The following is a 288,358-nucleotide window of genomic DNA, read 5'->3' as shown; positions in this document are numbered from 1 at the left end:
TAAGACTTGAATTCTCTCAAAACTTTAAATTAATTTCAGTTTTCTATCTCTGTGCTTCTTTTGATGGTTACCTTTATACCTTACACTCAACAGCTGTGCTATTTACACTTGCAACAGATAGAGGAGTATTACTGAACAGGTGCTATAGGCAATTTTGTTGTGCAAATGTCATCTCATGTGCAGCTCAAAGAGGCCGGATATTTTTAACTTGAAAGCAAGGCACAGGATATTAAAATGAGAAATGCAACTCTTTACAGTACAAAGCATAATATTATGGCAAGTAAATTAGGTGTGATTGGTTTAAATTATGACTGAAGTGTTTGTTTTCAAAGTGTATTTTTTTTTAGAAGTGTTTTGTTCAGTAGAGTTGATACTAATGTGGGTTTGGGTCAGAACAGCTTCAAAATGGCATCAAATGGGATAAACTAGTGAAGATGCAATGATATCCCAATCTAATGGTATATAACTGGATCTACCATATGTTACAAAATGTGGGCCTATGCAGTATTATGGATAGGCCAACTGTAATGCACAAATATTACTAAAGGGTTTTAATGCTATTCCACATGATTCAAGGCGCTGTACCTGATTTTACCGTCCTGCAGCAGTCATATATTCCTCACTATCCTAACACATTCCTACCTTTCTGTTTATTCACTGCGATTATAAGCAGTCTACAACTTTCAGAGGCGAAGAGGAGCTTTGACGTCACAGTAATACTAACAGCAACTAGCATCAGCCTTGCTTCCTGATTCACAGACAATGAAAATGCTTTAGACAGCAGACAGCGCACAGAAGTCTCATTTTGACCCTAAAAAGCTGGTTTAACTATGAAAAGAATCAAGTGCAGCCCCTTTAAGATAACAGTAATTTATTTGTGTTGGCAACAAATAAATAGAGCAAAGAATTACCTAGTCACCTCTGTTTTTTTAGCCCATTTCTGCAATAAAACGATGCATCAACAATACATGTGTTTGGAAGGAGACACCACTTATATTTATCTGACTTGCTGTAGCCAGAGAGAGAGAGAGAGATGTGGCACATTGGTGGATGTGATTGTGAATGCACAGTAAAAGCTTGTTGGCGTCTGAAGGCCACATGCAGTCTGCAGTACGGTAACATAAAGCGCAGACAGTTATGTGTACCTGCGTCAGACAGAGAGGAAAATGAAAGCTTTCTGTGATTTTAAGAAATAAGTGAGCAGAGCAGATGGAGACCACAGTAAAGACCTCACAAGTGTTGGCGTGCAGAGAGAGACTTACGTTTTCATACATGCTTCCGATGGTTTATTTATACAGGTATTGAAATCACTTTTGCAGCAGCCAACAGCATTTTGAAAGCAGTTGAGAGGTACAGTGTGTTGCCTTTTAACTTAAATTTCACATATATAGACATGTTCGAATCATAGTTTTCACAAATAACAATTGTAAAGCTGATATTTTCTTAATTTAAAAAAAAAAAACAACAACATTTGGACATGACAGCCAATTTACTGAAGTTTTCTTTTGATGCTTTAGTTCTCAGACAATCATCCAATCAGAAATCAGAAGACAAAAGCAGAAACCACACCCTTCTGCCAAACTTATCTATCACCATGGAGACAAGAAGATGATGCTACCTGGCCAAATTACAAGTCAGATCTGTGCAGAGACAAGCCCACTCTTGAATGCTTGTTTTTTCAAGGTATTTTTAATTCACATATAAAAACCTGTAATTGATCAGTTTAATGCCATACTGCAGAACATTCTGAGCAAAGCAAAAGCATTTTCATTGAGACAAGCAGGTGTCCTAAAAGTTACATAGTGAAGTATTTGAATGACTTGAAGAAACTGAGAAAGTGTAAAACAAAATAGTATCCAGATGAAGAGAGGATGTGTCAGTAGCAGGTTTAGTGGAGGAGGATAGAGGCGAGCTTAAGCTTATTAAACACGGAGGTGTTGAATAGGCAGATTATGAGCACTCCTCCCTAATTTCACAAACAGCAGAAACAGTGTGATCACAGCTGAGCCTCGAGACACTGTTAAAGCTTCTATCATCTTTTAGCAGGCTCGCACTCATCTGCATTTACATATTCAGCATGCACACTTCTACAGGCATCAGCTCATGTGTCTTTGGTTTTGGCTTCTTACCTCTGGGCTCCTTCAAAATGGGATGGGATGTTGCTTTTCAGTAAAATCCTTTAGCATTTTGTCATTTTGTACACAACATAGGTTTCACGACGGTATTTTCAACTTTTAAAGGAAAAAAAATAATCTGTTCAATCCAACTTTGATACCACAATGAAAAACGTTCCCTTTGATGCAACATTGTGAATGCGAGTATCCTACCAACTCCAAAGTATAAACATAATTTTATATCATGTACGTTTATATATAGTTTATTTCATTTTACCACTTTTACTGAAAAAGTGTTTGCCAGGAATCCAGATTACACACTTCCTTAATACCAGATGTAAGTGTGGTCACCCGTTGAATCTCCCAATTTTCAATGGACATGAATGACAGGTGGATTAGCCAATCAGGGACAAGCATGGGCCATCATCATATCAAGACAAATACGGCTGCTTCCAAGGAAAAAAGGAAAAGAAAAAAAAATCTCACAGGGGACTGAAAAATATTGTGGATTTCTGCGGAATCAATGAGCAAGAGGCTAAACTCATTACGTTAATCTGAGGTGAAAGAAATTTGTTCTAAATGACCAATGAGAGCTCATTATTTCACATGCGACACTGAACTTTAAACAAATCTGACTGTCATGTTTGGAGTAGTAACCAGACAGATTTCCCTCTGTAAAAAAAATTGAGATGATGAAAACGAGAACCAGTTCATTTTAATTGGTCCAAACTTATTCCTCACTTTACCACATTCCTCTTCACCAAAATGAGTTTATGAGCGCTTTTCACAACTGTCAGAGAGTACAAAAATCAGGTACAGCAATTCCATGATCACACAGTCTTCAAAGATCTTAGCTAAACCACCAAGAAAGGAACATAAACTCAACTGAAGCTTTTCCACATACCTCTGAGTCCATTTAGTCTTTTGCCTCAGTAACCAGGACCAGAGAGACTCCTCCAGAGCTCGGTGACAGCTGTAGGAGCAGATGTTGTCTGTGTGATCGGGGACGCTGCCTCCCCACGACACCCAGCGCTTCACCCAGCGCATCTGCAACTTAAGGACAACAGACTGCGCCCTGACATGTAAATCTCCCAAGAACAAACTCTTTGGCTTTTAAGATTTATAAAACAAAGATGGGGAGAAACACAAGAGATACTGATGTTATTGCTGTTCACATCAAGCAAACTTTTAGTGAAATAGGGAACACAACAGTTGTCTTCGTTAAACATGGATGCTATGAAATTTTCAGGCAAGGTCACTAGAGGATTTGTTCTTTCTCTCCTGCTAAATATTGCATCCTGGTGGGCATTTAATTTCATATAAATCTGACATGACTTTTATCTACAAAACCTCTTATTTTGTCCATGTTTGGCAGTGGCACAAATAGTACACTTGTGTCTTTCTGAATATATACGTCCAAATATAATGATTTAGGTACAAATATACGTATTCCACACATTTTTGAAACTTAAAACTAAACGTGTGTTCCACAGCATGGCCTTAAATCTCCATAGTGACAAGCAGGTTACACAAATAAGCCACGTTGCACAAATAAGCCACGTTGCAGGTCAGATCTGTGGAGAAGCAACCCTGCTCACAGAAAGAATGCAATGTATGTGTTTTCAATGTATCTCTGGGCAATAAGAACACCTATAACTGAATACAGGCATAATAGATATCTTTCATGCAATATATTGAAGCTACTACTTGAGGAATGAAATATCTTTTTGCTACTACTACTACTACTACTAGCACTACTACCAACACTACTACTACTATCAGAATAGAGTATGCCACCACCCTTAGCATCATCGTCATTGCTATTCCCTGAGCACTAGAGCATCAGCCTCATGAGCATTTGGTGCGGCCTCACAGATGTTTGCTCCAGAGATGTGCAGATGACGTGCGGGAGGATCACAGTTCTTTTAAATCATTTAATATCCCATCTGCTCCCCACCAGCAGCATCCCCACACCAGAGGAGCTCAAATATTTGCCTCTTTAATGTTTCCGGCCATTAAACTTACACGCTTCTGCCAACGGGAGGAATAAATCAGGGCTCACTGTACGGCGCATAGCAAGAGAGAAAATAACATTATTGGGCATAGGAAAAGGGGGGTTTCGGTCTGTCGGAAAGGCAAGTCTGAAATTTATATTTTGATGTATAGGAGCTGGGATTGAAAGTTATGCAAGATTATGATAGTTTTGCATAAGATAATGGCAAAGGCGGGGCTGCTGCATTCTTCATTCAGATTTGATCTGTGAGCCTTAAATGACCTTTATGCATTTAAAGAACAGCATTTTTTTTTTTCCCCTAAATATCCTCAGGGTCAAATGGTTGCCTAAAAAAACGAACATATCAATCATTGTAGTTTTGGAGACTCCAGTTTTCTACAGACGCATCTGAAATTCAGCTTGAGGTTCAAGTTCTGAGGTCTTCTGAAGATGGTGAACTTGCACTTCTGGTAGATTTGAAAGAAATCTTACACTTTGAACAATGTCTGAACCAAAAAGATCTATGTGCTGAAAGAGAATAAACCATAAAATAAGCCTGTTGTGTTTTTGGAGTCTATTTGTTCGGAAAAAAACAACTTAATTAAAAGCATGTTTTTTTCTTCAATGTGTGTCTTTACTGTGCGCGGGCTTGCATCTCCATAAACCTGACTCTTGTTTGACCTGGGGAAGGGTCAATATGCTGTTAATTTGGCTATAAACATCACATACGGCATAAAACTTATCCATGGTGAATGTTCCGTAAGTACGGCTTTAACTTTCTACGTCCATAAAATCATACAGGTGACATGCCGTTTTAGATTACATTCTGTTCATAGCAAAATGATCACGAGGAGATATTAAGGCTTTTAGCAAGACCTTTTGTAGTTTGTAGATATCATTTATAGTCACGGTTACACACGTCTGCTACATCGTAAGGATTTTCTATAGATCCACGTTCTGCTATTGTAAGTTTACATCTATGAAAATTCAAGGCATATCCACCCTAAGATCTGCCTCAGCCCAGCACAGAGCAGACTACCTGTGTGTGAGCAGCTGTAACCCTGGTATTTGTCTTTGCTGTGGTCTTCTCTTCTTTCATGGAGCCTCATCCCACTGCTCTGGCTTCACAGTTTGAATCTCCAGCTTCCTCTCCTCTTTCTTTCTTCCTCTAAGCCTGGGAAAGATCGATAAGCCTGCACACAGCGTGACGAGCCATCCTAAGAAGCGTCTATGGGGGAACTTTAAGGGGCTCGCTGGCTCGCTGCCTACCTGTCTACCTGACATCCAATAATTCCTAGAGCTGCCAGACAATTTAAGGAGACAACCAAGGGATAAGGTGTAACGGCTTTGCAGTTTCTCAAGCTCAGGGTTTTCTTTGTAATTCTAATCTATTATTTAGAAAGAAGGACAAGTAAAGCATTGTAAATTGGGCTGATAAATCACAGAGCGGTGAAGCCAAAAGTACTGTAAAGAATCCGACAGTTTCCAATATGGCCTGTTCTGTCAGTTCCCCACTAACCAGCTCTAAGCTTAACCATAAAAAACTCAAAATACTGGCTTTTTGAGGAAACTAAATCTCGAAATATGGCTTTACTCAGATCAACTGTTGACCTTGATGCCGAATATGCAGACAATCTGAAACCTTATCAGAGCCATGATTAAAGGTGCACTAACATTTCTGGTCCATCATCAACCTGTCTGAATGATCCACAGTAAGCCATTAAACTCATCTGATTCAATGGTTTCATTCTGTGGAAAGGTGACCCCGATCGCAGTCAGAAGGCATGTTTGTCACGGTATTTTTTTGATCTATAAACACAAGAAATTTCAAGATGGATAAGCGGAACTGTGGAACATTTCAGGCAAAACTATAACAACTTCATGGAGGCAAGCAGGTTGTAGATATTACACTATAAAGGTTTCATAATACACGTTTAACTGCTGATTTGCACCAAAATGTTTGTCAGCTGGGACAATTTGTGGCACAACTTGGGCACCTTATCTTTACCCACGCTCAAGATAAGAGTGTGGAAGATCTGATACCTCCTCCTTTACAAAAAAAACAAACAAAAAAACTGCAGTGATGAAACCATTAGCGCACATTGGCAGAGACTAAGAGATGAGATTAGTTGGCAGTGCTCATAAGATTGAGCTTCAAACTGCTCAATCTGACAGGTGCAGTGCATTCATCCGCACCTCTTCCTCGTCCCTGCTCTCATTACGGGATCAACAACGGGGGACCCCCTTTGGAAACAATTCTCTCAGGTGACCTTGAGCTGCCCACCCGTACCCCCTCCAATTTGTATTCATCTGCAATTGCCCATAAGCTTGAGCCGCGGTTATTTCACACTACATCAAAATGCCATGTCGGGGCGCAACAGCCGACACCTCATCGCAGCAGTGTGGAGGATTGGGGGCGGAGGTGAAATCTGAGAAGAGCGGAGGAGAGAGAAAGCGAGAGAGAGAGAGAATACAGAGAGACAGAGAGAATACCGAGAGGGTGGAAGGTGAAGGAGAAATATGGAATATTGAATGCTTGATGTAATTTTGTTCATGGGAGCTGCTGTGTCTAAAGTGTGAAGGAGACTGTAGAGATTGTGACTCCAGAGCGGAGAAGTAAGGAAACGTGAGTAATAAGTGTGAGCAAAAAGTGTATTAATGTAACCTCGAATTAATATTTAACATAGATATCCCAATGGACTTGTTATCAGCGGCATCTACACATTTGAGCATGTTGCTACAATCACAATTACGTGCCAGTGCTAAACCCTGCTGCTGATTAGGACACACGTTTTCACATTCTCATTTTCTTCTATTTGGACAGGCTGTACCTCATGTGAAAGCTCAGAACCTCCAGAATTCTAATGCTGATTAATGATCTGCACGTGCTGAGGTTGGTAGCAAGGATTCATATCAGGGAGAGACCTAGTATTTAGCTTTAATCTAAACAAGTACACTGACTACTTTCTGTACAAAACTGCAGAACTGATATGCCCCGCCTCGTAGTGGTATTTCAGCAGGAGAAGCAGCAATATTAAAAGTGTTTTTATTTTTGAAAAAGGGTTACTTAGAACTTTTTAACTCAACTTGTATCAATCTGAATTTCTGGGCTAATCAAAGCACAGAGCAGTGGGTGGGGATAGGGCACTCTAAGTATTCAGGCCTCGATTACAGGACAATTCTGGATTTGTCAGTCATGCCTGAATCAATCAAAATACAACTATGAGTACCGGTAAATCCATGAGGTTTGATGAGGTAACGCCATTATAATATGGTTTAAACGTCATCAGAGTAGAACAAAATGTCTTTCTCATTCTGATTGGAAACCGTCTTGAAAATCAAAACACAAAACAAAACAACTTGGCCATCATGTACAAGGGTAGGAATAATATATGTAAGGTGACAAAGCAGGTAGCAGATTTCCTCAAAAAATAAGTTACATAGCTCTCTTTTAATTTCCTTGTCATTACCGTTATACAAACTTGTTAAAAACATCATTTTAAGCAAACTGCTAAGAGAATGCTCATTGACTGAAGTGAGTTGGTCTGTTAAAATGTCAGATGTTCTTCTCCACAGGGCTTCCTGGATATTTCTGGACCGTTAGGTGATAATTATAATTTACACTCGGCAGGCTGAGGCGGAGATGTAAAGACCAGTAGGAGGCGTAGACGAGGCACCAGCAGAGCGGCAGTGTGGAGGCCTGTTGTCTAGACACAAACAACATGAATGTGGAAGGAGAAACAAGCAAGGACTGTCAAATCAGCTGGCTCTCAGTCAGTAACACACATATGTCACTCAACAGGGGGCAAGAGTGCGGAACTTATACGCAACCAATGCTTTAATATAAGCTAAAAGAACACAAATTTTGGTTTATCAGCATATTTTACAAATTGTCATTCTCCTTGTTATTATCTATCACTTTTACCACTTATGTATTTATTACTAATACAACCAATCTTCTCTTGACATGCACATATACTCTCAGTTGTGTCCTATATCTATCTAGTCTTCCTTGAGACATCTCCACAGCAGGAGGCCAATAGGATGCATCCAGAAAAAATCCCAAGCTACGTGAGAAGTAGCAGCTAGTTAACGCATCATGTGCTATGGTCTGCAGAAAATAACAGGAAAAAATACATATTTTATTTGTTTGTTGGTTTATTTGACAGTGACAGTAAAATTAAACATTGTCACCAAATAGGTAACCAATGTAAAGCTTCTAACCACAGACATATTTGCAGCTCCTATCCTTGGTTAGGCTTTAAAATGGCATTTATAACAAAAGGAGAACAGTAAGTAAAAGGCATAGATAAGAACACACATAAGTAGAATTGTCCATGCCTGTCCACTCTACATCCCAGGTTTAGTGTTCACACGGTTGATTTTCCCTTTTGAGTTTTGTGAAGAAAAGTCTAATGTCCGACTATGTCTGACTGTGACTTCAGCTCCAGTAGCAAAGAGTTCCGCAAGTCCACATTTTTGTATGAAAAACACTTTATAAATGAAGTTATGATTTGATGTGATCTGAGGTGTGAAGCGTTAACTGAGAACGCTGACTGACCCAGAGCCGTCTGGCACCTTTTGACTCTGCAGTTCCCACTTCCAGCTATTCCAGCTCCTGTCTTACTATCTTTTTGAATCAATTCACACATTACACCAGGACTAGGACCATTAAGACACTTAAAAATGTCTTTCACAAAGCAGATGGATAAAATGATCAAATGTCATCGTGTCATTTTCTTAATGTGGGCATCAAATTAGAGTTTAGATTTTTAAATAAGCCCCAGACACTTGAATTCATTCACCTCCACTTTTTCAAATTGATGAATAACAACTATAAGTTAGTTTTTTGTTGCTTTCTTCAAGGAGAAATACTCTGAGACAGTTTTAGTATAAAACAGTTGTTGGAACCACTTTGATATGTTGACTATCTGTCTGTTGAATAACTCTGAATCTCGTTTAGGGGCGTCTGCTGCTACATAAACAATTGTATCGTCTGCATACATTTGGCAGCTGGTGTTTTTGCAAATTTCTGCCAAATCATTTATGTATGAGTAGAAAAGCACAGGGCCCAAAATGGACCCTTCTGGCAAACCCAAATTAGAATTTTAGATCCCTGATTTTACACTATTTATTTTAACACATTGTTGTCACAATTTAAGATATGAAAGACTTTTCTAAAAACCTTTCTAAAATCTAAAAATACTGCTCCAACACACTTGTCTTGATCCAAACTACTTTTTATAATTTCCATAAAGTGGCTTACAGTCATCTCTTTGGTCAAAATCCAAACTGTGTAGGGTTAAATACTTTGTTTGTCCAAATACATCATAAATTGTTCAGCGACCAATTTCTCAAGTATTTTCAAAATGTTTGTCCACAACCTGAGAAACGATTGGCTGTGCACAATGTCCATACAGTGCACAGGGGAGGAAAGTACAAACTCACATCTGACTGCAATTAAGTACATTTTTGAACTTGTACTTGTAATTGAGGATAATTCTAGCCATTGTAATTAGTTACATTTTAAATCATAGAAGTTACTGAGTACAGTCCCAATTATCCCAAATCACGACTATCTCACTTGTCTCTGCTTTCTGCACATAAACACAGCAGCTCCACATGATGGCCTTTAGTTTAAATAATCAATAAGTGAATTTAAATGCTACTAAAATTGCATTAAAATGTAACTATTAACTTGTACTTTGAGTATACTTGGTACTTATACTTCAGTAAAATTTTGGTACTCTCGCCACCTCTGATAATACACATATGAGCCAGAGGAGTTGTTTAGGGAAATTGTCCTCAGTGATTGAATATCAGAGTGAATGATGTCTAATGTCTATATGATCTGGGATTGAAATTATATCATTTTGTCAGTTATCAAAAGGTACATTGAGAGATAAATTACTTTTAAAATCCAACTACCCAAAGACACACAGTCTACATTCATCTTTATACACCCAGAGAACAGATTTTGACTGTTATGAAAAACAGCTGCATCAGTGTTAACCACTCCCCCGACATCGATCTCTCTCGCAGTACAGCAAGTCCTCTTCAGATCAGGACTCATATAGAGAGGTTTATGAACTTTAAAGTGGGAAAAAAGGATGAATGTGAACTTTTGCCATTCGCTTGATGGACTTTTGAAAAATATCAGTCCTCATTTTTGTGATCTGTCTCATTTCTTGTCACAAAAGACGATCATGAGATAAGGGTCAAAGAGCACTGGCTTTGGTATGAGCTCATGTGGAACTGAAGGATATATTCTTTTTTTAGATTTTTAGTGCCTTATACATTTTGTGTGAGTTGTAAAATCTGGTCTTTGTTAGTTTGCTCTTTTAGGAGATATAGATATGCATGGAATGAAAATGAAATCTGCTTCAAATAACCAGATGATAAATAAATGATAAAATAAGGCATTTCTTTGTTTGCATGAATATAGCTATAGCTGTCAGAGCAGTGGCAGCATAGATATGGAGAAATATGAATGCACACCACAATGTCTATAAATCTTCTTGTCATCAAGAAATACTTTTTAGAAAATGCTATACATGCTGAGAACAATGTTAGTAAATTAGTTTTTGATGGTGAGCATCAAAAAAGCTCCCTATGCTCTCCATGCTAAGTCACTCCCCTTCAGAGAGCCATCGAAACACCATCTGCATGCATTCCACTACTAAAACTACTGCATATCACATGAGATTTGTGAATTTGTATTGTATTTTGTATCCTGCTTTTGTATATTTATGAAAAATAGCTGTGGAGAAGCATGGATGGCGTCGGCCTGTGGGCTGAGGCTTGTACAGGCTCATACTGCACACCGCGAAGAGGGTTCGAATAGGCCACAGGGGATATCGCTAGATTACTCAAACATGCATGGATGACATAAAAACACTTTACTTTTTGATGAGAGCACAAAACATAGAAAGCTCATAAAATCGATTTTGCATAATACACCCTCTATAAACACCCTCTTTATTTTTCTATTTATGTATTTATTTAAAACAAGGATAGTGCACAGAGTACAATGATCACAAGGTGCACCAGATTTAGCTACAATCTACTTTCCATCTGCAGTCCTGGGTTACCACTTTATAATGTCAAACAATAATAATAATAATAATAATAATAATAATAATAACAATAATAATAATAATTAATATCAATATCTAAATAATGTAACTCCAAAAACCAGTTGCCACAGCTTGCAAAAGTATCTCAGTCATTTACCTCAAGTGCAAACTAGGTCTGTTTTGTTTAACCTTGTTTGAAACACCAGCTTCGATCTGGTGCAGTTCAGAGCTGAGCACAAACAGAGAAAACGTGTAACTACTGTGAAGACTTTGATACGTCCAAATCAATCCTTTTCTTCAGTCTGTTCACAACAAACACACCAAAAAAAAAAAAAAAAAGCCCAAACTGATGAAAAATGCATTCATGTTTTCAGACAGAAACAGTATGAATAGGCTGTGCATGTTTGGCTTTTAAATATGAATAAACAAAGGAAATATCTGATGATAGACATGGACACTTGTAACCTATGTAAATCCGGCATGAACATGACAATGTTTTTGATCAAATATATCTTTAAAAATGAAATAGAAATGACAATTGCAACACTTCAGCCAATTAAAATCTCCAGGTTTAGCACCTCTGAGGGCCCGGAGTCCCCTGAAAAATGACATTCAAGATTAAGATTCTTAGTGGGACTTTCCTGGTTCAATCAATCAATCAATCAATAAACAAATAAATAAATATAATAATTCTAGAAATGCATTGTTCTCTCATCTAGTCTATGGTGAGAGAAAAAAACTGTAGTTCAAAAGCTAGTGTGTCATGCTGTTGTGCATTACTTAACTTCTTATTAGCAACACATGTTAAAGCTTGTAATGTTTGCTTGTTATTGTTGTTTGTTGTTTGCATACTGACTGTAGCGTTCCCTATGAAGTGCATTATTATGAGCTCATTACAGCAGTGCAGACTAATACAGGAGCCTAAAGAGATTGTGAATGCACAGCTCCAATCTAATAGCCTCTCCACCTGGGGCTATGTTTGTCATTTCACTGTTTAGACCCTGGAGCACATACTTTTAACAGGATTAGAGTTGGGAAAAGTTATGGAAAAGTTACCGTGTTTACTGTAAGCATGTAAACTTTGTGTCCTTAAAGAAACTGTATGTAGCCTGAACTCTTACTGTTTAAAAAAAATCACAATTGAACCTGAGTTGCTATGCAGTACACGAACCTACATACAGAAGAGATACAAGTTGCAGGTGCATTGTGTAACTGTGAGGTTGCCTTCTAAATGGAGATAGACAGGGTTAATTAATAATACTGTGGAACATTCTAGACAAAGCAATAGCATTTCCATAGGTAGCAGACCCTATACCACCAAAAGTTACACGGTGCTCTGTTAAATTGTTGGATTCAATCATTTATTCTAAGCAGACTGTATTAGATATATATGAAAAATGTAACTCCAGTTTTATACTAGATGAGTTCTTTAGCAGCATCCCCTGAGGTTAATATTCCTTTTTTTATAATAAAAAGTCAGAAAAGTTGTATTTTTTGTATGCTCGAAATCGAGCTTTAAGTTGAATTGCTGGAGGGAAAGCATTAGATAATAAATGGGTCTTAGCTGCAAAGTTATAAATGACACTTTTGCAATATTTTGTTCTGTATGTGATGAAAATTACCAGAGCAAAATGACTAGGTTTAGCTCATGGTGGCATTTTCGTAGTAAATGTTTTTATTGCTAATGAACAATTGCATTACGTGGGCAAAACAATAGAAATGGAAGTGGAATAATATAGCGGGAAGTATGCCTATAGCAGTACACATCCTACTATATTTGAAGAAGAGGAGTAAACTTAACAATGCAAACCACTCTGCCACGTTATATCCATGCTCCATTTGATCTGTTAGGTTTTCTCTTTGTGTAACAATAGTGAGTTACAGATGCTGCGAATGTGAAACCTCTGGGAACAGTGAATTGGTATCTTAAAATTGCATAGTGCAGTGGTTTTTGTTACCCATAGAGAGAGTTGCTTTTGACACTTCAGTTTTCACCATAGGCCATCTACCTCCGTGGAGAATGTTTCTAAGTACGCTTCTAAGTCACTTTCCTTTTCCATGGAATAATGTAGGTGATATGCCACCTCCAGAAAGTTATATGGCATTGCTTTACATAAATGTATGCAATCTAAAGTGGGTTTATTAGGCCAAACCACCAGATATTGTCATCTCCAAATGTCATTTACAGCAGTGAACTCCTCTGAGACTGATATGGAGAAACGCTGAAAGAGGCAAAACTGAAGGTGATTTCACATGTCAAATGGGAATTTAAGGTTCCTGATATGTGTCTTTGTCAGTTCATCACAAAATAAGAACAAAAACTGAGCACATGAGAGTAATGAGCTTCAAACTATCCTGGATTGTATCAAACAGCAACAATATGTAACTCTTAATAAATGTAACTGAGCTTGAATCATTCTTACTAGACAAATTGTTCATCCTTTATTATGGCTAAGCGTAGTTATTATAAAGTGGTACCACAAATATATAATTCAAGTAAATGTTTAATAAAAGCTTAACATCGCTGCAACATTTGAGAAATATATGCACTCTAAGCAGAAATGACAAAAAGACTGCATAAGTCCTGGAGGGGCTGAATAATCTGACTAAGTTGAAAGGAAGTCTTTAATTGGGAACAGAAGTGAATAACTGATGTCAAGATGGAAGACCTAGTTTATCTTTGTATCTTTTATTCGTTTGCCTCAAAACTGATGTGCATTTGTCTGTGAGCGCGGACGACCCAGCGGGTGGCCTCAGCTCCCATAAGCCCCGAGTCCAGACCAGAGCCAACCGCAGACAGTTCTTCATGTTCAAAGGACGGTCATGGCTCTAATTGGGTCTCCATGGATACAGTGTTTATGGCTCAAATGAGGAGTCTGTTTACGCAGTCAGCAGAGACAACAGGCCGAGTCATCAAAGGTAAGTGCCATAAGAGATACATAAATGATGCTTTTCTTTTGTGGAAGCTGTTGTATTTGTAAAGCACACATTTGAATATATTATAATCATCATTCTTATTTAAAATATGCAAGTTACTGTACAGGCTTCTAGGAAATATTATATTAGTATTAGTAGATGAAGTAGTAGCCGTAGTAATGCTGTAAGTAATAGTAATGGTTGATACTTGTCATCAAATATACTTTTAGACTCAACTGTTTAATTTTACATTTCCTAAGAATTTACAGATTAATGTTACTTGTTGGCATTACATAATAATACATACACTGGCAAGTGGTGGGACTTTCAGGACAAAAATTTGTTTAAAAGACTGACTCTTTTACTGTGAATTTATATGACAGAACCCCAATGTGAGAACTCATTTTATCTACAAACTAATCATAGAGAAAATGACCAAGCCTCAGATGTGTTTAAAATGGATCATACTGAGAGTGGGAGCGTGTTTACCCTTTGGAATTATGAATAATCTAAATAAAATGTTGCGCTACAATAAGAATAATAATGAAACAAAATAACTGTTATTACGATGCCAAATGAGTTTTTTGTGCACAAATCTCTCACTCGTGTCGCCTGCTTTGCTTCTGTGCTGATTGTTGTGTTGGTTCAGAGTTAATCAGTGTAAAAATGCATAAAAGTTAGGAAAAAAAGATTTGTTTTTTTTTAAAAAATCAGATATGGTTCAACCCGTTCAAGGAAGGAACCGTTCACATCACCAGTGCTGCGTGTATGCTTTTAGACAAATGAATCAATTCTTCAAGTATTAGTAAGTATGTGATCAAATTTATATAAAGAAAATAATTTAAACTTCTACTGCAGTATTCAAAATGTTTCCGCGAGGCCCACCGTCTCCTACACATCCCACATGCACGCTATGTATTTGATGATATCCCTGCTTTAGTTAAATCATTCAACACAGAAATATCTCCCATGGTGAATACTGAAAAAAACATGTTGAGAACCATGTAAACTGACGTGTTCCCTCGCCACAAATGTCACTTTTAGTAATTATTCCGTGTAGAAAATGGAAGAGTGGTGATATAATATTCAAGCTGGCAGGATGGATCAGAACGTGAAAAAGGTCTTAACGTCAAATCGCAGCGTGGGCACTCACCTTTGCTGTCAAAATCCCTCATCAAACAAAATGATTTATTCAGCACTTTTCTGCAGCGCAACTGTAAATTGGAATAATGGAGAAATGTTTTTTTGTATTTCATGAAGGACTAATATAAAAGGTGTTATGTAAGTGTTTTGTAAATTAGGAAGTGCGTATTTTGTTTTCTGGAATGGAAATGGCTTATTGGGATGCATTAATACTTAAGAAAACAGAGCAAAGAAGTGAAACAGAAAAATAACCTTTCTTTCTCAGTTTTCAAGTGTTCTGACCTTAGTTTTTATTCCCAGATTGTGTAGAGCCTCTCTGTGTAGTGTTTGCATGTTCTACCTGTGTCTAGATTTCCTCCAAATGCTCGAGTTTTTTTAAGAAGTTTTCCAAGTTAAGGGGTAAATGCCTCGTGCATTCTACCTAAAAAGCACTTTATTTTAACCATTTGTTGCTTTACTGAACTTTGACCTCCTTCTCATAAAGGTACAGCCCTCTACCAAGGCATAAACCTCATCTTGCAATGAAAAAAGTACAGGTATAAAATGTCGGCATACATACACGCTTCTGGCTAAATCGACTGTGGCTCCAATTCACTTTCTATTGAAAAACAGTCGCCCCTCTCTCTACTACTCTCAGGTTTGTCATTTTGGTCTTAAAATGTTCGTAATAACACGCTCTACATGATCCTGATATTTTTATTTTGCTATTGTGCCCGTAAATCAACATATGAACATTAATAACAGACAAAGCAAGCACCTCCCACTCGCATTAGCAACAGGTTTGATTGACAGTGCTGCTAAGTGCCTGCTCCCTGCTAAACCAGTGGTGCGGGCGGGAAGAGGCGTTATCTTACAATAGCCTCGCTCCGGATTGGCTCTTTGGTTGCTATGATACTCGTTGTCGGAATTCCAAATGAGGAAGTCCGCTCCAGATTCACTCCTATAACTGCTACCCTCAATGAGCATTATTTGATTGGCGCTATTGATGATGTCACACTTCTTTATGCAGTCTATGCAGAACACAGATTACAAAATTTGTGATCAATAATACAAAAACGCTTTTCTTTTTTGCAGAGGAAGAAATTATAGATTTGAAGTTATATGTTAGAATGTATTTCTCTGGGTCTAGGGATTCTGGCACCATGAGTTCAGAAACAGACAAATCTCTCATATGCGGTATAATCAATGTTTCAATGCTCAAATCATGAAACTTTTCAGCAGATCGCATCATACGGTTTTCTATGTGTCCTCAGCTCACTCCCACACTCTAATTTGGCCTTATTTTACACTTCTTTGCTTTTCACCAAGGGCTTTCTGTGCCGATGACCATGATTCTTCTCCCTATGATTTACAGAGGGACAAAGGGATGTGCCGGACTCCTGACTGAGCCTCCTAATGACTATAGTGTGAGATCATTTTGGCCCATTAACTCACAATGAAACCAAACGACCTTTATACTAAAATCCCTTTTGAAGCCTTGGTGAAGACGAAGAAGTTATAGGCCTACACTGTGTTAATAATGTGCACTTTATTGTATTCGTGACGGTAATGGCGACAGGAAGATAATGTTTTAACCATCAATAACAGACCTGGGCTTGTGGCGTCTGTTCAAAGCTGTAAGTCACGTGGAATAAATTAAAAGAAGAGAGTTTCAGGACAGCTCTGTGAACAAGAGGTTTCTATTGTGTTCATTAAGCGCTGTATCTTGACCGGTTTAGCTGTTTAAGTATAATAGATTTTTAACACTCAACATAATAGATTGAATTTAAAGATAACAAGGATAATTATGAGAGATTTAATTTAGCATCACAAAATAGGACATTCATCTATACTTAAGTTTTGATGAAAATTTCAACACAATTTGCAATAGCCCAAAGCCTTCCTCAGTGACTATGTTCTCCATCAGCTGATGTATAATAACATTTACTCAGTCATTTCAAAGGTGCACTGTAATTTTTCTGGAGAATGGTCCGTTACCTGCTTGTCTATTTTTTTTTTTCCATTTGCATGGAATCTTCCACAGTATGACATAAAAATGACCCCCATGGATATAAGCAGGCAGTGCCATCAGGACAAGCTACTGGTCAGTTGCTGGAGAGGGGACACCGCTCCTTGCAAGAATCAATTTAAACAGTATTTTGGAGCAAGAAAAATACCTGTAGTGGTTAAATAAATGCAGGATAGATGAGGTTAATTCCTTTCTGTGGGCCATTACAGGCAAAGCTACATAATTTTCATGAAAACAAGCAGGCGGCGAACCCCCTAGAAAGGTTACATCGTGCACGGTTAGGGGAAATTCAGTCAGCTCACTTCTTGCTGAGAGGGTGCTGGACATCACATCGTGTCAGTATTGAGGTAGTCAAATACTGTATGCAAATATAACTGTATAATCTTGAGTGAATCTGAAATTGAAAATCCCAATTGAGTAACCCAATTTAATTTAACATAGGCTGCAGTGCATACATTCCATAAAATATATAAGCCACTCAAAATAGACTACTGGAGCTGCTTTTCAAGGCCGTTTTAGCCACCACCTATGTTAGTGAGGATAAAAAAGACTTCTGCCCCTTATTTGCATAGATTACAGTCACTGACATAGTTGGTCTGCATGTTTGATACACACCGATCATCGACTTTCACATCTTTCTTGAATAACTGCAAATAATTGTGATCCACTTTCTCAATATAATTCCAAAAGTAGAAACATCTCTACCTGGGCTGTCTGAGTGAACTTTAGTGGTATTTTCTGGCAGCTCAGACAAATTGCTGACATTACACTGGAGCAGGCATTTCCAGCCCTGAGCTGTATCTGTGTAGGAGAACACTGGCTCCTTTCTGTATGCAGAAAGATACAAACTGCATACTAACTTCTGAATGTTTTTCTTCTGTGCATAAGGCCCACACCATTGTAATTATTATCATTAACTTGGCATCTCAGTAAGTATATTCCATTAAGACTAATATGTATGTCATTTGTTTTCATTTACCTTGTAATTAGTGCATAATATGCAGTCATTATCTTAGACTATTTAATGATTAATCTTTGTAAACACTTGAGAAGTTGCATAAGGCCCTGGAAAAATGGTCAGAAGGTCTCATCTATTTTGCAGACAAATCAACACTGGTGTGTAAAATGGTGTAAATTGGTACTTCATCTACATACCGCCCCTTCTACTTGAGCAAAATTTAGGCTGTGTAAGTGTTTATAACATCATTACTAATAATTGAGGCTGGTAGAAAACAGCAGTGGTATTGCATGTTCACAGTAAGTATGTCAAATTAAGTATATGAATTATGGTTTATTGGATTGTGGATCACTAATTTGACAAACCTCTCAACACGCTCATTCCCAATACTGATGTTTGGTAAGCTCTTAAGCTGTTTCTGAAGCAAAGATACACATCCGCACAATTTATTCACCATTTACACACCAATCACACACCAAATGCCCAAGTTGTCATTGGGCATTGCCTTGCCCAATGACACCACAACACACTATATAGGCAAATACTATAATCACTGAGCCACTGCTATCCTCTGTTGACACCTGCAAGAAATACAAGTACTACTTAAGTGCTGAAACTGTGAAAGCATTAGAAGATGTATAGTAGCAGGCTTTTACATATCACTTGTATAAAAATAAAAATCTTCAACAACAAACCCCCTGCTGTAATCATCTCTTGAACCAGTCCTCATCAGGTTAAAGGAGCTGAGAACAACCACTTGAGCTGTTCAAAACTATTCTGACCTTGTTTACCCTCAGCGGCACAAGGACAGGTGAACACATGTGAAGTAATTACACCATTTTAAACTGAGACAGCATTAGAGATATGGACAGATTCTTGTCCTGACATAACATTATTGTTTTGCAATACTGTTTCAGAAGTGAATGTGTTCATAATATTAAGCATCAATTAAAGAAAGGCTAAGTATTGTAAAATACAGACAAATCATAATATAAATCATCATTGTATTTATGAAAGGTTAGACTGAAAAAAGAAAAAATGTTTCCAATAAGGTAGATTATGGTTGTGTTCCTTGTTTATTTCATGTTATTCATGTACATATCTTGCATAATAAAATGTGTAATATGTGTTATATAAGATTATTGCAACATATTTTGCAATGATACCCATGTGTGTATAGGCAAGCTCCTGTTCACCTGATGTGTGAGGAGAGACAAATGACTCCAGTCGGCATCATCTTTGTCATGACCTTGCACTTCAAACACAAAGCTCTCTCTTGATACTTCAATACATACCACTCAGTTTCAAATCATGCATTAACTTTAATTAAAATGAAACTAAAACTTTGCAGTCTCTCCTGTCTGTCCTGCTCTCTTATTAGGCCATTGAATCAGTGGTGGTGCTGCAGACAGGCGGTGTAGGGCGGAGGAGAGGAGGCAGGCGCAGTGTGAGCCAGTCCCACTGATGTCAGCGTGTCCCCGGGGAAACAGGATCCTTTAGAAATCTGCCTTTTTATCAACTTCACAGGTAAAGGACACAAAGGCCTGCTCCACAACACCACCATTCAGCCAGAGGGAAACTTATTTACCAAAAGTTCACAGTAGAGCCACTGGTTTATAATAGAAACTACAGGAAAAACACCCAACCACAATATTAAACTGATGGGACCCAAACAGGAATAAGCCAAACTGACCTGAATTAAACCAGGATGGGGACTATGGATGGAAACAATTTATTATTCGCTGTTTATTATTTGCTATCCCATTCAAATATCTAAATAACTTAAACTAAACTTGAACAAAAATATGCCTAGAATGTAAACAGGACAAAAAAAAAATTGATTTAACTACACCAGGACTAAATTTGCCACCAGTTTTATCTCCACAAGTTCAGATAGATATGAGTGAAAGTGGATTAGCCAATCAGGGACACGTATCGTCCATCAATTTAAAAGCAAATATGCCGCTGTGGGAAAACAAAAATAATATCATAGGGGACTGAAAAATATTGCTAAATAAATGAGGGAAACACTAAACTGCACTCTGATGTTGACTTCAGTATTTGTAAGCATTTAATTTAATAATTTTATCTGAATCCAAAGTAACGCCGTTTTTGCCTCTTGTTCCAGTTCTGACAGATATCCTATATGTGGTAAAAAAAAACAAAACTAAAAAAACCCAAAACTACTTCTTCCTATTCTTCCTTTTCCGTTTCTTTGTCTTCCTAAACCTCTTCTTCCTCTTCCTCTTCCTTTTCCTCTTCTTCTTCCACATCTTGTAACATTTTCTTTTAACTGACAAGTGGAACAAAAAAAATGTATTGTTAAAAGTTAAAAAAAAGTTTTCCACTTCTTCCTTTTCCTCATCTTTTTCTTCTTCCTCTTCCTTTTTCTCTTCCTATTCTTCTCCCTTTTCCCCACTTCTTCCACTTCCTCTTCTACTTCTTCCTTTTTTCTCTTCCTCTTCTTCCTCCTCTTCTTTTCTCTTCTTCATCCTATTCTTTTCCTCATTTCCTCTCCCCCCAATTCTTCCTCTTCTTCTCCCACTTCTTCCTCTTAATAAACCTCTTCTTCCTCTTAATAAACCTCTTCTTCCTCTTCTTCTTCTGTATTTTTTCAAGATTAAAGTTTGCTCAAAAATGATGAATATATGCGTTCCAAAATGTGAGACCCGCACTAATATATTTTTAAGGCTCACATGTAAAGACCTTATAAAGTACAGGGTGCCCTTTATTGTGGCTGGATGATCTATTATGCAGCGAATGACTTGAGACAAAACCAATGCCCTCCTCACATATTGAGAGGGGGATATGAGGGGAGTGAGTGGTCATAAAGTAAGATTAAAAGTTTGGACAGGCTCAGTAATGATCTGTAAAAGAGTCTAATGCTGACACGGCGCTGAAAGTTACAATGTTCATTTAAGTGTGTGTAAATCACCTCTGGTTGGGGGCCATGTCTATTACAGCTCCTCCACAAAGAAGTGAGCAAGGGAAGCTTCTCTAATGGGCACGATATATGGTTTAAGTTTTGTAATTCTGCAACTATGGGCTTTAGAGAGTTACATTTACTGCAACATATTAGTGAAAATGTCAATTATCAGCTTGGGTCTTTTGATCAAGACGTTCACAGCCAATTTTCTGTCAATAAAAGGAGTGGAGCAGATTTCAAATTGGCTATTTTTGTGTTGAAAAGTTTATATTGATTTTGTTAGAAAATTAGTATTGAAAGTAATTTTTTCCTTATTTTTAATACATAAGATTTATACAAGTGGATAACTATTTTTTGCGAGATAAAACAACTCTAGAACTCGAACAAGGACAAATAAACAATTTTCACTGCAGCTGCTTGAAAATATACTTATTTAATATTATTATATGTTTCTTTCTAACCATAAAGGACCAAGGTGAGATCTAAATGTTTTTGGGTTGAGGACCGAGAGACAGAGGAGGGGCTGACACTGAGTGATGGGCTCTCACCAAACTCCCTCAGAGTCTGGATATCATTCATCTCACTTGTGACATTTTATTTATTAGTCCCCAAAGATTGATTTTTTGGCTTATACAGAAGGTTCACGCTTATAAAATTCACTGGCATCCAAAATAAATAATGTAAAAATAGACTTAGACTTACTTCCGCATCAGGTGTATCAATATTTTAATCAATATTTGATAATTGTGTAGCACTGTTTATTGATTTCACTAAAGCTTTTCATTCAGTAGATCAGAAAATCATCTTGAAGCGCCAGAAGCATATTGGATTTGACAATGCTACATGTAATTGGTTCCGAAATAATCTTTCAATCTTTTATTTTCTTCCGCTTATCTGGGACCAGGTCACGGGGGCAGCAGTCTATGCAGAGACTCCCAGACTTCCCTCACCCCAGACACGTCCTCCAGCTCCTCTACTGGGACCCCAAGGCGTTCCGAGGCCTGCCGAGAGACATAGTCCCTCCAGTGTGTCCTGACACTTCCCTGGGGCCTCCTCCCATTGGTTGCAGTTTAAGAGAAAGCCTCATACATTTAGATGCAGATGATGCTGTTCTGTAAGCAAGTGCTCCCTCTGCTGATCAGGCGATTTTAAAACTGCAGCAACATTTTAATGAAATCCCCCCTGATTTTAACTTTTTTTTTTACTTTTTGTTTTCTATTTACTCTTAGAAATATAACAACAAAGTTCACTGTAACTGAAACTGTTGAAAGATAACCTCTAACTGTATTATCTCTTCAAATATAGGCTTTTGGAGTTTTTTACAAGCAAAGCAATACTTCATAAAAAGATATCAACAGTACTTTTTTTGCTTAAAGTTTTTTTTTGTTTTTTTTTTGACAGAACCTTTTATTTTAGGCTACTGCAGCAAATAAAACACAGCATCATGTCACGATTTGCTAATAACTGGTTATGCGTTGATAAAATGTGTCGTCATAGATGAACTGTTTTGGTCATTTCAAAGACGCTGTACCTTACTCTCCTAAAAATGTGACAAACAGAACTAGTTCATCTTAAACGCTTTGAGATGTGATCTAAAGCTATTCCTCACTTACCTTATGCATTCTGAACATTCTAATTATCCACCGTGATGAGTTTATAACTACTTATTCACAACTTTCAGAGTGCAGTCATGGTAATGCAAACAACAACTAGCATGCTAAATGGTCAGTTCCTGATTCTGTGACATCAAAACGCTTTCTAATTAGATGCAAGACAGTACACAGCAGACTTATTTGGACCTCAAGAGCTGCTTACACAATATATCTGTACTTTTTACACATTTTGTATCAGCCAACAAAACACAAAATCCACATTACCTCCATAGATTACATTTGCTTTCTATTCATTTTTACCCGACGACCCCCAAAAGCAATATACTTTGTTTTTATCTTGTACTAAGGCTTTACAACCTGGTTCAGTCTATGACCTCCAACTGAACATGGAGGATATTGGCTGGAGAGGTGCACGATTACGTATTCCTTAATTGACTTCTGATTGACTGAGCGACAGAAAGGTTTGGAGTGAAAAGTCTTGTCCAAAGTGGGTTTTTATCAGCTGGGCTCAGGAGTGTTGAAGCAAATGAGACAACGAAAGGTGTTCACGTTATCTATAGCTAAGGTCAGCTAACACACAGGTACGCGGGGACAGGATACAGAGGGGATTAACTCCAGTGTTAATTATGGGATGCTCAGAAATGACGTCGGAGTCCAATCAATGGCCGGGGTCACTGTAATTCGCGTTGAGGTCACGGCGAGACATGAAAAAGAAATTGGAAGCGCGGAGACAGGAAAGACAGGGGAGCGGACCACCTACATGCACAAGTAATCTGCACAGACATGTTTTAATCAGCAGCGCTAGAGTAGATTTAGTGTTATAGAGCGGAGCAAGGCGGGCACGCAATATTTAAAAGTTTAGGAAGATATTACTGGGTTTGAGCCTTAAAGCTGGAATATGTAACTCTTCTGGTGGAGGGACAGCTAACTGCATTTACTCATGGAAGGAAAAGTTATTGCTTTGTCTGGAATGGTCAACAGTATTAAACAAGCATGTGACGCAATCAGACAAAGTTACAGGTTAGATCTGTTTTGCTTTCAGTAAAAATGCACATAATTCCAAGTTTAATGTGACCGGTTTCATCTCCACATCTAACTTGTTGTGATAGATATGTTTAATGTCATATTGTGGGACATTAAAAGGCAAAGCAATATCATCTCCATGGAGACAAGCGGTGACAGGCCCTGATCCTCCACCAAAAAGGTTACACTGTGAACTTTTAGCCAGGAAAGACCCAGATGGACCCAGAATTGAATTGAGTACCTGATGCAGAGGGTAATTTCAAAATACATAGGTCTATTAAGCTTTTTTATTATTGGTAAGGTTATCAAATGAGTAAATAGTACTTCTCCATAAAGTTTAACAATAGCTGTAAATAAACACTGCATTAAACTATACTGGTAGTTGGTGAAAATGCATGGTACTACAATAAGTCTAATCCCGTTAAGCAGGTGAACTAGTCATCAATATATTTATAACCCACTCATCACTTGGGGAGGCTTGAGCGGCTCAGTCAGGCCTCTGGGGTTTTCTAATGTCATTAATGCTGTTGATACCACCTTAGAATGAGTCTAATCTAAAAAGTGATTGCATTTGGAGAAGTAATTAAAGCCAGCAATTTGAGGAAGTAATTGAACCTATATCGGGGCCAATTACTCGCTGTGCAGAAAGTTGTTAATTGACAGAGGCAGAATCTATTATCAGCCCAAACCGTCACCTCTAATAAGGAAGCCATGCCAGAGAAACCGTGACTGAAGACTGGGAACACATTGTGACACAGTTTTGTTTTCAAATCCATTCAGTTTGAACAATACAAAACTTTACTGGCACTTTTCATAATTCTCTACTTGGTGTTCATCAACAAAGTCCACGTCTTCTTTAATTTCAACTATAAACCCTATCAATCTGCTTGGTGTTAGGTTAGCAGCTCTAATAATAATAATAATAATAATGAATCCTGACCCACCATTTCAAGCACCCATTCTTTATACATGCACATGTAAACCGGCATCTCTACTTTATCTCCAAAACATCTTCCAAAAGTTGTCCATCTGATGTCCAGTCTTATCTTAGTCCCTCACAATGAAAATGATCTATAGCTTTGTCACTGCTCAAGTCTTCTGTCCATATTATAACCATATTCACACGTTTGTTGTCTGTCCAGGCTCTTCTCCAAGCTCATCTAGGAAACGCAGAGGCAATTCCCAGGTCACTGTGGACCACAAGTTTCCATCCAACACAGTTAGCATACGCTCCATGCATTTTCATTATGCATAATTACTGAAACCATTAATTAATTTGTTTTGTTAGTGTATTTAAATAAGTTATATATCCATGGGTATATATACATAGTGATGGAGCCTCCAGCAGAAAGGTTCCAGTGAGTCTTTAACTAGGACACAATATTAGAAGGACAAAATTGTACATAGAAACACCCAACTGGCTATAGGATTGAACTCGCACGACCCCATCGCTGTGAAGAAATCCATATCCACAAAAAACGGCACAGTCACAAACATGTTTTGGTTTCTCTCACCCAACTACTTTCTCTATACTTTTAAGTCACCTACAAAATATATACTTCTAAATCACTTACAAAATATATCCTCTGCAAGCCTTTTGAAATATTTATGTATAACCACAGTGGCAAGCCATTAATAGTGTGGGCAACCAGTCATAAATAATTATTCATTTTTAGCGTGTGCCGGCCAACCTCTTCTCATTAAAGCTCTGTTAATTGATTTTTGGACCATTTAGGAAGTGCAACCAGTCATGCATTACATTAAGACACATGGAGTTAGCGAGGCTTATACTGGCAGACCAATTATATAATTGGACTAATATTGTGCTTAAGTAAATTGAAAGCAGAGTACAAATGAATGCGTAAACAGTCCACAATGAGGAAATTCACATAGGCAAGGCAATAATGATAATGGTAGTAGATTTTTGTGTATTTTGATCTTTTAAGTCGCTATACGTCTGGTCTCACTAAACAGTTGCATCATCTTTAGCAGGCACTTAACTAAATTACACTAGCTTTTATGTAAATTGTTGCCTGCGCACTCGGGTCTAAGTTTTTCTTTTGATCAGACAAATTACATAATCATTTCATTTCAGATCAAAATGGCCAGACTGTGTTCTCCCTATCTGAACTTGTGCGACTGATGATGAATAGAAGTAATACGTACCACCATTATGTCATTATTTGTGCTTTACTGTTGCATGATAATAGCAAACGCATTGACAGGGTAATTTGAGGATCATTATCGGATCTGCCGTCCGTCAAATCTGTTTTTAAATAAAGAATGTCTGATAGAAAAATCAATATAATAAAGCCGAGATTGAAAGACTTTTGGCAGATAGACGGGCAGCAATTCTCTGAGAAGATTAGACATTTTCATAAACATATTTTGAAAAGTATACGTTTATCATCAGGCATCTACTCTGACAATTTTATGTATTTTTGCATATTAGTTTACTGCAATTTAGAGTATCCTTTCACACAGCCATATTTATTTTATTCTGGAAAGCCTGATTGAAAAGTAATCCAAGAAATTTTGGCAAAGAAATTGTGAAACATTTGCATAGAAATTACTGGCTGTTTTTTCCGGTATTGAATTGGAAATTTAAATTTGTAAAGTATTTGGTGCCTTCACAGGACTGAGTCAAGCATATCTTCCATTTTAAAGAATTTCAACATTTTCAGGCTATTCTTGAGGAACTTAAGACCTGTAGGATTTAAAAGGCTAGATAAAGCATTTCCACTCTTCATGGATTTCAAGCAAATAATTCCTTTTGTCGTTTGAAAGGATTTTGTGATGACCTTTCCCCATTTAAAAGCTTTAATATTTTAATTTGAATTGCATAATTGCTATAACAAAAAAGGACCTTTGCCATGCCAAATCCTTCAAACCCAGAAAGAATTCTTATGCCTGAAACCCATGAATGTGATGTTAATTTTGAGTTCAAAAGTTTTGCTTTTTTATTGAGAATACTTTATTTGTTTAGTTCTTTTTTGTCCATTTCTATTGCTCAATGTCCGCTGTTCAAATATGTGAACAACTGTTCTGCCTTTATTGATTTTTTACATCTGCGCATTCTTCAAGCCCCAAACTTTCATCTTCTTATAATTCCCAAACCAAACTTCCTGATTTTTTGGCCTGAACTCCCCCCGCACAACAGAGTAATGAATTTCCATCTCTGCCAGATTAATCACTGTTGGTGGGACTGTGCCATGACTAATGTTTTTTTGGGAGGCGGAGGCAGCTCATGTAGAAAATGACTGTGTCTCTCCTCGGAGTGGAGAGGAAGATCTGTGAAGGCTCTTATGCCAGCCCTCAATTCAAACTTCTCACTGAGGATAACTAAATACCCTTATAATAAAAGCCACACAACTGTTCAAGAAAACCAAATCCCCTTTACATTTGAGATGCTTTATTAGCAATGCAAATAGCTTCACTCAGTTGCAGCTGTTTCAAGTAATTACCTTGTTATATACCCTCCATTAAAGGTGCATCTTTTCTAGTGAAAAGTCCACCACCTGCTTGTATACATACGAATACATTTTTGCTTAGACTGGAATGTTCCACTGTACGACATTAAACTTATTTATCTTAGACAAGCAGGTGACACAACAAGGCCAAGTATTTTTCAGCGACAGTACTACATTCCAGGCAAAGCAGTAACTTCTCTATGGAAACAAGCAGGTGACAAATCCTCCATCTGTTACTTAATGCACCTTTAAAGGCTAATTTGCTTGAGCTTTTTATTTGATGTCCCTATAGCTAGGCTGTTTTTGTTTATTCTTTTAGTAAGTTTATTCTTTTTCCTATTTATCAGTAGTTTCAGTCAGTTCAACTCTAAATTCACCAGATTTTTATGGCACGTTATTTCCTGTCACAACCAACAACATGGATGTGGTCAATGTGGGTGAAGTGTCTTGCTCAACGACGGAACATTACAATATGTTGTTTATGTGACGTCTGTACTGCCATTTGGTTGATGGGTGAATCCTCAACCCACCGCACCACCATCCCACAGAACCCTATATACCCCGAGTCAATATTCCTCCATCAGTGGCTGTCACATAAAGCTGTCTCGCTGATGACAGGATCCATGTTTGAGCGAAGACCTGACGTATACCTCTACACTTCTATAAAACGTGCACTCCGTCAGTCTGGGCTCCAGGAGTGATCACTGGACCTTGCTTTGACCTTCACAGCTGATGAAACCCCACTCACGTTTCAAATCGCCTCCTGTCAGGTATTCCACAGTCGCAACATTCAAATCAATGACAGATCTATCATGTTGTGTGTGCGCGCGTGTCTGTGTATGTGTGTGTATGTGTGAGAGAGAGAAACCTGCCAGCAACTGCAGTGATTGATGTGATTCAAACAGACTGGAGAGATTAATCCACAGGTAGTAGACCTTTGCCAGAGCTGGAGGTGGTGATTTTCCGACAGGCCGAGATTGGTGGAGAAGAAGGAAACATACATCCGTGTAATAATGATTTACTAATGCTGCGTAGTGTGTGAAGAAATGAGAGGTAAGGATAATATAGACTGTTAGACGAAGTGAGTCATTGCAGCTTGGGCGAAACTGGCTACAATCAGTGGACGTTGGATATGTACCGGCCACCTTCAGATGTCGACGTGTAGTCAGAGCGTGGGAAGAGTAACAATGAATTTTAAATATTAAGTAAGCATCTTTACTGGTGGGTGGTGTGCGACCTACTTGTGTTATTGCTTTGTTTAGAAATGTCATAAAACAAATGGACTGTATAAAGAAGTGGACTAAATAAATGTGACATCACCCATAACGAAGCTCATCGAGGCTAGCAGTTATAGGAGCGAATTTGCTGCGAGTTTCATATTTTGAACTTCAATCGCGAGTATCATAGCAACCAAAGAGCCAATCTGGAGCAAAGCTGTTGAAGATAACGGCTCTATCCGCCCGCCCCGTTTGTTGAGCAGGGGGCAGGCACTTAGGAATGCTGCTCAATCAAACGTGTTGCTAATGTTAGCTGAAGTGACCTCAAGAAATGCATCTTAATAATAGACAAATAAGGCGCCTTCTTTCCCTGAGTTACGGACACAATAGCGAAATACAAATACCAGGATCACGTAGAGCGGGTCAATACAAACAGTTTAAGACCAAAATGATGAGTCTGACAGCAGCAGTTAGAGAGAGAGGGGTGACAGTTTTCTAATGTAAAGTGAATTGGAGCCAGAGTCGATGAAGCGTGTCCATAATCACTTCCTATTTGGACTGCGGTGGCTAGCAGGTTAGCTATGTCCATTTATATATACAGTGCAGTCTATGATGCTAACTGTAAGTGGGCTTGGCTCTCCACAGATCTGGCCTATAACTCTGTCTAGTGTCAGCAGCATAGTCTAATGGAGTATAGCAGCACGTGTTGTTCGTGTTAGTTCCTTTTATCATGTCACATGTGAGTTCAGATTGAGTAGGGCACATTTTCTGCTAAATAACTATTTTGTAATTCATACGATTGCATTTGAAACTAAAGTCTGACTCTGTAGTTTTAGACCTACCACAGTTTAGTGTTTAGCCAATACAGAGAGGAAACAGAGTTGTTCAGATCAATGGAGTCAGATTAAAATGTGCTGCAGTGAACTCACATGGGAGCTGTAGACGCTCTAGACGCTGGTCTGTACAATCTTTACCTAAGATCTGAGCCAACACTGTACATTGGAGGTAATTACAAGAGATTACTGTTAAAGCTCAAGGTTTTGATTTTTAAACCGTGAAAGGTACATTTATTTAACTATTTCCTAGATTTCAAAGCCTTTGGCACTAGATTTTGTTACAATACACTATTCCTTTACAAGAGAAAAGTTGGCTAATGCAACTGTATTGGGGCTGGATTACTAAGGTTTGTTTTGATACCTGACAGTTTCGAGTGCTCAGTACTGGTCTTCGTAAGAGTGGTCACGTGATGTTGCTGTGATGTGTCCTGTCAGCTGATTTGAACAGGTTTTGGCGCTGTTTTCCTACAGTAGAGGCAGGATGACAGCGCCATCTGCAGTCTCACTTCTTCAGGACAGAAAAAGGAACACAGGATAGAATGTGAGAAGGAAACGAGCAACAAAATAAAGCAGAAAAGGAACAATTCAACTCAACTCTGACCATTATAAAAGAGAAAAGCAGCTTATGGACTGGAATGGAACAAACATCATAGGGGCAGGGAACAAAAAACTCTGTCCGTGGATTAAGGCGGCAACTGAAATACAAAAACATGCCCACAGACTTTAAACCAGGACAAGGGGACGAGGGGGTCTTTTTTCTTTTGAACCTCGTTGAACTGGATTACTAAAGGGAGTGACTAATCTACAATCTAGAATGTAATCAAAATGTCAACAAATCAATGCCCAATATTTTTCTGTTATGTCATATATAAACGATTTAATATAGAATATAAGTCATAAGGACACCTTTATTTAAAGTATTTATTGGTAAACATTATTCCGGATGTTTGGTTTTAAATATTCCCAGATAGTAACACTTGAAGATGAAGCAACAGTTAAACATGTTTTTGTGGAAGCAGACAGAATCTCACAACGGTGCAGAATCCTAATCTTATGTTTGAGGCAAAAATCATAATTTATTGATTGGCATTCCACTGACCATTCTGTGTGTTTTACATGAATCTTTAAAATGTTCAAATCCAGCTAAAACCACCACAACAACATCCAATTCAACCGGGATAAGAAAAGCATCTTTAAAGCGGCACCGTGTTTTAGGCAGAGGTTTGAAGGTTTAAAAATCTCAATGGAGACAAGCAGGAGACTCCACAAGCCAACAAGTCTGTGTGTGAATGTCCACACTTTTCTCTACTTAGAGTAGTATTTGGGGGTCACACAATGTGACACTTTCATTTGAGCTGTTAAGAGTGATAATTTCCACAACACAGATAAAAAGATGATTAATCTATCTTGACAAAAACTTGCATGGTTATTATTAGACCAGACATACTTGTGTGGCATTTGATCATTATTTATTGCAGAACTCAAGTTTTATCCGAATCACATGACCCGAATGTAGTGAGCTGCGTGTCTGAATCACTCTGTGAATGAGTGCACTATATAGTCTACTAAATAGTGCAAAACGATGTAGTGATTGAGGGGCTGGGGACTAGGGTGAACATTTGGACATAGGCTAAGATTTTCTAACCAATAAAAATCTCTTATTGAATAAATGAAATATGGTGAAGTGTGTATCAGACTGTTGAACATTCTGGGCAAAGCAATAGCATCTCCACTGAGACAAACAAGTGGCAGACTGTCCACCAGAAAGGTTTCATAGTACACCTTAAAGAAAACCTATTGTGCTCGTGCTTGCTATAGTTATAACCTACAACACCCGTAAGTGCCATTATGTTGTAATTTGCACATTTTAAATCGACTTAATAAAAGAAACAAGTCTGCTGGCTTCTGCGTTAGAAAACTGCGGTGCTCACTGGGAGTTGACGTCAACTTAAACATCATCACAAGAGCTATCGGCCCCTCCAATAATGGATAGCTGCAGATCACATGAGCGTCTAGCTTTTTTTTTTTCATTTGTACCAAAATGACTATGCACTACGCTACCAAATCATTAGCGATTGATCAGCAATATGGCATCTTGAAAATAAGCATTTCAACATGCACAAATCACTTCAAAACAACTTTGAGAGGATAAATGAGAAAGGGAGACAACTATAACATGATTGAAAGCTCTGACAAGTGGATTTAATTGCTTTGCATCTTACTATGTCCTCAAGGACCTACATTTAAAGTAAGAGTTGACGTTTGATTTGAAGAAACTGATTTTATCATTTCAATTTAATATTTTACTGTTACTATTATTTAGCATAGAAATTCAAATAACTCTTTTGTAAGAATCATAATTAGATTTTTAGTGTAGCAGAGCTGAACCAGGCTGGAGTATAGCCTCTCAAAAGTGTCTGAAAATGTCCTCTCAAAGAATTAGTCCTCCAAAAGCAGTCTGCCATCATTTCTCTTCGCCGTGTTAAAATGCAGTGCGTAGGGAAAGAGCGACTCTGTGAATACCTATATCAGATTATGTCAAGAGGCACACAGAGCCACTTCAGCATATGGCTTAGTAAAGGTTACTTTTTTCATTAAAGGAACAGCATTGCATTAATCTTATTTTAACTTTAAATATGACTTAAAAATTAGTCTACACCAAATGATTAATGCAGCCTGTCTTGTGGTCATTAAAAGCTTTGTCATAGTTTCTCCATCGTATCAAACCAAGCAGCTGTTCAAGGTCTGGATTCATTTTGGATTCACTTTCAAATCTGTGTGGGATTTAAGACATCTTCCCAACAAAAAGTGCATGTCCCAACTTTATTTCTTCAGTCCACCGACCAAAGTACAGCGACTTATGGATATGTGTCCTCGAAAAAGGGCAATTGGTTTATAAGATTTTGCTGTCCGTGAGTTTACATAAAAACAGAATGGGTCTGTACAAACTCACAGTAGCTCAGCTGGTAGAGTGTTTGTCTTCTGATCCAAAGGGGGACAGTTTGATTCCCGCTCTAAACTACAAAAAAACAAAAACATCATTGGTAGAGTGGTCAGATCCGTACAGGTTGGCGGTATGATTTCAACTCCCCCAGATAAATACAGTTGTTGTGGCCTTGGGGAAGACACTTCACCCACCCCTCGCCCAAGTAATGCACATTTTTGTTTGTTGAGCAAAAGTCTAATTCAATCCTATTTATTTTGTATTAACTAAAATCACAAGAGCAGTCACCTCACAGGACTTGTTGAATAAACCAAGAAAGGTTTAGAAAATCAAACAGCAAAACAGATATCGGTCAGCAACAGGGAAGTAGATTAAAGGCCCTATATTACACAAAATTGACTCTTGTGAGCTTTAAGCTATGTTATATTGCCATCTCATCAAAACATACATGGAGTTGTGTTTTGTTTCATTCACACATTTGAGTAACTCTTTATTATTAGTCTGTCTGCATCTCCAAAGCTTAAAATGCTCTGTTCCACCTTGTGATGTCATGAAGTGGCAATTTTCAAGACCAACAGCTACCTTTTAACTTTTGTTTAGTAGAGACTGGCAATTCCAGGACTGAAAACATACAACTGATTCTAGTGAAGGTGTATGGAGTTTAAAAACCCAGTGGAACACTTCCTGTATTACCACATGACATCACAAGGTGGAACAGAGCGTTTTCCATTTGGGAGAGGAACTCTATATGCCTAAAACATGTGTGAAGGACAGTGTTGGGAGTAACGGAGTTAAACTATAACGGCGTTACTAACTGCGTTACTTTTTCAGTAACGGAGTAACCTAACTAATTACTTTTCACAGCGTCCTAAGGCCGTTACCGTTACCGACAGTAAAATGTGGCGCGTTACTTTTAATTGAGTTCACTCTGCTCTTCATCAGAGTCTCTCAGCCGACGAGCTGCAACGCTGCTGTGTTTCTGTGGTGAAAGAGGAGGCTGGGCTGAGATAAAAGGCTTGTTTGAGATGAGGCGGGCACAGATACGACGCCGTCGATCGGTGCGCGGTGCATGCCGGTTAGTTTTGTGTCCAAGATGCCAATGACTTACTCTGACGTAACCTGTGCGCCGGTAACGGGACGTTTTTGAGCGAGGCAAGCGCAGCAGCTCTCCACTGACTGCGGCCGCCTGCATGGACTACAAACGCGTAATGCATGATGGGAAATGATGTCCTGTCCACACGTGCATTGACAGCTGATTGGGTCTGAGTTGTGCTTTGATCAGAAACGTGACTGTGTTCTCTCCAAAGAGGAACAGGCTCAGATCAGAGGTGATTAATATTTGAATAATGGACAGAGAATCATAGTGTGTGGCCAGAGAAGCTTAAAGGTTTTGTATTATTTTATTACAGGTTTACATTTGAATGCCTTAGTTTTACAAAACATGGTAATGAATCTTTTCAGTATTATACTGAAAGCACTTTATTGTTATTGTTTATTTTAATCAACAAAATACTTGAAGTACAGTCATCTGAAATTGTGTGACATGTTGATTTATTTGCACTTCAAATGAAATGTTTTATATATTTTTATTTTTTATTTTTGATACATTCTATAATTTACTTGGAAACAAATGCAATATAATTGCAATCTGTTAAAGTGAAATAAATGTTAAAGGTTCACATCTGTTGTGTTTTTATTGTTTCAACATAATAAGTAACGCGGAGTAGATACTTTGCCTAGTAACTAGTTACTTCTCCCAAAAAGTAACTGAGTTACTAACTCAGTTACTTTTCAGGAGAAGTAACTTGTAACTATAACTAATTACATTTTTGAAGTAAGATGCCCAACACTGGTGAAGGAAACAAAGGAAAACTCTGGGTATGTTTTTGATGTGGGAACAAGTTTAGATCAGAAAATAGGGTAATACAGGTCATTTAATATAATGTAAGAAAAAAAACTTGTAATTCTAACAAACTTGGAAACTACAATTACCATCAGCTTTTCTGGGAAGACTTAACTACACCTACTGTAAATCAATATATTGTATTATGAGCGTAACTGAGAGGAGTGCGTGGAGCATTCACATTTGTGGAAGGAATGTCCAAATAAACCAATATTTTTCCAGGAATAATGAATAGTTTACATCCTTATGCACCACTAATCATAACCGTACTGTATATATGAATACAGTATAGGGGAATGGATGTGGTATTATTCTTATCTTATTATTCTGGATGCTTTTCAGTTCTCTTGCTAATTCACTATGAGCTCAAGTTGTTACTACTACGAGTTACTACTTCTAATGTTGCCGCATACACAGGTAATTTACACTGTGCAGCAACTTTGGCCAAAATCCAAGAATTCCTTTAACAACATTTCTGGAGTCCCATAGGCCAGACCTCTTTACACAAATTGCAGCATGTATTTGGTGAAATAAGTGAATAGATGAAGCAACAAGACTCTTTAAGAGTCTTTCAGAGATGCCTGAGCACCTGTCTAGAAATAAACCTACTGAAAAGCATTCAGTTTGAAAGAAAATTAATTTAATGTTATAAAAAATATTTTGATAATGTAATTCAAAAGAACCCATGCTGAGTTTTAACATTGGAAAACAGAAATGCAGATTTTCAGACCAGGAATTGTTTTCAGTTTTGCCTTCATTTTCTGACAGATTTTCCACAAGGATACAAGGATACAAAGATACAAGGATATGAGCACTGGGTTGTTCAAGGTCTTTTAATTATCAAAAGGGTGCCCAGAGTTTATTCCTCAGCGAGAAAAAATTAATGTGCATTAGTGAGTTGAGGACCAAACCTAATGACAGTTTTGCACATTAAAATATTCCTCTGCAAAGAAACGTATTCACTTAAATATAATGAAATAGACAGGATTGGTCCTCATCTCATCTTCTGACTGTCTTTTCAATACAAAATTAAATCAAAATAGATGCTTTTTAAAATCACAGAGGCAAGTTTGGCTCCCTGGCCCCACTTTGGGCACCCCTGATGTAAAGCCTGTATTTCTTTCTCCTTGTGCGAGGGAAGGTCACAAACATATGCAGCACGATGTACCAAGAATGAGCACAAAAGACGTCCTTCTAATGTAATGTGTGCCAACGAAACACATGTATTACCTATTGTACGTGCATGTTTATAATGACTGTATCAGTTTATGGATTTACATTGTGCTGTTCTGAAATTACACATGGATGGAGGATGAATTGGCCACTTGTGAAATATGATCAAAACAACCATTGCATTTACAACATAAAAAATGTGTTTCTCAGCTAAAACTAATTTGATGTGCTGCACTTTTGGAATGGAGGTAACGTTTGTAATTGATTCATGTATTAGATAGTTTAGATAGATTTTAGTGCCAGCTTCACTGTGTTTAAAGAAGACATGGGAGCTGTTACAGTGCATGTCTGTTCAGGCTGCCGCTAAATACAGTGACATTTATCCCCTAACCATGATCACTAATGGAAAAGCATCTCGTTTACAGCACCATAAACCCATGCGCCCTCTTCTTTGACCTGAAGGATGGGGGGGATTATACCGGATGTAAATAAAGCACCCATAGCCCTTGATTAAATATTAACAGCTGTATCAATCAATACACAGAGCTGCAATTGGTATTGATGAAAGTCTCTCTAATGTCCACTAGGCAGACACACATCCAGAGACTATCACTCACTCTCATGGGAGAAGGTTTACACTGAAATAATTGTGTTGATTAAGAAAAAGAAAGCTACTGGGGAAAAACAAAATAAAGTTATTATTTTAAAGATTTGTGATGAATTTTGTTCAATAGCATTTTTCCTTGCTGTTTTTATTTGAATATTTTTGTTTCCTGAAACTATGAATGTGTTACAAATAAACCCCTCAGCTTTTAGCAGGTCTCAAACAATAATAAGAAAATATTTAACTTTTTAGTCCAATTAAAGTAAAAAATATCCACTTAAAAATGCATTAAAGTAAAGTACCGAGTAAGATACCGAAAATGTATACTTAAGTACAGCACTTTACCATTTATACTTCATTGCATTTCACCACTGCACATTATACACATTTCAATTAAAACCCTAAGCTATAAAACTTGTAACTTGTTGAATGTACAATGTGAGTTAGTCTAGCTGCTGTGTTTCTATTACAAAGATTTATTATGTTGTTCCTAAAGCAGTGGTCAAAAAAAAAAACCACACAAAGTTCAGAACTGTCTTACAATAATATAATTCAAAAAAATGATCAAACCAATTCTATTTTAGGAAGCTCAATCTATTCAAGTCCCGGAAGTCCTTAAAATTGCCATTTTTCAATTCATAAGCTTCTTTATATTTGCATTTCAGCCTAGCAAGTAGCATTTTTTCCCATTTGTGTCATGCATGAGTCATCACTTAAATACAACTCTGAGTAAAATTGTGATAAGGGAACACCATTATAACATACTTAAAAGCTCAGAAAAGTAGATTTGGCCTAATATGTCGCCTTGAAGTAACAAACCAGCCTCACTAGCTGTTGGGAATTTGTCACAAAAGAATCTGCTACTTTGTCAGCACAAACAAGCACCCACAAATACATAGACAAATGTTGAAAATGGAGCAAACTAGAGAGCGTTATGAAAATGCATGTAATATTGGCAGTCCTCTATATACAGTAACATTGTGGTAACCTATCAGCCGCCCATGAGCAGCCGGAAAGAGAAAGAATTAGAGTGGGGTTAAATGGGGTTAAGTGCAGTGTGAAAGGCCTGAGGTGTCAGCTATTGATCATAACAAACCGCAGCAGAGTGCACACGTGAAATGCAGCACGGGGGCTTAAGTGGGCTTAATTCATGCAGATTCTGACTGATGCCAATGAACTATATGCTGTTGGAAGGTTCATATAGTGGAGAAAACCTTTACCATTCAGTCACGTATAGTTAACAGCATCTTGGCATCGTCTTCTATAGAAATGCACAGCTGTCAGAAGTTATAGCTCTATCATTCAGGTCCAAGTATTGAGTTAAATAGAGCAAGGATTCTCAAACAGCGCTATTTCTGCACTGATGGTACATTTGTATTGGAAAGTACAGACCGGCTAATACAGTTACTATGCTACTCTTCCGTTCATAAGAATTTGGCTTTGTCCCAGTCTATTATCTAAGAGTATTATGGAAAATCTGTTTTTTGAGCTTTCAGATATGTTATAAGTAATGTTCCCTCATCGAAAACATGCTTGAAGAGCTTTTAGATGTCATCCATGCATGTTTGTTCTCCTGAACCTTATTCAAACCCTTCTTATGGTTAGCTGTAAGATTCTGTGCGCTCTCAGCCCCAAGCCTACGTCATCCATGCTCCCACATGACAGTTCTTCATAAATATACAAAAGCATGATACAAAACTGTACACAACAACTTCATAAACCTGATGCAACGTGCAGTAGTTTCATTAGCGACACTGATTATGTTGTGATAGCGCTGTGAAGGGGGAGTGACTTTGCACAGAAAACAAAGGGAGGAGAGGCTCAGAGTGTCAAAACCAAAAGCGGAATGTATGTTTTTGACAAATATAGCAATAAAAGGTAACATGGTGATCTAAATATGTTTTGTGTTAGCAGTTAATATGCAACAGAAGTAAAATACCCCCTCTTTAAGGAACTCTCTACACACTGAATGGATAAATTAGACGTAGCCTCAGTCTTATAAAGCGTTATCAAATAGGTATTGCAAAAGTATACTCTGTGAATTGCAAATAAGTATCAGTAACAGTAAACACTGGGTTACCGTGGTTTGGGTCTATCCCAGATGAGTCCGTATTGATAAGTACCATAAAAGCCAGGTTACTTTATCATGCATTTGTCTTATAGCACTCCTCTCATGGTCAAAGTTTCACCCTCTCAGGACTGAATTAATTCTATGGTCACAGCTTCCCTCGGGGTAGACTGGCAAAAGCGAGGCGGCCAATCTGCGCCAACAGCCCTTCTGACGACCAACCACACTCAAACCACTTATGCAAGACTTCCTCCCATGCATAATACATTCTTTAAAAAGTTCTTGTTACCCATTTAGAAGTGTTTTAGCTGTACAATGTAAGCTATCTAATCAATTTTTCATAATTTCTTTTGAGGCATTTTCAGTGGAGCAGCAGAAACAAAACGATGAAAAAGTATAAGAATTTAGGTGTCAATGCATTTCTTTAAATGCATAAATTACTACATTTTGTGCTTTTACTGTAGATAAAGGAACATACAAAGCAGGAGATATAAGCTCTAGATGTATAATGCCAAGAATGAGTCAGTGGAGGAGGCAGACACAGAGCCAAAACAAGGGTGGGTGTCAAAATGAAAGATAATCAGCACAGTTCAAACACAGTCTCAGATCTTCAAGTGGGAACGAGACAAAGAAAAGTCACAATAGTGAGTTTGTTTTTGATATGATAAAAAGAAAAAAAACTCCTCTATGAAACAAGTGTGAAGAACTCAAAAGTCCAAAAATACAAAAGGGGAGAAAAAGCTGAAATATGATATTAACTGGAAAAGAGATGAGAGATTATTTAAAAGTTTACACATTTATGATGTGTCTTCAAAATAAAATGTACTTTTGAATACGTCAGGGTATTGACCTGATGTTGCATTGGTAAATTTTCACCTGGGCTCAGTCTATAATCATAAACTAATGTATGTTATTGTTATTATTGTAGCAACAGTGGCTCAGTGGGTAGAACACTCGTCCACCTACCTGAAGTTGTTTCCCACTTGGAATATTTAGTATGAATGTGGTGGCACACATTGGTAGCCACACTTTCATCAGTCTACCCCAGGGCATCTATGGCTAAAGTCACATGTGCTAAATAAAGAAGCAACCCAGACAAATACACTGATTACTACTTGCGAAGGAATAATATTGCCACAGAGAAAAATAGATGGCAGACCGTCCACTAGAAAAATTACATGGTGCACTTTTAACAAAAAGTACAAAAATCTCATTCGTTCTCAATTCTGCATCCAACTTATATAATTTGTGGGTTTGTGCTGATCCTTTCAATAATGTGACAGCTACGATGAATGACATATTTGTTTGCATTTGTCAACACAAAAATGCATTACCTTGTGGCTATTGGAGTTGACCAGTGTGTGCACGTTAGCAACAGTAGCTAGCACATTCATCTTACTGTGAGCTGATGAAATACTGACACTGCAGACAGCTCACAAATCACGTCAACCCAGAAACTCAGACATACAGCTGTCACATGCACAGGTAGTTAAGAAAATAGATGGGTTTCCTCACAGATGTATAGCTCCTCATGTTGCAATCTTACTTCAGAAAGTACTTGTCCAGTGATTTATAGATTCATGTTTTGCAAGAGTGCTGTTGTGCAACTGGAAGTCTGAGGATGGTAATGACTTAAAGTGCAACTATTGAGTTTGCCACTTTTGCGGCTTGTTATTCTGACACACACTGATTAGATTACCATTGATCAGTTCACCATTTTTTCTTGTCTTCATTGTTCAACTCTATAGTTCTTCAATAAGGTCTCGTAAAAAGTTAGTTTAAATATGGACTGGATCACATCACCCTCCAGCTCAGAGGTCTACAAACTTTAACAGCAAAAGAGCCGCACAGGCCCATTTCAAACCAAATGAAAGTCTGAAAGAGCCATATGGTTTTTACAAGTAACGAGACAAAGTGACTCATAAATGAATTTAAAAGAAGTCAGTCAACTGTTTGCAGCTATTAATACAGTATAAATAATATGTACCATTTTGTATTTATGAACTTTGTGGATTTATTTTAAGTGTTTTTAGGGGGTATGCTGTTGTTGTTTTTTTAGCAAATTATATATAATTTCCTGGATTCTAGAGCCTTTTATGTGTAATATTTACTCTACTGCAGATGTCTTCCTTAAAATATATGTGCATAATATCAGATATGCAATGACATGTATGGCCCCTCACCCAGTTAACTGTCTTTAGGAATCAGTAGGAACAATCTAACTTAATATTTCCTGTCTATATTACATATTAGAAGAAGTATGCCATAATTGCAAACGAAAAAAAAAATCTAATATTAAATCAGTGAATATGACGACTTTGTTTGGAGGACTTTAAAACATTTGCCGACCTTGTATTCAGTAACACTTCCAGCACTGCTCCAAGTGGCCAAGCTGACACATGCAGGTCAATGAGTCGATTTCGCTGTGCGATGCTTATTTATAGATTTTACAACCAGCAAAGCTTTTCAATATGAAACTATCTATAGCGCTAGACTTTGAAAATCATTGATGTGACCAAGCACAGCCAGCCATTTGACCTGTTCATTATCCTATGGACAGAAGGTCAGTGTAGTGCTGCTTAAATATAACTTCAAGGTGGTACTTACAGAAATGTGACGTGTACATCTGTTATTTTTCTTCAGAATGAGACAGACGGAGACAGAGTTCTAGTGCTGCAAGATGCTGTGGCCTTGTCCTTGAAAAAAATGCAATAGTAAAAGATGTGAATGAATGAAATGCATGTTTTGATTCAGGAATTTATGATGTTGAATCAAAACAGCATTCTTTTATTAATGGCTATGAATGACTACAGGTTAAGTCTACACAGGAGGAACTTTTTGTGCCAAACAAACATATTTAGTCCTTGATATAAAAGTATTTAGTGTTGTAAAAACATATGTAAAGACATTTGTAATCATAACAATGCATGAATGGATTTATATAGCACTTTTTCATGACAAACTACTTTAGATCGCATTATTTATTCATTCCAGACTTGTTGACGGTAAACTGTTATTGTAGTCACAGCTGCCCTGGTGTAGACTGATAGAAGTGAGGCTGTAAATCTGCACCATCGCCCCTCCTGTCACCACCAACACTCACGCAGACACCACATTCATACGGGTGTCTTGCCTGTGGATACAATCACATATTCTACAAGAGCCACTGCTGCTCTGTTGTAACACCTGATATTCCCAGTGGCCTCTTGTCCAAGTAATAACCAGGTCCAACCCAGTTTAGAGATCAAACGAGAATGGGTATGGTCACATAATCTAATCCAACCGCGTCATGCATTTCCCAAGAAACTGTTTTTGTCATTGAAAAGCTAACTGGGGCATCTTTATACAAACTCAGGAAAACTTTGTATTTTTGTTCAGTGAGCGACGCAGCAGGTGATCACACCCCGAGAGGCTCTATTTCTTTATTTTATTTTTTTGAAAACTTGCAGAGAAAGATAGTTTGCCAATTTGTGCAGTTGTTATTCGCATTTTGGGTTATTGTGGATTTTAAACCAAATGGAAAAGAAAGGTAAAAGCATTGTTCAGAGTACTGGGTCTCACTGCTTTAGTCAAATTCATTATCCAAATCTATTTAAAAGTCTAGACCATCTCAAAGGAACTGACCATTTGCACAAAGCCTGGTGATCTAATAAAATATTCATCATAGTTCTGCATCGCAAATTTCACCATGACATTCAATAGAAAATATATTTTATGGACAAAACGAGAAAGAAAATCCAGGCAAATTGTACATTCTGAAGAGAAATATCCCGTTTCTGTCTGCAGCTCAGTGAGGTGACCTGTGGTGTGGCTGTGGTCTCCTGAGATTAAAGTATCCGAGAAATAAACTGCGTGTTACCAGGAAATGCGATGTAGCCTCCCACACATCTGATGGAGTGAACAACAAGAGCACAAACTGTCTGGCAAATATCATCACACTGAGCAAAGCAAAAATAAAGTCAATCTGGTACTCTTAAGTGACAAGTTATATCTGCAAGATGTTCTTAAAGAAATTAGAATACACCAATCAAATAGTTACAGAGTACATTCATGTTCTAATAGGCTTCAGGTTAAATTACATGAATAAACAAAACTTGACAGTGAACATGTGTATTGTGGCACTTGAATTTGAAAAGAAAAAAGCTCAAGTATTTGATAGTTTATAAAAAGCTACAAAAAAGAAAGAAACTTGCTGTGTAATCTGAGACACTTGCACGTATGTTTTATCTTAGCTTTCTGATGGATTGTAATAATAGGGCAGTGGTGGAATGTAATGAAGTACTGCACTTAAGTAAAGTATAGATAGCTGAAATTATTTCTTAAGTAAATTTTAAAGTGAATACTTTTTACTTTTACGTCAGTACATTTGAGAGCATGGATCTGTACTTTCTACTCCACTACATTTTTAACTGGACTGCAAAGTAAAAGTATTTTTTTATTATTGTTTGAGATCTGCTGAAAAGGCTGAGGGTTTATTTTTTAACTCAAAAATATACAAATGAAAACAGGAAGAAAAAGACTATTGATCCAATTGTTTCTGTTGAACAAAATTGGACAATTCTTTAAACCTTTGAAGCTTTATTAGATCTCAAAATCTGCACACTCTTTAATTACATTTTACTTTTACTACTTCATGTGATACTTCTATACTACTTGTATGTACTTTTACCCAAGTAACAAAAGTGGGTGCTTCTTCCACCACTATAATAGGGTCTGAACACTGTTATTGGGATAATTGTGATAAATTGAGTTCATCATTTGTCAGTACTGTCCATGCCTCTGCTTAGTGCTGAAACATGTGTTGCCCTAGAATAAGATGTTTTTGTGATTTGAAGAGGTTGTCTATCTGTATGCGCATAAAATATCCAGATCTCTGCTTCATTTGCACATTCCCACATTCATACAGATTGAGGCAAACATATGAAAGCCCGTTTCCGCCATGAAAAAAAAAAAAAGCCCCACAGAAAGTCGAAATTACGAGTTTTAAACTCGTAATTAGTAGTTTTAAACACATAATTAGGAGTTTAAAACTCCTAATTATGAGTTTTAAACTCGTAATTAGGAGTTTAAAACTCATAATTAGGAGTTTTAAAACTCCTAATTATGAGTTTAAAACTCCTAATTACGAGTTTAAAACTCCTAATTAGGACTTTTAAAGTCTTAATTGAGCTTGTAGCACACTGCAACTGAGTGTACAGAGCAGAGGAGACAGGAGGAGGACTGTTATGTTTATCATCTACGTACTTTTAAAAATGAATAAATTAAGCTCCAGTAAAGTTTCTGGCGTCTTGAACAAATCAGTGGGCCCTGAGTGCTGTTCTGACCACTCATGAGCTGTGCTCTGGGTCTGTGAGTGCTCGTTTTCCTGGTCTGAGCAGAGTGCTAGCTGGTCACAACCCCGCTGGTTTATTGAGGAAATTATTAAAATACTAAATTCATTTAATCAAAATTGATAAGGTTCACATTTTGTAAATGTTACATTCCCAAAATTACGAGTTATAAACTCATAATTTGTGCTTTTAAAAGTCCTAATTACGAGTTTAAAACTCCTAATTACGAGTTTAAAACTACTAATTACGAGTTTAAAACCCGTAATTTCGACTTTCTGTGGGGCTTTTATTTTATTTTTTCATGGCGGAAACGGGCTTCCATACAAACATGATCTTGCCATCAGAATTTTTTCAATGAAGGAGCTTATTAGTCATTTTAGTGCTTTTCCCATTGATTCTGCAGAAATCCACAATGTGTGATTTTTTTTGTAATTATTTATTATTATTCACGTTAAAGATGGCTGTCCCTGCTTGGCTAATCCACCTGTCAACCACACCCACTTGAAAACAGAGATTCACCGGCGACTAGACTCAAATATTCATAAAGTATTAAAGAAGTGTGTTTTCTGGATCCCAGGAAAAGCACAGGTGGTTGCAGTACTGAATGACAGACATACAATACTACAAGAGGGAGAGGGAGAATGAGTAAATATGGTGCTCTATTGTTTTTAACATCTCATAATTTAGTCTTAAGTGTCCTTCTGAAGAATAAATCCACTTTTTCATCCACAAAATTTGCTGCATTGTGTCATCACTCGCTGTAATATTGCATGTTTACAGTCCCTATGGTGTTGTCATTGCTTGTACAGACAGGGCGCTGGCTGTGTAAAGAGACGAGGAATTAGGTAGGAGCTTTCAGGAACCGAGCTGTTTGCTGATGACTGCTCCATCTGCAAGACACTCAAAGCTTGTACAAATACATTACATTACAGAAACCCATATGTTCACACCCTTCAATCTACTTGAAACCTGTTGTGCCTCCACTGATACCGGTTGAACGTCATTTTTTTTTTAAGTAATAATCATCATTTCTGGAGATAAATCATGGTATTTGTGTCAAACAAATATCAAACCACTGACAAATGTACAAAAACACGATCTGCAACATAAAAATATAGTTATTTGTAAAGATACCGGAGCAAAAAAGTAAAAACTATTACATGAAAAAAGTATCAATTTAAAAATGTACTTAAAGAGAAAAATTAAAAGTATTTTGCACAGATTTTGAGATCTAATAGAGCTTCAAATGTAGTGGTTTTGATGAAGACTTGTGCTGAATTTTGCACAACAGCAGCAACTGAATCAATTCTTTTTGGTAATGTTATTTCTAGCTGTTTTTCTTTGTATATTTTTGTTTGCTCAATGTGCTAAAATGAAATCCCTCAGCCTTTTCAGCAGACCTCAAATGTACTGAAGTAAAAGTAAAGAATTTTCACTTTAAAATGTACCTAAGTAAAGTACAGATACTTAAAATGTTTACTTAAGTACAGTACTTTACTACTTTTACTTTGTCACATTCCACCACTGGTTATTTGTGAAAAGTATATCAAAGGTTATATACATACAGGCCCGGCCCTATACTTTAAGGGGCCTCAAGTTGAATTTGCTCTGGGGAGCCCTCGCCCCTTCAATGCCACATATTCATATTTGACAATATTAAGACATCATCACAATCACTTATGAAAAGACTGCACATTCTAGAGACTCACAACAGTAATAGCCACAAGTGTAACAATATTTAAACATGTACAGAAGGGGGGTCTGCCAAAGAAACTTTAACATTTTGGACATTTTTTTCTTGGTTTCTGGTGCATTTTAATGTGTTCCAGTTGACTACATTTGTCAATTCTTTATGAAGAAGCCAAACAATGTACTTAAGCAAGGGTACACTTCCTTCAAAATCATATCACTCAAGAAGTACTAAGTAGAAATACAATTTAAGAGTTGCATAAGAGAAATAGCCTCGACATAACATCAGATTTATAATCATCAGATCATTTGGACTGAACATTAAATAAGAGAGGATTTTAGGATCACATCATTTTTATGTTTATTGTCATGCATTGGATGCTAGTTTTCATATTAATTAATGAGTAGGATGCACAGATACCGATACCAGTGTCGGGTGCCAGTACTCGTCAATGGGCTTCCCATAACAAGAGTCGATACCAGCCGTATCTGTGCTGAATATTGTTTGATTCACAGCTCATCTCTCTACAGAGCAGCTCTGGACATAAAGCTGCACATTCACTGTTCTGCAGCTGTGATCATATGTGACTGATCATATGTGACTGTCACATGAAATATAGGAATATTTAGGACTCTAAAAGGTGTTTATAGTTATAAAAGAGGATATCAGCATAGTACATGCTAACATTGCTAAGTAGCGCTGGTCATTATTTGCTTGTGCTGCAGTGTAACTTATTGTAATTGACAAACACATTTAGCGACTGAATAGATCGGGTTTAGAGCTTTTAAAAGACGTACATGAACATATGTGTGAAAGTGTGAGCGTGGTAAAAGTAACACAAAAGTCACTGTTATGCTAACAGTGGCTCGTTAGCAGTTAGCTCGTTAGCAGTTAGCTCGGGGCGCAGTCAGATGATAACTACAGTGATTTCAGTAGATAAGATGAGAATTGAAAGATGAAAAGTAAGCTATACTATAAAAAATCTTATGGAATTAATTAGACTTACAACTGCAATCAAACATCTGTAAAAATAATGTCTGGAAACAGTATTTTTACTCAGTATCAGCGAGTACTCAAAATTAAGTATTCGTACTCATTTTGCTCAACGTTGTATCCCTATGAGCATTCACAGCACATCCAGGAGTCGTTCACAGGTCATTATTTCGTCCAGCAGGTGTAATATGGAGGTTTCTGCCATAATCAACGCTGTTAATCTGACACAGGAGCAGTGACGCTTTAGCTACACTCACATCAACTGATGGTTTAGAGACAAAAGGATGAGCCACAATCAAAAACAGCCAGTGTAACAAACAGACTCACCTGCTGTCCTCGTGCTGTTCTGAGGTGTGTCCTGTTTGCAGAATTACACACGTCCAGCTTCACTGTTTTATCCTGCAGGTCCACTGATGTAAAATGGGACATATTTCGAGTCCTCTCTGAAAAGTCCTGGCCCCAAAACGATCTTCCTCTGGGCTCTTCTTGCATTGTCCCGTACTTTAGATAAACTGAACTTCACTAACTTTAATTATTTTAGTTTGTAAAACACCCATTCAAATCCCCCTCAGTTGCCTCAGTGCACCCAGAGCACACCTGAGGGGAGGGGTCCTTCACACCCGTGTAAGCACATAGCTGTCCACACCACTGCCAGATTCAAAAAATGTAGGCAGGACATATCTAGTTACTGGAAATAAAACACATCTAATCATTTAAAAGGGATATGTAGACTAGTATAAACACCCCAGTGACATTTAGTTTTCAGAAAATAAATTATCCAATCATTATTTTCAATATAAATGTATGGGCTCTTGGGGGCCCTCTGGTGGCCTCGGGTCCCTAAGCAGCTGCTTAGTCTTCTGATAGGCCGGGCGGACCTGTATATATACAATATCATATACAAGAAACTGCCTGGGGCCTTTTTGTCCAATTAAATGCATCAACGACTGAGAACCGTGAAGAAACAACTTTCTGCGACTGCCAGTTCGCAGACAGTCCTTTCTACATGGTTCTCATCCAACTGCATCGTTCATTCATGGTTTATCATCAGAGTGAGAGAAGAGACTAAGTGGGTAGTGTTGTAGTAGTTTTCACCTTGTTCAAGGAATGGTGGAAGTAAAAGGCTAGAGACCAACTGGATGTGTTAAGTAGGAGAAGTTTATTTACCATCAATACAGGCCCGAGGCATGGACACAGTTTGGCCCTCGGTCTGCTAACGTATTTATTTTGACCCACTGAGGAAAAAAAAAGTTTGGGCACCCCTGAACCAATCACTCCATCCCTGTTCTTCTTCTGAATTCAGACTGATGAATAACAGACTGGTGTTTATGGGCTATGAGGTCGTATTGATAAATTATTGCTGCTCCTTGTCCCTTTAAAAGTACATCAGTGCAAACTTGTCCCCAGACTCTCTCGTTTTAATGAACTCTGTCTGAAAAGCCCTCTGTAGTTTTTCCTTCCAATGCACCTCTTATTATCACTATCAAAAAGCCGGTGCACTTTGTAAGGTGAGATGACAGCCTACAGTCGCCAACTGACACCCACCATTTTGGGTGAAAGAGAAAAGAAAAAGTTGGTGTGATCTATACTCTTTGTGCAGGCTGTGTGTTCCTAATGAGAAGATCTAAAAGAGGAGTGTGGGAAGTGCAGTGGTGCATGCTCGTATGCCCAAGAGCGGCTGTCTGCGCCTTTATGTGCTGCTGTGGTAACAAGGGTACGGTAACAAGCTGCACCTCCCGCGACACCCAAATCTCACTGTGTGAAAGTTAGCACCTAAGACACAGCCAAACAAGTATAAGGGTTTTGGAAGTCCAGAATATGTATTACATGAATGACATGCTCAAAAAATGTCTGTACTTATTGCTCAAGTACAAGTAAAAAGTATCCGTCTATGTTTAAAGGTCCTATATTATGCAAAACTGACTCTTATGAGCTTTAAGCAAGGCAAGTTTATTTGTACAGCACAATTCATACACAAAGTGATTCAAAATGCTTTACAGAATAAGAAAGACATTAACATCATAATACAACAAATCAAAACATAAATAATCATCATCAAATTAACATTAAAAGAGAACAGTGCAGAAAATGTGGTATGTGGTAACCTAATCAAAAACAAACCAGGAGTTGCTCATAATGGTCTGGTCCACCTTGTTATGTCATGTACTGGTAGTTTTCAAGTTAACAGCTCCTTTTACTTATAGTTCAGTAAACATCAGCAATTCCGGGGCTGAAATTATTCAGGAAACAATATTATAACATAGATCAGAAAACAGCATAATACATGCTCTTCAGTGGTGCCAGTCCCATGTCTAGATAACTGGAAAGACCTATGTTAAAAGGAGTATTGTACCTTAAAAAATACCCAAAAAGCTCAGTTAACAGTAAAACATATATTGACGACTTGATTGCATATATGGAAATAAAGCAAGGATTATGAATTGTATATAATAATATTTTGTGTGTCTTTTTGAAAATGAATAAACCAAAGATATTGCAGCAAAAAGTAAACCGCCCACTTGTATTTTGAGAATGACTCTCTGTTTTGAGAATGACTTTTCTTGTCAAAGTAATTGGATTGTGTCTGAAGTGAAGGGCTCATCTGTGCAAATGCAAAACGCAAAATTTATAATTATGGTGCAAACTCCAGATCTGTCCCATAGCACAAGATTTGCCAAATTAATATACAGAAGTCGGAATATACAAGCCATATTAAACTTTACGAAAAATTGTAAATTAGAATGTAATGACGTCATACTCCCAAGTGACGGTTGTTACTATTAATTATATGGTATTAAATATCCAAAAGGTTTTCAAAACTGTATTCATTTTAGGTGCCTCCCATTGGCCTGTAGGTTGTGGTGATGGCGTCCAAAACCACACTACACCAAAAAAAATCATTGTGCATCTTAATGTCCATTTGACAGTCATTGTTGCAAGAAGATTTATTTGGTCAGTACTTTCCTTATAGTTGATTTGATGTAAAAAAATAAAAATACACAAGTGGAAGTCAGTGTATCTTTAAGACGTAGCCTTTGCCAAAATTAGCCTGAAGAAACTATTTATGTATGTAATATATGTATTTATTTATATATTTGAATGTTTTATCACAGCTTGCTGTGCTCAGATCATTTAAGTGAATGAGTCCAAGCTCCTGCAAAGTAATGTATTACTTATGGATAATTACACATGATCAGCCAAGCAGGATTCATGCAAAAACAATGACTACTTTTAAAATAAGAGATAGGGTTATAAAGTGGGTAAATGTGGTTAAACTATTTAATTGGTTGTGTGGTGAAAGTCAAAGGGGTTTGTTGCGCTGCGGGGAGCATACCAATGGTTGGTGCACCATGGGAAATGTGCAGAGAAATGAGCAATGAACAACAAGACAACATTTTTTCATTCCACAACTGTATTAAACACACATTTAAAACTGCCCACTGTCCAGCCTTCAGCCTCCAAAAGGCCCTATAGGCTCCAGTCACATTATTGCCACATATTACTGCACACGGTGGTGCAGTGGTGAAGACTACCTCAACACAAGAAGGTCTATGGTTCAATGCCCTACCTCCCAAGTAAGTGAGACAGGTTGGCGTAAAGCAGCATCTCAGTACATTTTGTATATTGACAAATAAAAAGTAAAAATCTATTTTGGGATCTAAAAATTTATCTTTTTTTTTTTTTTTTACCAACAATTCAGCAGATCACATTAAAGGTGTGACTCTTCTGGTGGAGGGTCCACTGCCTGCTTGTCTCCATGGAAATTTTATTGCCTGGAATGTTCCCAAGTATGGCATTAAATATATTTACCAAAACCATTTAGTTAATACCAATGGAAATTGGCCCAAAAATACCTTGGAAAACATGTATAGTTCCCGTGAGCCAGGTCGCCTCTGCACAGATTCTATTCTGTGGAACAATTAAAGCAATAAAATCTCCATGGAGACAAGCACATGGTGGACCTCCCATCCGAAAAGCTACATAGAGCACCTTTAAAAGAGAAAGCCCTGATCTTGCAGTGGTCTGAACTATAGCTCTCCTCATCTCTAAACATTACATCCACCAGGCAGAATCATTGCTGTTTGTGTGATGATTTGCACACAGAGATGTCATCGTCTGTTTCGTTATAGTGCAGTTAAAGTGTCCTGTGGGCTTGTCCCGTGTGAGGGCTGGAGCGTACGGTGAGGAGGGCGCTCGGAGCATCCAAGAGAAAAGTATTTAACCTTTTACTGCCTCCTTTAATGTCACACTGTCCCAGAAAACACCACACTAAACCAGAAGAGAGAGGTACAGAAGAGCAACACTGCCCCCTGGTGGTGAGACTGGGAGAAGGCTTTAGGGAATGCAATAATAAAAACTATTCTTGTTTCATACACTACCAAAACATAATTCACAGTGTTGGCTCAACCTGTGTATAGATAATCATGCAGCAAAAATAATAGTAATTTTCTTTTTTAAAAGTGCACTAAGAATTTTTCCTGGTACTGGGTCCACCATCTGCTTGTCTCCACGTAAGAGTTTTTGCTTCAACCGGAATTATGACATAAATAAACTTATCTATCAACAAAGTGACAATAAGAGACAATACCGGGCCATGTTACATGTCCGATCTGTAAAGAGGTGAACCCGCTCACTGTAAGAATGCGTGTTGTTCAAGTTATTTCTACGCAATTAAAAACAGCTGCAAAAGATCATTCCAGGAACATTCCAGGCAAAAGCTATAAAATCTCCATGGAGACAAGTGGGTAGCAGAACCTAGTTGCATAGTACTCCTTTAAAGGCTCTGCTCTGGATGGGTTATTTTTGACATAGGAATCAGACCAGAGAGAGTTTTACATCACAATCAGAATCCAATAGTTGCATATATGTTGAAGGGTGCAGAAGACATTTATATAAGTAAGCCAGCGAAGTTAAATATTACATTTTATTTCTGTCATTAACATAACCACATGTTCTTATAGACAGGCTTTTGCAAAGTTTATTTCTCAGCATTACAAAAGATGCTACAGTCCTCTGGCTAAGTACTCTGAGTTCTAACATTTTTGACAGCCGTGGTTGTACTGAATGAAGTTATTGTTGAACTTTGCCTTTCTAGTACAGATATAGAGGACACCATTCCATTTCTCTCACTTTAGATCACTGCAGACTCAACAAACCATATAGAAATAAAGAGAAAGTTGAAATAGACTCCTTTAGTTACAGTGAATGGGGGATAAAAGTCAACCTAATAAAGTCGGTGGCTAAATTAATGGATTATAAGTTCGTATTGGGGGAAAGTTGGGAGAGTTTGAATTGCCTGAGGTTTGTGAAATGATAGCAGACCATGGCAAATCCCAGCGCATATAGTGTAACAGAGAAAATGAAGTCAAACTCAGTCTTAGCGTTTCTTCATATTGCTCTGAATCCCCTGTGGAAAGGATTACACAGTGCCGCAGTGGCCTGATGCACGCACACTCAACTCTCAGATATGTTACTAGTGAAAGAGTGCTTTATCTTTTCATACTTCTAATTATGTCAGTGGAGTTTCATTTATTAAATATCAGGAAGTTTAAGGGCCCTGTATTACGGAAAATTGACTCTTGTGAGCTTTGAGCCATGTCAGAATGTCAAAAACACACTTGGAGTTGTGTTTTGTTTCATTTACACATGTTTGAGTAGCCCCTTGATTATCAGTCTGTGCTTTGTTCCACCTTGTGATGTCATGAAGTGGTAGTTTTCAAGTTACAACAGCTACGTTTTACCTTTTGTTTTAGTAGACATGGGAAATTCCAGGTCTGAAATTATCCAAATAATTCTAGTGAAGGTGTAAAAACACAGTGGAGCACGTCCTGTACTACCACATGACATCACAAGGTGGAACAGAGTGTTTTCTGTTTGAGAGAATAACTTGGTTTGTGTGTTAAAAGTGTGAATGAAACAAAACCAAAACACAACTCATGTTTTTGATGAGGAAACAGCATTATAACATAGATCAGATGTGCACTATATGTTTCTTGTGGAGGTGCTAGTCTTCATTGAGATGTTTTTGCTTTGCCTGTTGTGTTTCACAGTATGGCATTAAGCATATCTATCTCCATGGAGACAGCTAGCAAGGCAAGTTACAGGTCAGATCTGTGGAGAGCTTTCCCCGCTCACACTAAGAATACATGTTTATTGAGCAATTAAACACTTGTAATGAAATACATGTAAGATAAATACATTTATTGCTGTACTGTGCAACATTTCTGGCAAAGTATTAGTATTTCCATGGAGACAAGCAGGTGGCAGAAAATTTACACAGTGCACCTTTAGGCTTAGGACCTGTTTTCATTGTAAAAATGTTAACTGGTTATGTGTAAGTTGGTTTATTTGTAAGGGATTGCAAAAGGTAATTGGTTTCTGATGTTAAAAGAGATTGATTTGTTCAGAGGGTTTTGTTCTACCATCCTTGCCATTTGCGAGTTATTTTTTCAAACTACGCGAGTATCATAGTTCAATATGACCTACTCTTATATAATAGATATAAAATGATCTTCCAAATAATATGTGGTGAATCCAGCATGACTCACCAAAGCTAAAGCTGCCCTTCATGTCGTTCTTACTCATATCACTGCACTGAACAAAAGCATAGGACTCAAAGCTGAGGTTCAGAAACCCCTCAAGTTCTGGCTAAAAATAACATACGCTGGTGGATAGAATACAAAACTTCACCTGGGTCATGATCCTTTTCAACCTTCAACATGATACTTTCACTCATTTTTATTTTACAGCTAGTTTCAAATTAACTTCAGCCTAACAGCAAAAAAACCAAGAATACTGTGCGACAACAATGTACACCCAAGGCCACGTTGTACTTGACATATAAAAAATGAAAGAACAACCAAATTGGATAGCTGCTTGGATTCAATTTGGTATTTCTTTCCTGTTTTATGTCTATTTCTTGATTTAAAAGACACCAGATATCATTGACCTATCTTGTTTTTACAGCACAACATCAGGGAAGGTGTCAGTGAAATGCAATAAATGTGAGGCTAATTCACTTTGTAATAAATACAGCATTTTAGGGTCGTGCGTGTTACTTTTTTCGAGATTATTCACCTCATTGTGAACCAAACACATTTACTATGGTGCAAATGAGGACAGGATGAAATCATACTGAGCCAATGCTGCTAGTTTAAAGGACAAATTATGCATTGTGTCGTTACTGTCCTTTAAAAATGCTCTTAAGAATTACTAATGAAGAAACCAACGACAAATAAGGTTAGCAACCTTTTTCTGACATGTTAACAAATGCATGCAGCCGTAGTGCTTAGAACGAGTCTGGAAATGATATATGGAATTAAAAACAGTGCAGGAGGTTTTTACCTGTGATGTAACAATCCTGGGACATTTTTTGAGTGGGGTTTGTTTTTTGAGTGCTCAGATCAAGTGGACTTACAAGATTCATCAAACAGGCGTGACTGAAGCAAAATAAAACTCCAGGTATATTTTTTAATGAGGGAACAATGTTATAATGTTATAACATGAGTAAAAGCTCTAAGAATAAGTGTTCTTAAAGTCTCATGCATATATTCTACTTTGATCACTACAAATGCCACCTCAGAACACATCAGATTTGTGCTTGAACAGCGCTTCACAGCGTTTATTTTTAAATGTCATCCGCAGCCTCCATGAGTCACTTTAGACGGGAGTCTGCTGCGTCATGCATTTAAAAGTTAAGAGCACTTTGTCACGAAAAAGTGCAGATGGCAATTGCTTAATCAATTAGGTCAGATTCACTGAGCCACTAAGTAAAATAAGGTAAATATTGTGAAAGCCATTGGCCCACAAGCCTTGACACACAAATGTCATTAGCCATAAAACAATCGCCTTGGACAAACAAGCTGTACCCTAAAGGTGTTCTGTGTAACTTTGTTGGTCGGGGTTCGTGATCTATGTCTCCATGGCGATATTGGATGGATACATTGCCTGAAATTGCCTGTGAGCTCTCTGTCCATACGTGTAATGCCATTTTGTGGGACATCCCTTACTGCACCTTTAATGATAATGATAATAAAGATGTTAATGCTGATGTCTCCATGGAAATGTAATTGTTTTGTCTGAAATATTTCATTGCATTAAATGATGTTGGTTTTATTAAATCCTGGTGTTTTTGTTGTTAGAAAATACCTTTAAAAATGTGTATATTCTTAATCTTTTTCCACACTAAATAGGTATACAGTATTGTCATAACGTGAAACACTTAAGTCCAAGCAATACCATCCCCATGGACATACCGGGGCAGGGGACCCTCCACCAGAAAAGTAGAAAAGTTACATACTAGGCTACCTTTAAAGTTTAAAGTTGTTGTTTTTTTGTTTTGTTTTTTCGAGCACAGCCAAATATACCATTGAGTCATGACAGCATACTGCATGTATTATCAATGGTACTTGCTAATCATGGTTTATGGTTTTAATATTCATCCTTGAGTTTCTGTATTAGTCTGACCTTCATCATATCTGCATCAGTTGCTCTATATGTGTCAATTATGTTTCTTAATGACTTTACCTATTCACTCCACTTTTGACGTTTTGCCTTTACATTTACCTGTGGCTCCTCTCTGAATACACTCCTTTTATAGACACGCTCGCTTCAAAAACTTTCACCCGATGGCCCTGTACGCTGTGATGCATTCAATGTCATCCCGTGCGTAGGCAAGCGCACTCCTACACTTGAAAGTAAACAGCGTGTTCTTGACATTATTTGACTTCACTGATGCAGTGAGACTAAACGAGGGAAATGGGCTGTATGTGGAGTATGCATTCAGCACTGCACCTGTCTTGTTTTGGTGCTTTTAATTTTAGTAGTCTGCAAAAGTGTCAGTGAGCTCAAAAGTTCACAAAAATATAACTTAGTATTTAGAAAACCATAAAATCATAAAATAATCAGCAACATAATTAAGTTAGCATTGATGTAACAGGTTAAAGGGACACTATTAACTTTTTTGGAGGTAGAAAATGGTGGTACGCAGGTGGTAGACCCAACCAGGAATGTTGCATATTGCACCCTTAACTGTTTTTTTTTTGTTTCGTTTTGGGTTTTTTTTGGTCAAAGGTGCTATTGAAATTTTCCTCAATGGTAACTTCCCCAATCAAATTTTAAATGCATGTTTATTACAGGGTGGACATCACAAATTATACTTAAATATATTGCACCCTTAAATATATTTTTATTTATTCACTGAAAGCATGATTTTTGCTTCATTACTTTACTCTTAAACCCTGTGTTGAATATTGTGTTTTAAAACGTTGAGGTGAACTTGTTTCTCTGTAAGAATGCGACACATGCTTATTTTAAGAATGGCCACTGGCACTGGAATCTGTTACTTCTGTTACATGATACGGGTATTCATCTTTCGGGTGACAAGACGTCTTATAATACATCTTTTTAGTGACTGTAAGCATCTGTTAGCGACGTATTCTATCTCTCTGTGAACAGTTAATGGTATATCCATTTATGACCTTGTACGGACAGTATGTAAAAGTAGTTTAAGTCTTTATAGGACCAGTCTTCTGTTGATAGTACCTTTCTTGGGGTATAAGTACTGGATGGCTCCTTTGTAAACTATGGGACACACAAACTCACTCACAAACACACAACCTCACCACTCACACACACACACACACACACACACACACACAGATATGCAAGTGCCTGCTGTCTGTAACTTCATTCATCTCATGAGATAAACTTCTTTCAACTCTCTATCTGGTCTGCAATCTCTTACTTCACGATTACATTTACCTTTTTTTTGTCAGTGGCCCTATTGAAATTTTACTCTACTATTGGTAACTTCTACAAGAAAATTTTAAATGCATGTTTGCTACAGGGTGGACATACCAAATTAAACTTAAATATATAAATGTTGTGGTGTGATTGTTTTATGTAATGTACATGAAAGACCCACAAGAAACTATTTATTCATTTACAGTTCATTTTTGTTCATTTTCATCTGGTTAAGTGCACACGGGGTTTAGTGCCAAGCTGTTGTGAGCATAACAAGATAAACAAACACAAATTTATATACTAAATTGCACCATTATGTTTTTGACGTTCTTTGCATACTTTCCCCCGTCCTGTAATCTCAGTGCCTCTCTGTGTCGTATAATGCAGAGTAACAGCATGTAGACATTTGATAGCCGTATTTATGGGCCTGTCTGTCAGTATTTGTGTCAGCGCACATTACACTCTGAAGCCTCACTCCTCCTCCGAGTTATTCACATGTCAATTCTCTTCATTTTCTCACTGGAACGTGTGGGAGGACTGCAAGAGCAAACAAATGCTTTTTTCAAACATTAAGCTACTTTGCATGATTCACACTGGCAAATGTGCGAAAACTATTATGCGGTACAAGAAGGGGTCACATTTTAAATACTACTGGTCTTATGGTATTTTTTCATATAGCTAGAATACAAGGTAACTAAATACTGCAAAATACACAAAGTGAAACATAGAGCCATGCACGTACGCGCTTGATATTGCCTATTCTGCAGGAAGAACAATACCGGATTATTCAAACATGTCTGAATCAATCAAAATGCAACCTTGAGTCAGTTAATGCTAAGTTAGCCTCATTATGATATGGTTAAAAGCTCATGATAAAATATTTTGCACAATGTCTCCTTTAAATTGAACTAGATATGGGATCCGGAATACACACTTTTTCACCAGTGAATCTCCCTGAGTCCAGATGGGCATGATTGACAGGTTAATATGGCTGCTACTGAGGAAAAAAGATAGGAAAAAAAATACAAGGGACTGAAAAACATAGCTGATTACTGCAAAATCAATGAACCAAGCACTAATCTCTGTTAATCTGAAGCGAGAGAAATGTGATTTTATCTGTAAATGATAAGTGACCAATGAGCTCCTTCGTTTCACATGTGTCACTGAAAACACATCTGATTGCACGATTGTTTTTTGGTTCTGGCTTGAGATGCAATAGAGGCTGTGGTGACTGCTATCCCTCTGTATAAAAAAATACAGAGATATCATTCTTTATTTGTCAAGGACCATGTTCAAATTCATTAATCTTACAAAAGAAAGGATGATTTGTACTACATTCAGCTACTGCCAACTAGACATGTATCACTTTCATATTAGTTCACTGATCCTGAAGAGCAATGTTGGATCATTTGGATTAGTTAAAACCAAAGCACCTGTTTTGGCAATTAATGAAACAGATTAATAATGGCTGATAGTGAGACCAAGGGAATGGAGACAAGACTCACTAAGAATACTACAATGCTCAAAAAATGCATATATGCTTAAAAACGTTGCCCCTTGTGGGTTCAGAAATGAGATTTTTATCAATAATTCCTGAAGATTTCTCTCACTTTGGTTTGTTTGGCTGCTCAAGGCTTCTAATCAAACAAACAAAAGTATCTGATAAATGAATCAAACTAATCAGTGTTTATGAAATGATTAAACACGTGGCGTTTAAGTAACATTGACAATTTATAAACATGTAGAATCCTAATCATTTTAAAGAAGTTTCAACATGAAGCTAAAGCCATACTGCCAGACCACAGCAGCCTGGGCATCTCTCCGATAACGGACTCTTATCTGCTGTTTACCACCACTCCTTCTGCTTTGATTGCTCACATCCCTCTTACATCAGCACACACAGAATAGAAATAAGTGGCAGACAATGCAGAGCCAGAGCCGCTTAAAAAAGACATGATTGAAATTTGTTCGGGAAATCACGGCGTATTGAGATTTGATAGTGGTCTATAGGCAGAAAATCAAAGTGCATATTCGTCCGTGGAGGGTGGGGTTATCTTGTGTGCAGGGTGAGTTGATTTGTGTTGGAGGATTTATTATCGAGGTTAGAAATGGATTCACGACAGAAGTCAAAAATGTCAGCCGTCAGTCGGGGAGCAGCTCTCAGTGGTAAAACTCAATCAAAAGTTTTAGATCATCAAAAACAAGGGAAGTGGAGGGAAGAAGGATCAGATGTTTGTCTTGTAAAACGCATTGGTATTCAGATTAAAAACAAGAGTATTAGGGATTATGTAGGTTATGATGTGTGCTCTCAGGATCTGATCATCTATAAACTGTAAAATGTTTTAGAGGGGTTTGACTAATCTAAATAGAAATGAATTTAGAGTTGCAATGCTCTTGGACAAAAAATCTATGAGATGCGATGATATAATCTCGGTTTAAAATAAAATATACTGAATGGCAATTACAAGCATCTTGATTTCATTTTCCCCTACAGAGCTACATCTATCTGATTAGCCCATTGAAGATATCACCGTCGTATTGTATAGTCCCACTTTTCTATATTATTTGTAACCCGCAAAAGCCATCAAAAGCCATAATAATAAACCTTCTGTTTCCCATCAGCTTCCTGCCTGTGCAAATGTCCACCGTTCATTTGGTGTCGTTATTCTGATTGACCCCAGGCCGCTCGAGCCTCCTCCGTAATCACCGCTCATCATGATAATCAGAGCGACCTTCAGAGAGCAGAGGAGAGGGACCGGCAGCTCTGAACTCTCCGCACACCAATACATCCGCTCACCTACAACAATGCACTGATGTTAATGCAATGATATGAATAACGTATGGAAGCTGAGAGTTGAAATAGTTTAAAGCTGTACTATGTAACTTTTGGAGGGGGCCTGTCACCTTCTTGTCTCCATGGAGATGTTTTTGTTTTGCCTGGAGTGGCCACAGTATAGCATGACATGAATCTTGTGCGTTTACGTTGCCAAAATACCTTTATAAACATGCATTCTCACTCTGTAATGTTGAGTTGCATTATACTGAACAAACTTGACATTTATTATGGTTGTTATGTAAATTATGGGGGGTCTCCACAAATGCAGTCTCCACAAGAGCAGAGTCGTCTATTTTTCTCACTAATTCAGCGCAGTTTGAAGCTTTAATTGCATAATGAAGTACCACCATTTATTCCTTTGATTTTAGAAAGTAAACTCTATTAAATGCCACAAATTGAAACAGTAAAATTGCAGCAGAACAGTTTATTTTCTGAATGCCTGTTTGGTACATGTATTACTTCCCAACACTGATTGATCATTACTTTAGATAATTTGTGGAATTAAGCTGAGGCATGGACCAGTTTTATGTCGTTTTTATTTTACAGTGGACATGGTGACTGATGCAGAGCTGTTGCTAGAGTGCCATTTCTTTATAAAGTTTTACAGGCTACAAAAAATTGACCATTATCTGTTCCATACAATCACACTGACAGTATAACACTTGAGGGGATAATGTAAAACAGATGGCCAAAACAAATAAAAAAAAAAAAGGTTTTCCAAGTTCATGTACAATAAATGATGCAAGGCCAATGGAATTTTGTTCAAACTTCTATAATAAACATTTTGTATTAAACTAAGGATTTTACAATTACCAGATATACATTACTTTAGTAGTTGTGGGTAAAATATCATATAGTCCACATATTAAACACGCGTTATGAGTGACAGTTACTCAAATTGTGATAATGGTGCTAAATTTAGTTGTTGTTGTCCCTCATCATTCACAACAAAAACACAATACTTCACTTTCAACTAAACTACAAAAATAATCAGGATAGTATTGTCATTTTGTTTTCGTAGCACTTGTAAACTTGGAAGTTGGAGATATTTTGGTAAAGATACAGCATGGGATGTTACTTTTTTCCGAAGTTATTGATCCAAATGCTGAACTACTTAAAAGCATTCAACAAAAGATATTTATGTGACCTATTATACAGTACACTGGGTACAATGCATAAAAACATCTGTGTAGCATTCACTTCCAAAGCACAAAACGTAAAGTGCAGAATGTCTTGAATGAGCAACTCTTTGCTTTGCATCATTCTCTCTGAAATGTTACTTACACCCACCAAAATTTGAGCCCAATCTCCATCTAATCACTCATAAAATCAGAGAAAAAAAAACAACATTGCCAAAAAGTGCAATTGTAAACCATGTGCCCATGTCAAATCCACTTATTTTCACATTGAGCACAAAATCATGGGCCAAAAATGCTTCAGAGCTTCATCTAAAACCAGCATTACAGTTCATCTATTGAACAGGAGGGGGGATCCTTACACTGTATTGAAAACAGGGACAACATTTAAATTTGTAATGTGTAACAGTCTTGTATTCATTTGGTGATAAAGTAAACACAACAATAAGTTTTCAAATCTCAGCAGTTATGACCCCTTAAAATACTAATGCAATTCTAATAAAGTGATGAAGTTTTTATGTTGTCAGACACCATTCCTCGCACGCCTCTTCCATTTTAAGATGTGAACACTGGTGATTTGATTATTTGGAGATTTCACTGACCAACTTGCCGGGGTGCACAATTTCTCTCAAGGTTCATTAAGCAACATGTATGCATCGTGTAAAGCTAGTTTTGAGATTTCTCATTGATTTTCAAGCTACATACAAACAAAACAATGAGATGACTGATCAATTTTGAGTGACAAAGCTTATGCAGAAAATAACTGAACCAATGCCACCTTTTCATTACAAGAAGCCTTTTTTTTTTTTTTTAATAAATTGTGTTTACGTTAGACCATTATAATTATTCCTTTTCCTGTCTCAAGCACTTACCGTAAATTTCGGACTATAAGCCACTACTTTTTCCCCATGCTTTGAACCCTGTGGCCTATACAACAGTGTGGCTAATTTATAGATTTTTACTGGCTAACGGCGACCAAGGGGCACTCTCTGGCAGTAAACGCAAAAATGAAACAATGTGGGGAAAAGAAGGAAATAAAGCCACTGCCCGTAAGCTTGGTATTAATGAATTTTCAAAACATGCAGGTATGTTCATCCCGTGTTGATGCCGTACTGTGCCAATTTTCAGGCACAGTTTGAAAAAAAAAAAAAAAAACTTAAATTAAAACTCCAAAAAACCTCTGTGTACCATCTTTCTGTGTAAATATTAGCTTATATTCAAGTGCAGCCTACAAATGCACAAAATGTGTTTTCTTTTAAAATTTTGCAAGTGCGGCCTATATTCAGGTGCGCTCAATAATCAGAAATTTACGGTATTCAACTTTTAATTTCTGCATCGCCACCAGACCTGAAATGTTTTACCAGTTTCACCAAAATCCTCTTTATAGATGGAGTATTCACAGCCTGATGAACTAATGCTGGGAGCTCATTGTTCAAATGTACACGTGGATGAACATCTTAGTCCATGGTTTGTTGTAGTACTCATTTTGCTGCTTTTAAAATCATCAACAGCTTTGTGATAAGAAAACCGCCTGGCAGCTTTCTGAATGCTACACAAAAATACCAAATCTTAAGTGTATGCTTTAGTCTAATCTAGAATGAAAATCTGAAAATTGTAACCTCTGTTTTATGCCGTGGACTGATATCTTTGTGTGGTTGGGGGAAAAAAAATCTTATCTCAAACTAAGAAATATGAAAAATATGGGCGTTCATTAATGCTCAGCCTGAAAAAATGTCTTGTCGACAAAAAAGTCCTCATAGTATACTTGCTTCTAAGGCAGTTCTCAATCACAGGACTTTACAAGCACAGTTAAGTTAAATTGTGTCAATAAAAACTTTCGGAAATCTAATCCGAGGAGACCCCATTTGGAGTGTCAAGTTAGTGTCAAGAAGATGCTTTTCAAGTTCGTTCTGGTGTCCATCTTATCCCCCCTTTTCACACAGGGCTCTCATGAGGAAGCAGTGTCCGTGCTCGGAGGCACAACAGTCAGTGAAGAGAGGCGTCCGCACAGTGAGCAGAGGGCAGGGGAGGAGTGTGAGAGCGGGGGGAGCAGATGTTACCAGATGTGAGATTCGCAATGAGTCATTTTGATCACGCCCACACCTCCACCAAGACGCCGGTAGTTCATTCCTCCGTATAACCTGGACAGAAAACATATATGAATTGATATCAAACAGACAAGCCAATCAGATATTGGTTGAAGTAGATTTTGGTTTTGATTGGTAGTGTCTCTCTTTCAATAGTTCTGATTACAGGGTTGAATTTATGGTGACCTCCTATTGTAAAAACTACTATTAAAAGCAGGGAATTGCACATAACTTTATATTGGAGATGTAATTTTTAATAATTTTCTTTCAGTTTCAATATAGGTGCACAAATTAAAATAAAGTTTCCCAGTAATGTAAGGTAGGCAAGTACATTTACAAAGCTCCACGTATGGGAAAACACTTACCTCCATGTATTGGCATCTGGATCATATACTTCTATAGTTTTTAAATACGTTGTCCCATCAAAGCCTCCTACTGCCATCAACTGCCCATTCACCACTGCAAGGCCCACCTACACATAAACAGTGCATTAGCAAAATTATGTTGGCACTCCATTCAATTTATTAGAGCTGAAGAGTCAAGATAAAATATCCATCTGACTCATGTTTGTAGATGTTTGTGTTGGTCTAGTGATGTATTTTATGTATTAAACCTGCTCAACGCATTCACTTCAATAGGAAATTATATGACCTAAAAAGATGAAAAAATGAACATCCAAATTGCTTCCTGATTTGCAGTTAATCTTGAAATCATGCTGCCTTTTGCATAACTTTGCATCTGACACCCACCCCGCTTCTTCTGGACGTCATGGCGACCACCGGAGACCACTGGTTAGTCCTGGGGTTGTATCGCTCAGCACTGCTCAACTCCGTGGTGTCGTCTCTGCCCCCCACAGAGTAGATCATGTCCTGGTACACCGCGCAGCCCAAGTGCTTCCTCCTGGTACCCATCGGGGAGACCGTGTGCCAGCGGTTCTCTTGCGGATTATAACGCTCTACTGTAAAAAATAAATTGGTAATAGTATTAATTGTTTGCTCTCCTGTGAAAATGTCTTATAACTTGAACAACAGTTTTTAAAACACAGCTCTAGAACAACCTTCATATATCTAACCGTAAGGGCTGTTGTCAGTATCAGTTCCAGGCTAAGCTCTTTTTATCAGTTTCAAATATTGTTCACACGTCCCATAGAAACAAGTCGATGTTACAATAAAATAACAGCTTATGGTTTACAGAGTTTACCACTTTTGCCTACCTGTATTCAGCGGTGACGTCCCATCAGACCCTCCCACCGCGTACAGAAATCCTCCCAGTACTGCCACTGCCACACCCAGCCGCCTGGTGCTCATAGAGGCCACACGGGTCCATTTGTTTTCCTTTGGATCATACCTGTGACACAAGACCATTTATAATAAGAAAACATTTATGAAAAAATAGTATGTGAACAAAAAACACAGTGTGCAGTTCTTTTGACCTTTCTACAATATTTAGACAGGACACTCCATCTTGTCCACCAACTGCGTACAGATAACCTCCGAGTACAGCCACACCCACACTGGTGCGGCAAGTGCTGGTCGGAGCCACGTCACTGCTCCACTGGTTGGTTTTGGGATCATACCTGAAATATTAAGGGCATGTTAGGAAGCAATAGTAAATATTAATATTTTTTATATCTTCTTTTTATTATATTTTATGATGTTTCAGGTATTCAAAGTCAACAGTTTCTTCATTACAACTCATGAAGTTAAACCTCTCAAATGCAAAGAACTCCTGACCTCTCTACAGAGTTGAGGTATGATGACCCGTCATGTCCTCCCACGGCGTACAGCAGGTCGTCCAGGACGCTGACCCCAACCCCACACCTGCGTTTGCTCATGGAGGCCACCATCCTCCACTCATTTGTCTGTGGGTCATACCGCTCTACACTGGAAATGGCATCTCCACTGCACCAGCCACCAACTGAGCATAGAAAAAACAAATTAGCAACAAGTTTCCTTACTCCTCCTACGAGGATACACATGTTTTCAGCCTCTCAAAGAGGTACATTTATTCATTCCACACTTTGTGGTGCTAAGCTACTATTGTAGCCACGGCTGCTCTAGGACAGACTGAAGTAAGCAATCACCCCTCTTTCACCCCCACAAACTCTCACACTCTCACTCTCTCTCTCTCACCCACTCACCCACACACCCACAATTTTGTATAAGGATGCAACACTATAAGCTGACCTGCAAACAGTACTTCTCCACATCGTATGGGTTTCCTGGGTCGAGTTCTGGGTCCCTGCATCAGTGGTCTCTCCTGAGGCAGCAGCAGGTAGTTTTTGGCCTCATCAACCAGGTCTCTGAAACATTGCATTAAGTCAAAACCAAAAAATAGCAACAACCACACAGGAAAGCATTATTGTGCAATTTCAGACTGTAAATGCATGCCCACCTGCACTCCTCATCACTTTTTATAAGTGGGTCGGATCCAACAGTGCCAACCAAGAATTTAGGACTCAGTAAGGGAAGTCTGACGTGTTGTAGGACCTATAAAAACAATACATTTATTAATGCGGAAAAACAGGGGTGGCTGATATTGCCAATAATAAATATTTAAAATTTCTTTAAAATTTCTTCTTTTTTTTGTTTTGTGTTTTTGACTACGCTTTACAGACTATACAGGGTGTCCATAATGTCCCTTTACATTTTTTAAATTTAATTACAAAGGCAATTGATTAGATATATTGATTAGATTTGACTCTGTGGTTATAAACGTTTGTAATCCCCCCCCATCTCATTGGGATCTGCATGTTCATGAGTTCCTCAATGAAACATTCATGTTCACCGGAGAGCTTTATGGACACCCTGTATGTTCAGTATTGCGATTTTGTATACCTCCAGAACAACAATTGCAACATTATCAATTTTTCCAATATATCCACTCATAAATATTTCCTACTGCTTATATCAAACCTGTGGTAGCTGTGGCCTGCGTTCCTGGATGCTGTACTTGACCCAGGCCATCACTGCATTGAAAACTTGTTCCTCACTTCTAACATTGAGCTCATCACTGGAGATGATGTCGATCAGCTGATTGGCAGGAAGCAGCATGAACTCTTCACTTTCCATCACCTGCAGCAGAGCACAGAGGGACAGACAGTTAGCAGCTTGGCACGAAAAATGCATTCATGAAATAACTAGAAGCAGGAATTGATGTAAAACAGATCCTCCCTCATAACAAGTAGAGGGACAATAAGCACAGGGGACATTTTGAGGACAGAGGCCAATATAAAATATTGTGTTTTGAAATAGCATAATAGCAGTAATTAGCATCTAAAATAACATATCTAAATGCTGCTCACATTTCATATATGCTCCCATTTACATTCCTCTGTCAAATAAATGACACAGAATTATATCAACAGCTGTGTTCATTATACTCACAAATTCTGAGGAACTAATTTCACTTGGCAAACGACCAAGTTTAGTTTGACTGTACACTACAAACAGTGAAAGACAACAAATATAGGAATGTCAGCAGTTATTGATTTAAGAAATAAATCATGTGTAAATATATGTAAGGAAAACACATTTTACGAGGTCAATATGTATGTGCTGTTGCTGTATCTTTTCAGATCACAATCGTAACTCCAATTATCTTAATTATTGTCAATTGTACGAGTTACTGATGTAACCAATCTACCTCTATTTTAGGGCTGGGTACCATTTAAAGCATCAGTAGAGTATCAAATAAAAATGTTTGGGTACAATTGATTTAAAAAAAAAAAAAAAAAAAAAAAAAAAAGTGAACTAAAAGAATACTTTTTCTTTGGTTCAAAGAAATGTTAATGCCAAATGGATCCAGGGAGAGGATAAGAAAGATACAAGGCAGTGCTGCCATAAATCAAAAATAAAAACAACTGCTTTATACAAAGTAATACTGTTAAATGTTTAATGGCATGTATGAACATTGTAGTTCTGAATTGCTGTTCTACCTAGATGATGGATACAGGAACAGGATGTTAAGGAACCTGTACAGAAAACTAGGCATCATTCAAATATTTAAAAAGAAAAAGGTACCCAGTCCTAATTTTGCACATTTGAAAACAATAAATCTGCCCACATAAATTCAAAGGGCAAGAACCGGACCTAATCTTGACACTAAAATGTGATACTGGGACAGCCTTAAGTGAATTTAAATGCAAGCCCACCTCCTGGAAGTTGTGCTGGGTGAACTTGTCAGCGATTCGGAGCAGCTCGCGGCAGGAGTGTGTGTCGGCGAATGCCCTGATTCCCAGACAGTTGGAGGGATCCAGCTGTCTCTTGAGGAACTCGCAGCATGCCTCCTGGATCTCCGCCAGTTGAAGGAGGCACGCGGCAGGGAGCAGCGTTTGAACATTCCCCTCCTCCACTGTCACCTATGGGGGAGCCAGGCACTTACATTTTAGTATGGCAAATTGGGCAAAAAATACAAATACTAAGTAAAAATGTTTAATGTCATACTCTGGAACATTCTACGCAAATATCATCTCCACAAAGACAAGTAGGTGGCATACCCCTTAAGACAGAAGTTACATAGTGTACCTTCAAGTCTTCCAAAAACCCACTTTAGTTTTGTTCATTTCAAAAGCTAGACACACATATTTTTGATTCCACAGATGTCTTTAAAACGACCTACAGACATGCTCCACAGCTTAACAGTCATCTAAACAACACACTGTGGCATCTTTCACACTTCTGAAATTCACAAATGTATATTCAGAGCATTACCATTTCGTATCAACTGCAACAAATTATAAGGACTTAATTTATTATTTTACATTGGTGTTCCATCCCCTTATCACTTTTTCTAGCACATTTGTATGAGTATGACAAATTGTCCTTCAAAAGTTTATTTTATTTACCTGTGAGGTGTAGGCAAAGTCAATGAGCAGCTCCATGGCCCTCTCATCAATGTCACGAATCACAACTTCAGTTTGTCTGCTCTCTGCCAGCTCCCCCGTAAACATTGCCCTGTTGAAAAGTTAAAATATTTTATTTTGAAGTATAGTCTATCTATATAAGTATAGAGTACAGATAAGTCTGACTTGCTCAATTAAACTACCACAATGGCTTTGTTCACATGCACAACAAAATCTGATTATTATCAGATTTCTGGACCTCTAAGATTACTTTACTTACCGGTACCTATTTTGACGTTTGAATGTCATTTAACAGAGGGACCATGATCAGAAAGAATTCAGACGATTTTGCAGTTACATGTCATTTTAATAGTCTTAAAACTCTGTGATAATCAGATTTTGAGTTTGCACTGTGCATGTAACCGTAGCCACAGTTATAGCCTGTGATGAAGCAGGAATACATAAATAACACAAGAATTAATGCCACAAGCAGTAATGATGGCCCTCGCCCTGGTGCAGGCCTCTATAGGTTGATGCATGTGGCTGTGAACAAATATCAAATAAACAGGAAATTAAGTCATACTACACAGACACTAATGAAAATCTAAAAAAAAAAAAAAAAAAGAAATTATTTGGATCCATAATTAATAATGGATTATGAACATGTCTAGAAAAACGTAGAGCGAGATGGGTTTCATATTAACATATGTCAAAGTGACGTGGAAATTTCATTCCAATATGGCCGACTTTCTGTTCATCATGGGACAGTGGGACAATAAAATTTTTAGCTTGTCTGATCGTGCTCTATCACTGTTTCGAATTCAATCAGCCTAGGACCCCCTCCCATAGGGGTCCACTTCAGGGCGGCACTGTTCAATCATTTTTTTTGTATAAAATACTGTTATAAGATTTAATGTTTGACTAAGCAGGTGCACTCTGTCAATGAAGGTGTGTTTTAATTAATATTTAGTATTCATTGCCTGATTTGAGTCACAGTGCCATTCACTTGAATGGGTGGTTTGGATAACTGTAGAGCAAAAACCTGTAAAAATTACAGCACGGGTCATGGGTACACAAGGATTTTTCTGTAAAATTTGAACCATTTCTGTCAACGTGATTTTTTGTGCTTCCCAGTTCTATTGGTGGTGCTGTAGCATAGAGTGTGAATTATGAATTTAACCGGTGTCAGCCAGTGTGTAAGTGACACAAATTTCAACCTGATGGGACTATGCATTTGTGTGTACGAGATTTTTTTGTGCCCCTGCAGGCCAACCATGAGAAATGCCCCATGTATGTAATGTGTTTTTTGCATCTTGTCATGGACCAAATTTAATCTCCAAATTTTGTATAAATCCGATAATGTTGAAATTTCATGTCGCTATGGTGTTCAATTTTATTAGACGTCATAGTCCATCATATTCAGGCTAGAATCATGCAACTGTGATGTGAATTTGAGCTGTCTAGGCCAATGCCCATAGTCACAGAGAAGTCACGGAAGAAACAGGAAATGTTTTTTCTCCCCATTGTAAATTTTGTGCATTCCTATAGATGGCACTCTCACAGTATTCATAGTGTTTGACATATCAGTGTTATCAGGGTCATCCAGTTTACATCTGATTGAAATGTCAACATAGTGGGACTAAGCATGTGCGTGCATGACATTTTTAAAAGGTTTTTTTTAGAAATCTTTGCACCAACTGTGGGAAAAGCATAGAATTAAATCTCTAAATTTTGTCCTAATCCGATAATGATAATGTCTCTATGGAAGGGGGAAATATAGTGGTAGGGGGCACTACAGTGTTCATATTTATTATACTTCATAGCCCGTTACATTGAGGCCAGGGTCACACAATTGTGATTTAAATTTGAGCTCTCTAGGCCAACGCCCATGGTTGTGAGAAGAAGAAACAGGAATTCGTATGGAATATCCTAAAAACATGGATAACTTTTAAATGTCAAGGCTCTATCACTGCTGCGAATTTCATGCGTCTCTGCCAAAATTTGCCCGTCTCCTCTTCCATAGAGGTCCACTTCTAGGCAGCGCTGTGGAGTCAGACATTTTCGCGATGTCCAGTTTATCCAATTCACCGGACCGGTTGATTCTATACCATGTGAGACTTTTCAAATGTGTTTATTTTGTCAGAAAACCAAATCTGTAAAATGCTGCTAGGTACACTTGGTGATTGGCGAGGGCCAATTACAACTGATCATCTTCTAGGACTCAGTATGCATTTCAAGCTTAATCAGAGGACTGAATAAAAAGGCAAAAAAAATGGTAGCTCTATCTAAAATGTATAAATTATTCTAATGTTATAGGCAAAACAAGTCAAGTCATTAATTTATAAACAAATGGTTTTATAGCTCAACTTTATTGTAAGACTTTACCTGAAGTATGGGCTGCAGGCTGACAGGATGACCCGATGAGCATAGATCTTCTTTGCGCCCACCACCAGCACCACATCACAGAGCTCACGGTGCTTCCTCAGCAGGTTGATCACCTCCAGAGTCTGTCGCGGGTGTTTGTCTGAGACATAGGGCATGCGCGCGGGCTGGGGGACCCCTTCAGGGAGCTTGTTGGGGTCCCCCAGAGTACAGCGGCTGGTGATGTCCATTCCAGTGGCGTCTTGGCGTGCGCTGGTGGCCCTTATATAAGATAAACAGCAGTCAGTCATTCACAACTTAATGTCAAATCAAATATAAACAGTTTGTTCTACAGGTTTAAAATAAACTCAAGTATAGTATTTACACTGCATTATGTATTGTGTAGGGATGGGTCAATAAACAATAATATCAGTTATCCTGATATTATCCTGATAATAATCGTTCATGAGACATTTCATATAATCACTATAATTGCCAACAGAGATATGGCCATTATATGACCAGAAAAAATGTGCAGAAAAAAGCTACTTCTCAATGATGATCTCTCCTAGATCATTGTTGTTTTCACTAGTAACAAAGTACAAGATTAAATATGGAACCTATTCATAATATTGAAATGATTCATATTCATAACATTTTTAAACTGTCGACAACTTTAATAATTATCAATGATATAATTGTTAATCACAATTATTTTGGCAATGATAACCGTGACACCAAAGTTCAATATCATCCCATGCCTCGTTTGGTCTATTGATGGGAAAAAGTGACACTGCATTTTTAATATTTGAAAACAAAGTGTAAATGTACATTTTTTAATTTATTCATGAGGTCTTGAACTGTTTCTTGTCTCTGGTTAAAGATTGTTTTACAAAGTTAACATATTTTCTTCAAGTAAAGATAACCAAGACAAATTATTCTTGAGCACAAGTGTCTATTTCTTTCTGCCTTGGTTGGTCCAATGGTTGGAAACCTCCCTGGTCACTAGATCCATCTGGGTAGTTTCCCCTTGCAGTAAAGGCCCTACTATATTTTTAGAAGGAGAGCATTTCACTGTTTATAAATAGAAAAGAGTGAGTTGGTGACTCCCACTGGAACTCCACTCTTAGTCTGTGCCATTAACCTGTCAGAGTGGACACTGAACAGAAGCTTTATTATTGAGCTATCAGCCATGCCAGAGGTCTGGGGTTAGTCCCACCTTCCGTAGAGAGTTAAGACAGCTGTTTTTATGGCTGCAGCTCAAATACTGAACAGACAGTAGCACATGTTTGCTCTGTAGAGGTTACATAAGTGTGAGAAAAGGTGTCAGAATGGGTAACACATTTCATCCAAGAGGGACCGGTCCTGCTATTCAATAAAGATTAGGTTCATTCTTTCCATAAAAAGAAATATTTAAAAGGCCACACCTACCTGCGCATTGGCTTTGCGTCCATGCACTAAAGAACAATGTTGAGCTCCACACCTTGCAATTAACCTTAAAAATAATGACAATGAATTAGAACAACAGACTTTTAAGAATGCATTGAATGCATGGAATTGAGTTACTGTAAAATTTTACTTTTTCATTTGGCATTAATATTGCTATGCAAATGTGTATAAGTCATTGTTACTGTCTTTTGCAGGTCAGTTTTAACCGTGGAAGTTTTCTATTAACGATACTCTCTGATGCTAGAAAGTTACCAGGGTTATAAAATTTGACAGCAGTCATGCCTCCTGTCCCTGGCGCTGGTACTGTAATGTTATTTGTATGAAATAACTTGGGCATTTTTCCTTGACTGACTAGACTGAGGTCTTGATCCTGTGCATTATTGTGGCATTTGTCTGCTATTGGCAGACTCAGCACAGAAAATGCTAACATTTAGCTTCCACATAGGAAACGCAGCATTGTGCTTCATCATGACACAACTGTCTGAGTAAACATATTATACTTACATTGGCATTATCTAAACACACTGCAGTAGAAATAAATAATAAAACACGAAGCGTTAAGTAGTGTTGTTTAATCAGCTAACTCCTGAAGCTAACACAGTTACTCAAATCAGTCCGCAAATAAATCTCACAGATCAGTCTAACGCTAATCAAGCGAGTCGCAAAATACCAGCAGGAAAAACATTCGCTTCTGATTATTCCAAACAGCACAATTTGACAATCATTTGTTCGGTGTAGTCGTCGTTGTCACAGAGCCACAGGAGGAATATTTTAGACTTCCCCTCTGGGGGTAACTTTGAATAACACGTATATAAAAATGATGTAGCTGTCGACTAAATCCAACAGTCTGTGCTACAGTCATGATTAAAACAAAGCTTACCTTGTGCTTCCATTCCGGCGGTGGACAGAAGTCGCCTTGATCGCTAATGTTTACAGTTTAATGCCGACGTTTAGCTCTGATGGTTTTCCTCCCACTGAACTGCGCATGTGCTAAAAACAAGCACCGTTTCCGGGCAGAATGCTTTCAGAATAAAAGTATAGAATGACGTAATTCTTTAATATATATGCCACTGTATATTTGCAGTCTTTATACAGTTCTTTATACAGTCTGTGATATGTGCTAAACAGTAACACATTTTTTCAATTTCACACTCAACAATAGCAGTAAATGCCTTCTGGGACTTTTAAAGCTCTTTAGCCCACACACCCCCCCACCCACACACACACACACACCCACACACACACACACCCCCCCCCCCCCCACACACACACACACACACAGGGTGCAGCCCATGATCAGCATTTGACCAGCAGATGGGGCTAGATCAGCATTTGGGAATCAATCGGAATCAACGCAGTGACAGATTGAACGATATAATTTGCTAGTAAATGTGTGATTTACACCCATTATTCAGTTTATTTGTTTTAAAACTGAATTATTCTTTTACAATACTGGAGATATGTCCCTGATCAGTTTTTTTACACAAGCCAAATTTTGACTTTCATCAAGCCACCACATGTGTTGAGAAAACTAGTAAAGGGTCCTGTGTTATTGTGAGGACAACAAAAGAAACAGTCATTGTTTGGTTGATATTCAAACTTATATTCACCATGTCAAAATTGAAAATTAATACTTTCAACACCCTTTTTAAATTAAACACGTATCCTTAAATTAAATGTATACTTAAGTTGTCCTACATTTTCCAACAAAGTGCCTAATCTCATTATATTATTCAAAATAAATTAAGTAGCTTACAAATACATTGCATTAAGCATAAAGCCATATTTGACATTAACACACCTCTAAATTCATGTTAAACTGAAATAATATCATCTTGAGTTTTGAACTGAAATTCAGTTTCTTCCATATTCAGATTACAAAAAGCCTTAGACGGACTTCTTCAGGAAAGAGTGCATTATGGCTGTGGCATTAATCTTCTGAGTAGTCTTGGGCGTGGCTGACTGGCAGCTGTGTCAAAGAGTGAGAGAGGAGCGGCTGCAGCAACAGCGGATCTGCATTAGGAACTTGAAGGAGGAAAAAAAGTGTTTATAAATTAAAATTGTCATTTCAAGAAAAACACAACTAAGTGGATGTGTACCGTCCACATAGGTAAGTGTGGTGAGGAGTGGAGTATCTGAAGACAGATATGTGCTGTACTGAAGGTCATCCATGAGAGGGCTCAGCTGATCAGGGCATAGAGTCATCAGGGCTGTGGCAGCAGGAAGTGGATTGACATGCTTCTTCTGACGAGCTCTGCAGTTCTGAAACCAAACCTAATAAACAAACATATATTGTTCAAATACATACAATACTAAGTCAAGTTTTCTTGCAATTTGTTGTTTTGCGTTAGTCCACACCTGTATAACTCTCCGACTGAGACCAGTCTGCTCAGCCAGCTTCTGCAGAGTCTGGGCATCAGGGTTATTATCTTTGGCAAATTGGTTTTGCATTATCTGAAATATATAGAAATAAATACATACTCATCACCTATTACAAAGTATTTATGGGCACTGGCCACTGAGTCTTTACCTGTAACTGTTCAACGGTGAAACTAGTTCTAGCTCTTTTAGCTGGTCTAGGCACAGAGTTTGAATCCTTGTCTGACATCTCTTCTTCAGTTCTGTGTTGCTCTGTTACAACATTTAGAGATTATTTTATATTATATTGTGTTATTTATATATTTACACTGAAAATGTTAATGCATCTGGTCTCACCACTTTCTCTGGCCCGCTTTATATTATCCATCATTATGTCATAATGTGTTCGACAGAAGATGCGGTTCTCCAACAGTCCACACTCCTCCCCAGTGGACAGCTGTCTCTTACAGGAGGTGCAGGAGAAACAGGCCAGGTGGAAAGTGCTGCCTCTTGCACGCCGCACCCAGTCACTGGAGTTTATGTTGCGGCCACAGCGCGCACAGCGAGTTCCATACCTCCTGAAAAGACATGTTCAATATTCAGTCATTATTGGATCAACTCCACAAGGTGTTGACAAGTCCGACAAAAAAACATAACAGAAAAAAATGGAACTCATATAATTGTCCAACCTACCTAAAGTAGTCCAATTTGCAGAAGACTTGTTTGTCTTTGATGTAGCAGCTCACATGACGGCCCAGTGATGTGTTACACACACTGCATGAGAGGCAGCGCACATGCCAGCACAAATCATTTACCTGAGGACAAGAAAGTCTTCAAAAATTATTCATAAATACAGCCATGCATCTAAACATAATTAACCATCATAGGCCTACATCGTGTATGTGCTGTAAATAAAGCATTAGCCTCTATACTTCAGGGAAGTGCCACAAGTTACAACCATATTAAAAGTTATAATTATAGAGATGATAAACTGAGTAGAGCCACAGACTTCATACTCTTAGACTGTATGCAGTTTATGGGTATGCTTATAAGAAAGCAAATGGTGCAGCAAACATTTGGGGCAACTAAAAGCACCAACATTATTATATAACGCACATTACTGCTGATGTCTTGTCTTCTGGTATATTCCAACGGTTTTCTTTTTTACTGGAATGCAATAAAAACATTCAACGCTTGTGGAATGCTGTGTGTGTGGTGAAAATAAATAATGCAGTCTTAATTCGCCTTAGTGTAAATATGTAAGTTCTAGTCAACAGGGTTTAGTGTTACCTTGAGCAGGTATCTGTCCACTATGTCCAGGCCGCAGGAGGAGCACACAGGATTGCCCCGCACAGAGGTCACTGCCAGGGCCGAGGAAGAGCAGCTGGACAGGGACGAGGGAGAGTATAAGTCCTCCTCGAAAATATCATCCGGACCTGAAGAGCTCTGTCAAAAATTATCATCAGTTAAAGGCTGGAGTTTGAGCTGGACGCAGCTACTCTACAGCTAGCAAACAAAGCTCATGTTGCATGCTATGTTGTGGGAAATAGTTTGGTTTTGTAAATCTTGGGCTACTTTGCACCTACAGCGTCGAGTAAAAGGCTGTCGTCCTCATGGTGCAGTGAAAACACGTCCTCCAAACCCGAGTCTTGTAACTCGTTCATTGCCTCTGAGGACGAGGCCCTGGAGTCTGGACCAGGTAAAGATGACTGGTTTGGTTTGGGTCTAGACCGAGTCTGGACTGATGCGTAAAGAAGTCCTCTGCCATGTTACCAGGGCAACCACTGGGTCTTTATCCACTCCCCGAGAGGCCTCCCCAAAAGGCCAACATTTAGCCTCATTTGATCACTTTATTTAGTTTGAACCAGGAGTGATTTTATAACCACTACAGTCATGCAAATATGGAAAAGGCATGACTTTTAAAACATAAAAAATGACACTGGTCTCAGCAGACAAGGGACAAACACACGTGAGCTTGATTAGGCCAATCAGGACACAGCCACGCAGGTGCGCGCGAGCCACGGCAAGTATGCACGAGCCGTGTGTATGAGCCACTTGTATGAGCCGTGTGTGTGAGCCGTGCGTGTGAGCCGTGCATAACACCCACAGATAAAGATTTATTATAGTTTGGGATTTGGCAGTAAGCTATAGACCACTTAAATAATAATAATAAAAAAAAGTTTATTCAGTTTCAATTTTGTAAAACTGAATCATGAGGGACCAATAGGCATTTCAGGTCTAGATAAATAGTTAGGCTTATTTCTGCATCGATACACTACAAATACAAATAGGCCTATATTCAGCCATAATGTGAGCGCATAATTCTCTCCTATATGGACATTTTCAGCCTAAATGTCGAGGCCTTCCAGTCCTAAGAGCTCGGGTTTTCACATTGAAATGATGCGTTATTACACAGGCCTCCGCCAATTAAAGTTGTTGGTAGGATGTTTATTTTACAATTAACCTATTTCAAAGACTAAACCGAGTTCATTTAAATGTGTATGTATTCTTCTTACTTGAAGCTAAAAGTCCTTGTGTTTTGTGTCTTACCGTGCTGTTGGGGACCGAGTTGAACATCTCCGCGCTGCGCCTCTTCACTTCATCCCTCTCAGATGGTCTTGTCCCGCAGCTGCTGCTCCGTGACACCGGGAGCTCTGTTTGACCTCCGTGTTAGTCCAGTGTCCTCTCAAAGTCCAGTGTCACTCAACTTTGTGTGGTGAGTCCTTCTCCCCTCGGTCCTTTTACTTTTAAAGCAGAGCGTGTGCTGTGCTCAGGGTCGGCTGCACCTCCCATCGCCCCCTCCTAGGCCCAGCCCGCTGCAGCATCACTTCAACCAGGTCAAATGAGCCTATATACCACCCACCAATGTAACAAATTTAATTCAAATAAGGTCGAATAGTGCAAGCAAATATAACGCAATAACTCTCCAGCAGAGTAATGATAGGCACATTATAATTCGACATAAAACCACTTAACACGTAAAGTTCAGCCTGAGGCTGTAGACATGGCCCAGACTATTTTTCAACTTCAACATTAGTGCTAAATTTGTACTAGGCCTATATAACACTTTTCTCCACTAATACAGTATAAAATGCGACAGCATGTCATGGTACCATCAGGGTAAAAACCCATGGGTAAAATACATTATCTTCTGAGACTTACAGGCAAATGTTGAATTAATTGCTGTGATTATTTGTAAAATGAAATAATCTAATACATGTGCATTACTGAAATCTGACTGAAGTGCTCTTATTCTGACAGGGTCTCTCTTCTTCAGACCTCAGACTGGAGTAAGGGTGATGGCAGATGCAGACTGAGTCAATGGGCCCTGATTAAAACCATCCCGGAGAGCACTCGACTGTAGTAAGTGACCAGACTGTGGAGTCAGACTATGAATCCCCCTGGACCTTATCTTTGGAGTATGTCTTCCACATAAAACAGGAGACTTTTGACACATGGTCAATGAAGAAAATGTGTATTTTTATGTTTATTTGACAGATGGCATATGACAAACATGTATCTGGTATCACAGCCTTGGCTGATTCACGACATGGCAAGTCCCAAGGGTAGATCAGATTTTTTTAAATGCAGTACTAAACTGGTTTAGCAATAATAATAATAAATAAAAAACATGTTGCAGTACAGTTTTAGTTGCCCATAAAACAATATAAATAAAAGGAAAACATAATTTGCCTAATATTGACTAGATACAGACAGACTAAATGATGTAATGCAGCACTCAAATGTTAATTACTTCCTTAAATGCAGGGTTTAAGATGGTCTGAGAAGCCTGGATTACAAGACTCCAGAAGACACCTGCCTCAGTTTAGAAACGAGTGGTTTATACATTCTGTCTGCATCATGTATGTCAGAACATCAGTAACATTTGATGATAAAATTACTTTATAACTTCCAATCATAATGACAAAAATAACATGTAATATTGAATAGTTAAAAAGTACTGGTAACCATTTGACATACATTGGTGTTTTGTTGTCCCAATGTTTCAGATTTGTCTATTTATTTTTATTTTTGTTCAAACATACAATTCATTCAAATAGCCTACATCGTGGCGTTCATTTGAGGTAAGTGCCTATTTGAGTGGTTTATCATGCTTACATCAGAGTTCGTGAGTTTGGACCATGTTTGTTTCTGGGTTTGGTTTCCCTTTTTGAGCCAAAAACATCCGAGCATCCCACAAACACACAGTTGTTTTTGGTTTAAAGCTTGTTTCTTTCAGTTTAGAAGAGACTTATCTCAGAGAGTGGAGTGCAGTGGGGTGGGTGTGTCACTGTTCACATGAGTCTAAGATTGTTCAGTTTGATTATAGCAAAATTATAAAGATTAGGTTGAACTGTACACATGGTGAGTATGAAGGAGACCACCAGGTTTTCCACTGGATACCTGAGCTTATATAGGTATAAATATGAGACATGCATAATCAGTGGCCCAAAGACTCAAAACAATACAAATGGAACAGGTATTATCATTTACACAGTGGTATGGACTTCATTAAGGGAAAGCATGTCGCCAATGTTTATAAAATTGATTTCAGATAATAATGCATCAGCTTTATTTGTTTATGTGCATTGTTCATTCATTCCATACTCTCTGATGATAAACTACTTATGTGACCACAGCGGCCCTGGGGTAGAGTTTTCGGACTACGTACTTCTACTACTTTTACAGTCTAACAGTTCTCGTATTTGAATAAAAGTTTTGGTAACTTTTCCCACTGTGAGTAAGTCTGTAATTAACAAAGATTTATGTTGACAATATTAAATGATTTGAAGAAATGCTTTTATTTCTCATTATTGCAGTACATTACTTTGAAAAGAAAACAGATGTTGTGCATTTCATGTTTTATCTTTCTAATTACTCTAACTTCAAATGATCATAAATGTGTACTTCTACTTGTGTAATATTATTTAGAAGTATGTCTTACTTGGGTACAATTTTTTGACTACTTTACCCACCTCTGTATGTGTCCATAATCTTTTAGCAGTGCAAAGTTCAGTATAGTACAGCGGTATTTGACTTCAATGATTCAAATCTTGGTCTGAATAGAACTCTATACATAAAAAATATATAAATATGCACAACAATTTTATTTACCAGGAAAAAGACATGCTTTATTATAGAAAATAACATAGCCAATACAGTATTCATTGGGTATAAATGTATGTATAAAGAAAGAAAAAGTAGACTACAAGCGCCTCATTTTTAACTTCCTGTCCACAGACCCTCCAGTCTTAATACCACCAATCACCATGACAACCCAAATAAACAAGGGGATTCTGGGTACTGTATTTCTCTGACAACAAAGAGTGAATGAGCAGGTCTGGGGGAGCCACATCTGGGCTGCATTAGTATCAGCGTCCAATGACAGATGAGTTATATTCTGCCCGGTGACGCAACATGAGGCTAAAGGTGGTCCAATATGACAGGGGAGGAAATGACATCGTCCACAAAAACTGATGTTTCCTATAGGCCCGCGAGCCATTTGTGGACTTCAAGGGATTTATATATAATCTACATTTCTAATATGGTTGTGTATGTTGGGAAGTCATGAACTCAAGTGTGTTAGTATTGAAATGGAAATCTATAGTATTTTTGCTTTCATTTACTTATTGACCAATTGGTTGCTCCATTAGCGGTTTGTCTAGTACTTGTTTAGATAATTGTTCACTAATGCTCTGAAGTGGGGCTCAGCAGGTGGTAGGAACGAGTGGTCAGTCCCTCTTTGGCTTCCTATAATGAGTTGGGATTAGTACACATTTGACAGATTGTTTATTAAGTAACTGCAAAATCCCAATAAGTGGTGTCTGCTCAGCAAAACTGAAGAAATCATAATAATTTCAAGCCATATTTCATTTTTTTTGGGATAAGTTATAAGTTATTGCGTGAAGTATTTATTCACACAAACCCAGGCTTTTCAAATACTTACATATAACTAAATGGTTCACAAGTTTTCAATCTTGTGCATGCCCTTAGTCAAACATCTAACCCTAAATATAACAGTGATGTTATCTGATGCAGGGTAGTTTTCTTTACCAGCCCTAACAGACTCCATTCCACCCTCTGTGTTTCAGCCTCTGCTCCCCTCAGCTCCAGAGGAAGGCCCAGTTTATCCTCAGAGGCTAAGTTAGCGTGCTAACACTCCACTGAGAGTCTATGGTTCCTGGTCAGATCTGCATCAGGTCTGTGGAATGATTCTCTTTGATGTCACAGCTCAAATGGTTTCTATATGAATAATGGATTAAGCTGTCTGCTGACACGTAAAGTTTGGCAGTTTGTGCAATTATTAAATATTTGAGTTTAGCACTTCTGAACCTCCAGGGTCGGATGCATTTCAGAGCAAATGGCACCGATGTACAACAATGACTGAGGCGTTTAGTTTAATGTTTAGTGCTGACAGGTTTCCATGTTTTATTATTCATTATGACATTGTTTGGTGGGATAGAACCTGCGACAAATATTTACTATAATTTTGCATCAGTCAAGTGGCAGTTTGTGGAAAGAAAGTTGAGAAAAAAGTTGATTCCAAAAATAAAAGCCAAGTTCATCATCATGAAATTACATCTAAAATTTCATTGATAATTTGTGTGAAAGACGTACATTTTTCAGACAATCCAAAAATTCATTTATTAATAAGACTAATATATTTTTATTTAAGTAATAACTATTGTGTTGAGGTGAGGTTTGGCCCTTGTTTACAATATGTTTCTTAAGGTAACAATCATAGAATTACCTCTACATGATTGTTGGACATTATATAAACTTCACCAAAACTGTCTAACAAAGTAAAACTAGGAAAAATAGTTTATTATTGTGTAACTGCAATATTGCCATTTCAAGTTCTTGTTTTCCATATAGTTCCCTGTCAATGTGGCAAGACAAATTTAAATATTAGTACATTTAAAAAATCCTTCAGGTTGAAATCCCAACCAAAGATATTTTGTCAATACTGTTTTTGAATATTGTGTTACAGTTTGGTGAGGGCTTCAAAGATCTGTCAGTCATTCAGTTGGCAGCAGCTCCCAAAACTCAAACACCAACTGCACTGAGAGCCTGGTGTGGTGCTGACAGACCACTTTCACTATTCCTCCCCTGTCACACGCACTTCTACTTCACAGTCGCAGTACAACAAATCAAATGTGGGAACAAAAACACCATGTTAGCCTGGGTTTCCTTTCACTATTTCTGCAAATGCTATAGACCAACTCCACGCACACAGGCAAGGTGAGGTCGAACATTCTACCACCTGAACTGTCCGACACTCAAGGGATGCATTTCTGTGGATATATATGTTGCATTTTCATGTGTTTGGATGCTATTAATGTCTTGTTTAATCAAAGTAATATTTGCAGCAGACATTGGATAAAATTATCTTCTAAATTTTGTTAAAAGAGATATATAAAATTATAGTTCTCATAGAAAACATACCATCTGTGACTGGTATTGGGGTCTGAAACCAGCTTCACAGTTTGAAATTTAACTTTGCCATCTTGTATTTTATTATTACAGTTGTTTATTGCTGAAAATATCTTGAAATACATGCATTGTTAGTGTGAGTGGGGTCACCTCTCCACAGAACTGACCTGACCCTGTGGTGTCACCTGCTTGTCTTCATGAAAATAGAAAGTTTAATGATATACTTGGCGTTATAATTTCATATTCCAGGTAAAGCAATATCATCTTCATGGAGACAAATGTTACAGAATATGCCAATAACTTCACAACATCAATAACTTCACATTATTATTATTATTGCTCCCTCTTCTTTGTATTCAAAATTAATTACACACATGTGACATAGTAGGTGGCATCTCAGATTTGGTCTCCTTTTTGCCAATATAATCCTGTTTCCTTGCCGCGTTAGTGATTACATTTGCAATATTATGCATTTGAAATATTTACTGCACTGATCGTGAACTCCTGTGTCAAGCTTCTTTTTTTTTTCTTTTTAAAAATTCGTATTCATACTTTTCCGTACATTGTTTATCGGCTGCTTATTAGATCAAAGCTGAGATCAAAGCCTCCTCAGTCAGTCCTCTGATAAAAACTAAAAGCTCTGAGTAACTGTTGTTGTCACTAAACTTTCATCATGTCTTTAGTCTGGACACCCCTGTTTATCAAATAATATCATAAGCACCACAGGATGGCCTTTGATTCTAAAAGTGGACTTCCAACATCGCACAATGCTAGACAATTATTTTACTCCCATTCAAGCATCTAAATATATTTTCTTATCCTGTTAACACCACTCTCCTTGTATCCGTGTTTTTGTATCTCCAGTTCATCTCTCCATTCTGTTCTTTATGCCTCTGTGTTTCCGGTCCTTTGTAAAGCCCACCTCTCTGTCACATCTTGTTTTCCTGGTTTTATCCTGTTTGAGTTTAGCTCCCGCCCCCTGCCCCCATTCGAGTCACGCCATTGGAGGAAGCGGGCGAACAGAGGCTGCTGAGTGACAGGTTATTCTGAGCTGCTCGCGGAGGTAAACACACAGAGGTAATGGAGGGACTAAATGCCCGGTTGCTTCACTGGGTGGTGCATAAACAATAGCTTTTGGAGCTTCTGGGGGTTCTGGTTGGAGCCCTTAAACATACATAATGCAATGATGGGCTAAGTGCATAGATGAATCATTTGACCCTAATTAATAGCCCGTGTTATGAAAAATAATACAGTGCTGTTATTTTTTATATATATATTTCTCTCTAATACAGTGTAGTTTGAAGTCTAAATTGCATTACAATGTATTTCTTTGATTTTAATAAAGTAACTGAAGGAGCAAAGATTATCCAAAGTTATCCAAGTTGTGAAAATATATAGACACTAACTTGAGATAACTTGAGATGAAAGAATATTAGGTATGAAAGGCTTTTATCTCTAAATAATACAATCATCACTGTATTAGTATCTTGTCCAGGTGAAAGTAGGTGAATTACTTTGGGGAATTCCACAAGACAGTGAGTTATTTGCAGTAACATCAAAGAAACTAGTATGATATGGGTGTGTTTAAAAAGACAGATAAGCTGTTTTTCCTCACTGTTTGACATAAAATCAGCCAGAACAACGAGATAATGATTTTCTTTAGACAATTTTTCATTACTTTCTTCAAAGTCACAAGTTTACATACATTTAGTATTTGGTACATTGCCTTTAAACTGTATGACTTGGGTCAAATGTTTTGGATATCCTTCCACAAGTTTCTCACAATAGTTGGCAAAAATTGAAGTCTTTGTCCCTGTATGCAAACTGTAATCGGGCTTTTTTTATGTTTCTTTTGAACTAATGGCCTTTCAGCCCATGTCAGTACAGTACTCGTTTCACTCTGGATAATGACACACTCTTACCAGCTTCAGCAGCAACTTCACAAGGTCATTTGCTTTTATTCTTGGGTTGATCTGCACATTTCAGACAATAGACATTCATCTCTGGGACACCAAACCTGTCTCCTTCCTGAGCGGTATGATGGCTGGACATTCCCATGGCGTTTAAACTGGTGTATAAATGTTTGAACAGATGAATGTGTCACCTTCAGACGTCTGGAAATTGCACCCAAGGATGAGCCACACCTGTGCAAGTCCATAGTTCTCTTCCTGATATCTTGGCTGATTTCTTTTGACTTTTCCATGATGTTACACAAAGAAGCAGTGTATTTCAGGTGTGTCTTCAAATACATCCACAGGTGTGTCTTTAATTATCTCAGTTGTTATCAATAAACCTATTCGAAGCTTCCAAAGACATGACATCATCATTTGGGTTTTCCCAAACTGCTTAAAAGCATAGTAATCTTACTGTATGTAAACTTCTGACTTCAAAGAAAGTAATGAAAAATTGTCTCTCATTATTCTGGCATTTAGCAAAAAGAAATAGTTTTGGTAATTCACCTAAAATAGAAAAAGTTTAGTCTGATTTTATGTCGGTGAGAAAAAAAAAAAATGTTTCTTTTTATATGGTGTACATAAACTTCTGGTTTCAACTGTGTTCAACAGTTTGCTTGCATGGAGATTACTAAAAAGTAAAGCAAAGCACTACAAAGTCAATAAATTCAGTGCCTACTTTTGGAGTAACACATTCTTCCACATTTCGAAGCCCATGAAGTGCAAACAGTTAATAAAACAACACAGCACAAATGTAACTTTAGTTTGCACTGAAATCCAGGGGGAAACACAGAATTTAAATAGTTCAAAGTCACATTTTATCCAAATGTCAGTTAGTCTGAATGAAAACAGTGCTGACATGGATTTCCTGTCTGTGTCTGGAGGTGTTAGGCCAAGTGGGACACTCAGAGCCACACAGACACAGGAAGTGAGGGAGGCCCTGTCTGCTTCAGCTAATGTATGCACTTACACTGCCAATACCTGCCCACTATTCTACATGTTCAGACTACACACATTGTTTCTGATTATGGCATCAGTATATGCCATCATTAACACTGTTACCTGCATTACTTTAAGTCAAGAGAAGGAGCTGCATGTTTCAGCTGGTTTTAGGTTGTATGTTAGGAATGGCATTCATCTTAGAACTTTTTTCCATTGAAATATTCAATATGATCTTTGCATTTAAAAGAAAAAAATCTTTCCATTTGACCCATTCTCTCAGGAGCAGTGAGTGGAGCTGTGTTGCCCCAAGGAACCCATCTCCAGTTCTTGAGGCTTGGTCAAGACTACCTCACATGGAAGGTTATATTTATTGTGCATGTTTTTGGATTGATCGGTAAAAGAGTGTCCGTAGGAAACACAAGAAGAAACATGCAAACTCCATCCAGAGAGGCCCATGCAGCCTGGGTGTTGAAACCAGAATCTTCTTACTGTGCGGTGAGAGGGCAGGTCATACAGCCACCTTCTTTGTTGTGACATAACAGAAAGGATTACCTATTTCTAGATAACCAGAAATTATAGTAAACTTGTATATGTTGCATATGTATCTGTCAAAATTCAAATAAACAAAACTCAAATTCATGGCCAATCTGCAGTTGAATCTTCAGTCTGAGTGCAAAATTATCCTAGCTAATAATTTTGTTTTATTTGAGACAAACTGTGAAATTTGTCTTGTAACAGTGAGACCTGGGTGCTGCCTAAACCAAACAGTCTCAGCTCCTGTCAGATGTCAAACCCAAACATCTGAATTTGCCTCAGGTACAAAGGGTAAGAAGGCTGTTGAGGGACAGGCCCAGGCAGACAGGGCAGGAGAGAAGAGGAGGAGGAGAAAGGGGAGATCTGGGGACCCTGTGTGTTTATATAGCCCTGGTAGGAAATCCTGTTACACCATAGAAACCACCACAGACCAAGTGGAGTTTGAGCTGCATATGCCAAGGGTCAAAACCATTCACATAATAAGATTCTAGTCAAGGCTTCTTTTTTTGGACCAGTATGATGGCTTGTCTTGTCTTGTATGCATTGATGGTAGAAATGAAGGCCTTTTTTAGAGTTAGATTTGTTTTTTTCCATATATTTTCTTTTATTTTCTCTGACCCAGCACCTGGAGACACGAACCCTTAAGACACTCTGATAATGTTGTCCATTTCAGTCAAGTGCTGCCCAGTCTGGCCATGGTTCCATTGTAGGGAGTATTATACTTCTGATGACATGGGCCAAGATAATAATGACTGGGCTGGCAGTGAGTGTCGTCAGTACAGCCATTTTTACTATAACTACAAGCATATAGGATAAGGATTCTTTAAAATAATTACGTATAAGCTATTGCAACATCAGTGCTTGCTTGGAGAACAAAATAGCCTAATTTCGGCACCATTCCATTACCATTCAAGTTCTTTAGTGTCTTTGTCATCCAGTGCTTCCTCATGCAATGTTTTTCTGTCTGGCCAACAGGAAAAGTGGCAAATCCATGAGGTGCTCCTTTAATCTTCACTAATGTCTTGCATTATATTACATATACAGTAATGCACACAGTCAAATGTAGGAAGGAAATGGTGGTAATTCCTGCGGCCACACAATAGTAAGAGATTTTAAACCAAACATTATAGAAAGAGATCAGATTGCAGTGTGCCAGTGTGTGTGGTACTAGTTGAACTGTACTTGTACGTGTTTCTTTAAGAAAACTCCAGTTTCAGCTAATGACATGGTTCAAATAAAACCTTAAGTTTTGCTCCAACACATTGCAATAACAGTCAGATCATATCATATGTATATTCCAACCCCGAGTTCTATGAACAAACATATGAGTGTGTTATTTTTTCCATGATTTTCCACAGATGTAGTCCATCAAATAGTCTCAATTTGATATGTTATTGTGTATGTGATATAAGAAAATATCACTTTAATAAAGCACAATGTAAGTGTCTACCCTCCCTTGCCTGGCTGGATGACCCCGTGCCTAGATGGGGTGGCTCACGTCCTGCCATGGGTGGGCATCTCTTTGACCCTTAGTTGAGTGGGCTCTGGCCCTATAGACTTGATTTCTATCTGCAAATGGATGAGCATTAGTCCTGGACACATCTGCAGCCTGTCTGTCCATGGGAGTGGATCTCTCCTTCACTGTTGTTCTCCTTGAGGTTTCTCTTTTTCTCACAGTTTTTTTTTTGTTGTTATTTTTTGAGTTTTTCCTTGCCGAGAAGGAGGGTCTAAGGACAAGGGATGTTCTGGGACAGTTATCCATTTGCTTGTTTTCTGTTGATTAATTTGCTTGTCTGTTCCTCTTTCATTGTTGATTTTCTAACTCTCTGCTGGTTAAATGAACTCATGTTCAGCCCTAAGAGGCAACTGCTGTTGTGAATTTGGGATTTACAAAAATACATTGAATTGAATTGAACTGAAGTGACTACAATTACCAATCATCATATACAAAATCCCTAGCATGAACATGATTAGTCTATATTCAGTGGAATTACTGTTTTTTAGATTACATTTTTGTTGTTTTGTTAGGTGAGGGACATTGTAAAACACTGCCATTCAGTTACAAATAAATGATTCCTGTAATTTCTGTGTACATTTTCCATTCTTTGTCTCTCTCCGTGCCTCCATTTTTCAGCCTCATGATATGATTATTACCTTTAATGTCTCATATGTCAGTAAGCCCCTCTTTAACATGCTGCTAATGCTTTTGGTGACAATGGAAAAACGCATTAATTTGTTTCCTGGTCTCATTTAAGAGGAAACTTTACATGAATCACAGCACTTGTCTGTCTGCGCGTGTGACCAGGGAACAGTCCTTTGGGTGCTATTCAGGCTGCAGTATTGTAAAAAGTTTGAAAGTGGTGACAAGCAGAGAACTACAAATGACTCAACAATACGCCGCGGCTGCACACTCACAAAGCTATGGTCTTAGTCATACAAACAATAAGAGTCAGAGGAAGCCTGAATGAATGGGCTGATGATGGAGGGATAGTACGGAAAGGCCAGACCAAGACATTGGACTCAAGGAAACGGCTACAGTTTAATGTGGTTTTTCTAAATATATTAAAATGATAAATCAGGATTTTAATCATGACATTGGAAGAAAGTCTTGTTATGCTGCTACAACAATGAAGTCATCTGAATATATGACTGCATGGTGTCTTCCTTCTTTTATCAATTAACCTGATGAAGTGTTGAAGCGGTTAAACAGATGAGACATATTATTTCAACAAATTGTCCAAATGGAACTGACTATTATGGTTCTTGGAGAAATGTGACTGAATTATCAAGAAATGTGCAATGTTTGTTCAAAATGTTCTTGAAAAATGCATTGATAGACAATAAAACATTTGCAGTACCTATGTTTACCCGCCAGATGGCACTCTTTAATAAATAAAAGCAACTGTCAAGCATTAGCCCATTGTTTACATCTCACAAGTTCATCAGACCCAAGTAGATTTTCTCGTCTCCATGGGAATATTATTACTTTGACTGCAATGTTCCACACTATGCATTCATTTAATTGTAGGTGTTTTATTGCTTAAGAAAAACTTTAAATACATGTGTTCTTTACTGTATGTGGGCTTGCCTCTCCACAGATCTGACCTCCTGCTTATAACTAGATATGTTTGTTGCCTAGAACATCCCATGCAAAACAATAGCATTTACACAGACCCTCCAATAAAGTCAATAAAAGCTGAACTTGAACATGGTCAGTGGTTGTTTTCTACCATGGCACATATAGAAAACATTGCCACTGGCCAGATCAAAACTGACCTAACCTTTTACATTCAAAGACCACTGTGCAGAGGTTACACTGTGCTTTTATTTCCAGATCTATTTCTCCAGCTCCTCACAGCCATATGTTTAACCCCCATCCACTCTCCCTCATGTAGTAACCCAGACACCCCCTGCACTGCTCTGGCCCAAATCCCCCAACCTCAAAACTAAATCCTTACACCACACACAAAAAAAAAAAGGTCACGTGCAGCTCTGGTTTCTCCAATTCTGCTCTGGTAATAGCTATTGAACTAATACTATAGAAATACTTTGAAATGTTAAAATTACAGTTGTTGTCCGCTGGTAACATGATGTAGTGTGTATTAAATGTCACTCTGTCTGCTAAGTCGTGCACACGCTGCAGGGGTTCACTCTTGAAATAGGTCATCACATGTTGAAAGGGTTAATACTTTCTGTTTCCAATCTCATTTCTGATTGGAAATTATATGAACAACTTGGCCATTATGTCTAACGTGTTTGTAATCATGAATAAATCAACATCACAATTGTTATTTGTAAAAGCTATGTTTGATTTGAACATGTTGCATCTGGGGACACGGTTAGGTCATGTTTATGGAATTTAAAATCTAAATCAGTTCCTTTAAAAGTAAGAAGAACTAAGAAGGTTGAGTTATAGATATCATATGACATATCCCACTATAAATCACTTGTATTTTCATTATACTTCTATGCTCTGTGTTGTATCACCATCACTATGATCTGCTGTTCACTTGGCCAGTGAAGACTTGAAGACTCTCTTTGATTGAATACCTAAACCCCAGCACCAGCAGTGAACATGTGTCTTTTATTAATGTTTTAAATTATTTTATTGATTGTAAATTTGTATTTCTATTTTATGGGCTTGGGCTTTATGAGCTTCTTTTTTTTGACTTACTTGTTTGACTGTTTTAAGACTAGCAAGGTTAATTTGAGCAATAATAAAAAACAGCAAAAGGCATACTTTTGGGGGTTTTATTATAATCCTGATATGTGCTTTGGAAATGGTTTTGTTTTATAAAAATGTGCTTTATAAATATTGGAACATGCATACAATTCCTTTAACAAAACTGAGAAAGAGCATTTTACTTATGTTGAAAAAAATAAATAAATAAAAAAAAATCCATCAATAATGCATCTGATGAATTTGTATTCTGTCAGATATTGATAAGTTACCTCAATCAAGCTGGTCTGTACTGTTCATTAAAAATAAATGATTTAGAACGTGCTTACATTTCCAGATGTTTGGTTATAGGTAACAGTAGACTGCCTTGATGGTGTAGCTCTGGCCTTGGCATATGAGTGAGTCAAGGGCAGTGCAGAGTATTTTCATCTATTATATATGTGTGTGGGCTTGGGAATGCATTGCATCCTTGAACACCTTCTGTGACCTCTTCTATTTATAGATATTGATTCTTTATTCAACAATCTTATTATCTATAATAAAAGAGCATGTTGATTGACCAATTAAATCTGACATGGTCTACGTTTGCCAACAGTTGTACCAAAGAAACAACAGTAACTGAATCTGAAAAATACATTCTTGTTAAATGTTCTTTAAAACCATGGGACAGATGGCACTGCTGTGTAAAAATGCCAGATTATTAAAATGTCATGTAAACAGTTACTTGTGATGTGCATAATCTGGTTTCTTTCTGACGGTTCACATCTGTTCAGGATTTGACAAAATAAATGAAAGTGGAAATGTTGAAGTGTTATTTTAAAAGTCATTGTAGTTTCTCTCTCAAATACAAGTTACTCTAAAAATCCACCAATTCACTGAAACATGTCACTGTTTTTTGTGATAATCAGATTTCTCTTGTGCGTGTGAACATATACCAACAATAAGACATTGGGTTATCTGATTAGTTTCATTATTTGTTTTTTACTGACCATGTAAAATGTCGTGAGTTTAAGATACAGGAAGTAAATAAAAGAGCAGGTGTAGCTCTGGTACCGCAGAGATGAATACAGGAGATGATGCAGGCACAAATTACATAACGCACTGAGAAAGACCAGAAGAAGAGGGAGAAGGGGCTGATGGGAAAGTGAGGCTGTGGTGACGCAGTGTGTGAACTCCAAGAACTGACTCCTCCCACCAAATGTTAAAGGCAGTGCTACCAATTCAACTATACTTTGAGTACAGTGACCGTACTTCAAATCCAGCTGATTCCACTTTACAGCTTTAATGATAATGACACTTTTTTGCTCTTGGGCCAATCTTTTTTTATATGTCATTCACCAATCATAGTTTTACCTATAACTAATTGTGTTATTTGCAATAGTTTGGTGTAGGACTAGAATTTGTTATAAAATATACACTTTTGGTTATAAAGTTGTGCTAAAATGTATTTGAAATATAATACATGTCTTAAGTTATAATAGAGTATGCATACAATTTCACTGGTCATATGTGACAAAGTAGGTTCCTTTGTCCCATTAAACTCACTTTAATTAATTTAATGTACGCATTTGTTCATTTACCATAATATTGCCACAACAACCATATTAACAGACATAACCTTCCTAAGTTTGTTTTGTTTAGTTATAGTACACCTTCAAGTTCAATACTTTTAGATACTTTATTTGGTTAAAGCTATTCATTTTAGTTATACACATGTACATAACTTCCATAAAGTCTCTACATGGTCCAGATGACTGAGGGGGCGTGTCCAATGTCGGCCATTTTTGAAGCCTTTGGTGAGGTCGTGGGACAGACCATATGGAGGACAGAACTTGTTCAAGTTAACTTTTCATATCAGTGTATTTGTGTATTTTGCTCTAAGTATTTCAGGGTTTATAGCTTATTTTCAACTTTTTGCTTAAGGGACTTAGGCCTATGAAAATGTTACACTTAGGTTTGAAATTATGCTAAAGTTAAAACCTAATAGGCACCTGTGTGAAGTATTGTACTTACCTGGGGGAGGTCTGTCCTGCTGGGGAGACCATAAAAATCGCTTGGTTCAGTCATTGAGGTCATTCGACAGTATAGCCTGGTACATGTGGGGGTTTTCCTTTGTTTTGTTAATTATGTTAATGTCTGATGTTTTTGTTTTAGTTACAGTTAAGTTTTAAAAATGTGTATGATTTTGCCATGCTTTACCACAGAGAACTTGAATATATTTCTAGTTGAATGGGAAAATTTTCCTGCCTCCTACTTAAGACCACATTTGCCCACTTTCTCACTAGCAAAAAAAGAAAATCCAGTATTTAAATATTAATTACCTGTTTGGTTACATTGTTGTGTAAGTTATGCAGTTAACAGTCAATTTAATGAAGTCCAAATGAGACAAGAGTTTGACTTTTTAAGATACTGTTAGGGTGACAGTGGTATACAGTGAAAAGCAGACTATATATGGAACAAATGTGTAATAGACATACATTTTGTTGTTGCATTCCTTTTTCATGTACTGGGTCGAGTAGAAACGTCTTAAGTATATGATTTGACCACTGACTTCATTTCATACAGTCTATGCTTTGTACAGAAACCTCTGGCATAAACATTAAATTCAAGATGGCCGTTAATTTCAATTGTGAACTGTATATCTAGTGTTTTTTTATGCCGTATTGGAAAAATTACAAAAAAACAAATTGAATGGGAACTCTAATCCTCTCTAATCCTACAGACCCATGTATCTCTATCAGCCGCAGACAGTCATTGGGTTAGCCCCATCAGATCGTCCTCCTGTCTGACACCCCCATGTCATGTGATCACAGCCACAGCACAGTCGTTTGGTGAATAACATGGGGAGCTATTCAAGTCAAAAGTTAGAAATAAAAACAGTCACATTTAAATGAATAAATAAATCTACAAGTAGGCTCTATAACATGATGTTCACTGGTGTCAAGTGAGTGGTTGTGTGAATATGGCTGTCCTCAACTTCATATCTTTGCCAGTTCTTTTTAGTAATATTCAAAGTACCATCTGTTCTTATTTACTGCACAAAGTAAACAGATTGCTGCCGAGCAAGTTGAAGTTACCTCAGTACATTTTAAAGAGGAGGAATGACCGAGCACCAGGATGAACGAAAACATGTCCTGACCTATAACAGATGTATAGGATCTAGGTCGAATTTTAATTTGGGGAATGTCTCTGTTGACAAGTTGCCTGGCCATGCATCTAAACCCAATGATTTGTTTTGACTCTGAATCTTTCTCCTGATTGATTATTAAATAAATGACTGCAATTAGCATCACTCTCACTGTACCAGCACAGGAACAGCCAATACAAATCCACAAGCTTAATCGTTAATAGACTTTTTCCACAAAAATATAGCCAAAAGCACAAGATTTAAAGATCCAATGTGCTCAGAACCCACTCTTGTCAAAATACTATATAGCATACCATAGCATCTAAACCTGTCCTGTCCTATACGACCAGTCAGTCAGCATCATCAGCATCCCAGTCGCCTTCCAGCTTAACACATCCATGCCTACGAGCCGCCGCAACCGAGTACAAAGCTCTTTCTTCTTCCTCGCGCTCCCATTGGCTGCAGCGTTCACAAAGTGGGCGGGCCTTGTGCCTGGAGTTCTGGCATTCGTCTGCGTGGAGAAAGGTGGAGAGAGATTTTCCCCATCACATTCACTGTCTGACTGAACCACACTGAAATACACTACTAACGGGACGCGGAATAACGGTGAGTAACTATTATACGACTGTAACATCTTCATTGTCGCGTGTCATGGTGCCATTTTACGCACGACGACGTCCCAAAGATGAATGATGAAATCCGGGTCATATTATATCTTTTTCATTAGGTGGTCTGTCTCGTTGAAGACATGTGGCCTATATTTAGCCTATTGTGCGATGGTCGGTTGGTTTGGTGTTTCCAGGCGCGAGGCACGGGCTGACTGGCTGGTAGTGGGCGTGTTAGGCTTTAGTGGGGTGCTCCTCGCCTCACGCAGGGCTCCGTGGATCCTTGTCTCTTTGTTATGGTGGTGCCGCAGTCCGAATGGTACACCCTAGTCCCGATCACACTGTGCTGGCCTTTCTTTAATATTCTTCAATGGGCTCTTCTTAGCGCACGCTGTCATTTGGAGTGGCCTAGTCCTGCTTGACTTATAGCTTTCAAATCACGTGATCATAAGAATACACTGTGGTTTGTTAAAGACTATAACTCCACTGGCACCCATTTTAGTGCAGTCAGGCATGTTATCAATAGCATCTCTCGTGTATTAAGGTTTCAGATGTTATGGCCCATTTCAAAGTGATGCTCCATGAAGCTGGTTGTTATACAATACACGCCCCCCTTCTCCCCATTCCTAGTTTGTGTGGATTAGGACACATTGTTCTACCTAAGCACATTTCTGCCTGTCTGCTGCGTTTTCAGACAACTATAATCAGTCTATTTTCCTGTTACCGAGTGTAAAGATGCATCAAAAGTGAACTTTCATCTGTTGTACCTCGAAAGTCTTGCCAATAATTTCGTCCCTGTGGTTCCTTCAACAGCTCATTGCTTCTGAATTGTCTGATTTAGTTTTGGCAAGCACTTCCATGTGTCTGAATTCACCTGTTTGCATACTGATGGGACTGGAACCATCTCAGAATGTGCATCCTCAATAGGTAGGCCTAGATTAGACCTAGGATTTACAAGAAACTTTCTTCATTAACCAGTATTGTCCAGTATTGAGGAACTCACAGTTTCACAAACACTACAAAGAGTATAAATCAGACCTCGCCAACAGAGTTCTGAAAATTGTACAACTGGAAGGTTTCCCCCTGTAAAAAGTCTGGTGAACGTGTGAAAACTGAACACAAGATTGTTAGTGTTTCACAAGAATAATTTGAATGGGCTGATATTTGTATATATATATATATGTATTATATATATTTGTATATCCACTCTGCCACAATCAGTATGAAAGGTTGACTGGTTGACAGGTGCAGCATTATGCTTTAGTCAAACATTGTACACAGTACCCTGCATTACCTCATGTAACTAATAAATAAGCACTTACTTATCTCTGAATGACTTGAAATTATACTTTTATTTTTCATTTCAGTGATTGGTCAATTGAGCCAATCTATCTAGTTTAAAATTGTGTTTTAATTTGTTCTATACCCATATGATATTGTTGACGTCACGTTTTGGCGAATTGGACATTACACTTAGGACGTCCATCTGTTTGTGGTTGACAGTCCTATCTACAGAACAGCCACCTAGTTTTCAATGTAATTGCTAAAGGTGCAGAAAAAGGAAATGAAGAGTTACAGTGTCTGATGACAGCAGAGCTGCAATAGGTGGACAGAGAAAACAACCAAAATTACATTTTGAATCTCACAGAGTGACACCTTCGACTAAATATAGCAGGTCCCTCATATCTCTATCCCAATAATGACAGGCAGCATCTAATATTGAAGGGAATTGAAATCTGTATCTAGTACAACAGTGAGTTCTACTGTGACCAGAACATTAAACTGGAGCTTAATGATAACAATTTAAATCACCAAATCACTCTCCCCAACTATAATGGTGCCAAAAGTAGGTCATATTTATTGTCAAAAATAACTGGTGTTATTGTCATTTTTCTCTTCTGTCCTGCTTGCATCTAATACTGTTTACATACATTTATTAGAGATATGGTTTACTAAGATAAGTGACTCAAAGTCACTGTGAGTTTGCATAGTTGCATTTATCAGATAGTTAATTTATGCATGGATAATAAAAGCCAAAGTTAAATCTGTCAACTGGAAAAAAAAAAAACTTTATAGAAGTGAACACGTTTCGCGGCTCATCCAAGCCGTTATGCATGGATAAAACAAAAAAATGCAACTCATTCTATCTCTTTTGAAAGTGAACAGGAAGTATGGCAGATTATCTGGGACTCTGGTATGGCTGCTGTGATGATGATGCCATGATTTCTGCTTTAGGGATTGGTCGGATTACATGCAACAATCCCACCCAGATTAGCAGAGGGCCAGGCGAGACGTGGGTCAGCAGTCACTCAGACACAGGATGCTTTTCACTGTCTTTACAGTTCAGCATGAGGGTGAAGTTTATTTAGAATGCTTCAGTGTGCATGAAGTTATTGGAGTTACATCAGAAGTCAGTTTTGCGAAGTCAAACATAAAAATTAAGTCACGTTTAAAGTGTACTATGTAATTTTTATGGATGAGGGACTTGATGGAGATGCTATAGCTTTGCCTGGAATGTGCCACAGAATGACATTAAACTTGTCTCTCTTATTTTTGTTAAATAACAGGTGTTTTCCAAAATACCTTCAAAAGCATACATTCTTACACAGATCTGTGCCTGGTGGCGACATCTCTGTGCCTTCATGGCAATAGATAAGTTTCAGTGCCATACTGTAGAACAAGCCAGCCAAAGCAATAACATCTCCATGGAGACAAGCACGTGGCATACTCTTTACCTGAAAAGTTAAATTTGGTTCTTGATATCTTTGGATGATATCTAAAAATGGAGCAGAATCTTTCAAAACACTCCTGGAGCTACGCTTTGAAGAGGACTCACAATAAGTGAACCCAAAGAAGAAGAAAAAAGCAAAACAAAACAAAAAATATATCTCATTTGTCTGGATTTTTATACTTATCATATTTCCCAGGCCTAAATACATGTTAATACCTCATGACGATTCACCATCTTCACACCAGCAAATTACTCACCTGTCACTCTTATGCCCTGCTTGGAAGACCTCTATTGCTCTAAGTAATTTCTCTCCATTATTGATGAGTAGAGTGTTGTGCTCAACAAGCTATTTGTTACAAGATGCTTTATTGCCTAAGTGCTGCAGTGTAAAGGAAACATGGATTTGTGTAAGCAGTAGTATGTGGAGTGGTTGCAGTAAATCATTTTAAGCCTCATGACATGTTTTGCGAGGCATTGCAAATATTATTCTGTATCAAAATTGGCTTTGATAACCCATTAGATTTGTAGTAATTGTGTTTGATATGTCCAAAAAGAACTCAGATACTATTTGATACTAAACTAAATCGCAAATAAGACATGATTGCAGCTTTCCTGAATAGATTTAGAGTGGTCTAGCTCTATATCAGAACTAGTATAAGACCACATGATAACATTTAAGGAACCTCTATTATTTTGTGTTGAAAACAAATGCTTTATTTGTGTCTTTGTGGTATATAAGCCTGAAGTATTGAACCTTCATTGGCATTGAAATTAAGTTTGAAATTTAAATATTGTGGCGAGAGTTTGATACTTCTGAACCGCTGAAGGTATAATACCATGAATTGATATTAACGATCCACAACTAAAGGACACAATGTTGCTGCAGACTGGTGGTGTAATGATGTGAAAAAGATGGTCTTGGCACAGTCTAAGAACCAGTTGCTAAAAATTGCATGCTCCTCTGAGTATTGTTGTATTGAGCCATATGTCATTGGGTTTACAGGCCAATTGTCTCTCCGGATACAAAAGTGAAGTCAATATGGTGCCTGTGGGCTGTGAATTGATTGAAGAGGTGCATTATCAAAGTGAATGAATATAACCTTTTATCGAAAGTCTTTTCCCCCAATGATGTGGTGAGAAATTACATTAATTTAAAGAAGGATTATGTCACTTTTCTAGTTGGGGTTCCATCACCTGCTTGTCTCTAATGTTATTGTTGTGCCTTGAATGTTCCACGGTGTCTATCGTTTGAATTACCTGCAGGTATTTTATTCAACTGCAATAAAAAAACAAAAAACATGCATTCTTACTGTGAGTGGGCTCGCCTTTCCAAAGATCTGTTGGCCTCTCATCTGAACCAGAGTTGTTGCAGACACTCCACTCCAGAAAGGTTACACAGTGCAGCTTTATTCTGAGTACAGTGCACTTATTAGAACTTCATTGCATATAGCGTTCATTTTACCTCCAAAGTAAACTGTATATAGCTTGTGTTTTGAACTGTTTGAGCGCTAGTTTGAAGTGTACGCAAACAAATAACCTTAAATGTTACAAACCGTGTCAGTTTCTACCGTTTCACTTAAATACATTTGTCACCTTTGACCTCAGCGCGTGGTGGTGGAGATGCTGTGAGCAGATCAAACAGACATGTGCAGACCAACACCACAAAGGTCTTTCTGTCCCGCTGAGGAGGGAGCCACATCCGACCTGAGGGGGGGAGGGAGGCACAGGGGACTACAGGGGTGACCTCCAGCTCGCAGCTCCATTTAAAGGTCCTCACTATCCCCCCGTCCCTGCGCTAGAGTAATGTAGACGAGGATTAGCCCTGACATATGATAATGGTACAGTGGAGTGGAGTGAAAGGGATGGTCAATGCTGATTTGTTTTTTTTTTTTTTAATTTATCTTCAAGTTGGGGACAATAACCGATCTGTGCAGATACCAATTCATTTATTTTATTGACCCACTAGGGAAATTACTTGGACACAGTTGCTCACACATAAAGCGCAAATAAAATATAATTGTATTGTATTGTATTGTATTGTATTTTTTATTATTAATGATATGTCCATCCCTTGTGAGTGATTTTATAGAACTGCTTAATGTATTTGTTCACTGGAGCTTTTATGCTACATTTAATATTTGGATTATCTGGGCAATGGTTGATGTATAAATCTTGCATATTAAGTCAGATGCCCTTCCAGACACAATATATTTAGAATTGTGAGTGATACAGTACATTTTGTGTTGCTGTATGTCTAGTATGTGTCGCCGTTTTCTCCGCTGACTTGCTATTTGGAGTTATTATGCTTGCAAATTAACTTCCTTATACAATTTTGTTGCTTATTGCTAATAGGAAGTGACATTATGAAATCTATTTTAAGCATTGTTCTTATATTGATATAGGTCATAGAGATATATAGATAGGGGTTACTTCAAGAAGGACAAAAGCTCTGCCACACAATTTGAGAATAACTGTATCCTGAAATAAATTGTATTATTTTTGACTGCCTGATATACATTAATGCAATATTGGTTTGCTATTTCCATAACTAGCAATGGTTGTTTCCATCTATCCAGCTAGAGAGGAAACAAAACATGCAGTTTTGAAGTATCACTTTACCCTTTACATGAGACAGTTACAGCCATTAACTGTTGCATTTGTACTTGTTCAACTCCTCCCACTCCATTACTGCCTCTGCTCGTCTTTATACTGGTGAGGTAATTACTGGGAGTTATTTTTGTTTCATATCATGCCATGAGAAAAGGGTGGTGATCCCATAATCGTTTGCTATAAATTATTATGGTAAGATGACTTTCGATTTGTCGCTTTGGTGACTCAATATTGTAAGGAGCCTTACTGTATTTTAATAAATTATTTGTTTTTTAAATGTTAAATGTGCACTGTGTAACTTTTCTCATGTGAATCCCCAACCTGCTTGTCTCCATGCCGATCTTATTGATTTCTGTGGAATGTTCCAGAGTCAGGCATTAAGCTTATTTAACTCCCTGCACTGATGTGGGATAGTGGATATTGAGTTAGAAAGACACTGATTGCAATTGTAAGACAGGATACCCATGGGAAGGTCAAATGTGGTTGTTTTGATTTAGCTGGTGAAGAAGATGGAGAGTAGGTATATGAAGAAGATATAGATTTATAAATACCATGTTGTAGACTAAAATTTTGCAGCTAGCTCTTAATATAGTATGTTTGAAAGGTGCGTGCATATTTTGTGTGTGTCCAAGCTTAGAGGTGGACAATATTGTCAGCAGTAATCTGAACTCTCTCATCAAAGTCGCACGTACACAGGGCTACAGCAGCACGCCTCATGTGGAGCAAGTGAGACAGGAACTGCTGAGTCACCATGGAGACGGGCTTGGCGGCCATGACAGTTGAGCTGATTTTGATACTGCATGATGACACCCTTATGTAATAAATATGTAGCTCATCCATTCATGCTGTACATCATCCTCACCTTTACATATGATTTACTTTAATGTTACAAACGTCATTGTTTTTGGTATAATTTTCCCCATCTTTTATTTAATTTAATCATATTTTACCACCTTTTGGTACTGAATAGCACTTCGGGTGCCATAAGTTGTTGTAAATGTGGTATATAAATAATGTTGATCTTGACCTTTTGTTATTGTATCCACATTTTTCTCATTTTTGGGTTAGTCTTTGTGTAGAATTACTTTTGCAGTGGCCTGTTATAGTCCTGTGTATCGTCTTGTTATAGAACGGATAGATTTGGTAGTACTCGGAAAGCCAAGTATACTAAGTTTGAGGCCTAGTGTATTATTGAGGACTAGTGATTATTTTTATTGGTCTATTGATTATCCCCAAGTAATTTCCCTCATAGATCAATCAAGTTTGTTTGTGTTGAACAGTCATTACGTATTTAAAATGTACACAGTGTCTATATTTTATCTTGTTTTGTTTGTAGGATCTTCTGATTTGTAAATAAGCACTTTTGTTCCTGGTTTAGTTCATGAGTGAAGCAGTTTTAAAGCCAACAGATCAGCAGATCAAGTGGAGCACAGCTGCAGAACGTGAAGCTAAATGTAGTCCTACACTCCACATAAAAATACTACACAGCTTCCCTCCTGCAAATGTGTTTTCAAGCATGTGGGGCTGGTTTTGATCTTGTTCTTTGCTTCTTGACTCTTGGGATGTGTTTCTGTCATTATAAAACAAATGGCCAGGAAATGTTAATAAAATCTTCAAAGTTGAGTGAGTTTGACTGATTGGATAATACTTTTATAAATCAAAGTTCAAATTTTAAACATGTTAAGAATGATGTTTTTTAGGGCATGTACTATCAGGTTTCTGCATATTTTGTGGTTTGCAGAGGAAATTATGGATTCAAATCATTGTAGTCTATATAATGTGCTAGTTCGAGTTTGCAGCCCTAATATTGCTGTGTGTCATCTAACTGCTTTGTCTTTAACACCACTTCTCTAAAGGCACTCTCCAATAACTTTGACTCTGCACATTCTCGGTTATGGCCACATCAGCCACTAAAACTGATCTAAGATGCATTTAGAGCCAACAAGAGTACAAGTGTGGTTGTTGTGGCAGTAGACCTCTCCATTCATCACTGTTACATCATCAGGACATGCTCAGATCCAGTGGTGAGTCATAGGTCTGGCTGACCAAGGGCGGCAGAGTAACTTACATTTGATTAGATTATAGTGAGTTTAGAGGGGCAAACAGCTGTCTGCTGGGACAGGCTGAGTCATGGTTTAGGTTACAGCTGAAAGTCACAGAGATACAAAATATAGAACAGTTTTTTGGCATGACTTGGTTCAAAATATAGGCCAAATCAGATACGTTTTATTACTGGGTTTTCAGTTTTCATCTAATGAATCTGAACTGTTAGACTAGTTCAAAAATATGAATTGTAAAAAAAAAAAAATCCAAACACTTTATTCTTCCTCAAAGGAAATATTCAGTTAAGTTTGACAGTGCCATTATCAACTGGGGGTGGGGCAGACACAGTTTTCACACGACAAGATGAGACACGAGATTGAGTCCACGAGAACATGATACGACAAGATAATTTAGATTAAATAAATTATGCAGTTCAATTTTGGCTTCCCCATTTACTTTATTTCATGTTTTGCTGTAATTGTAGCACTGCTTTTTTATCTAAAACTTCTCAAGAAATATAACTAGCCACCCCAATGTAAACACATGGGAATAAAAATCTCACGAGATAATTTTTCTCATGTGTGCACAGTCTTGTGGAAATTTTGTCTTGTAAGATCTTGTGGCACAAGATCTTATCCCATCCCTACTATCAATTTATAATAAAAATAAACTAATAATTCCACGAGTCAGTGCTGCCACAATTGAGAGTTTATACCTAAACGTCTTTTTGTCTTAAAGTCTTGCTATAACTTGAATAGAAATTTGCGGGTATCAGTTATTGTTCCACTTTCCGATGGATCATAATTGCACTTATCATTATTTATTGTTTCCGATTGCTGTACAGTAGCTTGCTGTGACTGCGCTAAATATAGGTCCTGCCTCCACTCTCCTCTGATGTGACAGCTTGTTCTACTGGGTTCACTGTGGCCAGAGTTGAAAGTTTGATCATGTTTTTGTTGTTGTTGTAACAGAAAACAAATCTAAACCAAGCTAACCCTATAGCTTATGGGCAGGGTTTATTGAGTTCATGTAGATGTGGAAGTGTACGCAGGAGCAAAGGATTGTGGGTAAACAGCCTGTTAATCCTTGGGAGTGCAACAGCTGTGTCACCCAGCAAACGCATCATTAGTACAGAAATGATAACATCTACAGTATAAATAATGTTTTGTATTGACATTTAGACTATAGATTATTAGATCTTTAAAGGTGGAACTTTTCTGCTGCACCATCTACCACCTTCTTATCTCCATGGAGATATTATTGTGTTGCCTGGAATGTTACACAGTGTGGTATTAAACTCATCTTACATCTGTTTAATAAAAGAAAAATAAGTTATTTTTGACTAAAAATATACACCTTGACAAACATACTGCTGTGAGCGTGCTTACCTCTGCAGATCTGACCTGTAACTTGTCACCATGGAGATGGATAAATGTAATTCCATATGGAATATTCCAGGCAAAGAAATAACATCTCCATGGAGACAAGCAGGTGGTGGACCACCATCAGAGTTATAGTACACCTTTAAATATTACCCTATTTCCATTACCAATAACATAAGAACATGCTTCTTTTCAATCTTTCCATTATTTTTAATTGCCAATGAACTCACTGACTTTTTGTACTCACAGTCACAAATAGGCATTACATAATATTTTAGCAGACCCAGATTCATGCTGTTTGCAGACAATGTGTCTACACTTTGTTCATGTTAAGAAGTGTTAGCCATTTTAGTCCATAATTTGTCATAGCCTAAACATTTAATTTTGAACAATGAGTCTTTGTCTATTAAGAGGGGAACACTTTGAACACTGATTATAATAATGGCTTATGAAACTTATCTAATGGTGCGATAAACATAGCAGAATTATGAATAATTAAATGGGGCTCAGGAAGCACTGTTTTGGGTGATGCATTAGAAAAATTGCTGAGTATGGTGCAGTCTTATCTTTGTGAATACAATGGTCTACAGTTTCACTAACTCCTTACTGTACGTCCGGGCTCTGGCTCTTCTCCATGCACTGCAGTTGTGTGTGTTTGTGTGTACTTGTGTGTACTTGGGAGAGTTGTGAGACAATGGCAGCCTGTTCACTGGGAGCTGGGGCGATGGCGTAAACAGAAACACAAAGAAAAGGCCAGAGAAGACGAGTTTGTGCAGGGGTCACACTGTCAAAACGTCGGGACAGTGCCTTTATGGTCAAGCTCGGATCACAGTTGAGTGGGTTCAAAGTTACTATAGTGTGTGTGTGTGTGTGTGTGGGTGTGTGTGTGTGTGTGTGGGAGGGGGTGTGTGCGTGTGTGCATGTGTGCATGCATGTGTGTGCATGTGCGTGTATGTGTGTGAGAATGAAAAAAGGAAAATTCCAAACCCAGTATGTAATGTACAAATAAACAAAGCAGTTTTCTACAACTTAATTTTCTTTGATATCAAAACATTAAACCTTAATACAAACCAGTGCCTAGTTCTTTCTTGCATTTCTTAATTCAAGACTCAAGTGAAATATTACTTTATTTTGGTTCTTATTGCCGTTATTTGAAATGCACACTGTATAGGTCAGCATCATAAACAAAATTTGCCCATTAGCATGTTCTTATAATTAAGAACATGCTAATGCATTAATGCTAATGAGAAAATTTTGTTTATGATAACAATACAATTAAGAACATGGCTGTTTAGCCAGGTCATATTTCCCCAAAGCAAAAGTCGATATATCAAGAGTGATATTATGTTGGGCTTATAGGCTAAACCTGGCCCTGCAGCGAATGAAAAAATGTCATTGTTTTGATTTTATGTTTGTAACGCATGTTATAAATAACCTTTTTTTTTCTTCTACAGATAAAGAGTTATGGACCTGAGCCTGAGAGATGCTCTGGGAGGAGGCGGAGGGGGGGTGCCCGGGGGGGCTCCCGCCGAGGCCCTGCTTAAGAGAGACTTCATGTCCACTCTGGAGAAAGAGCATTACGATGACAAAGTGGGAGAGACTGTGGCCAAAAGTGACTACAGACCCCTGCTGGATGGGAAGGACCCAAAGTGTGGTGAGCACAAACACTGTACACAATTTATAGCTAGTAACAAACAAGTACTTATTTTTAGTGTAAAGTGCAGCCCCCCCACCCCTCCTTTTGAATAATGGCAATAGTCAGTACTTACACATTGTTTTATACCTCTTTACCTTTTTAAAACAATGAATGACACTGTATGATGAGTATTTAATGTAGCTTGCACAAAGACTCTTAGCTCTTTGTTTTTTCTGAATACCTTGGCTATCTAAAAGTGAAATCATGATTTTAACAAACTGGATGGATGTATTAACCACTAAAGCATTAGACAGAACCTGTCAAATATTCTTGCTGTTCACTGCCCTTCATCAGTGTAATGCGATGTCAGCTGGGACACTGCTGAGCTGGCCTTTATACTGGCCTGTACAGACTTGGCTTGTGGCAGATCTTTGTGCTGGGAGTTGCATGTTAACCTGTCCTATTGTGTGGCACGAAAGTATCCAGGACTAGGGGGAATTTAAAACATAAGAAGGATGCAGTGGTCAGTCTTTCATAGAATTAAGATTTATATAGAATTTTAGTTTTTTTATACATAAGAAAAAAATAAAACATAATCTAAATCACAATTGGCTACAATGAGGAGAAAATATCTAACAATAATCCAAAGCAAAGTTCAAAACACATAATAGCAGTTCAACAACAACTCCAAAATGTACGTTACAAGCCCTTTCCATTAGCAGTAGACAGACCCGATATACTGAACGCTGGTGTTAATTGGTTTGATATGTTCCGCACAAACTACTCATGTATAAATACTCATTCTCTCTCACGTAACATAACATGCTGTCATCTCATAGAAGCTGACAGGTTCCACACACACGATACAGCTATGATCCACAAACACAGAGCCGTGACTTCAGGCTACGCAGTAAGATATTAGAGACTGTGATGTTGGATACAGGGCTGTTGGCTGTATTTTCTATTGGCCATATGGGAGGAGTGCGTGATACAGTAGAGCAGATGTTTTACCATGGGGCTTTTCACATTTCCATATCAGAAAGCATGTGAATTTAAATTTAAAATGTTTAGGCATGTGAGCGATGGGTGCTGTCTTGAATATGCCAAAGCGTCATGAGTGAATGTGTATTTGACAATTAATCTATATAATCTATTGAGTGTAACAGAGGTGCCATTCACAAACCCATATATAGTGGGGTTAGGTTGGCAGGAAATCTCATTAAAACCTTTAGAATGTTATCTTTTTTTGCTGGAAGAATACTAAACTACTAAAATGTTATTCTTTAAATGCTTGTGTGTGGTTTAAAATTGCTTTTGTTGCAGTGAGCACTCATTTGGTTTGTTGTGACTAGAGGCAAACGTGATAGACAAGGCACCCATAGTCACAGTGGTATTTTGTCATTTTGAATTGATGCAAAGTTCACTTATCACGGGGACGAGCTGAATTCATTATAAGGCATGCTGGTATATATTCACGTTCTCAATAAGTACGGGTTTGTTTCTGCACATCTGGAATTTATACTGCGGCATGTATTAAGCAGAAATACCAAATAAGTAAGTTCATGGAGCTTTCCGCCTGTTGGCCTTGTGTCCTCTCGCTCCACTTTTGCCCACTATCAACCCACAGCTTACACCATAGGTCACGTAATAGTTCATTTTACAACTGTAGTCCTGACCTTGAACGTATGAAAGATCAAAACCTGGAGAAGGGTCTCTGGGGGTTGCACTGCGGTTACCCACTGCTCTATCCCAGCGGTGTGAATGGACAGGTCAGATGCTGAAGACAAATTCTCCTGTGGGGGATAATGAAGTGTACTTTAACCTTAAACTGTACTTTCACCTGCATTTTGAACTGAAAGTAACTTAAAGGTGCACTATGTATCTTTTCTCATGGAGACCCACCACCTGCTTGTTTAATGCAGTACTCTGGAACATTATAGGCAAGGCAAGAAGCCTCTACATGAAGACAATACCCACCTGAAAAGTTCCATTTTGCACCTTTAAAGTCGAAGAATAGAGTCGACAACATCAGACACCGGATATCGTCTGATATTCACACATCCAATTTCTCCTTTTGTTCTGTTTGTATTTTTAGGAACCCAATTGCATTTGCTGAGCTGTGCCCTCTTCTCTGCAGTGCCACTTCCCTTACTGTATCCCTCGCTGATCATGATAAACGAGATGCACATACCCACATATACACACACACACACACACACACACAGATAGCATATTCAGGCAGTGTATTAAGGCCGCTGGTGCAGGGGACTCTGGAAGTGAGCTGGCTTCAGGACTCTGCAGTGACATGTGACTGCAGTGGTCCCACACACCTTCACTGTCAGGGCGTATAACTCAGATGGTTATTCTGTGTTGTGTGTGCTGGGGGAGGCAGATGTGTGAGGAAGAGGAATATGATGCAAGAGGAGCACTTCTGAAGTAAAGCTCCCAGACTGATGTGATGACTCTGCCACTTCTAAAAAACAGTGTCTGGGTTTAGGCCCTGGTTCGAGTTCACATAAGCAGAAGTGATGATGTGAGTTTTTATTTGCATGTCCTTTTGTGCCACTCAGTTAATAGAAAAAGCAAAGATACTTTAAAAATAGAATAGAATGTTCCAGATGGGAGGGAGGTGGGTGAAAAATAGATAGTATGGCAATGTTTGTTTTGGAACTAAACTAAAATATTATGTGTAATCTTTAATATATATTTAAAAAGCATATATACAAGTCTATTTTTAAGAAGAGCTCATTAAAATAGAATCAACTTAATTTTTTAACTCAACTTACTTTTTGGTTAATTCATAGTGATCACAAAATTTACTGTATAGAGATATTAATTGTGTCAGTATTACACATTACTAAGGGTGCAGGCCAAAGAAAGACAAAAAACAAATAAGTTGTGTAAGTGTATTTGAGACACGCTTTGGTTACAGCCCAACAAGAGTATTACTGTAACCTTGACAACAAATGGCAGTCTGCTAACACTATAAATCTGTAATATCCTTCAGAAAACTGTTTAGGTCCCAGGCGAACCACAAGTGTTTCAGTGACATGAGAATCTACCGTACTGTGCCCACACACATGGAAAATACAATCACTATAGGAGAACTGGCCTTTAATAATGCATGTCCTGTTCTCCTCTGTAAATAACTTATATCACTGCTTTGCTCAATTATCTTTCTTTTCATTTGTGAAGAGCAAAATAAAATGTTTTTATGTGTCGCAGCAACCAGTTTTACTTCTACTTTTTATTACTTTGGAGCCTATAGATAATGTCTATACACCTTTTTTCTAATGTAAGAAATGTACCTCATCAATCTATGTCTTACTTATGTTATTTGAAAGATGCAATGTTTTGAAAGTCTTTATGGTGAGTCTGTATGATGAGTCTTGGAGAAGATGTTGACATTGACTTTGGCGTGACACATTGATCTATAAATAGTGGATGCAGGTCAGTCCAGGAGCCGCCAGGCGTCATGTGGAGACGGCCATGTTTGTGTGGACTGTGGTTAGTAGTTACTTAAGGGACTCTCCAAGCACAACCTGCACTTTGACCTTTGTAGTTTGTTAAGTTACGAAAATAGTTGTTGCATGTAACTGGCTAATGGTTTATAATGTAATCCATTGTAAAATAACAAAATTGCAATATAGTGTTTAAAAAGATTTTCGAGTAGCCCTGGTTAATCAATGTGACATTACACAACTATTAATTCACTTACAACAATTAGTTTTGAATCTGTTAAACAAGCCGTCCATGAACTACAACTACAGATTAGCATTCATGCTGGAAGCACTTTTCCATAGGACATTGTCTATATCAATGTTTTGTTGAGCAAATACAATGATATGATAACACAACATAGCAAACACAATGTTATTTTTCATGAACTCCCAAAGCCAAATCCTTGGATGTGAATAATTTGACCACTTCTCCCTTAGAATTAAGTGTAAGGGTATGCAGAGGCACTGGTGCAGAAACAATCTTTAGGCTTGATTCTGGCTGTTGTCTGTTGCCCGCTCAAAGCACTTTTGTACGTTTATAAACCAACAGAAATCTTCAGTCTTTCTGCTGTAATGCACTGGAAACATAAGAAAGGCATAGCTTTGTCAGAACACAACACCAGTAACCTTGGGCCGTCTCAGTGCTCAAAGTCGCAGTAAATGCACAAAACTCAATTATTTATAACATTCACTATTACACTCATATACTCAGGTACTAAAAATAAACACCCCTGAATATTTATAGAAGCAATTTAGAAATCCATGAGTCTTCTATATAAGAATCATGTTTCACAATCATCCTGTGACAACAAGGAGGAAAGATTATAATGTATAATGAATGTATATGTTTTCACCGACCCCTATCTCCTCTAACTGCTCTATACTTGCCATTTTTTACCTGCAGATTTTGTTTAAATTTAGAGATATAAAGAGATTTATTGATCTATAAATATTTGGTACTGAATATGTGTTAGTCGACGCTTGTTGTACCGATAATAATGGATGTCTTTATTTGTTTGTGATGATAAACTCTAGCCTGGTTGGCACTTGTCCATTGATCCCTGAAGTCTGATCAGCTGGTGCCGGGGTTGCCTGGGAGACACAGATGATGATGATGTCGTCCTCTTTTTTTCCCCCCGTTACCATAGAGACCGCCTGGCAGCGCTTGTTGTGTCTGGACAATTTACTATCAAAAGATTTTGACAAATACTCAAATTGACAGAACAATACAGAAAGACAAGTGCATACAGATTTGAACAGATATCTTACTGTCTGAAGTACATTGATAAAAAGGTCAGATTGTTAAAAATAAGATGTTGTACTATGGTCCCATATGTGCGCATGTGTTATTGTCTCTGTGTAAGAATTATATTAAATTGTGATTATTTTTAGTGAATATTTACACATGTTTTTATCTATTGCAGGTCCAGGAATGATGTCCTCCATAATGTCCACAGGGGGGCGCCAAGACCCTCCAGGACAGTCTGCATTCAGCTCTGACTATCTGACTGGTGAGGAACATTTCAGAAGTTAAAAAAAACAAACACTTGAAAGAAAAATGACAAGGCAGTATTGTAGTTTACAGCCTGAAGTCTTTCTAATGTTCATTTCAGCTAGAATGTTTATACAGTTTATGTATTATTTCAAGTACAAAAAATACAATTCTACTTTCCCGCTGTTTCTGAATGATGAAAAATTTGGACCGTTGCCATAATAATTAACCATTTAAATCAAAATATCCTATCTTTTGAATCGTAAACATGTTGCCTATTGAGCTTATTATCACATTTAACAACTCTATAACAGGGAGCTGTAAATCATCATTATGACTTAGTAAGTGACTAAAGAATAAACTTTGTAACAAATGTGTTTTACAGTACATTACATTTTGCTTCTTATCAAACCACTTAACAAAGCAGGTATTTTAAATTAGCAACCAAAAATGACCTAAATATCACCATAGTAGCATTATATTAGAAGTGCCAGTGTGTTTTTCTTTCCTTGACATTGAAAAAATAAATACATCTGATGACAAAGTTAAGGAAAAGAAACAGTACAAGGTCATATATAAGCTCTCTTATAACCTATGCTACAGTATTTTACAGTTTTGCAGTATATGGTAATTCATGTATAACTATCACAGCTTTAAAATGTTATATTCTAAGTTTCATTATTCAGCCTTGTCAATATTTTTGTCTGCCTTCTTTTGTTTCTCAGGTCCGATGATGGGAGGGATGGGAGGTCAGTGGAGCCCGAACAAGCCCAAGGACAGCAGCATGACTGACTCTTTTCTAGGTCCATTTCTCCTTTTCAAAACCAATATTCTTCCTTTGTATTTCTTTATTTTTCATTGATAGAAATAAGTTTTGTGTCTTATTCAGTATTATATGGCCTGCTATTCTTAGAAATAACAAATTTAAGTCCAGTTTACTTAGATGTAAAATTTGTGTGACTACTTTATTGCTAACTTTCTACATGCCATTTCTCACAGTGCCATGTTCTTACCCTATTAACATATTATTTGTCTATAAAAGAAGCAAGATGTAGAAATATCAGACATACTTTAAAGGTCCACTATTTAACACCTGTTGGGTTTGTCTCCATGTATGGCAATAAGACCAGCAGGTGACACCACCAGGTCAGATCTGTGGAGAAGTGACCCTGCTCACATTTAGAATGCAAGGGTTTTTGCATAAGAAAAATACCTAATGATAATTGAATATAGGGCTGGGCAATATGAGAAAGAAATGCATCATCTCAATTTTCTATTTGATTTTATTTATTATTTTCAAAAACAACAAATTGGCCTTTAGTGCTGATTTTGTGAACATAAACTGTATAGACTTTTAATTTTGCATATAAAATAGTCCCATTTCTTCCTTCAAAGTCTGAACTTTGTGACAAACTACAAGTTTTACTGACAGAGGACTGGCTATAGAGCTCTCTGCTAAAAAACCCAAGCATATCTCTCGATCTTCCCGTCATGGAGATAATCTAGTATATTGTCTTTTTTTCTTGTTTTCTAGGCTTCTCACAGTCTGGCCTGGGAGGTACTGGGCTGCCCCCTTTCCAGACCAGCATGGGACAGTCTGCTTTGAGCTCCTCAAATATGGAGCCTCAAAAATCATCCGGACTTTTCGGTTCAGATCCCAAACCGCCCACCACCACCACCACCAACACCTCAGGAGGAGGCCTGTTCAAACCCAGTGAGCCCCTCTCCACAGGCGGGACGGGGATCCAGTCCACAGACCACAACACAGGTAACAGTGAATTATTATGATGCATGTGTTTTCTATGGGCAGCTGGGAGGGTGCAGTCAGAACAAGATGGTTGTTAATCAAACTGTAATAAACATAAATTATTATCAAGTAGCTGTTGTTAGGAATGAGTTGTAAATCTTTTTTTTTTTTTTTTTTGACAGAAGGAGGCATTTATGTTGTCAAAAATAACAAACATATTTATATCGAGTATCCATCAACTAGCTAAATAATGTAAGAGGTAAAAATACAGAAAAAAAATTGCACCGTTGGTATGTACCTCTCCCCTTTGAACAGCAGAGGACAGTATTTTCAATAGATCTAATGCTACTAAAACTCTGCAGCTTCTGCTGTGCTTCTCATCCCCTTAGGTTACTATTACATTTTGAAAATAACAAACATGTTTATATCTAGCATACTGTCCTCATATCAGATAGCTGCATATTGTAATTGGTATAAATACAGAATTTTAGAAAATAAACACTGGTAGATACCTCACCCTTTTGAACAGCAGAGGGCAGCCTTTTCTGTAGATCTAACGCTACTAAAGCTTCTCTGCAGCTTCTACCGTGTTTCTCGTTCCCCTAACTTTCTAGTTTTTTGATTAGTCAATGAAAATATGTGCTTTACTTTTTATTTATCTCTATATTAGCATTCATATATTCACACTAACTTTTTATGTTTATAGTGAGACTGAAAATACACACAGTTATGAAACATTTAAGAAGCTTGGGTTCTGTAAACTGCCTCGCAATCCAGACTCTTATATAACAAATACTGCTCACATAAATTCATTTATGATACATTTAAAACTTTATTTAAATAATATTTCAAACATTGTCTGAGTTCTTTCTGCAGTCTGCCACTAGATGGGGACATAATACAATATAAGTTTAAGGCCCTATATTATGCAAAAATAAAGGTAATAGTGAGCTTTAAGCCAAGTTATAATGTTGTTACCTCTTCAGAAACATACTTGGAGTTGTGTTTTGCTTCATTCATGTTTTAGTAATCTTTTATTATTAATCTTTCTACATCTCCAAAGCTCAAAATGCTCTGTTGCACCTTGTGACATCAAAGTAATAGTTTTCAAGTTAACAACTACGTTATACCTTTAGTTCAGTAGAAATGGGCAATTCAAGAGCTGAAATTATCTAAATTATTCTAATGAAGGTGTATGGGGTTTAAAAACACAGTGGAGCACTTCCTGCACTACATGACATCATTAGGTAGAACAGTATGTTTTCTGTTTGAGAGAAGAACTCAGACTAAATATGCAAGATGTGTGTGTTAAACATGTGCAAATGAAACAAAACAAATCCTGGGTATGTTTCTGATGAAGAAAAGGCATTATAACATTGATCAAAAATAGCATAATATGGATCCTTTAATATCAGTCCTATGTTCTATCCTTTTCAGACTGTCACTTACAGCCAGTCTTGATTAGATTACAATGAGGTGTCTTTATTACGAATTTGAAGAAACACTTTCTCAAAATACTGTTGCATAAGATGTGTTTAAAATAGCCCGTGCCGCTGCAGTAATGCTCCTCTTGGCAGTGCTCCGGTCCCAGATTAAGATATACTCCCATTAATACCTCATTACATCAAATATAGATAAAGACTTCCTGGAGCCTTTATAACAGAGAGGACCTTGGAGAAAATAGCAATTTAAATTAACACATGCATACATTGTACCAGATTTACAATAACATGCAAGGTAATTCATTAATGGGATTGTCGAGACATGGGAGGGAGCATTAGAGTGCGGGAAATTCTTGTGGGTGCATCTGAGCATGCTTTGTTTCTTATGTTTTTTACTTGTTTGGCATGTGCAAAATTGGATTTACTCAATGTAAATGCAGCATTTTATTTTGCTAAGTATAGAGTATGCATTTTGTTCTGTATGGCTCTGCAAACTGCATGCACTAGTGTGTAATCACACATTTCATTTTGTGTGTTATGTTTTGCTTTCATGCCTGCTTTCTAAAAATAAGATCTGCCCCTGATATTTGAATGTGATTAAAGATGTCTCCAAATCCACTCACACACCTGTATACTATAAAGGGTTACCATATACAATGATTAATTGAGGAGTCTTAGCCTTGTTTAAAATAGTTTGTTTTTCTCTTTCTTACTGGATCCAATAATAGAATTGCAGGGTTGTTCTACTTCTAATTATATTCTAGAGAATGTTGGTGTAAGTAGTGACCATCACATACTTTTGTTGCTTGAATCAAAAAGAGCCTAGAAGCAATCAGACCGTGGTTACTATCATTACACAGAGGACAGTAAAAGTACACAGCTCTGCACAGTTATGAAGTATCTGAATAAAACTTCATTCTTACATAAGACAGTTTACAAATGCTGTTGACTTTGCGGTGTCCTTGAAAAACTTATCTTGAGTAATTGGGTTTGTTTCCTACACGAGTTTGGTGAAGAATATTCATTAAGGCTTAATTATGCATATAGTCATCAGGAGGCTGAGCTGTCTGCTATAGTAATTACAGCTTCAGTTACATGTCCACAATTAGATGCAAAACACTCAGATGTCTTTATCTCACAGATAAATAGATGCTATTGCTTTGACTTTCTTTAACCCATAATTAGACACAGGTAACTATGAAACTAGATTTAAAAATGCATTATCAAACTTTTAAGGTGGAGGACCTGCCGTTGAATGAGTGCAAGGTTTTAGTTTAAAGCCATGCCATATTGAAAACCATATTTATAATTTTAAAGAATTATAAATATGGGGGACAGGAATCTTAGGGAAAATCCAAATCACATAGGTAGAAGTTTGGTAACCAGGTGCTTCTGAGTATGTGATAAAGTTACATAGTGCACCTTTAAATCTCCCAAATCATAACACAGTGATTTAAGCCTACTTATTCAGTATAAAAAACATATTTATAAAGTTAATGTCAGTATACCAAAGATCTCAGGGAAATCAAAATGACATAGGTAGCAGTTTGGTAACCAGGTGATTTTGAGTGAGAATGTGATTGGTTCCCCCTCTTATAAAACCCTCCCCTCGGCAGCTCCTGTCCTCTCTCCCAGTGACTCTATGGAAGACAGCAGCGCCACATCGTCCAACTCCGAACCCACGAGCCCTGAGCGGTCCGGGCCGGGGGGCGAGCTGGGCAAGCAGAGGCGCAGGAAGAAGAAGAAGAAGGGACGTGACGAGGTGTACGACTTCCTGGACAGACAGGAAAACAAAGAAGACACGGAGGAGGCAGAAGAGGACGAAGAGGATGAGGAAAACTGGGAGTGGGAGATCAGAGAGAGCGGAGGTGGGGGGCGGGTGAGGGGCAGGAAGACTAAAACTCGGGCCAGACTACCAGAGGAGTGGGGGGCACCTCAGCAGCCGGTCTCCCCTACACCTGCAACAGTCGCTCCGTCATGGGCTGATCCTCTTTCTAAGTCTAGTCCTAACCCAGAACAGCCCACAGCCCCTTCGCAAATACCCACAAGTTTCAACCATTCCCACACTGCCACAGACGCCTCCCCGCGCTCTTATGAACCAATGTGCGTAGACAAAGAAGACGTGTCCGGCGGTAAACCGATAGCTAACGTCAGCACAGCAGCTAGCAATGCTAACAAAACCGGTATAAGTGGAGATGTTAATAGTAGTTTAGCTTTAATGACTGGAGAAAACTTGAGCCCGGTTTCCCAGACTTTCTCATTCCTGGATTCAGTGCTCCAGACCCCTCCTGGTTCAACCCCTGATTCGCAGACCACCACCCCAATGACTACCACCCCAGCGCTCGCTACTGCCCCCCTCGCCAAAACGACTCCCCCAGAAACAACCAGTGCCCCGCAGCCCGCTGTCTTTACCACTCCTAGCACCAGTACTATCGGATCTGGCCTCAATGTTGACGCTAAGCCCTTTGTCCCCTCAGCTGCGCTCCTGTCCTCTACCACTGCACCTGTCGGGACGCCTGCCACCGTAGCACCTGTAACCGTGACCCCTGCCAGCGCTGCTTTTGCCCCCGCTCCTGTCGCCACCAGCGTTACCCCATCCTTTAGTCCAGCCACCACTGCCCCTCCCTCCTTCACTCCTGCAGCCCCTCCCTCTCACCCTGCACCCTCCGCGCACCAGGAGTCCTCGTCGCCACCGCTCCCCCCACTGGAAGGTTGGTGTACTGCAAAGAAGAATCCCAATACAAAATCAGGCACTAGGCTAATTATTTCAGTTAAGATAGCAGGAAGTGACTACTATTGTATTGTCTTCCTGTTTGCATGGCTTATTTCTGCTGATCGAGCACCAGGCTTGCTTGGTGTTGGATCTGTTGTGTGTTTGTAATCATCATGAAACAGCGTAATGCTATTTTATACACCACAGTTTCCAAAAAAACACATATCTAGACTCAAAGTAATATTTGTCCTTTGTGTATTGGCCATTAATGGTTGTTAAAGCCCCATATTCAAAAAGAATCCTTTGCGTCTAGATATATGTCTAAGCTTGTCTCTATGTAATTGCTCTCGACTGGTTTGCTGTTTTAATAGCTCTACCCCTTTCTCTTTGTTTCTTCCCTATCTGAATCAAATATACATGGTTATTTTTCTATTTTTTGTGCCCAATAATAGTTTACATGATTAATTTACTATATGCCAATTACTAATAAAGCCAAATGTTTTGCGGAATGTGTAATTTCACGATTGGCGTCAAATGTTATACAGCTATGCTGCCAAAAACAAGTACTCTATAAAACTTGATAGCTTTATTTGTGCTTATTTCTAAAAATGTATTCCTCTTGATAATGGGGGTTCACACTTTTTGATGCAAACCAACAGGGTCTGGTACTAGGGACATAGTTTGTAGCTGCAAATGACATAAGTCATAGAACAGTTCCCATTTATGAACTGGGGATGACCCTCTAATCGCCTCGTCACTCTTGTCATAGCAGCTCTCTCTCGCTTAAATTTATTTTATTCCTGCTACTTCCAAATTATCTTAGTTGCTGAATGATTCTTGAGTTTTTATACTGACTAAAATGCCTCTCTAAAGCTACAGCTTTCTTTTCTAACTACTTCAGCTATGTTTAAACCTGTTTTCTTCAAGCTTGCATACAAGTCCACTTAACATAGCCATTCATTAATTATATTATAATCAACTTAATGAGCATTTGACTATTGCAATGACCCAGTTAGTTTTAGGATGTGATTTCTAATGAACTGTTTGTAACTTTATTTCAGCGAGGCAGAAGTGACTGAACATTTCCTTCTTTCTCTCCCTTCCCTGCTTTCTCCCTCTGCTGCCAACAACAATCTGATCAACAACAACAGGTGAGTGCAGTTTATTGTTTGTCTATGCATCTTGCCAACAAAGGAATACATCTCTTCATCATCTTATTCTGGTCTTTGATCAAACATGCCTCAGCTGCACTACAAGGGATATAAATGTATATTAGATTAGACTAGAACTTATTTGATCCACAAGATAAATAGCTTGATCACAGTAGCTCAATTGTGCTATAAAACATAAAGTTTAAGAAAAGTAATAATATACAAGAATATGGAACATTATGGATAAGAAAATAACATTTAAATGAATAAAGCTAATATGGAATACAATATATACAAAGAGATGGGATAAGCAAATATAGTTCAGTAGTATTAATGGATTACAGTATTGATAAGGAATTGAAAAGGAAGCAGTGGCAGCCGGACTCTGTGTTGGAGCAGTAAACGTGGGCTTATAGGAGTACAAAGAGTAGTCCTATAAGCCCATAGTATTCAACCCAATATGTGGTTAGACAGTTCAAACTCATCCATTCTTTTGCCATATACACTTGCATATACACAACTATACAATTTTTCACAGATTTTGTTGAATCATTTTTGAATAATTTAATAAGTAATCTAATCTGCAATGCAACACCTTTGTCAATTTCCACCACTGTTTTTGGAATAGGATATCAAATCTTTCTCAAATATATGAGTCACTTTGTTTTGGTATCAGCATGTGTTCAGGAGGAGTTGTTCCAGAGAATCTCTATTTCACACCACAAATTGTTATTGTGACACTATTATGAGTGTGAGAATATCCCTTTAATATCAATAGCACAACAGAAGTTCCCATTTTCCACCCCAGCATGAGTTATGATGGGCTCTGATTGGACTGGCTTCAATCTGATTATGTCTGTAGGAAGTTCATATGTCTCCTCTGCTAGAGATAACCCCACATCCGTTTGCCGTATTACCTGCCTGTTAGCCTTATATGAATATGTATTACAGACTGTGACTTACGTTTCTGTGTAAAGAAAGCGGAAGCTGAATTAAAGGCATTATATAAAGATTATAGTGCAAACAATATCCCTGAAGTGGCCCAGATGAATTTTAATATTTATTGGTTTTAAAAAATACACTGCGTAAACTTTCTGGTGGAGCGTTGCTTTGCTTCATATTTGTTTTTTGCTGCTAAACACGGTTATTCTAAACTACTATAGATATTATCCTACTCTTCTTGAACTTTGTGTTACAACAGTGGAATTTCCCTCATTCTGGAATATATAAAGGTTCTCTTATCGTAACTTTTCTTAAAAATGTTCCTATAAAAATAAAAGCTAACTAATCCAACATAATTTTCCTTTATAGTTAGTTTGTTTTGTACTTGTGTTTCACTTTTTGGCCTTTTCTCTGTTTGTTCCATCTAAATGTATCTCACATTTCCTTTTTAAACTTTATTCCTGCTCTGCATCTCCATTACTCCTGCTCTCCATCTGTCTCATGATTTGACCTTCATTTGTCTTCTTTATCTTTATCCTGTTTGTGCTGCTCCTCTGTTCTCTTCCTCTTTCACTTCACTTACCCCTGTCTAACCATTTTATTCTGATATGGTCACAAGCTATTTCCTGTAGTTATGCTGCAGACTTAATGTGACATACTTATAACATGATGCATTGTAGCTAATTGGAATTTGGGAATTAATAATAATAATAATAATAATAATAATAATAATAATAATAATAATAATAATAATAATAATAATAATAATAATCATCATCATCATCATCATCATCATCACCATCATCATCATCATCATTTTAATGCACTTTACAGGCTTGTCAAAGCCTCTCAAAGTACTACACTGAAGTCATTATTGATTGACATACTTGGTGATGGTAAGCTACTGATGTAGCCAGAACTGCCTTGGGGCAGACTGACAGAAGTGTGGCTCCCAATCTGCCAATCGGCCCCTCTGAACCCCAAAAGACTTTGCTGCTCATCACTTCAAGGTTTTATAATTTTCTATCATATGAAAGAGAGAAGTATAACATTGCAATATGAAGGGAAGCAGTTACAGTTACTGATTTGTCAACACACTAGTGTACTTATATTAACTATAAGAAATACAGTGCATGGCAACATAGTTAACAACTTACCTTATTTAAGCACTTGTTTTTTCTTAAATATTTGTTGAAATACCTTTGTCTAGAATATCATTAGTGCATTAGTGCACAGTAAATACCAAACATAATCTTCTTGTTAAATGCAGGTTGTTGCTTTTCAAAAGTAATATTGGTTTCAAAAAATGTATATAGTTGTCTAGATTCCTTAATTGGATGTTTCGTCTTGTTTATTTTTTGTTGTTAAATATAAATTAAGGTTAGTTAAGTCAATGGATATCCTTGTGTAAGTAAAACTAATGGCATTTGGTTTGTATGTATGTAAATATGAGGCCCTCAGACATCCAGCTCTGTAATGAGGTCAAAGTATTTCATTAGAAACAGAGGATCTTTGACCTTTTTGTCTCGCCTCATTCCCCTGTATCTCCAGCCACGCTGTAATAATCACTGTGCATCGACTGGGGGTACGGGAGGGGGGTGCCTTTAGGGGGGTGCTGGTTGTCAGGGAGACACAGGAGGCGGTTGCTGTGGAAACAGTAGACTCTGCTCGTGAGCGATGGTGGACTGGGTGTGACAGCGGTAAAAATAGAAACGCTCTGACAAGATCCTCCTTCCTCCTCACACCTCCACAGCAGCCCCCTCCCTCTCCCCACATTGCCGCGGACGACCAGCTGCGTTTCCTCTGCCTCGTCTGCAGCTTGCGCCGTTTGACCTTCAAAAACAGAGCTCCGGGTGACCTCCAGTGTTGGCCCGCACTGAAAGATGATACTATGATTTAATTTGATCTACTCTCTCAGTCTTCCATAAACTAAATATACAACTTATTTTCTTCGCAACATCACAAGCAAGAGCGACAAGTGGAGCTGCAGTAATATGGGTGAAGGTCATTTGTCTGAGAAGCAGGGAAGTTTAATAATAGTCCCAGACAATATTTTTTGCACATTTTGCCTATAAACCCAACATTTATTCAGAGATACACATTTAAGTCAGATATGTAGTTTTGTCTATGCACTGTTCAAATCATAATAATTTTCCTTTTTAAGCAATACACAATACTAAAAGAAGCCTGACACACTGACACTGTTTATGAATGTTAAATTTCACTAAATGACCAGTATCTTATTGATAAACAAATCAGTTTCAAGGTCATTAAATATTACAAAATTTTTAGATATTCCTATCGCCTTTCACCTTTGACCTAAAGTCCTGATTATTGCATAATATCTGCAACAACACTCCACTATTCTCCCCCTCTCCGCTCCCCCTCTGCTGTACAGTAGACAAATTGTTTCTGGAGGATTATGCAATGACACCCTGTTTGTTTTCATTCATGCCTGACGAGTGGCTTCTGTGCCTCGGGCTGAGTCCTGAGGTCAGGTTAGTTCAGTAACAAGGGACAGTTCAAATTTGAAATCAAAGAGCTGTTTCATTCATTTTGCAAATAATTGTACAAAACCCAATCCATTTTAGAGGACAAGATAATAGTCAAAACACACTGAGCTTTTGAGTTATTTGTTCTTGTTTTTTCCCGAGAGTAGTACAAAGATTTAATGTGATGAAGGTGAAAAGTAATGGTTACAAGATTTATGCAAAGAAGAACCAATAAAGCCCTGGACATTATATTTCTGTGCCAGTGCAAACGCACACTCTGATTTATAGTTATCATGAACATATGTCAGAAATCTAAATTATGTGCAAATTGTGTGACAATATAAAATAAAAAAAACTGGCTTCCTCAGCATTTACTGAATTTGCTCCTCTAATAATAAATTAATATTAAATAACACATATTATGCATTCTTGTAGCTTTAATTCTCTTTTAAACACACTTTTGATCACCTTGGGATAGGTATTTCACATTTTCTAACTTAACATTATGTCTGCATGTCGAGAGTGCACTTTATAAACTTGATTTCCATTTCCACTGAGGCATTTGTTGTTGCGGTTGTTGTGAGCACAGTGACCATAGAATGAGTTTGGTGATCGTTTATGGTCTTAAAAATTGCATAGGCAATACTTACCTTACTTACCCGTGACATCACTGAATAGCCAAAAGGCAAACGGAGCATTTTAGAGTGCTCAGAGAAGAGGGGCATGGATTAATAGATTAGTAAAACAAGTGTGAATGAAGCAAAAACATTGCCCGAGATATTTTTGACGAGGGGGCAACAGTATAACATAGTTAAAAGCTCTAAAAAGTTCATTTTGCATATATACCTGCACCTGTTTTTAATGTTTTATATGGATTTGTTTGTTTTGTTGTTTGTTTTTTTTTCTGTTTGTATTGTATTGCACAGGCTGCCCATGAAAAAGAGAGTCCAGATGCTCTCATTGGGTTCCCCTATATAAATAAATATGTGCTCTTTAAGGGTGGAATGATACACAATTCCCACCAGAAGAGCTGGGAAAGGAGATTGGGTCCACAACAATGAGGCAAGATGAGATTTTAACTTAATAATAAATATATTTTACAATGCAATCACAATTTCAGCTTTGAACATTTTAATTTATTTAATTTTTACTGTTTTTGTAGAAATGCTTTTTTGAAGCTGTATTCATTTTTTGAAGCAGCACCATTCTCTCTTGAAGCTGCACCATTCTCACATAACTCACCAGTGCTTAATGGATACAACTAACAATACCATTTTAGTTTCAACGTTTATGTATTTACTATAGTAATGCACCCCATACTTTTAGTGTTAAGCATGTCAAGGCTGATTTTATCATTTTATATTTGAGCCACGTTTCCTACTTTAACCTTGAGGAAATCACTGCTCTTTAGTAGACAACCATTCATTTTTATTTCCAGTGGAGAATCTGTGGAGAGAATACTTATGTCCAGATGGCTGCGCTCCTTGAAGTCAAATTATACACTCTCTGCTGCTTCAATGGGGGTCTCAAATTGTGTCAAGAAACATGTTGAATGGTCACTTTGCAAACCAAACACATTTCAAGTAGAGGTGGGAGATAGCCGCAAAGACGAATACCCTTTTGGATTCTCTATGCATTAGGAATGTGCTGGAAATGTCTTGGTTGAGGTTCAAGTATCAGTCAAAACTTGAAGGGACCATGAAAACAAAAAATGCAATATTCTCAATCTAGTCTTAAGCCATTATTTTAAAGCATCCTCCAACTTCACATTAGGGCTGCAAGAGTAATTGTAATTAATCTCAGTTTGAATGGACACAATTAGCAAATCACAAAGGTTGCAAACAAAACACAAAATATCCTGCCTTATTCTGCATAAAAACTGCTAACCCTGTATTTTAGATCTGTACAGACATGTTTTGAAGTGTTATTCTTGTATTAGGTTATTATTTTTTTCCCTTCAATTCTCCTGGGTGAGTTTAAACTGTGAACAGAAACCTATTATTGAAACATAAATCACAAATCTAATCACTATTGCAACGATTTACAGAAAAATTTCCTTTAATCTCAGATATCCTTTTTAAGTCTAATGGGGTGCCGTACTGTGTCTGTCCTCTATAAGATGAAACGACACATGGATATCAGTCTATATGTCAGGTGCAGCAGCAGCAGCCCACAATGCCCCGCTGTGATGTTCAGAAAAGACCAAGTGCGCAGAGTCTAGATTTAATGAGTGTATTACAGGGAGGCCATTAGGCTTTAGGTCCCTCACACTGTTCACTAACGGCTAATGGCTAAATCCTCTCCGTCTATGAGCTAAATAATTAGGCTGTTATAAAATCGTATTATAACCTTAAAGTAACTGTACATGTCTGCATTGTAGCTTAATAAGTTATTTTTGTTGACCAGTCAGAGGTGAGAGATACTAAATGAGTCTGAAGAAGCTTGTTCACCTACAGTATGAAAAGAAACCTACTGTAAAAAACAAACAAACAAACAAACAAAAACAAAAAACACTTTATTGAAAATTTAAAGGTGAAGATGCCATTGTTTGAAAGCATGTTCTGCATTCATTCAATTACAGTTTTTATTACTAAAAGAAAAAGAAAGAAAACATGCATACATGCCTCTCCAAAAATTTGACTTGTAATTTAGCCTGGCTGTATTTACATGGAAATATATAAGTTTAATGCCATACTCTGGACCATTCCAGGTGAAGCAACAATATGTCCATGGAGCAGGTGAGGACCCCCCAGCCCTCCATCAGAAAACGTATCTAATGCACCTTTAATGTAATTATTTATAATAGTAATAGTAGTTTAGCTATACATTTGATGGACAAGGGACCACAGGTCAATTTTCCCCTTAGATCCTTTTCTCTGGTTTTCAGATGATTTCACAATATATCATAATTATTATATAGGTCCACTTTATGTTTGTATGGGAGCAGCTAAAAAGAACGCCTCTTGTTTGCAGATATTATTAGACCACTTTTTTATACTGAAAATATGACACAAAAACTCCTCCTGTATTCTACCCTGAGGTGTGACATCATCATATTCTACAATCTGAAATATATCTTGCTAAAATTGCCAGTTGCAGACTGGTTATTTTCAGTTTTACCAATTTTAGAACTGTATGACTCAATTCCTACCTCAAGACACAGCGAGCTGCCTGTATCTACTAAAACCACACTCTTCCTCTGCCATATGATAATCTCCTATATTCAGATGTAAATACAATCCCTCTTTTATCCACTAGATTAAAAGCTTGATCTAAGATGTTTCAAATATAGCAAAGGCTCTTAGTACATTTTGTGCTTTAGTAAGTAATCCTTTTAAATATCATGCAAATTAATATGGCATGCATTTATTATTATTGGGTTTTAATAACGCTAATGGGTGATACTAGGTCGTCTTTAGAAGAATCATTTCATCTCGCTGGCAACTTCATCTTTCTATCAGGCATATTTCTTTTGTGATTGTAGAGCTGTTTGTCCTGTATTCTCAAACGCACAACCAAACTTGAATATGCTGTATGTTAAATTTTACATTTGAGGAATTGCAAATATGATTTACATCTAACTAACTAGTAAAGTGAATTCTTACATGACTTAATTACAAGGATTGAGTAGTGATTATATTATTTAGTAATGTTAATTGCTTGCTGTTTGTGTGCTGTTTTACTTAATACATTGAGTAGTTTTGTGAATTGTTGCTTTTATTGAGGATCTATCGGAAAGTCTTACCTCGTTAGTGTTTGTATTTATAGTTTTTACTTATAATTTGCTTTTTTATTATTAGTTTGACAGTGAAACCTTGTAAGAGTATATTAGACACCATGCACATTCAATTACATAATAACCTCATTCTCAGTGGCTGTGTATGAGCAGTCCCCATCAGCTGCTTGTTTTGACTAGTACTCCGTGATCCCGCTCTCTGCTGTTACATGTGACATTATATATCTCCCATCTCCATGTGTCTCCATATGTATGCGTGTGCTTTGTCGCTAGGAGGCTGGGCACTGCATCGCCGTGTGTGCGTGTACGCGTGTGTGTGTTTTTTTTCACCAGCGAATGAGGGAATATTTGGGGGAGGTCACGTGATTGTGTGATGTCAGAGGGGGAGAGGGATGAGGATAAAGAGAAACAGACAGACAGAAAGCAAAGGGAGAGCAAGGTGCAATTTACAGCTGATCAGCGCTCGGAGAGAGGCTGGAGCGAACACGCGCACACACTCTCTCTCTCTCTCTAGTTATTTATATCACTTTGCATATGGACTTTCTATGCGTAACAACAAGTAGCAATTTAAAAAAGAGAGACTGCATCTACTTTGCGCAACAATTTGGATGATTTTTTTTCTTTTTTGCAAAACACTTTCTTGGAATAAAGGAGAGGAAAACTGAAGAAAGAAGATTGAAACCAAGATGCTTTTAACTGGGAAAGTGGCAAGTCCATAATGCTGCGGATATTTGTCTAGCAATTTTCTGTAAAAGTAAAAGAGAAAGCGGGAAGAATAATATACAACATTTTGAAACTGAATTCTGCTTTTACCTTCAACAATTTGGAGACTAAAAACATTTTGCCATCATCTGTGAAAAGAATGATCAACCATACTACAAGACAAACGTAAGATCTGTTGGTGTTTGGAGTTTGGATAGTGAAGATATTTTTCCATCAGACAAAAAACATTCAAAACAACAAAAAGGCTGGCATTTTAATTGGACAATGTCTTTCCTCTCTGGCTCCACATGGCAGCAGCAGTCTAGCATCAACAGTGGCTACGTGCAACCCTCCGGTGGACAGCAACAGAAACAAAACAGCTCACCTGCCACCAATGCCCCTAATGTTATTGCTTCCTCTGCTCACAATCACAGCGACTGGCACTGCTCCGGCCAAACCACACAGGGCACCCAGGAGATCTCTAAAATGGACTGGATTGGCGATGATGTTAAATTTGGAAAAAACAACAGAAATGAGGGGACTCTGAGTGTAGGGTTACTGGGCAGCACAGGACATAGCCCGAGTAGTCCGCTGTCTCCCTATTCTTCACCCTCCTCTCCGTCAATATCACTCGGAAAAGACTTTGTACATACACCAATTGAATCGCAGCCCAACTTTGGGTACAATAACATGCATCAAAATTATAACCCAGCTACTAGTCGAGACAGCACAGACGCATTTTACATCCAAGGAGCGCAGCTGATCACTCAAGGCCAGGGAAACCAGGACTCACAACCTGTTGACAGCAGCAGAAGTGTTGAGAATAAGACATCTGGGGACCTACTTTGCAATCAGAACGCTACAATTACGGGTGTAAGTGGAAGTCAAATTAAGCCATCCTTGGAAAAGCATAGTGATGTTTTGAATGTTAGTCCAACCGTGCAGCAAACAGGAAGTAAAAATAGTTTGGGATCTATTTCTCTCTCTTCAAATGGAGCTAAAGAGGATGATTGCAATAAAGACTGTGATGTGTTTCCTAAGCCTCAATCTAGTACTAATCCCTCAGTGAGTTCAAACCCAAAGGATTCAAATGGTGATGACAAAGTACTTGGATCTTGCACTGCATTGAACAAGGACATTAAAACTACCCAGCAGCCTCAGCGGTCCGTAGTGAGACGAGCCATGTCCGACTGTTCGCACCTGGCGGTTCCCATGATGATGACCGGCCCGTATCCGACAGGGATGGGGGGTTCTCCGGCTATGGTTCCACCGAACGCCCCGAACTTTGCCCTGATAGGAACAGCGTGTCCCCCCAGGCCACCGTACCCTCATGTGGCGGTGAGACGCGCGTTCACGGTGACGGACGGGACGGAGGCGGCGGCGGCGATGCTGATAGCCACGCCCCTCACACCTGTCGTGCCTTCGTCTCCGCCCCCCAAGCGGCATCATGGGAGCACAGAGACAAACCTGTTACTGCCTGTGCCAGCGTCTATCAACAGCAGCACAGATGGGAAACCAAATGCCAAAGGTAAAATGTGTACTACTGAACAGAAATCGTAAAATTACCGTGATTTATTGCTAATATTAAGTTGTAACGACTATTTAATTCTTATTTAGGCTTTGGGAAGACAACAGCTACTTAACATACATAAACCAAACTCAAATCTTAAAGTATTTGAGCATAAAAGTGTAGTATGTCAATTACATTCATTCATTTTTTTCACAATTTATTTAGAATACAAGTAATTAAACAAACACTGTTCATTGTAAAGATTAAGTACAGATTTCCAAATACTTTATGATATGCCATATAATACAGGGCAGTTTATGTAATTTACGTCTATACTTAAAATGGCTAACCAGGATTATCTCACGACAAGTCTGAATTATAGTACTTCTGTATATATTGGTGTTGCTTTGATTAAATGCCAGTACACTAGATTAGAGAGTTAATATTGCGAGGTTTATTGGTCTGTAGGACGTGTCAAAACAACAATAGCTTCTAACTGGTACTACATGTCTATGGTACTACTATTTCGCTTTTGTCGAGTTTTTCCACCTTTTTTATGCTTTAACATCCCCTTTCATATCAGCATCAATAATCCACAGGTCTTTTGTTGTGATTTAAAAGTGTTGTTTGATCCAGAGGTAGTTTGAAGAGCACTTTGAGCTGTTTGTATATTAAGACAAATAGCCATCTGTCAGTGCGGCGCTGGTGACCTCTACCAGAGCTCACATAACAGCCTTCTATCTTTTAATGAGCAGAGCTGAGAGAAGCAGTTTTATGTTTCCTTGATATGCACATCCCATAAATATCAAGTCAGTACTGTCTATTAACTTATGTAGCTTAATGCCTGTAAGCTTACACTATTGCTGTTGCATGTGTCAGGATTTTTTCACATTATGTAATCCCTAATCCTACACTTAATTACTTCCTGGTGTCTCTCTCTTTGTCTTGTTGAGATGAAAGATACTTTGCTTATACATTTTACTGTAAAGTACATGTCACAATAAAACATTTTGCTTCAGAAAGACCACTTCTGTCACTGATACAGTAACCTTAAATTTTAGTTAACCCTTTAGTAAATAGATTTAAACAAAATTGGCTGCAACTAACTAAATAGTCGATGAAAAACTTAAATAGTTAGTATCTATAATGAGTCATTGTCACAAACACATTCATATCATGGTGACCTGCCTCCCTTATAGGAACAAAGGTCTTCATGATGTAAAGCTTTTATTTTTAGATCAACAGCATGATTCAAATTGAGATATTAGTTACAATAGGTTAAAGGTTAAGGTTTAGGTTAAGGTTAGGCCATTAGTGACCATGGTTAAGATTAGCATCAGTCTCCAGTAAATGAATGTAAGTCAATGCAATGTCTTCAAACAGCTTAAAAATCCAATATGTGTGTGTTTGTGTGTGTTTGCGTGTGTACGTGTGTGTTGTTATGTGTTATTTGTCTCAGTAGCAGTGCATTGGTCAGACTCATTACACTGATGGCTGTCTGTGTTAATGGTTTCTTCCAGTCTCTGATCTCACAGCTGACCGAACCTTTAATTTGGTTAACCTGGGCTTGATTGGCTCCAGGTGTACTTTGAATGAACAGATGGAACTTTCTTTTATGTTTTCCCAGCACAATAGGAAATCAGGAACTCAATTGAACAAGGTGTTGCATTAGTAGCAAAACTGTGGAAATTGGGAGTTGAGGTGCAAATTTTGAAGGAAATGTCCAGGTAAATAAACAGAAAGTCCACAAATATTGATCCTTAATGTATTTTATAACAATATAGCTACAGGGACTGGATTCACACTCTTTTTTCTTTTTTGTTATGATGCAATTACACCTTTCAGATCAAATATTACTGGCCACGTTACATTCAGAGCCTTTTCTTTTCAGGACAATGTGTTCTAATGAGGCATGGTGCACTACAAACCTGTACTTCAGACCTATTCAGGGACATTATATCAATTGCAGGTTTCACAATGCTCACTAATGGTGGCCTGTAGAGTGCTGCATGGAGCAAATCAGAGCTGGCCAAATGTTTTTCTCAGTATTGAAGCTCTCTCAATTGTATTATTGTTCAGTGTACAGTGTGATTGACATTTGTTTGGTCAGCCAAAGATATACACTTTTCCAATACTTCACAAAGTTTTGGACATCGGTTTTAACTTCTCGAGTTCAGATAGGTATGATTGGCAGGTGGATTAGCCACTCAGGGACACATATGCCCCATCATATCAAAACAAATTTGAGGACAATAGTATCACGGGGGACTCAAAAGCATTGCGGATTTATGCAGAATTCACGAGCAAAGGTGAGAGAAGTTTGATTTTGATCTAAATAATAGATGATTAATGAGCTCCTCAATTTCCCATGTGCCACTGAAATAAACAATCCTGATTGGATGAGTTTGTCTGAGTTTAGCCTAAAAAGGAGGAAGAGGTAACCAGACTGAAGAGAACTTCTGAATATAGAGAGAACCAGTGTGGGTCAAGGCAACCTAAATACACCTACAACACAAAGAATTTTAATTGACATTTTGCTCAAAGTTTAATGACATCTGTATTGGGGCATTTAAGGATTAAACTGGGATATGACTTTAATAAACTTTTACAGTTTTTTTCGACTAGACCCAGATCAGTTCAGTCTCAGTGGGCACAAATTAAGGCTACACCAGAATATGGAACTAAACCTGGATTTAGGCAGGGCTGCTGTCCAAAACCAGAACTGAATGAGGACATTTCCATGGAAAATCTTGGACAAAATGAGCAAATAACCAGGAGTTTGGGCTGAATACTGGTGTTCAAATGCATTTTCCAACCCAATCAGGAAAAAGGGGATCAGTGTGGAACTGTTTCTAATTTAAACTTAATTGTGGCTATTCTAACACTGCACATTTTAATTAAAGCTTGAAGAAAGACTTAATTCATAATGAACAAATAGTTTATTAAGAATGATTCAGGCTTAATAACCACTTGATTAATACCCCAACTCCTGCCCTAACCTCTCAATTAAGTTAAGTTAATTAAGTTACTTAGCCTGAATCCTTATTAATAAACTATTTTCACATTATGAGTTAGGTTTTGTTCATGCTTTGATTAAGGTTTATTATGTTGTTTTTTCCCTTTTATATTAAACAAGGTATTAAGCTGTAGTTATTACAAAGTACCATGACTTCTAAAGACTCCAGCTGAAGCTTGATGCTACCAGTCATACTCACTCCACAGTTTTCCCTTTTTACCCAGGGTCTAGTCAATTCTGTGTACAAAGCAGAAAGCTCTTATTTTCTGTTCATGTTTTGTTGTTGCACTATGTTTCCCTCTGTCTAATGATCAGCCCATTCATCAATCCCCTGTTTTTCTGGTGCAGTTGGCGGAGGCATTGATTAGAGATTGACTTTGGCTGTTCTGGTTCCAATATAGAGCAGCTATTTCGGTCTCTGTGTCTGTGGCAGTGTGCGTTTGCCAGTGTCTTTCGTTGCGCGCTGCCTCCAGTGTTGTGAATCTGACTAATTTTAACCATACACACTTCTTTTTCTGCACAGTGTTGCACAGACAGATAACAGCTGGGGTGCAATGCCTGCTGAATAGAAATAGACAGGCGGATACACACACAAAGCTCACAGCTGTAGGAAGCAGTGGGAAAGTGTAAGATGTGATAAAAAAAAAAAACAACAACCCTCAAACTGAGATGGAGATGCAGCAGATGGCAGAGACAACACTCAAAACAGGTACAAGGGAGGTCCAGCCAGCGGCATGGGCAAAATCGCATCTATATTTGACTGAATGCATACGTCTGCACAGTATATCACAATTTTAAATAATTTTTTCATTTAGCCCAATTATCAAATCGCAAAGGCTGTAATCTGCAAAGAACAAAACATCTTTTTATAGTAAAATCTTGTAGTGCCTGTAGTTTAGACCTTTACAAACATGCTCTGAAATGGGATTCTTGTATTTGTTTATCAGTTCACATGTCTTCTCTTGTTTACTATGTGCAGTATGTCAAACATATTGCTTGAGAACACACTGAAAAATGTATGTTACTGTAAGAGGACATGCTTCACAGATCTGACATGTAATGTGGGTAGCAGCGTCACCAGCTCGTCTCCATGGAGATACATATGTCTTTAATGTAATACTGTGGAACACTGTAGGCAGAAAAGTTACATAGTGCTCCTTTAATAATTATGGACTTTACATTGTACAATTATACACAATTCATAATAACCCAAATTTCTTATCATTTTGTGTTCAAAAATAGTCATGTGAAAAATGAGTGTTACCTAGACTTTTTATCATCTCCCAGTGTGATCTACAGCACCTATTAACAGTGAAATATTTGGCATTGTGCATAATAGGTTGCAAGAGCAACCAGATAAAAATCTCATTATGAATTGTGCCATTGTCAATTGGCAAAAGCTACAGTTATTTAGGTAATGTCCTCTCTGTATCAAATGAAATCTCCCTCCTCCATAATGAGGTCTTAGTACCTGCCAGCCCTGCAGTTTAGACCTTACAAACATTATGGAATAGAACTATTGATCCAAGGGACAAATATTTATCCATATTAAACAAATTATATTTCAGTCTTCTAATAACAATAGGAAGTCATAATAAATTGCATATTTTGCAAATGTAATATATATATCAATACTGGAAGAAAAAATTGCTTTTACACTTAGGTTAAAGCACACTTTACTGTCCCCACAGCGAAATCCATTTAGGGCAACCTGTTAGGACCCAGGGACAACAGCGATGCAGTGCCTGGGGACCCATCTCCAGATCTTCAGTTAGATTTGATAAGGACGACCCGGCTGTAAGAGCTGGCCTATTTTATCATTACTATTATTATATGTTTTAGTTTACTTTTCCAAAATGACACAAGAGCAAGTGCAATCGAACTAAAAACACCATGTGCCCATACTGTACACGTCTTATCCTGTCACATTTCATTGGAGCTGACACTATATTATTACTGTCACCATGGCTCCGTATGGTGTTATATAGATACAGCGGCTGATACAGTGGGATTTTATGTCACAGAGATGAGATATGGGCTGCCTTCAGTTTAAAAGCTCATCTTGGGATCTCCGTCCGTCCGTGTTAGCCATGGCCCTGTCTGCTCTGTCCAGGAGCAGGGGTACTGTAGCGTGGCATTAGATAGATCCTCTGTTCAGCAGTTTCATGTGGGTGAGTAATAATGCTTGTGTCACAGGGCGGAGCAAAACTGCAATAAAAACAAGTCTGCTGTTATGACTGTATTATTAAAGAGAGGTTTATGCGTTCAAATGGTCACGCAGGGAATCACTATGTTTTGTGTTTGTTAATGACCAATTACATGTTTCATAAGAATCTGTAGCAATATATAAAAAATAAATATGAACAAATAAAGCAACCTACAACTACAATATATATTTTTTGGCTAGGTAGTTGTGTTATTACAAATTTGGGAAACTAAATATTTGTTAAAGTAACGTATCCTGTTACTTACTAAGAGTTCGTGCATACATTTTGTTATATATAGTAATTTTGGTACTTCTATTTAGCAAACTGAGATTATATTATTAATTTAGCAAACCACTTTTAAAACCTGCAACACATATGTAAATTGATTTTTTCCATCTAGAATATATCTCACATTTTGGTATCACTGATTTGATATTCAAGCCACAATGACATCTGTCAAAATATGTCATTGGCTTGACTGACTTGCTATTTGAAACCTTTTACTTGCCCTTTAAAAAAATCCCACGAACGGTCTAGTTGAATGTCTCTGGTATTTGGTTGAAACCACACAGAGTTGAGAGATGTGGCATTAAAATGTATGAAAGATATTGAGAAGCCACCGCGGCGAGTGATGACTTCGCATTACTGCCAGCTTAACAAGACGAGGCCGGTTTTATTACAGGAGGAGGGATTGAGCTGCGGGAGTCCCACCAAACCACATTTCATTATTTTATGTTCCTTAAACAGCAACGCATTCAGCTTTAAAGAGAGAAATAGACAACAAGTTAACATAAAACTTAAAAATAGGGCATTGCAATGAATGGTAACACTTTATAAATAGCTACACTTTTCATAGCATAAAAGCATAAACAAAGACTTCATATAATGGGGAAATTCTTAATTCTTCATTCTTAATAAAGAATGATTCAGGTTTATTAACTACTTAATTAATGCCATAACCCTAAATTCTAACCCTGACCCTTTAGCACAGGAAGCTATAATTGTATCATAACTTTTTATCATATTTTAGTTCAACTTTTACCTTAAGATATGAATATTTTTTTGACACCAATAGTATTACATTTTAAGGATCTTTTAATTATAGATTTACAATAATCAGAATTTTGATTTTAACTTCAGTCCATCTCTCTCACTGTAACAGTCAGATCTAATTGTTGTCGTTTGGGGACTTGGGTATTACATTGTGCAGTGAGGAGAATCAGACGGACATGTCCACTGTTACGTAACTTCTTTTTGTCGTGACACAGCCAGAGCCCATTCTCCTGTTCACCTTTGGCCATCTGGACATTTTAACCTTATCTGCTCCTGTCATCTCCCTGTGAAACGGCCATTGACTTATTCTTAGTTCACATTCTTAACTAACAAAGCGCTTTGGCCTCTGTGTTTTTTTTTTTTATCTTATTACAGCTCTAAACCAGTGAATGACAAAGGGGTGTAGAAAGGCTTTAATTTTCCATTTTAAAGTTAGGTATAACAAAACAATGTAAAGCAAAAATGAGGATGAATAACATATGTTGGAGGGTGGATATAACCATAGCATATTTTTTAAAAAGGAAAAAATGAGCAAGCATACTTTTTTTTTTAATGAAAGTATGATCATGGACTACCAGTACATTGCAATTATATAATAACAATCCCAGTTTCATAATATTATCAGACGATCAGACTGTAACAATTCTGATGAATAAATAATGCTCTTTCTGCAATGCTCGGTGCTGTGCTCTGATCATAGTTCTCCGTCAAATCAATGGCATTACCTCCAACTGTTAAGTATTGGCAGCTGTATTCACATTTCTTTTGCTCTGTGTCCTGCTTGCACGTCTCATGTATGTTCTTTTGCTCTGCGTTTGACAAACACTTTTGTTCTTTCTTGTATGTCGGTAACGTTAATGGGAGGTTTTTGTGTTTCTGGCAGCTAATATGGCACTTATTAACACACGTCTCTATTTTAAATTGGCAGGCTTAACATAGTCTTTTTCTTTCTTTATACGTTATATATTTTGTTAAGGTATTTTCTTCACTGATCATCTAAAAGCAACTACAATCAACAAAGTGAAGAATAAAACATATTTTTTTTATCTTTCTTGTTCATCACAATAATGATCAGACACTCACAAAACCATGTTGACCACAGTGAACCTCATTAGTGTTGAGAAGGCTTCAGAGGTTGAGTAATGTTATAATGTTGCACTGTTACATTCACTCATAATTAGTGTTTGAGAATGAAAAGGGAATAGACAAAAATGAACTTGATCAGTATGACCTGCACCAAAGGTTTGTTTTGTTGTTTTCCTGCCTGTTAGAATGAAATAATCTAATTGCTCAATTGACTTGATTACATTTCCAGGATGGGTCAATAGGTGAACTGATTCCCTGAAATTGAGACCTGCCAGCTCTTTTTTGTTTTGCATCTCCTCATACATCTTATTTCATATTGTTTATTTGGAATAGCTTAGTTCAATTGACTTATTTAACAATATCTCAACAGCTGTCGCTTCTCAGGGTTTTGTTAAAAATGTTGATTTGACAGAAAGAGGCCAAAGGTCAAACCCATCACAATGAACTAATATTAAAGGTAAAAGCAGATGGAATCAAAACAATCAACACAAAGACAAAATGACAGATGCACACATGTTCTGTTGCAGTACATAAACATGCCACAAAATTATTAATTAATAATTATGAGTAATGTGTAATCTAATTAGAGGACAGTTGAAATCTAGTGAAAAGTCATCTTAAAACTCCACTCTATTTGAAGTTGCTTTATTATCAGTACAGCATAATAACATCTATCCTTTAAAATACAGTGAAATCATGTAACAATTTAAAATCAAAATGATCATTTAATTATAGAAACAAATGTTGTATCTCATTGAATTACAGGAAAGAAATTGTTCAAACAACTATTCTTTCTGGATCTACTATCTACTGGATTATGGAAATATAATAAACATACAGACTTTTGAAACCTTTAGATTCACTCTTTCACTCAGCCCTTTGTTTCATAACAGATGATGGATTTAAAACCCATCACTGTTCACTCTATGAAAAAGTAGGCTGGCCATCGCTGTTGTCAGAAGAAAACAACACTGTATAAAATGTATTTATAAGGGACTACTTGATAGACCGCCTGAATATCTCACTTGTTTGTTGATCTTTTAATACAAGCCCTCATCATTGTCTGCGTCTGTGGGAAAATGGGATACATTTGAAGGACATGCAAAACTTGATACATTGGTGCCCCTAATCCACTTCAATAATCTGGTGGTAAACATTTATAATCACACCTTCACCTGTTTTTTTAATGTTTTAAATGGACCTATGTAGTTATTAGTTTTGTTTTTGCTTGGACTGTTGTGTATTTTAATAGTGCTACCGTCATTGGGCTCTCCCTGTGTAAATGAAGATAAATGAAATCCAAGTAACCCATGACCTGTTTACTCAGCAGCATCTGTGGCTGTGCCCTACATAAGTTCCCCCACACCAGCGTCAAGACTATTAATAAAGCCCCAGCTCTATTTAGCTACAAAGTTCATAGTCATGATTCAAACTGTTAACTTTATTCTCTTGAAATTTAGACCAATAGGGAGCAGTTTGATGACCACTAGCCCTATACAGTACATTATCAGGAATTGTGTCAGCTCAGTTCTATATATATCTATCAAGCCATCACATTGTGTTATAGTCCAATTCAAATAAATCCATAAACAATGTTCTACTCAATGTTTCTTCCTCATTGATTTAAAATACATCATGGACACTTAATGTTGCAACCTGTTACATACATACCCCAGTCACTATTTTACCGTTATCAGTTAGAGGCGTCAATGTGCCAAAAACTCAAATCCCCATCATAATTGAATTCACAGTTTCAATTTGATCACAATTCAAGTACTGGCACTAAATATCATATCTTTAGGAGGTAACCACAGACTGTATAAAGAAGTGGACTATGTGAGTGTGAATTAAAAACACCAGGATCATGTAGAGTGGGTTGATATGAACGTTTTAATACCAAAATGATGAACCTAACAGCAGCACTTACTGAGAGAGAGGCGACAGTTTCTCATTGTAAAGTGAATTGGAGCCAGTAAATGGAGCGTAGCAGGTTAACTATGTCCATTTGTATATACAGTCTAAGGAGTTACGTAAAGCAATCTGCTGCTTTTTAGAGTTCATACTTCACTGTTTGGTCAAATCCACCCATCACTCAGAAGGAGGTGGAGGATGACCATGGGGAAATGTGGATGAGTTTGCGCATAGAGCTGCACTTAACATTAAATCACAATATCAAGATTTCTCCAGAATAATATATTTTCACAATTAGATTTTGATTGCCATCACTAATTATGTGTTTGGTGCACAACACCTATAACTTCAAATGTTTTTTTTTTGTTCTTATTCACAGTGAAAAGTGACAATAAGGACAAGCAGGATAACATCATGTCTAAGATGGAGACCCTGGACAAGAAAGAGGAGCAGCAGAAAAAAGACAACATCCTGGAGAAAAACCAGAAGATCCTGAAGGAGGAGGAGAAGAACGAGAAACTGAATGCAGACAAAAACAACAAAGTCACAGAGAAGGCGGAGAAAGTGGACAAACCTGAGAAGACCGACAAAGACGAGAAGAAAGAAGAGAAGAAGGAGGAGAAGAAAGAGGAGAAAAAAGAAGAGAAGAAAGAGGAGAAGAAAGAAGTGAAGAAAGAGGTGAAGAAAGAGGAAGAGAAGAAAGCTGTGGAGAAGAAAGAGGAAAAGGGCAAAGGGCCAGCCAAGTCTCCCACTGGGACCAAGGCTGCACCCGGAGCTGACACCAAGAGCAAGGTACATCACACACTGTGCCACTCATTCAGTAATAAAAAACTGTAGCATTCTCAAACTGTAGCATGTGCTCCACTGGTAGCATGTGTACCGTAGGTGGTACATGAACTGCTTGAACTGCTACTTGAGGGTCTTCTACAGTTGTACTATGTATATCTTAACTTTATTGACAATGTATTCCTATTTTGGTCCTATTTTTGTCAATGCTGTTTTATAACTATATTAGTCATGGTTTAATCCAATTTGACAATCCTTTCTGTCTTATTTTAGACTGGATATGATTTTGGTTTAGTTCTAGTTTAGGTATGATGGTACTTGGAAGGCCAAGTATTTTCTGAGGTAGTATTTGGAATGAAAAGTTTGAGGGCCACTGATGTAAGCTATACATTATTTGAGTAAGAATTATACAATTTTGGTTGTGTGTTAATTAGCTGTCAAGCCGTTATTTCTATTTTTAAATAGAAGTTAAAGAAAAAACATTTACTTGCTAATATGAGAGAGTTTTGACTGAATAATGGCACCTTCTTTGCGATATGATCTATTTTCATAACAAATTGTATGTAATATTGTTTGATTAGGTATTATATATTTTTTTTACAGATACAATTATTTCATTATAGTCATGATTATACTGGTTAATCATTGCAGCCACAATCTGCAGACATGCAAACATCTACTATACTATACATTTGTCAGAATTATGTGTCTTTTAAAGATTTGGTCTGTTTACATGTAGACTCTTGAATAGGAAGTGATGCATCTGGAACGAGAATGAATTTCAGAATCTAAATGTTTCACTTTCACCAATGACCTTGCACACACTGAGGATGCCTTGATGTTTCAAGTACAGGCCTTTCATATTGTGGTTGTAGTTTTGACCTCGACAGCTGCTGCATCTGACAACAAATGAAACAGTCCTTGGGCCAAACACACTTTTAGGTTCATTATTTGCTGCGTCACCGTCTCAGCTGCTCGGCACAGATATCTCTTTGAATTGTCTGTGATCCTGCTCATGTGGGGCTTGCCTGTCATATCATATGCTCCTTCTGAACGCCTGCTTTTAATCTTAGTCTTTAGTTTTTATCAGTTTCTGGCTTGTCTGACTGATTTTGTTTTTGCTGTAGTTAATGAGACGATTCAGGAAGGCTGTGCTGCCATATTGAACATGCTGTCATTGCAATCACTGACTCCATTACTGCTATTTTATCTTCTTTTTTCTATTTTTTTGTGTTGCTGTGACTTGTTTAAATTACATTACACCAGCCTGATGCGGACTCAACCAAACCAAACTCAGCCAAGCCCCGCCCATCCACGCTCACGTCCAATAACGAGGCTAACGCGGCTAAACGCCCCTCCCCCACCTCTGCGTCAGCCAATAAAAAAAGCCCAGTTGCCAAGGCGACCACACCCACTGCCACTAAGAGACCTCCAGCAGCAACCGCAAAGGCTGCCAAGGTGAGTGTTATATTATTTAAGGGCAAGCAAAGATGGGGATAAGGAAGATGGGAAGATGTGTTGTCCAAAACCTGTCATCTAATACTTATATACATAAAGAATTTAACTATAAATACTGTCATATATATACTAATTTTCCCAAAAAGTTGCAAAAATGAATGAGCTCTAAGCTTTTGGGTAGTTTTGTGTTTTCTTTCCTGACAAAAAGTCTCTCTGGACATTCATCATCATCATTATTCATTTGATTATTTTTATCTTCCAGACTCCAGAGAATGAGAAACGTCCTCCTGTGCCAAAAGCTACTCCCACTCCTCGCGCCACGGCCAACAAGAACGCCTCAAATGCTGGTATGTGGACATCACAAGGACATTAGCATTCATACATTTTAAGCAAATACATATAAGTATAAATAAGCAAGAACATAGAATCAAACATTTATTATGAAATTTCAATATGTTTAGATGACAGAAAAATTTTATGACACTTTTCTGGTGAGGCGTCTGCCACTTGTCTCCATGGAGATGTTATTGGTTTCACTTACTATGTCCCAAAGTTTCATAAATGTGTCTGTCAAGCATCTATTTAATGATTTATTTATTTATTTATTTATTTATTTTTTAAAGCCTGAAATTGGGCCTGGTGGTGTCATCTGTCTGTCTCCATGGAGATATATAAGTTTAATACCATACAGTGGAATAATCTAGGACTTAAGATGGCTGATCCTCAACCAGAAATATTATATAGTCCCCCTTTCTTATAAGTTAGTGAAATTATTACTGAAACAAAAGATTTTCTCTTAGCATGAAAGAATACACAGTCAATTAGTGTTGTCCTCTAAGATGTTACATTTTTATATGTGGGAAAAAAGGTAAAGAAACGGTTGCTTTAATATAATTTACAATATGTTTAAGCTTCCCATGACCTCTTTCAAAGATAAACCCAAGGCACTAACAGGAAAGCTGCCCCAGAACTGGTAGAGCCCGAGGGAACAGGCCCCAATATGAGACCATATGTCACTGTGTTTCTTTTACTTATATTCTTGTTCTTCAAAGGCATGATACTGAGGGTTTAATTCACACTTCACAAACATTTCTTATTTGTAAAAAAGTGTGACCGAGTGACTCACTGTTCCTCTGTCATTCAGATGCAGCACACCTTAGAGGAAATGATTTGTTCACAATTTCACTGTGAGATGTCTTGAGAGTGCTAAAATCAGATTTCTAATTTCATCCTTTTGGATTTGATGTCAACTGTGAAATAGAAGAATTTTAACCGCTATATATTGTAGCACGGAGAAAATCTGAGCAAACTTAAAAGCTTACAGTCTTGTTTTCATGCTCTTTTTTTTTTTTTCTTACAGCAAATAAGAATGAGAAAACTGAGAACAAGACAAATGAGGCCAAAAAACCCAAGACTACAGGTACTGTATCGTAAAAAACAATTAAATTATTTATTCCTGTTTAGAACCAGGACAATATAGCTGAGCAACATCAAAACCCACAATGAGAAATTAGCTGGAGACACTTTCCCAGGCTGATAATGTTTGTATTGATTTTTACATGAGGCACAACAACAATGTGACCCCTTTTACTTGTACGGAACTTCTAATAATAAAACTAGCTTCATATAAGGTGCATAAAACACCATTCAGTACTGTCATCACTTTCCAACTCTCGTCCCCCATTCACATTTATTTTTTACACTCAAAAAGCAAAAGTAGAATCAATATAACACCATGATGGCTGACAGTTTGCTGCTTGAAGCAAATCATCATCAAAATCAGTCTGACTCTCTTTGGCACATATCTCTGTTTGGTGCAGAGTTCAGGCTATTTAAATCTGTGTTTCTAAAACTGTGGGTCAAAGTCCCGAATGTTCATACCATCAATTAGAAACAATATGTGATCATCAAAAATCAATAAAAAAAGGTTTTCAAACAGTGGGTCAGAGTTCACATTTAGATCTCATACTTTGAAACACAGTTATTTTATTTGTTGGAAGTTCACTTGATCAAGCAAGTCTTAAAAACAATAGCAAACAACGAAGTTAAATCTGTCAACTGGACAAATCATGTAGGAGTGAAGACGTTTCGCTGCTCATCCAAGCCACTTCTTCAGTTCTGGTCAGAATGCTGTTGGCCACTGCCTTTCAATCTATCTGAGGGGAGGGGCTAACCACACTGAAACTGTAAACAGCTATTGTCTCCAGTTTCAGCTGAGACTACCCTATTCAGCTCTTAAAACCCTGCTATTGTTCTCATTGTTCTGGGTCTAACTTTGTTGTTTGCTATGGATGAGACCTGGACGACTGAGGGTCTACACAGACATCTTAAAAACAATGTTAGAGAATACAGAAACTTGCATATGAGCATTTGTGACACCAATGATCACACTGGTCCAGCCCTCTGCCACATGCTCATATTTGAATGTGACCCCCAGGAATAAATAATTGCCCACCCCACCTTAGACCTTGGCAAACTAAACTGTATTTTCACTAAACTCTTATCAAATGTTGTTCTAAATCTTTTTGTTTGTCTGTAGCTCGCCCTCGTCCCGCCTCTACTACCACTCCAGCCTCAGCTCCGGCCACTAACGGTGATGGTACCTCTCAGCGTCGTCGGGTTATCACCAAACCCCCGGTGCCCAAACAGACCCCTATGGAGAAGAAACCTCCCGTTCCCCGCGCCCCCCGAACTCCTCGTCCCATCAATGCTCCCACACCCGACCTCAAGAATGTGCGCTCCAAGATTGGATCCACTGACAATATGAAATACCAGCCCGGCGGAGGAAAGGTAAGATGCACACATTTAACTACCCGTTTAAGAGAAGAGATAATGAAGTGAAGAAATGAATATGCTGACATCTACTACACATGGTATTTATAAGTCTGAATCCCCATAAGAAAAACGAACAACATCTCTCCTGCTGACAAGTGGTATTTGGTTCACGCCCTTATTGTTTTGTGCCTTAAAGCATCATGGTGATCTCTGATAATGATTAAAAATACTTTTATAATTCTCTTAAAAATATTTTTGTGAACACAGACTTTTGTGAACACAGATTTTGTCTGACAATAAGCATTTTTTGATTTTCATTGGTAAGAACAAGGGCAGTCAGGACAGATATATAGTCCAGCCCTACCCTAACATTCTGGAGAGTCTCTGGGTGCTGCACTGTGCCACCCTCTGCTTCTGATACACTTCAGTGGCACTGAAGGATGGGTCAAATGCAAAGGAATTTTTTTTTTTCTGTAGAAACGAACTATAAAGTATATCTTACCTTACTCCCAAGAAACAGTGCTATAAGTATGCTTTTTTTTGTCTTAGCCTTTTTGCACAGTCCTGTACATTGGTAGCTGACATGTCATTTACCTCTCACTCCAGCATAATGTTGATCTTTACCATTTTAAGTTACACTATGTATCTTTTCTTGTGGGGGTCTGCCACCTGCTTTTACGTAAATAGTATGCTTTGACTGGAATATTCCACAATATGGCATTAAACTTTATATCACTCAAAAAAACATGCATTCTCAGCGTGAACGGCAGTCACCTCTCCACAGATCTGACCTCTAACTTGCCATATGGTAGAACATTCCAAGCAAAGCCATAACATCTCCATGGACACAAGCATGTGGCATCCACCGTCCACCTGAAATGTTACATAGTGCACCTTTAAAGAAACTCCCTGTGTTCTCTAGTCACTGACAATACAACACTTGCTCCAGAACCTGTTCACCCTTGATCACACATGAGATGTCCCACAGTCTATGCACCCTCACCACCTGCTGTCCCCGCACATGGCCACACACTGGGCTTTATTACTTTGATAAAGCACATAGACAGAACTGGCTCATACACCTGGACCACTGTCATCATCTCTTCATTTCTGGGACAGTTTGAAAAATGTGTTGGTGTTGTCACTTATATATGTGTCTTCAGCTGTCTGTATAGTGGCTTCCTGGTGATGATAGCTGTTTATTGTGAATGTTCATATGCCAATCAAGTAAGACATCATTTCCACTGACTCACCAACGTCTCAACACAGAGCTTAATAAGTTTCAAGGGAAAATTTTGTCTTCATAGCTGACCTCCTACTCAAATTGGGCTTGATAACTGGGTCAGAGCATCCTCCACATTAATGATCCTGGGTCACCAGCCTGGTCAGTAAACAGGAAAAGGTAGCCCAATGAAGTAGCAGTAATTTTTGTTTAATTAATTTATTATTAGACTATAGTATCAAAACTGGATATTGATTTTGATACTGAAAAAAATAAATAAATAGAACAATATCTGGTCTTGAATATATATATCATAACAAGTCTCAGAGCAAATGGTAATATAAACGAGCTCCTATTATTTTGTTAATTACATTTTTTTTTTTTAAAGGGTTTTATTATTATCATTGTGGAGTGTCATGACTTTTCATTAGTATCAAAATCGAGGTTGATATTTTAGTACACCACTGTGAAGAGCAAAAGTCTGTTGCATTTTCGCTTTTTCTATTCATTCATTTATTCCCATCATTATCTGTATTTGAATAGCCCGGTGCAATCCATTTATCACTCACACCCACCAATCAAAAGTAGTACCGTGCATTTCATTTAGTTAGTACATTGCACCTTTTCATTATCATAAAACATCTCCAGCTTAAACTCCTGTCACTGCAACTCACTCACACACATCTCAATAGCCTAGACTGTATATATGTCATGCTCGTCATTTTGGTCTTAAAATGTTCGTATTGACCCACTCTACATGATCCTGGTATTTTTATTTTGCTAGTGTGTCCATAACTCAAGATATGAACATCAATAACAGGCTTTTTTCCCCAGAGATCGCTCTGCTAGTATTAGCAACAGGTTTAATTGACAGCGTAGCTAGGTGCCTGCTTTTTGCTAAACCAGCAGTGCAGGCGGGAAGGGGCATTACTTTCAACAGCCTCGCTCCTTATTGGCTCTTTTGTTGCTATGATACTTGCTGTCAGAATTCCTAATATGCAACTTGGCTCCAAATTCGCCCCTATAACTGCTACCCTTGATGAGCTTCATTTGACTGCAGCCGTCACACTCCCTTAGTCCATTTCTTTATACAGTCTATGCTTAATACACTGTACCATCTCTGTATGATATTGTTGCATATATCTGTATGTATTGTTATTAGATTCTGTAGTTTGATGTATTTGAGTTTGTCCCTGTTATTAGCCCAACATTTTCCTTTTCAAAGTCACTCTCCTGCAGTGTCAGGCCTCACACTGCTGTTCTGCTCTGCATCACAATAAGAGGCACTGACTCATTCATTTTCCTATGTTATGGATATCATTATGTATTCTAATACGCACCAGTGTTCAACAGGCTCCTTTCACCGTGAGCTCCAGATTGTAATGCTGGTTGTGAGGTTTGATTTGTACAAATCCTTTGTTTGAGTTTGTTCTCTCCTTTGTGGTATTTTTGAGGCTAATTATTATGCTCATTCAGTGCTAATATTGGGTCATTGACTCATTTCATAACATTTGTTTTAGAGCTAACCTAATGCCATGTTCTACCTTCCATCTGAGCCGTACTCTTGCATAACAAACTAGTGCTTTGAATGCAGATGTTTTGTATTCATAATGTATTGTAAGAACATAAAAGAGACGTTCCATAATGCCCAGGTAGTATAGGTATTTATGAAATTTATTTATGAAAATTCAAATGTTTTTGGATGTAAAACTAAATTTATATAAACTATATTCTTATGTATATTTTATAACAATTAATATTAAACATATGGTAGACATTGCCATTAAGGCATGTATCTCAGATAATCATAATATTGTACATTATCTTCAATGTTTAACAAAATTTCACAGTGTTTAGTTTTTATTTTTAATAACATCTAATTAGAGGTTTTGTTTTTTGTCTCATTATACATATAGTTCTATCTTTGGCAAAGACGTTAATCAGCCAAGAAGCCTTTTTTAATTAAATATAGTAATTTACTTCATCCTTTAAACTGTAATCCCATTCACTCAATTGATTGATGTTGATTTTCACATCTCCACTGCCATTGCCTTTGCTCTGCCCCTTTGTGTTGTGGCGTGTGATTGGTTGGAGGTATTATTGACCAGGGGGCTGATTGTCTCCCCAGGGCTCCTCCACCCCGAACAACAAGACATCTGACCCCTCCACCCCTGCCGGCAAGGCCAGAGTGAGTCCCATCATTGCACTCACACACCCTGAACATCCACCCACTCTCTCTTTCTCTACATACTGTACACCTGTCATTTTACATCAGTCCAGGACATTACATTCCTGGTGGTGCATCACTGGACCAAAGAAAGTTTTTCTGAGGTACTATATATGATTTTTACGTAAACTAATATACAAAGGATGTTATACCCACTGTACAACAACAACCTGACATTTATATAGCAGCATCAATATGCAGTTATGAGAATATGTATTAATAAGTACAGTAATATCATGTAACATCAAGCAAGGACAAGTTTGTTTTTACTTTTATACTTTTAAAACAAGGAAGTTATTTTCTACTCCTAGCTGCCCTATACATATTTAACAGTTTCCTGCTTAAAATATTGCATATATGTCAAAAACTGAACTTACCAATTAATGCACATGACAAATTGTGTCTATGTACATATAATCAACATGAAAATCCAAGACTCTTATAGACAGTATGTGACAACAAATATTAGCATGGTATATTGTAAACTATAGACTATAAAGCACAGGGATTTTATCTAGTTCAGCTTGCTCTATAAACTCAGGCTATATATGTATGTCCCTACTGCAGCGTACACACTGCTCTCCATACTTAAATTAGGCAGCATGATGAACCACAGGCTTGCAGCTGCCACAGTTGTTCTAGATGATTATTCTATCTTATGATGACGCCTTGCAAATAGAAAAAAAAAACAAAAAACAAAATGGGAAAGAGACACTGTTTACAAGCTGCAGAGTGAGTAGACCATACATGTGTGTGTGTGTGTGTGCGCTCTGATATTAAGACTGTCTGCTAACTGTTCTGTGAGTCATCCTGTGCTGCTGCCACCTGCGTCATCGAGCCATTTTCATCCCTGAGAACAAGACCGAGGCAGTGAAAGGGGAAAGGCGTCTCGTGGCCATTTGAGCGCTGATATCACAAATGAATTGGGCTGACAACCTTGTTTTATAGCCTTATTAAAATGACTTACCTTGTTTTTAACAGGCACTACACTGTACATGGGGGATTATACTATGCTCACCTGTTGTCTTTTAAATGAGAAAGAATAAATCAATTTTGAGATATGACATTTAAAAGTGCACGATGTAACTTGGTATGCCATCTGCATGTCCTCACGGAGATGTTATTGCATTGCCTGGAATGTTCCAACTAAACACATCTATCTTACACATTGTTAAAAAAAAAAATACCTTGAAAATTATGTTCATATCTCCACAGAACTAGCCTGTAACTTTGCTTAGTGGCATCACCTGATCGTCTCTGGTGTGATATATCAGTTTAACACCATAATCTGGCACAATCCTGGCAAAGCAACAGCATTTCCATGAAGACAATGAGATGGTGAACACTCCAAAAGTTACTTAATGCACCAGGTTAACAAAATGATTTAAAGCATAAACTTGTAACTATGTAGGACACATGTCAATACTGATTTATTTTAGTATAGTAGAAAATAATAGACACAGCAGGACTAATATGTATTAAACTGCACTATAAAATATTCAGGACTCTTTACAGCTATTAACCCACTGAGATACTTTCACTCTTCCATTTTGTATTAAGTTGTGTCTTGCCTTACATTTCTGCTCCATGAAGGATAAATTAAGTTTGACCTTTGCTTCTTTTGTTAAGGATCTACCATACTTTCTATAAAATGAATGAAAATAAACCGTGCTCTTACCACGCTCTTACCCTTTTGCAAAATACAAATCAGATTTCATTTTTAAGACACACAAAGACCATTGTTTTTAACTGGCTATTAACATTTGTTGTTCAATAAGTGTTGCATGTGCACTTGTGTTGTGACATTACTCTTCAAGCTGTGTACGGAAGCGCTCTGTCTTTATCAAATATATTCACATAACTTCTAATAACTACAATAGTGGACTTTGTTGTTGTTTTACCTCAAGCTGTAAAAATATTTGAATGACAGAAAAGCTTCCATATTGACAGTGCGAAGCTATTCTGTATCTTAACCAAAGCCGTTAGCTGATCTACACTTCTCTACTGCCTGCTTTTTATGTGTCTATCTACTATTTTCTTTTTCCTCCACTCCCTTCCCCCTTTTTCTTTGCTTTTTTGTGCGCCTTTGTGTGTCTGCCCGTCTGTTCGTAGGTTCAGATAGTGCACAAAAAGCTGGACTTCAGCCATGTCACGTCTCGCTGTGGCTCCAAGGACAATATCAAACATGTCCCTGGAGGTGGCAATGTAAGTAACTGGTCATGCTGAAGTCACACTATGGGAAGAGTGGACTCCTAATGCTGTAAAAGCTCTGGTGTTTTTCACTTTTTTTGCCACTTTTGTGATTGTGTTCAACTTCCATCACTTTCATTAGTGTGATATGTCGGGTGGGTACAGGTGGATTTGTTAACAGAACAGATGTGATTGGTAATTTCAGATTGAGATGATCTCCCAACATTGTATAAACCAACAGTATTTAACACAGATGAGAGAGCAACTAAATAGAATATTGTTAAAATGCATATTTTTGTTGAAATAGGGTCTAATAGGTAGGTAATAGAATAGGTAGATGATCACATTTGTGCATTTACATTTTAGATATTTTTACGAGAAGTTAATCAATAGGAAAAACTCTTGCTACCCCACGGGAGTAAGATATCACATTATAGAATCAGAAAACTACCAGTAGTAATAATAAGTTCAAATCAAGACATAATTAACTCACTAATTTACACTAATCGGTAAATGCAAGGAAATATAGTTTTTACAGTATTATAGCTTATATGTGTCTTTGCCTTAACGTAATGTAAAATGAGCAACATGCACTTCTTTCTATGTCCCTTAGGGTGTTTGATAATTAGGTTAATTTGATATTTTTCAATAACGTGACCTGCCAAGCTATTTTAGTCCAGTTTTCATGAAAATAGCAACACTTATACATTCCTGATGAGGACTTCAGCATTTATCTTGAATGTTTTTAGTCAATTTTATAAAGGGAAAGCTTACCAAAGGGCAACCGCTTTGTGTTAATAGTTGTACATGCATTATTAACCGCCCCCATGCTCCCAACCGTGTTTGTCATTAAAAATGCAAATCTGATTGATCTCATTTCATACTGTCAGTGACGCTTGTGCCAGCTGCCATCACATTCTGGTCCCGATTGTCAGACTTCTAAAAAAAAAAAAAAAAAAGATACAAGAACACAATGGTTTTATGATTTAAATGTGAAGCATTATGATATTTTCTCCTCCCCAGGTGCAGATCTTGAATAAGAAGGTTGACGTGAGTAAGGTGACCTCCAAGTGTGGCTCCAAGGACAATATCAAACACAAACCAGGTCAAATATTTTCTTCTATAACTGCTTTTAAAATAGTTTAAACATCACTTCTTCTCTTGGTCTAAAACTGTTCCGTTGTTTATTTTTAACCTCAGGTGGCGGTGACGTGAAGATCGAGTCCCATAAGATCAATGTTAAGGCCAAATCTAAAATTGGATCCCTGGATAATGTGGGACCAGGCAATGGACAGACCAATGGACACAAGGTCAGATGCCTAATAAATACATTGATATTTTTATGAGCGTCAATCTCTGTTTAAATTATAGCATAAAGAATGTATCTACAAACGCTCCTTATGAACCTGCTGTCTTCTATCAGTGAACATTAGTAATATACAGTTAACAATATATTAACAATTAAGTTAACAATGAACAATTAAATGCATTCAGAACTAGGTATGTGATTTAATTGCAATGATTGATCAATATCGTATTTAGTACGGTTTTGTGTACAATTAAAGTGTTGTTGTGGGGATGCAAGATCACTCACACTCACTTATCTTAGTCCGTTTTTGCCTAAAATGTTACACGGTGGGACTTTAGCATTTTAATACGTGTGGGTACTGTATTTTGTTTAGTACTGCATTTATTACTCATTTTCCCTGAGGGTGTGAGTTCACCCTGACACCACTAGATGGCAGTCCCCTAATCATATCTTTCTGCTTCTGCTTTTGCAGGATCCAAAGGCAGAAGAGAAACTGTCTTCACCTCCAGAGGGCACCAAGGAGAATGGGGTGAAGGAACCCACAGCAACTCCTTTTGGGGGGGACGGACTGCGAGACCCCATTAGCTTAGACAAACGCATCACTGAGACAAGTAGGTGCACAGAACAGTTTGGGGATTTCAACCATGAAGATGCTGAGGGGATAGTTGTTACAAGACGTCAAATTATGTAATCATATTCTCAAATATTCTCAAATTTTACTTCTGCTTTGAAGTTAGTGAGACATAAAACATATGTCCATTTGAAGATTTGGCTTTTTATTTGCCTTTTATTTATTGTGGGTATAATATAAAAACTTATAAGACATAAGACAACAATAACAGAAATTTTAAAAAATATACTAATTATTGTTTTCAATCCTTTTTACATTTGGATAGTGAATAGTTTGTGAGACACTGAGAGTCCTTAGCCTTCACTGTGTCTCTGGTTTAGAGTGCAGATAAAAATAGCAGCTATTTTTCCCACTAAATGAAATTATAAGCAGACCTTTTGTCTTAAGATGTTTTGTTTTTGTATTCATCTCTTGCCAAGCACCAGGCTCATGTTCACAGGGACTGCAGACCTCTGCTCTGTGAAGTTGTTTGCTGATTTAGCCTAAGTGACAAATGTCCACTGGGTTAATATAATAAAAACACAGGGCTGCTTTGTAATTTGGCTCATAACTCATTAGGCTGTGCACCAGACAATAACGGCCTTTTAGAATGGGACTTGAATGAATCCAACTTGAAATGAAACAAGGCTCATAATCTGACTGGGTGGCGTATGCATATATGCTGTACTGTGTTATAATCATAAATGAATAAATTAATAATCATTTTAATAGATGTTGGAAATAGATCTGCTCTCAAATATAAATCACACATCAATTCTCAATCACAATATTTTTTACAATATACTGTTTAGTTCTCATAGTAGCTGTACAAATGACACATAGAACTGGTGGTAATAATAAGAGCTCTCCTTTAGCGGCCTTTGTGAAAACACACTAATCTCTTGTTCCTCTCCGCAGACTGAAATCCTGTGTCTCATATAATTTGGTGAGCCACGCATGGCGCTTGCCCACCTGCTGACCGACGACCAATCAGCCAACTCACTACAGCGCAGTCACCTTGATCCTGCCCCTCTGGTCATCTCGTCCACAAAACCACACCACAAACAAACCGGTCGTCTCTTCGTGTTTCTCCGGGGGTCTGCCTGCCAACCTCCTGCTAGACCACCAACTATGACCCCTCAATGCACCCAAGTGTACACCCCTTTATCACAGAGAAGAGCACCTGCTGTTTGTCTGTGTTTATACTATATTATGGGACCATCCCCAAATCGGATTCTAAATTGTGTATAACCCTAACTTAGATCACTTGTTGCTTGATAAAAAACCTTTAGTATTTCCAAATGCAACTGTAGACTTTTATCACTAACTAACACAGGGTAAATGTGTCCACAGCTTTGCATAAGTGCATCCTGCCCTGCTCCTTGCTAACCATATCTCGAGTTTGAGTTACATATATTGCTTCACAGTGTCTGGAAAGAGTTACTTTCCATCTATTCTAGTTACACCTCTCTGTAACATCTTAATGCAGTGTTAGGAGTAAAAGTATTGCAAAATGCATTTAATGTCCAGATATGTTAAAAATATGAGCAGTTTCAGAACTGTGTCAGAACAATGTTAGATCTATTGTATTCTTGAATTGAATGAATGATCTCAAACTTTAACAGTTGTTATATTGATTACAGACTTGTGATAATACACTTTTAATGTAACACTAATCTTATTGCATCCATTGCAGATAAAAATCCACATTCACCATAGATGGAGCATGTGAGCTACCAGTATATATTAAGTGTAGTAGCAAACATAGACACCAAAATGTTTGGGCTGAAGGACATCAACAAACATGTTAAACTTTGTCCTAGATGAGCAGGTCTCAACATTACCATTATGACCAAATCTTTCTTGTTGTCTACTTCGTCTTTTAAGCTAAACCACATCGGTCTTATGTCCATGCAAGGAGTAATTTGTTTATTCATAGTGTATAACTGAGCAATAATTTAGTTATTAGAAAATGTTTAAATATAAAAAGAGAGATCTAATCCTATAGGTTATATTCAGTGTGGCAAAATTTTATTATGATCCAGATTATGATTGTCCATGGTCCGCATTATCCACGAGGGCTGTAACATGCCCTGATCACATGGTCTGAGCACAACACTAACTAAGGTGGTAGACAAATACCACTACAGTCCTTTCCATTTATTTTATCCAAGAATAATACATAAGAACATTAACATCTGGGTGTGTTAAAAGAATAATTATCATTCTTACAGGACGTAAACTGACAGGCACCTAAACAGGGGAGCGCTAGTGACAGCGTGGGGCTGCATATATCCATCTTAAGAAACCATTGACTAGAATTTCATATAACTACATGGAAGCACATAGACGAAAAATGCTTATGCACTCCTAAGTTAAGTTGATAAAGGCACATTTAGGCTGTAACATGCATAAGACATTCCGTACACATTCACCTTTTTAAGCAGCAATAGAGAAAAGTCCTCCCTATTCTTACAAACTTACAGATTCACAGACTGGCAGAGCAGAGGGAGAAAGTTAAAAGAACCAGTATTAGTGGATAATGTTACATTCATGGCAAGTCTGAAGTTGGAATTCTCTGCAATACAAAATTTAACATGCTACTATTACAGATGTTTGAGTTTTGATGTAAATAGAAGGAATATCTAGTGTTTTAAATATGCTTGTACCAAATTTATGAATTATTTTCATATTGTTTTTTTTGTTTGTTTGTTTGTTTTTTACATAAATGAGACCATGCACACATTTTTGTTATACTGGACAGCAGGAACTGGCCAACTCCAAGATGCCATGAATGCAGCAATATTTCAGTATTAGGCAGAATTGTATTCTGAGGTGTAAAATTGATATATTGAAAGTGATAAACATAAAACAAAAATACTGCATTTACAGTAAGTAAAATTAAAACTGTTTCAGAAAATGATTGTTCTTTTGAAAGGGTTACACATTTTACCAACAAGTCCAAGGCAGTTTATGCATAGAAGTCCTAATAGCACTGTGATGTGATTTTAATTTACAGACAAAGTACATGTTTTGTGTAAGATCTGGTCTATTCTGTACTATTGGGATGGTCCTGTGTACTCACTGCATCTCTATGCGCCATGCATTTGTAACTGGAGTGGTCCCTGGTGAAACAGTGAAGGATTAGTGTTTGTGGCACATATTTGTCAGATGTGTGAAGTGTTTACTACTGCATCCATCCTGTAGAGGGCGCTCCTAAGCCTGTGAAACACTGATAGTCTGGCTTTGATACAGTATTAAACATACACAATAATCTGTATTACCGTTATATTACTTTAGAAATAGTTATTTAGCCTGGATCAAATTATATCAAATAATAACTTATCTTTCCCACAAGTCTTGTGCACTTTGAAAGTTGATGCACTAAAGTGAAGTCGCTTTACTGTAATACATTGTCAGCTATGTATTGTATATGTATACTCTATGAAGTAAAGCAGATGTTAAAGTGTTAGATATAGACTAGTAATGATAATCAAACAAGCAATCCATCATCAACAATAATAAGAACAATTAGTATGTGTGCCCTTGTCACCTAAAAGGGGAACTCCACAAAGCCAATATGTCAAAGTAATGTGAATTGCTCTTTGATAATGAAGGAACAAAGGGTTGAAGCACTTTGATAGGTAGGTGTAGGCATTGAATTATGTATATACAGTTAAGTAGGAACAAGTAGCAGTCTTAATGTTTATGTTAGTACTTTAAGGAGGATGACACTTGGTACTGCTTTATTAGTGGATTTTAGTGGATCTTTGGTCATCAGTGTTGTGCTATGATGGTTTAAAAATCAACTCTCCAGTCTGCCTTCATCCTGTTTTATGTGATGTTTTTCACATTTTGGCCAACCTGCAATCGCAATTTTTGCTTTATTAACTGCAAAAGGAAATACTACTTCACAGTGGATTTTATTTGACAAGATAGACAACAGCATTAATCAGAATGTGAGTTAGGTTAGCCAGGCAACTAACTTAATATACACAGAGTGATTAATGAAGAATTTGAATGTTTTCGAATGTCTCTGTGTGTTATTTAAATAATTTGGACAATGTTACTTCATAATTTTGTTTGTCAATAACTTGTCATACATTACTATTGACTAACTTTTTTAATGTGAATATAGATATAAGATGCTTACTGTGGATTATAGGTATGTCAATTTGCTTATTATTATTATTATTATTATTATTTATGTCTGTTACTGTTGGATCTTGTGGCTTGGTCAAAATGTAATCGCCATATTCACTCTTTTGTCCTTTGACTGCTGTACGCTCCCCATGTAAGTAATAGCGCATAAATGCCACTTTCCACTAGTATCTCACTGTCCTTTGTATATAGATATCATGTTTTTATATCACTCCAAATATATAAAAATAAAAACACAAAAAATAATTCTTAACAAGTTGTTGTGGATGAGGACAACATGAAGGTAAATTAGGGTATAATTTAAATTTGATAAAATAGGGGGGGCTGTATATCCAAAAGGGCTGTTTAAATTTCAAGAATGTTTTCCAAGACTTAAAGTTTGCGCAAAATGTTTGAAAATACTTTTAATTAACTTGATTGGAAATGTACAGGAAGGGTGGCAGTGTGTGTCAGGACTTGGAGAAATGGAAAATGTAATTGACAAATTGCTGTTTTAAACAATAACAATTAAAGCTGTCAATTTTGACTTAAATTGCACCCTGTAGGTGACCTGACTTACACTGGTTAACCCTTTCTTTAACTCTGTATTACACAGTAACCACAGTTTTGCCTTGAAGCATGGTAGACAGCAATGTTATGTATTATACAGCTCCTAATCATTGACACCTTAACCATGCCTACCAGCACGGACTGAAAATGATGATAGTACGATGTAAAATTTAAAATAACTGTAATTTCATATTTAATCTATTGATAGTGTTGGTAGATATGCACTGGAGCCCTATCTTTGTCTCACCTACAGAGTCTTGTCAGCAACATGGAACTGAAATGAAGCTTTCTATTATAACCAATAGTAGGCTTATGTATATCAGAACACCTATTGTTACTCATTGACAATAGCTACTCTTGTGGCATTTGGTGTGTTAACTATATTTCCTACTTGGAGTGAAAGCCTAAGTGAAAGTACCTTTCAGTTCTGTGCAGTGATCTACTCTGTGTTATAGGCTACAATTCTGTATGACAACATCATAGCAAGAGCATGCAGAAGACAACAGACTGCTGGTTGTTCAAAGCGTTTATTGTCCTTTTAGGTAGAACTTCTCCCCCCTCTCAAATGAGGATATTTGGTATGAAAGAGATCTTCATTGTGATTGTTAACCAGTGATGTGAATATTAATCATGAAAATAAAAGAAGAAGAACATTTTTTTGTGATTTATTGTACAATTGAAGTGAAGAAAGTTTATGTGTGAGCCATTGTAGCCTGTTTCGGGTTACCTTGTAGGTCTATAAGTATAGGCATAATAATAACTAGGCTAAATGGAGATGGGGAATACAAATTGCCTTTCTTTTGGGTAAACTCTCACCTGGGTGTGTGACATCACATTTAAGAATATGAAAAAAGGCCTGGTAGATAAATTAGGTTTGCTAAAATGATGACTTACAGGGTGAAGTTTTAGCTCATAAACTGATTATTATTGTGGTGTATTCCAGTTGAAAACTTTATAAATAGCCTAAACACATGCACAATTTGAAGAAGGGTCTCTAGTCCCCTTATTAAAAACATTTTTAGACATGGGCCTTCAAGCAAAAATGCTGAAACAAACCTTCTAATATACATGTAAGGCCTATAAGGGGATTTTTATAGTATTTCCTTTAATGTGAAGTAGTTAAATGATAAAGTTGGTTTGCCACAGGACTGGCAGAGGAGGGGAAACATGAGTGAGAAGATGCAGATCAAGGTGGAGTCACTAGGGAGGCGGGGAGGTCAACCAAAATTTCTTTCAGTAGGTTAAAAGGCAGACAACAAAGCATATTGGCCCTTTTTGTTATTATAGGATACCTTGCTTGCCAGATAACACTTTTTTCCAGTTGCAAATGTCAAATTGCCTGTAATTCTACCCTGGATCCATTGATGTGCATGAAAACAACACAATAGCATGGAAAGACAGCTGTGGTATATTTTCAAACATGTGTAGTCAATTTCTACAATACTTTTGCCAAGTACTTTGCTGGAAGTATATTGAAATGCACATAAATTCTTGTATTTAAACACACAGTAAGTAATTGTCATATATTTTGCTTGTGACTTCTACAGCCTCTGTGAAACTCAAGTCTATTGCAGCCACATTTAAAGGCCTCATTCCCAGCTGTCCAGAGTCCTTGTGTTTTTACAATCACATATAGCCCAAGCAAAAGATGTTGTGAGGCACCATCTCCCAAGACTGAAATCGGATCTACTATTGGTTTAGAATGAGACTGCTATTGTTAGCTGTTGTTTGAGAAGGTGCTGAGTATTGGACCCTGCCTCTGAGTCCTTCTTAGCCCTTGCTCCATGCCTTGCCCCAACACCTTGCCTTCATGTAATGTCTCGAGTGAGTGTCTGGTGTATTTGAGTATAGATCTACGTTCCAATGAAGAAGGGGAGAAGAGAAGGACAGATCAACATGTAAGGTATGATTTCAATTTTATCTTATTTATAACATAAAAGTGTATTACTCGGATTGCTGAATAATTTGTTAACTCTTGAAATTGTATTTTGTGTTTGGAAAACTAGACAACTCGATCCACCTCTAAACCATTGGCCTTTGTTTTTTTGTTTGTCTTTTTGTTCTAGAGTAACCAATATGACCATATTACTGTTATTTTACAACTGTTATCTTACTACTCAATCTCAATCGAAATCTCAATGGCAATGAGACAGTAATGAAAGTACTTAAGCTTTGTCATGGCATTTCAATTTGGAAAAAATTATATATATTTTGCTAGCCTCCATTCAATGTTGCAATAAATATATACTATATATACTATACTTACTATATTTAATAATATAAATATAGTAAACATTGTACCCTGAGAAATACATATTATTACTTATGGATTGTGTAAACTTAATTGTAAACCAACTTTAAGATGCTAGTTAAATATCAAACTTAGTATTTATTAAAACATTATGACACTACAGTGTAATAAATGTGTTTTTGAGCAGTGACTCTGCAGCTTATGAGGATGTTGCACATCTCTCTGTTTACTTTTTATATTGTTTTTGCTAATGCATCTCTTAGGCGTTGCCAAATCTTGTATATGGCATTTGATGCTGCACTCTCTCCATCCAAGAATAATTATTATAATCATTGTGCAATGTACAAGGTATGCAGTGTCCTTTTTCTTTTTTTATAAAAAAAAGATAATAATGTTAATAAACATTGCAGACTCATGAGATGCTGATAGTATTTATTCTTTTTCTACAACTAGCATGCTTAAGGAGGCACCATACTGTGTCTCAGAGGTTAAACTTTATTCCTCATCATGACCTTTCTGTAAATAAGAAAAGAAAAAAACAGAATATTAATACAAGTAAAAATTATACTGTTATATGTTTCATATTAAATTATTTTAAAACCAACCTTTGAACCCACGTCACGACTTTTAGCACGCAACTTATTGACCTGAGACTCTGCAATGTCAGCTCTCTCTTCAGCTTCGTCAAGCTCATGTTGAATCTTACGGAACTTTGTCAGGTTATTGTTGGCTTGTTCCTCCTTTGGACAGACAATAATTCCACGGTGACTCAATATCAATATCTAAATGTGGTCTCTTACTTAAAACAAATGTACTTACTGCCTCCTCGGTGGCTCTCTTGTAGGCCTTAACTTTCAGCTGCAACTTGTCAACCAAGTCTTGAAGACGAGCAATGTTCTTACGGTCCTCCTCAGTCTAAAAAAAGTTACAATGAAGATGTAATAATATAAAATAATTTAGAAATAATGTCTTCTCTTCTAGCTGCTTTTTTTACCTGATAGGTCAGCTCTTTGATTCGTCTCTCATATTTTCTTATTCCCTTCACTGCATCACTGGACTTCCTCTGTTCAGCCTCTATTTCAGTCTCCAATTCTTTAATCTGTGGTGTACAAATAAGAAATGTTTCCAATATGTTATGTACCTTTCAGTAAAGATTTCTTTTTTCTTTCACATACCCTGGCCTCTAGCTTCTGTATCTGCTTCTTGCCTCCCTTCATCGCGATTTGTTCAGCCTCATCCAGACGGTGCTGCAGGTCTTTGATGGTCTGCTCCATGTTCTTCTTCATTCGCTCCAGGTGAGCACTGGTGTCCTGCTCTTTCTTCAGCTCCTCTGCCATCATGGCTGCATCAGTGATGGCCTTCTTGGCCTTGTCCTCTGCGTTTCTGCACTCCTGCACTGCCTCCTCCACTTCAGTCTGAAGCTGGGATGTATCAGCCTCCAGCTTCTTCTTTTGGTTAATCAGACTGGTGTTCTGGATTAATACAAAGTTTTGTGGTTAGTATAAAGTGAGTATTGTGCTTTATATCAAAGTTTGAGTCAATGTAAAACATTGCTCACCTGTGAGTGCAGTAACTGCACTCTCTCAGATACATCCAGCAACTCTTGTTCAGCAAGTTTGCGGCTTCTCTCAGTTTGCTCCAGAGCAGCTCTTAGCTCTTCAACCTCTGCTTGAAGCAAATTATGGCGTCTCTCAACCATGGCAATGTTTTCCTTCAGATCATCATTGGCACGAAGAGAGTCATCCAGCTGCAGTTGAGCATCCTTTAGAATAAAGTCACAGAATTAATTTACTACCTATAAAGCATAATTTCATGTTGGTTTATTAAAGAAGATAGCATATACATTTAATTTAGTATAGTATACATTTTGTATAAAATGTCTGACAGAATGAGAATGTTTAGACACCTAATAAACACATGCACGAATAAATCGAGTTGTGTTGGTACCTTCAGATGGGCATGGGCAGATTTGAGTTGTTTCTGAGCCTCAGCTGCCTGCCTGTTGGCTTGGCTGAGCTGGATCTCCATCTCATTGAGGTCTCCTTCCATCTTTTTCTTTAAACGAAGAGCTTCATTTCTGCTGCGAGTCTCAGCCTCCAGAGAGCTCTGAAGAGTATCTACAATTCGCTGTTGGTTTCTCTTGGCCTGCTCCATCTCTTCATCTTTCTCAGCCAACTTGCGCTCAATTTCAGCCTTCACTTGGTTGAACTCAAGCTGAACTCTTAGAATCTTTCCCTCCTCATGCTCTAGAGAGGCCTACAGAAGGTAAAGATCATTGCATTGAAGCACCATTCATCGGTTTGTTCTCTGCCAGAATACATATGGTTACCTCCGCCTCCTCCAGTGCTGTCTGTATTTCAGACTTTTCTTGTTCCAACTGTTTTCGTATCTTTTCAAGCTCATGAATACTTTTTCCACTCTCACCGATTTGCTCAGTCAAGTCAGATATTTCCTCTGTGAATCAAGGTGTGCATGATTTACACATTAAACCATGTGGTAAAGTTCCCCTTGGTCTGTATCTTACCTTGTAGATTTTTGTTCTCTCTCTTCATGGTGTCCAGATGCTCCAAAGATTCTTCGTAGGAGTTCTTCAGCTTGAAGAGCTCAGTACTTAGAGACCTGGCTTCTTTCTGAGAGCTCTCCAGCTCTGTCTGCGACTCTTCGTATTTTTGTTTCCACTCGGACAAGACCTTGTACCAGGAACAACACAAAACTATATGAATCCATTAAAAAAATATATATTTAATTGAAAACCATTAACACAACAATAATAACTTTGTCAAAGTTTCTTTGTTTCTTGTCCAGAGCAGCTGCAGCAGCATTAGACCTCTCCACGTCCACCATGAGATCTTCAATCTCATTCTGGAGTCTGTGTTTGGTCTTCTCCAGAGAGGAGCACTTGGCATTAACTGCTTCCACTGCCTCCTCAGCCTCCTGCAGACGCTGAGCCAACTTCTTTCTAGTAAAAAAAAGTTTATTTTAGCTTCCATGATATTTGCTGTAGGTGTGCTTTGTACTGAACACTCACTTTGCCTCCTCCAGTTCTTCAGTCCTCTGGATGGCATCAGTTTCGTACTTAGTTCTCCACTGTGCCACTTCAGAGTTTGCTTTGGACATACTTCGCTGCAGTTCACCTTTGGCCTCCTGCTCCTCTTCATATTGCTCTCTGAGCAGGTCACAGTCATGGCGGGAAGATTGCACTGCATGAGCTAATGCATTCTTTGCCTGGAAAAAAATGATGTGTCTAAAACATATTGTTTGTTGTCTTTTTCATAGCTTTTTGTACAAAATCAGACTTCTTCAAGTTCTACCTTGACTTCTTCTTCCAACTGCCGTTTGAGATCTTCAATCTGTTGTGTGTAAGATTGTTTTCCTCTGGTGAGTTGAGAAACCAGTGAATCTTTTTCTTCAAGCTGCCTGACAAGTTCACCTTTTCCCCAAAAATATCTGTTGTAAGTATTTAAAACTGTCATATGTACAGTTATGTCAGACATTACCATTCTCAGTTTGAAGCTTTGCTTTGTGCATGGTGAAGTCATTGATGGTTCTCTGTCCCTCTTCAGCCTTAGTTTTATATTCATTCATCTGGTCCTCAAGGGACCTGCACATTTTCTCCAGATGATTCTGAAAATTGACAAAATGAAATGTCAAAGTGATTCATTCATTTACAAATACTAATTTTAATCAAGTGTTTCTTTAATTTTAATTTTACTTTGCTCTTGACAGTCTGCTCCATATTGGAGACCACATCATCAAGCTCCAGTCGCAGTTCACTCTTCTCTTTCTCTAGTTTCTGCTTGACTCTCTGGAGGTTATCGATCTGCTCTCCCAGGTCAGCCACACTGTCGGCTTGTTTCTTCCTGAGAGTGGCAGCGGTGGCCTCGTGCTGCAGAGTGGCCTCTTCCAGGTCCCTCCGCAGTTTCTGAAATTCAGCTTCCCTCTTCTTGTTCATCTCAATCTGGGCAGATGTTGCTCCCCCGGCCTCCTCCAGTCTCTCACTGATCTCCTCCAGTTCTCTGGCTAAGTCTGCTCTCTGCTTCTCTACTTTGGCTCGGGCTGCTCGCTCTGCTTCAAGCTCTTCTTCCAGCTCTTCAATACGGGCCTAAGGTCACAAACATTCTTACATAGATGAAGTTTACTTTTATATTTGAAACACACAGATATGCTTTTACCTGCAACTCTTTTAGTTTTTTCTGGAGTTGTGCATTTATTGCTTGTTCATCCTCTATCTTGCCATTAAGTTGGCTCAATTCGAAGTCTTTTCTACAATCAAAAAATATGGTGATTGCAATGCCATGTCAAAAATAGTGCTTTGGATATGCAGTGTAGATATTACTTTTTCAGCCGCTCCTCAAGTTGTTGTTTGTCATTTTCCAGATCCATGAGACTTTCCTGAGCTAATTTCAGGTCTCCCTCAAGTTTACGTTTTGCTCTTTCAAGATCCATACGGACCTTTTTCTCTTGCTCCAGGGATCCTTCAAGCTGTAAAAAGTTTTTTATTTTTTTATTTTTTTAATTTCTTTTATTCTGTAAGCCTTTTATTTTAGCCCTGCAAAAATGTTTGTGTTTAAATACTAACATCATCAACTTGTTGCTCCAGCTTTGTCTTAGCCTTGGTCAGAGTGTTGACTTTGTCTTCCTCACTCTGCAGGTCATCCAGTGTTTGCTGATGAGCTTCCTGTAAGGCTTTCTTCTCTTTGGTCAGTTTAGCTATGATTTCATCCAGAGCAGCCATTTCTTCAACCAGGTTTTTGACCTACAAATTTTGCAATGTTCAGAATAATTTAATCTATTAATCTCAAATGAATCAAATATAATGAATTCAAAAAGCACCTTATTCTCAGTGGCGTGTTTCTCCTTCTCCACTTTAGCTAGTGTTAGCTCTAGATCATCAATGTCTTTCTTCAGCTCAGAGCACTCGTCTTCCAGCTTCCTTTTCTTTGCAGTGAGTTCTGCATTCATCTCCTCTTCATCCTCCAACCTTTCAGTCAGCTCTTTGATCTTTGCTTCAAGTTGAATTTTACTTTTGATTAGACCTTCACATCTTTCTTCAGCATCACCAAGATTGTCTTGCTCCTGTTTCCAAACAAGTACAGATAATGAAGTAATAATAATACATTCTGTCATAATGAATTACAAAGGGATACACATACTGCTTGAACTTGGAGTTGAAGGTCATTCTTCTCTTGGAGAAGAGTCACCATTTTTTCTTCTAGTTCCTTTCTACGAGCTTCAGACTTTGCAAAAGCTTCCTTTAATTTTGTAAACTCTTCTTTCATATTTGCCATTTCTTTCTCTGTTTCTGCAGATTTTAACAATGGTTTAATTTTAAAATACATTTTCATCCAAGGCCAATTTTTTACCCCCATGAAAGCACGAATATTCCACTGGATCACAAGGAGGGCATCTCTGTTGGTAAAAATGACAGTTGCAGTGACTATAACACTGGCAGTTTTTGTTTGTTTGTTGTTTGTTTTGCCTTGCCTACCTTCTTTCAACAATTTTCTGGAATTCAATCCTTGCCAAAAGGCCTCTGGACTGTGCCTGAATCCCAGTAATGATAAGCGCTAAACGATCATCACGCATCTCCTCAAGCTGTCCAAGGAGTCCAGCTTTGAAGAACACCTGTGTAATAGAAATTATTACAACACTGTAGGATTTAATAAGGACACCACTCAAAACACTTTTATCCAAAAGACTTACCTTAGTGTGACCCAGTTTGTACTGGTTGTGATCAATTTCCAATGAGCCTAGAAGTTTCTCTGCTGCCTTTTTGTTATCAATAAATTGACCCTCAGGAATGGCATTTGGGTTTAGTATACGATATCTGAATGAGACATGAATATCATTCCTTTTCTTCTTAATATCTTAATATCTTTTCTACATGTAATCATACCTCTGCTTAAAGTCTCCATACAGGACCCGGTTGGGGAATCCTTTCCTGCAGATCCTGATGCCTTCCAGCACACCGTTACAGCGCAGCTGGTGCATCACCAGAGGGTTCTCCATGGCCCCAGGAGTTTTGGTCTCATTTGGGATGATGCAACGCACAAAGTGAGGGTGAGTGCACCTCAGGTTGGTCATCAGCTTGTTCAGGTTCTCCTGTTGATTTATTGATCAATAGATGGATTTTTACATTTTTAATAGAGTCTTGGTATATGGTAGATTAAGTGTGGGAAATGGGAAATGTTTTTATGTATTTATATATTAACATTAATAATGCCCCTACCCTGTGTAAGGCAGAAACAGTTTGAAAAGAAGAACCTTTCTTCTTTGTACCTTTTCCCTTCCCAGAATCTTGAGCCAAAAATGAAATGAACAGTCAATATATACCATATCATTATTATCTTTTCCTGAATGAACTATTGCATGTAATGTTATCGAAGTACCTGCATCAGTTCCTGAATACCCAGCGAAAAGCAAAGACAGTAACTTAAGGTTTGACTTTTGGTAAAGTCCCACAACAGTCTCATTCAGAGGGTCCTTGTTCTTCACCAGCCAGTTGTTGATATTATAATCCACTGTCCCAGCATAATGAACCAGAGAGAAATGGGCTTCAGGTCTTCCTTTGATGACCCTGGGCTTCTGAAAGTTGTTGGATTTTCCCAAATGATTGTCATAAAGCTTTGCTTTAAATGTGGCATCACTGGCTTTTGGAAACATGCACTCCTCTTCAAGGATGGACATGATACCCATGGGCTGGAGAGAATCATTATGTTTAAGTTAAAATGAAAAGTAAACTAACAATCAAGTTAACTTACCTTTTCAATTAGGTCAATACAGGCCTGTAAATCCATGCCAAAGTCTATGAAGATCCATTCAATGCCTTCTTTCTTGTACTCTTCTTGCTCCAGTACAAACATGTGGTGGTTGAAAAACTGTTGCAGTTTTTCATTTGTGAAGTTGATGCACAGCTGCTCAAAGGTGTTGAACTGTAAAATAATAAGGAACTTGTAAGAAATGTACTCCTTAATTCAGTGGATTGAAATTGATATAATTTCTACATACATCAAAAATCTCAAACCCAGCGATGTCCAAGACACCAATAAAGTACTGACGAGATTGCTTGGTGTCCAGGGACTGGTTAATCCTCAGCACCATCCACAAAAACATCTTCTCATACACTGACTTTGATAGTGCTCCAATAGCATAGTACACCTAGAAACAATATACTACTATTACATCAGCATATATATTATATTATTTGGTGTTTTTTTCTTTTCCACAAACCTGAGCAACATTCTGTCCTTTGGTGACCCACTCATTTCCAACCTTAACTCTTGGGTGACACAGCCCTTTAATCAGATCAGCTGAGTTTAGGCCCATCAGATATGCAACTTTGTCAGCATCTAGGAAATCACCACTCTTTTTAGTTTTATTGTGCAACTTAGGTCTCATGAAATTTATGCTTGAAAGCATTATCAAAACCTTCAGTTCCATCAGCCTCTGCCTGCTCCTCGCGTTGCTTCTGCTTGAACTTCATGTTTCCATAGTGCATAACAGCCCCTGTCAGTTTGTAAATACTGTTCTTCTCCTCTTGAGTGAAGCCCAGCACATCAAAAGCATCCTGAGCAGAATCATATATAGAAATACATATCACTGTGTTAAATGACTGCTCAAAAACTGTTTTTGCTCACATCAGTTGCCATGAGCTCTTCACCATCATTGATGGAAGCTACAGTCGTCTCTCCTTGGGAGATGAAGGCGTAGTCATAGGGGTTATTGGTGATCAGCAACATTTCTAAAAATACATTTATAAAGAGTATATTTATTAACAAATAAGGAAATACATTAACATGTATGTCAGATGGATGTTTGGAAAAAATATGTATAATTTTTTCCATACCCAATAACTCCGGTTTAACTTGAGAAAGAATCTGGTAGAAAATATGGTAGTCTCTCTCCGCTTTGAGTTGAAACGTCACACGAGACTTTTCCAGGAGATCTGTAAGAAGTAGTAGTAATAATATGTAGTATAAATAACATATAATGATAATGTAATAAGCGACATAAGGCTAAGGACGAGCCACACCAGAACTGAGATGGGAAAGAGGGCTTTTAGCTGTTTTGCTTCACAAAAATGGAATATGCTCCAAGGAAAAGCAAAACTGGACACGTTGGTGACACAATTGCAATTTAATAATCTGATAACAAACTTTTATACACACACCTGCACTTGTTATTGATGTTTTTTATGGACTTATTTGTTTTGATTGTTTTTTCGGTTTGTGTTGTATTTTAAACAGGGCACCCATGAAAAAGAGAGCCCAAGTGCTCTCATTGGGTCCCCCCTGTATAAATAAAGATAAATAATAAGTAATCAGATGTACTTACAAGTCTCAATGTCGGCAGAAGCAAGCTTCCCACGATTATCAAAGTGAATTCTGATAAATTTGCCCTATTGGAAATATGATTTAATTTTAGTTAAATAAGTTGTGCTGTTCTTTCTTTGAAATTCACTCACAAATCTGGAGGAGTTGTCATTTCTTATGGTTTTGGCATTTCCAAAGGCCTCCAGAGCAGGGTTGGCCTGGATGATTTGATCTTCCAGGGTTCCCTGTATGACAGGTGTATGTTTATTTTACATTCTGAATCAATATATGTCATAAAACAATCCATACCTTCTTCTCAGCTACTGCATCTTTCTTCCCACTTGGTACTGCAGCAATGCTGGCAAAATACTGAATGACACGTTTTGTATTGACAGTCTTTCCAGCACCAGATTCTCCACTAAGGAAGCACAAGGGTTTTTTAAATTAGCTGTTATTTGTGGTTTATTTGCAATATTTAGGACTTACGTGATTAGGATGGACTGATTTTCTCTGTCTGTTAGAAATAATATATTAAAAAATGATCACACTGCAGGATTAAAGTTATCACTGAACCTGCCAACATGTACTGATCACTGTACCTGACAGCATGTACTGGTAGGCATTGTCAGAGATGGAGAAGATATGAGGAGGAGCTTCACTCCTCTTCTTTCCTCTGTAGGCAGCAACCACTTCTTGGTTGTAGACTGGCAGCCACTTGTAGGGGTTGATAGTCACACAGAACAGCCCAGAGTAGGTCTGTCCAATATAGAGACAGTAGTTAAAAACTTCAGTTTGATTTTATGTAGCATCCCAGTACACTGGAGATAATCTCACATAGATCATCCATGCGGCATAACGCTCTTTGAGGTTAAACAGCACAGCAGGCTCGTGGAGGAAGGTGAACATCGCCATGTCTTCAATTTTATCAAACTTTGGTGGGTTCTGGGGGTGTACGTCACACTCCTTTACTGTTACAGTCTGCAAAAAGATCCCAAAATATGGTTAAAAGATGTCTATAAGGTATATAATATATATGACAGGCTACACACCTTCCCTTTTTCAGTTTGAGCTGTGACTTTGTCACCATCTCTTGATGTTATAGAAGCCTTGACATACTCAACCTCTGGATCCGGAACAAAACATTCCTTCTTCATATCAAATGGTCGAGTTTGAGCTTCAAGGCGCTCCTTGTCTGATTTTCTCAGAAAAGAAGCTGCAGCCCCAAACTCCTTCATGGCTGCGTCACCCATTTTTTAAACTAAAAGTACAGCAGTGGAATTATTGTTGTATTAGATAAATGTAAAGTAAAAAATAGACTTTGTTTGCTAAATAACAAAAAACAATTGAATAAAATTACCTGTGCTGCACACGTGAGTTAGTCCAAAACTGTCCTGAGTTAGCCTCTAAAACGTGCCAGAGACAACTGTATTTTAAAATGCTATTAAATATAACACAGCATAATTTCCTTTACATAAAAGAGAATATTGTAGCTGCTGATAAAAGGTGGCTATAAATAGCATGCAAAAGGAAACGTCTTAAGTAACAGGGTCACAACCTTCACGTTTCTATCTTGAGTCTTAGTTGGTCTTACCTTTGTAAAGTGCCCTGATGGATCCAGTCACTGACACCAGTCTTCCATTGCATTAATAAAGGGTGTTAGTCAACCAAATATGGAGTTGAATATCAGAGAAATGGCATCCAGTTTTGGCATATCGTATAAAGCATCTTCTGAATTGGGTAGAGCCTTGCTTCTCTTGTTGCTCCCACCTTTTGGACAACAGACTAATACAATAGCCTATGCATGACAAAAGGAGGCAGGGACTCTGATATATCAAGTGATACAATGATACAAGATAACTCAAGTAGTGTATCAGGATCCGTTTTTACTATGACATCCAACATCTAACATGGTAAATATAAATATACACATTTATAATCAGAAAAATAATTATATTTCTTCTGTTATTTATACAGCTCTGTGTTTTTACACAGTTAAATGACAATGGTTAATAAACATCTGCCCTCTGAGCAGAGGATAACATTTTCAAATCTCATCTAATGCTCAAACTTTAGTTGTTTTTGTCTTACACACTTCACCCACATTGCTACTTGAGTCACATTAAAAGGGATGGTTTCATCTTCCAGACATATCCACCAATTCCCCTTTACTACTGTTAGTCTGGTGACCTTTGATATTAAAGGTAGTAATCATTTTTGAATATGTCCAAAGACAAAATGGTACAGGTTAATCTCAGACACCTCGAGATCAAGCTCAGTGGTAGTTTGTTAAGTGATAGGGTGTGAATTACATTTCAAGGGGCAAAATAAAAATAACAACAGCTGCTGACTACATTGAGACAAGACAAGGCCAAGGTCACAGCTGTGAAATCCCTTTATTATCACTCAGCACTGTTTACAGTAGGCTCTATACTTACATTTAACCTCAGTTTAGGAGTGTGCACTCTGAAGTGCCTCGAGGAACATCATGTATAGTAGAGTTAGAGAAAATGTCTATTGCTTTCTTGCACAAAATACAATTTAATGTAGATTTTTATGCAAAATCAACTTTTTAGAGCTTGCTGTAACCATGTTAGAATTGTTTTTGCTTCTCATTTACCCACTTGAAGTTTTGTTTAAAGTGATTTATGCTGTTTGTGTAATCTTTTCCTGCCTTATTCAGGACATCATTGCTCCAATCTACCCTCCTTTTCACAGGTATAAGCGCATTGCCTTTTGCCTACTTTGTTCTCCAAATTTATTTATTTCTTAGTCTTTTATACCTGTAGGATTCTTTATAGCATGGTCTGAGGCTAACCATAGGATGTTGTGATGGGGGGGCAGGTGGGAATCGGCTCCCACTGAGCCCTGAAATGTTCCAACTCGAAAGTTAATGGAATTGCTTCTTTTAGTAGGTTATTTTAAATGAATATTGTGGTTTAAAATGTCAAAAGTATAACATAATGATCCACGGAGGTCATAGATTATAACTATATAGAAGACATAAGCACAATATGTCTTTAACTGAATGTCAAGACAAGCAAATTGTGCAACTGGAGTAGATTCAGAGATAGATTACAAAGATAACAGTTACCAATTGGCTTTTTTGATTGTGTATTTATAATATTTTGATCTAGTTTGACCCTATAAAAATGTTTGGAACTTCACTGCTGTAGAAAGTCCGGAAAATTGTGTTATTTTATTTTATTATATTTTATTATTTATTATATCTGAGTTGTACATTTGGTTGTCTATCCAAAAGGATCAAAAGGCAAGTGCCCTTGTCCTGTTTCATTTGGCATGGCATTGTCTTCTTCCATTTAGCCTTGAGCACAAAGATAACTTGTGAAATTCCGGGCTGGTGGCCTTTGGGAGCGCTGGGATTAAAGGGATAGCTTGGGAACAGCTTGGGGACAGCTTGGGAGCCGCTTAGGGGGGGCGCTTGGGCGGGGGGGGGGTGGGGGGGGGGGGGGGGGGCTTGGGGGGGCCGCTTGGGGGGGCCGCTTGGGGGGCGCTTGTGACGTAGGTAGTCATGTATGAATAGAATGTAAGATTTGTTATTAAGGACAGATCTATGGCAAAACTGGAAATACTTGAAAAACATCATTTTTCAATTATTCAAATAAACTGATGCTGTGTAATTATATTTTCCCAATACATGTCCTTGTCTAGATTGTTTTTTCTTTTTCTTATATGTCTATTCTTGGCCTAGCTTTCATTCTCAGCTGTTCACAGCCCTTGTCTTTGACTTTTATGATCTCATTAGCTCACAAGGGAAAGTGTTGGACACTTTGCCTCACTTAAGTCTGAAACAAGACCCTGTGCTTCTATTGTTAGTGTTTGTTATTTGTTATTGTATAAGGTCACTTGTAAGTGACTCTTGGGAGGTGTTGGGTTCTTTTAGAAAGTTTATCTCTCCCTTGCCTTGTCTTACTCACATTGATACACTGTCTATGGACAGAGTATGGCCATTGCATTGGTTTGTTTAACCACTAATGTGACGACAGCAAAGTATGCAGGTACTTTTTTGTTTCTCTATAGTGAAGTGAGATGCGTATTCACAGCTTTAGAATTGTACTTTATTTAAAAATGTGAATGTATCCTCATATTATTTCATTCATCATCATTTCTGTGTAGACTTGAAGAATCTAAAGACAGCATCATCTGTGTGATAATGGATCCACCACTGCTCTGAAAACAAGCAAAGCAGCAGAAAGCTCACCCTTTACTGCCTATATCAAGGTATTTATATATTTATTATTTATTTATTCAATGTTTAACCAGGTGGGTCAATTGAGAACAACTTCTCATTTACAATGACGACCTGGATAGGCAGCAACAATAAAACATATGGTATGCATTAGAAACTAATAGGGCATCATATAACAACTCAAAACTTATTTATTAAACCTGTTTAGACCATAGTTGTTATTTAAAGTAAGGCTTGAGGAAAAAAAAACTCTCCTACTTGTTAATAGGAGTGCACACTGCACTTTTGAAGATTGTTTATGTTACAAACAAAGAACAGCAACTAAAAAATACATAATGTTCTGTAATCTCTTTCAGCAGCATCATAATTAGCTGCAGTCAGTGATGTTTAGATTGAAACATCGACTCCAGCAAAGACTTGGCTCCCTCTGTTGATTGTAGAATGTAGTTACATAGTGGGAATGAGGACAAAAATAAAGGAGTTTAGAGTTATGCAGGTTTACTTTCATGACTGCTTGCTGTGTACCCTAGTATTCATCATGGGACATCAAAGCAACATCACCTCAGCATGGATTGACTCCGAGTGTATACAGGTCTGTACCAGCAAATACTATAGAATGAAATTTTATTTTTTTACTTTTAAAATCTTTTTCAGGCTTTTTTTTATTTTATTTTAGAGCCTTCAAGTAGACTTGTGTCAATGCATGTAATAATATTATAGAATATATAATATATTACCATTCTTCTATTAGTAATTTTCTGTTAAATAATAATAATAATAATAATAATAATAATAATAATAATAATAATTATTATTATTATTATTATTATTATTATTATTATTATTGTTATTATTATTATTATTATTATTATAATAATTATAATAATAATAATAATAACACCATAGTTCCCTATTTATTAGCAAAACATAATTTCAACAAATGAAAATGACTAATATTATGAAAAACACTCAAATAAAATGGCACAACTGTTGACAATGCACTCAGCCAGTGCACTGTGCAGCACTGGAACAACTACTTCAGCAAACACTCCCTCTGCTGATTGTGAAAATTACTACATGAACAGTAGTTGTTATACATTCAAGTAAAAACACAACTAAAGTAACTTTTACTATGTGGAAATGTAATAATTTAATTTAATTTAATTGAAGTTAAACACCAGCATTCTACCCATATCTATTAATATCAAAGCTGAGCCTGGCACAATCTGAAAGGATGATCCTTTCTTATTCCACCTGTGTTCATTTAAAGAAATATATATTTATGAAACATGTAAGTTATGTAAATATGTTATTACAGCTCTCTACCACGTGTCTCTTTAGATTTAGTTTTAATCACCTTTCATGCCTTCAGCTTGTTTTTCTCATTGCTTCATGTTGACATTCTGCATGATGGTCCCTGTCAGCTTGTATGTTCCTTTCCTGTTCATTTAATGCTTCTTAGTGGAAACCCCAAGGTCAAAATGAGAAAGACCTTATAGGTGGTAGAGAATGACTGAGCTAAGATCCTGTGGTATACTGACTGACCACGGTAATGGTGGACAACCAGACAGTGGCTATGCTCACATGCACACCTGATTATTATATCTGTTTCTGGACATTTAAAATTATTTAAATGACATGTAGAGCACAAAATCTGATGTATGTATTTAGAGGGAACACATACATCATGATCATGATCAGAAAGAAAATTTGATGTTGCTGTTTACATGTCACTTTAATAATTGTATAACTTAAAAAATCTTGCAATACTAAGCGATGGTAACATCCAGCGAAAGCAGCAAGAGAAACTAGAGAAATACAGAGGCCTCAGAACAATTCAGAGCCTGGTGCACTCAGAGCCGTTACCCCCAAACTGGAGGAGGGGCCATTGCAGATGCCAGGAAAAAGATAATCCAATATGGGTTAATGTTTGGAAAGAAATGTCTCCATATGAAACTGATCTAAATCCTAATTGGGCAGTGTGTATTGTTTCTATTTTTTGCTTCCACTGTGTGACAAACAAGGTGAATATGATTCAAAGTAAGGTAGGTGATATAGGCTGATATCAAGTGACACTTATTTTAGACTATCATGGCAGTGTTGCAGCATGTGTGTGTGTGGGGGGGGGGGGGGGGGGGGGGTGTGTGGGGGTGTGTGTGGGGGTGCGGGTGTGTGGGGGGGGGGGGGATGTGTGTGTGTGTGTGTCAGGGGTGTGTGTGTGTGTGTGTCGTGCGTGTATGTATATATATATATATATATATATATATAATTTTCAAGTTCAGAAGGAGCAAGTTCAAATTGGGTTTAAATCCCAAACAGAAGGGTGAAAATCAAAGTACAAGATGAATTACTAAACTTGTTTGGGACCCTGATGTAGCAACTCCTGATCAACAAGATAAAGTTCTTGATCAGGTCATGTGAAGGGGGCTATGACATGCTTTCTGGAGAAAATAAAGTGGTGCAGCTGTCGAGGGAGTATTAAGGTCGCGGACGCTGAATTATCACTCAGCATCACTCAGCCCACTGTGGCCCACCGCCTTTGTCTTGTTCTGCTGTCATGGCATTGTTTCCTTTCCTTTGGCCTTGGTGATAACAAAGATAGCCCTGTGAAATTCTTCACTGGGTTTTTTTTCTCCTTGATTGAGAAGGACATCATGATGTAGTATAACAGGTGCATGATATTGGAAACATAGCCTAGACAGACAGAAGCTCATGTTAAAGTTTCATTTGTTGCAAATATATTTTAATATTATTTTAGTTCTATTCATGCTAATAGAAATAATGTTGCCCTTACACAGTGATAATTTGCCATTTATGTTGTAACTTACACAACAGCCAGCTAGGCTATGAAGTAGAATAAGACTTTTTAATGTTTTAGCAGTAGACCCTGTTATTTCTGTGTGTTTGTGTTCTTCAGCTTTCCCTTGTCACTGGTAGTCTGAGGATTTGAATGTGTTTGTTTATGCTTTCCACCCTTCCAGATCTAGCTTGGTTTTATATTTTTAGGACTTGCAGGTTGGGTTTAGTAGATTGGGCTGCAGACAATAAAACACAAGTGTGAGTTTATTATGTATTTTACATCGTTTAAAAATCATGTTTAAACTTATTCAAAAATTGCATGGTATTTTATATGGATTTACTAAGTGGTATGTTTCATGTGTAGTTTGTTATTGCTTTATTAATTAATGTAATGACATAATGTTCATTCACTGACATGTAGCAGTTTTCAGCAAATATACGCCTTCTCAGTTTGCTCCAGTCTCAGTATAACATAACGGTTTAGGGTCTAATGTTGACTTTAGGTGGTAGTAGGGACACTTCCGAGCCACAGACTGTATTCCTGTCAAAATCACACTATTACAGATGCTATTAGTGTGATTTATCCAAATGTAGGATTGACTGATTGATTGACAAAGGCATAATGTTTCGTTTTGGATAGACTTTTAAATTTGATTTACTCTTCCTTCTGGATTCAGTTTCACCATTGTATTTTGTTTTATATTTTGATTCATTTTCATGAGGAACAATTTAGAAAACCAAAGATAAAAATATGTGTGCATTTTTTAATAAATGAAAAACAAGGTTGCACATTAATTTAAATGATTTGCTTTATTCTGCAGAACTACATTGGAGATAGAGGAAACTAAATCACACAAAAACTTGAAGATGCATGGCAGCTAGGGGTTTCACTCCTCATCCAGTCCTTTCTGTAACACACAACACTAAAAAGTGAGACTGACAGGTCACAGCTACAAGGCCACAGAGATTCAAGATACAGTGGATGCTGAGGTGAGGTTATAAGTATACACACCAATGTCAATGAATGTGCCATGAATATAAAACAACACTTGCAACGGTATTGTTTTAATGAGTAATCTGCTTTTTATGTCTTATACCTAATTTAAATTTTAATATTTTGTCCATTTGTAATAACACTGAATCACAGTAACCATTTAATCACAATTTTGTTCTCATCTGATCTCAGAAGCTAAGCAGGTTAGGCATGTATGTAAAGCATGTTTGTAAAGGATGAGAGATTGGTGAGCATGTCAGGTGCCTATGGGGCAGCAGTAACTCAGAGATGTTGATGTATGTTCATTAATGTGCATTGTCTTGACCAAATATTGTCCCACATCTTAAATCAAATCTATATCTGAATCTAATTTGAATAAATCAACATTTTATTCAAGATTACCTCAGATACAAACCACATTTGTATTACTTTTTAATAATTAAATTAACATTTAAGGTTTTTTTTTTATTTAACAAGCAACAAATAACAATATCTATGCCAAAAACACCCTAAATCAGAATAAAATTATTCTACAGAAAACTGTGGTCTGATTTATTTATATAATTCAATTTTGTTTTTTGTTATTTTATTAAACTGAAACTGATTACCTTAGATCCCACATCACGGCTCTTAGCACGCATCTTGTTGACCTGAGACTCTGCAATGTCAGCTCGCTCCTCAGCCTCATCCAGCTCATGTTGGAGCTTACGGAACTTGCTCAGATGTGTGTTAGCCTGCTCTTCCTATAAATTAAACAAACACAAATACAACCTGTACAATCTCAAACAGAAGTATCTACTGTATAGCCATGTCTCAGAAAAAATGGCATTTTTGGTTTTGGTCTATGGTTCTGTGTTGCTTTTGTAAATCATATTTTATGCACTCCAAATGTGTGTTCAAACTTACTGCCTCCTCAGCAGCTCTCTTGTAAGCTTTAACTTTCAGCTGCAGTTTGTCAACCAGATCTTGCAGACGTGCAACGTTCTTGCGGTCTTCTTCAGTCTGTTAAAAAGATAATATAGTTTATTGGTGCATTAATTAAGTAAGAAAGTAAAGAAAATAGATTTAGAGAAATTACCTGATAGGTAAGTTCTTTGATGCGGCGTTCATATTTACGAATGCCTTTCACAGCTTCAGCACTTTTCTTTTGCTCTAATTCAATTTCATTTTCAAGTTCCCTCACCTTAAAGTTTACAACAACAAGATTTGTAACTTGAGTGACATTTTGTCACAGAAATAAATAAATTTCTTCTGTTGTCATAGTGGCTATTAAATATGAAATATGATGAATGATGAATGATGCACTATATACCCTGGCTTCCAGTTTCTGCACTTGCTTCTTGCCTCCCTTCATCGCGATTTGTTCAGCCTCATCCAGACGGTGCTGCAGGTCTTTGATGGTCTGCTCCATGTTCTTCTTCATTCGCTCCAGGTGAGCACTGGTGTCCTGCTCTTTCTTCAGCTCCTCTGCCATCATGGCCGCATCGGTGATGGCCTTCTTGGCCTTCTCCTCTGCGTTTCTGCACTCCTGCACTGCCTCCTCCACTTCAGTCTGAAGCTGGGATGCATCATTCTCAAGTTTCTTCTTTTGGTTAATCAGGCCTGTATTCTACAAATCAAGCACAAATGAAGTAGTATTAAACATTCTGCACTGCAGTAGGGGTGTCTGTCTATGAGATAAGAAATAGTAAGAGAATAAGTAATACAAAAGACTTAGGCACTCCAGTTTTCTGACTTCACATGACACTTCATTATGCAGTGAAATGTATGCACCCATCCCATAATTTCTCTGACTATTGTTTTACCTGTGAGTGCAGTAGTTGAACCCTCTCACTGACATCAAGCAGTTCTTGTTCAGCAAGTTTACGACTGCGCTCAGTTTGATCCAGAGCAGCTCTTAGTTCCTCAAGTTCAGCTTGTAGCAAATTGTTGCGTCTTTCCACAATGGCAATATTCTCTTTAAGATCATCATTAGCACGAACTGAGTCATCCAGCTGAATTTGACAATCCTGCATGTGAAAACAAGATGAAATTACAATAAAGTAGCATTATAAAGCATAGCATTTATAATAGCATTTATAAAGCTATTATTATATACCTTAAGGTGCGCATGAACTGATTTGAGTTGTTTCTGAGCCTCAGCTGCCTGCCTGTTGGCTTGACTGAGCTGGATCTCCATTTCATTTAGGTCTCCTTCCATCTTTTTCTTCAGACGAAGAGCTTCATTTCTGCTGCGAGACTCAGCTTCAAGGGAGCTCTGAAGAGTATCGATCATCCTTTGCAGGTTTCTCTTGGTTTGCTCCATTTCTTCATCCTTTTCAGCCAGTTTACGCTCAATATCAGCTTTTATCTGATTGAACTCAAGCTGTGCTCGGAGGATCTTTCCCTCCTCATGCTCTAGAGATGCCTGAGAGGAAGTAGACAGATGCATTAATTGTGGAGACTTTTGACATTTACATTGAATTAGAATAGTTAAACCTTACCTCAGCTTCTTCTAGAGCTGACTGGATCTCGCTCTTTTCTTGGTCTAGTTGTTTTCGCAATTTCTCCAATTCATGGATGCTCTTTCCTGACTCACCAAGTTGCTCCGTCAGGTCAGAAATTTCCTCTGTAAAAGAGAAACATATCAATGCATTACAACAAAACTGGTGTACTGTATATCAATGCTCAAATGATGATGAAGGTTACCTTGCAAGTTCTTGTTCTCTCTCTTCATTGTCTCCAGATGATCCAAAGATTCTTCATAGGAGTTCTTTAGTTTGAAAAGCTCAGTGCTCAAGGCCCTTGCCTCTTTTTGGGAGCTCTCCAGCTCTGCTTGTGATTCCTCATACTTTTGTTTCCACTCAGACAAAATCTTTTCATACAAAGTGCAAGGTCAATTTGGAATATTTAGTTTCAATAATGATTATAGTAACTCTTTAACAATGCCTACTTTATCAAAGTTTCTTTGTTTCTTGTCCAGAGCAGCTGCAGCAGCATTAGACCTCTCCACGTCCACCATGAGATCTTCAATCTCATTCTGCAGTCTGTGTTTGGTCTTCTCCAGAGAGGAGCACTTGGCATTAACTGCTTCCACTGCCTCCTCAGCCTCCTGCAGACGCTGAGCCAACTTTTTCCTTCGTAAACAATGGACAACATTTCATGTCCTATTGGTGTCTTGGTTTCATTTATAATAGTAAATGTAATATCACTAGCTGCCCAGTCATCTAACAGACAAACTTTTTGTTCGTCTTACATTTTAAAAGGAACATAACACAAACAAAAAGCTGATCTGACAGATGCACCATATTCCACAAATAATAGTGTTATGAATACACAAGCATTTTCAGTGACTTACTTTGCCTCCTCCAGTTCTTCAGTTCTCTGGATGGCATCAGTTTCATACTTAGTTCTCCACTGTGCCACTTCAGAGTTTGCTTTGGACATACTTCGCTGCAGCTCAGCCTTGGCCTCCTGCTCCTCTTCATATTGCTCTCTGAGCAGGTCACAGTCATGGCGAGAAGATTGCACGGCATGAGCTAATGCATTCTTTGCCTAAACATAACATAAGGGTCAATCCCAAACTTCATAGGATTAGTATTAAGTATTTAGGTAGTATTAGTATTAAGATTATTCATCACTGTTACTATCATCTGCTCGTTCTCACTTTGGTCTCCTCTTCAAGCTGACGCTTTAGGTCCTCAATCTGCTGTGTGTATGACATTTTTCCTCTGGTCAGTTGAGAAACTAGGGAATCCTTCTCCTCTAGTTGCCTTGAAAGCTCACCTTTCATCAGGATGTAAAGGATGTACAAAAAATGCCAATGTTATTAGATAATAAAACTGTAAAATGTAATTTTCACACTTAGATTGACAAAAACAGTGAACTCATTTACCATTCTCAGTTTGAAGCTTTGCCTTTTGCATGTTAAAGTCATTGATGTATCGTTGAGATTCTTCATATTTTGTCTTGTATTCATTCATTTGGTCTTCCATAGTCCGACATGTTTTTTCTAAATTGGTCTGAAAAGGTTTTTTCAAAAATTTAACTGTTTTTGAAAGTAATAAAGGATGTTGATTATTATTATTTTTTTATGTAACCCACTTTTGTCTTGGCCATATGTTCCATATTGGAGACCACATCATCAAGCTCCAGTCGCAGTTCACTCTTCTCTTTCTCTAGTTTCTGCTTGACTCTCTGGAGGTTATCGATCTGCTCTCCCAGGTCAGCCACACTGTCGGCTTGTTTCTTCCTGAGAGTGGCAGCGGTGGCCTCGTGCTGCAGAGTGGCCTCTTCCAGGTCCCTCCGCAGTTTCTGAAATTCAGCTTCCCTCTTCTTGTTCATCTCAATCTGAGCAGCTGTTGCTCCCCCGGCCTCCTCCAGTCTCTCACTGATCTCCTCCAGTTCTCTGGCTAAGTCTGCTCTCTGCTTCTCCACTTTGGCTCGAGCAGCTCGCTCTGCTTCCAGCTCTTCTTCTAGTTCTTCAATACGGGCCTAAAGTGACAGACACAGCAATAACACTAACAATATCATGATCAGAAAATAATGATAACTACAAAGGTATTCTATACCTGTAGTTCTTTCAGTTTCTTTTGAAGTTGAATAGCAATAGCCTGCTCGTCTTCAATTTTACTATTGAGCTGACTAAGTTCAAAATCCTTTCTGAAAAGAAACACAAATATTCCTTTTCACTCACCAGTATGGTACTATATCTTTTTTTTTTTTTTTGCTTACTTTTTGAGATGTTCTTCCAGTTGTTGTTTGTCATTCTCTAAATCCATCAGACTTTCTTGAGTCAATTTTAAGTCTCCTTCCAGTTTTCTCTTTGCTCTTTCAAGATCCATGCGGACTTTTTTCTCTTGCTCCAGTGATCCTTCAAGCTAGAATGTAACACAACAGACAGATGCATAATTTTTCATTCTCATAGGACAATAACCATCAGTATGTACAGAGGTGGGTATATGCACTTTCTTATCTCTTTGCGTTTTTTTAAGAGATTTTATTAAGTGCTAATTTATCAGGCATCATATTTTGACTTAAGAAATCCTTATGATTCCTAGTCTTGGTCATTTTTTTTAGCTACTCAACCCTCAAGTAAATCTATAAATGACAAAAGCTTCTTGTCATATGAGATGATCATTTTTTCTTTGACTGGGTCAATTTTGAACGACTCTACCCACCTCTGAATATGTGTCAATACTTACATCATCAACTTGTTGCTCCAGCTTTGCCTTAGCCTTGGTCAGAGTGTTGACTTTGTCTTCCTCACTCTGCAGGTCATCCAGTGTTTGCTGATGAGCTTCCTGTAAGGCTTTCTTCTCTTTGGTCAGTTTAGCTATGATTTCATCCAGAGCAGCCATTTCCTCAACCAGGTTTTTGACCTACAAATTTTGCAATGTTCAGAATAATTTAATCTATTAATCTCAAATGAATCAAATATAATGAATTCAAAAAGCACCTTATTTTCAGTGGCGTGTTTCTCCTTCTCCACTTTAGCTAGTGTTAGCTCTAGATCATCAATGTCTTTCTTCAGCTCAGAGCACTCGTCTTCAAGCTTCCTTTTCTTTGCAGTAAGTTCTGCATTCATCTCCTCTTCATCCTCCAACCTTTCAGACAGTTCCTTGGCTTTCGCCTCCATTTGGATTTTGTGTTTTATCAAACCCTCACACCTTTCCTCTGCATCTGCAAGATTATCTTGCTCCTGATTTTACAAATAAATAAAGTTACAGTTTTTCCTTTTTTCAGAACTATTTTCTGTCACTGCACATACCGCTTGAACTTGGAGTTGCAGGTCGTTCTTCTCTTGGAGAAGAGAAACCATTTTTTCCTCTAGTTCCTTTCTGCGGGCTTCTGACTTTGCATAAGCCTCTTTGAGCTTCATGAATTCTTCTTTCATGTTTGCCATCTCCTTTTCAGCTTCTGCTGATCTCAGCAGAGGTTTGATCTTGAAATAGAGCTTCATCCAGGGCCAGTTCTTGACTCCCATGAATGCGCGGATATTCCACTGGATCACCAACAATGCATCTCTGTTAAAATGTAATGCCATTGGTAAATGAACAGCTGTTTTAAAATAGCAGAAAAACTTTTGGTTGCAAACATCACGTCTTATTTTAAGGAGCATTACGGTCAACATGCACTGTGGTGCATTTTATCTGTGTTATTACCTAAATATTTCTAAGTTTAAATATTTCAAGACTTGCTATACAGTAATCATGTACCTTCTTTCTACAATCTTTTGGAATTCCACTCTTGCCAACAATCCCCGTGATCTTGCTTGGATTCCTGTGATAATCAGGGACAATCGGTCATCTCTCATTTCCTCTAATTGTCCAAGAAGGCCAGCTTTAAAGAAGACCTTTGAAAGTTCAAAATGAAATTCTCTCAGCTCAACTTTTAATTTTTACACCAAACTGACATTAGAAACATTGCTTTGCTATTTTGTCATTTAATACTGTACCTTGGTGTGACCAAACTTGTACTGATTATGGTCAATATCAAGAGACCCAAGAAGTCTTTCAGCTCCTTTTCTGCTGTCAATGAATTGACCTTCAGGGATGGCAGCAGGATTTAGGATCCGATATCTGCAGGCATTTCACAAGATGAAATCTAAATTCTGTGTAATCAAAGTAGTATACAGTGTTTCTGTAAAAAGATTAGCACCTTTGCTTAAAGTCTCCATACAGGATCCTGTTGGGGAATCCTTTCCTGCAGATCCTGATGCCTTCCAGCACACCGTTACAGCGTAGCTGGTGCATCACCAGAGGGTTCTCCATGGCCCCAGGAGTTTTGGTCTCATTTGGGATGATGCAACGCACAAAGTGAGGGTGAGTGGACCTCAGGTTGGTCATCAGCTTGTTCAGGTTCTCCTGTTAATTCAACAAAGTTTCATTTTTGTTTTTTCTACTTTTTTAAAATACATTTTATAATAGATTTGCTAGTCCTACCCTGTGTAATGCTGAAACCGTCTGAAAGGATGATCCTTTCTTTTTTCCACCTCCTCCTTTTCCCTTTCCAGATTCTTGAGCTATGTTTGAACCACAAGAAAGTTGATTTTATCATATCAAAAATATTTAAAATATACCTATGTTAAAATACAAACCAGAGTCTGCTCCAGCATAATTTGCAAAAAGAAAGGAAAGTAGCTTTAGGTTAGACTTTTGGTAAAGTCCCACAACAGTCTCATTCAGAGGGTCCTTGTTCTTCACCAGCCAGTTGTTGATATTATAATCCACTGTCCCAGCATAATGAACCAGTGCAAAATGAGCCTCTGGTTTCCCTTTGACAATTCTGGGCTTCTGGAAATTGGCAGATTTTCCAAGGTGATTGTCATAAAGCTTTGCTTTAAATGTGGCATCGCTGGCTTTTGGAAACATGCACTCCTCTTCAAGGATGGACATAATGCCCATGGGCTAGAGAGAATAGATGTGTGTAAGTTAAAATGAAAAGGAAACTAACAAACAAGTTAACTTACCTTTTCAATGAGGTCAATACAGGCCTGTAAATCCATGCCAAAGTCTATGAAGGTCCATTCAATGCCTTCTTTCTTGTACTCTTCTTGCTCCAGTACAAACATGTGGTGGTTGAAAAACTGTTGTAGTTTTTCATTTGTGAAGTTGATGCACAGCTGCTCAAAGGTGTTGAACTGCAAGAAATGATGATGTTATAAGATACTTCATATGACATGTTGTGACACTGACACAAAGAATTCCTTTATCAAGCGTCTACCCAAATGCTAAACAAAAAAGAGGAAATAAAGATTTTGAGATGTAGCTCAGTTTTTGCTGCTGTGACAAAATTCTTGGGGTGTTTTTGCCAAACACAGCAAAAGTTGGAGAACAGTGTCCTATTGTTGCATTTATCACAAATCTCAAAATATTTAAGTCATAGATGGTTGTAGACCTTTCGAAGGCCTGAGGTGATGGACTATACAGTATTAAAGTCATAATCTATTCACTCTCGTTTTATCTTTGCATTTCCTATGAGATTACATTGTTTATGTGCTTAGTTATTTGCTCATTCTCAATTCAGTACTTGTGTTGTCAAGTAAACGTTTAAGTCTATCACATACATCAAAAATCTCAAACCCCGCGATGTCCAGTACACCTATGAAGTACTGGCGAGGCTGCTTGGTGTCCAAGGATTGGTTAATCCTTACTACCATCCACAGAAACATCTTCTCATACACTGCCTTAGATAGTGCACCAATAGCGTAGTACACCTAGAAAACAGACATGCACATATATTTAAACCAGTTTTTGGCATCTCACTCTGCAACTCTCAAATCTGTACCTGCTGGACATTCTGTCCTTTAGTGACCCACTCATTTCCTACTTTAACTCTTGGATGACAAAGTCCTTTAATGAGGTCAGCAGAGTTCAGTCCCATCAGATAGGCTACTTTGTCAGCGTCTGGAATATATAGATATGTAAATGCAGTATTTAATAATTAACCATTATAACTCTTGTTTTATGAACCTAACCTTCAGTTCCATCAGCTTCTGCCTGCTCCTCACGTTGCTTCTGCTTGAACTTCATGTTTCCATAGTGCATAATGGCCCCTGTCAGCTTGTATATGCCATTCTTTTCTTCTTGAGTGAAGCCCAGCACATCAAAGGCATCCTAAAACATAACATATAACTTTCTCAATTTATTCAATGTATGTGTTTTTTTTAAGCAATCAACTTATAGTGATTAGCAGATAAGGTTTAGCGGCTAAGACATAACTAACCCCCAGGGATCATAAATTAACCCTGGGGACTGGAATTTGACTGAAGTGATTTTTAATCACAGACTAAAACACAGACTGTTTTTCTTTTAGGAAACCAATGATCAAATTTCATTCGGACTTACAGTTAGTAGCACCATATATTCTAGTCTACCCCTGATACCTGAACCCCATCAAAAATAAATCTTAATAAGAAATTAACTTATTTTTGACTTTCACATCTCCACTCACATCAGTTGCCATGAGCTCTTCAGCATCATTGATGGAAGCTACAGTCGTCTCTCCTTGGGAGATGAAGGCGTAGTCATAGGGGTTATTGGTGATAAGCAGCATTTCTAAAACACATGGAGTCTTTATTGTTATTCTGTTTTGTGCCATGTCATTTTTGTTTAACTTCTTCTCTTGCATACCAAGCAACTCTGGCTTTTTTTGAGAGAGAATTTGATAGAAGATATGGTAATCTCTCTCAGCTTTGAGCTGAAAGGTGACTCTGGACTTTTCCAGCAAATCTGTGAAGACAGTTACAATTTGAGTTTGCAAATGGCATTTATTATATCATGATGATAATTACAAAAATGAAATTATCCAAGATCTTACATGTTTCAATATCAGCTGATGCTAGTTTTCCACTTGCAGCAAAGTGGATTCGTATAAATTTGCCCTGAAAGTAAAAATATTAATATCTATTATTAAAGCTCTGCAAATCTATAAATGTGTATCAAAACATACAAATCTGGAGGAGTTGTCATTTCTTATGGTCTTGGCATTTCCAAAGGCCTCCAGAGCTGGGTTAGCCTGGATGATTTGATCCTCTAGTGTTCCCTGGAAAAGGAAGCCTGACTGTGAATTTATAAAAAATACATGTGTCCATGAGTTATATGTTATTGTATGAACTGACCTTTTTTTCAGAGCCTGCATCTTTCTTCCCACCTGCAGCTGCAATGCTGGCAAAGTACTGTATAACCCTTTTAGTGTTAACAGTCTTCCCTGCACCAGATTCTCCACTGGGGAGACAGTTTACATAGTAATATTATACCAATAATAACTTAACAGTAAGCCATGGACGCACTTAAATAAGATATACGATTTATTTATATGTTTCATTATTTGAAATAAGTACTCACGTTATAAGAATTGACTGATTTTCTCTGTCTGAAAAATACAGATTTAAAGGAATACCATATGAACTGGTGTTACCCATGGTAATCTTCAAAAATAACACAGCTTACTTACCAGTTAACATGTACTGGTAGGCATTGTCAGAGATGGAGAAGATATGAGGAGGAGCTTCACTCCTCTTCTTTCCTCTGTAGGCAGCAACCACTTCTTGGTTGTAGACTGGCAGCCACTTGTAGGGGTTGACAGTCACACAGAACAGCCCAGAGTAGGTCTGTCCAATATAGAAACAGTAGTTAAAAAGTTCAGTTTGATTTTATGTAGCATTCCAGTACAGTGGAGATAATCTCACATAGATCATCCATGCGGCATAACGCTCTTTGAGGTTAAACAGCACAGCAGGCTCGTGGAGGAAGGTGAACATCGCCATGTCTTCAATTTTATCAAACTTTGGTGGGTTCTGGGGGTGTACGTCACACTCCTTTACTGTTACAGTCTGCAAACAAAAATATATAATGCAGATATTATTAACCTTTTCCCTTTCTATTGTTAACTTTAAACTTGTAAAATATAGCATATATATGATTTATTTCTCAGACATTTTTCATCAAGAATGATCCTTACTAACCTTCCCCTTCTCAGTCTGAGCGGTGACTTTGTCTCCATCTCGACTGGTGATGGATGCTTTGACATACTCCTCATCTGAGTCTGGAACAAAGCATTCTTTCTTCATGTCAAATGGACGAGTTTGGGCCTCTAGACGTTCTCTGTCCGACTTCCTCAGGTATGGGGCTGCTGCCCCGAACTCTTTCATGGCAGCATCACCCATTTTTCACGCTATATACAACAAACTTATGTTACAGTTGCTGGTGTTTTAATTATTATTTAAAGGAAAACACACTGTTTTACTAACCTTAGCAGTGCCTTCTGAGGAGAATGAAAGGGTCCTGTGGAATAGGAGGAAGAATAGATCAAAGTTTCCGCAGTTAAAAACAGCTTAGAAATGAATTGTTATAACAACTAATCATAGACTGCTCTGGGATCTTACCTTGAGATAGAATGGTGACCTATTGGAGGAATCACCATGAGTTCTCCTTTTAAATGAAGCCTCTGCACCAAATATGGAGGAGATTTAAGGGTCTCAGAAGGGTATTGTGTCTGAGATGGGTTGGGGACTTGCAAAGGGGAGGGGGTTAATGAGTGACATAGAGCAATATAGAAATCAGTGGGTCATTCTTATCAGTGATGTGTCTCCCGACGAGGCCATATTAGGCACTCCCTAGAGCTTAGTGATTAATCATAGGTATCCTCAAGCACCAGGGACAACACAATCTTTAAATAGACACTGAAAGGAATTCCTTTCTCCTCATCCCTTTACGGGGCTCCTGTAACTAGAGCAGTTCATGTAGATCTAAACTTATGTCTTCCAACACAACAGAAGTTAAGCTAAGCTGTTGCCTTCGTCCATGGACAAAAATAAGTCAACCACAAACGTGCCATTTGAAAGTATATATTCATGAATCACTATCACATCTATTTGCAACGTTATAAGATATAATGATTGTATCGCTAATGGCTATATATCAACACACAAAATGCTCTGCTCAAATGCTGTTTTTCTGCACAGAGAATCCTATGAATGCAAATTAGTGATGTTTACACACAAATAATATTTCGCACAATGTCTGGAGAGACAAGTATGTCATGCCTTGGTATCATTTACCCAGTGGGCTTAAAAAAATTTACTGCAAGGCACTGAGAATATATTGTGCTCACTTATTACAAACTGGACTGTGCGCAGTGGCAGAGTGGCAAAGGGGAGACATGGGACATTTCCCGGTCAGCTGGTAACTTATGTGGGCCGGTGTCAGGGCTTGCCAGAGGGAAGAAATGAAGAGTAGGACACGGCTGAAGGAGCGGAGCTGCCATGGCAGCACTCTCCTGCAGCCGTGCTCCTCTCTGGCATCTCTCCTGTCAGCACAGACCGACTCTGCTGCAGTACTTTAAGGAGCTGTCAGCAGCCGACCCTTCCCGTGTGGTGCGTCTTTTCTTTGAGCTTTGTTTAATCGCGGGCCGCAGAGTGCCACCAGTGTTGATTCCCAAGTAGCCCAAAACCTCAGAAAAGTTCCTCCAGGGCATACTGCTATTTCCAAATGCTGCAAGCATCAACTAAGCACCTTTGGTGTATGTGTGTGTGTGTGCGTGTGTGTGGGGGGGTGTGTGGGGGTGTAATGGGTGTGTGTGTGTGTGTGTGTGTGGGTGGGGGTGGGGGGGGGGGGGGGTGTATGTATAAAGGTGATGGGCCATTGCATTGCAAACAGATTTGAAAGCCCCACTCCGCCCCTGACTGTGCGGGAGCATAAACAGCCGTGAGATACTGAGTGTGTTGTTCTAAATAAGGAACATTCATCTATGAGATTAACCAGGCGACAAGTGTCAGGCATCGCAGACAGAGGTCTGCCACAGGTGACATACTTGAGATTTACTCAAAGGCAATAATGATGACACAATAGAAGGCTATGTCTGTGAGCCATGCACCAGTGTGAAGCCAAGGTCACTGTGGAGGCCCTCTTCTATTATCATGCAGCAGCCTGTGAACACTGGCCCCTCTGTTACAGTCCTGTCGACATGGCATTGTGTCTTTGCGGACAAAGATAACTGTGTGAAATTCCAGCCCAGAGCTCCACACTGATTGAAGGAGATGGCTAAAGAGGCTTTCAGGAGCCAACATCGAGGATCAACTCAACGAGAGAATGGCTTCTCACTGTTGGCATGTCATAAATATCATGAGACTGTTTTTTCCAGTACATCACCACAATTTACTGTGGATGTTTTTACATGAACAAAACAGACTAATATTATTAATATATACTAAATGTTTGTCCTGTGCAATGTGCATAAGAATATATATTTTCATTTTTGTCAAACTGTTTAGTGGCAACTGTCTGTATTTATTACTATGCTCAGACAACATCACTATTTATCAGCATCTTTTGAAAGGTGAAGAGATAAAATTCGGGTCAAGTGCTGCTGACAAGTGGTGAGATTATTTCCATTCTGATAACCACTTCAGCCGTGCCTCTGAAAGCAGGCGTCAGAGTGCCAAATTGCCCTGAGAGATTCCAGGACCCGACTAAAGACTGCACAGACTTTAAAAGCTGTACCATTTTCTCTTAAAAATGTAAATAGTTTGCAGTAGTCCAAACTAATTCTTCACTTTCCTAAAGCATTCCTGGCATTGTATTACTTTCACTGCAATTAGTTTATGAGCGTGTTTCACAGTTTTCACTGCCACTTGAAACCAGCATTATTTCCTGGTTTGCAGCTGACAAAATGCTTTATAAGATCTTATTTTTACTTTGGTAAGAACTGCTTTTATAATCTGTACTGGGGCAAAACAAATGTAATTGTTTTACATGAAAAAAATGTGTAATTAATATTATGTCAAATGAAATGTTAACATTCATATTATGCTTTCTCAATACCCATAGTTGTTTTCGATAAAATAGATGCATTTCATATTAAGTGCTAAATATTGAAATTCATCGTAAAAAAAAATTTTTTTGTGTAGTTGCAAAAGTCATCAATTTAACTACAAAAAGTTTACAAATAAATATCCAAATATAGATTCTTATATTTTTCAGGTGTGATTCTGGTGTCACACTGATTATCACTCACACATGGTGTCAGTGTCTGTTTATTAGTGCACAGATCTGCATTTTTCACCGGAGAGTTCAGCTGAAGGCATGCATTAAGAGGATATATTGAGGCACATGTTTTCTCTATCATCTGAGTTCTATGGGGACTTCATAAATTGCTGACCGCAGTCATAATAAAAGTATGGATCCTAATAGATGGAGATGAATAATAGTCTTGATAATATTATCAAACTAGCAGTGAGTTGGTAAAGAAAGGTTACACAGTGCACTTAATATCATTTGTAAAGCCATTAACTTAACAAAAAGAGGAAACAGATGAGGTGCTGATGAATCTTTATTAAGTACTACAGATTGGTGAATGGGGATAATTGAGGGAGTCTAATAAACACAGCAGACAGAGGATTACTGAATCAAGGATTCAAAGCTTCACTCCTCATCAAACCCTTTCTGCGGCAAGAAAAAAGTTTCAGATTAGTATCAGCAAAGCAATAAACCTTGTCAAGCAATGTGCTTTAGCAATTTTTGTCAATATAAAAACAGTAGCAAAGCAAAACATTCGCAACAGCTATGTGTGCATGCTTCACACCTTCAATCCCACGTCGCGGCTCTTAGCACGCATCTTGTTCACTTGTGATTCTGCAATGTCAGCTCGCTCTTCGGCTTCATCCAGTTCATGCTGCAGCTTGCGGAACTTACCAAGATGAACATTAGCTTGTTCTTCCTGTAAGAGATGGGAGTCATGTTAGAATCATATACATATTTTTATTCAGATAAATGGATATAGTATTTACCACTGAAATGGAGAATGTTCAGGCTAGGTTATAAACTTGCCTTTGTTTAACAATTGCAATTGGCTAGCTGCTAGACAGTATTGTTAGAAATATAAACAGAAAAATTCCAGCACTCACAGCCTCCTCTGCAGATCTCTTGTAGGCTTTAACCTTCAATTGCAGTTTGTCCACCAAGTCTTGTAGACGTGCATTATTCTTTCGATCTTCTTCAGTCTGTTTAAAAAGAGCAAACATCAGGTTAAAATGTTCAAATTGTAGTTATTGTAACATGATGAATTGCTAGCATACCTGATAGGTAAGTTCCTTAATACGGCGTTCATATTTGCGGATGCCTTTGACTGCTTCACTACTCTTCTTTTGCTCCATTTCCACCTCATTCTCCAGTTCTTTCACCTGTAGAAAATTTATTTGACACTAGATAACATGCTGCTCAGCAGCTCCATGATGAATAAAGGTCACTGTTGTGTTTAGCTCACCCTGGCCTCTAGCTTCTGTATGTGCTTCTTGCCTCCCTTCATAGCGATTTGTTCAGCCTCATCCAGACGGTGCTGCAGGTCTTTGATGGTCTGCTCCATGTTCTTCTTCATTCGCTCCAGGTGAGCACTGGTGTCCTGCTCTTTCTTCAGCTCCTCTGCCATCATGGCCGCATCGGTGATGGCCTTCTTGGCCTTGTCCTCTGCGTTTCTGCACTCCTGCACTGCCTCCTCCACTTCAGTCTGAAGCTGGGATGTATCAGCCTCCAGCTTCTTCTTTTGGTTAATCAGACTGGTGTTCTAGATTAATACAAAGTTTTGTGGTTAGTATAAAGTGAGTATTGTGCTTTATATCAAAGTTTGAGTCAATGTAAAACATTGCTCACCTGTGAGTGCAGTAACTGCACTCTCTCAGATACATCCAGCAACTCTTGTTCAGCAAGTTTGCGGCTTCTCTCAGTTTGCTCCAGAGCAGCTCTTAGCTCTTCAACCTCTGCTTGAAGCAAATTATTGCGTCTCTCAACCATGGCAATGTTTTCCTTCAGATCATCATTGGCACGAAGAGAGTCATCCAGCTGCAGTTGAGCATCCTGGGTGGTTTCATATCCACACAATTAGTTCATTGATTACGCAAGACTATATTGAATCTAACAATAGATTTCTTATTTTTTAAATAAAAAAGCTGCATTTTACCTTGAGATGAGCATGAATAGCTTTCAATTGTTTCTGAGCCTCAGCTGCCTGCCTGTTGGCTTGGCTGAGTTGGATTTCCATTTCATTGAGGTCTCCCTCCATCTTTTTCTTCAGCCGAAGAGCTTCATTTCTGCTGCGAGTCTCAGCTTCAAGAGAGCTCTGAAGAGTATCAATCATCCTCTGCAGATTTCTCTTGGTTTGCTCCGTCTCCTCATCCTTCTCAGCTAGTTTACGTTCCATGTCTGCCTTGATCTGGTTGAACTCAAGCTGGGCTCGAAGAATCTTTCCTTCCTCATGCTCTAATGAAGCCTACATATAAAACAAAACTTTTAATGCCAGCTTTTTGCTTTGTACTTTTTGTGGTTTCAGTTTGTTCTCACCTCGGCTTCCTCCAGAGCTGACTGTATTTCACTCTTCTCTTGTTCCAGCTGCTTACGAATCTTTTCTAACTCATGAATAGTTTTTCCTCCTTCACCAACTTGTTCAGTCAGATCAGAAATCTCCTCTGCTCATAAGTTAATACATTAGATCGCGTATATATTGTTTTAAATTATTTAATGTGAGTGGCACTACCTTGTAGATTCTTATTTTCCCTTTTCAGTGTTTCTAGATGATCCAAAGATTCTTCATAGGAGTTCTTTAGTTTGAAAAGCTCAGTGCTCAAGGCCCTTGCTTCTTTTTGGGAGCTCTCCAGCTCTGCTTGTGACTCCTCATACTTTTGTTTCCACTCAGACAAGATCTGTTAATACAATGTGCAACAAAATATCAGATTAATTCAGAATATTTAGTTTCAATAATGATTATAGTAACTAATTTGCCTACAATGCAATGCCTACTTTATCAAAGTTTCTTTGTTTCTTGTCCAGAGCAGCTGCAGCAGCATTAGACCTCTCCACGTCCACCATGAGATCTTCAATCTCATTCTGCAGTCTGTGTTTGGTCTTCTCCAGAGAGGAGCACTTGGCATTAACTGCTTCCACTGCCTCCTCAGCCTCCTGCAGACGCTGAGCCAACTTCTTTCTAGTAAAAAAAAAAGGTTCTTTTAGCTTTCATGATATTTGCTGTAGGTGTGCTTTGTACTGAACACTCACTTTGCCTCCTCCAGTTCTTCAGTTCTCTGGATGGCATCAGTTTCGTACTTAGTTCTCCACTGTGCCACTTCAGAGTTTGCTTTGGACATACTTCGCTGCAGTTCACCTTTGGCCTCTTGCTCCTCTTCATATTGCTCTCTGAGCAGGTCACAGTCATGGCGAGCAGACTGCACTGCATGAGCTAATGCATTCTTTGCCTTTTTATTGAATAAATTATATGAGAATATACATAATATATTTAAGATTATTTATACTTATATGGTACAGCTCTAGGAGTTTTTTCACCTTTACTTCCTCCTCCAATTGTCTTTTCAGATCATCAAGCTGCTGGCTATAGGAGCTCTTTCCTCTGGTTAGTTGAGAAATGAGTGATTCCTTCTCTTCCAGCTGTCTGGAAAATTCACCTAACAAGGCATTTTAGTAAAGTCAGTTGTTTCAGCATTATCTCTTGTTGTGTATTTTTGTGGAAATGAATACCATTCTCAGCTTGAAGCTTTGCTCTCTGGGTGGTGAAGTCATTTAGGGACCTTTGATACTCCTCACACTTATTTCTGTATTCATTCATCTGATCTTCCAAAGATCTGCATGTCTTCTCCAAGGTGATCTTAAAACACCATATGAATGTGCATATTGTGTAGTGTATTATTAAAAAGTCCCACTAAGGTTAAAAATCTTTTTAAAGGGGGAATCCATGCTGTTGGCCCCAGAGTGAATGCTATTATTATGTTATGTGTTTAGTACATACAATCAAACATTAACACACATATACATGATATATACACACATAATTTAAAGTGTAATTCACCTTGACCTTGACAGTCTGCTCCATATTGGAGACCACATCATCAAGCTCCAGTCGCAGTTCACTCTTCTCTTTCTCTAGTTTCTGCTTGACTCTCTGGAGGTTATCGATCTGCTCTCCCAGGTCAGCCACACTGTCGGCTTGTTTCTTCCTGAGAGTGGCAGCGGTGGCCTCGTGCTGCAGAGTGGCCTCTTCCAGGTCCCTCCGCAGTTTCTGAAATTCAGCTTCCCTCTTCTTGTTCATCTCAATCTGGGCAGATGTTGCTCCCCCGGCCTCCTCCAGTCTCTCACTGATCTCCTCCAGTTCTCTGGCTAAGTCTGCTCTCTGCTTCTCCACTTTGGCTCGGGCCGCTCGCTCTGCTTCCAGCTCTTCTTCCAGCTCCTCTACACGGGCCTGTTCACAAAGTAGCAGAGTCATACACAACTGTCCAGGCTCTAATAACCGTCACTTAGTTTACCTGTAGCTCTTTAAGTTTCTTCTGGAGTTGAAGGATTATAGCCTGCTCATCCTCAATTTTTCCATTCAGCTGACTAATTTCAAAGTCTTTTCTGTATGCATATAGGTCAGAACATGGTATTACAGTGTGTAGTATTAACTCAGAAGAAGTGTATTTTTTTAAATGTCAGAATCATACTTCTTTAGACGCTCTTCCAGTTGTTGTTTGTCATTTTCAAGATCCATGAGACATTCTTGTGACAGCTTTAAGTCTCCCTCCAACTTTCTCTTTGCTCTCTCTAAGTCCATCCGAACCTTTTTTTCTTGCTCAAGGGATCCTTCAAGCTAAGAAACATGTAATGAATTTTAGCAACCATTGGACATTTATTTTTTGTATTTTATTATATAAAAAATTGTATATGGTAAATTTCAAGTCTTACATCATCCACTTGTTGCTCCAGCTTAGCTTTGAGTTTTGTCAGAGTGTTGACTTTGTCTTCCTCACTCTGCAGGTCATCCAGTGTTTGCTGATGAGCTTCCTGTAAGGCTTTCTTCTCTTTGGTCAGTTTAGCTATGATTTCATCCAGCGCAGCCATTTCCTCAACCAGGTTTTTGACCTACAAATTTTGTAATGTACAGAATAATTAAATCTATGTATTCTTTGTGGTGACATCACACTGGGGGGTTTCTACATGTATCTCTATGGTGGAATGTTCAGCAGCTGCCATGGTGATACAATGCACACATAGCTTACATTTTTTTTGAAGATTATCTGAAAACTCATGATGGAAAAATGAATTTAAACACATTTTCAGGAGCCTGTGATCAATATCAGCATTTAGGTGTTTGATTTTCAAGAAAAAAACTGAAAACCGTTGGCTAATGCTAGCTAGCTTGTGAGAGACTTGTTTACCTGTTGTTGTTCCAACTAAGTCAGTTTTTTATGGCCAGAATGTGTTAAAACAAAGCTCAGATTAAAGTCTAATGAGAGTAACAGCTTCTTACAGAGCAGTGCTTTCAGTTAGTTTCACAACCTCAGGGAATGTTGATGACATCAGCTGCAAAGTATCAATTCATCTCAAATGAATCAAATATAATGAATTCAAAAAGCACCTTATTCTCAGTGGCGTGTTTCTCCTTCTCCACTTTAGCTAGTGTTAGCTCTAGATCATCAATGTCTTTCTTCAGCTCAGAGCACTCGTCTTCCAGCTTCCTTTTCTTTGCAGTGAGTTCTGCATTCATCTCCTCTTCATCCTCCAGTCTCTCGGTGAGTTCCTTGCATTTTGCCTCAAATTGGATTTTGTTTTTAATCAGGCCTTCACATCTTTCCTCAGCGTCACATAGATTGTCTTGCTCCTGTCACAGAGATTTTGTTTATAGCACAACCTAATTTAATATGACCCTCAGAAATGATCAGAGTTGAGATGTTTCTTACAGCTTGAACTTGGAGTTGCAGGTCGTTCTTCTCTTGGAGAAGAGAAACCATTTTTTCCTCTAGTTCCTTTCTGCGGGCTTCTGACTTTGCATAAGCCTCTTTGAGCTTCATGAATTCTTCTTTCATGTTTGCCATCTCCTTTTCAGCTTCTGCTGATCTCAGCAGAGGTTTGATCTTGAAATAGAGCTTCATCCAGGGCCAGTTCTTGACTCCCATGAAGGCGCGGATATTCCACTGGATCACCAACAATGCATCTCTAGATCATTACAAAACACATGGTTTGAACTGTCATCATAAACTATTTTTCATGTGTTATTGTAATTTAAAATTGATGTTACCTGCGTTCCACTATTTTCTGGTACTCAATTCGTGACAGAAGTCCTCGAGATCTAGCTTGGATGGCAGTGATAATTTTGGACAACCGTTCATCTCTCATTTCTTCCAGCAAACCCAGCAGTCCAGCCTTAAAAAACACCTGTAAACATAATATACAGGTTTTAGCTCTTATTCAATGTCTAACATGTAATCATGTTGCTAATCACAGAACCTTTGTGTGCCCAAACTTGTATTGGCTGTGATCAATGTCCAGAGATGCAAGAAGCTTTTCTGCTCCTTTTCTGCTATCAATGAACTGACCTTCTGGGATTGCAGCAGGATTCAGAATACGATACCTATAAAGAATCAAACATCCTCTCTTGCCCCTTCACTACAACAACAAAATGTATTACAAACCTATTTTACCTCTGCTTAAAGTCTCCATACAGGATCCTGTTGGGGAATCCTTTCCTGCAGATCCTGATGCCTTCCAGCACACCGTTACAGCGCAGCTGGTGCATCACCAGAGGGTTCTCCATGGCCCCAGGAGTTTTGGTCTCATTTGGGATGATGCAACGCACAAAGTGAGGGTGAGTGCACCTCAGGTTGGTCATCAGCTTGTTCAGGTTCTCCTGTTACATTGTGAGACAAATTTCAAATGTGTTTTTATTATTTTTTTTTTAATTATTATTACCTAAAATAATCTATAAGCCTTACCCGATGAAGAGCTGATACAGTTTGAAATGAGGAACCTTTCTTCTTTTTTTCTTTTTTTCCTTCTGTTCCTTCACTCGTAGCTGTTTAAAACAATTAATTGCATTTGTATTATTATGTGTGTATGTATTAAATATCACAAATATTATATGTTTTACCTAAGTCTGTTCCAGCATAATTTGCAAAAATAGTCGCCAGCAATTTAAGAGTGGACTTTTGGTAAAGTCCCACAACAGTCTCATTCAGAGGGTCCTTGTTCTTCACCAGCCAGTTGTTGATATTATAATCCACTGTCCCAGCATAATGAACCAGTGCAAAATGAGCCTCTGGTTTCCCTTTGACAATTCTGGGCTTCTGGAAATTGGCAGATTTTCCAAGGTGATTGTCATAAAGCTTTGCTTTAAATGTGGCATCGCTGGCTTTTGGAAACATGCACTCCTCTTCAAGGATGGACATAATGCCCATGGGCTAGAGAGAATAGATGTGTGTAAGTTAAAATGAAAAGGAAACTAACAAACAAGTTAACTTACCTTTTCAATGAGGTCAATACAGGCCTGTAAATCCATGCCAAAGTCTATGAAGGTCCATTCAATGCCTTCTTTCTTGTACTCTTCTTGCTCCAGTACAAACATGTGGTGGTTGAAAAACTGTTGCAGTTTTTCATTTGTGAAGTTGATGCACAGCTGCTCAAAGGTGTTGAACTGTAAAATAAAAGTTTTCAATTAACATTATGTCATTTTAATATGTAAATGTTCATATTTCTTATTTTTACTTACATCAAAAATTTCAAAACCAGCGATGTCCAATACTCCTATGAAGTACTGACGAGGTTGTTTGGTTTCTAGTGATTGGTTGATTCTCATGACCATCCACAGAAACATCTTCTCATATACTGCTTTGGATAAGGCGCCAACAGCATAGTACACCTGTTCATGTACACGTTTTGATGAAACAAATCAAATAATTTTTACAACGTGAAGCATATTAATTTATTTTTTTATATTTGTACCTGGGCAACAGTTTGTCCCTTTGTGACCCACTCATTTCCTACTTTCACTCTTGGATGCAGTAGGCCTTTTATGAGGTCCGCTGAGTTCAGGCACATGAGATAGGCTGCTTTATCAGCATCTGTCTCAAACAGGAGTCATATATGTCTGTGCTTGGACGTGAATTAACTCAAATGTAAATTTTCTTTAACAAAATTAGACATGTTATCCTTTCTGGACCATACCAGCTCTAAGACATACCTTCAGTTCCATCAGCCTCTGCCTGCTCCTCTCGTTGCTTCTGTTTGAACTTCATGTTTCCATGGTGCATGATGGCTCCTGTCAGCTTATACACAGAGTTCTTTTCTTCTTGTGTAAAGCCCAGTACATCAAAGGCACTCTGTAAAACATTATTTTCAGTCTCTTAACCAATGAGTTTTAATAATAAAGCTGTTAAAATTAAGCTGGGTCAAAAAGTAATAAGCCTGACATCTGTGGCCATCAGCTCATCTGCATCATCTATGGAGGCCACTTGGGTTTCCCCCTGAGAGATGAAGGCATAGTCATAGGGATTGTTTGTGATTAGCAGCATCTCTGGAAAAGATTAAAGGCCATTTTATAAGCATGTCAAACAGTTTGGTATTCATTTGAGAAGTGGCCTCTTACTGACCTAAGATCTCTGGCTTTTTATTTGACAAGATCTGGTAGAAAATGTGGTAGTCTCTTTCAGCCTTAAGCTGAAAGGTCACACGAGATTTCTCCAGAAGATCTGCAATAAGTGGGAAAGATATATATTTATTTGTATTAAACAAACCACGAAGGACCGACAATATGTTTTTTTTATCTTACATGTTTCAATGTCAGCTGAAGCTAATTTTCCTCTGGCATCAAAATGAATCCTGATGAATTTGCCCTAAAAATAGTGCTTTGTTTCAGTTTATACTCAGAGGTGCCCAAACTTTTTCAAAAATTAATATATCTTATGATTACATTGTATTCAAGCTTTTAGTTTGATCTCCCCAGTGACTACTCCTTTCATTGTAAAATTAAATAAAAAATCTCAGTGCCCCCTCGTTGGCCCATTTTGAGCACCCCTGCTTTAGAAAGTAAACTGACATTGTGAGGATTACATACAAATCTGGAGGAGTTGTCATTTCTGATTGTCTTGGCATTTCCAAAAGCCTCCAAAGCGGGATTAGCCTGGATGATTTGATCCTCCAGTGTTCCCTGACAAAAATATGATAGACATAAACTTATAAATAAATAATTTTAAAAAATCAACAGATACAGTTTTTCACTCTCAGTAACACTTTGTTTGGTATGAAAGACTAAGTGTTTGTTGTTATTTATATAGGACTTAGAAATATGCTTCAAACCTTGTCTTTTGCACTGGGATCCTTTTTAATTCCTCCAGCTGCAATACTGGCAAAATACTGAATGACTCTTTTAGTGTTGACAGTCTTTCCTGCACCAGATTCTCCACTGAATGTGATAATATGTTGTTAACAAAGAAATATTCCATAAGCCAAATACACAAAATGATACTTACGTAATCAGAATTGACTGATTTTCACGATCTAAAAAATATTAAAATGTTATATTAAATACTACTCAGCATGATCTCTATTATTTAAAAAGAACAAAACATGTAGATAGGCATGTCTCTCTACCTGCCAGCATGTACTGGTAGGCATTGTCAGAGATGGAGAAAATATGAGGAGGAGCTTCACTCCTCTTCTTTCCTCTGTAGGCAGCAACCACTTCTTGGTTGTAGACTGGCAGCCACTTGTAGGGGTTGACAGTCACACAGAACAGCCCAGAATAGGTCTGAGTATAAAAGCAAGTTGAAAGATAAAATAAATTGTATTGCATCCTGTTGCTTTGGTGAAACGTGTGGTCTACTCACATAAATCATCCATGCGGCATAACGCTCTTTGAGGTTAAACAGCACAGCAGGCTCATGGAGGAAGGTCAGCATAGCCATGTCTTCAATCTTGTCAAACTTTGGAGGATTCTGTTGCAGAACTTGGATATCTTTCACAGTAATAGTCTGTAGGAAAACCCAAAAATATATCTTAAAATTGAAAGTCTAAATGAATGATTCTTCACCGTATTTTTTGTGTATTGTACTTGTCTTCTATGTCACAGCACTAGGCGTGCCAGGCAAGGTTGTTGGCAGATGGCAGCAGTGCCCTGTTTCATCACTCAGCTGCTTAACATACTGACAACAGTCCTTAATAACAAGCAGCTTGTATTCACTTGTATTCACTTGTATTCACTTTCACTCAAGGATATAGTCTTTAAATTACAGCTAGCTTTACACTGAGATTAGCACCTGATCCAGGGGCAGTGCTCAATTATATTTTAGAAAACACTTAACATCTTTCCTGTGTTGGTTCTGTTGAAGTATATATATCCACTGATGACCTCGTTGTCTTAACTGTTATATCCCCTAACCCTTGGAAAAACTGAACCCACACTGTTCTTTCACTATTTCTCTATTATCTGCACCATGTCCTCTTGCTTTACAGACATTTAAGCAATATTTTGGAAGCATTCACTTGAGTATTACATTGATGTTTTAGTATGGTAAAGTTTCACCCATGGACATCTTTAGATTCAGGCTAATGTGTTGTGTTTCTAATCACTAGAGGCACATAGCTTCTTTTTGTTGTTTTCACCTGTCAAAAGTGCCAAACCAGCCTTTGCTCTGTGCTAATGATGGACCTCTTTAAGGTGTACATTCCTCATGAACACTGTGTTGGTAAATGACAGAAAAGATGAGGGCTGATGAGAGGAACTGACCTTGCCATGCTGTGTTTCCACAGTGACCTTGTCTCCATCTCTGCTGAGGATAGAGGCCTTCACAAATTCCTCCACAGTGTCAGGAACAAAGCACTCCTTCTTGATGTCAAAAGGACGAGTAGAAGCCTCCATCCTCTCCTTGTCCGACTTCCTCAGGTACGAGGCAGCCGCCCCATACACAGACATCTCAGCATCACCCATGGCTCTTGGGTGGGCACTTCAGTGTGGAAGATGGTATGAATCAGTGGTCCAGAAACATAATTGTAGTTTTATGTTCAAATCAACATTTCTGTAATAGTATTGTAATACGTTTGTACCAGTTTATTCGACAAGATAATCCGGTGGGCTCAAGCTACGTTGTCACCTGTAATGTCAAAAGATGTAGAAATATTTTTATAATTTAAAAAAACACATATATACATATAAATGTATAGTTCCAGACTTACAGAGTCCAAGTGAAGAGGAAGCAGCTTCTAGCCAGAACTGTTGGTGGTATCAAATATATAACCCTAGTTGACCCTCCCCACTGAGGCCAAGGACACCACCCTAACCTGCAAAGCAACACACAGTCACAGGTAACACATGTCCTGCATGCGCTGACATAATCACCATCACTTTCAGCACTTATGGCAGGGCTCTTTCTGGCTCTCATGAGGGCTGGCTCTCCTCCCGACCTTTTGGTTTTTCATATCCAAATAATGTGTTTTTTCAGGATCACTGCCAGGAACTATTTTGAATTACTTGTTTATGACTCACCCATTCACAGACAGCCTCTACACTTGATTCTTCATATCTCGTGTTGCGATAAATACTGAAATGGAGTCTACATACATAAACATGGGATATAAGGAATATAAGGATAAGGTGCAATTTATATATATTATTATAGAGTCAATGTAAACAGAACAAAAACTAAATATAACCCAATTAAATAGTTATTTATGCCATTAATATTTATATGCCCCCAACCCACTACAAACATGGAAAAATTTCATGGAAATTAGTGTGACACAGATGTGCTAATTTAAAGGTTTCCCATTTGTCGTGTTAACATTTGTAATACATATTTCTCATGTCGTATTTCTCATGTTCAACCATTACTGCAGATGCACATTTGAAAAAGTTTGAAAGATTAACTTATCTATAATAAAAATAAGTTCTTTATTACAATTTTAGGTGAGAAGGAGGCTAGTTGTTTAAATATTGTCGTCCTGTCTGCAGCATCACCAGCAGATCAGTAACAGTTATGGCATAAGCTCTTGTCCTCAAAGAACAAAGATACATCCACTCAAGGGATTCAATGATGAGTGATGCAAATATAAACATGTCTGCTCAGAGCTACTGGCACTTACACACGAGCAGTTGTTTTGAACATATGTACATCAATCCTGACCACAGGTTACTCTTCGGTCTCTACACTTTTGAAAGTTTGCATTTCTAAACCAAAGGTTACTAAACTGCAGAATAAAGTTGGGCTCTTCTGTTTTGGGTTCTGGAGGAAAACGTTGTAGAATAATCTGTATTACAAACTGCATCTAATTTTGTAAACAAACACTATAGGCTAATCAGTTAATGTGTACATGTTTAGCTTGTTGCAACTTGCACATGTATATGAAATCTTTACCAGACCTTTATACCCTTCATACCCTGTCTATTGGTATATTTGCAATACCAGACTTCTCTTCTCTTTTATCCATCCATCCATTTTCTTGCACTTATCCGGGGCTGGGTTGCAGGGGCAGCAGTCTAAGCAGGGACTCCCAGACTTCTTCTCTTTTATTGTTTTTTGTAATGCTCATTCATCAGGGATAATTTTTCAGCCTAGCTCCATATGAACAAGACTATAACTTCTCTTAAAGCCTTTTTTGAGCTAGCTCTGTTTATATTGCATTATACTAGGATCTACGACTAATAATGTTAAGACAAAAATGGTCAGCAGAAAGGGTTTAAAAATATCATGACAATTACCAGTAGCATGTGTGGATTAAAAATGGGCAGTGAATTCAGCCAAAGCTATGTCCTTTGATTCCCTCATCAGTTTGGTATTAAGCATGTGAGCAGATTGTTAATACTATGTGGGTGTGAAGGATATGATATTGGGATATTAATAAACCTTTTGTTTGATAACCTTATTTGACCTGCACAACACAAGCAGACCATACAAACAGTCTGAAATGTTATCAGAGGTATTTTAGCCTGAAAGACAGTGACACTCATTGACGAGAACCACACATACAGACAGGAAGCCTAGCGCCTAGTGGCTAGACAAAGAGTCTCAGCTGATTAGGTTATTCTGGGCTCTAAAATGTGAAATTCTGTTGGTGATTATGTGTAGTTGCAGATTATAAAATATATATATATATATATATATATATATATATATATATATATATATATATATATATATATATAAACCTTTCTATTTATTTTTGTGTCACATTTTTCTTCATTTTTAGCCTGTTTTGACAAATGGGGGTAATGCATTATATATAACAGGATGTGTAAAATAGTAGGCTCTAAAATAATGGTTTACTTTCAATGCATTATTATTATTATTATTATTATTATTATCAATAATAATATTAATAATAATATTAATATTAATAATAATAATAATAATAATAATAATAATAATAATAATAATAATAATAATAATAATAATAATAATAATAATAATAATAATAATAATGCATTGAAAGTAAACCATTATTTTAGAGCCTACTATTTTACACATCCTGTTATATATAATGCATTACCCCCATTTGTCAAAACAGGCTAAAAATGAAGAAAAATGTGACACAAAAATAAATAGAAAGGTTTATATATATATATATATATATATATATATATATATATATATATATATATATATATATATATATATATATATATATATATATATATATATATATACATATACATATATACATATACATATATATATACATATACATATATATATATACATATCTATATATATATATACATATATATATATATACATATATATATATATATATATATATATATATATATATATATATACACACACACACACACACACACACACAGTTATACACTTAAATAATCCTGTGTTTTCGAGAGTGTTGCAATAACAATACATTTTCGTCTTGGTCCACATCACTTTCCACATTACTATGCTCTTATCTGCTTTAAGATTCCTTTCCTCCCTTTTATAAACTATGCTTTTCATATTGCCTTTTATTAGCAGAGCTTTGGCTGACATTTCATATTAAGGCACATGTGATAATGTCTCCTTGAATTCCAACAGTAAAAAGCAAGCTTAACTTAGTATATTTTTATCTTCCAAAGGCAATGAAATAGAGGCTTGCAGCACATCCTTCATTTGTGGCTCTGCTTTGGAACAATGGTTGAGGGCAGCTGTTTGTGTTGTCACTGCGGGTTTATGGTGGATTATCCAGGAGAATCCACAGCTGACAGTCCCCCGAACTGCCTGGACAGCACACACCTCTGATGGCTGTGGGCAAGAGGAGTGGTACATAGTCATGGGAACTTTATGGTTTTCGAGTAAGTACTTAAAATAGGGAACTGATCGTAACTTTGAGGAGGGGGGTTTATATACTTTGTAAAACAAACATTCGCAAACATGTGAACATGGAATTTCAGCACAAATTGTTTAAGTGTTTAGTCTTTTCTATAAAATTATTAATTCAGGGAACACCATCCTTAGATCAAAGTTGCACAAACTCTTTCTGCTAATATGGTGAAATTAATAAATGCATAATAATATTAAATATGCATACATTTTATATAGCACTTTTGTAGACATGATCACCTTACAATTGACGGCACTTTAACCACAGCTGCCCTGTGGCTACCTGAAATAAAAGTGCCTGCCACATTCACACAGCATATTTAGCATACTAATTAAGACAAAAGATCATGCTTGTGCTCTAATGAATTAATGTGGTGTTAGCATACAAAATATGGGTGTATGTTAAAATTTCCCCCTCCCAATGCACAAATGTTGATTCAAAGTGCATTGTTCATCTTGGTCCACAGTGTGGCAGTATTGTCTGAGAGCAGAGAGCTTCTAGTTGGTATTATTTATTTATTGTTGCGATGGATCAGACGATTGAAAGATTACACAGATGTTGGTACATATATTTATCTCTCAGAGGCTTTTAGTCAAGAGTTGAAACAGCAGCAATGTATTTTAAGGTTTGTTTACTTGGAGTTGCTGTATTCCAAAAAAAAAGTTTGAAAAGCCTAAATTGAGTAATTTCTTCTACCTTCTATCTTCTTCCACTCCCAAATTGAGAGTTCGTGTCAAGAAACAAAGTTAACATGTGATTTTTAGTATAGTATATATTGCTCTAAACTTTCTTAAAAGTGTCTTTAAAACCTCTTTTGTCTCACTTTGAGTGAGGAGATGCTCAACAATAAGGCATACCTTAACTTCCATTTTGATCTGATCTACGCTGGTAACAGAAAAATGTCATGAAAGGCTGAACACAAGTGGGTTTTCTTTACCGTTTTCTGAGCTCATAGGCTGAGTGACATAAACAGACTCCTGCAGCAGCTGTGTCTCAGCCTAGATCCAGCACAAAGGTTACTGCTATTAATACACACCAACACATTCAAACACATAATACTACATGATACTGGAGCACATTTCTCATCATTGTTGAATATTTAGGGGCTGATTGTGTCTGATCATTTAATTCTCTGCTCCCCATAAAGTGTGCAGCACCAACAATCAGAGTCATATTAACAGCAAGGAATGCCATGAGTGGTACCTTTCCTTGCCCTTCAGTCTATTCAGGAGGCGCAATCTGATACTTAAAGTCTAGTCGGACACAGCAAAGCAGGAGCCTGCTCTGTAGTTCTATATGTGTTTCTATCGGTGGAGGTGTCAAACATAGAGAAGTCTCAAGACGTCTCACTCAGGACAGGACCCAGCGCTCACTGGATTGTGCTTGTTGCAAAAAACCTTTAGATTCTGACAACTGAACAAAAGTGCTGCTTGGGGCCATACTGGTTTGGGTGTGGTCTTGCCTCAAATGAAGAATATACTGGATTTAATGACTGTGTTCTGGACTGAAGACATTGTCAGATGGATTTCAGAGAGTGTGCACATTTGCCGTGTCAGGAATGCTGAGGCCAGCTGTCACTTCACTCGTGTTCTACAGTGCAGTCCTTAATGTCTCTGCAACAGCACCAAGCCGACTTACACCAGGAGACATTAAGCTATTTCTATTAATCCTCCTCCTTGGACATAAATTATTTTGCAACTGGATGTAAATATGTCTGTGATATTGGTGATATAACTTAAACTGCCCTGAACTCTGGTTAGTACATTTTTTTCACCTGACTCTCAGTAATGCACAGGAACTACTAGTGTTTTCAGAGCCTTCTGTGGACTGTTGCATTGTCACATTGTGTATGCTTTAAAACTGAGGAGAAGGCTCCACACAGTTGCAGAGCAGAGCCCTTTGACCTGAGATGTTCCTCCACACAGTGCTGGTGGTCCTCACGGACCTGGCAGCTCGGTTTCTTGGAAACGCTGTTTTTCGGCAGCACTTTCACCTGCTGGTGTCAGTGCTGCTGTTGTTTGGGCCTGGACTCAGTTTTTGGGTGTCCCAGCACAGCATATTTGCCAAACGGACGCACTTCCTGTACAGGTGACCGCTCTTCCTCCTCTTGTAGTTTAACTTTGACATTTGTGAAAAGCATGTTCATCCACCTGGGAGGCCAGCTATTCATTCTGCTATTAAAAACAAAAAACAATTACACTTGTTAGTTTAAGCTATATAAAGATGCCATTACTTAAAATTCTTGAGTCACCTCTTTGAGTGTAAAATTGTAACTCTTCATTTCTTGTTTGTGCTCCAGGATTTTCCTGCGCTCCGGTTGGGGTTGGACCTGCGTCTTTGTTGGCTCTTTTGTATTTGTCCTCTCCTTCTCCATTCGACGATCTTTGTCTCTGTCCCTCCGGCACCTGTCTCGCCTCCTGCTGGCGGGAGGGTTGTGGCTTGGGTTCTGTAAACTCCTGGACCTGTTGGAGAATGCCACTGGCAGCTGCTATGAGCCTTTAGTTGGGACCTCAGACGTGTCCAATGGTGAGCCTCTGCTGGTGCTGCGCGAGGGAGCGAGTAAGGCCGACTGTCTTAAAGCAGGGATGTTGTGGAGGGGCTATGAAGTATCAGAGGATGTCTTCCTCCTCTGTCTGTGCTGTTTGCTCCTGGCAGAAGAAACAGCCGTGTTTGGACCCTATCTGAGCCTGGGAGGGGTATCTGACGCACCTCTCAGGATCCTCTTCTTATTCTGTGTCGTCCTTCTAAACCTCTGGATCTTTTTATTGCTCTGCTTGTTAGCTTATTTTCCCCAGTTCCCTACACAGCTTTTGGGAGGTGCACTGGGCTGCTTGAGCTGGAGAGTCCTGTACCAGGGCTGGTACCGGATGGGTCCAAGCTGGTACTGTCCAGGGAGGCCAGGCCTGGGACTACTCAACACCAAGAGCTGCTTGAATGGAGAAGAGAAGGGACACACACACAATTGATCTGAATGAGCTGTAACATTATCTCAGGGTGGTTTTACAACATTCATAGTTTATTCTCAACATAAATGTACAAATGTTTAATGATAGAGTTAATCATCTGTTTTTCTGTCTGCTTTGTAACATTTGACTTATGAAGATGCAAAATACATAAAACCAAATTCTATATTTCTTAACTTATCCCCAACATGTTTTTCAATTCACTTTACTTTTGTAATTTGTTTGGAATTCTTTTAAATATTAAAGTGAAATATTTCCAGCTTTTTTAGTTGGATTTTACATTTTATGACCACTGTGCATCATCAAGGTTCACATAAAAAGCACTTTAGATTTTTTTTTTTTTATTGGGTAAAACATTTTCAGACAGAAAATATTTACAAAATTTCACACTGCAACATTTTGCTTGTTCAACAATTTCATGGGGCAATACAGTTCATAGTGTTAATACTGTAATTAACAGGAATTAGATTTTTGCACTTCTACTAGGAAACCGTTTACTCAGCTGGGAATTTCTGTTTTCTACCCATTCATCTATTAAAATTATAAAAAATATATTTAATTACATTTGAATTGGGTGAAAGACGATGTAAGATTCCATTGACCACATAATTTGAAACTGGGTAACTTGGTAAAGTTTTGACTTCACAGAGACAATATGCATCACGATTGGTACTGATGACTGAAGCCGTTTTGTGAGGCATTTTCCATGTAACTTCAAAGAGGAGGACAAAAAAGTACTGTAAAAATACTAAAATAATGTGTATGTCTCTGCAATCAGGATGAGGGAAAGGGTGAGTCCGTAGAGTCCAATGGTTCCCAATGACAGTTCATTAAAGCCTCATAGAGCTCTTCACTGCGCTGCATAAAGTCTTTGTTCCACTGGTCCACGTCACAGACAGCAAGAGGATCTGAAGAAACATGAATGAATGTCAACACAATACTGTATCAAACCTACTACAGGGAGTACATGTATGCTTCTATTTTCAAATATAATAAAATCATTTTTAAAAATCAAGTAGAACCATGTAATTTGTGAAGTTTAATTACTGAGTTGACACTATAAATCTGCAAAACTTGTGTACTATATGTATTTTAAATGTACCTTCTGTGCTCTCAACCACTGCTGGATTGGTTGCTTCTTGACTTTGCTGAAGGGGTACAAACACAAGAAAAACAATGTTATTGCTATAGTATTTCTATTTTTTACAATTGATTAAGAAAATGAAAGTCCTTACATCTGTGGCAGTTGTTGTGTCTGTGGGTGCAGATGAGCCACCCACAGGAGGTGGGGGCATCATGTGCCCAGGAGGGGGATAGCCGTATGGGCTGTAGTTGTAACTGTACCCAGTGCCATAGCCAGTATTGTAGCCGCTGTTGTAGCTGCTGCCGTAGCTGCTGTACTGATCATAAGTGCCCCATTGTGGGTAGTACCCTCCTGTCCCACCTGTGCCACCGTAGTAAGGGGTTTGGGTCTGACTGTAGTTGGTATATGTATTCTGAGCTTGGTAAGTGCCCACCTTCTGACTGTAAAAGAAATATAAATAACTGCTTCCAAACCCATTACTTCATGAAATATATAGACTTTGAGTCGACAAACCATACCTCTTTGCAACAGCGATGCTCAGTCTGAGTGGCTTGCCGGCTAGTATTGTACCTTGACATTCCTCAATGGCTTTCTTCTGTTCATTCTCGTCCCCAAACTTGACAAACCCATAGCCTCTGCAAGTCAAACTAGAGTTACAGCTCCTAACCTCGAAAACAAACACACACTATACTTACAGTAAAAAGCCACATATAAGAAAATTGAATATAATGAGTATTATTATGGTAGAACTGAAACTTGTTGTTTTACTTTTAACATGTGGTAGCATCACTTGATTTGTGAGTTGCTCTTGCTTAGCCTAAATGGGGAAAACAATAGTTTTAGCATAAAATGGCAAGAAAACAGTTTTCAGCCTTTTCCGAAAATAGACGTAGATGTACTGATGTTCAATGTCCAGAGGCTATTCAAAACATCACACAGTATATGATTAATTATTTTAGCTGAATCAAATGATATTAATAATTATATTTCTTCCACAAAAGGCTAATTTACCTGGAATAGCCGTACTGGTCAGTGACCACTTTGGCTCCTTTGCAGGAGGGAAACTTCTTAAAAGCTTGGTGCAGCTGGTAGTCGTCCACCTCAGAGGCCAGGTCACCAACAAACACTGAGAACTCCGGCCTGAGAAATTAACAGATATATTTATCAAATATGAATCAAGAAGTAAGAGTAACAAGACAGCACATGACTTACCCTGGCTCTGGTCTTTTCCCATAGGTGGCATAGTTTAGTTTGAACTTGCGGGGCTGCATGTGAAGAGGAAAAAAACAAATACTAAGCAATCTCTCCTGACCTCAAGGCATGTAGTATGGCACTGATATTGCTGGAATAAAGAATGGAGTCATTATAGTTGTTTTTATTTAGATTTACATACCTCTACCACCCAGACCAGCCTTTAGCCCATTCCTCAGTTAGTTCCTATCAGAGACTCTATTCATCAGCTTCAAACAAAGTACATTCATGTACAGGCAGTCTCTTTGATACTGTCAGCAGCAGGTCAGGCTGGTGGACAGGGGAGCTCAGCAGATTGGCCAGCTCAGAGCATTTCAAACACAACAGCCAGCTACAGCTTACTATTGCACACTCAAAACAAACCCTTATGTAAACATCATTGACATAGCATTTCCTGTTACTTATTTTGTACACCTTGTCTAAAGCAGGTTTACACTTATGGAACATTCAAAGCATAATAATACATTTTAATCATGGCAAGAATGATCGCCAAGGCAGATGAGCTCCATTATCCACAGGCAGGTTAAATTAGTTTGGAATATTGTGGGAAAAGAAGGTCAGATTATAGTTATATTTGAACCAACAATAATTCCGTATATGTATTTTTGAGAGTATAACTAAGTATTTAGTAATGTGTAAATAAAACTAACCGGGTTGGATCCAGGAACAAGTTTTCCATTGAGACGCTGCACACAACGCTCAACACTCTCTTCATCCGCAAGCTCCACAAAGCAGTATCCTGCAGATCCACTGTTAAGAAACAAGTCATATAAACACAGATAAGAATATCTGTACAATATTCATGATGACACCATCTGTGTTTACAAGCATGAGAAAAAACTGACCATTATCTTATTTCTGATTAGATTACTGAAACATACAGTTAGCGGTTACATCTCAAGAGAGTAATATGATTTCCTTGTGATTGTTCACACACTTGTTCACACACTTGTTCACACACTTGTTCACACACTTGTTCACACACTTGTTCACACACTTGTTCACACTCACATTAGCAAACTATTGTGTCAAAGATAAAAAGGAAAGAAAAAATATTAAAGAGTAAAAGTTCAAAATGTTCAAATGTATTATACTTTATCTTCCAGATACACTCCACGAACTAGCTGACACATGATTATCAGATTGCCTTGGACATGTAAACACAGAGCAATCATCAGATCTAATTATTGGATTTTTCTGGCCATGTAAATGTACCCAGTGAGAAAACCTACCCTGTTATTCTGTGAGTGATGATCTTAACTCCCAGAGGTGACTCGCCCATAGCACTGAACGCCTGCTTGATGAAGTCTTCGTCCATGTACGGGTCCAGCTTAACAAAACATTCACATGAGAAGTTTAAATTGAATATGCTGTGCATGCATGTCATAAAACACTGTCTCGTTGCGTTGAAAGAAGTTAGCAAACGATTAGCTCCTGGTAATGGGGTGAGAATTAACCAACAGAAATACACAATAATAAAACCTACATCTCCCATCCATAGACTCGTCTGTCTGTTGAACATCATGCTGTTAAGTTGTGCGGTATATCTTATAAATCTCCAAATTAAACAATCTAAATTTAGCTTCCGAGAGGTGGTCTAGTCAGTAACAAAATCCACTTCCGTTTCGCCTCTTCTTCTGCTGTACCATTGCGTCTTAGATTATTACTGCCATCTTGCGTTCAAATGTGTATGAGCAGCGACGCCATCTTTTCAAATTTATTTAACTTATTAATCGTCTAATTATGTCTCTTTTGTATTTAACGGTATTTTATTATTTACTTGTATATCTTTATAACTAATAATGTAACCAAATATACCACAAATTAAGAAAGTATCGAGTAGTGTCATTTTTTGGACTTGCCGCTAATAGTAATTTTTATCCCAAAATCCAGTGTTATCTCACAAGAGTTTGTCAATCAGTCAATCAGTTTTAAGGTACAAATTATTATTATTTTAAGCTACTTGAATTCATACCCATATAGTCAATTCAAATGTTATACATTTTATACTATTATGATCATTGTAATAGGGAATAACAGAGGATATCCACAGCTGCATTCTCCTATAAGCAGTTTGCTGAATACTAAATTCCGCCGCTGTAGAATATATTTGTGGTATTTTTCTTATTTTATTTTATTTTTTTATTTATTTTATTTATAGCGGACAGTGCATGTTGACCAACAGTAACTGTTTAACATGCCAGAATTAGCCAAGAGGCTAGTTTTCATCTGTTGTCCGTTGCCATGGTGTACAGATTGCTCCTTATAAAAACATTTGCAGGCGTGGTTAAAAAGTAGAAAAGCATTAAGTCTTGAGCAGTGAATCATAGCAAAGACAAATGACAAACAAAATAATTAAAACAGACAGGTTTTCTAGGATACACAGCCCTCCACCTTGCATCCTTCTAGGGTCATGTGGACACAGTGCAGATTTTGCTAAAGTTGGAAGCAGACCCCAAAGTCCAGAATTTCAGGGGAGAGTAACCCATTGATCTGACAAGGAAATACTCAAGACAAGATTGTGAACAATGTCTGATACTGTGGGGTATGTGTGTGCGTTATCATCCATTACGATAAAATAATAATAATGACATTTTATTTCTAGGCAAGTACTACTTACTACTTAATAAGCAGTTTATTTCCTTTTGTGTATGTCTGTGTACAGAGACAAAACAGGACTTCTCTTCATACTTAGCTCATATTAAGGTGTCATTTCTGAGACTGAAACCAGCTTCACGAAGGATGAACGTTTACACCTGTATTTCACTTTTACTCACAGAACTTTATAAAAAACAATTATCCTAAGTCATTTCCGTCATTAGAATACATGTGTTGGTTATTAAAGGTAGATGTTGCTTTGCCTGTAATGTTCCACAGTACGGCATTAAACTTATCTATTTTCATAGACGCCAACTAGTGATGCCACTAGGTCAAGTAACAGGTCAGATCAGTGGAGTGGTGGAGTGGCTATTTACAGTAAGCATGATTTTGTTTTTTGTTTTTTCAGGTCTATTAAAAAACAACGAAATAAATACGTTTAATGCCTTACTTTGGAACATTCCAAAAAACAACAACGGAAACTGAAAAGTTACAGTTACTCCGAAAGAAGAATATAATGGCAAGCCAGCTTCTTGTATATAATATATAGAATGAAGATTAGAATAATGTGAATAAAAATATTATATATATATATATATATATATATATATATATATATATATATATATATATATATATATATACATATATATACATATATATACATATATATATATACACACATATATAAATTTGATGAATCCAATACGATATAGCTCAGAAAATGTATGGTGTTTAAAACCAAATTTAGGGGCTACAGATTATGTTATATTATACTGCTTTTGACTGACTTGATTCTTTTCCTCTGTCCAGAGGTGTGTATTGGCGGCTACGACAGGGTGGTTCCAGACTGTTACAGACCCTCAGATATTGCATTTCACAGAGTAGAGGAGAGACTTGGACAACTCTCTTCAACACATCCTCAACAAGCTAGAAAACTTACAGTAAAAACAGCAAAACGCCGAACTGTACCACGCAAGGTCAAGTCAATTGTGTTACCCGTTTATCTTTCCAAAACCTGAGAAAGGAAAGGAGTGTCGAGTGTTTTAAGCAAGTAAAAATATTTTTTAACTGGAAAAGGTGAAAAATAAATGTTAAATTGTCAATGTGTATAACTATTGGAACAAAATAATGTAATAAACTTACATTTATTAACTATTATTTCTTTTCGTGAGACAAATTTTCAAGAACAGGTTTCAACAGACTATAGACTATTCATAACTGATGGCAAATTTTGCTTTATAAAATGGAAACAAAAAATTGAAAACAAATTTTATATTAATAACTATCACTTTTTGAGTATCGAAGGTGAAGTGTATCATTTCCATGAACAGTGCACCTGTGTTATCATTTATGTGTCTCTTTTGAACAACTGCAGGACCAGCCACTGGTTTGGGCATAACAGACAGGTCAAAGAAGACACAGAAATGATCAGACAGAGCAACATCCACCACATTGATATTTGAAATATTTACTCCTTTTGTAATGAGCAGGTCTAGTGTGCCCTCTGTTGTGGGTGGGCTCGCTGACATACTGTGTCAGACCAAAGGTTTCAAGGACAGAAATGAGCTCTTTAGCGTTCCTGTCAAATACATTATCCACATGCATGTTAAAATCACCTGTAATAACTAAACCATCAGTCTGTGCATACGACTGAAAGTATCTCAGTAAAATAACTATCTCTCAATGATCTTAAATAGTCACAGTCCACATCTGCATGCACAAAAACATTTTATTATAAATTCACAGCGGAGGCAAATTGAGACAGCAGTTGTACAAAGAGTCAAACCAACTGCAAAAGTCAATTGGACCATCCCTACTGAAAATATCTCTGCAGTTTTTTGTATCAATTTACTGCAGAAAAGGTCCATTCTTGTTGCCAATAGTGACAAACTTACATATGAGATGTTCAGTATCCCCAAGGCTTTGTTTTTCTGCCTATTATCAACATTGTAATGATTTACTATGTAAACTTGCAACTCATTGGCATTTATCACAAGTGCATCTTGCCCAAGATCCAGTTTACTAGACTTCTGTTAAGATTGGATGACCCATGCATTCCAACTCAAGTCAGCAACTGTTATTTGTTTTTGTATGTTATTATCCCATTAGAACAAGGTTAAATGCTATACACTGTTATATATTTGATTCTACAGACCAAAAACTAATAGCCAATTTCCTTCTTTTTACAAATATCTTCATATTTATCTTTCTAAAAACAATTGTGCAGATCTTTTTATTCAGTTGCTGGTGTCTTTTTTCACAGCAGAAAAAACAGCTTATTTTATTGTGTTCCTTTGCAAGTTATTATTGAGAAGAGCTCATTTTAAACAGTGAGTGAAGGAACTAGAGTAGAAGAGTACATCTTTAATAAACAAATGATGAACTTAAATTTAAGGTTCTTAAAGATGAATCCTCATAGGTCCTTTTAACAAAATGGCTTCTTCAAAATATGTTACTGCTTGCTTGGTACAATACAGCATATGACCCCTCTAGTTCCCCCTGTTTGCTCTTGAATTTGGCAAACGATAACTTTAGCTGTCTGTTAAATGCTAAAACAAACCAATTTGAGTTTCTTTTTTACATATTTAGGACTGTATTTCACTACTTTGATAGCATCATGAAGGATTATAAAATACATGTAAACATTTTTTTATTTTATTCACAAGGATGTGAAGATGTATATTTTGCCACTGGCTGTGCTTAAGAACAATCAGACAGTCCAATACTATGTCTTAGTATAGCTGTTTTTAGTTTGTCTGCCATCAGCTGAAGGGTTTTAGTGCAACAGTGAAATACAGTGTAATGAATAATGCCAGAAGTGCATCTGTAACAACCATTTTTAATTACTTGTTATAAAGTTCTGTACCTGTCAAAACTAAAAAGTGTGACCCTTGACATAGTCCTTGTCTCCAGACAGTCCATAATCCATAGTAATGTCCATTTTGTGCTCCTCAAGTGCCTCTTCTCTTTTGATGAAGTGGTGATGGAAGATCTGCTGCTCACTTGCAAATGTCTTCATCATTGTTTTTGAATGAGGAAAATCTGTACCACTGTATCAGTGGGTTTTTGCCTTCACACTCTTGTCTATTCAGTCCCGCACATTGCTTTCATTATTTTGCATCAGATTTCTTCAGTAGCTCAATGCATGTGTCAGTGTTTCTCTGGGTCCCAGGGTGGTAGTTTCTCCACTACAGCCTTGTGGTCCACTCCCACACTGGCGACCAGCCCCCCCTTGTTCAGAGGAGTGTCTCTGTAGTCGATCTCTTCCCCTTTGAGAGTGGTCATGTGACCTCCTACAACAACAGTGCACGTGTAAGCCTGTATTTTACAGATAGTTAATTGTATAATGGTACTTCTCTGGATAATAAAATTTCTTTAATACAGATATCAATATGTGGTGCAGTGTCTTGTGTAGTCTTTATCTTATTTTATACATATAACTTTTTTTGCTACAACAATAAAATTGTGTTTAATCTGCTACATTCTGAAATGTTTTATATTTGGGCTGTTGAATGAAGGAGAAAACCTTACCCAGGGCCCTGAGGAGTGCATCCCCTGCACAGATGTCCCACTTCTTTATGAAGGTGATGTGAATATAAAGATCAGCCTGGGCCATAGACTCTCCCATGTGGAGGTCCAACAGCGAGAGCACCTTATATCCTGACAAATACACAACATGAAACAATACAGAGGAAAAAAATGAATGAAATAAATAAAAATAAATATTAGCGTCATTACCTGCCCCACCAGCTTGTACGACTGTGGTGCTGTTTCCAAAGGCTTTATGGACATAGTTGTTCACATGTCCAGAGTGAGACCGTGAAATGACGACTACTGGAGGTGTGATGCTGTAAGACGATCGGGCATGGACGTTTGTTTCATGTCCAACCAAAGCCCACGCTGTGAAGCAAAGACATGTGTTTAAACACATTTCAATTTGCCTCTCCTAGATTTACAAGGTGGAATTCAGTTAATTTATTTATCTGATACTAGCGCTGGGGAAATATGACAACAAAAATAGATAACTTTTTTCTCACATTGATTGATCAGGATTTTCAAGTCAATTGGCACTGTGCACAGTAGCGCCCGGCATCCTCACTGTTAGTATCACTACTTCCTGTTTATCTCTATGGGGCTTTTGTAGAGTCAGGCTAAAATGAATAAATAGTTAAAGATAAGGCGAGCTGTGGGTGGATGCCACTGACAATATGTTAAAAACGACACAAATTCTTACTTCTACATATAAAAATCATTGGGTAATCTTTATTTTAATTTATTTGAATTTGAATAGGTTGTTTATTTTATGTTTTCCGGTAAAAGATAATAAAAGTGACTGTTAGCTTTAAAACACAGTGAGCTAGCTAGCCATTTCATTTTCTCCTATTAAAAACTACAAAAATGGCTTTTAATATTCATTTCCTGAACAATAAAAAATAGTGAAATTCCTTCCATCCTAAAGTCTAAATCCTGCTAACACCAAATACTTTACTTCCCAGAAAAACAAATTAAAAGTAATGCAACATACATTTTACTTATTTACCTGTAAAGTCATTAAAAGGCTGGTGTATAACCCCAATTACAGGTTTCCCATCAACAGCGACACACACCATTGTTGTCACATACTTCAGGAGACTCTCTGAAACAAAACAGTCATAGGGGATAGAACACTGATCTAATCAGAGAAGATCATGTAATGAAAGGAAAACAAACTCTATACAATTACCCTGATATTGATAACATGAGAAAAAACATTGAATAATGAGAGAAATATGGGAAATATTACATTTGGCATTTATGAAATGTAATAAACTAAAAATACTATGTTCTAACCATACAATAAGAGATATAGAAGAATACGCAACTAAGATACAAAATATGAAAAAAGTTCCTTTATTAGCCCAAGTATATGGAGTTACATCAAGTTTAGCTCTACCTCACAATGAACTCTCATGATGTTAGGATTTTTCATTGTCTGTATTCTTTTTGGTTGACTGATCTAGCAAAAAAAACAAAACAAAATAAAACAAAACTTTGATATGTTATTACTACTACTATTATTATAATCAAAAATTTGATGGCACTGACCTAATATACTATCACTTTTATATGCTAGTGTTTTTGCATACTTTAATAGCCACTCTAGAGCAGCCACTCAATCAACATTTGTTCACTCATAACTGCTGATTCAAATACACAAAATGCATAACTTTGCATAACATTACAGAGAGAGAATCCACTATGACCTTTCTGTCCTTGAAGGTGAATCCAGCGTCAGCAGCTGAATACCGAGCACATTGATTTGTGTATTAACATGTTGTGTACCTGTGTACTCCTGTGTAGCGTCCAAAGGGTCGATCCACACAGTCACGCTCTCGGCCGGGACCTCATTTTGATCTTTTATCTTTTCAGCCATTTCACTGGGAATAGTCCGGCTCCATAACAGGGACTTATCCACAACATTATCGTGCTCCTCACTGTTCACCTGCAGAAAGAAAACATGATTATTTTAAGGATAAAAAAAACAAAAAAAAGTGGCATTTTAGATGAGGATGAAAAAACTGAACTGAAACGGTTTGTGTGGTTGCAATAAGGCAGTTCTTTAGACAATACAATATACTCTTCAAAAAATAAATGATGACCATTTAAGATTTGTACGAAATCTGCAAACTTGGGTGGCATAATTTTGGGGGAAAAATCTGACTTAAGTATGGTGATTGTAATTAGATTTGCAATTAATGCTTAAAAAGTAGGATTCTCTTCATAGTGCATATTTAACAACTTTCAGGCAAATTAACATTTGAGAGAACAATAAAATATGAACTGATAACTAATACAAGAATCTCATGAATTTCAGATTGCAGGTACAAAAAGATAATTTGTTGATAGTTTGTATTTTAAAATAAGGAAATAGGTGAGTAGGTGTGTGATGTATACATGTATGCACCAAAAACAACTCTTTTTCTAAACAACCTCTACAGCAATGACTTCTGAGAGCCAAGAACCTGACAAAACAACACACTGGAATAATTATAGCATTTTAATTTTGAATGAAGAATTTTTGCCACTTCATGTACCAATGTATTTGATGACTTTCAGATTTGGAATTCAATTATTGCAGATAAAAAACAAAAAGAGAAAATGGACTTACTGTGATTTCAGGAAATGTATTTCTTATAATATTGTACATTTTCCTGTGGGACTCGAGGTCTCCCATTGTAAGAGGGTCATTGGCCCCTTCTCTGGTCTTGCCTTTGGACTTTTCCTGCAGGCCATTTTCCTCTTGCACCCGCTTTACCTGTCCACAAATCACACACTATTAAGCCTGAATAAAATCTTTATGATAAGGACAAGGTGTGAAACTAAGTATTTCACCTCTTTGCCACCTAGAACTGCGGCCTCCACTGACAGAGCCAGCAGGTCCCTCAATTCAACATTTTTCCTTTGTCTGCAACAACAAAAAATGCAATATAAACATATGATTGAATGCAGTAATGGCAAATCACATAGTTCAGTAACTTGAAAAGACAGTTGACATTGCAGCATTGTCATCAGTTTTTTTTTAGCATGTGCCTTGATGGCCTGCATTTTTACTATTGTGTAAATCATTAGGTAAGGCAAGGCAAGTTTATTTCTATGGCATAATTCATACACACATTATTTGAAAGTGCTTTACAGAATAAGAAAGTCACATTAACATCACTTTACAAACTAACTATACAAATTAAAACATACATGATTATTGCAAATTAGCATTAAAAGAGAAGAGTGCATAATAAAAAAAAAACAAAAACATTCAGTCATATGCACAGTTAAACAGAACTGTTTTGATCATGGATTTAAATATGGTCAAAGTATAGGCCAGTCTCACATCTTCAGGAAGACTGTTCCAGGTATTAGCTGTATTAAACTGAAACTCTGATTCCCCATTCCCCATCATTATCAGTAATAAAGATCCAAATATTAGAAATTTATTTAATGTGTCCTCACTTAAAACAATCATCCCAGAGTCCAGAATGATAACAAAACAAGAAACTAACTTTTATAATAATCATGACACAGTGTATTCCAAAGGTTTGTAGTGAGACAATGATGGCGCAGCTGGTCCATATTTGAATAATTTATTTTATTATTTTTTATCACTTACTGAGCCACTCTACTGATAAAAAAAAAACACTGTCTAATCGATTAAATTGTGTTACTGCTACACATTTATGGCATTACTACATGCATTAAGTATAATTCACCTCAGGCTCCTGCTATTTAAAAGTATAATTTGTTATGCCAGTTTTTGTTCAGCTTGTTTTTAAGACTACGTTCAAAACTATCACCATATTCTCCGCTTTTTATTGTAGACAGACATTATACAAACAAAAGTAGGCTAATGGAAAAGGACATGCTATGGGTGAGTCAAAGATCCTATGCATTGTTAGTATATCCTACATGTCAGACAGATATGCTACTGTATTTCCAAAGGGCTCACCTGAACGCAGCCAGGCGGTTGGAGATGACCCCAGAGTACAGGTGGTAGAGGACACCGACCCCGAGTAGACAGAAGACAGCCACACCGAGGGGCGACAGGCGGATACCCATCGGAGCCATGGCCCCACAACAGTACCTCTGTTCAGTCAGTCCGAACAGTGGTGCTCCAAGATAACGCTGGCTGACGTGGCTAAAGTGTAACGCGATGTCACTTCACCTGGCGGACACTTTTCACTTTTTCAAGTCAATGGGAAAGACGCAAAATGCAGCTGTAAACGGAAGCAATGCTGAGTTAGCCGCGTTAGCCCCGATCCGTGTCAGCTAAAACAACAAAAAAACGGACAGCCTGTCGATAAGCAAGGGCAGTTCTCATCTTCAGTGATGTATTTATTTGATCGCTCGCATAGTTGACATCAGTCAAATCTCGGGGAAAAAGCAACGCTGCAGTCACAGATCTGGTTCATTTTCCCGCAACACTCGACAACACTCCACTCGGCTACGTCCCCTTACACACGTAAAGGTCAATTATTTACTTCCGGGTTGGCTGGGAATAAAATATAGTACATTTTAAGAACATAAATCCATGTTAAGAGTTCTAATTGTTCATAAGAAAAGCCAAATGTGTTTTTTCTTATAATTTATGGATTCAAATTATACAAAAAATGCGAACACAGTATGCAATTTACAGTACTTTACAATGCGTGTTAATGTTTTATTTGTGCATATATACACACACACACACACACACACACACACACACACACACACACATATATATATATATATATATATATATATATATATATATACACATATATACACATATATACATATATATATACATACACATATATATGTATATTATGTGTATTGTGTGTGTGTGTGGGGGGGGGGGGCATTACTGCTATAGACTCTTGATTGTAAAATGGCATTCCTTGTAAATAGTAATATTCTTTAAAAATAGCCTATGTAAAGTGTAAAGGTTTATTTGTCTGCTCCTAGGGCATTCTCTTTCTCTGCTGGCCATTTGACAGAGATGTGATACGAGTCCAGCTCTTCTTCTGATACAAAATCCGGTGCTTGGCTCATGAGGTCATGACCCCTGAAGGATTTGGGGAAAGCGATGACATCACGAATACTGGACGCTCCAACCAAGATGGAGACTAGGCGGTCCAGACCTAAACCATAAAGTGTACCACAATTAATAACATATAGATTAAATACAGAAATGTTGAAGAGTAATAATAGCTGTACTGTTACGTAAAGATAATCTATTGTTTTCTCTTCATTACTTGCCTAAAGCAATGCCTCCATGTGGTGGCGCTCCTGAGTTGAGTGCCTCTAGCAAATGGGTCAAAAGGCTGGGGTCCTCCTGGAAAACATAAGCATTTGTAGTTATTATTTAATTACTTGAAAAACTCAGAAATTGTGATGTAAAATTACTCTAAACTGAAGTATACTAAAATGCATTTGCTTAAATATCTGGAGTAAATGACAAACCCTGAGTATATTCTTCAGGATATGGTGTTGCTCAGTAGCTCTGTGGATTCTAATAGAACCTCCTCCAATCTCATTTCCATTTAACACCAAGTCGTAATGCTGGCCACGAACCTGACACATAGAAATCAAGTTAAAACCCACAAACAGCCAAAATAACTACAGTAATTCATTAAATAATTCCATCCAGATGTGACCTACCTTATGTGGTTCGGTGTACAGTAAGGCAGTATCTTCAGGGGTGAGGAGCAGTGAAGGGGTGGTGCGCAGCCTCCAGTTTCGTCCGGGTGCTCCTCTTTAGGCAGAAACAGAGGGAAGTCCACCACCCACAAAAAATGAAAGACTGAGGGGTCCCGTAGTGTAACATCATGAGATTCAAGCAGATCTGCACACTGAAGACGTAGACTGCCCAGCAGAGGGCGCTAATTTAAACAGCAATAAATAAGAGACAATTGTTGACCTTATTATACGTACATCACTGGAATAATATTTTTTGTCATTTGTTATCTTCTCTTCTACCATTATCTGCTGTGCCCTTGTTTCCTATCAATTTGTATTTTCTTTGACAAATCCTGCTTAGCTTATTTAGGTTGTACCAAGGTGCATCGTTAGCAATTTCCTAATAATATGGAAACAGGGCTGCCAATGCTGCTTCCATCCTATTAGCGGTGCTACAAAGTAAAGTACTACATTTCAAAGAGATTGTCATAGCAATTAACAAATTCAAAACAAAAATTATGAAAATTATGATTACTGAAGCATCAAAAGTCCTCAAAATATCACCTACATTGATCAAAATTATGAAAAATTGGCACTGTTGTCACAGTTGTTGTTGGCAGCAAAAAAATCAAAAAATCTTTGAATGGTGAAATGTCCCTCTCTTCAAAACACTTCCGCTAATTACCAGAAAGATGAAAACCATGAATATTTTCTTTAATTTATTAATTTCTCACCACTGTCTGAAGGGACCCTGCCACGATGAGCAGCAGATCTCCAGCTTTGGCTTGGGTCTTTTTCATTAAATCTTCAGTTACGGAAACAGACAACAACTTCTTTAGTGGAGACTTTATAGATCCATCAGCTTTGACAAGAAAAGTGGACACCTCCTAATGTAACAAACACAATTTCTTCATAAATTAGTATAAATAACAGCATCTGAATTTTATATCACAATATGTTTTCTTTTACCTGATTAAACTGAGTCATGGCTTTTTGTTTCAAAGTCTCCAAATCTTTTCTGGTAAAAAGATTCTGAGCAAAAACAAAACTGTATTAATTAGAAGATCCATAGTGGTAGAACTATAGTGTTTTTTCATGATCATAATAAATTCTTACTGCTCCACTGGGAACACAGATGGCTTGAACTGTTCCTCCTGACTGACTCAAAGCTGATTGTAGAAACTCAACATTTGTAGAAGAGAAGATTTCACTCACATCCATGAGCTAATAAATAGACAGAACATATCAATCAAATGCATTAATCGTAATAATTCAATTACAGCTCACAAAGTACTTTTTAATATGCCAAAGTATAAATATTTACCTTCATGCCGAACCTTGTGTCTGGCTTGTCCACACCATAGTCCCTCATGGCTTCTTCATAAGTCATCTTTTTAAATGGGTTTTCAATGGCACCTTTCTCTTTGGGCCAGGAGTGTTGTAAGAGCCCCTCCACCAGAGCTATGATACTGGACTGGTCCACAAACGACATTTCTATATCCACCTAAGATAGTATAGATTCCATGTATGCCTACTATTGACTTTATAGTACATTAACATGACAATACTGGGCTTCATTCATGAATGTTTTCTTTAAAAATGTTTGTAACTTCATTTCAAGAAGATGCTGATAGAGATGTTTGTAGGATTTGTTCTTCCAGAAGAACATTTTCAGTTAGAACGGTTCATGAATGAGGCCCATTGTAAAATGTTAACAGTATTTCAGACACAATTATTTGGATGGTTATGGATCATGTGTCCACACATGTGTTCGCCCATTCATTTCATATTTTTAAGAACAATATATATACGTAATAAAAAACAGCTTTATCGAGTGTCAGTCTTTAAAGTTTACGTAGAAAAAAATAGAGTGGTATGTCACAACCCATTCAAATTTAATCATATAAAAGTAAAACCAACAGCAAAGTACCTGAGTGAACTCTGGTTGTCTGTCTGGTTTAGAGCCTTCATCTCTGTAACAACGAGCGATCTGAAAATACCTAGAAGAGAAACAACAGTATTGGTTAAATTATCCTATGTTACATTTCAGATCTGAGGTCTCACATAAAACCATGTGTCTGAACTGACCTGTCGATTCCAGCCACCATCAGGAGCTGTTTAAACTGCTGTGGGCTCTGAGGCAAAGAGTAAAACCTGCCTGGCTCTCTGGATGGGACAATGAACTCTTTGGCCCCCTGACACAAAAAATAGGTCAAGCTACAGGTCAGATCTATGGAGAGGCAACCCCGTTGACAGTAAGAAACTTTTTATTTATTTTTTTCCATTAAACTTTGAATACATAATAATAAAATGAGGGGCTAATTTACAAAACTTGCACAAACGATAATAAGTGTCAGTATGAGTAAATCCATTCATTAAAGACACTTAAAATAAAATCATTTGAACTTACCCCTGGAGTCCTCTTGAATAGAGTTGGTGTTTCCACATCAACAAATCCTAAAAGCAAGAAAAAAACAAGATATTTAACATTCCTTTGCACACAGTAAAGCTAACAGAAAGTTGCTTTATAAATATGCCAATTTGTCCCCTCACCATGGAGATTACACAGATATTCTCTCATCTTCATCACCAGCTCAGACCGCAGCCTGAGGTTCTTTTGCATCTGAGTTGACCTCAAGTCCAAATAGCGGTACTGCATCCGCAAAGACTCTGATTTCTGATTTAAAGAAGCAGTGTAAATATATGCAAAACCAAACTCATTTCAGTACAAAGAGGCCTATGCACCTTTACAAAGTCCTTAATTTCAAATGGGAGCGTCTTGCTGATGTTAAAGATCTCTATGTTCTCTGCTAAAACTTCAATTTGTCCTGTGGGCATGCCCTGAAAGAAAGAAAATTACAAAATTAGGGATGGGAGCATAACTAGTATTAAGATATACCACAGTATTAACACACCATGGTATCAATACTGTGAGGATGGGCTTCCTGACAATATTGACATACCTCATTCAGTGCACTGGCTTCTTACAGCCTTGAGTTCATAAATAGACTATTTTTTGGTCAGCGTATATGCCTATCATTCATACTGTCCCATCCTTTGAGCATATATATAAATTACCTTGTTTTCCTGTCCTTTAGGTCTCGGTTGAACAGTTCCTCTAACTTTGATTACAGACTCCAGTGGAATATTAATCAAAGCATCTTTTACATGAGGCACTGCCTGAAGAAAAACAACAGATTTATAACCAAGCACAAGAGAGTGATAAAATCCATATAGAAATTAAAATACTTACTTCTTCTTGTGGAATTAAGATTTGAGTCAGTCCTCCAAAGTCTCGCAGAATGATGAAGAGGTCATGTCTGGTGATTTTGAATAAGACAAGATTCACTGAAAGTTAAATTACAGGAAATTATAAACAGTATTAAATAACTACATACCTCCTGTACTGGACCCAGCCACACAGTGTAACCTTCTCTCCGATGTGAGTTGATCTGAGCTCTCCACATGTGTGTGTCCTGAATGACAGGCTGTTGATTCCTGAAAGCATCACAAAGAACAGCCACTTTAAATCCATATCATACATGAGCTGTTTAATGTACCTTTCATTCTACTCTACTCGTGAATTAAGATGACGTCAACCTTTTCAGTTCAGAACATTAGAACAGATTTAATTGATTTCATATTTTATTAAGCTTGACTGTAAAGATTTCATGATAGATCAAGTGTTTATAGTTTGTTTATAGTTTAACTGGAGACAAATTAATTTCTATTTCCTGCATCGCTAATTATAAGTCAAGATTCATTTAAAAAAAAAAAAAATGCCCTATGTAAGCTTTGTAGGGGGACAAAGTAGAGCAAAAAAAAAAAGAAAAAAAAGAAAATGCACATGGAGACAGAAAAGTGACTTCTGAACTAGCCCGGATGATGCTACTACTTCTAGCTACAAAAATAGTCGTTATCAGGCCTGTATTGTCATTATTAGTTGCAAGGATTTCAAAAGATAAAGTATTGCCTCCCTGTGTTTACCTGTATTTGTAGTTTGAGATGCATACCAGCGTAATTGCGGTATCTTTTGGACGCTCTCTGGATCTTTGACCGACCTGTGCACCAAACTTATGCCCAGATTTGAGCTCTGACAGCGGGCAGTGTGAACTTTGAGTCCGCGGAGAAATCTGGCAGCCAATATCCTGCTTCTAGACGCCATATTCTTTTATTTGTATTTATTGTTTCACCTAGATTACAGCCTGTTGGCCTTTTGTATTCTGGTTTCTTTCGATTATCCCTGAATCAAGCGCATATCACACTCCTCATTGTCCGGTTTAGAGGTGTCTTCAACGGGCTAAAGTGTCCGATGTTCTTGTACCCCCATATTATTTAGAAAAGACGATGCATTTTCTTGTTTATTTGACTGACAGCGGTAACTTTGTAAATGTAACAAACATGCGTAAGGGCGGCGCCATGTTGGATCTAGACCAAACTAGTCGAGTCTGTTTTACTGGAATAACGCTATCTGGTGGTGACAAAGGAAATAACATGCTGTTTTACTTTTCTCATAAATGGTTTTACCTGCATTGTTTCAGAGTTGTATTGCAGAAAACTTATCCATCCAGACAAGAAGGCAAAAACAGCTTACAACTGTCGAGTGGAGACACCATTTACAGGAAGAAGAATTACTTTTGTTTTGAATTATTATTATAGATTTTTTTATTATAATTTTTTTTTACATTTATTTATTTATTTATTTATTTTTAACAAATAAAACTACACCTGATTGAATAAATGCAAGATTATGGAACATTCCAGCAGAGGAAGAACACATCCATACAGTTGCTTAGACACTTCACACTCCTCTCCACTAGGGGCGCTCCTGACCCCAATCACTTAAATCCTGTTCAGGAGGACGCAGCTGGTGTGCGCACAGTCTATGGTCCAGACTGAAGTTTGACAGTCCAGAGTTGAGGGGACTCTGTGTAAATTAAAAGTGCTTTAACTTTGGTGGGCATGTCGGGCAGCAGGCTGATGAGAGCGATCCGGGTCAGTGAGTTTGGAGGTCCGGCTGTGCTCAAACTCTGCTCCGATATGAACGTCCCCAAACCAGGACCTAAACAGGTGAGACCTCTGTCAATGTTTACATTTCCACTCAGCACTACACGTGAACTATAGGGAGTTTATGTAGCTCAAGTAAAAATATGATGCAGTTTTTCCTCTTGCTCTGAAATCCACGTGCATTTAGGGTTAGATAGGTATGTGATTAAATACCCTATAAAATAAAATAAACTTGAATAAAATAAATACATAAAATAAAATAAAATACATACATAAAATGCAATACAATACAATATAAAACAATACAATTCAATACAATAATGCTCCCAATAGTTTTGTTTTTTTTGTTTGTTTTTTGTTTTTTTATTGTGCCATGCCAACTGAAGAGAATAAAGTTACATAGTAAGGAGTACACAGTTTTGCAGAGTTTTGCTATTAATTAAAAATATATTATTAGTATTAGTAAATATGTAATATTAGAATATATATTTACACTACTACATGCTTTCAACAGACTCATGATACAAAATTACTTTAAACCTATTGCTAATTTGGATGACAAGAATGGGGTATTTGGTGGACAAGCTGATAATCAAACTTCTTAAACTTGCAAACTTAAATTCAGTACATTTAAGTTTTCTAGTGATACTGGTGATCGCACCTGTTAAATGAAAATTGAACAGGCTCACATCTTTGGTAAAATATTTGTGTTATATGTTATATGGTAGGTCTTGATCCGAGTTCATGCCTGTGGGGTGAATCCAGTGGAGACGTACATTCGGAGTGGGACACACATAAAAAAGCCTGCACTGCCATACACGCCGGGGGGCGATGTGTCCGGGGTGGTGCAGGAGGTGGGAGAGGGAGTGTCTGCCATTAAGGTCAGTTACAGTGACACAGCATTTTATTCAACAGGAGCTGTGTTTGTTATTCATTAAGGAGGGCCATATTCACACAACTTCACCACAATAAATATTTTATCAGATATGATTGGGAGTTGATTATGTTTCTATCATATCTTTAAGTCATTGTTTGAGCACTGTTTAGCTTTCATGACTCTACAAGAATACTTTGTCATTTAATTCTGATTATTTCTACACCTGAATTAACATATTGACAAAAACAAGAAAAAAAGCATTGATCACTTAGTAGTTATTACTAAAACCTGATTAAATAGGTCCTGGTCTGGTGTAGACTTGATTTATCCCTGGTCTAGTTCAGGTTTAGTTCTAGGTTTAGTCCCTGTTTAGTTGTTTTGACCCAACAAGCACGTTAAATACACATATAATTAAACATGGGCTTACACATGATTCAGAGTCAAGAACATTGTTTCTATTAATTAGGCTGTTACTAGGTGGTTAATATCTTAAATATTCTTAACTCTCTTGATAATTTCACTTGATTGTTATAACTGGTTTGTGCAATGATTTTAGATGAGTCAATTGTTTTTTCAGACAGGAGATCGAGTTTTCACAACCTCCACAGTGACAGGAGGCTATGCTGAGTTCACTGTTGCTGCTGATGACTGTGTTTACAAACTGCCTGACAATTTAGACTTCTCTCAAGGAGCTGCCATAGGAGTCCCCTACTTCACTGCATATAGAGCTCTGGTTCACAAGTGAGCAAAACACTAACAAATGGTGTTTTTATAGAAATACAAAACATGACTTGTATCCAGACATAATTTGAAGTTATTAATAGATTTAATGTTCAAATGTGATGTTGTTTCAGAGCAAGAGTTAAACCAGGGGAGACTGTGCTTGTCCATGGAGCCAGTGGAGGAGTAAGTCGTGCATTTTATCCTGATGCAAGAATTGTAATAAATAACTATTACAAATGGCAAAATAAACAAAAATATGGAAGGTATATTATGAGTGGGTGATATAATTTACAAATTGTATTTATTTACACTGTGTTTATGCAAGTGTATAATTATTGTGCAGTAGTAAATTAATATCAGGTTTGCAATTATACCTGCTAAAGTAAAATACGTAACTTTTCTTATTGAACATCCATCATCTGCTTGTCTCCACGGAGATGTTATTGCTTTGCCTGGAATGTTCCACAGTATGGTATTAAACATGACTATATCTCTGTCTATATCTCTGCATTTTTTTTTACCATTGCATGGATTATTCCCATGAGGCAAGGCAAGTTTATTTGTACAGCACAATTCGTACACAAAGTAATTCAAAGTGTTTTACAGAATAGACATTAAAATCACAATACAAACAAATCAAAACATAAATAATCACAAATAATCATTGTAAAATTTACATTAAAAGAGAAGAATGCAGAATAAATGCAGGGTCACCTCTCCACAGATCTGACCTGTAATTTGGCCTAGTGACATCACCTGCTTGTCTCCATGAAGACAAATCAAATTAATGCCATACTGCAGAACATTCCAGGAAAAGCAGATTATGGACCCTCCACCGGAAAATTTACATAGTGCACCTTTAACTTTATGTTTAGGTTATAAATCTAATAATTAATTTCTATGCAGGTGGGTGTTGCAACATGTCAACTGTCCCGTGCTCTTGGACTCAGAGTTTTGGGGACTGCAGGGACCCCAGAGGGACTCAAGCTGGTTCTTAACAATGGGGCTCATTTGGCTTTCAACCACAGAGAGGACGGGTACATAGACAAAATAATGGTATACTTAATAATACAGTCCACAAATGTACTGCCTGTTGTCGAGTTAAGTATTTGTAAGTAATTTTATGTTTGTTGGGTGTAGGAAGCAACTGGTGGCCAAGGAGTTAATGTGATTGTGGAGATGCTTTCAAATGTGAACCTTGATAAAGATCTGAAGATTTTGGCCTACGGAGGACGAGTTACAGTGAGTTAGTGATCTTTTCACTGGTGCAAAATTGTACTGTACTGTATGTAATCAGCATTGTTTTTACTTAAATTATTTCTGCAGGTGGTGGGGTCTCGAGGTCCCATTGAGATCAACCCCCGAGACACAATGACCAAAGAGAGTTGCATCATGGGAGTGGCACTTTTTTATGCAACACCTGTACGAAATGCTGACTCTCCTTTATAACCATGTCTTTCTACACGCATGCAGTAGATATAAAGGATCTGTAAAATACGCAAGAATTACAGATTTACATTTTTTGTAAATAGAAGAATATAAATTGTAAATAAATACGTCTTGTGCAGGAGGAGCAGTCGGAGTGTGCGGCGTTCCTCTTCTCGGGGATGGAGGCCGGATGGCTGAAGCCCACTGTGGGACCTCAGTATTCGCTCCAAGAGGCAACCTCAGGCTCACCCACGACATCATCGAGTGTCCCGGGGCTTCTGGAAAATGGTCCTCACCATGAATAATATTTTCCATCTTAGGGCAGAAGTCGGGTCAAAATAAACAAATTATGATCGGCATAATGGACTAATGAAGAAGAAAAAAAAAGGATAGTTCACTAATGATATGTTCTTAATATGTGATCATCATGTTGTTTTGGTTTAAATTAATACTTTTATACTATGGCAGTGGTTCATACAATTTTCACACCAAGTACTTGATTTGTTTTAGACAACACTGACTGATATTAACTGAAGACAAGATGAATGTTACTAAACTGAGAAACAATGTACTAAAAATTGAAACCAGAGATAGACAAACAAAAATCTGATTTACAATTACTAGTTACTGCCTTTCACTTACTTTTTTATCACTTTTTAAACAGTAAAACACTATGTTGGATTTGTATTTTTTCAATAAATAATAATACATTGATTAAAAAAGCAAGTAAAGTAAAAATACAAGACTTGCGGTCAAAGGCTCATCCTACTCTGGACATGACATCTGTGACTCTCAGGTGACAGCGGGCCTTATTGAGCATGCTCAGTCTACAGCCAGGTAACAGGAGCTACAAACAGGCCAACAGCAGACGAGCTGGAGCTGCCTGGAAACTATGGAGGGTAAAAAGAAGTCTAATGGACTCGACTAAACATGTGACTGAAGAGGATTTTAATTTAACAGGTAAGACATTTTAACATTTAGATCAATATTTAAGTTTCGGCAGGCTGAAAGCTGAAGACACTAGTTGATTTTCTGTTAAGGTTGGAATATATTTGTTAGACAACCCATTAGAAGAGGGACCAGAATTGTCATAGTTTACAGTACTGACGTATTTTCCAGCATTTCTGTTGCTAAATGGACTGTGGTGTAGACATCAACATTATACCTTAATAGAAATAGATACTTAATTGTCAATCAAGATACACATAAAGATCTTATTATACTTGACCCTGATCAATTGATGCACCTGCTGACACAACTAAATATAAATATAATTGATAATAAAATACTAATATAAAAAAAATACTAAAGAATTGGATTATAATTCACCAAGAAGAGTATGAGCAGAGTATGAATGTAGTGGACAACACCAAGATGAGATGCGATTAAAACAGTCACTAATCGAGATTACAAACCACATTTCCCCACAGTGAGTTATCACATTTACTGGAAGAACTGCATTTTGGGAGTTAACGTCTGGGTGTAATGTACAGGGCATCAGGACGTCCCATTAGTAAAAGAGCTTTGTTTGAAACGTGATCGGCTGCAGAGTCTGTCATGAGTCAATCAGCATCCTCAGGGGACTTCTCTGCACCCCTCCTCACCCCCCTCACCCCTCGTCTCTCCCCACTGTCCCAAAAACACACCGCTGATGAGGCACTCAGTCATCACCTGTTAATGGGGCACCTAGCAACACAAACAGCAATGGACACACAAGATAACCGCTGATAGAGAGGGGACACAGTGCTAACTCTTTGATCTTCAATTTCAAATCAGATTTTTACAGCACAAGATTAAATAAAATGAGCAGATTAGGTGCCTTTTACAGAGAAAATTTCCAAATAAAGTGCATTTTTTAAATTTATCATGATCGTTCTAGTGACATTTTGATTTAGTAACGGCACCGTCTTTAAGATAAAACCCTTCTCCAGGTATGTGTTAGAGATTATTTACACAAAATTAAAATGATGTAATATTAGATTTATGTCAATCCAAGTATTATTTAGTCATTGTAAATAAAAAATAAGTTGTTGACGCTCTACTAAACATAGAGAAATAGACTGAATGTTATCATGCTGGATTTTGTTTAAGGCATAAAGCCATCTCAAAATGATCCTCATGGAGAGAGATGAAGTCCGATGGGACAGATGCTGCCTCACCAAAAATGTCCTCTCTGCTCTAACACAATATGACCAGTAAGTTTAACTTTAGCTTTGACCTGTTGTTATATCATGTGATTTTATGCACTATATTTCTCTTTTTGTCTCATTTCTGTTGTAGGTGCCTTGATGATGCTGTTATTGTTGATCAAAGCCCAAAGTGTGTCCTCTTTCCCATCATGCCCTTCTTCATGTGTGGTCTGTTCTGAGGAGGCCGTCATCTGCCAAAGACTCACTTCAATTATTGGTAATTTTATTTTACACTCTGCATAAGGATCAAATGTATTTTGTCTAAGGGTTTAATTTACTGGTAGTTAACTTTTTTACAAGAAATATCGAAACAGAAATCCATCAACAAGTCCATATATTTGTTTTTTATTAACCTTTGCTTTGTGCACTTATTTAAGTACCTTACCTCTTTTTCCAAGTCATGTTCACCTTTTTGTAAGTGTAGCTATGCACTGCCGTTTATTTACCTGTCACGTTTCATAAAGAGTGGTCTTTATGTAAAGCGACAGGTAAAATTTCACCTTTTTATGTGTTTATTTATTTATTTAACATTATGTTTGCCTCTCCATGCAGCTGCTCCACAGACGACTCAGGCTTTGCTGCTGACTGAGGGCTCCATCTCCACAGTTCAACCGGGAGCTCTGTCGGAGCTCAGCAACGTCACTGTCATCAGTCAGTACCAAACCTGCATGTTATTTATGATGTAATGGTGCAATATCATATATTGCTTATTTATAAGTTTCTCTTCATTCATAGCTTTAAAAGAATTTTTCACAGTCCTGGGACAGAATAAATTCAACTGTTGTTATAATTGTTTTTTGTTTTTTTTTATCTATCAACACAGCCCTGCTTTAGAATTTTAGACATAAGTTGAACCTAATAACCCATGAATACCTCATGATTTAAATACATGATTCTCATGATTCTCTGTTGTCCAGGTTTAAGCCATAATCGTATCTCTGTTCTGGATCCAAACTCGTTCAGAAACATGCCTCTCCTCCAGACTTTACTATTGGACCACAACCTTCTGACCCTTCAGGCTTTAGAGGGGGGAGCTCTGACTAATCTGACCCAGCTAGAGGTCCTAGCATTGGGTAACAACCGCATTGACATGGTGGGCTTCTTGGTTGTAGATTTTGTCTTTTACTGGCTCTATGTAGAAATGTTGACTGTTCTTTCCTTTCGGTCAATTTAGATCAACCCTGACTTGTTCAAAGGCACAAGATCTCTACGGATTTTGAAAATGGAGGGAAACCAGATAACACAGCTGGAGTCTGGCTCTTTTCCACTGATGGGTCTTCGTTTTTTGGAAAGTCTGGATCTATCTGATAATTTTATTGATTATCTCGACAAAAACAGGTTTATACATATGTTTATATACACTCTATTTTGTATACTGTTTCACACAATACTCAGATACTAATCAATACTAAAATTGTTATCAATTAAAAAATAGATACTGATTTGAAATGCTGAAATACAAAGTCATAGAAATAGGGCAATATTTAACCTCTTCTGAATAAGTTTGTAAAAAGTGTCAAAAATCAGATACTAATTGATACTAAAACTAATATCAAAACCAGATACTCATTTGAGCAAGTATCAATACTAAAAAAAAAAATGACATTAATAGGACCGAAATTAACCTTTCCTGAATGGCATTCGTTTTCATTTTTCATTTTATTTATTTATTTTGACCAGATTAATGAATATATGTATCCAGTACACTTAATGCACATTTCACATATTTTTTTCCTCATTATATTAAAATTATCTTGAGCTGTATCAGGACAAGTAAAAGACCACAGAGATTAGTATACAAGGCCACATAGTAATATAAAAGTGCTATTATTTAATGTTGAAAATCACAATTGTATTCTATCTGTGTGCTACAGTTTCTTGTCCTATCTTGATCTATTTTATTAAAGTGTACTGGAATCGGTATAGAGTGTCAAGTCTATTTGTTAGTATCGAAATAGAGTTTGAAACTTGAGCATTGTGACAACACTACTTCTGAATAGTTTTACAATGATCTTGAACTATATCAACACTCAAATAAGATCACATAATAATCCCAATGGCTCTTATTTTGTGCTGAAAATAACTTTTTTTAATTTTCATTTATCATTATGATATCAAAATTTGATTCAAATATTAAGCCTTTCATTAATGGTTCTAGTAAAATTGTAAGAATTTCATGAAAAATTTTGCTTGTGAATGATTAATATTGCATTGTGTTTCCAGTTTCCGTGGTTTGATTTCTCTAACGACGTTGGACTTATCAAGAAACCGTCTCCAGAGCGCCTCCTATGAGGCGTTCTCGTACCTGACGTGGCTGAACACCCTGAATTTAGACCTGAACTCGTGGAACTGCTCCTGTCAGCTACTGGAACTTGCTGCTTTCCTCTCCTCGTTCATACAGGAGCCAGATAAGGTTAGAGCGCACTACAATATACCCTGTTATTTTTTTTAAATAATTGCTACATGATTTACAATAATCAAAGAATAAAGATAATTTAGCCACAAACTTTATATTGTGGCTATCTTGAGCTCATATAAATAAAAAGGTTGATTATTTCTTGTGGGAACTGAAGCAAAAGATTTTTTAGAGCCACAGTGTACAACTGCATTTTACTTTTTAACAAAGAAACACTCTTTAGTTTACATTGCACAAGAGCTAGAAACATGTAGTGTGCCACACATGACAAAATTGGTAAAAATTGATAAATGATCAAGATGCATTTTAATATTACAATTATATACTGTACATGGGAGTACAAAGTTACTTACCAAAGGAAAAGCTTTAGTGCTATTGAGAATAGATTACAATTTGATATTTTCATTATACACATGTATATATTTATATAAATAAAAATCCATGAAACTTGAAAGACTGGTGTTTTGTGTCCTTCAGACTCTGTATAACGGGCGTAGGATGGTGTGTGTCAGTGCTGATAATCCTGCAGTGACCACAGTTTTGGAGCTCACGGAGGCAAACTGTGTCCTATCCAATCAGAACATTACAGTGAGAGTGGACACTAGAGGCAGCATCACCCCTCAGCTCTACGTTCGGGATGTGGCCATCACTGGAGCAGTCTGCTTTGCTGGTAAGACTAGACCAGCGGTCAGCAGCCTTTAACACCCAAAGAGCCATTTGGACGTGGTTTCCACATCCAAATGGCTTCCACGTCCAAAGAAAATGCTGGGAATATGCTGCAAATACTTTTTGACATCTAAAATGAAGATAACACTTTCACTCTATATTGTTATTATATTGTTTTGTTTTACCTTTACACTTTGTATAAACAACTATAGTATCTGCAAAATATCTGTATAAATATTTATTTTACCTGGTTACTGGGACTTCTGCTCCTGAACCTCTCCGCACAGTGTCTGCAAATCGGGGACTGTAAGCTGTCGCCTGTGAGGCGTGACTGGTGTTTGTTTTTAGCATAGTTTATTGTGAAGAATAGCTGCTCACATACACATTTGATTTTCTACACAATTTCACTCTTGTTTTAAAATCCGTGAATAGGTCTTCTGAAATCTTAGTGAATGACTCTTTCATATATTCTCCATCTGTGAACGGCTTCCCATGCCTGACTCTTTCCTGAGCGGCCACAAAACTTGCATATGTAGTTGAATTTGCAGACTTCATATCAGTTCCGAAACAGCTTTTTTTCTCTCTTCTCCCTCCGGATATTTTTCAGCAAAGGCTGTCTGTTTATTTTGAAATGTCTTACGATAAATGCACGGCGTTATGGCGGTATAACGGTTTCCACGAGAGTGACACTTATTTTGAGTGACGAAAAATTATTTAATATAATTTTATTTTAATATTAGATAGAAGATCATGATAACCAATTTAGAACAACAATTTAAAAAATAACTAACACAAATAAAATACTCTTCAATTAAATACTTATAATTTATTTTCCCAAGCCATGCGGAGTTGCAGTATACTCAGTGGATGAAAGAGCCGTGGGTTGCCGACCCCTGGACTAGACATTTATTTAATTTTGCTATGACAATCCATCAGTAATGCAGTCAATAACCATTTTATTTGTGTTTTTTATTATTAATAAAAGGAATATTCAACATTGGAGTAATGGCCAAATGTAAAAGGTTAAATTATTTTACTCATGGTGATAATAAAAATATTTACAATTCTTTTTTTTATTTTTCAGGTGGTGCCGGCTTGACTTTGCTGATCGTCTTGATCTATTTTAAAATTTCCAAGAAGAAGAAAAAGAAACGAGAACAAGACCAGGAACAAGTCAAAGAAGAAGCATCAAGCACAGTGTCCAACCATAACAGAAATCATATTAATATGGCTGAAAAACAAAAGGACTTTATTAATGGGAATGACACAATGGAGGCTCCTGTTGGACCTAGAACAGAAGGTAATGGTGCTCAGTTTCGTTGTCCTGAATGCAGAGGAGAGGGACATGTCCTAAACCCTGTCAGATGGGAAAGAATGAATGGAAGAGTAGACACTTTGGATGACAGAGAAAGACAAAGGAAAAGAGTAGAAGAAGATGGGAGGAGGACTGGCCCGCAGCAAAGAATCATGGAAAGGGAAGCAATGAACAGACATTTCGTTGGTAATAACGTTGACATTGAAGGACAGAATAGACAGGATTTGCTACATTGTGGGAGCTGTCATAGGACATACAGGCCAAATCAAATGGACCATAACACAAGACAAACAAGATATCCTCCAAGAGGAAATTCCGCTATGTACGGTTTTCACCAACAAAGACCTAGTGACTCGGGAAGGAACATTTTTTACAGTGATTTTGACTTAAGAAATTTGAAAAGAGAAACTCGCAATGTTACTTTTGCTTTGGACAGTCCAAAAAGGAGTCAAGGAGATGATGGAGAAAGCGAAGAAACCACATCACCAAGAGGGAAGGACGGACGGCAAGACAGGAGGAGCAAACTTCAAGCTAATAGACCAATTAAGGTTAAACTCAATTTAAACCCGCTACGAAAAAGTAAAGTTCATCCAAAGAAGAAAGCGGATGAGAAAGGTAGTCCTAGAAAAAATAAAGACAAAAGTGGGAACAAAGAGGGTCGAAAGAAGTCAAAAAAGTCTAAAGATAAAGAAATAAAGCCCAGTGAACAAAATACAGGAGATGAAACTGTAGCACAAATGACCCCTCTAAACCCAATGGCACATATGCAAGGTTTTTTAGGGGCTCAGTTCCGGGGAGGGGGTATGCTTCTGGGGAATCGTTCTACCAACCTACTAGGTTCATCAGGACCTCAGTTACCCACCAGTAGCCTCCCATTCCAAGCAGGTAATTTAATGGCGCAAGGAAAACCAATGTTTCCAACTAGTCCTATGGGGTCTAATTTAAATTTGAGCGGGCCTAGTATGGGTCCTGGTGGCACCCCTACAATGGCATTCATGAACAGCTCGAATCTATCTCTAGCTAATGCAATACAACCACATCAAACTAACCTTAGTATTGCATCTTTACAAGCTTCACCGGCTACTCTACAAGCTAACGCCACACAAGGTAGCCCCACTACTTTACAGGCTAACGCTAGCACATTTCAATCTAGTGTTGTAGTTCAACAACCAAATGCTAATCTATTACAAGCTAATCCTACAATGTCACAAGGAAATACAGTTGTACAAGGTAGTAGTGGCACAAAACAAGCTAGCTCTACCATCCTGCCAGCTAATGCAACATCTCAAGCTAGTAGTACTGCAAAACAAACTAGCCCTACTTTGTCAGCCAATTCTTCTTCACAAAATCTTCAAGCTCTTGCTACATTAGCGCCTCCTCCTTCCTCAGCTACCTCAGGAGCTCAGTCCGGTTCAAAGTCATCACCTAAAAGTTCACCGAGAGGAAAATCCAAAAATGTTCAAGAAACAGTGCCACAAAGCAGTAATAAAACAAATACAGGAACACTGGAAACACCAACATCTCCACGTAAAGAAAGTGAAAGACCAATTATGACTGGTGACTCTCAAAATGTGGCACCCCTAAATACACCAGCTGCAACAATGGTTAAAAACATGTCAAATACTAGCTTAACAGAGTCCGTACATGGAGGAGCTATGCACAATGTAACTCAAGCAGAGCTACCTACAGGAGGGATAACGGCTGTGGGTGGCACACAAGGAGCAGATGTGTCTGTATCAAATGTCCATGCTCCTACTGAGTCTATAGAAAACATTGCATCCACAACACTCATACAACAAGAATACCTGTCTGAAGATGGAGGTACTTCACCAAAAAGGAAACTAAGACTGGTGATCCCTGAGAAGACAACTAACAGACCTCTAACTGCGCTGGAGAGGAAAATACGATGATGTTTTAATTGTTTTTGCAACAAGTGTAATGTTGAGGAGAAGAGACACATGGGAAAATATGAATTAATCATATAACAATGTTAATAAGAGTTACTTCTGAACCATGTCCTAATCAGGATTGATACCAGCCCAAACAGGGAATTCGGAGATAGAATTAAAATGGGTAAACTGATGGTTGGTTGGTCTGATTGGTTAACAGATAAATTTAAAAGCATAGTTTTTATTGAAATGTTAACAGTTTTTATATTTGGCAAAATGCATACAGTTTTCTGTTACAGGTTTCCTGTTGATGACTTTTCACTATTCATATTTCTCTATAATATTTTGTTTTACATTGTTAATTGTTATGGCAACGGTCCTAATTTGTCCTCATTCTGAAACCCATGGATATTGGCACAACAAACAAAATGCACAGTAGGATTTAATTACTGCGTGACATTGAAGTTCATAGTGTAGGCCAGGGGTGGGAAAACTTTTTGACACATGGGCCACAATGGAGGGGCCGGGCCAGGATGTACATATGTATATATTACATTAGAGATTTGGCCTGTAACATGTAGCAAAGCATGAATATGCAAGGCTCATTGTACAAATTATTTTCCAAATGCTTTAACTAAATTAATGATAAATTTATTACATTTCAGTTAAATAAACACAGCAGAAAAACTGTGAACAAGGTTTACCCTTACCTATTCTAATTTGGCCACGTTTGGTGGGCTGGATTAATACGACCAAAGGGCTGTGTGTGGCCCCCGGGCCGTAGTTTGCCCATGTCTGGTGTAGGCTATATTTTAAAATCATGATATTTTGATTTAAATTAAAATACAGTATATTTATATGAAATATATGGCTATTCCAGGTATGACTTTGAGCAGTAATGAACCTAAACAGACAGTCACTTTGACCTGCTCACTGGGCTGTTGTATTGAGTTTCTGTCTTGGCATCAGGATGGATATTCGCAGTGTGTTGGGTTACAGCTGTCTCCCTCTAAATGCATCTACTCTGGCTTCGACTTACACTTAACAAACCTTTATTGAACGACTTTATTCACTGATTGTACAGGACCTGTCAGTGCTGTGTTACAAATTATGTGCATTTTCATAATTTGTTGCAGAAACTGATTAAGTATAGACAGCATGTGAGTTTGGTCTTGTAAAAATCCTTTTTACCTGGAACCTTTTTTACATGTACTTTTTACAGTTATGTATTTATTTATAGTTTTGTGTATTGTCTATTTTTCTATGACTGTGTAATGTGCATTGATACCATGTTTTTTCAGAACTAATTAAATTATAATTCCATTCAAATATGTTTTAATTATGTTTCAAACGAACTGCACATAAAACCTATTACATGTATTTCAAAAACCTGATAGAGCAGGATTGAACCTCAGCCTTCAGCACTGAATCTTTACCTCTAGGGGGCAGTATTGCTCTGTAGCCCTAGTGCTTGCTACATTTTCCTTATTGGCGGTTTTTCTTATGTGTACAAACTCAAGCTGCAGGATTTCTTCGAGCCATTAGGAGGCAGTGTGTATCCAAAGAGTAGCTACCAATTATATTAAATGGAAAAGGCAATTACAGCCCAACATATGTATGATTTATTGCACTCAGACCTCTGTGAAACTGCATAGGCTTATTTCACATCCATTATGTCAATTTGTGATACACTTCAATTATAGGTAGGATGTTTTTCTTTGTCTGTAGAAATAACCAAGTCTGTATTGCTTCTATTGTATAAGATGATTAATTTAAAAGCTTTGCCTACTTCTTAACTTTAACAAAAGCACAGTGTTTTCTAAAAAGAAACTGGTTCATTAAATAATACTGAGTTAGATAATATACAAACAGCCATTTTGAAAAGACCTCAGCCACACCACCAGTTGTTTTTGTTTCCCTGTGTGTGTGACCCCAGGCATTTCTGTTAGAAGTTATTTCACACAACTCCTCCTTTTCAGCCAATACACATTAAATTAAAATGGAAATTACTTGTTAGTGCCTTATACTTCTACCTATACTTGCATTTTGATTGCTTTACATTCTTCAAAATGGACCACCACCACTCTCTTTGATTTAAACATACTAATGCATAATGTTTTAAGTGGCTTTTAAAAGCACTATAATCAAGAAGTGAAGCCAGTGTTGTGTAGCACAGCAACCACGACATGTACACCAAAAATCAGATTTTGGCAGTTATCAGATAATCTATTGTAATCTGGTTTCTTTCTGAATGTTCACACTTGTGCAGGTTTTAAGAAGAAAATTTTACAAAACAAATACAAAAGGGGCAAACTAATGTGCAGAAGACAAAGAGTAAATGATGGAAAGAGTTATTTTAAATTTAATTTTGCTTTACAGATTATAAATATACACCAAAATCTGAATATTGAGTTATTGGATTTTTCTAATTATCTGATTCGTATGTGAATGTATCCAGTTATAATGCTAGATATGTATTTTCATGCTGTTGGTAAGCACCTTGTTTTCGTCGACCTTAATAAACTTGTTTGTCCAGGTAAAACTTTTGATTGACATTTGACTCTATTAGATATGGAGTAACCAATAGAAAATACCAATTAAAGTAAAGATATTTTTACTGGCAATGTAGGACTGAATTTGGACTTACCATAGCAAATATCACAATCTATCAATGAATTTATAAATTACTATAATGTGGTTAACATGAAATTGTTGTTAGCTGCAGCCTTTATATATTATACACATAACACAACAACGGCTGTGGAGAAGCCCAATACTGAGGCATATATCAGTTAGTTTCCGCTTGTTAGAAGAAACCAAGAACCAAGCTGGTAGGTACATTGTGCAAGATAGTGAATTATGTATGATAGAAAAAAAAAACATGATGGCACATTCACTTCCAACATTATTGTCAGGGAAATATTCTTCCATCAGATTGACAGGCGGGTCTGGTATTGCGTCTATGATAGGGAAAACACAGTACACCATGTTTTTATAGGGTTAGAAATGAAAAGTTTTGCACATTGTCCAAAGTAAGTGTTGTGTCTATCTGGGCAGAATGATGCTGAGGTTAGAGGTATCAGACAGGAGGCATACAGGAAGACTTATGAATGTAGAGAAATAGGACATTAAGGTATTGCTATGAGAGAAGAGAGGATGTTTCAAAGTATTAGTTTAGTAGTATTAGTAGTTTAGGGCTTCTGTAAAGCAAAAATTGAAAAAGGTGAATTCAAAATGCTTTATGACATTTGAAAATATCACAATAATTACAACTCATTTTGTATGTATTTAGTGTAATGTTTTAACCCAGCCTAATAAGCTCTGATCTAAAGCACAGATCTGAATGAACAAATTAAAAGTGTTCCTTCCTTTTGTTTGCAGCTTGTTTTCACTAAAATGGGATCTCATAGTTCATTGTGTCACTACTGTGTTAAAGGTGAGCAGTACATGAGCTCGGAAATAAACCAAAATATGCAAAATAAATATATAAATAAAAATCAAAGAGGCAGGCTTTGGAGTAAATGACTGCACATCAATGCAGCACCAACTTTATTCTCAAACACATTATTATTAGAATCTAAAAATAAGAAAATCTTCATGGTTGTTGTTAAACCCAGAGTCCTTTCATCTGCCTCAAAAACACATTAATACAAAGAGATACAGAGCCAGAGAGTTAGACGTCTCTCATCATTATCATGGTTAACACTAAAACAAAAACGTGATTAAAAACATTAAAATTACAGCCAACCCAGCAACAGTTATAGTTTCTTAAATAGTCTCTTTGCACAGAAGAGAAAAGAGATGACAAAAGCAGCCCATGCATTCAGTCTCTCATTAACACTTCACACACTCGCCACATTTGGATCAGAATCAATATCGACATATGCCAGGAGGAGGAGCTGTCATGGTACAAAGCTGTTTTTTTTTACGCAAAAGAAAATAATAGTTTGATATTTTATTGTTTCAAGGACTAAAATACAATGGGTTTGTGAACAGTGCGAGTTGTTTTAATGAGAGATTATTCACAGTCAGTGCCTGGTTAGAAGGAAAACAGCTTGAGGTGCAGTTCAACCACTTTGTGATACAACCAGCCAAAACAATGACATGTCAAGGTAATGAGAATTCGATGTACGGGATACACGCCAGTCTTTTCTTTGTGGTGCTCCCAAGTTATAAAGGAGTAAGAGTGGAGGTTGTGTCACGGTTGGGCATCTGACTTAAATTGTCAAAATGTTTTGGTTGGTCACTGTATTATTCTTAAATAAAACAATGTTATTTCTCCTCAAAATGACAATACGCTCTTTGCGTCTTATGGCAACAAAAATATTTTCATATATTTAAAGAAACGGTAATTTTAAACTATGGCTGTAACAGACTACAGCAACAAAATTTCAACAATGAATTCACTGGCCTCAATCGACAGTTAAAACATTTATGATACAACATTTTACAACTGCTCTTGGGAGCATTTGGGACATATGGTGAAAAACACCATCTCTACATAAAGGGCATTTTAAGGGCAGACAGGGAGTTAATTAACAAGGGAATTTGAAGGTATGGGTCAATATTTACAAATAGTTTTAAGTTTGCCTCATTGGAAAACACCTCAAATGTATGTGGATAGTACAGGTTAAACATGCAGAAGCTGGTGGAAATTAGAGCTATTTTGGTAACAGTTGATGTACCAAAAGACTGGTCCAAGTCTGTAGGCATTGTAGGTCAAGGATGTCTCCCATGCACAAATCAGGCAGAACCTTCACTACCCAAGTGTATCACCGATTAATTCACCATTTCTGATACTGATCATTGAAGGAACACCCAACAAGAGCCGCAGTTTTGGAAATGCTCTAACTCAAAACACCCAACCATTGCAATTTTGGCTGTTGTCAAACTAGCCATTTTCTTGGTTGTTACACTTTAAGGACAAAATGTTCACTCATTGCCTAATATTGTCCATCAAATCTTAGGTTTCATGATGATGGTTGATAAACGCTTTAATCTTTTGCCAAATTTCGAAATACCACTAAATGTACCGTCAGTGTACGCCCCTGTCTCAGCTGTGGCTAGACTAGTAGCTTTCCACCAAATATGGAGTGAATGAATAATGCAATGTAAAGCGCTATATAAATCCAACGCATTACTATTATTACCAAAATGTTGGTTTATTCCGGTATGATCTGCATTAATCATTATTATTTTACAAGTCCCGGTTAAAATCAGGGCGGTGTCTTTCAATTTGGGATTTGTTGGCAGGTGCTGTGCTCTGTGGGCTGGTCTGGGGTCAGTTTGAGGCTGGAGGTTTCCGTGGTGTGGCAGTAAAAAGGGCTTGGTTGAAGTTTGGCATCACTTTGTTTGATGTGGGATTAACTCAGGAACAGAGGCTTGTCTCTCTGAAGACTCCTGGAGATGCACAACACATTAGAATATCATTAAAATACATAAACAGACATAGCAGGAGGCAGAAAGTAACCAGATACTAAGTTATTTACTTAAGGTGAACTTCTCAAGTGTAAGTAAAGTGACTAATGGTAGAAGAGAGGCAATAGTAGCAGTAGTAGTACTAGTAGATTACTGTATATGTGGTAAATGCTTTGCAGTTGCCACAGAAAATAATATGAGCTGAAAGGCTGTTAGGTCAGATGCCCCTCTAGACCTAATAAATAGAGATGGGTATCGTTTACTAATATTACTGCTCTTGACAATACTTATCTAATCTGGTATTACTCTTATTGATACTTTTAGAGCATGGTAATATAAATAATAATATATTTCTCCACATTTATGCATGATTTATATTCAAGATTCAAATTAAAGTAAGCCTATTCTGAACTAACTAATATGAACTAATTGATTGATTTACAACAGGACATTGCAGTAGCCATTTTAGTTTCATACAAGCTAAAGAAATGACCAACACGTTTCTATTATATCATAAACTTGTAGCTGGAGTAATTTTTTATGTTTATTCATTATTCAATATTCATCTAGAATGGAATAGTATAGTACTCATTTTAATACTTTCGGTCAAAGAAAGCAATATTCTTACTTTTTTTTTAATCAAATACAAAACACAAAAGTCTAAACCTCAACATTATTGTAAAACATGTCTTCTACCCAGACACACACCTTAATCCTGAATTATCTGAATTATAGCTGTATCCCACTCACCCACTCGGATCAATATCTCCCTCATTTCTAAAAGCCTAACCTCATCCAGGCTCCATTACCTACCCGTTGCCATGGTAATCGGTGCTCCAGTCGAGGGACGGGTGGTGGCTGGGCGTATGCCGTCCGAGCTGGTGGTAGTCCACTGATGATGACATCACAGGTGCGCCGCTCAGCATCCCTCCTCCCATTGGCTGGTACTCAGACTGAAGAGACGGGGGATAGCCCTGAGGAAAAAGAAAAAGTTATTAAGCATTTTTTGGCAAAACTGTTTAAACAAACTTGAGGTTTCTGCTTGTTTGCAATAACCATGATTTTGTGTGAATAAAGCCAGATTGTTAACAGCACTAGCAAGGGCTGGGCGATATGACAAAAAAATGCATGACATTGATCAATCACAATATCCTTATTTTCAATTGTCAAAACATATTTCTGCATTTTAATCTGAGACAGGCGTATCATTGACGATCTCAAGTAAAATTAGTAAAAAGCTTATTCTGTGCTAATGTCCAGTTGTTAAACCTAATACATTTCATACATCACTTTATTGTGTTACCAAAATTTTTAATTATTATTACAGCTAGTATGTATAGGATGTATATTAAAATCTATGAGGTTTTTTTTAGATCATTGTTAAATGTAACAAGTACTGCGTATGTGTAGTAATCAATAAAGCCCATCTCTTAACCACATTTACTCTTAAAAATATAAACTTTTAATAAACTTCATATTTTTGAGGCCAATCAGTGCTTTACAATTGTTGTTATTTTATTTCGTTTTTGAGTTTTACACAACTTTATGGATGGATTGATCTAAATGTGTTATTAACCAAAGTTTGCATTTGAATGTATGAACAGACAACTAAAAAACCGAAGTGCCCTATTTATCCCATTTTAGTAAATATGTCCCAGGTGTTTGAACGATTACATAATACTGCGTTTATGTGCAATTAAACATAAAATAATGACAAACTTAGTGAAAGGATGCAGATGCACTTTTAGCAGTAGCATCGGTAATTATATTGAGGAGATGTTATTATTACTATTACCCCAGTGAGTATAGATATATGTAGGGGTGGGGGGAGTGGGTGCGTGTGGTTTTTGAAAAGGAAGTTAATCTGAGTGTCGCGAGTGAAAGAGGAGAAAGGCCCCGGACAGCAGGTGGTTGGGTGCTCCCTCCCTCCTCCTCTACCTCACCTATTCATCCATTGTTGGGCAAATTCTTCTCCTTCACTATTTCACAAAGACAGCATCTGCCTCTTTTGTCTCCCCTCTCTCCCCCTCTCGCTCTCCCCCTCCCCCAACCCTTCTCACTCTTCCCCAAAAAGAAAAAAAACTTTGAAATAAGCTCCTCTATTTTTATAAGTTTTTTTTTTTTTTTTTTTGGCAATTTTTAAGGACAGCATTTCAAGAAAGTGGAAATCTGAATGCAAAAAATACATTGGAAAAATACAATAACATGTACAACCAAACATCTTGTTTGGTAATCTGTTTAGGACAAATATTTTATCTCTATTTTTGTAAAACATAAAATTTATATTAATTGTTTTTTTCTCTTTCATTGTAGTTGTGCAAAACAAACTCCCCAGGGACCTGTATCTAAAATGGCACAAAGGCTGAGTGGGTGATTGATTAACTCATTGATTGACTGACTGACAGCCTCGAATGGCAATATAATGAGCCTAATGTATTTAAAAGACACATGGTGAACAGTATCTATTATCTAAATTAACTCACTATTACAAATGTTTACTGATGCTTATCCATATTTAGGCTTCTTTTGGCAATTGATTGAAGTAGCAGAGTGACAGCTGTAAATGCACTATTTGTGATTTTACTTTTAAATTCTGGATTTTCTTAATTTTTTTTATTGTGTTTTTCACATGCTAGATTAAAAATGCATTTAAATCACATTATTAATAAGTGCAATTTATTGCTACATCACAGATGTTTCCTGGCCAACAAATCAATGGCCAATTCTTAATGGAAGAAATCAATTTTTGGTATCTTTGGTTCAATGTTCCCCCTTTTATTGATAGATGTCTTTTGTAGAACAACTTTGTGTGCAATAAAAACTTTTATGCTTATAAGTAGTGCAGTAAAATTGAATCAGATTTATATCAGATATGTGATGACTTTTGTTCTACTTTTAATCAAATATTGGCACTGTGGTAAGTTGTCATATTAACCATTAACCATAATGACCATAATGTCTATAGTTCAGTTTTGTAGGCACTGAATGATCCTGACTTGTCATTTTTTTATAAGTACGTACCTGTCCCATGGCCGATGTGTGGCTCATGCCCATGTTGTGTCCCGTAAGCTGCTGATGCTGATGGGGACTGTGCAGACCCCCAAGGTGCGCCTGTCCATGCAGAGGAGGGCTGACCTGGAGAGGGGGAGTGGGTGCTCCTGCCACCCCACCCAGAGCACCCTGGTGTGGGCCGCTGGGCCGTGGGACAGTCCCTCTGGATGACAGCAGCTGGGGGTGCATGTGGCTGTGAGGTGGGTGGGGGTACATGTACATGCCCGGGTGCTGAGGGGGAGGGAGGGCGTGGGGAAGGGAGCCGGAGGAAGGGTGCTGTCCCGGGTGAACAGGGTACACTGGAGGTTTGGGGCTGAACATTGAGGTAGAGGAAGATGAGGGAGGAGTGGAGGAAGAGTGGGAGGGTTTCATCTCTGATGGGTCGTTGTAACTCTGTAAAGGACAGAAAACAAATAATTAAGTAGATCCAAAATAATGGTGTCAAAAATGTAGAAAATGAACAGATGTACAATAAGTTTTTCCATAAAGCTTAACCACATCAATCTATCAGTAATTATTCATAAATCATATGCCATACATATTTGGAGTTTATATACATATAAACTCTATTTACAATATTTTGATTGGTAAATAAGTCTATTATGAAATTTACTCTAATACTGCAATGTATTTGTTATTTTGTGATGTATATGTAGGTTTGTTTTGTTTAGTTTTTACCTGTGAGACCAAACTAGCCCTATAGGCAGCCAGTTGTTTCAGATATTCCTTTTTGGCTGTCTCTGTCCTCTTCTTGTACACCTAAAACATCAATAATAACCATTATCTTGCTGTTATAATATCACTTCAGTTGTAATGCAGTGACTTAGATGGGACTTACTTGTTTCTGCTCCTCTCCCAAGCCGTCCCACATAGAGGCTACAATCTTGGACACCTCTCCGAATGTAGCATTGGGGTTTTGGGCCTTGATATTTGCCTGAGTGTCCCGGAAAAATAAGGCATAGGCAGACACTGGCTTCACCGGCTCGTTGGGGTCCTTCCTTTTCTTCTTCTTTGGTGTTTTTGGTTTCTTCATGTCCATTCCTGCTGGCCTCTTTTCTCCACTGACCTGGGATAGAATAAAACACATGGAATATTAAATATTTTAGTTATGGAAATGTATTAAAAATCCTTGACACCCATACGAGAGTCAAGGGGTCATGTGATTAAATGTGAAAATTGGCATTGCTACCTGTATTTGTAAAGTTGGAACTACTTTGATTTGTGCCATAGAAGAAACTCAAAATATACATGCCACATTTTAAGCACACAAATGTTTTTCAAATCTGCCTTTTTAGAAACAACTGCCAATCAATTAGTTAATCCAGGATATTGGTTGAGGCTTAGATCAATCAATTTATCAATTTCAGAATTTAATTACACTATTACCTGGCTGTTGTTGGCCCGCGGCGTCTCATGTTTTTACATAGCAGATCTAAAATTATTTGAAGAATATATAACTGTTACATATTATATTTGAATTGATTTTGTGGTTATTGGTGTTTTTTCCCATCTTTGCATTGGTATTCAATGGATTGGATTCAATTGGTTCATATGGCAGATACTTAAAATATCAATATGGATATTTTAAGCAAGAAATCACCCTGCTAATTTGCAAGTTAAACAAGGTAATTGTCAGATTTAGAGGAAGAGTTGAGGATCTCTCATTAGAATTAACAGTTCAGCCTCTTTTTATTTTTTTTATTTATTTAACATTTTACCTGGTAGGTCTATTCAGAACACCTTTATCAATCTGGTGCATTCAAATATCTATCCATAAGAAATACAAGCCCAATTTAAAGTTGCCTTGTCATAATAAAATCCAAACTGCTTAAATGTACAGAGCATTATAAAAGTTGAGCTGAACATAATAAAAGGTGAAAGCACTGTTTTACTTGTTTACTGGCGCCGTCTGCCTGACTTACACATCAGAGACAAAGACTCTTGAGCAAATGTGCCGCGGGTAATGGTGTCTGTTGTGTTGCCGCGGGTGATATCGTTTCCATTTACTTCTTCAATGCATAGGAAATGTGGTGATAAAGTTGTGCGGCATTATTCAGCCCGTAATGTGATGGTTTCATTTCACCGTAATACGAACAGTCAGTTTAGCATTGTTTTTCCGTGAGACACAAAAACACTGGGAGCTGATTTCCATCTCGTTCATATTCACCGAGAATGGCTCCGTTATGACACTGGGTATTAACATAATGATTGTCTACGATACACACTCCTATACACAAGTACATGTTTATGTAGTATGGAAAGTAAGTATACCCCTTTAGTTTAAGATTTTTCATTTAATTATTTCATCTGACTTTATTCAGTCCTTTCCTGTTATTAATACAGGTTGGAGTTTATCTCAACAGCTGTGGGCCTTGGACACTTATTGATAGCTTAGTTGACCAACTTTTTTTTAAAGACGACTCCTTATTTAATTTGATTATAAGGATTTATATAGACCACAGTACAAATGAGGTGGCAGTGAGTTTGCTGGAGATTTGGGGTCGGTTGTGAGTTTAAATCCACTTTAAATATGAAGGCTAGTATATCTTTATATGCACAGTTGATTTTGTGAGTACAGTGAATCAGATTGTAAAGATAGACTTGCTCGCTTTGAGTCAACTCATTGCTGCATAGGGCATGTCCTTAGTCAACCAAGAATTTCTGTCTACTACAGCTCTTACTAACCTCTAAACCACATATGTCAAACTCAAGGCCCGGGGGCCAAATGTGGCACTCCACATCATTTCATGTGGCCCTCAACAGGGTAAACTGAAAGGTATGATGGTCTTAAAATGTCATTTTATCAGGACATCAGCAGTTACACAGCCACATTTTTACATCAAGGCTAATGCATATGCAATATTTGTAACTTGAACAAGTAATAAATACAGAAACAGTTAATTAACAAGTTAAAAAAAGTAGTTAGATTTATTTTAAATTCGGCCCTTTGAAGGCAGCTATTTTGCTAATGTGGCCCCCGGTGAAAATATGTTTGACACCCCTGCTCTAAACCATACCCCTGTCCTCAACCATAAATATCCTCCTGTATTTGAAAGATTAGTTTTGTATTTATATCAATATATTGACAGGTTTAACTTTAAATCTTCAACTTGATCACCCGTTTCTACCCAAAATGTTATTATAATTCAGCATAAAATATTTTAAGTTAAAGAACTTCAAATGTATGTCTTCTGTAACCTACTGATTAGTACTACTACACTCCAACTACTCTCACAAATAACTTACACAAATACTATAAAGGTACTTTATAAAAAATAAATGATAATATATATTTGAGTACTTTTTCCATTCCTGATCATATTGAAATTGATCAAATTTTTTTCTCACTCCAGACAGGTTGGTCACCGCAGGATTACATATTACTCAAAACGTTCTGGTTTATTCATTTCATTTAACGGTTTGGTTTTTACCCTGAGAGTCTCCTCGCTCTCGTCCTCGTGAGCAGAGCTGGAGGGAGATGGCGTTGCAGATTTACTTCCTGGAGGTGAGGGGGAATTGTGGGTAATGGAGTTCCTGTTCGGTCCAAGCTGTGATGGGTTGATGGTGGACAATTGGTTTTGCTGGCTCATTGCTGATTGGCTCCTCGGCCCCAGCGCGGCTTCGATTGGCTGCTGACTGGTGGTGAAGCGAGAATCAGAATTCACCATCTGCTGCATCTGTGGAAAAAGATAAAGAGATGATTTTATTAGACATGTTTCTATAGGTAAAAAATCTTTGTACTTAGTTACTTAAAGGTGCACCATGTAACATTTCGGTAGAGAGCACACCGCCTGCATGTTTACTCGAAGATGTTATTGCTTTGTCTGGAATGAACCACATATTGCATTACAAACTAGCTTGCAGTCATTCAGTTACAGGAGTTTTTACTTTCTAAAAAATACCGTGAATACACACATTCTTACTGTGAGCAGGGTCACCTCTCCACAGGTCTGATCTTAAATTTGGCATAATATTCTTCTTGCCATGGAGATAGACAGGTTTAATACAACTGTTAATACTGTGGAACTTTTCAAGCAAAGCAAAAACATCTCATGACAAGCTGGTGGCGGACCTGTAGCACATTTAATTTAAGAACAAGAACATTTATTTTTGCTTTACTTGAGCAACTTCCCTAAATTAATTCTTTTACCCACATGTTTATAGCAACTAGACTGCCTGGCCAAAAAAAAAAGTCGCCACCTGGATTTAACTAAGCAAATAGGTTGAGGTTGCTGCAGTTGGTCTGGTCTAGGTTCAGCAACAGAATGTGCTCAAAGAATGAGGTCAGCTGACACTTGAATATACTGAATGACCAGGTTATTCCATCAATGGATTTTTTCTTCCCTGATGGCACGGGCATATTCCAAGATGAAATTGTGAAAGAGTGTTTCAAGAGCATGAGACATCATTTTCACACATGGATTGGCCACCACAGAGTCCAGACCTTAACCCCATTGAGAATCTTTGGGATGTGCTGGAGAAGGCTTTGTGCAACGGTCAGACTCTACCATCATCAGTGCAAGATATTGGTGAAAAATTAATGCAACACTGGATGGAAAAAAATCTTCTGACATTGCAGAAGCTTATCGAAACAATGCCACAGCGAACGCATGCTGTAATCAAAGCTAAAGACAGAACAACAGAATATTAGAGTGTGTGACCTTTTTTTTTTTGTGCCGACTTTGTTTTTGGCCAGGCGGTGTATATTTTTACTGATTTGAGGTAAAGAGTATCTTGAGTTTTGATTTAAATCTGTTATTTTTGCTATGTTGTCATTATAGACCCACAAGCTGAAAAACTATGTATTTTTTTATATTTAAGTGACTGAAAATTTTATACATACTCAAACCTCCTCAAACAATGTGTGATTCTGGGGTGGCTCATTATATACTGACAGACAATATATATATATACACATGTGCTTACTTATGTCACTATGAGCAATGAAAGAACCAATATATTATTCCTTTTAGTGTGTATCTGAATACTGTCAATTTCGAGATTTTATGAAAACAAGGTCATTGAAACTTGTCTTGTTAAAAAAAAGTCTACAAATACTCGATAAATTAAGAAAGTTGCAACAAGCAGATAACCAGTACAATATTCTTTACTGTAGAGAGACGTGGTATACAACTTTAAGAGCACAAAATACAACAGTGGCCACAGGTGCAGGGGGAAGATTGAAGTCTTTAGTTTATTCCAGTGTGAATCATCTTTAATGTGTCAGAAAATGGTTTATGCTGGAAATAAAGTGACCAGACAGAATCATCCATTGTTTTACAGCAGCACCTGAGTCACAGATACAAATGTAAACTTTTCTGACGGAGGGCCCGCCACCTGCTTATCTCCATGGATACTATGGCAATACACCAGGCCAAGTTACAGGTCGAGTCTCCAGAGAGATGAAGGTATTTTTGAGCAACAGAAACACTCGTAACTGAATAAATGTGTTACATACGTTCAATACCTTTGGAACATTCCAGGCAAAGCATTAACATCTCCATAGTAGTGGACCCCGAAAGGAAAAGTTACATAGTGCAACTTTAATCAATCAAAGATTAATCATTTGCACGATATTATTATTATTATTGAAAAATATTTAATATGCTGAATTGTGTTGCTACTGGCCAATCATACAAATTAAATGATTCATTGAAAACTTGTAGTCATTTGTTTGGTTTTATATCATTTCGATTCAACTGAGATGTGTCATTACTCTGTCCAATTTCTGCGGAAAACAAAAGTTATAACCTCACCTCTGAACTGTAACACCTAATTTACCAAATGTGAACAAGTGAGTAGTTTAGTGCAGACACGGTAGTTTCTTATCGGATGTGGTCTCGATTTGGTGCCCCTCTCTAGATGTTACTGAATTCTTTAGCAAATGCAACCTCTGTGGTATTTAAGAGGGACAGACAGTGACATTTTTCAGCATGGAAAGAGGTTTGAGGATGATGCTCAAACCGGTGGAAACAGTCAAAAAAATAATTGTGGTTTTGTGCTGGTCGGGTCAAGACTTTGGTAAATGTCAAATCAACGCTTGTTAGTAATTTCCATCACTAATGGTTTTCAAGTGAAATTCACATGGGGAACACAGCCAAATGTTGTTTTTTTTCGCAAAGATATTCACAGGTTAATGTATTGTACTGAGTTTGCCTAATTAATAACATAAATATATATACTGCTAAAAAGCCCTTACCAGCAAAGTAAAAATTTCAAGTCAGGCTTTAAATTATATGTTTTTGTTGTGATAATTATTAGCGAACCTATATAACCAAACTGATTTTTTTTTTAACATACTAATGATTTTTCTTTAATTATTTTAAAATGTAATTGTAAATATTCACATTTCCTTTTAATCTGTATTTGTATGTCTGTAAGTCTAAACCAAATTTTATGATGTGAATTCAAGCTTTGTAGGTGTCTTGAAAGGTGCTATAGAAATCCAAAGCATTATTATGAATTCATATATCTTATTCCACACTAGAAAGTACCTGGGTAATATGCAAAAATTATAAAATACTACTGACACTACTACAGATTACAGGACATATTTAAACTCACGCTACATTGAGTCTTGATGATTACGTGGGAAACCAAAAAATGTGCTGACTAATGCCTTGCTCGTGTGACTGATGTGATCTTAGGTTAATTAAGTTGTGGTTGTGACTGGCTGTATTTCTAAATGAATCTGCTCCAACTCAGAATACTCCTGCTCTGGCACGAGGGCTGCAGTGACTCAGAGATCTCAATGTCCTCAAACAAAACACACAATTTGACTTTAGGTTTATATTTTTTATGACAAACACATCACACATTAGCATACCGCAGAACCACTTCAACCTAAGAAAAAATTCAAACTATGATATTTACTTGAAGCTCTCTGAATGTCTTTGCTCCAATACATTAATGTATGTACTTGACAAATACCAGTTCCTGTTCTACAGCAAGACACTTTTGTGGTTTCACAATTTATTCACTATTTGTGAGATACTTATATATGATAATATTGTATGCCCAAAGGAAACTTGAAATGTAGATTTACATACTATTGCTATTTCCTTTTGTATTCATTAACTCCTATAAAATTAGATTAGATCCACACAGTTAATAGAAACAAAACTTCTGTTTCAGTGAATAAAATATGCCCCATGTTCATCGACTTACTGTATAATATAAATAGGCCCTGCCCCTTTAGGTCGAGCTGAGCGGTTGCCTGGTAACCGTAATTCATGAACCGACAGTAAATGTTCAGAGAAATAAAACAGAGATGGAGGGAGAGGAGGAGGCATCAGGCATGTACAGAGAAGAGAGCTAGGGGGAAAGAGAAAAGGTATGACTATAAACAGGTAACAATGTATTTTCATATTATATAGGACTATATTCAAGAAATGGGACTCTAAAATGGGGGTAAACAATATGCCTCTTAGAAAATGGGGGCCCCAAATTTATGATGAATTCTTAAAATATACATGTTTAAGCAGAAATATTTGCACTGGTTAACAAATATGGCCAGTAGATTAGACTGTATTTGTATTGAACCCAAGTTTAAAATAAAATCAATCTCATACATGTAATTTGCCGATAACTGAAATGTGACACAGTCCTTTCGCTCCACAACAAGAACAAGTGTTATTTAAGACTACAGTAACCCATAGTGACAAAAAGTCTTAATAAATCCAATCTAAACAATCTGAATTCACTCAAAAACTGATGATTTTGTTGAAAGTTGATGTTTCAACATTTTATCTTCAAGCTCTTTTACACAACAGACAAAACCAACGTCACCAAACAACTAACCACATGAATGACACAAAGGCAAAGCTACAAAGCAAAAATAGGACAAACTTCTGTATGAGATAAGCGATGTTGAAAACCGTTGGTAAAAACAATTTGGGAGATATTTCTTTTTGATATGACCTAACAGAAACAGACTGAAAGAAGGAGGAGTGGGAGGTGAGAAAGTTTCATTTTTAAGTAAAACGAAGGGACTGATGATTTACACTGAGCCACATCTGAATGTCAGCACTAAAAGCAACATTTTCACTTTACAGCGAAATGAAGATTTTAAATATAAGGAAAATGTCACGTCGACTCAGCTCCAAGATTGGCCTTCAAAAAACACTGCCCCGAGCAACAACCTGTTTCTCACAGCGCTCACAGAAACATAAGAGAGTTCGGTTCAAATACATCCATCTTCTGTTCTGTCAGCTAAAAAACCTAATATCAAGCATTTGACAAAAAAGTGCTGTCTGCCTTTTGGTTAAATCTAAATATGCAGTATAAAAGTTATATGCCATACACGCTCCTATCCACTGTCTGTAATAAATTCAAAACATTTCTCAACTCATTATCACAGTTTTCCAACAAATTATAAACCTTTATGAAAAAAGGCTCAAAGACTGTTTATTATTGGATTTTTTCCTGTGATATCAAAATCAGTATCAAGCCTTTTTTCTTAATAAAGTTTCATGTAATAAAGTACATTTTGTCCTTCTCCAATCCAGTTATATTGTAAAAGCAGCTCTTACGGTCAAAATGAGATCGCTGTGTGCTGTCTGTCTTAATGATAAAACATTTTTATTAGCTGCAAAACAGGAAATTACACTGGTGTGCCGTTAGTGTACTAGTTGTAGTTAGCTTTACTGTGACACCAAAAGTCAGAACAGGCCTATGAAGTTGTGAAAAGTATTTATAAACTCGTCACTGTGAATAATTAATGAGGTACAAGACTGGACCACTGCAAATATTAACTTCAGTTTGTTTTTCACATTTTAAGGACCAGGTCAGGTACAGCAACCTTGAAATTCTAGTATCGTGACAACTCAACACACTGCCCCTGAACTCACCACAGACAAGGTGCTGGTCATTGGGCCTCCCTCTGGGCTGTACGTTCGGCCATCTTGTCCCGGGTTCATCCTGGTCATCTCCATGTTCTGCAGCTGGTATGGGTGGTGTGGTCCCGATCCAGAGGGGGGGTCCAGGTGGTGGTACTGTCCAGGGCCAGGGGGGGTCTCGTGGGGCAGATGGGGGGGCATCATGTGCTCCGGCAGAGTAGGAGGAGTCAGGGGTGGGATGTTGTAGTCATCGTCACCGACAGGATAGGACTGAAAAAGAAATGGAAATGTTTTTGGTTAATGAATTTTGTAGTGATGTGGCATTAAATAAAACATGTTTACATTTTATTGTGAGGAAGTTATACTAAATAATAATGCGTTTATGCGGCTCTCTGTGCAGTCAGTTCACTCATTGCGTTGTTATTAACTTTCAACTTTCAGTATCTGTTTCCAAGATAACACCTAAGTTAACCTTGAGCATAAAGTAGTATTCCAGTACCCTTCACAGCGCCCTTCATAGTAGAGTCAATGTTATGTCTACCACTTTTAAACCCTTTCTGTTTAGTTTTTAATCAATATTTAACCCTAACCCATGAGAGCACTGGGTTGTGCAAATTTGTATATTACTGTATCAACAAAAGACATGTTTCAAAGCAGTTGTAGTTCGTAACATTTTTACTGCTCTACTTGCTGATAGGTAAAAATAAAGGGAATTTCTCAAAAAATTTTCATGTCATTAATAACATCATAAGGTTTTTTGTATAGGTTTTTGTGGTTGTTGAAACAGCTAGACCGAATCGAAAGAGTCAATTGTAGATCTTTTTGGTAGATTTCTTGACCTACTAAAGATAACAATCAGTCAAAAATAACCACAGACTGTGCAATATGTCAGCTAAACAAAAGTTCAAATAAGAAATACTTTGAATTCTAAGTGTGAGTTGAATAAAACTGTGTCATGTTTAAGTCTGTTTTTGTGTAAACTAATACCGTTACTGAATAATTTTAAGTTCAAGACCACGTGGTAATATTGAAGAAACAACTGCTGATGCTATGGCTTACACGATGCCACTGAAATGAAAACAGTCACACGAGTAGTTGATACTTATACTGTTGTTTTACCTGAAAGTCATATAATTTTAACTAACTACAGGAGCTATATTTGCATTGTCACTCTCAAATACTGTACACAACATACACTGAATTAACCCTATCCTCTTTGGGCTGATGAATAGTGCCTGTAAGCTAATGTACTTTATAAGACAAATGATGTGGACAGAGAAAGATGAGAGTGAGGGAAAAGTATCTTGGCCTAATCTGACAGAGGGGAGGTTTTATAGACACTGACAGCGTTTCTGCTTCGATGGACACACCAGCTTCTAGTTCACTCTTCATCTCCTTATAGTCATCCTCCTCTAATCTTATCCTCCATTTCTCTCTCATCTCTCACCCCCCCCCTCTTTTACCCCTCTTCCTCTCCCAGGCCTCTCTTTCTCTTTGTCATCTTTGCTCTTAAACCCCAAAAACAGTATTCAATTAGCAGTGATATGACATGTGACAATAACTAAGATTAATGTATTCTGTATATGCTCTGAAATATGCTAATAACAGTCAGGATGATTTATATTAATGTTTAATGCTTTTCAAAGTACTTGTCATATATTGCATTTTGAATTTACTTTTTTACTCTCTGCCCTGGGTCTAACTAATAACCTCGGGGTAATGAAAACATGGATACCAGTCTGTGCCAAGGGGTCCTCCAACAACCAGCAATCACACAATCAAGCCTTTACACAGGCAAGCTGGGTGCCAATAAGACACAACAGCATGAATTGACTAGAATGAGATTCAAATAATCAACTTTCTACTTTCTGCTCAACCATCTAAGATACTGTTGCCCAAGCACGAACATCAGGACTAAAAATTCTGAAAATTCATTCAAAACAAAAGGTAGAGCTGGGCAAACATTGAAAAATCTAGATTTTTGGTTTCATTTTATTTAGTGTTATGACATGATTCAGTATTAATTTCCTGAAAACTAACTAATCGTTGCCATTTAACACAAAAATATAGTCAAATTTCCTCTTCCAAACTCTGATCTCTGCTCCAAACCACATGATTTTACTGACAGGGGATTGGCTGCGGACCGATAAAAAGATCCAAGTTGATCATTGACGATTAGAAAGTATTGAATTTTTATCTCAATTAAAATTTGATGTATTGATCTGCCATGTAAACCAAACCATTCAACTTTTGTATTGCCTTAGCCTGTTGTTGTTAGCCTTTGAGTATGTACAATAGCATGTTCTAGTTGTGTTCATGGAAAGATTTTAATACTACATGATGTATTTGTTGACACAGATATTTCATACATGAGATAGAGTTCATGTGCCTGTGCCTCGTTCCCTTATATGGCCGTACTGTATAGTGACCTATTTCTATGCTGATGACTCAGGGCAGTACATGTAAATGGATGAGAACTGCTGACAATGTATTTTCAATGGGACAATGGCTTCTATCATTTCATTGAGAGGCGCAATTAATTTGGCCGCAGTGACAAAGACATAACTGTGTTTTACAATCATGCACACAAGCCAATAAATCTAAAGGCATAGTGAACAGCATGCCATGTTTCTTCTGTCCTTCCAATTGGGTATGCTCTTAACATTTTCCACATGTATTTTAGAGCAAAATTATGTATTCAAAAAACAAGCACATACTTTTACTCCAGTAATATGAGCAAGCTAAAGTTTTAAGTCATCAATATAAGTGCTAGAAATGTGTACAGTTTGTAGTGCACTGTGTTCTGGCATCATTTTGTTCAATGTATATATTTTTACATTGTTTTTAGATTGCATTTTCTTTCTGTAAATTGTTCCATCAACCTCTCCAAGGACTACAGGTAGAAAAGAGCATCATCCACTTTAACCTGGTACAATGGATTTTTCCTTTTGGTCAGTATTTATTGTACACTGTCTCTGTATAAATAAAAAAAAGATACCATGCCTATTATTAATATGTATTCCAAGATACTTTTTACTTTCACTTCAGTAATTTCCAATTAAAATACACTACCAGAAAATGTACAATGTAGCCGTTACAGTTTAACATTCAGTATTTTCCTCAAAGCTCTGCTAGATTCCTGAGTGTTGTCTGTCTGTCTCTCCATGTTGAACTTGTGCATAAATTACTCTCTCTCCTCTCCCATTCACTCCGTACAATGGCGTTCCCTCTGCACCGGGGGCTTATAGCACAACTAATGTAGTCGGGATTAAGTTCTTTCACAGCAGCGTGTTCACATTTAAAACACTTCCCACCAACTCTCATTTCTGCTTCGTACATTACACCACTATCAGCTTTTGTCACCACCAAGGACAAGCCATATTACTGTATGTCGATATTTCAAGGTCTTTTCAGATCTAACAAGTATCATGAATTACATTCATGATACTTGTGAGGAGGAAGACAGCTAATATATGAAGATTTATTTCAAACATCATTCGTAACATGCTCTTTTGTGCAATTTCTACAATACAGTGGGAGAAAGAAATATGGATATCCACCACCTGCTTGTCTTCATGGAGTTATTATTGCTTTGCTTTTTTTTTGTTATTGCTAAACAAATACACTTTAAACATACATTCCTACTGTCAGCAGATTCGCCTCTCCACAGATCTAACCTGTAACTTGGTCAGGAGATGTCACTCCATGAAGACAAGTTTAATGCCACCCTGTGGAACATTCCAGGCAAAGCAGTAACACGTCCCAGAAGACAAGGATTTGGCGTTTTTTGATGAAGTGATTTATTAGGCTTATTATATGTTCTAAAAAAACAACATTACATAGCTGTAACCATTTGTACTTCCTACCTGCGTTCTAATTTTATTTTTATTGCAAAATGATGTTCCTGCATTACGCTGTCAATTATATTGACTCAGTGTCTGGATACATAGAAACCACTATAATTTAGATTAGCAGCTATGTTTGTCAGGATGTTTCTCTATTTGCGATTGTAAAACTTGATTAGCCTGAGCTAGATAGACAGTAATTTTAAAGGCCGAGATTAAAAGGGTAGATTGGATGCAACGATGGATATTTTTTTAGCCAATAATATCAAATAAGTTGAAGATTTGTACAGCAAAAAATGCGCTGAATTGTTTTAATGAGACAGGACTTTCCACCGATTTTTACACCCACGATTCACCCACTCAAAACGGAAATGTTCTCAATACATAAAACCGTTTTCTTTTCAAACATAAATGAAAGGAACATCACGTACTTAATAATGTCAAACAGATAGGTCAACTGATGATAATGAAAGTAGCACCTGGACCCGCCTGCAAATGTAAAAGTCAGGTTTGTATATTATAATGTATCACAATGATCAGTCGAAATGTCAAGTACAAAGTATACTTTCTTTAATTCTGTACTCGTTCTGATTACAGTAAGATCAAGAGGATTCTAAATGAAAATTTCTGAAATGTCCAACTGTCATATTTATGTTTTTTCAGTATTGATACTTTCATTTTCTTATTTTATTTATTTATTTATTTAAATTGTGAAATATACTTTGTATAACTTATAACAAGATTTGCCTAATAGTCATTGGTAAGTGCAGTGGATATAAGTTAAGATATAGTGGAACACTTTTAGAATATTATATCAAATCTAAAATTGTTTAAAGAGTCATGTGCTTTCATCCATATACCATTCATTCAGTGTGGAAGTTATAGTAATTTGGTCCTATGCAACATTGACTTTGAACCCGACCCACTCGTGTTTTGCCATTTTGCATTGAGTTGTATAGTGTATATTCTAATAAAACATTGCTATTTGTGCTCAAATTTAACTGTGCAGCTTGAAAGGACATAGAAATGTACACTTGGCATAGTATCTTTGAATAACACTGTGGACTTCAGGAGAATCAATGAATAAACACTTTTGATCTAAGGTGAAAAAGTAAAATTTTGTTTTATTTGTTACATTTACAATGAGCTTCTCCATTGCCCATGTGTCACTGAAATAAACCTTACTGCACAGCTCTGTCTGAATTTGGCCTGAGATGCAGCGGAGGTCACCAGACTGACTCTCTCTCTCTCTGCAAATAGAAAATACAAAGACCACCAGACTGGATCTGAAGCTAACTCTCTATGTCACTATATCAGTATTGTAAGCTGTTTTGATTGTGTCTATCTTGCTCCTGAAGTGAAGATTAAGTTGGTGGTGTGGTGTCAGAAATAATCCAAAACTACAACAACTTACCATAGGTTTTAGCAGCAAGATAAAATATTAACAGAAACCACAGTTAGAAGTTTAAAATTCTCACCCAGGGCAGTCTGTGAGAGTCAGCCATGTTGCCCTCCCTCCTCCAGTTTTGAGATCCGTTGTTGGGGGGTGTTCCTTTGGACATAGGAGGCTGCGGCACACGAAACTGTGGGACGAGACAAACAAAACAATAGTCAATACATCGCCAGGGGTCACTGAGAGGTCAAAGGTGACAGGGAGAGGTCAAGACAAGGAGCAAGGTCAGATAAAAGGTTGTGTCTGTGCTTTGTCTCTAATAGTGGAGATTTTTCTTTGGCCACTGAAATGCAGCTAAATGGACTTGACAGGAGAGAAACATGGTAGACATTATGTAGTACTTATTTCAGTTGAAGTTTTGTATTAAAATAAAAAAAATATATATATATATATATATATATAAAAAATAATCTTCTTCCAATGTGGTCTTGAATTGTAAGTAGGTGGTTTGTTCAGAGTCTTATCCTGGCTTAGTTATACAATATTATAGACCTGACTTTGTCCTAATTTAGATGGATTCAGTCTAGGTTTAGTCCAGTGCACTATGTAACTTTTATGGAGGAGGTTCACCACCTACTTGTCTCCATTAAGATATTATTGCTTGGAATGTTCCATCATAGGGCATTAAACTTATCAGTGGGCAAGCAGGTCAGATCTGTGGAGCGGTAAACTGGCTCACACTAAGAATGTTTTTTTTCAAGCTATTTTCTAAGCAATAAACAACTCCAATCAATCAATAACTTTATTTATCCCTGAATGCAAGGTAGATAGGTTGAATGCCATACTGGGGAACATTGCAAGTCCATGAGGAACCTTCACAGAAAAGTTACATAGAAACATACATTGAAATGTTGTGGTCTTTCTGGATTAGTTCTGATTTAGATCTTCTGTAGGTCTGGTTTTGCTCTGTTATGTGCCAGGTTTAAATCTTCTATAGTCCTGATTTAGTTCAGCTTGTTTTTACTCATCTTGTATTTCATTCTGAGCATGAATTAAATCAAAATTAACTTTCAATAATGCATGTTGTTTTTTAATGTTGTGGAGCAGACATTTATTTACAGAAAGAGAAAGAACGAAAGCGGTACAAGGAGAAAACAGGGAGGAAATAGGTGGTAGGAGGAGGGGGGTAGTAAATAAATTGCTTGTTGGTTCCCTACGCAACTAATCCCTGATAAGAAAAGGTTACATGGAGAGCGGCAAGAGGAAGACAAACATAAAACTAATCATTCATACAGGAGGAGAGGGAGAGAGATTACCTTTAATTTGACAATTTGACTTGTCTGGTAAATGGAAGGAGTGGTGTACTTTTATAATGCAATTTAAAACCAGACCAAATGACATTCATTTTATCATATAGTTAAATTTATGAATTAATATAAGTTTCCATGGTTACGCTACAGAAATTTTAAGTTGGGTGAGTTAAGGTGGTTTTGGTGTAAACATAAAAAATATCTAGCAAAATGGATACATTATTAATCATGGTGGAGGGTCGATCACCTGCTTGACTTCATGGTTAAGCAGGTGATGGACCTTATAATGTTCCATAGTATGTCATTAAAATTATTTATCTCCATAGTGACAAGCAGATGATGCCACAATGTTCACCTTTTCCACATCATACCTATAAAGCAATATAATAATACAGAATTACAAAGAAAGTTGCACTTATTCCAAACATAGGTGCATGTCTAATTTTGTATATCAAATGCTCACCTCATACAGTATTCAATTATAATTTCATCACATGCTTTTATATTCTCTTTACATTGTGCCGCTCTTGTGTAGCCACTGTCCCATTTACATATAAAAAAGCTACATGGACGAGGGTCACACTGAGAGGGATTGGCCACATTCATCACAACAACCTCTGTGACTTTATGGAAGCAATGGTTCTTCAATAATAAAGCCATAAATTCAGTTTCCACACACCACTCCCTTCTCCTTATGACACCACGCAATGAATAAAACATCAAATCATGGATCCCTATATGGAAGAGTATTCTCTATATTGTACCATATGAATAATGTATCCACTGGTGTTTCTTATTAATATGGCCTATAGTGCATGCAGGGGTAATGTTCCACTAACAAAAACACTACAAAGTACAATAAAGGACATGAACAGTTGATTACTATTTTAATAAGATGGGATAACTAATAAACTAGGCCCTAGTCTAAGGCAATGAAATAAATTTGAATCATATAGTGATCCAAATAGTGATTTTTCAATTGAGAGGTCTAAAGTTCTGGCAGTAAAAGCACATAGTTCGGAGACTATTGGAGACTATTTTTTATGTTATAATGGCACTGTTTAAAAGTCATTTTTTGTTCACAAGCTTAATTTCGAAAGACATTTTATCTGTTTTTAATAGGAACAAAAAATACTTGAAAATTGTGATTGACCAGTTTTAGCAGAAATATGATTCAGTCCTATTTAGAGAAGTTAATTTACTCTATTATAAAATGTTTCCCCTAACATGACATCTGGAATTTCCCCATTTTGGGGCAAGTAAGAGTTCTTCTTATTTAAATATAAACTATTGAACAATGTATTGCATGAATTGATTTAGAAAAATATATCATATATAAACATATTTGAAGTGAACTTCACGTGATGATAACATGTATTCTTAAGGGATATGTAAAATAAATGCTATTTCGCAAATCTATAAGTGTGTCTGGCTAACAGTTGCTAAACATTTCTAGGCTACTACGCTAGTTTGATATTTTTTCTTATTATCATTGAATACAACTATAAAGATGCTTACAATTGAAACATAAATAACTGTCTAACCAGCTTACATTCACACCTAAGCATTTTGAATAGGTTTACTAGATAATAGACAAGTTATGGATGTGTTGTCCAAAAATCTCCAAATAGATTAAAATATTACAAATATTACAAAATAAACAAAGCCACATATATTACATTGTATTGAAAGACCATGCATTACTTTATAGACTTTTATCATCCCTTTTTCCATTACCTTTAAAATATAACAAACAAAATGTGGGTGATAAAAACACAATTGCTTTTTTAAGTTATAGTAAATAGTAAATGAATATATTTTTCAACAGTTCCATCAATAAAATACCTCTAGGTGCCTCTTTTAAAAACCCATTTCTATCTTGGAAAGGTAAATCTCTGGCTGTCTTCACTGCTGCAGTTTGTCCAAGAAAACAGATAGAAAATCATTGTAATGCTTTATGTGCCTGAGGTCCGCAGTAAGTGATATTGATTTGTGAAACTGGATGGGAAGAAAAGTTTGCTTGATGCATCTGGAAATAACTGAAGACAGAAATAGCAAAAGGTGAGCTCAAAGACATGGAAAATAATCTCATAGGAGGAATATAGGCTGTGCAGTGAAAGCCAACGATGCAATGAACAGAAAATACTTGAGTGAAAGGAGTCAAAATAAGACGACTCAATCTTAAGTCAATACTTTTCAACATATGCATAGCATTAAAATACTGAAACTAACCAGCCAATATGCAAACTTAAAAAACAATTTCTGAATGGACTGGGACATAATGGCAAAAATATGAAGAAAATTTGCTAATAAACCACAAACATGATATTATATTAATTTGCTAATTTCCAGAATAGCTGCAAAGGGTGACAAAAAACAACATACTAAACGATAATTATTCCCAAACTGTACAGTAACATAGTACAGCTGCCTATTTAAATAAATGGTTTTGTCTAAACTAACTTATTAACTTGACATTTTCGTCTTTAAATCCACTTTGTCTGTTTTGCCCCAAACTCTAATAAACGTGTGCAAGATACAAACAGACCAGTTTTACGGTTGCTTGCAAATTAAGTCAACCGCCAAACTGTTTCAGGTTGGGCACACCTGTCATAGACTACTTTATATATGTTGGTATATTCATCTGGGAGGATGAATGTTTTGTAAATATTGTTTTTTATACTGTTTTGGATGTGCTGGTTTTGCTAGTTTTCAACCTAAAGCTACTTTGGGCACACAAACACAAGCTGCAATGAGCTGCAAAGAAAAAAGGTATTTAGGCACGACTGTCCCCTTCTGTGTACTAGTAATACGAGTACGAGTACTCATTTACTTTTGTATAATAATTTACGTTTGATTTACATTTTGTTTGAGTAGTTTTTTTCATTTTTCTTTCTTATTGCTGTCCCCAATATTGACGTACATGATTACTTTATGCTTCATGGGTAAATCTGTACATCTTGTAACACAGTATGCAACAATTACATTTATTAATAGAAAATAAGAGAAATACAACAACACCCAACATTAAATAGCAAATGTTTAGTACCAGATTTTGGCCATTCATTAGGTATAACAATACTTCTAACTAATAGGTAGTAAAATCTCATAAAAAGCCACAAAATAATCTATTTAGGAATTTAGTGTAATTATATTTAAACCAAAATATATATAGATATCTTTGCTCATGTCTCACCTGATTGGCCGATCCAAAGTCCAGGCCTGCCTCTGTCATTCCCAGGAACATGGCGTCTCCGTCCAGCTGAACAGACAGAAAACAACAGACTCAACATACAATAATAAAACCAAGTAAACACAATACAGAGAGGAAATATACTCAGGAGGAGGTTTCATAGTGGCAAGTACTGTTTGCAGAAACCAAACCTGTTTTATTGTCTTTGAGTCCAAATAATAAAAACGTTTTAATTTCACTGAGTCGGGTTGTGAAGCAAAAAAAAAACAAAAAAAAAAACCCAAATGACTTGAAATTAAATCACACTGAATTGTTAACTCACATTTTGAAAACAACTTTGTAATAAATTGTAAGTAAGGATGCTAATAGTGAAGTAATGGATCAAGGTTCAGGGGTTAAACCGAAGAGTTATGCAGTATAAGAAGAAAGAGGCTCAAATAAATAAACATGAATTCATTTCATGGCGAGCACTTGTAGCATTATTTTTAGCTGCTTTGATGAGGCAATAATAACCTTTTTTATTTCAAGAACAGCTTTGATGATATGTAACTATGTTTTAATGAAGTCATCTTATATCAGCATTGGAATTGAGAAAGCTGGATCGATGCATAATTTTAAGTATGTCTGTGAAATACTAAATTCAGAGCAAAAGTTTTAACCATTATTAAAGGTGTCTTATGTAATATTTCTGGTGTAGGGTCCGTAACATGCTTGTTTCCATGGAGAAGGTATAGTTTTGTCTGGAATGAGCCGCAGTATGGCATCAAACAATGAAAAAAAAATGCATGCGAGTTGGATCACCTCTTCACCTTCTCTACGTCTTCACAGATATAGGTGAGTTTAATGCCATATTGTGGAACATTCCAGGCAAAGGAATAATATATGCATGGAGACAAGCAGGTGGCAGACCCTTGACCAGAAAGTTACATAGAGCACCTTTAAATTAAAAAAAAAGTCTATTTGTATTTTCATGAAGACAAAACAGTCATTGAAGTTTTACTGTAAAGTGAGCAATTAACCAGTCATAAATTACTCATATTATTGACTCAAGTCTTGGTTTGTAGGTAATCATCGTCAACAAGCATACAGGTAGTTTGAACAGGTGTTCTCAAGCAAAGCTAAACTTGTTTCTCTCAAAAATACGCAGGTGGACAGAAGCAGGTGGAGCGGTGGCCATACCCCAGCTGTTGAGCCCTATGCAAATGTGGTGTAGGCTTACAGAGTCAACACAAGGCCAAAACAGTGGCGTGGCGTGTGCCTGTAGCAGTAACTTCCAATATACAATGCCTTAAAACATGGACAACAATAAGAGCAGTAACAGAAATCCTCCCAGCCAAGCGTAAGATTTCTGACGGAGCATTTGATCACAGGAGAGGCAGACAAAGCAGAGGGCATGACCATTGACCATATCCACTCAACTTCTAGAGGATTATATTTGAAAAGAATGCCAAACTGGAAAGCTATTTTAACCAACCAGTGACTTCAATTCAAATGTTATACTGATTTGATTTAGTTTGGAATAATTTAATGTCATTTGTGGCACTCAAAATGGGCTTTACAAGCGTATCCAGACCTGTCAAAAAGTATAAATATACTCAAACCAACTAAAAATGTAAAATTAATCACCACATTTTACTTTCTCTCATAACTATTAGAATCTTTATCAGAACTATTATTAAAAAAACACATGGTAATATATATTAAAGAACTAACTTATATTTTGCATTACAAAAAGATGACTTTTTTTTATTAGTGTTGAAATCTGTTTCGAGTATTGCGCATTAATACAGAAATTACATTGTATTACACTGTGACCACACTAATCCAGGCCATCGCAATGAATAGGCAAGAGTATGCATGAAGCTTTTTATAGGCTTCCTGTTTTCAAACAAAAGATCTGTATACTTTTAGTAGCAGTATCAGGACATACAAAGTTAAACATATCTGAAATTAACCAGTGCAAATAACAAGCTTGGTTACAAAAAAGGGTTAGTTTATGTTTTTGAAAATATTGCAAATTCAAAATGTTCACGGCCCCACTCCCCCATCCACACCTGCACCTACTATTGAGATAAGAGTATTTATTAGAGTATTGACAATATAGTTTATCAATATGAACAGATGTTACTGATAATGTGACAGATATAGGTGTATTGTGTTATTGATTACTCAGCCTATAAGCAACACTAACAAGCTGCTAACAAGCTCTTATTGACAAGTATTTACCTGGGTTTAAACTAAATTGTCAATTGTTACTATGTTTATTTTTACCATCAGAATTAGCGTGTTAGAAAAATGCCTTGCTGGCTACTATATAAACTTACTTGAAAATGTGCTAATGGCGTTTTTAAATGTAAATAATTGTCGTTACTCAAATTAATGTCATGCTTGAGCGGTAATAATAACATAATATCCATAAGTTGGGCTTCTGGAGTGACAAATTATAGTCCCATGGCTCATTTGCATTTTACCATACAGTTTAATGATGATGAATGAAATTATTTAACTATAGACCTATTCTGATTCAAAATGCTAATCCATCTAAGTTGTGACATGTTGCCACTATACTATTTTTGTTTTCAGATAAGGCTGCAACAATTAACTGGAATAAATGTGATTACCCAAATAACTGCTGTATTGTAATTGTTGTACTTTGATCATTGTTATCTGGACTTTACAGATTCTTAAACATACCAAAACACATTTTATAATAAACACAGCTGCATTATTAAATCAAAATTGCAAAAAAAATAAACTACTAGTCTAAGTCTAGAGTATCTTCAGAGTAATTTTTTGTACTTTGTAATGATGATGTGTTTAGAAATTAGGGCAGCAATATGAAACACAAATCACAAAGGCTGCAGTTTTTGAAGTACAGTTATTTCCTCTAAAAACAACAAAATATCCTGTTTTTTTCTGTACAAACCTGCTAACCCTGTAGTTTCGATCTGTACAAACATGTTCTGAAATGTGATTCTTTCTAAGTCTTGAAAGTGTTCAATGTTTAAAATGGGGACTTATTATTAAGCATAACTTAATAACTCTAATTTGGCTAGTCAGCTTTTATAATAATCATTAGTTCCAGCCCTACTTTTAGTAAACCACAGATGGATACAGTAGCTTCATATTTTTCAAAGTTATTCCTGTTGATTTTCTCTTATCTGCGAAGTGCAAATGCATTTTCCATTTGAGAAATAATCCTGGGTTGGGTCGGTCACAGCACTTTGCTTCTTTCCCATCTGAAAAAAAAACTCTCATAGAACAGTAAAGGTACTACTTCTCTGTTGAGTTATTTCTAAGTTTAAAAAAAATGCTTTAAAAACCTGAACTTTCCCATCATTTTAGTACATTTTGAATCAGAAAAGCTTACAGTGAGGAAATAAAAGGATTGCAAGCTTCGTAGTCCAACCAAATTACCCTCTCTCTCCCCCCCCCCCCCCTCTCATCTCTGTTCGTGTGTGTGTGTGTGTGTGTGTGTGTGTGTGCAAAGCTAAGGTTTGAATAACAAGCAGCCAGCTAAGTGGGTCAGGGTTGGTGAAGGGGGAGAGAGAACTGGGGAGAGTCTATTAGGATGACAGACAAGGACAAAGAACGGCAGAAATACAGTGTATCAAGGCAAAAAAAAAAAAAAAAAAAAAAAACAGTACTGAACGACATGTTGGGGAAATAAATACGAGGAATACTGAGTAATATAGTAAGGGTTCATGTAGAGAAAAGCTATTAGAGAAAACATCTGCCAGTAGCTACACAAGTGCGTACTCACTCAGAGCGCATCGATTTGAACAGAGTGGCTGAGATTTGTTGGAAACGTAATTTATTCTGAAAAATAGGTTGATGCGTTTCACCATGGTTGCATTATAGAATTGGACATGGTGTAACCCTACAGCCATGTGAGCAAATGAGTTTGGTGACCACTGGCTGCAGAGGAAGAAAAATGTTAGAATGCTTTTTTAGAGGGATTTGCCAAGGAAATGTAAAGGCTTTCACAAGAATGAAACTTGAATAGGGTATATTTGTCACTTGTCAGGTTTTGTAATTACACATCAGTTTATATTAGGTTGAAAACACTTAATCAATCGCGTTATTGCAAATATTTTGGTTAAGGCTGTAAAGGTTTTCAGTTAATTGATAAATGTGATTGTTCAGGTCACACATTGTTTTAATATAATCATAAGAACTAAAAAAATAATAATGTATGCCAGCCAAATTATAAATTATAGAAAAAACAATATGATAAAGCAATTGTGTCTTCCTAACTAGGCTACTATGAGTTATAAGTACTTAATAACTGTAATAAATGACAGTTAATCAACTAAGAAATACTAACCAAAGAAGTCAATAGTCAAAGATAAGCTGTAATAATTCTTAACATAATCAGACAAATCCTCTATCATCAATATTTAAAAGCTAAAGACAGATTGGTGAGTGAGTGCGGACATGTTTGTATATTTTCCCAGCAGTGCTCAGCGATTGTTTACCTGTGCCTTATCTCCGTCGCCATGGGAACTATGTAAACTAGTATTTTATTGGTGCAACTGTCTCCTCAACCTCCATCGTGTACTTTTCCAGTTTAAAAGCCTGAGTAATGCCGAACACAGCACATTTGAATAGAGAATCAGATTTGCATGGCCTGGTCCTATTTTGCACATACAGAGAAGCCAGTATAACAGGTTGAGGTGATAAATTTGTGCTGTCTCAACCTTGTCTTTCAAGTCTAAAGATCCTCTACAGTTTAAAGATTATGCAAACATTTTATAAAAAAAAGATAGACGTGTGTGTTGTGACATGTGTTTTTTATTTCCTAGCCTGGTCAAAGTTATATAAAACTGAATGTGGCTTATTTGAGTGTGATATAAATAAGCCAGAGAATGGCACAATAGTAGAAATAGTTACAATTGTCTTTCAGATACAGCCAATCAAAGCTAAGTTCTGCAAAAATAAAATCAGTTAGCAAATCGCAAAGAATGCAGTTATTCAGGTAATAGAATGTCCTCTGCAAACAACAAAATATTCTGTCTTTCTATGAAAAAAAAAAAAAACTACTTGAAATTTAGACTGCTACAAACATGTTCTCAAATGTAAAAGGATCTTGGATTTGTTTAGCGGTTCATATTTCAGTCTTTTCTCAATGTTTCTTAATGCTTTTGGACTTGTTGGAAAATTGCACTGTGAACTGAAACCTGATTTGGAAACATAAATCGCAAATCTAATCTCAATTGCAATTTAATTCCCCCCCCCCCCCCCCCCAAAATTGTGCAGCCCTATAAGGAGAGTTTGAAATATGCAGGTTCAAGATATATAACTGCTGCGATGCTGACAGTTTAATGAAGTGCATGTCCTCCCTTGGTTCTTTACAGCTTCCACTCCCCTTCCAAAGACTTACATGTATCACTTGTATTGGCGTTTCTAAACACTTGATATGAATGTGACAGAGAATAAAAGCCATGTAACTGACCTGTAACTTGGTCTGGTGTCATTACCCGCTTACATCGCTCTCCATGGATATAAGTCCAATGCCATCCAGGGGAACATTATTTTATTATTGCATTGACATCTCCATGGACACAAGTGACAGACCCTCCACCAGGAACGTTATATAGTGCACCTTTAAAATATCAATATTATGCACCATTATCAAGTGTATTAAAGGACTCTTGACTTCAAAAGCACATTTAGCACTATTAATGTTGGCCCCTCAAATCTATATCGCGCAAACAAACAAAGCACTGCATCCAAAAAACTTCTTGCAGAAAGTTTCGGGTCAAAAATGAACAATGGTTAACAAATGTAGCAATTGTATTTCATTGTCCCCCACTGCAATTAGCACTAACACTACAAACTTATGAGTGAATGAAAGTGCTAAAAAAAACAAGAAAAATCAAAAGTGTACTGCTTAGGAACCAGTCCAACTTCGTCCTCCACAACTTAATTGATCCAAGCCATTGTCGCTAATACGCTACACGCACACACAGTGAACAATGCAGCGATGATTGCCGCGTGCGATTTTGATTGCAATATGTTTGTTTTGGAAAGCAAATCCTGATAATTAGTCTCTTCTGGCAGGGCTCTATCTCCACCCATCTGTTCCAACTGGCACCTCTCCACCAAACGGGAGTCCCTCGTCCCTTCAACCACAGAATTCAACCCAGAGAAAAACTTTGAGCTGTCGGCAACCAGCGCTACAAGTCACCCAATCATCTTCAAGATATCAGAATGGTGAAGGAGGGGATATTTTGGGAGGTGGAGTTGGAGGGGGGAACTTGGCAAAGGGGCTTGTCCCAGGATATGTTTGCCAAACTGGACAGACGGACAGACAGATTGACTGGTTGTGGTTTGATAGATAATTAGATGAGATGCCGACACTTTGGCAAAAAATAACAGGAACAATAGGAAAGATTTGAAGACTGGATGGGCCATGTTGGAATTGGAAGAAAAAATGAATAAAAATTACTTAAAAAGAAATGTTTTGAAGATTTGTTTTCTCTCGCAATGGAAAAAATGCAGGGTCCATGATGTAAATTGGTCATTATTTTGTCCTTATACTTTGCTAATACTTACTGTCCATTGTATGGTAGGATTGACATGCAGCCCTACTAAACCTGGTATAGACTTAATTATAAAGTCATTTATTAGATGAAAATGTTGCTTTGTGCAGCTACATGCCCCATTGACAAAGGCTCTATTGGCTCTTTGTCTACACAAGGGGGTAAGTAACTGACTCAGGACCCCCACTGCAAAATTAAATTGACAGCTGTAATAACTGTGGCAGAATATGTTCAATTAGGTTTAATGTTATTGAAATAGTTTAATGTATTATTGGGCCCAATTTCACAAACTTTCATTTAAACTAGAGATAGACCAATATATCCGTTGGTTGATATTTGTCCTTCTTAGCACATCGGCTACAGGCCTTAAATGCAAAGGCAAATATTTTATTTTGGTCAATCTGCTGCCTAAAAAACACACATAAAGCTTTATTTTAACACTAACAAAGAGATAGCTGCAAAAAAAAATGTGACATGTTCTCTTGTAGGTTTGTGGTTAAAAAAGGGGTTTGGAGGGATTTTATAGTAAATCTAAATTACATAGTACATCTAAATTACATTTGGGGAAAAATAATCCAAATCGGTCCTACATATCGGCCCAAAATCAGCAGAGCTCATCAGCAACCGGTTGTTCTGTATTCTAAACAATTGGTATCGGCATTGGCCATGAAAAAAACCCACAACGGTCGCTCTTTAATTTTAACAAATGATTAAATGCAGTGTCTTAATTTTAAAATAATACCTTGAAAACATCCCCCACCTTGGGAACTCCTGGTCTACAACACTTGTTAGCATTGGTTTAGTGATGTCCAATAATAGCCTATAGAGATAGCTTTTGCATTTTTATATACTTACATTAAAAGTATTAAATTATCCCATATTTTAAGTGTTATGAACTGGTTTAATCTTACCTTCTTTGACAAAGTGTGTTGTTTTTGGGTGCTGGCTTTCACCGCATCTGATATAAATCTACTATTCACTGGTTTCAACCAGCTTCCTTTGAACATACACTATATATGCACTGCCTGAGGTTGAAAGCTGTCAACCCAATTGTTACACAGCTCAATCCAGCTTTATGTCTTCACTATAATGTCAATTAACAACGCACATTAACACTATGCCTCCAGACATGGCAAGCCATCTTAAGACATGTTTTACAAATCCATTAATATTTTCCTGTAATCCTGAATGACTCAAACTGTTTCTGGGGAGACGACAAAGCTGCCACAAGCGTTTCATTATTTTGTATTTTTTATAGCGTTGTTGAGTGGATTACGTGGTTGAGGCCATGGAGAGGTGCCAATGAGTTCATTCAGCCAACTCACATACAGCAGAGTTATCATGACGCAAAGGGCTTATGTGCAGCAGGTAAACTCCATAAAGAGAGAAAGGGAGGGAGTATAGAAAACCAGCCAGCAAGGTGACTCCAGAGTCTACAGGTGGATGGACAACAGGTTAATTAGTGCAACACATGTGGAGCAGTACAAGTAGTTGATTGGTTTACAAATTTAGTATATCTCCTGATGATGATATTCAGATATTATAGCAATCCATCGGAAAATGTGCCAGTAAATTGAGTTCAATTTTGCATAAATTGTAAATGATGCCAAACAAAAAAATAAATCACATATTGCATACCCTGGTGAGGATTAATTGATTACTTTTTATTTATAATCTTTTTGCAGCCTTTTAACTTTTTAGTCTTTATAACAAGCAGTGTACTTGATGTTCTAATTCTCTAATACAGCAATTGCAATATTATTCATGTTTCAATATATTTTTTCACCTCAATATCGCTAACATTTGAAAATTTAAAGCTGAACAATATCACAAAATTGCACTTGTATGAAAGTTTTACTCAACCTTTCATTATTACTGAGACGGTGCATGTTACTGATTATTTTCATTATTTAAATGTAGTCACTTTAACTTACACAACTTATCAAATCAATGTCACTACACTGGAACGTAAATCAAAAGCTGAAACCCTTTATTGTGGTTTGAATGCTCAACTTTCCAGTAACTGTGATATCTGTCTAATAACCTATAGGTCTAAAATGGTGATCAGTCAGGAAAAGGCCAGTTGAATTTCTCAGGCTCTTTTCTGTAAACACTGTGCTAAATTACACCTTCACACCTGTTCATAATTTATCTTAAACTTGATGATCTCAGTTTCCCGCTCACTTCACAAAGACACACATTTGTGCAGATACCAGACTGACACCACTCAAGTATTTCCTGTTTCTAGTCCATGCAAAAATATATCCAAACAATGAGATTTACCCACTTCCTGTGTGCATTCCTTTCTCTGTACATGCCTTTCTGATTGTATAGTGCACTATAGATTGGTTGTGCATAAACAAGTAATATACTTAATCTAGTGCAGTATTACCAAGGGCATGAACAGTTTTTTTTCTATTCAATCAAGACTATTTATATTTGTTAAAGGTGTAATCTTTCTGACAGCGGGTCCAAAACCTGCTTATCTCCATGGAGCTATTATTGCTTTGTCTGGAACAGTATGTCATAAAGTGTATCCATCAAGCCTTTATTTAATTCCAGGTGTTTTATTTATAGAATAAGATCATGGGAATAGGATCTCCTTTCTGCAGATCGGACCAGTAACTTGACTTAGTATCAGACAAGCAAGTAGAGGATCTTCCACCAAAAAAGTTCATAGTGCACCTTTAACATGCAGCATGTTGTGGCCCATACATTTGTTCCATTACTGTTAAACTCGACCAAACAAAACATAAATGTATCATTATGTCTGTGATATAGTTAATACAAGCAGAATGGTCTGTTTTGAGACGCCATCCGATACAAGTAACTGTGCCAATTCAATAAACAATACTGAACATCGGTAATTTGGCCAGATGCCCTTCCTAGCAGTCATATTACTGATGGGAAAACTTGAAACAGAGAAAAAGCATACTGAATCTGTATGAAATGTAATCATTCTTTTAAATGCCATATTGTGAGCCAAGGTGAAAAATGCTTTCTGACAAATTAAAACAGCATCAATTCAATACAAATTGAAAAAATATAGGCTATTGTATCCACTCATCTCAATGACTTTTTACAAGGATGATCTTTTCACATTTTTCTGTGTCCTTCGTTCCCAACCTTCGCCGCTGTCTCCCATCAGTCTATTTGCTTTAGAAATACCTCACCCAGCTTTCACAATCATCGTGTTTACATTACACCCTGACTCTCTCTCTCCTCTGTCCCACCATCTCTGTTCCTCTTTCTGTCCATTTTCTTTCACTATGTTTGTATACTCAAGCTGTTCTGCTGTTCAAATGTTAAACCAATTATATGAATCAGAGGCTTTGGAATAACTTAAGCATTAAGTGTTGTGTCTTGCTCTCATTCTTCTTAATTTGATGGGCACATTCAGGGCCTATCTATTTGATGTCTATAAATAATGCAAAAAACAACTACCGGTATATAAAACAACAATGCAATTTAGTCTGTCTTTACTGAGCAGGAGGAAGCTTTACCAATCGTGCTCTTACTGTAATCCTGTGCTATTGTTATGCCTAGCACTATAAGGAAACATATTAGGAAGTAGGGCTGTCACAATAATTACTATATTGACTTATCATTCAGCATATGAAAACTGGAACAATAGACTTTGAGGCTCGGTATTTATTGTGTATACAATTTCTTTGTAAAAGTGGGAAGATTTAGGGTATTTTTGATGTACAAGGTTAAGTAAGTGACTTCTATGGCTAATTATTAGTTCATTCTGCTATTTACCTGTTGCAGCTCATGCCTTTAATGAGAGTTTATTTAATAATGTGTTTATTGGGATTATCCTGTTTTGTTGTCATTTTGTCAGTGATATAATGTTATTTCAATATTATCATTTATCGCAGTAATTCTTTGCATCAATATATTGAGCTTCATAATGTGTTATTGTGACAGGCCTATTAGAAGGTACACTGGAATTTATTTGGTGACTGACTGCTATGTGAGTGCGCGAGTGTTTGCAGGATGTCAAAATTGTTAAATGTTTTGCTTTAAGAACATTCAATCCATCCAAACTTTACACTATCATTGAAGAACAGGGGCATACAAACTTAAATCTGAAATATGACAAACTAATGCTAAAATTACAGACTGTGTTAGTAGATGTTTAAACAACAGGGTTAGTTGTTGTTTTTTTATGCATCATAAGACTATTTTCACCATGTAACTACTCTGGAAGAGGGTGCTCCACCTCCTTCTCTCCATGGAGATGTGGCCTTCTTCCACACAGTATGGCAATAAACGTATCAAGAAACAGTAAACAGCGTCAGGCCATTACAGGTCAGAGCTGTGGAGAGGTGACTTAGTGCAGTTTTTCAAGATTTGCTTGGGCAATAAAACATCCATAGTTGTATCAATGCAAGATAAAGTTTCCATGGAGACAAATGGGTAAGTAACATTTTGCTCCTTAATTGCATCCATAATTGCAGTCTTAGCGATTTTGTAACTGCGACCCATCAAATCCCAATTTCAATTCATGCAATCCTATTTTGGCACGTTATTTACCATTAAAAGTACTTGAAATGTACTTGCATTTGTTTGTTTATTACTCAACAGTGTTTCAAGAAAGAATAGGGCGCATACCAAAACCACTGAAAACTGGATACCACTTCAGGAGGGCCTTGGCCTTTTTTGCAGTTTTGCTATTGAAATACTATTCATGATGGTGTTACAGATTAGATACATTTGCAATACATAGAATAGTTCAGCGTTATTTGTCTCAGTGGAGCACAAAGACTGCATACAACATCTGTCCATTCCTCACATCTGTAAAGTAAAGGCACACCTCTTTCCATTTATTTTCACTTGTAAAAAAAAAATCTCGTTTTCAATTCGTGTTTCAATCTCATCACTCCACACAGTAATACTTGTCTATCAGATCCAGCGAGCCGTGAATCAAAAGACACAGGGAAAAATAGTGCAAACCTTTATGGCCCCACCCCCACAGGCACCAATACATAGCCACATCCAACCCTACCCCCAACTACTCTCTCTCTCTCCTTCTCTCTCCACTCCTCTCCCTACCCCCAACCATGCATCTACATCTCCATCTTTATGAAAACGCAGCCTGGCATTACTGTACTGCACATTTTAACCCTATACTCTTCTGCAAAAACATAAGAAATCTCACATGAAAACGTGCATTGCATTTATGTTTAATACAGGCACTTATAGGCAGAGGTCTATATGGCTGGCTAATGTAGAAAAAGCAAGGATCGATCACACATATGAGTTGTATTGAGTTTCCCCAAACCAGAACTGCTGGTATCATTCATTCTACTACTGAAATATTGTGTTTTCAAGTCATGCATTTCTCAAACACCAACACACTACGGGCTTGCTAGTGTAGTGCTTGATAGACAGAGTTATGAAGCAAGAATTTCATAAGTTGTTTACAAAATAGCACAACACTGAGAACAAAAAAGTGTTGATGTTTTGAAAACCAACTTAATAATGTTAAGTAGTTTAAGTGTTACCATGTTAAAACAAAAAGATGAAAATTATTGTTTACTTGAGACACTGGTGCCACTAATAATCATCTTATTACACCACACTAATTAAAGGCTGTGATTGGCCTGTTATTTGCAACATCAGTGTCACTTCTATTGTAGGAAGGAATAGAAGTTGATAATGCAAATCCTAACTGTATAATTAAACAGTGGGGAGCCTGGAAAGAAAAAGTCAAAACTTAATTACCTAAATATGACATTGCATAATTGAGAAGGTTGCTAAGATACTAACTGATACTAAATCTAGTGGGGGTAGGGGGATTATATACATTGGGCAGGACTGGACACTTTCTGAAAAGTTAGAATGGTTTCAATATCAAAAACAGTTTAAAACCACATGGAGAAATTAAAGAAACTGCTAGTATTTTGTGTTGAAAATGACTTCATGAACAAATAAATTGTTTAAAAATATAATGGTGGTATTTATTTTTTGTTTTTTATATCTATTGACTATCGAGCCATTTCCTTAGCATCAAATGGCAACACTACTTAATTTATATCTTAAGTGTTTTGATAAAACTCTGATTAGCAATAGTTTCCGCTGTCAGTCATAATATTATATCTTCTATTGAACATTGTAGTTACTGTTTTTTTAAGTTGCATGTTCAGTTGAAACATAAAAAGATTGCTTTTCCAAACGTATGACTAGAACAAAGTATCAGAATCTATATTTACAACATGAAACTCACATCTATCACACTCTTTTCACTGTTGACAAAACTGAGGTTAAGGTGACACTTGGGCTGTTGTTTTCACACTGTTCAACCTCACCTCTTGAAACTTAAAAAATAGACTAGTTATTCTCAAACATATTTGGATTTTTTTTAAATATATATATATATATATATATTTTAACCAAATAAAAGGTCAAACATGCACAACGGGAGCTTCTAGATCGATAATATCTACCAAAAAAGTTGTTTATTATTGATTAAAACAACCAATTGTTCATGAAAATTATCATTTGGATGCCACTCTCCTTGTGCTAAAACATATTTTGTCATGTGTTTTAGATTCTGTTTACTCCAGACAACAAACTTACGATTATTAAAATACTCAGTGATTATTTTTACAGTTGATTAGTTATGATTATTCTGATTTATAGTTACAGCCCAATAGTCTTTGGTTTTGATGTGTGCAATTTAATCCTTCACACATATACAGTATACAGTACTCTATATCGACAGCTGTAAGTAATTGAATGTGGCTTTGAGACTCGAGGCAGTACATAAAATAGTCCTTATAATTGTGCACATGTGAAAAGCCCCTATATCAAGCTTTGTCAACTTAATTAAATGAACTAGGACTTTCTGCTTAACCACAAGCTTTTTCGTAATCAAACTTTTAACATTATATGGCTTACATTCACAGTAAATGAATGTTCTCTTACAAAGGCAAAAGGGCCTAAGTAAAAATGTTAGTAAAAGTATCATTTTTTTCTTTCAAATTTCCAAGCTAAGACTGGACTTTGTAATCGGACAAGCTTTTTATAGCACAATCAATGCACTAATGTAAGGTTTAGATGTACTGAAGATATAATGGACCAAATGAGAGTCGGTGATCAAATAGAAACCTTTGAGACCCATTATGAAAAAGTAATGAGCGTATGAAATTACTATGACTTATGCTATTTCAAAGAGACTATAAATATGAGTATATGTGACCAAGTCTGCTTTCTACATACTTCATTTTGCATTTAGAAGCATACTTATATAAATTAGCCATGTTATTTGACATGTTAAGATAAAAACCCACTACTGCATTGCATGATACCATAATAGGCAAACTAAGAAAATATTACGTAAGTATGAGTTTGAAGAAGAGTAGATAATTCTAACTATTGCTATAGTATAGGGCTGCATTTAAAAAGTCTCACTAACTTGTCAGCTACTAAAATAATCGTTTGTTACAGTTAGTTCACAGTTGACATTTTAAAAACTTCCAGCCAGAAGTTTTAACAACTGAGAAAAGACAAGCTCATCTAATAGGGTACAATTACAGAGGTCTACGTTTGTGGAGGTCTGTTGTTAAGAAAGGTGGAATATTTTGTTGTTTGCAAACCGAAAGCTGCTTAAATAGTTACAGAAGTTGTGTATTATTGTTATTATGACAAGCCAAATTTCAATATGATTCATTGTGATTTCCCTTGCAGTGCTAGAACACAGTGTCAAGAGCTTTTGTTGACCGATCTTTCGAGAAGAAAAAGTAGCCTAGTCTAAAAGTAGCAGTAATGTAATCTTAATGTTCACTTTCATATTTCTCTTTCTCTTTCGCTGTGATTGAAAGTCCATATCTCTGGTGGTTACTAAACTTGACCAGACTATCCCAGCCTAATGACATGATTCAGTCATTCATCACTGCCACATGAGGCAGGACCCAGTAAGTCCAACACCCCACTGTGACAATAGTCTCATGTAAGTCTATACAATCAGCATCAAACGTAAGAGGTGCTATGATGACCCCGGGTCGGCCTGTCCATACACGATGTACACCTCTGGGCTCTGATCATGACCTTTGCACTCTTTGGAGGGAAAACTAAACAAGGGACCTTACCTAAAGACATACCAATTAGCAGGGAGAAATGGCACAACTGCATGATAACAAAAAACATATAGTCTTTACTTGCGTTTTACCCAATGGACTGCTATTTGAAGATGTATAAAATTGCTCCTATTTACGGTTAATTACCCTTCAATTAAGTGCGCTGAAACCCTAATTATAAGGTATCATTACCCCTGTGACATTAAGCCTAGACATAAATTGCATGCCTTTGTTAAAATGGGAGGATCTGATGAAAAAGACAAGATGTGGTTACCTTCACTGCCTCGTTAATTAACTGCAGCCTAATAAAGCAATTAATTACAAGTTAATTGGCATGGCACGCACTGATGAAAACACCAACAGAAAGCGATAAGAGAGAAATAAAACATATTGGAGGTTTCTATTTTGCATAAATAGGTCAGATGAGTCCCACCTTGTTGTTCCCAAAGGCTGGATCCTGGTAGGAGAGTTGCCCCAGCCTGGTGTGGTCTGTGGCGGCCAGTGGCTGAGGGGGAGGCGGGTACACGCTTACATCCATGGTACACGATACATCCACTTCTAATGCGCGCACACTATTCGTTCTTCCCCGTGGAAAATGAGATGAGAGTTAAATAGTTTTGAATCTTTGAACGCGCATTTATTACGTTTAGGAAGGGATTAAAGCTGATCTAGGTTACATTAAGTTTACTCTCTGCGCACCGGTTCACGTTGCAGTGGCTCAAACTTCCCGGGTAACGCACTTCACTGAGTTCCGCGAAAAAAGACCAAAAAACGCACGGAAACGCGATGCAGTTTCCTCGGGTTGTCCGTGTCCCGTAGAGGAGTTGTGGGACAGTGGGGTGCGCTGGTTGTGCCCGGTGTGTCCCGTGGTGGGACTGTAGAATTGGTGCAGCAGCCGCGCTCGTGCTCGCTCTGTGGGTGCTGTGCCTCAAACCTCGCGGACAAACTCATACAAAGAGCTCCATCTTCAAGTGAGCGGCATTCAGAGCACACCGGAACACTCAGGACCTCTGTCAAAGTAAAAGCCTCACACTGGGATGACGGAAACGACGTTTATTTTGGTAAATGGATATACCATGTTGTCATCTCGAATCATAAGTTAAATATGGGTTATTCTGTTATTTCTCTAAACCTACAATTGAATAATTAATAAATCACACCAATAATTGTTACTTTAATCTAATTTTCAGTCGCATGGGCTGGCCTACTTATCCTAGTTAGTTTTCTTAGTTTATCTAAAATCTTATAAAAATCTTATTGGCCAACAAATAACCATTAAACCACCACGATAATTTTCTTTCTGTTGACCAAAGGCTCTAAAGGAAGGGCAGGATATGGGGCCAGGCTTGTTTTTACAATTAATTCATTAATTTCATAGTACGCAAAGGAAAGAAATGCCTCAGTATAGAATCTAAACAAACTAATGGTTGGAATTAACCTTTCAATAGTATTATTTGTTTTATATGTATATTTCATGCTCCCTCCCCTTTTTTCCTTCATTTGATGCATCCTTAATAATGATGTAATAAAGTTTCAGGTTCCTACAAGAATCTTGCAGCATATTTGTCTTTTGAGCCAACATTACTCCTATCTGTTTCTCTTGGATTTAATGTTGATTCTGTTGTACTTCTTTTCATAAACAAGGCGTTAATAACCTTTTAATGCAGTATTTGGAATTATGCAATTTACTGCATCATATTCCAACTTAGTCTGAATCTTGCATGTTGTTTTCAGGTGTTTTCAATAAAACTCATGTGAAAACAGTAGTCAGTAGTTGGCTTAATTACTGTAAATAGGACGGAACAGGTGAGTGACACCAGAGCCTTTGAGATAAACAACCTGAACAGATGAAACACGGTGAAAAGCACAGTGTGTTTTTAACGACAAAACAAATTTCTATTATGTGAAAAAATCATACAAACAGATGCAGATAAACAAAGAGCAGCTCGCCCTCCCTCCGCCCACACATGCTCTCTCTCTCTCCTTCTCTCCCTCTCTTGCTCTCTCTTTCTCTCTCTCTCTCTCACTCTCTCTATTTCTCTTTTTCTCTCTCCCTCCCTCTCTCCCTCTCTCACACCTGCACCTGTTCACACAACCATAAATGTATCACAGTAATGTATGCACACAGACACAACCCGCAGTAAAATGTATTATTGTTTTTCAATTTAGATTTCAAGTTATATGTTCTGCAGAGCTTTTTCAGACCTCCAAAAAAGAATTAACCATATCTTGCATGAAAGAAATTATATTTTTTATCCCTAAATGTGAATGTAATATAGGCAAGTATGTTTAGTTGGACTTAGATGTTAAATGCTAGAGTATACATTTTCTTATGCTTATTCAGGGCCGGGTCACAGGGTCACCGGACAGCAGCCTAAGCAAGGACTCCCAGCCTTCCCCTACCCCAGACGCTTCCTTCATATCCTCCAGTGAGACTCCAAGGCACTCCCAGGCCAGGTGAGAGACATAGTCCCTCCAGCGTGTCCTGGGTCTTCCCCGGGGCCTCCTCCCAGTGGGACATAAAAATTTGTTACTTTACTGACACCTTGTGGCTGGAGTGCATATTTTGACCATTATCCTGAAATGCATGTTTAATTTCACAGAAAAGAAACATTTAAAAGTAAGATTTTGATGGGAAAGTATTATCAAAATGTAATCCATACTTTTGAGCAATCATTCCACCACATTAACCAACCAATAGAGAATATCCCTCCTTACAAGTACATCCACTTCTATTGTGTTTTATGTATGTTCATTTGGTTGCATATAGCATCTTGTATAAACATCGAAGGAATGCATTAGAAAACATAAACAAGTTGACTCCATGCAACATACTGTGCATGTCTTCCCCCTCTACCGCCTAAACCTCATTCTCTTAAGCATACGCCACACTGCAGCCCACACATACATACATACAGTTCTGTCTATGATTACCCTTCCCCCACCAATACACATACATATATAGCCACCCCTCCCCTTTGAAAAAAAGGCATAATTCACTTCCACAATTCTCCTCCCCCACGCACTCTTTCTCTATAAAACTCTACACTAGCACACTGCACTAAACCACAACCAATAAAACCCAGCTATGCACTAAAATAGGTTTAAATACACACACCACTAATGCATATGTTACATAGGAGAGAGAAAAAAGTGTCTCGGATTTCCATGCATTTTCCAACATATCTGATGGTTGGAAATTGTAATGTACTATAGCATTTGAATGATGTCTGTCTCACATGTTGGGGGATTACATTATAGATTCATAGCACTGCAATACACTCCTGGCAAAAAGCTACCAGTGCTTTAGGTGGAAGGGGCCCACAGCAGTGCAGAGGCAAGGCAGAAATGTAGACTAACAACAGGATGTGGTAAGATTTGAGGATATACAATTTAATGTTTGTAATTACACTGTTAATTCTGATAAACCCATATAATTGTTACTTCCTGGCTAGATATATTTTTAGGGAGAAGTACAAATGAGAATAGGTGAAATTATTTTTCTATGTAGGAATCTGAAGAATATTTCATAAACATTAATCACTAGTAATACCACCATGACATACATAGTAACATTAAGACTGTGCCTTTCCTGGAATAGGGTCTGCTACCTGATTGTCTCTGCTATTGCTTTGCCTGTAATGTTTCCATGTGGTTTCCAATGTGGAAAACACATGGAAGTGTAGTTGTCTCTTCACAGATCTGACCTGTAACTTGGTGGGGTGGTATCACCTGCTTGTCTGCATGGAGATACATTTAATATCATATTGTGGAACATTCCAAGCAAAGCAATAAAATCTCAAAACAACAAGCAGGTGGGAGACCACTGACCAGAAAAATTACATAATTAAATTATGTAATTTTAAATTCTCCAAGCCCAGCATTTCAAGTGTTTGTTGGTTGGTCTATGATGGTTTAAGGTTAAAGTTGAATACAAGAAGAGAAAGATAGCCCCCACTTTTGAACATGAAAGATCATTGACCTTTTGGTGAACTGTCACACTCACACTGTGACTGCCTTTATGTGGTATAGAAACATATGCTGCAATGTTTCAATCTAAGCAGTTGGTGCAGTCTAAAATAGACCACAAGGCCAAAGGATCTGATGTTCTTGATTTTCATGAATATTTTATTGTTTTATAAGGACAACTAAATTCATAAATCAAATACTCAGACTGCTGGCTCAAATGCAAAAACCAAAAACACAGACTAGATCCCTGAAACCCTTTGAACATCAGAAGCCATTTTCTTAAAGCAGGAATGAAGGCATGGAGGTTGCAGCTCAAATGGGTAATGTGCACACAATTTAAATTTTAATGTACACATTTTTACTAAAACAAACTTCCGATGGTTGCAAGATTAAAAATGGTCAATTGTTTTTACACACAATTGTAGACATGAATACATACATCACTCATTTCGTTGTCATCTGGGCATTAAAATCAGGTTTTTTAACAACTAGTTGTAATTTAAATACCATACAAATGAAACACATATACAGATTTTATAATGCACAATATTTGTAGAGTCTCTTTGCTCTGTTTTTTCATATAGCGCTGTCTGTCACAGGTTCCTCTCCACTGCTTTTCAATTATTCACGTTTGCATGAGGTGCAGCCCCATACATTTAATGACAGGGCTTTTATTTTGAGAATCTCTTTGTAAATGCCAGATGATGAGAATCTGTCAGGACCTGTCACTTCAGTGCAGCCCAGTTCAACTGGGACCCAAACTCCCCTGCTTTATCCATCCATTGGATTAATACATGATAATATGGAATACGGCCATAAGATTTACCATGCCATTCAGTGTTTTTATTAATAAGAAAAATGAACTGGTAAAGGACTTGAAGGAATCTTGAAAACTACTTTATTTTATAATAAATGACAAAAACTCATAACCACACAAAACAATTGAAATCTGATATCAATGCAATACATATGAACTCAATTAAATTTATAATTTGTAAAAATTACAACAGCAGTTGACTCTTCTAACAACAGAAAGATAGACAACAGTAAAACAGATATTGGTCAATAACAGACAGATTAAGCAACATTCATAGAAAACAATCAAATGGATAACTGCCCCCGGGAAATCCCTTGTCCTTAGACTTTCCTTCTCAGCAAAGAAAAACTAAAAAGCCGAGGGGGAAACCTCGAGGAGAACCAAAGTGAAGGAGAGATCCACTTTCATGGCTGTAGATGTGTCCAGAACAAAGGCACATCCATTTGCATATAAAGCTCAAATCTGTAGAGCCAGAGCCCAGTCAAGTCTAAAGGACAGAGGCTCATCCAAGATAGGGTAGGGGTCATCCAGCCAGGTACTGGGTCAACCAGCCAGGTGATGGAAGGGGAGGATCCGGGTCAATAGAAAAGGATCAATGCATAGGAGGGGCATCTAGGATCCGGTCATCACTGGGCGGTCAATGGCCAGGTATTTGAAACAGTTGCACTCCCCAGAGGGGAGTGGGACAGGGAACAACTTGTGAAAAGCAACGAACAGACTGCAGGTGAACTGAATAGTGAATGTTGTTGACAGGGAAATTAGGAGGAAACAGAGGATAGTGCTAATGTTATCATACTTCCCCCAACAGAGATGCTCCTAAGGCAGCTTATAGCTAAAACTGTGGGTTTTATTTCAATTCCTCCTAACTGACCTAGCCATAAGCTAATTCAAAGAGGAACATTTTAAGCCTGGTCTTAAATGTAGAGACTGCGGGGGCCTCTTTAACATGGGCAGGGAGCTGATTCCATAACACAGGAGCCTGGTAGCTCTCCCTCCTACTGCGTTTTTTGAAAACTCTCGGAACCCCCAGTAGTCCAGCATTTTAGAGCGGAGTGCTCTGTTTGGATGAACAAATGCATGGATATGTTTTTCAGCATCACTTTTAGGCAAGATATTTATGATTTTGGTGATATTACATTGGAGGAAAAAGGCTGTTTTACAGGCTTGGTTTATATGTGCTGTGAGAGCTCTCGGCCTGGAGGCTACACCAACACTGTCCAGAGTGACTACCTGGTCAGTTAGAGAGTCTTACAGACCTTTGGGGTCTAGAACACCTCTGTTTTTTCAGGGTTAAGAAGCAGGTAATTAAGAGTCATCTAGGTTTTATGTCCTTCACACAGGCCCTAAGCTTGTCCACATTATCAGTCTGATCTGGTTTTATTGATAAGTACAGCTGTGTGTCACAGCAGAGGAAGTTAATGCCATGTTATTTGATGATATTACCTAATGACAGCATATAAAGTGTGAACAGGACTGGACCAAGTACAGAACCCTGCAGGACACTGTAGGTTACCTTAGAATACAGTGAAGAGCTCTGGTTTACATTAACATTCTAATCTCTGTCATAGAGTGTCATGGTCGATTGTGTGAAACGCTGCACTGAGGTCCAACAGAATCAGAATTGTGTGGAGCTCTGAATCCTGGTTGAAAAACTTCAAATAAGTTATTAGCTTATAGGTGGTGACAAAGCTGTTTAACTGCAACTCGTTCAAGGATTATTGAGACAAAGTAAAGATTAGAGTTGGCTAATAGATCAGGTTCAACTTTTCTTTTCTTTTTTTTTCAGAAGTTTAATGACTATATTTGAAGAACTGGGGGTCATAGCCATTTTCTAATGAGGTATTTATTATATTAAGGATAGGATCTATAAGTGGAGGGAGGATTTATTTTAGGAGTCTGCATGGAATAGGGTTTAAAATACAAGTTGATGTTTTAGAGGACATGATGGCTGAAGTTATTGCTGCTTGGTCCACAGCAGTAAACCTGTCTTGTATTACTGGCGGATTTATGTGGAACACTAGTTTTACAGGCTGGGCTTGCACAGTACTAATTGTAGGAGTAATTTCATTGAATTTATCTCTAATGTTTCTGATTTTATTGTTTAAAAAAATTGAAGAAAGTTGTCACAGCTGAATGTAGTAGGGTTTGAGGTTTCAACATTGTCAGCTTCTACAGTGCAGTGATTTAGTTTTTATTAAATTTGAATAATAACTGGTTTGGGCCTTCTTACAAGTGAATAAGCAAATTTTCTTTATCTTTAGGGATTGTTCAGAGTGCGAGTGGAGCCATGGACTTTCTAATTTTCTGACCTTTTGTTTGAGTGAGTACAGTTCTTTATTGTACCATGGGGCGGGAGAGGTCTTTAGTTTGTCACCAGGAGGTTTGGTCAAAATACTGATCGCTTTTAGATGGACTATAGCTGTTCTCAGCAGGGTTACATGACATGTCTATAAATATTGGCTCTATTATTTTTTTGGACTTTAAAATAGATTTTTCTGATATTGCTCTTTTCATTATAGTTTTATTCTATGGGGCAGGATAATCTTTAAGAATAAAATGAAAGGTAATTAGAAAATGATCCGATAACATCTAGTGGTCACTAATGATGGTCTCTTCATTTTAGACTGTAGTAATTATATGCTATCAATCTGTCATAGATTGAATATGTATTTAAAAATTGAAATGAAATGAAATACATTTTAAGTTAAATGTTTAAATTTTATTTATTCATTTGTCATGCTTTGCTGCTAGGCCACCACCTTCACAAACTGCACTTTGTACATATTTTAGGGCCTACATATTTATTATTTTTTATAGGTACAGAATCAAATTTCACTGTACACTGTATCATGTATAAGTGTGCATGTGACAAAAAAAACAAACATCTTTTATTATCATCTTTTGACAAGTGCCCCTGAAAACCATAGAATTTCATCTATTGACTGCACTTTATAAAGTTGCCTATCACTTCTACTCAAATAAGAGTTTATCCATAAACTCTTGTGCAACAACAATAACATATTTTCATTTCATTTTCCTAAAGTGTCTTCTCTCTCTCCCTCACACTGTATGATCTGACGCTCTCATGTTTGATGTATGTCAAGTCCACTGAATTCATTTGCACATTTTTAGCAGTGGGTTGATGCATCATTCAGGGCTATTTTTCCCTGCTGTCACTGTTTTACACCCAATCTCATCATTATTTCATACAGGGCTATTTATTATGCTACTGTACTGCATACACACACTGCAACAGTTTCAGGCTTACTCTGCATTTGAGTGACATGTCGAAGATAGATTCAAAGACTAAATAATTACACATAAAGTAAAATGAAAGTTATGAGTTTTGTACAAGTTAATTTCCTGGTCTGTAACCTATTTTCCACAGTGAGTATATATTTTGTTCCTAATGTTATTAAGTGACAACAGCTTTGATATATTTTGATGTACATATAAGACATGGTTGAAAAGAATAAACTCATTCATAATTTAAAATGTAGATGGATAGAAAATGCATAAGGGTCATGCATCCAACCTCATAAACTGTAAACCTATGAGAATTTGAATATAATATTAATAAGTATACTTGAAATGGTTATGGCTTTATTTATGGCCTATATGACCTCATTTTAAAGGGGCACTATACACGTTTTCTGGTGGATGGTCTAAAACCTTCCATTCCCCTTGGAAATGTTGGTCTGGGATCCAGAATACACATTTTTCCAATACTTTACGAAGATGTGAGTCTGGTCAGTGGAGAACCTCCTTGAGGGCAGATGGGTGTGATTGAGGTGGATTAGCCAATTCAGGACATGCATTGTCGGTCAAAACAGATACCACTGCTTACGTGGAAAAAAACATGACATGGAACTGAAAAAACTGCAAAATAAATGAGTGAAACAGTAAATTCTATCTGAAATGACAGAAATTTCAGTTTGCTCCAAATGATATGACCAAGAAGCTCCTTCATTTATTATGTGTCACTGAAGTACAAAAATTTGGTTGCACGGTATATGGCTCTAGGCACAACGGAGGGAGTGGGGACCAGACTGATATCCCTTTGTCATACTTCATATAACTGAATAGTTGGTAACAAAACGATTTGCTTGTAAACATTTACATCAATAAAACAGACAACATTGCACATAAAATAATCAGTTCAATTTCAATTAAATTTATTTGGGTAAAGCCCAAAATCACAAGATCAGTTGCCTCTTAGGGCTTAACAGGATTGATTTAACCAACAGAAAATTTGAAAATCCAACAGTAAAACACACGGGAAGTGAGGGGACTCCAGCACTGGGGTGATGTGTTCTCTTCTTTTAGTTCCTGCTAAGAGCCTGGCTGCTGCATTTTGAACCAGCTGAAAGCTTTTTATAGAGCTTTTAGGGCACGCGGGTAGTAAGGAATTACAGTAATCTAGTCTTGATGTAACAAATGCATGGATACGTTTTTCAGCATCAATTTTAGGCAAGATATTTCTGATTTTGATGTTACGCAGGTGGAGAAAGGCTGTTTTACAGGCTTGGTTTACATGTGCTGTGAATGAGAGCCAAATAAGACTCCAAGGTTTCTTACAGTTTCGCTGGAGGCTACACTGACATTGTCCAGTGTCACTATCTGGTCAGATAGAGAGTCTCACAGACCTTTGGGGCCTAGAACAATGACCTCTGTTTTTTCAGGTTAAGAAGCAGATAATTAAGTGTCATCCAGGTTTCATGTCCTTCACACAGGCACTAAGCCTGTCTACGTGGTCATTCTGATCTGGTTTCATTGATAAGTGCAGCTGTGTGTCATCAGCATATCAGTGGAAATTGATGCCATGTTTTCTGATGATATTACCTAATGGAAGCATATAAAGTGTGAACAGGATTGGACCATTTAGAGAACCCTGCGGCACACCGTAGGTTACCTTAGAGCACAATGAGGAGCTCTGTTTAAATTTACAAACTGGTACCTAGCCGATAAATAGGAGTAGGAGTATAAATAGGAATACTCCTCTGACACCTATGTCACATTCTAATCTCTGCCAGAGAATGCTGTGGTTGATGGTGTCAAACAGTGAGGTCTAACAAAACCAGTTCTGAGACCAGTCCATTGTCAGCAACTAATAACAAGTTATGTGTGATTTTAAGTAGTGCAGTTTCTGTGCTGTGGTGAGCTTTGAATCCTGGTTGAAAAACTCCAAATAAATGATTAGCCTGTAGGTGGTGACAATGCTGTTTAACTACAACCCTTTCAAGGAACAACTCTTTCAAGCTATCCCCTATAGCTGTATATCTTCTGCTCAAACATAAATATTTCAGTGTTACTTTTACAAAGCTGGAAAAGTAGTTTTGTGGAAGAGAGGCAGAAATACACTTTTGTTAAACTTAAAAATGTTAAATGCAGAGTCAACATGAAGTCTTGACAAAATCTTTCAAATAGCACCAATTCCTGTTAACAGCCACTTGAGAGGTAAATTTTGTCTCTTTTCAAGTCATTAAAATCTGGTGAATTGGAAATCATATCACAAACGGGATGTCTTAGGGCCATTTGCATCTCAAAGGGTCTGTATGGAGCGAGGTGTGTTTGACTTAACACAAGCTGAAGGGGTTTGAACAGATCTGATTGGACGAGGAAGTGAATCTTATGATGGGCACAGGGCATTTGTGGAAAGATGTATACCATATAATGTATGAGTTTATTTTTTATGCTAGGAACAGAAACGCAGCAGATTCAAAATTACTATAATTCTTTTTATCATTCTTTTTATTTTATATTTTTGATTGTTAAGGGATACAAAATGTTATAGCAATTTAGTCATCTGCATAGTCCAACTCTGTTGGGATAATCAGCTTGAGAACCAAAGCTGAAAGTGTACATTAAACCAGGACTAGAATGGAGCAAAACCAAGTCTACATCAAGATGAAACACTTACAGCAACACCTACAGGATTCAGGATTCAAGAGTTTATTTGTCATTTCGAATACAAAACATTGAAACAAAATTACAATACTTGAAGTCCAGCAGAAGCAATAGTATAAATACATACAAATATACATCAGGTAAAACTGCTCTGCCCTTTGACTATGGCACATAAGCTGGATCAATAGCACTTTTGAAATATATTATTAATTCTTCATTATTACAGTATAATACAATGCATAATTACACATTAGGGAGGACATTATCAGAGCATGGAGGAGGATCTTACTTTGTCTTCAGAGCAGTGTTCATTCCCCTGTGGACAGAAGCGTTTAAAAGTGAAATGATGGAGCTCTGACTAATGCGTGTGTGTGTGTGTATGTGTGTGTGTGTGTGTGTGTGTGTGTGTGTGTGTGTGTGTGTGTGCGTGTGGGGGTGTGTCTGTGTGTGTGCGTGTACATGTGTGTTACAGAGAGAGAGCTAGAGAGAGAGAGGAGGGCTCATGTTAGTGATGGTGACAGCCTGTCAGCTCTCATAGGACACCAGGACAGGACGAGCCCTGTCCGATCAGACAGGAGCACTCATACCAACTTCATCCCAAACAGAAATCACCAACCAAGTACCAGCCAATCACTGTGCTGCTTTATTATAATGAACTTTTACTTACAGACTCCTTTGAGTTTCATTTTTGGAAGATTTGATAACACCTAAAAGAGGTCATCATCATGAATTGAAATATTGTACTGAATAACAATACTCAAATCTGGTCAAAGCAGCCAAAGACCCATATAAAATCAGTGACCCTGTCTTGCAAAGTGAAAGATATTTTGAGTGACAATTAGAAAAAAAACTAAAACGTATTACTTTTTCTCCAATTGAGTCACAGCCACTTTTATACCATAATGGAGTGGAAAAAAATACCCGTTTGTTCCACAGATGGGTAATTTGTTCTATTAACTATTATAAGTAACAAGGTCATGTTTAAGAAATCTGAAATACATATTCTACATATCAACTGTTATTGACTGTGTGCTCAGATATTTGTCTTAGGGTTTTATTCAACAAAATGCAACTGATCAGTTCTGTCCACGACAGACAAGACACGAACATTTTGTAAAATAATCAACATAATAGAAACAAGTTAAAGAAAAATTCAGAACCATTATAAAGGCCGTAAAGAAGAGGTACATTTGAATCAAAGCATTTTTCTTGTAATAAAGAAGAATACAGATGGGAGGCTGCAGAGATGGGGAGTAATCAGACACATGACCTTTACATGTGTGGCCCCTTTTGGTCTGTTCTCTATAGAAGGAAATGTCACAATGAGACGACGTTCATCTTAAAGAGTCAATCTCAACACAAAACATGTATTTTCAAGCAAAAGACAACAGTAAATGGATTTTGACTAATAATCATTTGGTGTTTCATGTTTCAATTGACTTTATAACATTTTCCATTAGTGCTAGCTCCAGTTATGTATGTACAATTTATCTTTTTTTAAAAATTATTATTAAGAAGAATATTTATATGACATACAAAATATACAAGTTAATATGTTTATCTTCTTTTCCATTATTTAATTATTTGTAATGAAATATTTTAAATCCATACAAAAAGCCCAAACCTCCACCAAGGCAGTCCCTCTGCTCTGCAACTGTGGAAAAAAGCACAGGTAAACCATGATGGACTCACTGATTGATTTTGATTGAGAAATGTACTTTTTTTAAAATATTATTTTAGTTCAGGAGTAAATGCCTTATACAGTAAGACAATCAGATGTAAAATTTCACATTTGCTGCCCTCTTGTGGCATGTTAGTAGAATAAGCCCTAATTAACGAAGGTACCAATTTATTGCTACATCCAGGTGTTGCAAAATTTGTAAACAACCTATAGTTTGTTTTTACCAGTTACAACCCAAAGCCTACAAAATACGCCAACTTAGATTTAACAGGATCTGTCACATCTTGATCAATATTTTTGCATTACAATTTTTTGATATAAAATATTGTGACAATAGCCACTCACTCAATCATTTAGTTTTTCCATGTGAATTAAACTAATGATCTACTACTTGTTTAAAGTGTTGTCAAATATATGAACATCTCGTGCAGGTCTGCAGTCCAGTGCACTGTGCTGCTGAAACTGGCCCAGACTGGTCTCTACATAATTCACTTGAACATTTATGGAGCAATTTGACTGTACTCCATTACAGGGCTATCTATTATGACACTGTATACGCACACACACATACACAGACACACACAGACACACACAAATGCACACATTCATATAATACGCCTGAATGATCTAACGCAATGACATACAAGAGATTGATCCAAGCTCCTAAACCAGCCACCTCCCTTTATATTTAATACTTTTATATTCTGTAGAAAAGACCAAGTCATTTTTCATACCTACATAAAATATCCAATGTATTCTAGTGCTCATTTGTCATTTAAGTGGTTGTTTGTTGCTAAACCAGTACAAAAAAGAGCACACACGCAGACACACGGATGGAGAGACAGAGGGAAAAGAGAAGAGAATTGCAGATAGAGCCAGAGAAATGGAGCGCAGCACATCAATCATTAGGATGATTATTATGGCAGTTGTCATGGCAACGTCCACCCTTCCCCCCTCTCCTCCCTCCTTCCCTAAGTCCTAGCTCCTCTGTCCTCTCTCCTACCCTCCCTCCCCTATGTCTCCTACTCTCTCAAATCAATTTAAATGCACTTAAATGCCACAGAAAGAAGAAGCATAAAGACAGAGAAGAAGGCAGCCATCTTTTAAAACGTGGAGTAAATTGAAAAATGGGCACATGTAAAATTGTATTCATACATATAAATGTTGCTTAATGAGATTATGTATAATAGACAGTTTTATTTATTCGGGGTACTCATAAAAGCATTCCTACCAGAATAGGGTGTGTTCACACTTTGGTCTGGTTTGAGACTTGTTTAGTCCTGGTGTAGACTTGATTTGGTCTCGTTCCAGTACAGGTTTAGTCCTGGTATAGTCCAGTTCTATGTTCAATCTAGTAAAAAACATAGTTAAAGAAGACATATTATGGTATTTATAGATAAACGATATGCAAATCAGGATTTTAAATTTAGTTCATTGTAACGACGATAATGATCTAAAATGCCTTAATAGAAACAAGAGCACTGACTTCCTGTTCAAAAGTGATTCTCTGCTGATGGACCCAACTCTTTATAGTAAATTTCAGTGTAGAATGCAGCAGAATATGATTTACAGTTTTTGCTTAAAATATTGGCTCTACACAACACTCCTGAACATTTGTGTGTGTGTGTGTGACCCGGAGTATTCAAGTTTTAAGTACAGATTCGTGGGCAGGGATAGTGGGTAAATGAAAACAGAATTTTTTAAGAGCACTAAATCCTCAAATGCAGCTCAATAGAGGATTGGTGAAATTGTATGTGATGTAAATACAATACTCAGAGTGAGCTTATGATGAAGGAAATCCATTATAACATGGTTAAAACCTCTTATTCTGAAGTTTGGGGTGTTTAGTGTGAAACTACTGTACATATGTGATCATTATTTTACGTTTAGTTCATGATGATAATCTAAAATGTGTAATAATAGGAACAGCTCCGTTGACTTGCTGTTCAGATCTGCAGAATTATGTTGCTGAAAATGGCTATGTGACATTTTTCTGTGACCCACAGAATAAAAAAAAATCACAAGTAAGTAGATGGGGATACGGAGTAGGTGAAAACAGACATTTTTAGAACACTCAAGCCTCAAATACATAATAATTCAGGGTTACTCAAACATGCGTGAATCAATAAAGAAGCTAATGGTGAGGCAACACTGTTATAAAATGATTAAAAGCTCATAAAAGTAGATTTTAGATATTAGGTGCACATTAAATATTATCCATCAAGTACCCTACATACATCATATACAATTTCTCTCCAATCTCTTAAAGGACACTTACCTTGAATTGTCTCTCTTTGCCCTCCCCCTGCCCCCTCTCTCTTTCACTATTTCTATTTTCTCAAATGTGGAGATCGATGGAGCTGATGGGAACATGTAATGACCCTATTATTCTGCTCTGTGTGTGTGTGTTATTTAAAACCAGGGCAGATCTGCAGTTTAAAAGTCCTGCTGCAAGGTTAGCCAGTCGGTCAAGGCCAATGAAGGAAGGTGAAGCTATGGTTCTCTTCATTCATGTTATATGGGCTACGATTACAATGGCAAATGGTGAATGTAAGTATATCCAATATCTTTTTAAAGCACCATTTAGCCATGCATTATGTGATATTAATATTATATATTTACATTTCTGCACTAAATCAGTTTCAAAGAAAAATCCTACAACAAAAGTGTATTTTAACAACACCAAAAGAGAATGAACAGAATGGAAATGACTATAATAATGAGGGATTCAGACATTTTTCTTTTGTATATTTGAAATTTGGAGAACCACGGTTTTACGATATATTGTCACACATGAATAATTACCAGAACCCAATGAACATAGTTAGTTTATATAACTTTGGCTTAGACCTATATTGTATTAGCCTATTTATTCTTCACAATATGATAGTGAACCATATTGTGAATACACCCTTAGACAGATCAATCTCCTGTATGTCACTGTGTTAGATCATTCATGCGTATTATATGAAAATGTGCATTTGAGCCCAGTTTAGTGTACATAATAGACCTGATTTGGCCTGGCTTGGTCCCAGTATAGTCCAGGATTTGTTCTGAAATTAGTCACAGTTTAGTCTCAATTTTATGTGGTTGAAATGTGCAAGAGAGAACACACCTTATGCCATCTTCATCACATGCTTAAGTTGAATTTAAAGTGCAAAAGTCTTCATAGATTATTTGTAAAAGTATGCACATAAATGTAATTACTGTGTGTGTCTCTTCCTCTGGTCCAGCTTCTCCTCTGTCTCTGTCTGTCTGTATCGGCCTCACTGTATTTTCTGGGTCTTCGCTCTGACACAATTACACTTCAGCTCTGATCAGCTCCCATGATGCTTCACTGCACCCGTGGAATGATCACACACAGACACGCACCAATACACGAGGGATTTAAAAGTACAGGGATCAAAATTCAAACTCAAAATTGATTTTAGAACTTGATTTTAAGCAGCCTTACTTTCTTTACCCTGGTCATCCTTATCTGTTCTGGGATATGAAATTTGAGGATAACATAAACAGCATTTAAATAGATTTCACATATAAAAAAACATTGCAACAATTTTGAACAATTTAAACAGTTTATTACACAAAAATATAAGCTTATTTAAACTTAAATGTTAATTTATAAGTTAAGAGCTTGTTTTGCAGCAATAACAAAAACTAGTAGGCCTACTGTTTATGCACAACAATTCTACTACCAGCCTACTACTTTGCTACTACTATTACTACTACTACTACCCACTACTACCTACTCTATGGTACACCAACCCAGGGAGGACAAAAAAAATAGCTTCTTGTCAGCAGTAGACTTGATGAGGATGCTTCATGTGACCATTGCCAAGTGCATAATAATCTGCTTCAGGGTCAGAGCCTGGTCAGGGGTCAGCAGGGTTAACGGGTCAGACAGATGGTCAAGACACTGAGAAATTATCATATGTGCTATGACATGCCCATCGACATCAAATTTAGATGAACATGAGCAAATGAGTTGATTTCTACACATGGGCTAATTTTAATAACCTGTCAGAGCAAAAATAATAGAACTACCTTACCTAATTTGGATATGGATAAAGTTTTAAAAATATTTGTGGGTTAGATTACACAGCAACAGCAGCAGACTAGTGTACTTCTGAGCGCGAGTTTTCACGTATCAACAGAGCCCCCTACTGGTCACTTCATAAGGAACAGACTTTTGAGTTATGGGACAGAACAAATAGGCAATCTATCTGCTATAGGATCATTTACATAATTTGAAATATAAAATATGCATCTTAAATGAAAATTAAAATCATGTCTTTATTTAAACCGAATGGAACCATACATGGGCTTATTGTTGTTTATAGTGTGATGCTGAATTTTTAACAGCAGATGGCAGCAGTAGAAAATATAATGTGACTATTAAGAGGAACTTGGTAGAATTTGTGATAGGGCTGTGTCTGTCCATATGCATTAACAATAACGCCTTAATTCAGTTTCCAGTTAAGTTTTATGTATAGACTTTTTAGACTTCCATATTCTTCTGACCCATAGGCTACTGTGCATCATGTATTCTGCACAACTAATTTGGATTGAC

General features: G+C 37.3%; 13 protein-coding genes and 1 long non-coding RNA gene across 18 annotated transcripts; 5 read left to right on the top strand and 9 right to left on the bottom strand.

The window, feature by feature from the left end:
• Nucleotides 1–59,096: 59,096 nt before the first annotated feature.
• klhl20 (kelch-like family member 20) lies at nt 59,097–71,466 on the bottom strand. Of its 2 annotated transcripts, XM_055228652.1 has the most exons (15): nt 71,335–71,435; nt 70,437–70,500; nt 69,247–69,287; nt 69,030–69,197; nt 66,648–66,756; nt 65,955–66,161; nt 64,717–64,875; nt 64,196–64,290; nt 63,988–64,103; nt 63,535–63,718; nt 63,234–63,377; nt 63,015–63,148; nt 62,551–62,759; nt 62,167–62,273; nt 59,983–61,855 (listed from the first exon to the last, which is right to left on the bottom strand). In XM_055228652.1, exons 4-15 carry the CDS (start codon nt 69,182–69,184, stop codon nt 61,771–61,773), a joined length of 1,704 nt encoding a protein of 567 aa, XP_055084627.1. In that variant the 5' UTR covers nt 69,185–69,197; nt 69,247–69,287; nt 70,437–70,500; nt 71,335–71,435; the 3' UTR covers nt 59,983–61,770. The 2 variants fall into 2 exon arrangements, with proteins under 2 accessions (XP_033838550.1, XP_055084627.1); XM_033982659.2 differs by having other exon boundaries at nt 59,097–61,855; nt 69,030–69,287; nt 71,335–71,466.
• Nucleotides 71,467–72,039: 573 nt separating this feature from the next.
• On the bottom strand, nt 72,040–74,667 carry lhx8a (LIM homeobox 8a). Its single transcript, XM_033981931.2, has 8 exons — nt 74,399–74,667; nt 74,103–74,258; nt 73,506–73,627; nt 73,170–73,390; nt 72,985–73,085; nt 72,813–72,908; nt 72,554–72,728; nt 72,040–72,479 (listed from the first exon to the last, which is right to left on the bottom strand). The coding sequence occupies exons 1-8, from the start codon at nt 74,474–74,476 to the stop codon at nt 72,385–72,387; spliced, it is 1,044 nt and encodes a 347-aa protein (XP_033837822.1). The 5' UTR covers nt 74,477–74,667; the 3' UTR covers nt 72,040–72,384.
• A 16,815-nt stretch (nt 74,668–91,482) lies between these two features.
• LOC117385372 (microtubule-associated protein 4-like) lies at nt 91,483–150,628 on the top strand. 4 transcript variants are annotated; one of them, XM_033982668.2, is made up of 17 exons: nt 91,483–91,587; nt 101,807–102,006; nt 106,913–106,999; nt 107,706–107,783; nt 108,515–108,748; nt 111,786–112,880; nt 133,068–133,480; nt 134,741–134,932; nt 135,195–135,279; nt 136,293–136,352; nt 137,472–137,722; nt 141,058–141,117; nt 143,269–143,361; nt 144,370–144,451; nt 144,547–144,656; nt 145,128–145,266; nt 146,184–150,628. In XM_033982668.2, the coding sequence occupies exons 2-17, from the start codon at nt 101,817–101,819 to the stop codon at nt 146,186–146,188; spliced, it is 3,174 nt and encodes a 1,057-aa protein (XP_033838559.1). In that variant the 5' UTR covers nt 91,483–91,587; nt 101,807–101,816; the 3' UTR covers nt 146,189–150,628. The 4 variants fall into 4 exon arrangements, with proteins under 4 accessions (XP_033838559.1, XP_033838558.1, XP_055084626.1 ...); XM_033982667.2 differs by lacking the exon at nt 111,786–112,880; XM_055228651.1 differs by lacking the exon at nt 134,741–134,932.
• Nucleotides 150,629–152,641: 2,013 nt separating this feature from the next.
• Nucleotides 152,642–162,332, bottom strand: LOC117385371 (myosin-7-like). The gene is made up of 39 exons (XM_033982666.2): nt 162,130–162,332; nt 161,896–161,941; nt 161,588–161,796; nt 161,373–161,516; nt 161,138–161,294; nt 161,025–161,052; nt 160,848–160,956; nt 160,691–160,783; nt 160,561–160,624; nt 160,073–160,171; nt 159,864–159,967; nt 159,655–159,793; nt 159,457–159,575; nt 159,235–159,384; nt 158,988–159,158; nt 158,616–158,925; nt 158,456–158,523; nt 158,123–158,328; nt 157,930–158,053; nt 157,715–157,851; nt 157,380–157,635; nt 157,060–157,302; nt 156,806–156,982; nt 156,563–156,708; nt 156,399–156,489; nt 155,939–156,328; nt 155,724–155,850; nt 155,538–155,656; nt 155,255–155,451; nt 155,002–155,185; nt 154,751–154,916; nt 154,556–154,680; nt 154,174–154,482; nt 153,785–153,988; nt 153,402–153,698; nt 153,221–153,325; nt 153,046–153,141; nt 152,832–152,966; nt 152,642–152,742 (listed from the first exon to the last, which is right to left on the bottom strand). Exons 3-39 carry the CDS (start codon nt 161,786–161,788, stop codon nt 152,722–152,724), a joined length of 5,811 nt encoding a protein of 1,936 aa, XP_033838557.1. The 5' UTR covers nt 161,789–161,796; nt 161,896–161,941; nt 162,130–162,332; the 3' UTR covers nt 152,642–152,721.
• A 1,919-nt stretch (nt 162,333–164,251) lies between these two features.
• Nucleotides 164,252–168,454, top strand: LOC129457037 (uncharacterized). The gene is made up of 3 exons (XR_008649051.1): nt 164,252–164,554; nt 164,673–164,777; nt 168,366–168,454. It is a non-coding gene; the product is annotated as an uncharacterized LOC129457037 (long non-coding RNA).
• Nucleotides 168,336–179,462, bottom strand: LOC117385370 (myosin-7). The gene is made up of 39 exons (XM_033982665.2): nt 179,406–179,462; nt 179,271–179,304; nt 178,986–179,194; nt 178,710–178,853; nt 178,475–178,631; nt 178,366–178,393; nt 178,140–178,245; nt 177,971–178,063; nt 177,839–177,902; nt 177,652–177,750; nt 177,473–177,576; nt 176,997–177,135; nt 176,807–176,925; nt 176,586–176,735; nt 175,989–176,159; nt 175,617–175,926; nt 175,462–175,541; nt 175,178–175,383; nt 174,975–175,098; nt 174,736–174,872; nt 174,288–174,543; nt 173,976–174,218; nt 173,722–173,898; nt 173,252–173,397; nt 173,089–173,179; nt 172,622–173,011; nt 172,413–172,539; nt 172,185–172,303; nt 171,876–172,072; nt 171,471–171,654; nt 171,227–171,392; nt 171,022–171,146; nt 170,637–170,945; nt 170,344–170,547; nt 169,851–170,147; nt 169,617–169,721; nt 169,445–169,540; nt 169,147–169,281; nt 168,336–168,452 (listed from the first exon to the last, which is right to left on the bottom strand). The coding sequence occupies exons 3-39, from the start codon at nt 179,184–179,186 to the stop codon at nt 168,432–168,434; spliced, it is 5,820 nt and encodes a 1,939-aa protein (XP_033838556.1). The 5' UTR covers nt 179,187–179,194; nt 179,271–179,304; nt 179,406–179,462; the 3' UTR covers nt 168,336–168,431.
• A 2,875-nt stretch (nt 179,463–182,337) lies between these two features.
• Nucleotides 182,338–193,027, bottom strand: LOC117385369 (myosin-7-like). The gene is made up of 39 exons (XM_055228649.1): nt 193,003–193,027; nt 192,874–192,920; nt 192,557–192,773; nt 191,658–191,801; nt 191,422–191,578; nt 191,301–191,328; nt 191,128–191,233; nt 190,886–190,978; nt 190,601–190,664; nt 190,422–190,520; nt 190,242–190,345; nt 190,013–190,151; nt 189,775–189,893; nt 189,542–189,691; nt 189,296–189,466; nt 188,924–189,233; nt 188,769–188,848; nt 188,478–188,683; nt 188,284–188,407; nt 188,075–188,211; nt 187,737–187,992; nt 187,415–187,657; nt 186,742–186,918; nt 186,501–186,646; nt 186,324–186,414; nt 185,870–186,259; nt 185,542–185,668; nt 185,350–185,468; nt 185,065–185,261; nt 184,810–184,993; nt 184,547–184,712; nt 184,354–184,478; nt 183,974–184,282; nt 183,667–183,870; nt 183,284–183,580; nt 183,096–183,200; nt 182,925–183,020; nt 182,603–182,737; nt 182,338–182,463 (listed from the first exon to the last, which is right to left on the bottom strand). The coding sequence occupies exons 3-39, from the start codon at nt 192,755–192,757 to the stop codon at nt 182,443–182,445; spliced, it is 5,820 nt and encodes a 1,939-aa protein (XP_055084624.1). The 5' UTR covers nt 192,758–192,773; nt 192,874–192,920; nt 193,003–193,027; the 3' UTR covers nt 182,338–182,442.
• A 4,052-nt stretch (nt 193,028–197,079) lies between these two features.
• On the top strand, nt 197,080–199,274 carry fitm1l (fat storage inducing transmembrane protein 1, like). Its single transcript, XM_033981930.2, has 2 exons — nt 197,080–198,222; nt 198,434–199,274. Exons 1-2 carry the CDS (start codon nt 198,044–198,046, stop codon nt 199,098–199,100), a joined length of 846 nt encoding a protein of 281 aa, XP_033837821.1. The 5' UTR covers nt 197,080–198,043; the 3' UTR covers nt 199,101–199,274.
• A 169-nt stretch (nt 199,275–199,443) lies between these two features.
• Nucleotides 199,444–203,087, bottom strand: trnau1apb (tRNA selenocysteine 1 associated protein 1b). The gene is made up of 9 exons (XM_033982386.2): nt 202,919–203,087; nt 202,665–202,762; nt 202,083–202,182; nt 201,394–201,446; nt 201,193–201,321; nt 200,700–200,816; nt 200,333–200,621; nt 200,200–200,245; nt 199,444–200,005 (listed from the first exon to the last, which is right to left on the bottom strand). Exons 1-9 carry the CDS (start codon nt 202,955–202,957, stop codon nt 199,872–199,874), a joined length of 1,005 nt encoding a protein of 334 aa, XP_033838277.1. The 5' UTR covers nt 202,958–203,087; the 3' UTR covers nt 199,444–199,871.
• Nucleotides 203,088–205,743: 2,656 nt separating this feature from the next.
• On the bottom strand, nt 205,744–212,028 carry bpnt2 (3'(2'), 5'-bisphosphate nucleotidase 2). Its single transcript, XM_033982317.2, has 8 exons — nt 211,514–212,028; nt 210,406–210,478; nt 210,182–210,328; nt 209,356–209,515; nt 208,574–208,669; nt 207,772–207,933; nt 207,565–207,693; nt 205,744–207,326 (listed from the first exon to the last, which is right to left on the bottom strand). The coding sequence occupies exons 1-8, from the start codon at nt 211,630–211,632 to the stop codon at nt 207,184–207,186; spliced, it is 1,029 nt and encodes a 342-aa protein (XP_033838208.1). The 5' UTR covers nt 211,633–212,028; the 3' UTR covers nt 205,744–207,183.
• Nucleotides 212,029–212,479: 451 nt separating this feature from the next.
• Nucleotides 212,480–217,661, bottom strand: dars2 (aspartyl-tRNA synthetase 2, mitochondrial). Its single transcript, XM_033982316.2, is given in 19 exon segments — nt 212,480–212,690; nt 212,809–212,884; nt 213,013–213,123; nt 213,211–213,249; nt 213,251–213,286; nt 213,288–213,431; nt 213,963–214,115; nt 214,198–214,260; nt 214,345–214,452; nt 214,553–214,732; nt 215,159–215,228; nt 215,317–215,423; nt 215,639–215,685; nt 215,782–215,905; nt 215,974–216,069; nt 216,307–216,408; nt 216,482–216,548; nt 216,627–216,726; nt 217,216–217,661. Coding segments are annotated over 19 exon segments (1,995 nt in total). The 5' UTR covers nt 217,394–217,661; the 3' UTR covers nt 212,480–212,496.
• Nucleotides 217,662–218,109: 448 nt separating this feature from the next.
• On the top strand, nt 218,110–221,579 carry cryz (crystallin, zeta (quinone reductase)). The gene is given in 9 exon segments (XM_033982318.2): nt 218,110–218,298; nt 218,964–219,116; nt 219,690–219,853; nt 219,967–220,018; nt 220,742–220,891; nt 220,976–221,077; nt 221,162–221,257; nt 221,404–221,499; nt 221,502–221,579. Coding segments are annotated over 9 exon segments (984 nt in total). The 5' UTR covers nt 218,110–218,190; the 3' UTR covers nt 221,565–221,579.
• A 1,763-nt stretch (nt 221,580–223,342) lies between these two features.
• On the top strand, nt 223,343–229,759 carry lrrc53 (leucine rich repeat containing 53). The gene is made up of 8 exons (XM_055228251.1): nt 223,343–223,458; nt 223,544–223,669; nt 224,005–224,103; nt 224,370–224,545; nt 224,627–224,790; nt 225,676–225,865; nt 226,346–226,538; nt 227,619–229,759. Exons 1-8 carry the CDS (start codon nt 223,452–223,454, stop codon nt 229,757–229,759), a joined length of 3,096 nt encoding a protein of 1,031 aa, XP_055084226.1. The 5' UTR covers nt 223,343–223,451.
• Nucleotides 229,760–234,008: 4,249 nt separating this feature from the next.
• tox (thymocyte selection-associated high mobility group box) lies at nt 234,009–272,353 on the bottom strand. The gene is made up of 10 exons (XM_033982720.2): nt 271,848–272,353; nt 256,789–256,854; nt 252,368–252,472; nt 247,057–247,314; nt 241,639–241,884; nt 239,046–239,273; nt 238,886–238,966; nt 238,178–238,600; nt 235,970–236,130; nt 234,009–235,138 (listed from the first exon to the last, which is right to left on the bottom strand). The coding sequence occupies exons 1-10, from the start codon at nt 271,950–271,952 to the stop codon at nt 235,102–235,104; spliced, it is 1,710 nt and encodes a 569-aa protein (XP_033838611.1). The 5' UTR covers nt 271,953–272,353; the 3' UTR covers nt 234,009–235,101.
• Between the last annotated feature and the right edge of the window lie 16,005 nt (nt 272,354–288,358).

This window comes from Periophthalmus magnuspinnatus, chromosome 17 (genome assembly GCF_009829125.3).
Source record: "Periophthalmus magnuspinnatus isolate fPerMag1 chromosome 17, fPerMag1.2.pri, whole genome shotgun sequence".
In the NCBI taxonomy this organism is placed as follows: Eukaryota; Metazoa; Chordata; class Actinopteri; order Gobiiformes; family Gobiidae; genus Periophthalmus; species Periophthalmus magnuspinnatus.
This window is presented reverse-complemented; position numbering and strand designations above follow the sequence as displayed.

What these genes read in the sequence shown, in the direction of transcription:
- klhl20 (XM_033982659.2), bottom strand. Translation starts at nt 70,459, where the DNA reads ATGGACGCAAAGCCAATGCGCAG. An exon ending in GACGCAAAGCCAATGCGCAG is followed by an intron (nt 69,288 to 70,436) that starts GTAGGTGTGGCC and finishes ATCTTATATAAG; the next exon opens with GGCCACCAGCGCACGCCAAG. An exon ending in TGTCTAAATATTGTAGAAAG is followed by an intron (nt 63,149 to 63,233) that starts GTCAAAAGAACT and finishes CTTGTGTCACAG; the next exon opens with GTATGATCCAAAGGAAAACA.
- lhx8a (XM_033981931.2), bottom strand. Translation starts at nt 74,476, where the DNA reads ATGAACGAGTTACAAGACTCGGGTTTGGAGGACGTGTTTTCACTGCAC. An exon ending in TCAGTCGGAGAGTTATACAG is followed by an intron (nt 72,729 to 72,812) that starts GTGTGGACTAAC and finishes TTTGTTTATTAG; the next exon opens with GTTTGGTTTCAGAACTGCAG. An exon ending in CACACTTACCTATGTGGACG is followed by an intron (nt 72,480 to 72,553) that starts GTACACATCCAC and finishes TCCTCCTTCAAG; the next exon opens with TTCCTAATGCAGATCCGCTG.
- LOC117385372 (XM_033982668.2), top strand. Translation starts at nt 101,817, where the DNA reads ATGGACCTGAGCCTGAGAGATGCTCTGGGAGGAGGCGGAGGGGGGGTG. An exon ending in TGGGAAGGACCCAAAGTGTG is followed by an intron (nt 102,007 to 106,912) that starts GTGAGCACAAAC and finishes TATCTATTGCAG; the next exon opens with GTCCAGGAATGATGTCCTCC. An exon ending in CAAAAAACCCAAGACTACAG is followed by an intron (nt 136,353 to 137,471) that starts GTACTGTATCGT and finishes GTTTGTCTGTAG; the next exon opens with CTCGCCCTCGTCCCGCCTCT.
- LOC117385371 (XM_033982666.2), bottom strand. Translation starts at nt 161,788, where the DNA reads ATGGGTGACGCAGCCATGAAGGAGTTTGGGGCTGCAGCTTCTTTTCTG. An exon ending in AGTTAAACCGGAGTTATTGG is followed by an intron (nt 159,968 to 160,072) that starts GTATGGAAAAAA and finishes ATGTATTTTTAG; the next exon opens with AAATGTTGCTGATCACCAAT. An exon ending in CTGTTTCTGCCTTACACAGG is followed by an intron (nt 158,329 to 158,455) that starts GTAGGGGCATTA and finishes ATAAATCAACAG; the next exon opens with GAGAACCTGAACAAGCTGAT.
- LOC117385370 (XM_033982665.2), bottom strand. Translation starts at nt 179,186, where the DNA reads ATGGGTGATGCTGCCATGAAAGAGTTCGGGGCAGCAGCCCCATACCTG. An exon ending in ATGCCGCATGGATGATCTAT is followed by an intron (nt 178,632 to 178,709) that starts GTGAGATTATCT and finishes TATATTGGACAG; the next exon opens with ACCTACTCTGGGCTGTTCTG. An exon ending in AACAAAGAAACTTTGATAAA is followed by an intron (nt 171,393 to 171,470) that starts GTAGGCATTGTT and finishes TTGTATGAAAAG; the next exon opens with ATTTTGTCTGAGTGGAAACA.
- LOC117385369 (XM_055228649.1), bottom strand. Translation starts at nt 192,757, where the DNA reads ATGGGTGATGCTGAGATGTCTGTGTATGGGGCGGCTGCCTCGTACCTG. An exon ending in TAAAAAGCCAGAGATCTTAG is followed by an intron (nt 190,346 to 190,421) that starts GTCAGTAAGAGG and finishes AATCTTTTCCAG; the next exon opens with AGATGCTGCTAATCACAAAC. An exon ending in TGGAGCAACAAGTGGATGAT is followed by an intron (nt 186,647 to 186,741) that starts GTAAGACTTGAA and finishes CATGTTTCTTAG; the next exon opens with CTTGAAGGATCCCTTGAGCA.
- fitm1l (XM_033981930.2), top strand. Translation starts at nt 198,044, where the DNA reads ATGTTCCTCCACACAGTGCTGGTGGTCCTCACGGACCTGGCAGCTCGG. An exon ending in CGGACGCACTTCCTGTACAG is followed by an intron (nt 198,223 to 198,433) that starts GTGACCGCTCTT and finishes TTTGTGCTCCAG; the next exon opens with GATTTTCCTGCGCTCCGGTT.
- trnau1apb (XM_033982386.2), bottom strand. Translation starts at nt 202,957, where the DNA reads ATGATGTTCAACAGACAGACGAGTCTATGGATGGGAGAT. An exon ending in ATCACTCACAGAATAACAGG is followed by an intron (nt 202,183 to 202,664) that starts GTAGGTTTTCTC and finishes GTTTCTTAACAG; the next exon opens with TGGATCTGCAGGATACTGCT. An exon ending in ACACAACAACTGCCACAGAT is followed by an intron (nt 200,246 to 200,332) that starts GTAAGGACTTTC and finishes GTACCCCTTCAG; the next exon opens with CAAAGTCAAGAAGCAACCAA.
- bpnt2 (XM_033982317.2), bottom strand. Translation starts at nt 211,632, where the DNA reads ATGGCTCCGATGGGTATCCGCCTGTCGCCCCTCGGTGTGGCTGTCTTC. An exon ending in AACCGCCTGGCTGCGTTCAG is followed by an intron (nt 210,479 to 211,513) that starts GTGAGCCCTTTG and finishes TTGTTGTTGCAG; the next exon opens with ACAAAGGAAAAATGTTGAAT. An exon ending in GCCTTTTAATGACTTTACAG is followed by an intron (nt 207,934 to 208,573) that starts GTAAATAAGTAA and finishes TTTGCTTCACAG; the next exon opens with CGTGGGCTTTGGTTGGACAT.
- lrrc53 (XM_055228251.1), top strand. An exon ending in CAGCAACGTCACTGTCATCA is followed by an intron (nt 224,104 to 224,369) that starts GTCAGTACCAAA and finishes TCTGTTGTCCAG; the next exon opens with GTTTAAGCCATAATCGTATC. An exon ending in GTAACAACCGCATTGACATG is followed by an intron (nt 224,546 to 224,626) that starts GTGGGCTTCTTG and finishes CGGTCAATTTAG; the next exon opens with ATCAACCCTGACTTGTTCAA.
- tox (XM_033982720.2), bottom strand. Translation starts at nt 271,952, where the DNA reads ATGGATGTAAGCGTGTACCCGCCTCCCCCTCAGCCACTGGCCGCCACA. An exon ending in TGGGAGAGGAGCAGAAACAA is followed by an intron (nt 238,967 to 239,045) that starts GTAAGTCCCATC and finishes TTGATGTTTTAG; the next exon opens with GTGTACAAGAAGAGGACAGA. An exon ending in GGGCTAGTTTGGTCTCACAG is followed by an intron (nt 238,601 to 238,885) that starts GTAAAAACTAAA and finishes TGTCCTTTACAG; the next exon opens with AGTTACAACGACCCATCAGA.